At 40.6% G+C, this 231,238-nt stretch overlaps 3 protein-coding genes across 4 annotated transcripts; 1 reads left to right on the forward strand and 2 right to left on the reverse strand.

The window, feature by feature from the left end:
• Positions 1-8,763: 8,763 nt before the first annotated feature.
• Positions 8,764-113,875, forward strand: LOC136883132 (cytochrome P450 4C1-like). 2 transcript variants are annotated; one of them, XM_068229703.1, is made up of 2 exons: positions 8,764-9,874; positions 109,088-113,875. In XM_068229703.1, the coding sequence occupies exons 1-2, from the start codon at positions 8,765-8,767 to the stop codon at positions 109,535-109,537; spliced, it is 1,560 nt and encodes a 519-aa protein (XP_068085804.1). In that variant the 5' UTR covers position 8,764; the 3' UTR covers positions 109,538-113,875. The 2 variants fall into 2 exon arrangements, with proteins under 2 accessions (XP_068085804.1, XP_068085805.1); XM_068229704.1 differs by lacking the exon at positions 109,088-113,875 and adding an exon at positions 30,862-31,976.
• An 8,582-nt stretch (positions 113,876-122,457) lies between these two features.
• LOC136883207 (cytochrome P450 4V2) lies at positions 122,458-130,172 on the reverse strand. The gene is made up of 2 exons (XM_067155404.2): positions 129,085-130,172; positions 122,458-124,072 (listed from the first exon to the last, which is right to left on the reverse strand). Exons 1-2 carry the CDS (start codon positions 129,961-129,963, stop codon positions 123,665-123,667), a joined length of 1,287 nt encoding a protein of 428 aa, XP_067011505.2. The 5' UTR covers positions 129,964-130,172; the 3' UTR covers positions 122,458-123,664.
• Positions 130,173-196,722: 66,550 nt separating this feature from the next.
• Positions 196,723-221,323, reverse strand: LOC136883208 (cytochrome P450 4V2-like). The gene is made up of 2 exons (XM_067155405.2): positions 220,320-221,323; positions 196,723-197,585 (listed from the first exon to the last, which is right to left on the reverse strand). The coding sequence occupies exons 1-2, from the start codon at positions 221,196-221,198 to the stop codon at positions 197,178-197,180; spliced, it is 1,287 nt and encodes a 428-aa protein (XP_067011506.2). The 5' UTR covers positions 221,199-221,323; the 3' UTR covers positions 196,723-197,177.
• Positions 221,324-231,238: the final 9,915 nt, after the last annotated feature.

A 231,238-nucleotide genomic window follows, 5' to 3' on the forward strand; every position in this document is an offset into this window, starting at 1 on the left:
CAATAAGCATTCAATTACAAATTTCAGTATAATACCGTAGCGAAGCACGGGTATATTGCTAGTCAGGAAATATCTATATAAATAAAACTAGCAATATACCCGTGCTTCGCTACGGTATTATACTGAAATTTGTAATTGAATGCTTATTGTTGAATGCCGAAATTCGCGATCTGACTCGTTTTCTGCGAGAATCCACCAAAATTCGAGATCTGACTCGTTTTCTAATAGATTACGGCAAGTTTCCTCCCATTTTTCAATCTTTCTTTCCAGCAATCGGTTTCGTACTTCCCGGGCTAGGTCCAGATATTCTACCCGGTCAGTTGGGTCCCTAAATCTTTGCCATCTTTTCCTATAAGCATTTTAAATATGGATCAAATCCTTCAGGAGATCCGGCGTGGTGTCGTCTTGGATGCCTTGGCGGTACTGAACCCGCGGCTGGACTGCATTCTTAGTCATTAGCAGTCCAGGACCCGTTTCCAGCGCGGTCCGTACATTTGACGACGCTCCACAACATTAATATTATTATTATTATTATTATTATTATTATTATTATAGATGTTCTGGACCCCACAGCAAGATGCAAGACCGCTACTTGGCGGTAACTTACATCCGCTGCCATTGTCATTGTTGACAATGTGACCAGCACCATCGTCGCGCTTAGGCAAATGTGCGGGATTTCTGGCGATACGAATGACATACTTCCGTGCATTATTGACCTTATTATAGAGGTGAACGGACGGTCAATCTCTTTCCTATCGTTTATTTCAAATTAGTTTAAATTTTTATTTATATGCCAGCAGAATCTACTGTAATCTAAGAACGTTCTCCGAAGGAAAAGATGGTTCTTGAAAATGAACCCAGGAAAGGTTAGAAATGATCGGTTTATGATCAGAATAAGTACATCGAAAATCTACAGCCTGTTTCCAGTCATTCGACAGGGTCAGGAATGGAATGAATAAAGCACCCGTCTAGCGGCGACAATAGGAATTGTTCCGGCTGCCGAAGCCTGTCGCACTTCTCTGGGGCAATGATTAATAAATGACAAATGAAATGAACTGATATTGGACAGTGTTGCTGGAGTGAATGATGACATTGAAAACCGGAGTATCCGGAGAAAAATCTGTCCCGCCTCATTTTTGTCCAGCACGAATGTCACATGGAGTGACCGGGATTTAAACCACGGAACCCAGCTGTGAGAGGCCGGCGCGCTGCTGCCTGAGCAACGGAGGCTCCTTGTAAGTACATTGCGAACAGTAAAATCAATTGGTCTCCCCTCCTTTTACGCCCCACCGCCGTTAAGTTTATTTACCCCCCCCCCCCCCAAAAAAAAAGAATGAAAAGATGGCGTGCTTCTTTATGTTTAAAGGAGATTCCAAACACCAATGTGGTCACGTCTATTACGTTCAGTTTTGAGATATAAGTATACCCATAAAAATAATTAACTTTTTTCACTTCCTTTCAAACTCCTCCCCCTCCCTTCTACGTGAATTTTCCGGCAAAAAATACTTGTTTCTTTAATAGTAAAGGGTCTTCTAAATACCAAATATCACGACTCTAACTTCTTCAGTTTTAGATTTATGTGACCTCACGAAAGGAATTCAATTCCTTTTCACTCCCCCCCCCCCACACACACCCCAAGATGGTTTCCCCCCAAAAACGCGTTTTCCTTTGTTTTAAAAGGAGATCCAAATACCAATTTTCACGTCTGTAACAATTTTAGTTTTTATTAGCTTATGTATTCTCATACAAATAAGTCAATTAATTTTTCTATTCTTTAACCCCCCCCCCCTCATTGGATTTTCCGAGAATACGTGTTTCTTTACTTTTAAAGCAGATTCCAAATATCACATTTCACGTCTGTAACATCTCCATTTTTGAGATATCAGTAGCCTAATTAAAAGAAGTCAATACCATTTTCAGTCATTATTAACTACCCCCTCCACCCAAGTGGCATTTCCGAAAACAAAAAATACATGTTTCTTTATTTTTAAAGGAGATTCTAAGAACAAATTGTTACATCTATAAACTTTAGAAGTTTTGATATATAGATATACTCATTTTAAAAATTCACCCCCTTTTCACCCCCTATTAATTGGATATTCCAAAAACCAAAAAATACTTGTTTCTTTATTTTTAAAGGAGATCTCAAACGCCAATTTTCAGGTCTGTAATATCTTCATGTTCTGAAATATAAGTAGCCTCATTTAAGGCATTCAACCCCTTTTTCACCCTTTTCCACCTTTCCTATTGGGATTTTCCGAAAACAAAATAATACGTGTTTCCTTATTTTTAAAGGATATGCTAAAGACCAATTTTTACATCTGTAAACTTTCAAAGTTTTGAGATATAGATACACTAATTTTAAAATTCACCCCCCATTTCACCCTCCCATTAATTGGATTTTCCAAAAATAAAAAAATACGTGTTTCTTTATTTTTAAAAGAGATCAAAAGTACCAATTTTCAGGTCTGTAATATGTTCAGTTTCTGAGATATAAGTACCGGTATCCTCATTAAAGGCATTCAACCAATATTTCACCCTTTTTCACCCCTCCCATTGGCATTTTCTTAAAATAAAAAAATACGTGTTTCCTTATTTTTAAAGGAGATTCTAAATACCAATTTTTACATCTGTAAACCTTTAAAGAGTTGAGATATAGATACACTCATTTTAAAATTTCACCCCCTTTTTCACCCCCTTAGAGACGGAATATCCAAAAATCCTCTCTTAGCGAGCACCTACATCTTATTATGAATGTATCCTCAAAATTTCATTTCTTTATGTCAAGTAGTTTTGGCTCGGCGATGATGAATCAGTCAGTCAGTCAGGATTGTAGGGGGTCCGCTGTCTGTAATTTCTTTTGTTTTGCCAATTTTTCAGATATTTATCCGTTTTAGGTTAACTCAAGACCGAATCGGTGGTTTTTACTTTTCGTGTTTGTTTGTTTGTTTGTCTGTCTGTTTGTCTTTTTGTCTGTTCCACCATCACGTCGCAACGGCTGGATAGATCTCAACCAAACTTCATATTTAGAGTATACTCATCCCGGAGAAGGTTTCGATATGCATTTCATTTTAAAATCTTTGAACAGACGGGGGGTTTATAGGAAAACCAGAATTGTTTTTCCACCATCACGTGGACACGGCTGGGACTATTTTGGCGAAATTTTCGTACAGCTTTCCGTTTAAGGGGTAATAATGACCATCTCCATAATTTTTGGTTTAGTTTCCTGAAAGTCCTAATTTTTACCCGCCTCGCCCAAAATCCAGATTGCGGCATAATCTGCCAGAAGAAAAAGATAATTGAAATTTGACAAAATTATACGTTTTAGCCTGTAACGAACGGAAAACATCCAAGATCATTAAATTTTTCACTTTTTATCCCCGAAGAATATCGAAATATGCAGGCAATTTTAATGATGGTGCAGACCTTCGGAAATTCCTATCACATAACGGATTGCACAATCTCCGTTCAATTTGGAATGATCTACAACCTTGGTCTTATGACTTTTGCCGTATCTGTATCCCTTTTACGTTTGATTTTTCTCTATTAATCGATGTTAAGTCAATTTTTGAATTTTCACATGCATAATTCATACTTTCAATTACTTATATGAAATACAGAATCATCAAACTCTTCACGAAAATTGGCCCACCCAGTAGCCATATATGAGCCAAATGCTATGTTTGTAGCTGTCACATAATTATCCGAAAAGTAATGTAATGTGAGATAATCTTACAAAACCTTTACCCTGTTCCACGTTTCTAACTCAATCTGACCCAAGAATAGATGACATATCATAGGACCAGCCATTTAGGCCACTAAATCCGGCGTGTCTTATGGTATAATCCTTTGTCGATATGACGTACGTTTAGTAGCAGTTAATCTGTAAATGAAGGTCTTCAATATTGTAAACACGCATATACTTTCGTATGTCGGTCTATATATATTCACTGATGTCGATTTATAGCGATCGAGAAAGGGTGGCTCTGCTATTGTAATCAGTACTCCCCACACCGACTTTGACTGGCAGTAGGAAAGGGTTCCTTCTCCAACTCCTGTGTAACTGTCATTAGTACGGAAGGCCTACAATTGTAATGAATAGTTCACTTCTCGATTTGACTTGCAGAAGGCAAGTGAGCATGCAGTTTTGTTTAAAACTCCCCTACCCGATTGTGTTTGGCAGTAAGCAAGGGTGCCCGCCATTATAAAGAAATGTCCTCATCTAAAATGTGACTGGCATTAGGCATAGTGGCCTGCTATTTTGATGGAAACTCACCAACTGGCAGTAAGCTGGCTGGCAGTAGGAAAATGGACCTGGCATTATAATGATAACTGCACAACTCAATTTCGAGTGATAGTAGGGTAATTGCCTGCCATTATAATAGAAACTCCTCAACTATAATCTGTCTGGAAGTAGGAAAGGGAGCTGCCATTTTAACGAAAACTCCCCAAATCGATTCTGTCCGCGTAGTAGGCAATGGGGCCTGCAGTTATAATGTAAACTTCCCAACTCGATTGTGAATGGCAGTAGGCAAGTGAGCCTGCCGTTATATCACAAATCCGTAACAAACACTTTACATTGGAAACAACGTACGGGGACCTCCCCATGCTCTTTCTCGGATAACGCTAAGAGACATGCAATTTTAAAACAATCTTATTTACTGCATGTACAGTATTTACTTCGATATTCGAATACAATGTAGAATACCGTAGCGAAGCACGGGTACATTCGCTATATATAAATAAAGTTGTAGGGAGTCCGCTGTCTGTAATTTCGTTTGTCTTGCCAATTTTTCAGATATTTATCCGTTTTATGTCAACTCAAGACCGAATCGGTGGTTTTTATTTTTCGTGTCTGTTTGTTCCACCATCACGGCGAAAACGGCTGGATTGATCTCAACCAAACTTCATATTTAGATTATACTCATCCGGAGGAAGGTTTTGATATGCATATCATATTAAAATCTTTAAATAGACGAGGGGTTTATAGGAAAACCAGAACGGTTTTCCTCCATTTTCTCTTATACTATTGATTTTCTGTAAACTTCGTGGACCGTATGTGAAACGCATCTTCATTATAAACAACTTCCGTTATGTTCATAATTTACCTTACTCTTCATATGACAGAGAAATTTACTATTTTCTGCGGGTATCATGCTCTGCATTGAGTGACCGACAGACCGACAACGAACCTACAGGTTACCATGGCAACGTCTCTGACTGCATGCCAGCAGGGAAGTAACGTATTGCCATTTTCCTCATCATGCCTTTAAATTCGTGGTTGTTCCTTGGGTAGAAGGCAAGAGAGGCGTCAATCGGCCATTCTGCGGGATATTGGCGGAATATCGTTGGAGGTTATAACCGTCCTCGAATAGCTTAAGTAATAACACCATTAGTCATCTTCTTATCTGTTTACCTAAGAATCCCTGCGCCTAAATGTATCCTCTGTTACCGATTTCTTACATCCATAACTCACACCAGCATAATTTATTGAGGGGCCTTTGATTTTCCAACACAGTTACTTGGTATTTACACATTTGTCGTCATCCGGCTATCCTCAGTTATAATCCATTTTCTATTAATGTCAGCTTTGTTAGCTGCATTATTTTCTTCCTTAATTACTAAGTATGTATGCGAGTGCTAATCGCGAAAGCTGGACACTCTTTCCTTTTTAGGAAATATTCTAAGCTATGAAAATATATAACTTTTGGCCCCGGAAAATATCGAAATATGGATGCAATTTAAACGACGGTGCAGACCTTCCTGTCGGAATAATTGGTGGTTAAACCGCAAGTCGTACCAGAAAATGTCGCGTTTAATTTGGAGAGATCTACAACTTTGGGACTATGGCATTTTGTCGTACCTCTATCCTTTATTCCTTAAATAGTACTGCATTTCTTGAGTTCAAGTTAATGTTGTACTTTTTACACGTGTATGTTATTGTTTGGCACACTTATAGGAAAGATGATATCCTGACATTGGGCAGGCACAGTGACATGTCCAGTGGCCATACGTTCGCAAAATTTTATGATTCCCGGTTCACATGAGTATCAAAAAAATAAACTAGTGTGTGAAAACTGTACGAAATTTCCCCCCATCCAATGAATAACTGATTTTCTAACTCATAAATATATTACATACGGGGAAAATGTCATAGAACCAGCCATATAGAACACTGAACGGGTCGTCTAATGGTGAAGTCCATTTGTAGGTGAAATTTTATTTAGTCTTACTCACTGCATTTGCAGTAATTTACGGAGAAATCCGTATACAGTGTAGAATACCGTAGCGAAGCACGGGTACATTTGCTAGCATCACAATAAAAAAATGTGAGAGAAAATCTCATGTAGCGACCACTCGCGGGTTAACTTTACTTTATCATCACACTACTGTAAGTGACCATTGGCACTAGGATATTTCCCAATTGTGGTGTATTTGTTAATATTAGTCAATATTTTTTAAACACTGCATCCATATTCATTCAACAAGAGGTTAGTTGGTTGAGTTAGGGGAAATAGTCATTGCCGTGTCAACGTTTCGTTCTCACCTTAAACTTAGGTTGTTAATAACAGTTTCACTTTTGTATTGTGTGTAGGACACATCCCTCCATATAGGGTTGGCGTCAGGAAGGGCATCCGGCCTTAAAACAGGGCCAAATCCACATGTGCGACGCAGTTCGCACCCGCGACCCCACAGGTGTGGGAAAAGCGGTAGGAAAAGATTGTGCGTAGGACAGTGGATCTAGAAGTAAGAGAGAAATACTATCACAGCTTTAATGATGAGTGAAAAGGCTTATACGATAAGTTAGCAAGGAAATTTAAATTAGAAGGAGAATGTAATGCTTCCGTCAAGGCTTTTCAATTTGTCTATCGTATAGCTTTCAGTGTCGGGAGTGTCCAAGGACATGTTCAGCTCGCGTGGTGACATCCATAGGCGACCGCGCGTCCATACTGCTAATAATAAGAGTTGGTGTGTGACATTTCTTAGAGGGAGGTCCGTTTTCTGCCTGCCGAGGGGGGATAAAGAGAGTGGCTGTGTGGTTGCCATGGAAATGAGGGTGGGGCGACTGCGGTTGCCATGGAGATAAAACTTCAGGGCAGTTCGTCTTGCTGGGAGTTGCCAAACCTGTCACTGTCACTGATAAGAACCTGATTATTTGTATAAGAGTGATCACAAATGGGACGATACCGCCTGGCCAGATAGTCTACAACAGATCACAGCGGTCAGAATGAAGGAGGGAACAAGTGAGCCGGAAGCGAGGGGTAAGAGCATGTAGAAAGGAATGCTGGAATGTGGCAACAATGTGAAATGGCACGTGCAGTGCTCCTCCCTCCAACCTTACCTGTCAGACGCCAACTTTAGTTAAGTCTAGTATAGTTGTCGGTTGCTAATGAGGTAGGGATAGGGTGAAACCCAGTGCCGGCACATGGCCTACTCCTGTAGAATAGCACCAAGGGGTCTGCTCAAAGCTTTATGTCCCCATCCGACGGTTGAATCACCATCAGCAGCGTCATATGCCCTCACTCAAAATGAACCCTGCGGAGAGGTTCGCCTGCAATCTAGTGATTATAAATTGTATACCACCACGACCCCTATCCTGTCGTCCAACATTCTGATGGTGAAAATGTTTCGACCAACGGGACTCGAACCAGCTAACCATCGTGTCATACCATACAGACTTCAACGCCTTAACAATCATGGCCACCGGGCGGACTAAAATTTTTCAATTTGCATGTATAGGTCCCATAATTTCTCATGTGAGTTACTCTAATATTCAACTTCATTTAGTAATAAAAGAAACGAAGTCCTGCGATTGTTTTAAAAGACGAGCCTTAAATTATCTTGTGTAAGTCTCAAGGATTAGGACTGCAAATAAGAGTCAAACGCATGTCCTAAAGCAACCACGCTTTTGAAAAATGTGGTTCGCCTCTGTGGTGTAGCGGTTAGTGTGATTAGCTGCCACTCCACCGGAGCCCCGGGTTCGATTCCCGGCTCAACCACGAAATTTGAAAAGTGGTACGAGAGCTGGAACGGGATCCACTCAGCCTCGGGAGGTCGACTGAATAGAGGGGGTTCGATTCCCACCTCAGCCATCCTCAAGTGGTTTTCCGTGGTTTCCCACTTCTCCTCCAGGCAAATGTCGGGATGGTACCTAACCTTACGGCCACGACCACTTCCCTTCCTCTTTCTTACTATCCCTTAAAATCTTTCCATCCCCACCACAAGGACCCTGCTCACCATAAGAGGTTAGGCAGCCAGGGCGAGGTACTGGTCTTCCTTCCTATATGTATACCCGACCCAAATTCTGAAGCTCCAGGACACTGCCCTTGAGGCGGTAGAGGTGGGATCCCTCGCCGAGTCCGAGAGAAAAACCAACCTTGGAGGGTAAACGGATTAAGAAGGAAAGAATGAATGAAAGAAAGAAAGAAACAAAGAAAGAAAGAAGAAGAAAAATGAGACTGTTGAAGTTCAACGAAAATTCTTCAAGATCGGAAAAAGGCAAATATTTTTCACTTGCCACAATTTCTACAGATGTTGGAAACCAGAATAATTAGCTTCCACACATTTGAAAACTTCTTCAGACATACTGTATATTATCGCCTGCGCGACGTTAGCAATGTCTGCTGACCCTCACCTTAACTCAAGATAATCTTGCATCTCGAGCATAAGGGTAGGCCTAGAGCAAATTCCTTGACCTTCATCGTGGAACTGGCTTATATAAGAGAAGCAGTGAAGTCACTGCTGCAGTTAAGTGTACTCCAATATGGGAGACGTTTGGAAGGCAGGGTATAGCATTGCAATCTTTCTCCTCTCTTGTGTGTTCGTTTTTAAGTTTTGGTGGTCACGCCGTCGACTTCGTCAGCTGGGCAACAAGATCCCCGGACCTCCAACATTACCTCTTCTGGGAAATATAATTCAGTGTCTTGGAGGTCCTCGTCAGATGTTCGTTCTCTTTCACCAGCAGTGGAGTCAAAATGAGGGTCGTTGTTTCAAACTTTGGATTGGGCCATTATTATACGCAATTGTAACATCTCCTGAAGACGCAGAGCAGGTATTAGTGAAAACACGAGTGTTAAACAGAGATAGATATACGATGAAGGTACTCAGTAGATTTATTGGAAATGGTTTAGTTACGTGCACGTCTCAAACATGGAAGAAACAGAGAAGGGTTATTGCACCATCAATGCAGTACAAGATTCTGGATTCATATATACCAGTATTCAACAAGCAATCCCGAATTCTGGTCGATAAGTTAAAGAAATTTGCTGATGGAAACACGTTTAACCTAATGTCACCATTGGTAGCATTTACTGGTTATACAATATCCGAAACTGCAATAGGCGCTCCTATGAATACAGATTTTGAAGAAGATTCCATCGCAGACATTATCAGGCGAGCAATTCATATGATCTCCCAACGTGCATTGAAACCTTGGTTACTGGTTGACGCCTTCTACGATTTGACAGCTATGGGGAAGGAACAGAAAAAAGTGGAAGAAATTTTACACAAAGCAGGTAACAGTCTGTTAAGCAGCAAGCTGGAAGAATATCGGGAAATGAAGTCGTCTGGGAGTATAACCGATAAGTGGATGAAGAAAGCGGATTCTATTATAGATAATTTTCTCCGTAGTTCCGAAACTGAAGGTGCTGAATTAGATGAACAACTGTTAAAAGACGAGGTGTGCACCGCTTTGATCGCAGGGACGGACACAACTGCTACAACCTTGTGCTTCACTCTGCTGTTACTAGCGTTGCACCCAACAATACAAACTGCTGTCTTTGAAGAACTGAAAGAGGTCTTCGCTGACGACTGGGAGAGGGATGTGCGCTCCGAGGACGTTAAAGAGATGAAGTACCTGTCTCGCGTCATCAAGGTAAGTGTCGTTATTTGTGTCTTCAGACCATAGCATAGGTCACCCTATCTTCAACTAACCTCTTAATATCGACACAGTGTCAGCTCGTGAAGTTTGGTAATAGGTTTGATGTATGTTACATTTTAAAAATTGCAATATTATTACAAGTTCGCCTCTGTGGTGTAGTGATTAGTGTGATTAGCTGCCATCCCTGGAGGCTCGGGTTCGATTCCCGGCTCTGTCATGAAATTTGAAAAGTGGTACCAGGGCTGGAACGGTGTCCACTCAGCCTCGGGAGGTCAACTGTGTAGAGGAGAGACGGGGGTTCGATTCCCTCCTCAGCCATACTCGAAGTGGTTTTCCGTGGTTTCCCACTTCTCCTCCAGGCAAATGACGGGATGGTTCCTAACTTAAGGCCACGGCCGCTTCCTTCCCTCTTCCTTGTCTCTCCCTTTCGATCTTCCCATCCTCCTACAAGGCCCCGGTTCAGGATTGCAGGTGAGGCCGTCTGGGCGAGGTACTTGTCCTGCTTCCCAGTTACCGGAAGTCTCACGTTCCAGGACGCTGCCCTTGAGGCGGTAGAGGTGGAATCCCTCGCTAGGTCCTAGGGAAAAGCCAGCCCTGGAGGGTAAACGGATTAAGGTAGAAGAAATATTAATACAGCTTCTTTCGTATTGTATTTCCTCATTTCGGGATAACGTAAACATCAAATACGGCTATAAGGGTAAAATAAACATTCACCTAAGCAGCAAAATGTACAAGGGAATGGTATTTTTGCCTTTACTAAACCTTAATTTCATGTTTCCTTTCATGACTGGAGAACTTGAAGAATTGGCTTTGTGGACAACATTAACACATTTTCCCACCATAATAAAACGCACGCTTTAGGCTGGTACTAATGTAAACATGCAAGATTCATATTCCCAATAAGACTGATTTCCGTGGGTAAACAGAAATACAGTGGAACTCGATATCTCGAATCACCTCGGTAGCTAAATTTTATTTCGAGTTATCGAAATTTCGAGATATCGAGAATACCGTTTTTGAGCATGTATACCATAGTTGAATCATATGTATCTACGGGCTTATACTGAATACATCTATGCTAATATATGAAGAGGTAAAGTTTGTTTGTACGTAATGGCTAATCTCAGGAACAACTGGACCGATTCTAAAAATTCTTTCACTAATAGAAAGATATATTATCCGTGAGTGCTATAGGCTACATTTTATTTTCAAATAAATTCGAAGGGGGGAGGGGGTGCCGTGGGGAGGTATAAAAATACTAGGCTAATACAGGCGAAATATCGAATTTGTCGTACAAGGACGAGACAAAGCTCATTTTAAGCCCCTTGACGCAAAGAACAAGACACGGTAAGCCCTACTGGCCCGAAAACCACGTTTTTTGCCCTAAAACCAACCGTTATTGAGATATTGGCACCACACAACCCCTGCTCTATAGCTCATTCCACGTTAAGAAAACAGTATTGCTCTTATGGACCTACAAAGAGTGAACACACCCCCTCCGAGACACACATAATTCCTCGTGATTGAGAGATATTACACTGCACTTCGTAATGTATTAAGAAAGATAGATAAAAGGGATGAGGCATTTTTGCCCTCAAGTTATTAAAATAACTACATAACCTTTTCTTTTTCATAAATACATTTGTAGGGCGGACGCACAATGGCGGAAACAGCCATCGCTTTGTTGCCTTCCTTCCTTTTCCTTCTTCTGTGTTGTTCAGTTACAAGCCTCGTGTTTTCCCTGTCTGAACCGCCGGCAACTCACTTCTGCAATGAAGTCATCTACAGTATTTATTTGTTGCGTGTGTGTTTTTACGCTTTAAATCAGTGTGTAATTGTCTTGTGTTGAGTGAGAGTTATGCGATAAGCTTACGTGTGTGATTTCTTTCCTTAACATTAATGCTGTGAGCTTTTGTAGAGTCATCTACAGTATTTATTTGTTGTGTCTGTTTTCTAGCCTTTATTGCCTGGAGAAATTTATTAAATGCAATTAAATGCATCCCTTACCCCTCGAGCCCATAAAAATTGTTTGTCTATTTTCTCCCCCAATTGGCCTTACACTTCAATGCTGATGTTTTTTATGTGTCGTAGTTTACTTCAGATTCTGTACAAACCAAAAATAGCCCCTGTAAACCTCCTGTCCCCTTTAGTTCATAACATTAATTTGTAGCTTAGTTTCTTCCGCACCGGGCGAGTTGGCCGTGCGCGTAGAGGCGCGCGGCTGTGAGCTTGCATCCGGGAGATAGTAGGTTCGAATCCCACTATCGGCAGCCCTGAAGATGGTTTCCCGTGGTTTCCCATTTTCACACCAGGCAAATGCTGGGGCTGTACCTTAATTAAGGCCACGGCCGCTTCCTTCCAACTCCTAGGCCTTTCCTATCCCATCGTCGCCATAAGACCTATCTGTGTCGGTGCGACGTAAAGCCCCTAGCAAAAAAAAAAAGTTTCTTCCGCTTTTTTGTCTCGAACTTAAATACTGAATTTCACAAATTTATGTGCCGCCGTTTTCCCGTGATGGTGTTGAGCAGAGCCGTTCGATATTGCAACCCTGTTGATATAAGAGCAATACTGTTTTCTTAACATGGAATGAACTCTAAGAATCGGATAAAGAAATGAACTGCCGTAATCATGGCAACACCAACTCCAGTATGCTTACAGCAGCGAGATTATCTACAATATAACACAAAAACCTAACATGTTACAGACATAAAATTTGGTATTTGGAATCTCCTTTAAAATAAAAGAACACAAATGTTTGTTTTCAGAAAATCCACTTAAGGGGTGAGGGTTGAAAAGAAGTCAGAAAGGAGATGAATTCTTTATATTAGGATACATATATCTCAGAAACGGAAGATGTTAAAGACGTTAAAATTGGTAGGGCGTACTTGGAATCTCTTTTAAAAATAAATGAACGCACTTTTTCTGGAAAATCCACTTAAGGGGGTGAATTTATTTAAAAAGCGGGTGATATTTTAAAATGAGTATCTTCTTCTCTTCCACCGGTTTTCCCACATCTGTGGCGTTGCGGGTGCGAACTGTGTTGCACATGTGGATTTGACGCTGTTTTACGACTGGATGCTCTTCCTGACACCAACCCAATGTGTAAGGATGTAATTGCTATTGCGTATTCCTGTTGTGGTTGGTAATGTGGTGTGTTGAGTGAATATGAAGAGGAGAGTGTTGGGACAAACACTAACAACCTGTCCTCGAGCCAGAAGAATTAATCACACGCCATTAAAATATCCGACCCAGCCCGGAATCGAAACCGGAACTCTGTGAACCGAAGACCTCAACAATGAACTCTCAGCCATGGAGTAGGGTAGTCTTTAAAAGTAGTATATCTCATAAACTTAACATGTTACAGGCGTGAAAATCGGTATTTGTAATCTCCTTTAGAAATAAAGAAACCCCCTTTCTTTGACTGTTTCTCACAATATGAAGAGTTCCATGTTGCATGTTCCAGACTTAGTTCTGCCAGTAGCCCGGTCATCTTAGCCCCCAAAGGCAATGCCAAAAACATAGTTTACAAAGAGGTTCTGGGGGAAATGAAATGCAATTTTTCGGCGAGTTTTTCATACTTTAGGGATTTTCAGATATTGTCTTAGTGCAGTACCGAGGAACAATTTTTATCAACTTAGAAATCTACCGAGCTCGATAGCTGCAGTCGCTTAAGTGCGGCCAGTATCCAGTATTCGGGAGATAGTAGGTTCGAACCCCACTGTCGGCAGCCCTGAAAATGGTTTTCCGTGGTTTCCCATTTTTACACCAGGCAAATGCTGGGGCTGTACCTTAATTAAGGCCACGGCCGCTTCCTTCCCACTCCTAGCCCTTTCCTGTCCCATCGTCGCCGTAAGACCTATCTGTGTCGGTGCGACGTAAAACAACTAGCAAAAAAAAAAAGAAATCCTCGCGAGCGAAGCCATGTGTCACAGCTAGTTATTTATAAGAGTATTGAAATATTTACAAATAAACCTTATTTTACGGCATCACTTTAATTATAACCAGTAACTTTTTAGAAGACAGGATACAGTACATACAGAAGTGAAACAAGAAACATACCTCCATTAAGACCTTTGGAAAAAATCATTTAATCTCTTCTGTTTGTTACTGTTAACGTTTCCTCCCTTCACGTTGAAACTTCTCCCCAATACCGCGCAGCCGAGATTCTTTTTTTTTTTTTTTTTTTTTTTTTTGCTACTTGCTTTACGTCGCACCGACACAGATAGGTCTTACGGCGACGATGGGACAGGAAAGGGAAGCGGCCGTGGCCTTAATTAAGGTACAGCCCCAGTATTTGCCTGGTGTGAAAATGGGAAACCACGGAAAACCATTTTCAGGGCTGTCGACAGTGGGGTTCGAACCTACTATTTCCCGAATACTGGATACTGGCCGCCCTTAAGCGACTGCAGCTATCGAGCTCGGTCAGCCGAGATTCATAAATGGAGCTTGTCATCCGCGACTTCGGGGGTTGCTTTGGTATGTGACCGGTAATTAATTCACACCTGAGAAACATCAAGGTTTCGCCGATTTTCCGATTACTGGAAGTTATAGTTTTTTGGTTGCCGTCATATCACTGAACTGTTCCTCACAAACCAAAAAAAAAAAAAAGCCGTATTACACAGTTAATGTTACACAAAATTCGAGTTACAGGGTATTTTTGGCTTCAAGGTTGGAAATGTTTGCTTCGAAAAATCGAGAAATTCGCGTAATCGAATTTCGAGTGATAGAGAAATAAATACACGTGAAGAATAGGAATAGGTTCGAGATGTCCGCCTCTGTGGTGTAGTGGTTAGTGTGATTAGCTGCCACCCCTGGAGGCCCGGGTTCGATTCCCGGCTCTGCCACGAAATTTGAAAAGTGGTACGAGGGCTGGAACGGAGTTCACTCAGCCTTAGGAGGTCAACTGAGTAGAGGGGGTTTCGTTGCCTTCCTCAGCTATCCTCAAAATGGTTTTCCGTGGTTTCCCACTTCTCCAGGCAAATGCCGGGATGGTACCTAACTTAAGGCCACGGCCGCTTCCTTCCCTCTTCCTTGTCTATCCCTTCCGATCTTCCCATCCTCCTACAAGGCCTCTGTTCAGCATTGCATGTGCGGCCGCCTGGGCGAGGTACTGGTCCTGCTTCACAGTTCTCCCACTCCAGGACAAAGCCCTTCAGGCGGTAGAGGTGGAATCACTGGCTGAGTCCGAAGGAAAAACCGACCCTGGAGGGTAAACGGATAATAATAATAATAATAATAATAATAATAATAATAATAATAATAATAATAATAATTTCGTGTGGCTATTTCTAGCCGAGTGCAGCCCTCGTAAAGCAGACCCTCTGATGAAGGTGGGCGGCATCTGCCATGTAACTGCGTGTTAGCGTGGTGGAGGATAGTGTTATGTGTGGTGTGTGAGTGGCAGGCATGTTGGGGACAGTACAAACACCCAGCCCCCGGGCCACTGGAATTAACCAATGAAGGTTAAAATCCCCGACTCGGCCGGGAATCGAACCCGGGACCCTCTGAAGCGAAGGCCAGCACGCTGACCATTCAGCCAACGAGTAGGATTGGTAAACGGATAAAGAAGAAGAAGAAGAAGAAGAAGAAGAAGAAGAAGAAGAAGAAGTAGTAGTAGTAGAAGAAGAAGAAGAAGAAGAAGAAGGTTCGAGATATCGAGGTAGGTCCGTATGCACTACAGGAAAGCAACCTTATAACTGTTACCGGTAGTGAGAAGAATTCATCGGCCAGTTCTCCTCCAGCCTGTTTTAAACGTTAAAAAAGCAGAGACGAACTCTAATTTGTGCCGCTGTATCGAGGATGGACTGGAGAAAGAGGATAATTGATTGACAGGGAATGGTGGAGAAGTGACCAGAGGCGCCGGGTTTTGATAATTACAGTCCAAACGAGCAAGTAGCTGCGCGTTTTTGGGTTACGTAGCCATCAGCTTGCATTTGGGAGATAGTGGGTTCGAACCCCACTGTCGGCAGCTCTGAAGATGTTTTTCCATGTTCATACTATCCTTCACACCCCTAGCCCTTTCATAGCCCTATCTGCGTCCGTGTGACGTAAAGCAAATCATAAAATTTCACAGTCCAAAAGGGGGAGGGGGGGGGGAATTTAACCCTCATGAAAATGCAGATTTGGGTGTCTTTGAATCAGTAGTACTTGATTTAAAAACACACTATTGTTTTATTAGGCGCTACGTTCATTCAAACAAAATCCACATACAATCGATGTAAAGTGATCGTAAAAGGTAAATTTGTTTTAAACATCAAGAAGTAAGAGATTTTCATTCATTCATTCATTCATTCATTCATTCATTCATTCATTCTTTCTTTCTTTCTTTCTTTCTTTCTTTCTTTCTTTCTTTCTTTCTTTCTTAATCCGTTACCCTCCAGGGTTGGTTTTTCCCTCGGATCAGCGAGGGATCCCACCTCTACCGCCTGAAGTGCAGTGTCCTGGTTGCGCGAGACTTTGGGATCGGGGATACAACTGGGGAGTAGGACCATTACCTCGTCCAGGCGGCCTCACCTGCTATGCTGAATAAGGCAAACAAGATACTGCCTAAAAACAATATTTTTGCTACAATTCTAAACTGCAATTAAGTCTATCTTACAACAATTACGACAATGGAATTCTAGTAAGGTCTAAATGTCTAGAGAGATATTTCCCCTACTATACAAATATTTCGCTGTAATATACTACGCACGTTAAATCTATTAAATTAACTACACTACAATAATTCTAAAATGCGTTCAGACGTATCGAAATTACAATGACTTGTTACTACGCCCAAACAGAAATTAAAATTGTAGTTAAAAGTTGAATTTCGGAATAACTATATAAGGATTACACAACAAAGCTAAATACGTAGACAGATTATTAGAATTAGCTTTACAATGTTACCCCACTATGCTCTAATAGGAATGGAAACCGCCCTTTAGATAAATGCTGAAATATCGAAGGGGTTAACGTACATTAGGATAACAAAGTAATATAGCAAACAAGGTACTATGTAATAACATAACTAAACTACAATTCACACTGGAAGGAACGCAAGTAAGTGTCAACGTACGCCCTAAAGAAGGAATGCTTTGGAAAATGTGACTGTGTCGATGTTCAAGGAAAACTCATTCGAGACCTGAAAAAAAAGGAAATATTTTTCACTTGCCACTTAACTTATTCTTCTGACGATGGAAAGCAGAATAATTGACTTGCATAAGTTTGAAGGCATCTTCTGGTTTATGTTAACACCTGCGCCACAACACCAGTGCCTCCTGACTCTGGCCTTCACCCCAGGTATCTTTTATATTCGAAGGTTACAGATAGCCTGAGGGGGAATTCCGCGACCTTGTTGGTATTAGCTGGCTCATATAAGAGATGAAGTTCAGTGGCTGATGCAGTTTAGTTCACTCCAACATGGGAGACGTTTGGAAGGCAGGCTATGGCATCGCCATTTTAATACTATGCTGTGCGTTCGTCTTTAAGGTTTGGTGGTCACGACGTCGACTCCGTCAACTGGGCAACAAGATCCCCGGACCACCGACATTGCCCTTTCTGGGAAATATAATTCAGTGTCTTCGAAGTCCTCATCAGTTGTTCGCTATCCTTCACCAGCAGTGGAGTCAAAATGAGGGTCGTTGTTTCAAACTTTGGATTGGGCCATTATTATACGCAATTGTAACTTCTCCTGAAGACGCAGAGCAGGTATTAGTGAAAACACGAGTGTTAAACAGAGATAGATATACGATGAAGGTACTCAGTAGATTTATTGGAAATGGTTTAGTCACATGCACCTCTCAAACATGGAAGAAACAGAGAAGGATTATTGCTCCATCAATGCAGTACAAGGTTCTGGATACATATATACCAGTATTCAACAACAGATCCCGAATTTTGGTTGATGAGTTAAAGAAATTTGCTGATGGAAACACGTTTAATCTCATGCCACCATTGGTAGCATTTACTGGTTATACAATATCTGAAACTGCAATAGGCGCTTCTGTGAATACAGACCTTGAAAAATATACGCTGACAGACGATATCAGGCGAATAATTCATATGATCTCCCAACGTGTATTGAAACCTTGGTTAATGATTGACGCCTTCTACGATTTAACAGCATTGGGGAAGGAACAGAAAAAAGTGGAAGAAAATTTACACAAAAGAGGTAACAGTCTGTTAAGCAGCAAGCTGGAAGAATATCGGGAAATGAAATCGTCTGGAAATATAACCGATGAGTGGATGAAGAAAGGGGATTCTATTATAGATAATTTTCTCCGGAGTTCCGAAACTGAAGGTGCTGAATTAGATGAACAACTGTTAAAAGACGAGGTGTGCACCGCTTTGATCGCAGGGACGGACACAACTGCTACCACCTTGTGCTTCACTCTGCTGTTACTAGCGTTGCATCCAACAATACAAACTGCTGTCTTTGAAGAACTGAAGGAGGTCTTCGCTGACGACTGGGAGAGGGATGTGCGATCCGAGGACGTTAAACAGATGAAGTACCTGTCTCGAGTCATCAAGGTAAGTGATTGTCGTTATTTGTGTCTTCAGACCATAGCATAGTTTGGTGCTGCTTTTAATGTCATCCTATCTTCAACTAACATCTTAATATCTAAACAGTGGCAGCTTGTGAAGTTTGGTAATGGGATTGATGTAAGTTAATTAAAAAAACTGCAATATTAATACAAGTCCTCCTCTGTGGTGTAGTGGTTAGTGTGATTAGCTGCCATCCCTGGAGGCCCGGGTTCGATTTCCTTATCTGCCACGAAATTTCAAAAGTGGTACCAGGTCTGGAATTTTGTCCACTTAGCCTTGGGAGGTCAACTGAATAGAGGGGGGTTCGTTGCCTTCCTCAGCTATCCTCGAAATGGTTTTACGTGGTTTCCCACTTCTCCAGGCAAATGCCGGGATGGTACCTAACTTAAGGCCACGGCCGCTTCCTTCCATCTTCCTTGTCTATCCCTTCCGATCTTCCCATCCTCCTACAAGGCCCCTGTTCAGCATTGCATGTGCGGCCGCCTGGGCGAGGTACTGGTCCTGCTTCACAGTTCTCCCACTCCAGGACAAAGCCCTTCAGGCGGTAGAGGTGGAATCCCTGGCTGAGTCCGAGGGAAAAGCCAACCCTAGAGGGTAAACGGATTATGATAGAAAGAAGAAATAATAGTAATAATAATAATAATAATAATAATAATAATAATAATAATAATAATGCAAGTTGCTGTACGTCGCACCCACACAGATAGGTCTTACGGCGACGATGGTACAGGAGGGGCTAGGAACGGGAAGGAAGCGGCCGAGGCCTTAATTAAGGCACAGCCCCAGCATTTGCCTGGTGTGAAAATGGGAAACCACGGAAAACCATCTTCAGGGCTGCCGACAGTGGGGTTAGAACCCACTATCTCCCGAATACTGGATACTGGCCGCATTTAAGCGACTGCAGCTAAGGAGAAATATTAATACAGCTTCTTTCGTATTGTATTTACTTAATCCAGGATAATATAAACATCAAATACGTCTATAAGGGTAAAATAAACATTCAGCTAAGCCACAAACTGTACAAGAGAATGGTGTTTTTGCCTTTTGTAAGCCTTAATTTCATGTTTCCTTTCAGGACTGGAGGACTTGAAGAGTTGGCTTTGTGGAGAACATTAACATCCCACCATAATAAAACGCACGCTTTAGGCTGGTACTAATGTAAACATGCAAGATCCATATCACCAATAAGACTGATATTCATGGGTAAACAGAAATATGCACTACAGGTAAACGGCCTTGTAACTGTTACCGGCAGTGAGAAGAATTGATCGGGCAGTCCTCCACCAGTCTGTTTTAAACGTTAAAAAAGCAGAGACGAACCCTACATTTGTACCGCTGTATCGAGGTGGACTGGAGAAACAGGATAATTGATTGACAGGGAATGGTGGTGAAGTGACCAGAGGCGCCGGGTTTTGAAAATTAGTGGGGGTGGTCTAACTTAGAGTCCAACCGAGCGAGTAGCTGCGCGGTTTGGGTTACGTACCCATCAGCTTGCATTAGGGAGATAGTGGGTTCGAACCGCACTGTCGGCAACCCTGAACATGTTTATTCCATTTTCATACTACGCTAATGCTGGGGCTGTATCTTAAGTAGGGTCACGGTCGCTTCCCTCACACTCATTGCCCTTGCATATTCCTACCTGCGTCGGTGTGAAGTGAAGCAAATTGTAAAAATTGCCAGTCCAAAGTGAAGGGGGGGGGGGGGGATTTATCCCTCATGAAAATTAGGCGCTACGTTCATTAATAATGAGTACAAACAAACTCCACACACAATCGACGTTAAATCAACCTAAAAGGTAAATCTGTATTTTAAACATCAAGAAGTAAGAGATTTTCATTCATTCATTCATTCATTCATTCATTCATTCATTCATTCATTCATTCATTCTTTCTTAATCCGTTACCCTCCAGCGTTGGTTTTTCAGCGAGGGATCCTACCTCTGCCTGAAGTGCAGTGTCCTGGTTGCGCGAGACTTTGGGTCGAGGGGATACAACTGGGGAGGAGGTCCATTACCTCGTCCAGGCGGCCTCACCTGCTATGCTGAACAGGGGCCTTGTGGGGGAGTGGGAAGACTGGAAGGCATAGGCAAGGAAGAGGCCGTGGTCTTAAGTTAGGTACCATACCGGTGTGGAGAATTGGGAAACCGCGGAAAACCACATCCAGGGTGGCTGAGAGTGGGGAATCGAACCCCCCCCCCTACTCATTTAACCTCCGAGGGATAATTGGGCCCAGTTCCAGACCTCATACCACTTTTTAATTTCGTGGCAGAGCCGGGAATCGATCTCGGGCCTTCGGGGTTGGCAGCTAATCACCCTAACCACTACACCGCAGAGGCGGACAAGATTTTTACATTTTAAATATATGTAAATTAAAAGGACGGAAGCTAAAGAATACACATAGTTTCTCTACTATCTTAAGTTAAAGAAACGTAAGTTCAGTTTTCTTGTAGAATGACAAAACCGAGTTTAAAAACAAGCAAATTGTCTCAAATTCGGCATTTATTATTGAGAAATTAAAAGTCTAAGTCTTAAGTACAAATGTTTAAAATCTTTGCGGAATTTCTAATTCTCGCTCATAAAGAGAATTTTCCTACGAACAGTCGATCGTTCGATGAAACGGTTCGTCACAGTTTGGAGGCTACAGTTCACATGACTGCCAACTTATGTTTGCATTTGGTTATCGTTATCTGACGTTTTTGCTAATTTCAATATCCTAGTAAGTTCGTTCAATTTCTCCTTACTTCCACAACCATTTCTATTTCTATTTACTTTTAACTTGCACCTCCTTCTTAATCTCTTTATTTCTCTGTTATAATGCAGTGGGTCTTTACAATGTCTTTAAAAGAACGTATCCGTTTCCACATTCCGCAACAATTGGTTTAAACCCAACCCATGGGCTGTTTTCAATTTTGTTTACCATTTTCCACTGATCATACTTTTTTTTAAACCCATGCCCCTCTTTTCAGCCATATGGTATTGTCTAACTCTTCTTGCTATCACATTTACTTTTATGTATTACAATAACAGCTTCGTTACCACTTATACCATTCATCACTTCAGTTTTTCTATATAGCTCATCTGGTTTGATCAGCACAATGTCTGGTATTTTTACTCTCTAGTTGGTAACTTTACTTTCTAACGCAGTTGTCCTTCCCAGGTTAAATATTTACCTTTATGAATGTCAACTTTCTGTCATTCGCACTTCCTTACCAGTTAAATTGAGATCACACCAGAGACGTCACATTTAATTTATATTTTATCCCTTAATAGGTTAAACATGCTTTTAATTTATTCGGAGAAACTAAAACATTTGCTCACTCGTTTTCAGTGTCTTGAACAGTATGTTCTTGAAATACATTTTAAACAAAATCTTGAAAGCGGGAAGCTGTAAACTACACTCCCGAAAGTCCTTAAGGACCTCCCGCAGTCTGTGTGTCACGAGGACGGAGACAGTGTCCATTGACCTCCCGGAAACAAAACTCTTAATTTCATTCTCTGAGAACGTTTCGCTTGTCCAAGTGTGTGCTTTATGCTGAAAGTATCAGCTTCCAAGTCTTTTTTAATTAAACAGTGGTTACAGGAGTTTCCCCATTTCACATCAGACTGTAAATTTAATGTTTTGATCTCCGAAGAGGCCTGGTACAGGTCTGTCGAGTTGACACCACATAGGCGAGCTGCGCGTCTATGAGGATGGGGCCCTACCTAGGATGAATTCTAATGATGAAGACGGCACACAAGCACAGCCCCCGAGCCATGGGAATTAACCTATAAAGGTTAAAATTCCTGTCGCGGACGGGAATCGAACCCGGGACCCTCTGGAACGAAGACCAGCATGCTAACCATTTAACCATGGAGCCGGATGGATTGTAAATTACTATTCTGTGACGTTTGTAGCAGAGAAATGAAGGAAATACATTTTGTAATTCCCCTAAAGGGTTATTATCAATTTAGTAAATTAAAATTATATTTTAATTGACAAATGCTTATTAAGATACGTAAAATTGAAACCGACCGGGCAAGTTGGCCGTGCTGTTAGGAGCACGCAGCTGTGAGCTCGCATCTGGGAGATAAAGGGTTCGAACCCCACTGTCGGCAGCCCTGAAGATGGGTTTCCGTGGTTTCCCATTTTCACACCAGGTAAATGCCGGGGCTGTACCTTAATTAAGACCACGGCCGCTTCCTTCCCATTCCTAGGTCTTTCCTGTCCCATCGTCGCCATTAGACCTATCTGTGTCGGTGCGACGTAAAAAAAAAGCAACATTGAAACTGATAAAATATACGTTTAGAACGTATTTTTTCATCTTTGGCGGCCTATTGTAGGCACCTAAAATACTTTTTACCGCCTAAAAGTTCAAATTCTAATTATATGCTTAATACTGTTTGAGTAAGAAAGAAAGGACTCACCTAGCAAAAATCAGAATCATCCTGCTCTGCCTCATTTCCCTTGGTGGTGCTGCAGATCAATCAATCAATCAATCAATCAATCAATCAATCAATCAATCAATCAATCAATCAATCAATCAATCAATCAATCAATCAATCAATCAATCAATCAATCAATCAATCAATCAATCAATCAATGAATCAATCAATGAATCAATCAATCAATCAATCAATCAATCAATCAATCAATCAATCAATCAATCAATCAATCAATCAATCAATCAATCAATCAATCAATCAATCAATCAATCAATCAATCAATCGACCAATCAATCAATCAATCAATCAATCAATCAATCAATCAATCAATCAATCAATCAATCAATCAATCAATCAATCAATCAATCAATCAATCAATCAATCAATCAATCAATCATCTGTATTTAGGGCTGTCCGTTTCAATTATTTATCTAGCTGCTTCTATTTGGATAGCCGGTTCGATTCCCGTTGGTCGAAAACAGTCTTACCATCAGAATGCTGGCTGGCGGGATAGAAGACGTGGTGGTATACTACTTTTAATCACTAGATTGCGTGCCAAAAGCCTAGATTCAATTCCAAACCTCTCCGCATATGACGTTGTTGATGGTGATTCGTCCGTCCGATGGCGACGTCAAGTCTTAAGCAGACCCCTTGGTGCTATTCGAGAGGAGTAGGCTGCGTGCCGGCACCGGCTTTCATCCGCTTCCTTCCTACTTTCATATATCAAATAATTTATTTCATCTCATTATCTCCTCTGATGAGGCTGAAGTCCGGAAGGGCATCCGGTCATAAAAATTCGCTACGGAGATCCATCTCATAATCGACAACACGGAGAAACGGGACAAGGGTTAGGACATACATTATTATTATTACACCGCAATTGGGAAATATCACGGTGGCAATGAAAACTTACAATAATGTAATAAAAAAAAGCAAAGTCACCTCCGTACAGGCCATGAAGGCCCTTGGAGGAGTGGAAGGTAAAGGCTTCCACCATTGTTAACCTCGGCACGTGATGGGGTAGGGTGGTTAACTCTTCGCCCGACCGCCTTTGCCCCCAGGAATTAACCTGGTACTCATTTTTGGTGTAGGCTGAGTGAACCTCAGGGCCATATGCACCTCCGGAAGTGGAAATCTCGTTTCTTAAATTTTAATGTGATAATAAAGTAAAGTTAAAACATAATTACCAACAACAACAACAACAACTATAACAACAAGAGTACAACAAGCAATTCCATAGAAAGATAATAAGAGGTGTCGTCCCATTTGCGATCACTTTTATCAGTGAAATACAAACAGTCAGGTTGCTGCGAGGGAATTCTCTACTGAAGGACTGGTACAGGAACACATCCCTCAAGTAACTGGCGAAACTACAGACAGTATTAGGATTCTTACGAATCGTATGTTGAAACTCATTAAATTACTTATATTTACCATTTCAGACTGATGCGTTAATACCGAGACTGACAGAGAATAAACAGGACTCAAATGAACCTTTTATTTAGAGTTACTAGATCGTTGTGGGTGTAAATGCGGTTAAATCACTTTTAAGAAGTAGAACAAAAGATGGGCGTAATAAAACCGTTGAATTTTACACTTTCCAATTTCATAACAAAGGATTTTGCTGTAACACTTTGCTTCTTCGATAGTGCTACCCTTTTTGAAGCAATTGTTGCTTATCTCAAAACAGTTAACCTACACTTTCTTATACAATAGGGGACACTATTAAATTACTGCTTAAATAGTGCTCAAACTGTTCAAACATCATACTGACACGTTAAGTAAGCAGCTGCTCAAAATATTAGCCTACTTTCATCTATCTGTATGTATGTCTACCCCTTAGTCTCGTTTCTTAATACCGGGTCGGAATGAGATGAGATTAATTTATACAGGATGTTTCTACGGCCGGATGCCCTTCCTGGCACCAACCTCATTTGAGGAGTTAATGAAGAAGAAATGTGTTATGGTGAATGAAATTGGGTAAGGGGTGGGACTCAGCTCTGGAACTGCGCCGGCATTTGCTTGGAATTGAAAATATTAAACCACTATGAGAACAGCCGATGATGAGGTTCGAACCCACACGTTTCCGAATATAGAGCTTGGCTTCATGGCTGTAGCGCGTTAAAACGCGCGGCCACTCAGCCTACTTTCACATATATAAATAAAATGATAATTTTTGTCTGTACGCTCAGATGTACAAGATTCTAGAAATTAATGTCAAGAAAATATTTAAATTAAATTGAAGAAATGATAATTCTATAATGATAGAGCGAAAATATGAGATTGCATTCGGGAAATAGTGGGTTCGAATTCCATTTCCTATTTTCACAACAAGCAAAACAATGCTGGGGCTGTACCTTAATTAAGGCCATGGCCGCTTTCTTCGCACTCCTAGCCTTTTCCTATCCCATTGTCGCCACAAGACCTATCTGTGTCGGTGCGATGTAAAGACGGCGATGAAAAACCCATGTCACCAAACATCCCTAACCTTTCCGTAAGTTTCTGTAAGAGTATCCATTATATATGTACAAGGATTGCCTTTATTCGTCTGAATGTCCTGCATGTCTTAAGTAAGCACAGAAATAACAACATAACAACAAAAGCTACATCAACGATGGATGTCTACAGCTGGAATAATTACAGTATGTTATAAACTATAGAGTAATATGATCTCAAAAAACCTTCAAGAGAGAGGTTGTGTGGAGTACGCCCTAATTAGCAGTCCCCCTGCTGCATGGACGTTGGAAAACCCTGATAGGCTGCTGATAATTTTACAGTGGTCGCAGATGGGACACGAACTGGTCTTTCTTCACATTCTTGTTTTCCACAGTAATGGGAGTGATCGCAAATGGGACAACTTTTGCTGTGATCGCAAATGAGACACAACCTAATAGGATAGGGAGTCCAATACGCGGACTGCTCCTATTTCCGGACACTCGTAACGTTTATGTGGTTTACATTTGAAATAAGCGCCAGATATGTTTTCGAAACAGTTATCTAGATGGCAGCACCCACCTGCAGTAGAGTGAAACAGTACTGAATGGCAGGATTCGTGCTGTTCTTGCTCAAGACAATATCAAAAGAAACACGGTAAGACGCGCCTCATATACTTTTCCTTGACTGTATACTTACTCTGATCTTTTGTTTCACTTAACTTGAGAAAATGTACAACCTGATAATAAGAGAATCTGTAATATCGAAGATGAAAGATTTCACCAGGCAATGTGTGGGTGGTAAAGTACAGGTCAGGGTACGTGTGATCATAGCGCGAAATTTGAATGATGGACAGACTTGTTCCTTTTTCCGAACGCTCGATTGTTCACAATTCCAGTCACCAATATACACCAACGATATATTCAAAGCTGTTTAATTGTACACGTTTAAGAGACCACCGACATATATAAAGACATAATTACCCTTTTACGTTTCATTACTTTGGTTCTCAAGCTATCAATTCAACTTAAAGTGGTGCCCAAGATAAAGGGGTCTGACTTTGTCTTCACATATTAGTACAGTAGCGCTGTAGATACATTCGGAGATGATGACAGTAAACACAAGACACTAACGAGTAGCTTGTAGCACTGCCTTCCTGATGTACAGGCCGTACTGTGGCTCCGATGACGTCAGACAAAGAGGCGAACTGTTTCCTCCGTCCGACCCGCGCAATGCAAAGACTTGATAAGTCTGTAACTTGTAATTATGAAATATTCACAAATGTTGTATAAATATATATCGCGTGAGTTCACTAACAACTGTAATCGCATCGTAAATTCTTAAGTGAGGTCTATGTAATTATAGGAGAAGTAGGTTTCAAGTGCGATCTACGCAGTGAAAGCTCGAGTGTGTATATCGTCAATGTACCCAACAAATAATTATTATTAAGCATTAATACAAATATGGAGAGACACGTATAATAATAATAATAATAATAATAATAATAATAATAATAATAATAATAATAATAATAATAATAATAGGTTTTTACCTCCATAACTCTAAATGGCCATAAATGCAGTAGCTCTCTTTTTCTTCTTTTTGACACTTCCGGCACTATCCTTCGAAGACATTCTTGAGACACTTTTTTCCACACAAACATTTGTAATTATCATTTTTTTTTTGTTTGGGAATAGCCCGCGTTTTCCCAAATATTAATGCACTGACCAGCAAAATTTTGCTGAATGTACCTCCCTATATCCCTTCTAAGCAAAACGCACCACTGCGGTTCAGGTTAATGCCATCCAAACGCTGATCCCTATCTTCTACCCACCTATTTTGATGTACAGATTCCCACATGCCCACTCCATAGTTACATTTAAGTACCCAGTCAATATCTCTCCTACACAGTATCGTACTGATAACTCCCTTAAACCTGTCTCGTGCTGCGTTAACCAGACCCCACACATCCCCAACTATTTTGGTACGGTACCCGTAAGTGCTTGCCTAACATTTTTGGTACCAACGTGAAAAGCAAATTTCTTCTCCTTACCCTTACTTTTCTCAACATATGCCCTAACATAACTCCTGGTAACTCTCTATCCTGGTTTTCGTTTCTTCCACACACTTTCCCCACATGGCTAACAATGGAGTCTCTCACGACCAGAATCTCAACCCCAGGCACTACATTTGATACCCTGCTCTGCAAGTTACCCTTATCTTTCCTGACGGTTGCAGAACCTATTTCCACATCCCTTTTCTCCCTCCCATGATACTGTTCCACCACCTTTACCCTCTTCTCTACTCTGTATTTCTCACATTTCCTTTTCTCCTATTTTTCCCCTTCTCTGCAACAGTTCCCTTTTCCTCATGTTCCTGCTGCTGTTTACCTGCAGTGGTTCATAACGACATCTCAGCGATACCTGTTTTGCAATCTGTCCCTGAATAGCGTATTCTGTCCTCTGTTTCCTTCTCTTAAAAACATTAGTCCACCCGTATTATTCAACTTCCCCCGTACTTGCCTATCCGTCTTGTACACCTACCATATCCTGTACAATATATGGGTGAGACCTACCTTCATTCCTGACCTCCGCGAGAACCCTAATTATCTCCCTCAAACTCTCCAACTCTTCCCTCATACTCCTTAATACCCGTAAATATCCATAGTCCCTACACATGTATTCCTTAGCCATTCTTTACTCTTCTTAAAGGAAAAATAAATAAAATATGAAATAACGTATTCCATGCACTAAAAAAATCAAGGGAAATTCATACTGTCTAGACCAGGGCCTCTCAAACGCCCAAAATCTCACGCGTGCAAACTGAGGCGCAGAGCTCCTGTGCACAGTGCATCGGTCCCACTCTGCTCGGCTCGGACCAACGCTTCGTCTCTGGGCTACTCGGCCAAGCTCGGCTCAACTCGGCTCGGATTTGGAGCGCTACGGAGCAAGTGAAGAAGAGGGAGAGAGGCGTGGGGGAAAGAGACAGCGCTATTGCTCCAAATCGAGGAGTGGGGGCCTGCACTCTGGTGAACCAAGCGAAGTCGTCTTTTGCACCGTGCACAGTGCATGCATCAGGTGCATGCACCCTGAGAGGTCCTTGTCTAGACTATTGCACGAGGGTCACACGACAATAAAGTAAGCAATAAACTAATAACTACGCTACAATACTACGTAGGCGTATTATTATTATTATTATCCAACAACATGCTAACAGAAATGTAAACTGCCGTTCATTGGTGAATATCGAGAGGATTTAACAAGAATTGCACAATAGTAAAGTAAACAATTTTAAACTGCACCTAAGAATGTCCTAATTTCAAGAATTAACGCAAATAATGGAAAGGTATTAAAGCAAATATTCAGATTATTAAAGCTGATAGGCGATTATTATTATTTTTAACAAAAATTTAAAAGGCTATGAATCTTAAAGTGTTAGGTAATTTTTACAAAATACCGAGTCTAATACCAAGGCCTATATGCATATAAAAACTGTGGAGGATACTTAAAACAGGGGATATTATTTCCTATTTCCCCTAACCCAAAGTCGAAGCAAAGTAAAAACCTAACATACGTGACGTACAGTACGTAACCTACTAACACCAGTAGAACTACTCAGAATCACGCCATCTAAAGGTTTCCAGTACCTTCATGTCCGGCTCCATGGCTAAATGGTTAGTGCGTTGGCCTTGGTCACAGGGATCACGGGTTCGATTCCCAGCAGTGTCGGGAATTTTAACCATCATTGGTTAATTTCGCTGGCACGGGCGCTGGGTGTATTTGTCGTCTTCATAATTTCATCCTCATCACGACGCGCAGGTCGCATCAAATCAAAAGACCTGCACCTGGCGAGCAGAACATGTCCTCGGACACATCCCGGTACTAAAAGCCATACGCCATTTCATTTTCTTCATTAGGTCACTGCAGAGTATCGTCGGAGCTCAACGTACTATTCTAACATTATGTGGTTTTATATAGGGTTTTATGGGCTATGGCGCATATACTACGTATTTTGTAGTATGTGTAACTCGAAATTATCAAAACGCCGTTCAACATCCAATTGCGCTGATTACCGGACTGTGTCTCCCATCTGAACTACACTCTCCTGCCATCTCGGAGTGTACAGTGAACTACAGAGTCGCCAGCGGAATTATCGATCGAGTACGAGAATATTTTGATGTTGTCTTGGTAAGTGAGATTTGTAGAAGACTTGTGTACCTGGTCGCGGATTTTATTAAGAAGTCAATCAATAAGGAGAAAGGAGAGGCAAGATGTTGAACATTTTCGACCCCGGTTGAGTTTGTGGTCAACCAGCCACAAATTCTACTTGGATTGTGGTTTGCTTGTATTTTATTTTAACCTTAGAAAATTGTAAGTACAGTTCATGACCTCTGCATGACTGCCTTTTCCTACGGAGATATCTTCAGCATGCCAACAACACTTCAGTTTAACGTAATAATGTAAAATATTTGAATTGGGAAAATGTTTTAATTTACTGCAAAGAAGTGAAATTGTTTTGAGATCGCTCGGCAGCCGTGTTGTTTCATTTTTAACGGGACTCGTATTTCTTATGTACATTGTAAATTTTTAATTTCAAAGCCTTTCTTGTAACACCAAGTTAAGTGTAATTTTATGGATCACTGATGAAAATCGGTAAGTTAGAGTTGTTTCGACGATGACTATCTAATAAGAATTTGGAAGCCATCTTTTTTTATCGTGTCATGTGACCCGTTTCTATGGGTGACAGTCGTAAACAAATGTGTGTTCCTTGTTGTTGAAGGAAAACAGATGATTGCTGGTGATTGTATCATGTTGGTTCGGTATGACGAGACGTATTGTGCTCTGATTTAAGTTGATATCGACTGTATTCTAACTTCTAAATTGAAATACGTCCTCCCCTTTCTTATGATTTAATTTTATTGAGTTATTTTCTTCTAATTTCACCTAAAACGTGGTAACATTAATTGGCCGTTCGGTTATTTCACAGAATTCATACTAGAAATGTCGGAGAAACAAGTCTCAACTTACTGTTGGTTAATTCACTGCAACTCAACTTAAGTTAATGATTGATCATTTTCCTGTTTTCAAAGGTTGTGATCTAAAAGATTGTTTTCTATATTTTGTAAGGGTCGACCCAGCTTATATTATTTCCTTTTTAAAGTAATAATCATTTTCCTCTATTTGTTTAATCATCGTATAGTAAGTCCAAAATGTTATTATTGTTCACTTAATTGAAATCCTGATTCATTAAAATTATTTTAAATTTTAATCGATCTTTTCCTTTAAAGTCGGTACATTCCCTTGTTTTGATTCACATAGCCTCTATGTCCAGTTGCTGGTTTTTCACGCTTTTTCTTTTGACCTATAGGTAAGTAACCCCTCTCTGTTGTTGACTTAAATGGTCCAGAGTTGTCCAACTGCTATCGTTTGGGAAGGATCTGGAGACACCAAGGTAGAATTGGGCCTTATACTGTGGTGTTGTTACAGGGCTATGTGGTTTTATATGTTTGATATGGTACTTCAAAGTACTACCAGAATACAAATCGTTGAAACAGAGAAGAAATAATGGGAGTATTTATGTCTCTTCTTGTTTCTGTTTCAGGAAACTACACGTTTATTCCCTGTAATATCAATAATTCCTCGAGACATCGACGAGGAGATCGAACTCATGACCTGCACGCTCCCCGCAGGTTGTTCATGCCTGATAATGAGCTGCTTTGTCCACCGAGATCCTCGCTACTTTCCAGATCCTGAAAGATTTGACCCAGATCGGTTCCTCCCTGAACGATCGAATGATCGACATCCATGCAGCTACATACCGTTTGGAGCGGGACCTAGAATATGTGTTGGGTTAAAGTACGCCGAGATGGTCATGTCTGTTGTGTTGGCAACAGTGTTGAGGAAGTACCGGGTGCTACCTGTTGTCTCTTACGAAGATCTTCAGAAACTGGAGGTTGGAGTATTTTTGAGGCCAGAAACAGAGTTTCTGATTAAAATGTTGCCACGGGAACAGACTCAACTTCAAACAACTGACACAGCAGGACGAATGTAGCGTCTGTATTTTACTTTATCAAAACTGTAGTGGTTCCCGGATGTTTCACCCCATCCTTTCCAACGTAGGAATAATTTGAAAGAAGTCACATTTTCCCTGGAATCTTCTCCCCAGAATGTTCACCGTCAGTTACTTCAACTTTTAACCATCTTCATCCCTCCGACAGTTTGGAAGCATTTTGGATGCAAAACACAATGAGATATCAAGAGTGGTTTTAGTGCACACACAACCGTGCACGCATGCGCGCAGAGGGACACCTAAAGTTGCAGCAGAACTTTCCTACTGTCCTCATTTGTCCACCCTGCACAGCACGGTATACAGAGAAGATGCAACGTAACGGTGTGCTGGCATACCAGATCCCAGCGCAAAGTAAGCAAGAAACAGTACCATGTCGTTCGTGACATTGTCAGCAAGCGAGATGACATTAATGACAAGTTTGCTGAAACTGAGGCAGGGAAAGTCAAGGCAGGAAATACTTTAACGTAACAAAAAGGTTCAGTAGTTTCAAGGAGATAGGTCATCTCTAGGACTACCTAACAGTTTGCGGGTCTTTAATCAGATTCTAGACGGGATGTAACTAATTGTGTACAGCAAGAGCAATTTCAGAGGTGAAAGAATTAAGTGTACAAATAACTTGGTGTTAATAAATCAGTGTGTGAAACCCATATGGGACGCTTGCAAGAGAAGCGTTTTGGGTGAAATGTTTGTAAGTGAAACACAAATCTGCGAATGCATTAAGGGTGAAAATAAACGGGTGAAGCGTCTAATAACCGCGGTACAGTATTTTTATAATCTTATGCTATTTACATTAAAATCATCTGGATCTGTGAAGTAACTATCATTTACTATGAACTGACGTGACTCTGACTCTGTATCTCAACAAATTAAACTACCTTGCTGCAACAGCGGTGGTCTGCTTGAATTCTTTATTTCAATTTACGACCGACCGCTAAAGAGTCACTGAAATTTCATTCTTCTCCATCATTTATTGCCCTAAAGGGACCGATAAGGCACATAGGCGAAGATAAAATTTTATCACAGACGTTGGCCCGTCTTCTTCGCCCGTTCTCTTTCTAGTTAACGGCTCCGCGATTTGCAACATTGCCATTACACGATTCTTCCACCTCCTAGTTGGACGTCTTCTGGCGGTCGTTTTCATAAGGCTGAGAGTTGGGCACTCGGTTTGGAGGAGTTCCCTCAGCACATCGGGCATGCCATGACCATTGAAGACTTTCTTTCCTAACATCTTTCTAATATTCGGCCGCCCAAATACGTCGGTACGTTTCTTCTTTCTGTCTATCTTCCCATATTCCAGCCTCTGCGTTTTAATGTGGATCGTAGATTTTGCTCAGCACTTTCCTCCCAAATGCATACATTCTCCTTTCAAGAGTTTTAGGAGTTACCCATGTCACACACTTACATCGGTATTGGCCGGTCTATACTCATGTAAAGATGGATCTTTCTTCTCTGAGATACCAAAGCAACGAGAACAGGAGATTTAAGCTCAAACTCATAATGAGTAGCGTTTGTTACCCTGCACTTACCCCCCTTTTCACCTCACTACTGCTCAAATGTATGGAACTTGGATACTTGAAGATTTTTCTCTCTCAAAATTGTGTGTGTATATTTTAGCAGGGGAGATGTTCAGTGAAAATCCAAATTCTTTGAAATCACTTAAGAAAATTCTAGGTTAACAATTGACGGAGAAAATGGCACTTGCGCGATCGCCCTAAATGCTGATGTTTGGTAACTGATTGATTGATTGATTGATTGATTGATTGATTGATTGATTGAGGTGATATTGATAACATCCTGATTATTCCGTGGACGTGAGAAAGCCACGTACATTATCTTTTATTCGCTTTTATTTAATTTTCGAGGAACACAAATAGGTTCACTTTTGGAATGAGAGAAACGTCTTCCCTAACCTCGGACTTAATTCTCAAAATGATGTATGCACACTACCGTTTTCTCATTGACTTCAAAATAATCACGATGCATATCCTAATCTATTTCTCTCTTAGTGTTTTATTGCGTAGAAAACTTAAGAGTAGTTGTATGAGAGGCATTACCGCAGTTAGACTTAAACCTGGTTCACAACACGACCAAAACAAATACTTTCTCACATTACTGCGTATAATGACACATCCTAAGTGTCCACTGACTCATAAAATACACTCGCACACTTATATTCTACACCGACTACATACGATAACAACAAACCAAAACAAACCCACATTTCTCTCATGTCCGGCTACTCAATTCGCCATTTTTGTACGATCGAGAGTGACATTAAGGTCTGAGGATTGGAGTCGGTCTTGCCCTAAGATGTAATAGGGACGCCATTTTAGCCCCAAGCTAGGAACAACGAATGGCAGCAGTAAAGTATCACTTTCTGATAATACGTAGCCATGACTCACTGAGGTTGTAGCCTGTATCGCTGGTGAAATTATCTAGGTGTTTACGTATTTCAACCGCCTCCCCGATGACTCTGGGGCGATATTGTTTTATACGGGCAAGAACGTGACATCATGACCAGGTGATGAAGATGATGATCATCTTTCTCGAAGTCTGCCCAATATAAACCTTGCCACAAGTACAGGGAACTCTGTAGATACCTGGTTGTTGCAATTTAAGCAAACTGTCCTTAGCTGGTCGCAGAGTTGCCTAATCTTAAGTAAAGTTCCAAATACAGTTCGTATATTCAACCTACTTAAGATTTTAGTAATACGATTCGTTGTGTTACATATGTAAGGTAGGTAAGCAGTTCCTCTTACATCTTTTTTTTTCTCATCAGACGTCCGATTATATATCGGTTTCAGAATCATAGGGATCAAAGATTTGCTGTAACCATTGCTGTCAAAGGTGGTTCTCATGGTGTTAATTTCCTCTTGTAGTGCAGACATTTCACAAATTCTTCCTAACCCTGGTAGTTAGGGTTGTAAGGATGCGTTGATTCTGGGCAGGGTTATGGCCAGAATCTGCGTGGAGATATTGCTGTTCTCTGGACTGTCTTCGCGTATTTACTGCGTGCTCAGGTACCATCATTTGGAAAGATGCCCGTCTCCCTTCTTTTTGATAAGTTCCAAAAGCTTGAACTGTCATATCGGGATGGACAATGAGCAGGTCTTAATGCAACGAATATCCTTAACGATGACAATCACAGCTGGGTTTCATGTGAAAAGTCTTATAAATTAGTACGGATCTGAGGTAAGTACCTACGGCTGGCGGAGAAGCAATGGCATATTTATTGTTATTATTGCAATTTGCCTTACTCGTACCGACAGAGATAGATCTTATGACGACGATGAGATAGGGAATAGCTAGTAGGACGGAAGTGCCGTGACCTTGATTAAGGTACAGCTCCAGCATTTCCGATCCCAATGAAGGCCTAGGCATTCGTGGCCCTTGTCTTTCTTTGGCCGATACCTTCTAATTTTCCCCTCTGATTAATTTTAATAGAGGATGCTTGCCTAGTTATACTTGCTCTTAAAACTGTAATCACCACCACCACCCAGCATTTGACGGGTGTCGAAATTTTAAACCACGGAAAACCATCTTCAGGTTTGCCTACCGCGGGGTTTGAATCCGCTATAATCCGAACACAACCTGATAGCTACATGACCCAATGATATTTATTGTATCAAGCATTTTTTATAACTCCGAAAATATAAGAGATATCCGAACGAGCCACGTGCCATTCGAAATAGGAAGGTGAACGACAATTCTGGAACTGATGACGTAATCATACGAAAAAGTGTGGCTGCCAATTATAGGTATAAAATAATTTTTCACCTACCGTCTAAAGTTTGTCTAGCTCTACATATCATCAAATGATGGCTGTCCGCCGGTGAGTTCATTTTAAAAATTGATCGTTATAACGCATGAAATAACTAAACAAACTGAATTCATAAAAGTTAAAAATTTGAAATACAAATTTAACTTTTAAAATATTTAAATTATCTTGCCTTTCTGGGAATACTTCTAAATGTCTGCAATAAAAGACGTGTACACGAAGAGATTACAGAATGCAAAAGCGTATTCAATTCTGAATCGAAGGAGCCCGGAATATCATTCACGGAACGTTCCAGAAATTTTCGGGAAGGACAGAAACTGAAAGTGACAGGCGAGCCAGCGCCTAATAAAAGTATGTACAGACGTGCACATTAATGGTGTCCCGACATAAACAATCAACACTGCCCCACTCCAGTACTGAAAAGAAGGGGAGACAGTGAAGGGGTAGTGTTGAAGGCCAATCCAGTACACAACATGGGGGAAGGGAGTGAAGAGGTAGTGTCGAAGGCACAATGACTCACCTTTTCGCTTAATGCATTGCTGCATGGACTGCATGCAGACAGCCCGCTGCAAGACTTCGTTGTGATCGAATGGCGGATGTATTGAAGTATAGCATTAGGTTAGCTACTCGTCCGGCCCAGCGGTGTACGGGGCAACGCGTACGGCCACCCCGAGTTCGATTCCCGGCAGGGTCAGGGGGTTTTAATTGTAAATGATTATATCCCTGGGCTGGGGACTGCGTGTTTGTGTCGTCCTTAACGTTTCTCACACTCAACACTTCCGCAATTCCAATTACATGCAGGTTCATATATTGTGCAAGTAGGGACAAAATAACTCTATAGGTCGACGCCCCGAACAAATAACATTTTAACATAAAAAAATAAAAAGTAGCCTACTCTGATAATTACGGTATTAAGAGGTACAGGAGGTTTTTAACCGAAAATTATTTTATACTAGTTAGGAATATTTTGTAGCTGCGTTATATCGGGTCTACCAATCCTTCTTCACCTCGTTCTTGTCATATTTCTATCCATCTCCAAACTGTCCTACGACTGCATGGTATTGCTTGTGCTATTGCTTGGGGGACCATGTGAGCCTCCCACATGCCAATAATACGTCCTCGATTCACCTGTGATAGGATATGAGCCATCTTATTACAATGTTACAGTATAACGCCGTGTGTACTCAGCACTACCTGTTCACTCCCTTCCCCTCCTTTTCAGTACTGGAGTGGCCTTCAACACTATCCCTTTACTCTCTCCCCTCCTTTTCAGTACTGGAGCGGGGCAGTGTTGATTGTTTATGTCGGGACACCATTAATGTGCGTGCGTGTATACAGTGGAATTTGACAGCAGTCGTTTCTAACGCTGATGGCGATTTGAGTTCGGTGGAACCGGCGATATGGTACTGTAGCTCAAATGAACCAACATTTTGTAAATGATAAACAATAAAGGTATTAATTTGGTTTATTTGTTTTATTTCATCTTTTCCCTGCAATTCATGCACATTCTTGACTCACAAGACGTCGTTTCACACAAGAAACCATTGATGGTAGTGTCACCGGCACTAATATGACTCATAGTTCATGTTTAAAGGTACGTCGATTGTCCATTCAGATCTATTTCTCGACTGTCACCTTTCAAGTTTGTCACCTGTGTTTAATATTTGGGTGTATTGAGGTCCACGCTATGGCCACTGTCACCATCACCTGTGAATGGGTGAAACCAGGGGGGGTTTCTCCTCTGGTTCGGGGGAAGAAATGGCCTCCAAGTCAGATAGTTCTTCCCCTGCCAGTGTAGTGAATTGAGACTTTCCGACTCATTGGGTACTACTATTAAACAGATGAGTAAAAGGGCATAGTTTTTGCCCTGGCACTCTACACTATCGCCCCCCCCCCCCGCAAAATTAAAGAGCGTTCGCGGCTCACGGCTGTCTCCGGCCTGGTCGTTCCAGCTCTGGAAATTCGGACTGTTAGATCAGCACCATACTACTGTTCGTTAAAAGTGAGTAAATGTGTGGTTTTTCATTTGATAGAGTATTTCATATGATAACATTGCTTTTAATTGTGACATTCCTACTGGCGTCATTATAATGATCTGTGTTGATTTCAGTTGGGAAAACTACTAAGACAGTCTTTCTGAGGATGTAAAAAGGCAGATGGAGAGTGAGTGTCTGCCCTTATAATGAAAACTCCCCAACTTGATTGTGACTGATGGTAGGCAAGAGGGCCTACCATTACAATGAAAATTCCCCGTCACGTTTCTAGGATAACGTTAAGAGCTATGCAATTTAATACATTCTTACTCACAACGTGTACACTATCTAACATAGAATTCTGTATACAATGTAGAATTCAGTAGCGTAGCTACATCAGCTATTCTTCTATATAATTCTAATCCGAGAGAAAAATAGAAAGGATCCGACACATCGAAAATGAAGGTATCGGGCAAAGAAATACAAGGGCCACGAAGGACGTGAAAATGAAAGAGGTGGTGGTGGTGATTATTGTTTTAAGAGGAAGTAAAACTAGGCATCAATCCTCTATATAACAACACCCACGGTGTCTACTGCATGTCGTAAGAGGCGACTAAAAGAGGCTCAAGGGGCTCCGAGCTTTGGAGGGTGGTTTGGCAACCATGGCATGGCTTCCACTTACTTGTCCCAGGCTCTTCACTTTCATCTATCCTATCCGACCTCTCTGGCTCAACTCTTGTTTTGTTCTGACACCGACGGTATTACGTTTTCAAGGCCTAGTGACTCACTTTCACGCCATTCGTGGCCCTTGTCTTTCTTTGACCGATATCTTCATTTTTCGAATTGTCGGATCCCTTCCATTTTTTTTTTTTTTGTTACGGGATTTACGTCGCACCGACACAGATAGGTCTTATGGCGACGATGGGATAGGAAAGGCCTAGGAGTTGGAAGGAAGCGGCCGTGGCCTTAATTAAGGTACAGCCCCAGCATTTGCCTGGTGTGAAAATGGGAAACCACGGAAAACCATCTTCAGGGCTGCCGATAGTGGGATTCGAACCTACTATCTCCCGGATGCAAGCTCACAGCCGCGCGCCTCTACACGCACGGCCAACTCGCCCGGTCTTCCATTTTTTCTCTCTGATTAGTGTTGTATAGAGGATGGTTGCCTAGTTGTTCTGCTTCTTAAAACAATAATCACCACCACAATCATAATCTGTATAACGCAAAACAGAGAGAAAAAATGGAGGTTCCAACACTTCGAAAAATGAATGTTTCGGCCAAAGAAAGCGAGGGGCCACGAGGGCGTGAAAATGAAGAACTTCCTAGGCCTCGACACCTAATACAGTTGGGGTCGGAAAAGAACAAGAGTTGACCAAGGGAGGTCGGATAGGATAAATGAAAGTGAGGAGTCTGGCGCAAGTGAGTGGAAGGAATGAGAGGACTCAGCTAAGGGCTCCGAGGTTGCCAACCCACACTCCTTATTAGTAATAATAATAATAATAATAATAATAATAATAATAATAATAATAATAATAATGCAACAAGACTTAACGTGGTCCTTGATGGCCCCAGCGATTTATATATATATCATGGCGTATGGCTTCCGGAGAGGCCTAGTGCAAGTCTTTTTCTAGTAGACGGCCTATTAGGCGACCTGCATGTCTGTAAAGATGAGGGCCTTACCTAGGATGAATTCTAATGTTGAATACGCTACATACACCCAGCCCCCGAGCCATTGGAATTAACCAATTAAGGTTAAAATCCCCGACCCTGCCGGGAATCGAACCCGGGACCATCTGAACCGAAGGCCAGTACGCTGAACATTCAGCCAACGAGTCGGACACTCCTTAGTTAGCCCGTGTATATAAAGGAAAGGGTGATAGACATAAAGCTGAAAATTACAGGCCAGTGAGTTTGCCATGCGTCGCTTGTAAACTTTGGGAAAGTATTTTTTCTCATTATATTAGACATGTTTGCAAAATTAATAACTGGTTCGATAGGAGGCAGATCGAGTTTAGGAAAGGTTATTCCACTGAAGCTCAACTTGTAGAATTCCAGCAAGATATAGCAGATATCTTGGATTCAGGAGTTCAAATGGACTGTATCGCGATTGACCAGTCTAAAGCATTTGATAGGGTGGATCATGGGAGACTACTGGCAAAAATGAGTGCAATATTGGACTAGACAAAAGAGTGCCTGAATGGGTTGCTATATTTCTAGAAAATAGATCTGAGAGAATTAGAGTAGGCGAAGCATTCTGTGACCCTGTAATGATTACGGGGGGGAATTCCTTAAGGCAGTATTATTGGACCTTTATATTTTCATATATATAGAAATGATGTAAGTAAAGAAGTGGAATCAGAGATAAAGCATTTTGCAGATAATGTTATTCTGTATAGAGCAATAAATAAGTTACAAGATTGTGAGCAACTGCAACTTGACCTCGATAATGTTGTGAGATGGACAGTAGGCAATGGTATGATGAAAAACGGGATTAAAATTCAGGTTGTGAATTTCACAAACAGGAAAAGTCCTCTCAGTTTTAATTACTGCGTTGATGGGGTGAAAGTTCCTTTTGGGGATCATTGTAAGTATTGCCCCCATCATGCCGGGCTCAGCTCGCCGGAGAGCGAGGGTCTCAGAGGTGGACCGTTCGCTATCGGCTGTGCAGAAATTTTTAAAGGCAGGGATAGATGAAGGACTAGCGACAAATGAAAGAAGACTAAAATAGGTTTATACATTTATTAAAAAACTGACACTCCTTCAAGGAAAACAATTAAATTCACAAAATCTGGGTTTGATTCTTGGAAATATCTTCTCCTCGTGCTATCAGTTATGAGGGATCTTGATCAAATTAAAGTTCAACGACTGTTCGTGTCTGTAATAATAAATATAGGGATCATTAATTTACTGTAAAATGAATCGAAAATCAAAATAATATCTGATATCACTCTCCTATACTGGTAATCAAATTGTTTAAATTAAAATATTCCATCCGCATTTCGCCTTTATTTCATAAGAAAATGATCATTTTCTCTTCCTTATTTAAATTATTGAAAATTATTTAATTAAATAAATTATGGTTAATAAGTCTTCCTTAGACTTTTCCTTCAACAATTGCTTCATTTTTATAATTATTAATTGACTAAACTTCCTATAATAAATTTTTTTTACATGAACTCATATCAACCTAAATCTTACTCATTTTATGCAGAAAGTGACTGTACAATAATTAATAATTTAATCTCGTGACATCAGTCCACGGACGTTGCCTTCTCTTATTCACTTTAACTTAGTGAATTAGGCCCTAATCTATCTTAAATTATATTAAATCTTCTAAAGATTCATAATCCATCCAATCACGGACACGCAAAATAATAGAAATCGGTCAAAAATTTGACGCACACAGTGGAGAATATCATCACTAAATCATTCAGGAATATATTCATAAAACACAGAATATAATTAAATCACTCATCACACATTCACACATAGGTACACGACGATTTTATAATACTATTTATACGAACACTAACCCATTATTATGAAATTTATGATTTATTGCAAATTAAGGAAATCATTCTCTAGATGACAATATGACGTATATCCTAGGTATCGATTTAGAATGTGATAGAATTGAGGTTATCACTTGTGTGTAGAAATTGATTATACAACGATGTTCAAGGAATATTTTAAACAGAAATCATCCAAATTAAGTGAGTAGAATAACTACAACACCGGTCAAAATATTAGAATACGCGCTTACGGTACATGAGTTGCGGCATTTATTTTTATTCACCTATAATGTCGTGGCTCTCAACTAATCTGCACTGAAGCTCGAAGAAATCATGTCCAGTGACACATCTCTTCCAAAAATGACTCTAATGGATGCATAGATTATTACTCAAAATATAATGTCCATCTGCAAGTCATACTCAAATTAATAGCGCAGAAAATATACCTATAATTCGTCATTACTCCGTCCGGAGGATTGCCATGTCCCAGGCTTACTTGACATAAAGTGAGCACACGATAATTCTTTCCAAGAATAAATTAATGTTACACCCATGACCTTATTAAATAATTTTAGCCCGTAATTAGGTTTAATTATTTTTAATCGTCATTATTATTATATCTTGACCGAGCATAATCTCACTCACAAAGCTATTGTACGAAGTTATTCGGATGACACTAAATGAACTCAAACCCACAAACATGTCGTACAATCGTAGAATGAAATTTTACGCTTAGAAAAACACTAGAGCACTGTCCTAATTTATCTCAATTAATTTTCAAATTATTTCAAATCTTTCAAATTTACCGCGGGGTTCATTTATTTTCATCTCTCCTGTCTTCTAAATTTTTAGGACAGTTAAAGTCTCTCTCGATGACATACACTCATCTAACTAATAGAACAAATACACATTCATTCCAGAGCACAAACTACCTCCCACCAAAGAAAGAAGAATGAAAAGTCCAACTACTGCAAAACTAATAGAAATCTAAATGAATAAGGTAAGGCTACGTTTACAAATATTTTACAGAAATGAAAGAAATGAATTCTTAAAGAATACTCATGTGGCTGGTGTGAACTGGATTCTGGCTGATGACCTAGCACGTGGTCACATCACCTTCCATCGAACAAAGTCTTGCCCATGTCCGACGCCTTACATGCTTAGTGACTCATTGAGGAGCTGAAGGTGCACAGGGAACTGTAGTATTCTTCACCGAACTGGATAACCATCTTGAAGTGAGCTCGAACCAACGACCTTCCTTCTTCTGAGTTCTTGTAGAAAGCTGAAACTAACAAAAGTCTTAGCAATAGTCCAAGATACACACGCGATGTTTTATAATTTGGATGTGAACACTTATCTTTTGACAATCCTAAACAAAATATAGCTAATTTTTTTTCAAGTGTCTGAATTGCGGTTTATACAGTCCTCGATGCCTTCTCTAATGTAAAGTCTCCCAATGAAGCAACCGACGTCAGTCTCTTCCGTGGCTGCAATTAGAGTATCACGACGTCCAGTCTCTACCGTAGCTGCAATTAGAGTGAACCTCAAAATCCAGTGTTCAGAAGTAAGAACCCTCTATAAAATTTCCTCTGGAATTACCATTAATTCCCTGTCTTAAGACGTAGGTGTGCCTCTTAATTACATCTAATTGGTGGATCTGTTGCATTCCTGTGAAGGTTGACATTTTTATTGGCTGCTCCATTTTCACGTCACTTGACTTTCCATTTATTGATCGATTGAGATCACGCTGCTCGCCGGGTCACGTGGTACGCACACATGTGTTTGAAGGCCACATAACAGGAACTACACCCTGATTCCTCGTTCTCTAAGTAGGTCGGGAAAAACCGGTCTGCAAGTGGCTGGCTCGTTCTAGCACGGAAATACGAGATCTCACCCTCCTAGCGATTAAATAATGTTCCAACTCGCTGATGAAATAAATCATTCTCCTTTACAAAAATTATTACCACTTTTGAAGGGGACAGTATCTAGGTGTTAATATAAGGAAATATCTTCACTGGGGTAATCACATGAATAAATAAAGGGTACCTATCTCTGCACATGGTAATGAGGATGTTTAGGGGTTGTATTAAGGATGTAGAGGAGATGGCGTATAAGTCTATTTTAAGACCCCAACTAGAGTATGGTTCCAGTGTATGGGACCCTCACCAGGTTTATTTGATTCACGAACTGGATAAGATCCAAAGAAAAGCAGCTCGATTTGTTCTGGGTGATTTCCGACAAAGGAGTAGCGTTACAAAAATGTTGCAAAGTTTGGGCTGGGAAGAATTGGGAGAAAGGAGACGAGCTGCTCGACTAAGTGGTATGTTTCGAGCTGTCAACGGAGAAATGGCGTGGAATGATATTAGACGAATAAATTTGAGTGGTGTCTTTAAAAGTAGGAAAGATCACAATATGAAGATAATGTTGGAAGTCAAGAGGACAAATTGGGGCAAAAATTCATTTATACGCATAGGAAGGGGAGTTAGGGATTGGAATAACTTACCAAAGAGATGTTCAATAAATATCCAATTTCTTTGAAATCATTTAAGAGAAGGCTAGGAAAACAGCAGATTGGGAATCTGCCACCTGGACGACTGTCCTAAATGCAGATCAGCAGTGATTGATTGCAGTCAATCAAGTGAACGTATAAACGGTTTAGGTAGGTGATGTTATTTCACAATCTTTCGGGAACGGCAAATGACACGTCATTTCGGCCGGTTGTTACGTCATAATACAAGAGCTTGTATTCTCTTTCCGATGTCACAGGTTTTCACACCTTTCCATTTTGTCTGCTGCGTACAGGAAATGTTTACCCATCGTAGCTTGAGTGATTCGCCAACTCGCGCCTGCGTCCAGTCATTGTCTCTCTGGGTCAACTCTTGTTCTCTTCCAATCCCGTCGGTATTGGAGCATTCGAGGCCGATGGAGTCTTTCATTTCCACACCCTTCGTGAACCCTTGTCTTTCTTTGACCAATACCTTCAGTTTTCGAAATGTCCGATCCCTTCGCTATTTTCCTTCTGATTGGAGTCAATAGAGGATAGTTGCCTAGTTGTACTTTCTCTGAAAACCGTAATCATCATCACCACCTTCATCATTGTTCCATTGTTGATCGTCGTGAACTGGGTAAATTTACCTCACTTCTTTAACCTGCTCCAACCTTGGGCAGGTAGCCCTCGCACATGTATCACACCGATCAGGCGGCATCGGATTGCTGAAGGCTTTAAAAAAAAAATCCCTCGCCATCGTCATTCCATTTGGTACGATGTTTGCATGTTAAAGATCTCTGGTGGTACAATTTGAAGTCTACCCTTCAAGATTGTTTAAAAACTTGCGATCTGGAGGAGTAAAGCTGTACGTCAAAATTGACACGCTAGCTACCCACATGGTGTCACCTCAATATGCCGGCCTCTGGTGGCTGGGGTCTTTCACTTATTATTTTACTTGCAATTTGCCACTAACGCCACTACTTCTATTTGCAAATAAAGCCTACAGATTTACTAATTATGTGATTTACCTTCTGTAGTCTAGAAGCACTTTCAAACACATTCAAGCAGGGCTGAGTGGTTCCAACGGTTGAGGCGCTGACCTTCTGTACCCAACTTGGCAGGTTCGATCCTGGCTCAGTCCGGTGGTATTTGAAGGTGCTCAAATACGCCAGCCTCGTGCCGGTAGATTTAATGGCACGTAAAAGAACTCCCGCGGGACTAAATTCTGGCATCCCGGCGTGTTCGAAAAACCGTAAAAGTAGTTAGTGGGACGTAAAGCAAATAACATTATTATTATTATTATTATTATTATTATTATTATTATTATTATTATTATTATTATTATTATTATTATTATTAACCCGCGAGTGGTCGCAAGTGAGACTTTCTCTGACATTAAACTTAATTTAAAATTAATATACCTTCTATAATTTTGCGGGGCGTAAAAATGAAACGAATTGCGGAAATGAGATGTTAAGACTGCGTTATATAGTTTAGATAAACAGAATGATTATCCGTATATTACAGAAACAAATTACTCCTTGATGGAAATTAGCCATTAGCTCAGTCACACGTAAGTACTGTGATAGCACATATATCACACCCTCGCACTGTATGTAGAAGTGAGAGATATTTTCAGTATTCGATTTATTATTATTATTATTATTATTATTATTATTATTGTTATTATTATTGTTACCGTGTTTTAGCGGTAGTTATGCGTAAAAGAAGGTGCGGGTGTGAATGGGTTTCAAGCTACGAAATTATAGTGCATGTAAAATTAATTTAAAATTTAACAAGGTTATATTTTCTTTTCAAAAACAAAGCAATAACAGACATGGCAGGTACAATGTAGCAAAACAAGGGGAGTTACAATATTTACAGGTTTTGGGCTTCACGCCCTGACTTCCGCGATCAGCTCAGTTTTACCACAAACACAAGTTTTAACAGAGGGGCAGAAAACCCCATTCATCCCTAGGAGCCCCTGGCTCCGAATTACACAGAAAAGCCTCCACGAGGCATATGACACTCCATTTTCAAAAGAGCGATCCGCTCTCAAAATTTAAGCCTCTCAAAGGCCACACCAAACTCTACCTTCAAGCTGTCCTCTAAGGACGTATTCACAGGGGTAAAATACCCAACCTACTGAGGTCTATTACATGAAAAGAAGGTTGATTACATGACCTCTGAAATAACAATTTGAGAGGAGGCTAACCGCACTCCTGATACACTTTGTTTAAAACCTACTTGGCACTAGGCCGATAATACAAGGGCTAATCCCATACTACAGAGGTGACTTAAGAAAATAACAATTTACATTACATCACGGAAGAATTGGTTTGAGAAAATAAGTTCACCTCAAAACAATATGAGTGGGAACTCGAGAGGGTTAGCACTCTCTATCCCAATATGTAGTTTAGAAGATAGGATAGGTACCAGAAGTCTTTACATTTTAAAGGAAAGTTACATGGTGGAAGGCCTAGAACCCGCCCCGAAGGTTAAACTGCTGAGCAAGCAAAGAAAGAAGTTATTACTTGGCCATTACCTTGTTGTAGACGCCGCCGAAGAAAGAGGCGCTTCCCGCCTCCTGCTATGTACTTAATACACTGAAAGATGGAACAGAAGTGGCCCCGAGACCCTAAAATCAGCAGTTTATATCCTCTCGCGGAAGATTCTAGGCGTTAGGGGAAAGAAAACACCCTCCCACAAAATTTTTATTGGCTAGGGAAAAGAAACCCCTACATAGAGGAAAAAGAAACACATTATTGGTGGAAAATTAATTAAAGAAATTCGGGATTGGCTAGATCCAAACTAAGGGGAAAAGGAGGGGTATACAGCCAACTTAAACAATGACAGAAAGAAATTTAACAAAGAACAAACTCTTGAAATAAAAATTTCTCCAACAAAATAGTTCTTTGACTCCGCACTAGGTCGCACTATTGTTGATCTTCAGTAGTGTCCTCTAGAAGAGAAAGTTCACACTTCTTACTTCAAGCGAAACAAAAACGCCTCAAAAATGACACAGTTCACAAACTCAAAAATTTCCAGGTAGTGACATCTTCTGAGAAATTAGTAGATTCATAGTGTAGATAAAGTTCAGACTTCCTCCAGAAGAGGAGTTTCAACTGGCGCAACTTTTAAATAAACAGAGTAGAGGTGTACCGCCCGGTACAGACCTCCCCCCCCCAAAAGTTCCTCCAGGGGTGACACATGAAATCAGTTTGAAACAAGTTCCAAGTTATAAAGTGAATATGAAAATAGATTACAAGATTTTCAGAATGTTGTGTGATTCAGTTTCACAATTTGTTGTTGCAGGTGAAGTAAAGTCTTTCTGTTTGTAGAAGTTGAATTTCTGAAGATAAACGTTTAATACTTGAAAGTGATGAAAAATTTGGCAATGTCCACCAAATATTGTTGTTGAATTCCCAAGTGTAATCATTACTTATAGTAACTGTTCATGTAGTTGATGTTGATGAAGTGAGGTGGCCAGACCGGCCGTTGCAGCTGGCGTCCAAAGGAGGCCGCTCGGACCCCTCAAGTACCCTGAGATACCGCTCGCCCGCACTATGAGGGGAGCAGAGGTGTTGAAACACGCCGCGCCCGCGGTGAACATATACAGGCTGCGGGCCAGTAGCAGGTCGTGCGCCGCACATCCGCCTTGGCCGGGAGGAGAGCTCCGGCTCGCCGTGCACATGTCGGCCTCGCTGGAGAGGAGGGGGCCCATCCCCCTCCCCAGTTACTGCACGGCGCTGCGCGGCTGCGGGGGCACTGAAACATTAAGCTAGGCGGCAGAATTGTGTTGGACAATCATCTTCTTTGAGGGTACAGGCTTGTGGAGAGGTTGAGGGGCCAGCGGCGTGTAGATATCCATGGCATTTACTATTATGAAGCCACAGTGTAAGGTGGAGCAGGAGACGGGAGCGTGGTAATGGCCGTGGCAAGGACAGAATGGCAGTTTAACGGGTCGGGGCAGGTTTTACACAAGGCTTACATCTAAAACCAAAATATTACAGAAGGGGCAGAATGCCTTAAAAATGAAACTAAAAGAAAAATAACCTTCATATCCTTTCAAACTAATATGAAGCAAGTTAACACAGAAATTACACCGGTTTCACCTGGGACAGGTGAACTCTAAATATCCTCTCGGTGGCTGGATTACTTAGCAATAAGGTAACCGGCGTAAGAAAATCGAGAATGATACAAGGTCCATGAAATCTGGGGGCAAGCTTGCCCGCGGGAACAAAATTTTTGACCATAACCTGGTCACCTACCTTCAAAGTGGTGGGTCTCCGTCCACGATCATACCTTTCCCTAACCTTTTCATGAGATACTTTAAGATTAGCTTTAGCCTTCTTCCAAAGATCTTTAATGTTGTCCGGATCTATTGTCTCGGGCAGAATGTCATTCAGAGACCAGAGGTTAGAGAGCGGCGTGTTGGGAACGAACTTAAACATCAAAGAAGCTGGAGTAAATTTGTGTGATTCATGAACCGCCGAATTCAAAGCAAAAGCTAACCAATGCAGGGACGTGTCCCACCTAGAATGATCTTCATGATGATAGGCAATAAGTGCGGACCTGAGATTACGGTTAACCCGTTCAGCCAGAGATGGTTGAGGGTAATAAGCAGATGTAGTTACATGAGAGATGGACAAGTCAAAACAGAATTTACGAAACAGATTTGATGTAAAAGCTTTAGCATTATCAGATACAATGTATTGGCACGGACCAAAAGAAGCAAAAATAGAATTTAGGCAAGTAATGGTGGACTGAGCGGTAGCCAGCTTAGTCGGAAATAACCAAGAAAATCTAGTAAAGCCATCTACGCACACAAAGATGAACTTGTTAGCATTACCCTTTGACTGGGGGAAGGGTCCTACATAATCGATATACAGGCGTTCCATGGGGCGCGACGCTTGATGCGAAGACAAAAGGCCTACCTTGGTGGACATGGTGGGTTTACTAAGCAAACAAGATTTACAAGCTTTTACAAGTTCACGGATTTCACCGTCCATACCTTTCCAAATGAACATTTCACGAATTTTTTCACGGGTTTTAAAGATTCCAAGATGCCCACCTAATGGGGTCTCATGATAATACTTGAAGATCATAGGCACAAGAACAGCTGGGACGACAACCTTCATCATCTTGTCATGCCTCGAAGGGCAACATAAAACACCATTCCTCAGAACATAAGGGACGACATGTTCCCCAGAAGAAAGGGTTTCCATTATCGGAGCCAGCGTCGGATCTTCACGTTGGTATTTCTCGATATCCCTAAAGAGCATGGGAGCATCTGTTAGGATGGCATTAACCTCAGATAGTATGGACTCGGAAGGTGATGAACTGTCGACAGGTTCATGGGTCTCGACGTCGTTAGAAAACATACGGCTGAGTCCATCAGCAACAACATTTTCAGTACCTCTGATATGTCGTACATCGAATTGGAAGGCAGAAATACGGATGGCCCAACGGGCTATACGACCAGTACGACGCGGCCTACCTAAGACCCAGCTTAAGGCTTGATTATCTGTCTCCAGATCGAATTTGACGTGTTCCAGATAGAGACGGAACTTTTCTAAGGCGAATAAGACTGCCAAACCTTCAAGCTCATATATGGAGTACTTTGCTTCTTGAGCTGACAATGTCCTAGACGCATAGGCGATGGGTCGCCTCCCTCGTTCAGTCTCTTGAAGAAGGACTGCAGCTACCGCCGACGACGACGCGTCGGTTTGGACGATGAATTTCTTCGAGAAATCAGGCATAGCAAGTACAGGGGCATTACAGAGAGCTAATTTAAGGTCTTCAAAAGCGGCTTGTTGAGAAGGTCCCCACTCAAATTTGATGCCTTTCCTACGTAGAAGGTTTAAGGGCGCCGCTCTATTAGCAAAATTAGGAATGAACTTCCTGAAGAAATTCACCATACCGATGAACCTGGCGATACCTTTAATGTCCTTGGGAGGTTTAAAATCACGGATGGCCTGTGTTCTAGAATGATCGACTGCTACTCCATCGGGTGACACAATATGCCCTAGGAATGACATAGAGGGCTTAGCAAAGGCAACCTTGGACAACTTCACAGTTAACCCAGCCTTACGAAGGCGATTGAGAACTTCTCGCAGATGGTCTAGATGTTCTTCAAAGGTTTCGGAAAATACGACGACATCATCCAAGTAGTGATATAAGTACTCAAATTTGATGTCGGAAAAGACCCTATCTAGTAGCCTAGTGAGCACAGCTGCCCCCGTGGGGAGCCCGAAAGGCACGCGGTTGTATTCGTATAAATTCCAGTCCGTGGCAAACGCTGTAAGATGTTTAGACTCTTCGGCTAGAGGAATTTGGTTGTAGGCCTGATTCAAATCCAAGATCGTGAAGAACTTGGCATTACGAAACCATGAAAAACAAGAATGAAGGTCGGGAAGGGGCACAGATTGCAACACCACCTTCCGATTGAGAGCCCTGTAATCAATGACAGGCCTGAAGCCTCCTTGGGGTTTCGGGACTAGAAAAATAGGCGAAGAATACGCTGACTTAGAGGGCCTAATAATACCATCCTTCAACATCTGATCGATGATTTCTTTTAGAGCCTTCATTTTAGGTGGAGATAGCCTATAAGGTGGAAAACGGACAGGAATCGAATCCGTGACCTCAATTTTGTATTCAATAAGGTCAGTAACACCAAGAGTATCAGAGAACACCTCGGGAAACGACTGACACAATTTGCGAATACTATCAGCCTGCTCCTCAGGTAGATGTCTAAGGTCTAACAACATCTCATCCTGGGTAGGCGAAATAGATGAACATGATGCAGAATTACACTTTAATAGAGGGATTTTACAATTAGAGGCAAATTTGAATGTGCACGACTTACTCTGAAGATCGAGCACAAGACCCGTGTGAGACATGAAGTCCGCTCCCAGTATGATGGGGCAAGACAAATGCTTGGCCACAAACAATTTGATTTTCCATGTAAATTTAAAAACCCGAATTTTGACATGTAAGGAACCTAGAATTTCTAATGGAGATGAATTAGCCGAAACATATTTAACAGGAGATGAGTCATAGTCAGGGAGTTTACAAACAGCTTTCAATTTAGAATACCAATCAGCCGAAATAATGGAACAAACACTGCCTGAGTCTAAGAGAGCTGTTATAGGCTCGTTATTTAACTCAATCTTAAGAAAAGGAACAGGTGCGGGGGTATCCGCCGCAATCCTAAGACACTCTTTAGGGCATTCAAAAGATGAATTTGAAGGCTGGTCGTTCTCTGCATTTACAACCTGTTTACTAGGGGCTGAGTCTCGGGAAGATGGATTAGTCGGCTCAGCCGACGCCACTAGTCACTTTTTATTATTGGCATAGCTGAAATTTGCCCCAGAAGTTGAGCAGGAGGGGGTGCTATTTGAGTTTGGGCAATTCTTGGCGATATGTGAGAAGGCCCCACACTTAAAACAGCCTTGTGATGACCCTGCTCCATTCCTTGTCCCACTTGACTTGATCAGAGGACACTTATTCCGCAGATGGTCAGGCGACCCGCAAGCATAACATTTACGGGGATTGACTGGTCGGCGAGGTGGAGGCCGAGTGTTACTAAAGGAAGGCGGGGGTTCTTTCGCGACACGCAAAGAATCGGCGTATCTAACTCCTTCCGCTGAGACTGCCAATGCTTCAAGTTCCGAGAAAGTTTGCGGGCACGCCGCGAAACACAAATATGACCTATAGGATGGTGAAATACCTTCCACAATAGCTTGTACAATTTGATCCTCAGGGAAGTGAAGAGCAAACACCCTAGTATAAAACTTAATGTCCTGTATGAAATCAGCCAAGTTTTCATCCAAACGCTGTACACGATAATAGTACTTCTGAATAAGGGAGGACCTGGCCCTAGCCGGGATGAAGTTAGCTAGCAAATGGGCATGGAAATCCTCGATAGAAGATTGCTCGGCAATGGCTCTAACTATTTTGTCAGATAGAACACCAATAGCATAAGGATAGATAATTTGCAAAATTTGACATGGGGAAAGAGAAAACACAAGGGCATGATCCTGAAATTCCACTAGAAATCTTAAAAATGAAATTACGTCACTGGTGGTGTTGACGGAAAACTTAGAGATACCTCTAAGCAACATTGCCAATGGATGAGGCAAGCTGCTGAACCCAGGTGACATAGTCATTAAAGGTTTCAATGGCAAAGAAGTTAATTCAGAGCGGATGTTACTCAATGACGCACGGCGTTCAGATTCGTTGTTCGATGGGGCAGCGATAGTTTGAGCAGCAACGGTTATCCTATTGACTTCTCCCTGAGGAGGCTCTTCCTCGTTACCTACATTCACCGTGGCGGGTTGATCAGTTTTGGGAGGAACTTCGCCGGTTAGCAATTGAGTGACCTTATTAGACAATTCAGAAATAGTTTCAAGGAGCGTATTAGCGTCCTTCCTCTGAACGTCATTCACCTTTAGAGACAACAGATCATTAACTCTATTTGCAAAGTGATACAGCCTGCCTTGCACACGCTTAATTTGATTAGGAGACGGATCGTTTTCATCAAAAAAGCTGACTACAGATGCTAGCCCAGTAATATTCTCGACAATCGTGGAAAGAGAGTCATCAATTTCTTTCTCTCCCAAGTTGGGGATGGAAATGGGCAAATCAAGGGACTCTCTAAGCTTGTTGGTGTCGATTGCAACCGTGCCTCCAGATTGCACATTTCTGATAGTTAACTCGTATATCAACTCCTCTTTGCGCAAGTAGTTAAGGAGGAGAAAATCGCGAGGGCCGGGCATGATGACAGAACAATTTTGAAAAACTCAAAAAATTCCAGCAACTGAGAAAATTGTTAGAGTTCGAATCAAAGCAATGTTTAGCCGTCAAAAGGGGCTAAATTGAGACCCATTCAACCACGCTCTGCTACCACTTGTTACCGTGTTTTAGCGGTAGTTATGCGTAAAAGAAGGTGCGGGTGTGAATGGGTTTCAAGCTACGAAATTATAGTGCATGTAAAATTAATTTAAAATTTAACAAGGTTATATTTTCTTTTCAAAAACAAAGCAATAACAGACATGGCAGGTACAATGTAGCAAAACAAGGGGAGTTACAATATTTACAGGTTTTGGGCTTCACGCCCTGACTTCCGCGATCAGCTCAGTTTTACCACAAACACAAGTTTTAACAGAGGGGCAGAAAACCCCATTCATCCCTAGGAGCCCCTGGCTCCGAATTACACAGAAAAGCCTCCACGAGGCATATGACACTCCATTTTCAAAAGAGCGATCCGCTCTCAAAATTTAAGCCTCTCAAAGGCCACACCAAACTCTACCTTCAAGCTGTCCTCTAAGGACGTATTCACAGGGGTAAAATACCCAACCTACTGAGGTCTATTACATGAAAAGAAGGTTGATTACATGACCTCTGAAATAACAATTTGAGAGGAGGCTAACCGCACTCCTGATACACTTTGTTTAAAACCTACTTGGCACTAGGCCGATAATACAAGGGCTAATCCCATACTACAGAGGTGACTTAAGAAAATAACAATTTACATTACATCACGGAAGAATTGGTTTGAGAAAATAAGTTCACCTCAAAACAATATGAGTGGGAACTCGAGAGGGTTAGCACTCTCTATCCCAATATGTAGTTTAGAAGATAGGATAGGTACCAGAAGTCTTTACATTTTAAAGGAAAGTTACATGGTGGAAGGCCTAGAACCCGCCCCGAAGGTTAAACTGCTGAGCAAGCAAAGAAAGAAGTTATTACTTGGCCATTACCTTGTTGTAGACGCCGCCGAAGAAAGAGGCGCTTCCCGCCTCCTGCTATGTACTTAATACACTGAAAGATGGAACAGAAGTGGCCCCGAGACCCTAAAATCAGCAGTTTATATCCTCTCGCGGAAGATTCTAGGCGTTAGGGGAAAGAAAACACCCTCCCACAAAATTTTTATTGGCTAGGGAAAAGAAACCCCTACATAGAGGAAAAAGAAACACATTATTGGTGGAAAATTAATTAAAGAAATTCGGGATTGGCTAGATCCAAACTAAGGGGAAAAGGAGGGGTATACAGCCAACTTAAACAATGACAGAAAGAAATTTAACAAAGAACAAACTCTTGAAATAAAAATTTCTCCAACAAAATAGTTCTTTGACTCCGCACTAGATCGCACTATTGTTGATCTTCAGTAGTGTCCTCTAGAAGAGAAAGTTCACACTTCTTACTTCAAGCGAAACAAAAACGCCTCAAAAATGACACAGTTCACAAACTCAAAAATTTCCAGGTAGTGACATCTTCTGAGAAATTAGTAGATTCATAGTGTAGATAAAGTTCAGACTTCCTCCAGAAGAGGAGTTTCAACTGGCGCAACTTTTAAATAAACAGAGTAGAGGTGTACCGCCCGGTACAGACCTCCCCCCCCAAAAGTTCCTCCAGGGGTGACACATGAAATCAGTTTGAAACAAGTTCCAAGTTATAAAGTGAATATGAAAATAGATTACAAGATTTTCAGAATGTTGTGTGATTCAGTTTCACAATTTGTTGTTGCAGGTGAAGTAAAGTCTTTCTGTTTGTAGAAGTTGAATTTCTGAAGATAAACGTTTAATACTTGAAAGTGATGAAAAATTTGGCAATGTCCACCAAATATTGTTGTTGAATTCCCAAGTGTAATCATTACTTATAGTAACTGTTCATGTAGTTGATGTTGATGAAGTGAGGTGGCCAGACCGGCCGTTGCAGCTGGCGTCCAAAGGAGGCCGCTCGGACCCCTCAAGTACCCTGAGATACCGCTCGCCCGCACTATGAGGGGAGCAGAGGTGTTGAAACACGCCGCGCCCGCGGTGAACATATACAGGCTGCGGGCCAGTAGCAGGTCGTGCGCCGCACATCCGCCTTGGCCGGGAGGAGAGCTCCGGCTCGCCGTGCACATGTCGGCCTCGCTGGAGAGGAGGGGGCCCATCCCCCTCCCCAGTTACTGCACGGCGCTGCGCGGCTGCGGGGGCACTGAAACATTAAGCTAGGCGGCAGAATTGTGTTGGACAATCATCTTCTTTGAGGGTACAGGCTTGTGGAGAGGTTGAGGGGCCAGCGGCGTGTAGATATCCATGGCATTTACTATTATGAAGCCACAGTGTAAGGTGGAGCAGGAGACGGGAGCGTGGTAATGGCCGTGGCAAGGACAGAATGGCAGTTTAACGGGTCGGGGCAGGTTTTACACAAGGCTTACATCTAAAACCAAAATATTACAGAAGGGGCAGAATGCCTTAAAAATGAAACTAAAAAAAAAATAACCTTCATATCCTTTCAAACTAATATGAAGCAAGTTAACACAGAAATTACACCGGTTTCACCTGGGACAGGTGAACTCTAAATATCCTCTCGGTGGCTGGATTACTTAGCAATAAGGTAACCGGCGTAAGAAAATCGAGAATGATACAAGGTCCATGAAATCTGGGGGCAAGCTTGCCCGCGGGAACAAAATTTTTGACCATAACCTGGTCACCTACCTTCAAAGTGGTGGGTCTCCGTCCACGATCATACCTTTCCCTAACCTTTTCATGAGATACTTTAAGATTAGCTTTAGCCTTCTTCCAAAGATCTTTAATGTTGTCCGGATCTATTGTCTCGGGCAGAATGTCATTCAGAGACCAGAGGTTAGAGAGCGGCGTGTTGGGAACGAACTTAAACATCAAAGAAGCTGGAGTAAATTTGTGTGATTCATGAACCGCCGAATTCAAAGCAAAAGCTAACCAATGCAGGGACGTGTCCCACCTAGAATGATCTTCATGATGATAGGCAATAAGTGCGGACCTGAGATTACGGTTAACCCGTTCAGCCAGAGATGGTTGAGGGTAATAAGCAGATGTAGTTACATGAGAGATGGACAAGTCAAAACAGAATTTACGAAACAGATTTGATGTAAAAGCTTTAGCATTATCAGATACAATGTATTGGCACGGACCAAAAGAAGCAAAAATAGAATTTAGGCAAGTAATGGTGGACTGAGCGGTAGCCAGCTTAGTCGGAAATAACCAAGAAAATCTAGTAAAGCCATCTACGCACACAAAGATGAACTTGTTAGCATTACCCTTTGACTGGGGGAAGGGTCCTACATAATCGATATACAGGCGTTCCATGGGGCGCGACGCTTGATGCGAAGACAAAAGGCCTACCTTGGTGGACATGGTGGGTTTACTAAGCAAACAAGATTTACAAGCTTTTACAAGTTCACGGATTTCACCGTCCATACCTTTCCAAATGAACATTTCACGAATTTTTTCACGGGTTTTAAAGATTCCAAGATGCCCACCTAATGGGGTCTCATGATAATACTTGAAGATCATAGGCACAAGAACAGCTGGGACGACAACCTTCATCATCTTGTCATGCCTCGAAGGGCAACATAAAACACCATTCCTCAGAACATAAGGGACGACATGTTCCCCAGAAGAAAGGGTTTCCATTATCGGAGCCAGCGTCGGATCTTCACGTTGGTATTTCTCGATATCCCTAAAGAGCATGGGAGCATCTGTTAGGATGGCATTAACCTCAGATAGTATGGACTCGGAAGGTGATGAACTGTCGACAGGTTCATGGGTCTCGACGTCGTTAGAAAACATACGGCTGAGTCCATCAGCAACAACATTTTCAGTACCTCTGATATGTCGTACATCGAATTGGAAGGCAGAAATACGGATGGCCCAACGGGCTATACGACCAGTACGACGCGGCCTACCTAAGACCCAGCTTAAGGCTTGATTATCTGTCTCCAGATCGAATTTGACGTGTTCCAGATAGAGACGGAACTTTTCTAAGGCGAATAAGACTGCCAAACCTTCAAGCTCATATATGGAGTACTTTGCTTCTTGAGCTGACAATGTCCTAGACGCATAGGCGATGGGTCGCCTCCCTCGTTCAGTCTCTTGAAGAAGGACTGCAGCTACCGCCGACGACGACGCGTCGGTTTGGACGATGAATTTCTTCGAGAAATCAGGCATAGCAAGTACAGGGGCATTACAGAGAGCTAATTTAAGGTCTTCAAAAGCGGCTTGTTGAGAAGGTCCCCACTCAAATTTGATGCCTTTCCTACGTAGAAGGTTTAAGGGCGCCGCTCTATTAGCAAAATTAGGAATGAACTTCCTGAAGAAATTCACCATACCGATGAACCTGGCGATACCTTTAATGTCCTTGGGAGGTTTAAAATCACGGATGGCCTGTGTTCTAGAATGATCGACTGCTACTCCATCGGGTGACACAATATGCCCTAGGAATGACATAGAGGGCTTAGCAAAGGCAACCTTGGACAACTTCACAGTTAACCCAGCCTTACGAAGGCGATTGAGAACTTCTCGCAGATGGTCTAGATGTTCTTCAAAGGTTTCGGAAAATACGACGACATCATCCAAGTAGTGATATAAGTACTCAAATTTGATGTCGGAAAAGACCCTATCTAGTAGCCTAGTGAGCACAGCTGCCCCCGTGGGGAGCCCGAAAGGCACGCGGTTGTATTCGTATAAATTCCAGTCCGTGGCAAACGCTGTAAGATGTTTAGACTCTTCGGCTAGAGGAATTTGGTTGTAGGCCTGATTCAAATCCAAGATCGTGAAGAACTTGGCATTACGAAACCATGAAAAACAAGAATGAAGGTCGGGAAGGGGCACAGATTGCAACACCACCTTCCGATTGAGAGCCCTGTAATCAATGACAGGCCTGAAGCCTCCTTGGGGTTTCGGGACTAGAAAAATAGGCGAAGAATACGCTGACTTAGAGGGCCTAATAATACCATCCTTCAACATCTGATCGATGATTTCTTTTAGAGCCTTCATTTTAGGTGGAGATAGCCTATAAGGTGGAAAACGGACAGGAATCGAATCCGTGACCTCAATTTTGTATTCAATAAGGTCAGTAACACCAAGAGTATCAGAGAACACCTCGGGAAACGACTGACACAATTTGCGAATACTATCAGCCTGCTCCTCAGGTAGATGTCTAAGGTCTAACAACATCTCATCCTGGGTAGGCGAAATAGATGAACATGATGCAGAATTACACTTTAATAGAGGGATTTTACAATTAGAGGCAAATTTGAATGTGCACGACTTACTCTGAAGATCGAGCACAAGACCCGTGTGAGACATGAAGTCCGCTCCCAGTATGATGGGGCAAGACAAATGCTTGGCCACAAACAATTTGATTTTCCATGTAAATTTAAAAACCCGAATTTTGACATGTAAGGAACCTAGAATTTCTAATGGAGATGAATTAGCCGAAACATATTTAACAGGAGATGAGTCATAGTCAGGGAGTTTACAAACAGCTTTCAATTTAGAATACCAATCAGCCGAAATAATGGAACAAACACTGCCTGAGTCTAAGAGAGCTGTTATAGGCTCGTTATTTAACTCAATCTTAAGAAAAGGAACAGGTGCGGGGGTATCCGCCGCAATCCTAAGACACTCTTTAGGGCATTCAAAAGATGAATTTGAAGGCTGGTCGTTCTCTGCATTTACAACCTGTTTACTAGGGGCTGAGTCTCGGGAAGATGGATTAGTCGGCTCAGCCGACGCCACTAGTCACTTTTTATTATTGGCATAGCTGAAATTTGCCCCAGAAGTTGAGCAGGAGGGGGTGCTATTTGAGTTTGGGCAATTCTTGGCGATATGTGAGAAGGCCCCACACTTAAAACAGCCTTGTGATGACCCTGCTCCATTCCTTGTCCCACTTGACTTGATCAGAGGACACTTATTCCGCAGATGGTCAGGCGACCCGCAAGCATAACATTTACGGGGATTGACTGGTCGGCGAGGTGGAGGCCGAGTGTTACTAAAGGAAGGCGGGGGTTCTTTCGCGACACGCAAAGAATCGGCGTATCTAACTCCTTCCGCTGAGACTGCCAATGCTTCAAGTTCCGAGAAAGTTTGCGGGCACGCCGCGAAACACAAATATGACCTATAGGATGGTGAAATACCTTCCACAATAGCTTGTACAATTTGATCCTCAGGGAAGTGAAGAGCAAACACCCTAGTATAAAACTTAATGTCCTGTATGAAATCAGCCAAGTTTTCATCCAAACGCTGTACACGATAATAGTACTTCTGAATAAGGGAGGACCTGGCCCTAGCCGGGATGAAGTTAGCTAGCAAATGGGCATGGAAATCCTCGATAGAAGATTGCTCGGCAATGGCTCTAACTATTTTGTCAGATAGAACACCAATAGCATAAGGATAGATAATTTGCAAAATTTGACATGGGGAAAGAGAAAACACAAGGGCATGATCCTGAAATTCCACTAGAAATCTTAAAAATGAAATTACGTCACTGGTGGTGTTGACGGAAAACTTAGAGATACCTCTAAGCAACATTGCCAATGGATGAGGCAAGCTGCTGAACCCAGGTGACATAGTCATTAAAGGTTTCAATGGCAAAGAAGTTAATTCAGAGCGGATGTTACTCAATGACGCACGGCGTTCAGATTCGTTGTTCGATGGGGCAGCGATAGTTTGAGCAGCAACGGTTATCCTATTGACTTCTCCCTGAGGAGGCTCTTCCTCGTTACCTACATTCACCGTGGCGGGTTGATCAGTTTTGGGAGGAACTTCGCCGGTTAGCAATTGAGTGACCTTATTAGACAATTCAGAAATAGTTTCAAGGAGCGTATTAGCGTCCTTCCTCTGAACGTCATTCACCTTTAGAGACAACAGATCATTAACTCTATTTGCAAAGTGATACAGCCTGCCTTGCACACGCTTAATTTGATTAGGAGACGGATCGTTTTCATCAAAAAAGCTGACTACAGATGCTAGCCCAGTAATATTCTCGACAATCGTGGAAAGAGAGTCATCAATTTCTTTCTCTCCCAAGTTGGGGATGGAAATGGGCAAATCAAGGGACTCTCTAAGCTTGTTGGTGTCGATTGCAACCGTGCCTCCAGATTGCACATTTCTGATAGTTAACTCGTATATCAACTCCTCTTTGCGCAAGTAGTTAAGGAGGAGAACATCGCGAGGGCCGGGCATGATGACAGAACAATTTTGAAAAACTCAAAAAATTCCAGCAACTGAGAAAATTGTTAGAGTTCGAATCAAAGCAATGTTTAGCCGTCAAAAGGGGCTAAATTGAGACCCATTCAACCACGCTCTGCTACCACTTGTTACCGTGTTTTAGCGGTAGTTATGCGTAAAAGAAGGTGCGGGTGTGAATGGGTTTCAAGCTACGAAATTATAGTGCATGTAAAATTAATTTAAAATTTAACAAGGTTATATTTTCTTTTCAAAAACAAAGCAATAACAGACATGGCAGGTACAATGTAGCAAAACAAGGGGAGTTACAATATTTACAGGTTTTGGGCTTCACGCCCTGACTTCCGCGATCAGCTCAGTTTTACCACAAACACAAGTTTTAACAGAGGGGCAGAAAACCCCATTCATCCCTAGGAGCCCCTGGCTCCGAATTACACAGAAAAGCCTCCACGAGGCATATGACACTCCATTTTCAAAAGAGCGATCCGCTCTCAAAATTTAAGCCTCTCAAAGGCCACACCAAACTCTACCTTCAAGCTGTCCTCTAAGGACGTATTCACAGGGGTAAAATACCCAACCTACTGAGGTCTATTACATGAAAAGAAGGTTGATTACATGACCTCTGAAATAACAATTTGAGAGGAGGCTAACCGCACTCCTGATACACTTTGTTTAAAACCTACTTGGCACTAGGCCGATAATACAAGGGCTAATCCCATACTACAGAGGTGACTTAAGAAAATAACAATTTACATTACATCACGGAAGAATTGGTTTGAGAAAATAAGTTCACCTCAAAACAATATGAGTGGGAACTCGAGAGGGTTAGCACTCTCTATCCCAATATGTAGTTTAGAAGATAGGATAGGTACCAGAAGTCTTTACATTTTAAAGGAAAGTTACATGGTGGAAGGCCTAGAACCCGCCCCGAAGGTTAAACTGCTGAGCAAGCAAAGAAAGAAGTTATTACTTGGCCATTACCTTGTTGTAGACGCCGCCGAAGAAAGAGGCGCTTCCCGCCTCCTGCTATGTACTTAATACACTGAAAGATGGAACAGAAGTGGCCCCGAGACCCTAAAATCAGCAGTTTATATCCTCTCGCGGAAGATTCTAGGCGTTAGGGGAAAGAAAACACCCTCCCACAAAATTTTTATTGGCTAGGGAAAAGAAACCCCTACATAGAGGAAAAAGAAACACATTATTGGTGGAAAATTAATTAAAGAAATTCGGGATTGGCTAGATCCAAACTAAGGGGAAAAGGAGGGGTATACAGCCAACTTAAACAATGACAGAAAGAAATTTAACAAAGAACAAACTCTTGAAATAAAAATTTCTCCAACAAAATAGTTCTTTGACTCCGCACTAGGTCGCACTATTGTTGATCTTCAGTAGTGTCCTCTAGAAGAGAAAGTTCACACTTCTTACTTCAAGCGAAACAAAAACGCCTCAAAAATGACACAGTTCACAAACTCAAAAATTTCCAGGTAGTGACATCTTCTGAGAAATTAGTAGATTCATAGTGTAGATAAAGTTCAGACTTCCTCCAGAAGAGGAGTTTCAACTGGCGCAACTTTTAAATAAACAGAGTAGAGGTGTACCGCCCGGTACAATTATTATTATTATTATTATTATTATTATTATTTATGATTATCAGAATTTCATTTGTATATTTTGTTATTAATATTTGTAAGCTGGAAGGTAACCATATATGTGGTATGAGTAATTTGTTTTGCACGAGTGGGAAAACATTGCTATCTTGGACTCTGGTAATTCGGATGACTCATGCGGGCATCCCAGTGTTTGCTGAGATATACTTGTTGTCGGGAAGTTCTATGAGTCATTTATATATCCCAGTCTGATGAGATGAGCTTGTTGTGGTACTAGGAAAGTTTGATGACTCATGTAATATACCCCACAGTTTGTTATTGTCTTGGGAGCAAGAAGAAGTTCAGGGCATGGTCTTGACATAAGCATCACTCATGATTGGCTGGCAAGGACCAATCCAGACGTATTATCTGACAGGAAGGGGAATGCTGATGTCTATAAAGGTTGATCAAACGGCGGGAACCAGACAATCACTACGGAAGAGAACCACAAATGACACACTGTACGGGAAGGAAGTGGTGCTGATACACGGTACTGGAGTGACACGGCTGCAATGGACTGGACTTCAAACGTTCGTGGAGCGTAGTCTTGTTATGTTCGTGGAAAGTAGCTGATTGTGGAGTGCTTGCGCATTAAGTATTGTAGCACTTGTGGCGGCCTGGCATTATATGTTGGTGAACGCTATCTCAGACTTTCCATAATTTATGTTCAGGATCGATAAGCGTGTGTTACTTAAATGTATATATCTTTACAACAAGTGTTAAAGTCTGTGAACACAGTATTACGAGGTACAGTATCTGTGTGATGGTAGAAGTGCTGATTATGACAATTGGCAAGTAGTATTGATACAGAGACAGTGAAGGGTATTTATGTACATATATGTACATTGTTCATCGGACTATCTACAAATGGTAGCTTAATTCTCGCTTTCGTTTTCCCACTGTTTTCATTATTGTTGTTGTAAATATGGAGTCTTCCAGCAATCTTTTGTGTGTGTATTATATGTACATATAATTTTGTGTGTTGATGAAGTGGTCAAGCACGGATTTTGTTAAGAATATAGTTGGCTATTTTAGAATCAGTGGAGTTATTCATGAACCTAGGTGCAGTTCCTACCTATTTAATCGTTTTCAGAAGGTTAGGTAAGGCCTGCAGCAGATGTACCAATACGCAGCATTATGTACACGCCCTGGGATATAAAGTTTATCACGCTCTATCAAAATTCGAGGGATCCATTCTGGTGAACTCTGGCGCCCATACTACGGACATTTCGGTTCATTATGTTTATTAATTTTATTAAGTTTTTGAGTAATTTTATTTATATATACTTATTCATGATTTTATTTATCAGTATTCATCAAAATAGTTACAGTACGTAATATTCTCAAGAGTCACGGGCTGAATTGCTCAGACGCTTAAGGCGCTGGCTCTCTGAGCTCTAGATGGCAGGTTCGATCCTGGCTCAGTCCGGTGGTATTCGAAGGTGCTCAGATACGTCATCAGTAGCTTTACTGGCATGTTAAAGAACTCTTCTAGGACAAAATTTTGGTACCTCGGCGTCTACAAAAACCGTAAAAAGTAGTTATTTGGACGTATTAATATAGAACTTTCTGACAGTCGCAATACATAAGCAAGAATAAAGTACAATAGGTCTTCTCTCTAACATTTGCGTTAGCTGGTGTTTGGAACAGCGTTTATTTGCCACCATTCTTCCTCGACTCATAATTTTTGAAGACTCGTTTATCAGTAGGGCCTAATTGTAAATGGAGAACATTACGCGCATGACTTAAGTCAAATACTAACGCCTTCAACGGGAGAAAGTTTCCCTCTCGACTTAAACATAACACCAACGCCACTGGTCGCGCGATGAGGGAACCTCTCACACAGGACGCACGAACTCGTACGAATCTTTGCTCCGACTAGAGGAGGACATGCTTACCCTTCAAATGTGAATTGCCTTACTCACGACAGTTACAAACTCATCTAGAAGAGGGAACAATCACCTCCCTTACATCTCTGAGATGTAAACCCATAATACAAAATAATGTGAGTCCCATCGTCGCCATAAGACCCGTCTGTGTCGATGCGACGTAACCCCAAGCAAGCAAATAAATAAATAAATAAATAAATAAATAAATAAATAAATAAATAAATAAATAAATAAATAAATAAATAAATAAATAAATAAATAAATAAATAAATAAATAAATAAATAAATAAATAAATAAATAAATAAATAACGTGAGAGAAAATATCATATAGTGACCTCTCGCGGGTTAAACACCTTCAAAGTGTACGGTTAATTATATTTTTTGGATTACTACGAACCCCTCCTCCTGCCAAATATTTGTACCCACTGCGGCTTTTGATCGTCGAAGCCTCCCCCCCTCCCACTAAAATACTCGCTGGATTCGCCCCTGGTACAGATATGTACACGCTCTGCGAGAGAAGAGAAGTTCATGGTCTATCAAAGTAATTAAATTTGAAGGTTCCATTCTTAGTGAAGTATGGTGTTTTGGTTTTCATTATTTTGCCAGCTGTGAGATGCAAATAGTAATATGGTAACTGGGAGTCACGCGGCTCGGTTACATCTGGAATGAAGCCAGCAGGTCTGTTTTAAAGTCGCCTTGAGGGGTCGTTTACATTGGATGCATGCATGCGCGAGTAAACTGGTAGTGCGACCTTCGGCAAGTTTGCATCACATTAAACTAATCTGATCAGGACGTAAAGAAGTGGAATCTCGCTGGCGGTTTTTTTTTTACACTGTGCGCACGTGTGATGCGCGCGTGCCTGCTCGTGCTTGCACGGCTAACCCTTCCTTTCTTTCTTTCTTTCTTAATACTTTTATCCTCCAGGGTTGGTTTGTCCAACAGACTCAGCGAGGGATCCCACCTCTACCGCCTGAAGGACAGTGTCCTGGAGCGTGAGACTTTGGGTCGGGGGATACAACTGGGGAGGAGGACAGTACCTCGCCCAGGTGGCCTCACCTGCTATGCTGAACAGGGGCCTTGTGGGGGGATGGGAAGATCGGAAGGGATAGACTAAGAAGAAGGAAGGAAGTGGCCGTGGCCTTAAGTTAGGTACCATCCCGGCATTTGCCTGGAGGAGAAGCGGGAAACCACGGAAAACCACTTCGAGGATGGCTGAGGTGGGAATCAAACCCTCTCCAGTCACTTAACCTCCTGAGGCGGAGTGAACCCCGTTCCAGTTCTCGTACTACGTTACTACCAACTCAGTAAAACCAAACAATTTGTTTCTAGACGCAAGCGTGCTGCTTGTCGATTGAAGCTGCGAAGTGACTTTAACTTTCTAAAACGTTTGATAAAAACCCTTGAATATTTGGGTTTTTAAAAATTTTGTATAATATTTCTCAATTTGTGTAGTCATTCCCATATATAGATATAGATTTATATATATAATACTGCTTTCATATATGTACACTACAGTAGATATTTGAAAGTTAAATAAAATTCCTTCATATAACAATTTAAAAGGACAGCCTGCTTAAAGGTTGTATGTATTTTTTGTAAAACCTTATGCTTACGTCAATGTAACAACGAGCATTTCTTCAGGAGACACACAGTTCATAACATTTGATCTGATTGTCTGAAGATTAATGGAGTTATATTTTCCAGGATGTAATAAAATCTTTCGGAAATACCCAAATAACTTTTCCGATTATTTGAGTAGATCACTACAATATACGTTTGTATCTACATCTTCCTCTCTAGCAGTAAAATATTCAATCACCCATTCTTATTATAACTGAACCCATAGCTGAACACTTTAAAATACTATTTTCTGGTACAAAACTCTCTTCGTCCGATGAACCTTCTCGCGACAGTGTTGGATACGGTATAACCACTTCTATGAAAACCACTTGTGCATGCTCGCATCACAAGTTATTCGTGCAAGCGTGCATTCAATGTAAACGAACCCTAATACAGGACAAGATGTGAGAGACAAGGCCTCGCTAATATTTCGGGGATGGGGGAGGCGGGCCTCCTGGACGGTAGCGCCGTCTCTCAGGCCTGATGTGATTTGTGGAGAACGTGCCTTAGTGCAGTAGAATGGAAAACCAGGGAACAGCGGCTGGTGAGGACCAGTCCCATCGCCTCCCCAACGTAGAGCTCCAAAGCAAGCAAAGGGTACGTCAACGAATCGTATCTATGAAACTTCATTATAATTTTTGTCCTAAGCTAAATATAACAATAGCTTTTAAGCAAATTAAGATAAAAATTAGCGGTTAAATCAGGCCTTTCCAACTCGAGCACTTAGTGCTGGGGCGCACCAGAGCTGCACTCGGCAGCACCGTTCCCCTCCTTCCCCACCTGCCCCGCGCAGTAGTCGGTGCAGGCGTACGTAAGAGACAGTACATTCATTCTCATTCTCTCTCTCTCTCTCTCTCTCTGTGTGTGTGTGTGTGTGTGTGTGTCATTCTCAGTAGAATCTAGTCGATAGAACAAACAGTGGAGCAGTTGGTTTCACCTTCGTTAAAAATGTCGTTTAATCCTTCATATTTTGTTCTCAATACCGAAGGGAAACTCTGTGTTTAATTTGTCATGTTATTTAAAGCGCAAGGTCTTCAACCGTGCGACGACACTACCACAATAAACATGTTTCCACCTATGATGACATTGTTGGCGCAGCAAGAACCGAACAAATTGCTAAGTTAAAATCGGAATTGCTAAGTTCTTCAGAGATACGTAATAACTTACTCATTAGGAATTTATTGTTTTACATGCAATTTAGGAGATTTGTTTTTCGTATTTGGTTTTGTATTATTAAGAACTGTTTAGAATTAGACTTAGATGTGCTGCGAAGAAAACACACCGGGCGAGTTGGCGACGCGCTTAGGGGCGCTCAGCTGTGAGCTTGCATCTGGGAGATGGTGGGTTCGAACCCCCCTGTCGGCAGCGCTGAAGGTGGTTTTCCGTGGTTTCCCATTTTCAAACCAAGAAAATCCTGGGGCTGTTCCTAAATTAAGGCCACGGCCGCTTCCTTCCCATTCCTAGCCTTTTCCTATCCCATCATCGCCATAAGACCTATTGCAAAAAAGAACCCACAAAGAAAATTATTTTAATTATTTTATCTCCCTGTCCCACAGATACTTGAACCCAACACTTTAGAAGGCGCAGTTCGAGCACATTATCGGCTATTGTTGCTCTGAAAATTACAAAAAACAAATCAGATGTTTTCAATTCTGAATTTAAATAAATGGAGAACTAGGACTTCTCTGGCTGATGCGGACGTAGAGGCTGTACTTAGAATTTCTACTGCCAAATCGATTGTACCCATTAGGCCCTATTAGTAAATTAGTTGCCGCAAAACGATGTCAGCAATAGACTTAAACGCTAAATGTAGATTAAGGCAAGTGCAAAGTATGTACAGAATAAATCGTGTGTTTATGTGTTCACAGAACTGTCATAAATAATATTGTTTTCATAAGCTGCGCGCTGACTTGGCGACCTGTGGTTCTGCCTCTGCCACTTCCCCTCCTTCGCCCTCCACCTCAATGGTGCTATAGCACAGCACCGGGGCTGCTGCCGGGGCCGGCCGGGGCCGGCCGGGGCCGGCCGGGGCCGTGGAAGCACCTCAGTTGGAATCGCTTGGGTTAAATTAATAAATTAGATTATTATTAGAGAAACATATACATAGGTACATATTTTGCTACATTACGACTACGAATTCTACTACGTCACAGCGCTTCAGGATGCCTTTTGTTCATTTAACTCTTTTGTGCGTGAAGTCTTTGCTCTCTTAACTTCTTTGAACTTCTTTGCTTTAATTGATGTTACTAGGTGGGGTGAGTTATTGACTTGTGCTCATAAGTCATTATTTGATATAATTATTGGTCCAGGGATCATGCTATTTTTCTTTCAACAAAAATCATATTTGTGTTATTTACGATATTGTTTTCACCTCCATTTTCCCGTCTGAACTGCCCGCGCTAGTCATGGTGGACAAGGAAATAGTTGCCGTAGTTACGTATCTACATCTCTCTAGTAATAATGGTATTTATTAATTTACCGCTAATTAATATTGATTTGTATGAAAGCAATGATTATCCTCCATTTAGGACAAAAATTACAATGAAATTTCATGGATACGATTCCTTCACATAACCTTTCATTTCCCACCCTGAAGGAGTGGGGGTGGGTAACCTAGACGGTTCCGCCTTCTTTTTTTCTTTTTTTGAGAATTTGCTTTACATTTCACCGACACAGATAGGTCTTATGGCGACGATGGGAGAGGAAAGGACCAGGAATGGGAAAGAAGCAGCTGTGGCCTTAATTAAGGTACAGCCTTAGCATTTGCCTGGTGTGAAATGGGGAACCACGGAAAAACCATCTTGAGGGCTGCCAACAGTGGAGTTCGAACCCACTCTCTCCCGAACGCAAGCTCACAGCTTCGCGCCTCTAACCGCACAGCCAACTCGCTCGGTTTTGCGCCTTCTCTACGGTCACCAATAGAGGTCACACATAGTTGCGACTTTAAAGATAGAGGAGATTAACGTTCTATCAGTAGAGATTAAATAGAAATTTTCTGAGAGTAATAACAGACACGCTGTTAATAACCCCGGTAGTTCACTTAATAGTTGAATTGTCGGGCTGATGATATTCCAGGCTGGGTCATGGATTTTATTAGATACAAGGCTCCTTGGCAGTGTGATTAGCATACTGACCTTAGGTTTACAAGACCTTGGGTTCGATCCCCGGCGGGTCGGATTTTAACTGCGTATGATTAAGTTTTCTGGCTTGAGAACTAAGTGTTTTCGTCGTAATAAACTTCTATTCATCTACATAAACAAGGGCTTAGGTTCAATTTTCGGCTAGGTCATGAATTTAACTCTGCATAATTACGTTTTCTGGCTTGGGAACTAAGTGTTTTCGTCGTGTTCATCCAAATATATCGAGAAAAAGGTTAAGAAGGAAGAGAAGAAGGAGAAGAAGAAAAAGAAATAACATGTCCTGTATTTTACATTCTGTGTTTGAAACAATTGCGATGCCTTAGGTCATAAGTTACACGTTGTGAGCCCATGAGACAGCCCTCTAGTTAAGTCTAAAAGAATAAAGTATAGCAGCTATCTTGCATAGTAGCCCTTGTTTCGAATGTTAAGCTGATAAAATCTGATAGGTTATAAGCAGAGAGGAGAATTATAGGCACTAAAAACAGTTAAAATAGGCAGGCATATAGGCTCTTAAATTAGCCAAAATAGGCATTTAAATAGGCACTAACGTGTAAAATAGGCAACAAAATAGGCATGAAAAAATACTTATAATTTAATAACACACTCAATTACTACAAAAGAAAATTACAAGCAACGTTTCAATGTTTTCCGGTAACAATCTTGTTTTTCTGTCATGCATAATGTTTTTTTTTTTTTTTAACTGAGAGAAATATCTCTCAACATCACATGAAGTGACTGGACGAAACTTCAATGAGGTCTCTTCATCTGGTTTTATTTCGCTGACAGCGGCTGCCTTTCCAGAGGTTCGGTCAGAACTTTCCCTGACTTGTTCCACAATCCTAAATGACTCCACCAGGGGCATGCCACTCTTCTCCAACTTGGTAATTTATTGTTCCCGGCAGCCTGTTGAAATTTGAAGATGCTCCGGTTTATGCAGGGATATATTAGCTCCCAACATTACAGTGCATAGGTCTGAAGAAAATGTTTGTTGGTCGCTGGACTGGTAGAAAGCCTGCGGTGATACAGATTTCTGTACTCGTATCAGATGCATCGCAGTATTTCTAAGTTGATCTATGTGGTACTTTTCTCACATTTGATCTGAAAAGTAATAAAATTGACATAAATTGCATGGTCCCTGTATCTTAAATTTCTACAGTTGGGCAAATTATCAATAATGCTTAGTATATATCATGCATTTGTTTCATAAAGAAACTATTAGAGATGTTGTCTCTAGAAGTACAAACAAAACTTTAAAGTAGGAAAAAGGGAATTCGTAATTTACATGGAAATATGTCCTCAAGGATTTTCAGTTATAATTTGGCAGTATCATGTCGAATTAACAGGGTGAAAAATATAATTAAAAAAAGACGTGAAACGATACCGGAGTAGCGTAGAGGAGAGAACCGTCCTTCATGCTTGCCAAGGACCCACCAAGCTGCCCCAAGCAGTATTCTTACTTATGCAGAAGAATGAAAACGGAGGCACTATAAATCTCAGATTTGTGAACATTTTATTGGTTGCTATTCGCCGGCTTTGGTCAGCCAGGTCAGCTGCCATGAAGACTATTTTCTGTTGCCTGCAATAGATCCTGCATCATGTGTGCACACAAGGCCGCCACCCTCGTTGAAAATTAAATAAATAATGTTACTTTCTTTACGTCCCACTAACTACTTTTACGGTTTTCGGAGACGCCAAAGTGCCAGAATTTAGTCCCGCAGGAGGTTTTTACGTGCCAGTAAATATACCGACACGAGGCTGACGTATTTGAGCATCTTCAAATACCACCGGACTGAGCCAGGATCGAACCTGCCAAGTTGGGGTCAGAAGGCCAGTGCCTCAACCGTCTGAGCCACTCAGCCCGGCTGAAAATTAGAAACGGCGTAATTTGACATTGCAGTGACATGCGCCCATAACCTTATTTTTGTCACAATTTAGCAAGACTCAAGGGGAGGGGGGGATGCTAGAGGTTTGTTGGCGACATTGCGGCGCTAACCTGGGAGCTTACGCCCCTCAGACTCTCTTTGCTTCACCCCCCCCCCCCCCCCCCAAGCACAACGGTTACTAACCCGACTTCACCAATCCAGTCCAACGGTCTTTTCGCTGGCCTGGTCTTGTGAAGGTAATCTTGGCAACCTAGTAAAACACGCTTTGGCATCGTCCTAGCCGGGCTACATTCGATCTGCAACCTGTGTTTCGCGAAGGCTTAGCCTGTAGTAGAACTAACGATTTTTTAAAGGAAGTTTTAAAAATTGCATTTCAGACGCAAATCTCTACTTTCACAGGAAATGAATCACAGTTCAAAATACCGATTTCATTTTCATCCACTTTGTGACAAGAGACCACCGGCGTTCTAACTCCTCGTTCAGTAATTTAACGATTATTTACATTTTTGCAATATAAATTATTTAATGTTCCCAACTAACATTGTACAGCATTGCAACAAAATAACTTGCCACAATACATAAATTAATACGCCTATAAATGCTAGAATGAAATGCGATCGTAATTCTCATTCACAAAAAGGATAAACGGAACAAACCAACTTACCTCCTTACAGCAAGCTTGACAGACTGCCCTTCCATCCGTAGTGAAATTGGGATCCCCTCTGATCCACGGCTCCAGCCAGTAGGACTTCGACGATTTTTCTTTGGGTATTGCCGCAAGCACTCTTTTTCTTTTTCTTCACAATAAATCACAACACGTTGAGAACATCAAGCGTACGCGTACAACAGTTCGCATAGAAAGGGAGATACAGTGCATATGGGTTGTGTAACATACAGTAGTTCGACGTTGAGTGGTTCTCGCATATGTCTTAGGAGGTTAGAAGGGTTGAAGTTTTCGAAGTCAAATTGTTCCTTGTTTCTTCTGATGGAAATTTCCCTAGAACTGTTACTGGTGACTTCTGAGAATTCCCGTTTTTGTTCGTGGGGTAAAGAGGTATTGAGAAAAGAGAAGATAATTCTGTCGACCACACTAGCTATAATATAATGCACTGGAAGAAAATCGGATTTTTAAAATACACTCAATAGGCATCAACTAGGCAATTATACTACAAATAGGCACAAACCCCTGAAATAGGCATTTATAGGCACAATAAAACTAACGAAATATAGCTAAGAAGACCCTAAAACGGATTTAGGCCTATATATCAAAAGTCTACGTTTTTGAACACAGGAATAAAATAGGCAAATAGGCAAATTCTCGTATCTAGTTATAAGTTACAAGTTGTAAACCCCTGTAGTAGCTCTGCAGAGTTAGGTTTATGCCAGACTCAGCTATAGACCCCTTTTTGCCAACAGATGCAGAGTTGTGTTCAAAGTCTAAGAGTCGATGTCTGCTCGGGTCAGATATTTCATTCATGTCAATTGTAACGGCATGCATCCCTGCGACAGCTGTGTTGCTTACATAGCGTAACCGGATACACCGTCAGCAGATTCCTAAAGCCTCGTGGCTATGAGTAGAAGATTGTTATCAAGTCAGTAAACCCTAGATTCCCTATTCAAAGAAAGTTAAACAACTATAATTAATGCCAGACTCAGCTTGAGGTCCTCTAGCCGCTAATACCACGCTCGGAAGTTAAGAGCACCTAGCACCCCCTTTTTAGTCGTTTCTTACAATAGTATTTCATCACCCTCCTACCTATGTTACATCACTCCACCGAGTGTTGCAAGTTAGGAAGGGAATCCGGTTAGGAGGATAGAACCTCGAATTATAGTAATACGTAAAAAAAAAAAAAAAAAAAAAAAAAAGCTCTAGCACAGCCTCCGCCGAGTTAGTTCCATAAGAGCCCATGCATACGCATGCTTCCACTTACTTGTGTTAGGCCACTCACTTTTATCTATCCTATCCGACCTTCCTCGGTTAACTCTTGTCCTTTTCGGACCCTTACGCTATTAGGTTTACGAGAGCTAAGGAGTCTTTAATTTTCACGCCTTCCGTAGCCCTTGTCTTTCTTTGGCTGATACCTTTCGCGGTCGCTCAACTCCCCAAGACCTAAGGTTGCTTTTCAGCGTTACGTCTCAATGAATAAAGCATATGTATTAAGTCTTACACCATCTTCCTGGTACCATGTCAAGTCCTAGGAGGTTAACGCGTGGTCAACGCATCGTTAGGCCTGCATGGGCATCGAACGTAAAGTGTAGGTAACGATTTTATTCTGTATTCGGGAATTCTGATAATACGCGGAATCCTGCAAAGCTAAATTCCGGCACCACATTATTTTTACGTATTATATTGGGTATTCAGTATGAATATAGGTTAGGTCTTCCTCCGTCATTGTACCTAAGTTGTGAACTTGTAGAAAAAAATGAACTTTGTATTCCATGTGTCAGCAAATACATCCAAAGCTAGTCAATTTGTACGTGCAGTTATTTTTTGCTGATAAGTTCATGCTAGGCTCTCCGTTCTTAGAACTTCGAAGCTGCTTCCCAATATTACGCCGCCTCTGAATAAAGCATTTGTATTACACCTTACACCATATCCCCTAGTCCTATGTGTAGCCGTAAGCTTCCACCAATCTCAGCATCGAAGTCCCTGGATCATGTCTCATCTCGTCTAGTTAGGTTGAGCGTAGGATCGAATGTCCAACTTGAGACTGTACGCCCTTGTAAAGTTAAGCCCGGCGTCATATGCATAGGTTAACCTAGCACACTTGACCATAATTACGTCAGCAGTTAGGTCTTAAGAGGTTAACGCGTGGGCCAGGTGGGGCGAGGTACTGGTCATCCTCCACAGTTGTAACACCGACCCAGAGTCTATATCTCCAGGACACTGTCCTTGAGGCGGCAGAGGTAGTATCCCTTGCTGAGTCCGATGTAGAAAACCGACCCTGGATGGTAAACAGATAAAGAAGAAGAATAATAAGAGGAAATTAAAGAATGCCTCTATAAGGCTCTGTGTATGTCTATTTACCCCTGTGTCCTAGCACAACTCTCCCCTGAGTTAGCACTCCCTTTTAGTCACCCTTACGACTGGCTGTATACCATTGATGCAATTCTACCCCTCCGCCCCAGCTCATAAAAAGTGAGGATCTAAGTGGAATGACGTCATCATAGTAGCAAGAGTTGTAGTAACGTCACCGCGAACAAGCTTTGACCTGTAGCTGAAGACTCTGAGTTCTCTCAAGTTAGGTGTCTTGCGTCATAACACAATGTCGCACTCCTTTACAACACCAGATCGGAAAAATACAGCTTAGCTCCCAAAGTCATTTTTCTTTCTGCTGAGATGTGCATGTCTCTACATTTACTGTAGTCAGTACACCTTCATCGTGCACACATTTCAATCAGGGTGAGGATATTTGAATTGCACATAAGCTCTTTAGTTTTGAGTTTATGTCAACTCCACGTTCGAATCCTTAGGGGTGACATTTACTCTGCTCCCCCTAGGGCTGAAGTGTCCCCTACAAGAGATAGCCAAGGAGGTTAAATAGACGACAGCTTAGCTCACATGTCTAGACTCTACTAAAGACCCCTAGTTCACCATTTCAGACACTAGAACAGCACAGGTTGCTCGACTCCTACCTATGGCAAGGGTGCCTCCTGGAGGAGCTTTACTCCGCTAGAACCTCACCATATCAGAATAAAGTGTCCTACAAGAGTTAGCCAAGGAGGTTAAATAGACGACAGCTTAGCACACAACATGTCTAGACTCAACTAAAGACCCCTAGTTCACCATTTCAGACACTAGAACAGCACAGGTTGCTCGACTCCTACCTATGGCAAGGGTGCCTCCTGGAGGAGCTTTACTCTGCTCGACCCCCACCACCCCGAAATGAAGTGTCCTGCAAGAGTTGGCCAAAGGAAGTTAGATAGACAACAAATTAGCACACATCATGCCTAGACTCAGCTTAAGACCCCTAGTTCACTAACACATGCTCTCTCAAGTCAGGCGCCCCTTTTAGTAGCCTCTTTCAATAGTGTTCCATAAAATGACGACATCCTATTGTCTGAAGGTGTCAGAGGTCGTAACGCGTAGCTACATGTGGATTGCGCGTGGCGGCCATCTTGCGCAGTAGCCCCTGGCCCAAGTCTCAGGAGTTAGTCCCATAAGAGCCCGTGTATAGCCGCCATCTTGCGCATTAGCCCCTGTGCCAACTAAGTCTATTTTTTCCTACTATTTCATATTTAAAAAAGGAATAATTAATCATAACATACATAGGATTAGATCATAGCCAAGTTATTAGGTTAATTAAAACATTTAAGTGATACCTTAAGATATTACATTTTAGATAACTTATTTAGTGTATATTTAACTCTTCATGTAGGTGTATGTATGGTGGGACAGAATAGCAGGCTTCACAGCCTGAGTCCCGCCATATAAAACAAGACAATAAATAAATAAATAAATAAATAAATAAATAAATAAATAAATAAATAAATAAATAAATAAATAAATAAATAAATAAATAAATAAATAAATAAATAAATAATGACAAAAATGTCGAAGTTATTCCAAACGTTAGAACGTTCCCTAGTAACGTCACAGCCATCATATTTAGTCCAATGCCCTCATCTTTATCAGTAATCTCTCATAATAATAATAATGACGTGTGGTCTCCGGAGAGGCCTGGTGCAGCTCTTTTGATTTGACTCCTGCAGGCGAGCTGCTTGTCGTGATGAGGATGAAATCATGATGAAGACGACACATTCACCCAGTCCCCGTGCCAGGGGAATTAACCAATTGTGGTTAAACTTCCAGGGAATCGAATCCGGGAACCCTGTTATCAAAGGCCAGCACGCTAACCATTTAGCCATGGAGCCGGACAGTAATCTCCCATGATCTATCCTATCCATTTGATCCCCTGAATCTAGTGGCGGTGGTAAGGACCCCGCAGACCCCGCGGGGCGGGGGTGTCCCTGACTGTTTCTTAATTCAGTAGCTGAAGATTGATTTACATATTGATAAAGCTACAGCACACAGCAAAGTATTATTTGTATTGCAGAGGGTTATTCCAAACTTAAGCCTACGCTGTCGCAGTGCAGAGCTTCTTTCGTCAATAGGAGTACGGTAGTTATTTCTGAAAGAAGATGGGTTTCCCAACCTGTTCTAATAATAACCATCCCTTGCTGCCACTCACAACAATCAACAACTCTTTTGAAGTAATTAGCCAGTTCTGAGAACCCAGTAGTCAGCGAAGATGCGATAACAAAAACATCCTCCTTATCTAAACTCCAAATAGTGAAGTTTCGAGCCTGTTTATAACTCCTGCAGTGAGCGTAGCTAAGTAGGCCTACGATGGACGGCTAGTTGAAAATAGCAGTAAATTAGTTGGTCCTAGGAACAAGATTATTTCTTAATATTGTGGCGGTCAGCGTGTTTTGCTTACTATAATTGGAACATGCATTTTGTGTGTGTGGGTGTATTTATTCCTCAGATTTGAAAACGAAATTGTGTAACTTCGTCTTCTACTTCTGCTTCATATTATTCTTATTATTATCGTCGTTGCTGTTCATTGTAATAATATACAACCTTGTAGCTTCTACGAAACAAACTTGTAACTTTCCCTATCAGAAAGCGAAGGGCCCCATTTTCAATTATTGCGGGTATGTGTGGATGCCCGAGCTTCTTAGCGCCGCTACTGCCGGAATCTAAATTATCTTATATATCTTGCTGGAATCCTAAAAGCTGAGCTTCACTGGAAAAACCTTTCCTAAGTTCGAACTGCCTTCTATCAAACACGTTAGTAATTTCGCAAAACGTGTCTAATATACACTTAAGAAAATGGAAATTGCAACACCATGAAGGCATTGGTCGTTTGTGTTGATTTTCAAGATATGGAACGATCCTATGTAGGTATGTAAACGATCAAAGTTTCAGACCCATTGGATTGTTGCTACAGGTCTCCCCACGTGATTGGTCACGGAGGAATCAACTCCAGTATACGGACTCTGGTGTAGCGTAGTTGACTTGCAGTCTGTGCAGTTCCCCGTCAAACGTGCCTCGACGACAGAGAAGAGCACGCTATCAACTGTCGCCGTTTGAGAGGGCTCGGATAATTGGGCTGTGTGAGGCTCGATTATCGCTAAGGACTGTCGCTGCACGTGTTGGCCGACAGGCATCTACGGTACAACGTGTATGGCAGCAGTGGTCAAATGAAGGTACCCACACTCGTAGACCTGGCACAGGCCCAGCGCGACAGACAACTGTGAGAGAGGATCGCCGCATCATTCGGATGGCCCGGATGGAACCCCATGCAACAGCAGCGCAAATTCGAGCAGCTGTGGCATCCCACGTTACACAATAAACAGTTGGTAATCGCCTGCGTGCAGCTGGCTTACGAGCCCGTATCCTTCAGAAGTTGTTCCATTGACCCCACAACAGCGACGTGTAAGGCTGGCCTGGTGTCGAGAAAGATCGACGTGGGTTGACGAATGGCATAGGGTCGTCTTTAGTAATGAATCGCGCTTCTGTCTTGCCCGCAGTGATCCCTGGAATCGTGTGCGCCGACGTACCGGGGAGAGGGGCCGCCCAGATCTTATTATCGAGAGGCACACAGGGCAACACCAAGCATTATGGTCTGGGGAGCCATTGGCTTTAATGTGAAATCACAACTAGTGCTTGTTGAGGCACTATGACTGCTCGACAGTACGTTGATAGGGTACTCAATCCAGTGGTTGTGTGGGACATGATGGGTCAACAACTGGCCAACCGTCCTCAGCCACCCACAACTCTGGAAAACCTGACCTGTGCAGTGCAGCAAGCATGGGCCACAATTCCTCAGCAAGCGATCCAGGGCCTTACTGACTCCATGCCTCGACGAATTCATCAATGTATTGCAGCTCGTGGTGGGCACATACTGTATTGATTGTTGTCCAAACTTGCAGTCAGAGGGTCCTGAAAGTGCAATAATCGAATCACAACCGAACAGTCGTCCTGCATATTCAATTGCAGCAATATAGTATCACTCCTTCTGGGTGTTGCAATTTCCATTTTCTTCAGTGTAATCAGAAGGAATTCTTTCTTAGAGCTAATAGATAACACATGTCAAGCTGACTGGGCTGAATTATTTTGCTACATTCAGTTTTCCAGTAGGATCCTTATTTTTTAAAATTTGCTTTACGTCTCACCGACACTGATAGGTGTCATGGGTACGATGGGATAGGAAAGGTCCAGGAGTGGGAAAGAAGCGATCGTACCCTTAATTAAGGTACAGCTCCAGAATTTGCCTGGTGTGAAAATATAAAACCACGGAAAACCATCTACAGGGCTGCCGACAGTGGAGTTCGAACCCAGTATCTTCCGAATTCAAGCTGATAGCTCCATGACCCAAACCTCGCGGCTGAAAACTCCTTCAATCTCCGGTTACTCTTTATGTTTGTCACCGTTTCCTTTGTACTCTGAGGCTTGTATTGCAACTGTGTCCATTAATTTGGTATCGCTCGTTCAGATATGGCATTATATTCCAAACCCAGAGAGCATATCAATCCCAGCTGCTTTTCTAGCTTTCACATTATGTATCTTTTTGTAATTATCTTTATTATCATAGGTAAATATCAGTAATCTGCCAGTATTAATCGCCTCCCCTATGAGGATATATCCAACTACCTTTAATACTGCTGACTGAATACTTCTGCCTTCTGTAAATCCCCACATATATACTCCCCTTATCCGTTAATGATCCTTGGAATGTCCTTCCTGGAACCTGTTCCTGCCTTAAAGTGTCTCTAGTTCATCCTTCCACTGCTTCCTGTATGCCATATGACTGTCAATTATGTTTGTCCCCTTCATCATGTTATCCTTAGCTGTTTTTTTCACTAAATTCAATTTCCCATTACGCTTATTCAATCTCTCCTTACTCCCGCATACAAGCCTAACTATTTCTTTCTAATCTGCACCTCCTTAAAACTCTTTATTTCCCTGTTACAATATAATGGGTCCTTGCTATTCCTTACTACATTTAAAAGGTACTTATCTGTTTACACACACCGCAACAACTGATTTAAACCCATCCCATAGGCCGTTTACATTTTTATTTCCCATTTCCAATTAATCATAACTTCTTTTTTTAATTTCCCCGTACCTCTCTCACCAATAATATAATTCGTTTTCACTTCCCACTAAGTACTTTTACGGTTTTCCGAGCCTCTCTTATCAACCTCTTAGTCCTAATTTAACGACCTTTCTATCAATACGTCAGAAACATTTTCATAATCACTTATACCATCTGTCACTTCAGTTTCTCTATAGAGCTCTCTTGCATTTGTCAGCACTACGTCTAGTATACTTTTTCCTCTAGTTTATTCCATCAGTTTGACCCTGTTCTTCGCATACATTATTCACCATTTGTTGGTTATTCTTACTGTCGTTCGCATTCCCTTCCCAGTTTCCATTTGGTCAGTTCAGATCACGCGCTACAATAACGTTCCTTTCTGTGTCGTTCCCCACATAACCGATTATGTTATCAAATAATTCCGCAAGGGGCCTAATTGTCAGCGCCAGTCTTGCCAGGTCTGTTCACCCCAAAACATCAATATTAGGGAAAAAAAACCGGAGCTGGCCCAAAGGCTAATGCGCAAGATGGCGGCTATACACGGGCTCTAACGGGACCAACTCTGGGAGCTGGCACAGGGGCAAGTGGGCAAGATGGCCGCCACGCGCAATCCACCTCTAACCACGCACTACGACCTCTGACACCCTGAGACAATAGGACGTCGGCATCTTATGGAATACTGTTGAACAAGGCTACTAAAAGGGACACCTGACTTGAGAGAGCATTGGTTCGCGAACTCGGGGTGTTTAGCCGAACTGAGTCAGGATCAAACCTTTCAAGTTGGATCCGAAGGCCAGCGCATCAACCGTTTTACCCATTCAGCCCGGTGGTATTTGAAGGTGCTCAAATACGCCAGCCTCGTGTCAGTAGATTTACTGGCACGTTAAAGAACTCTGCTCACGTAGGTAAGGTATGTCATCACAATGACGTAGGTAAGGTATGGCGTCACATATATTTTCGTTGGAGAAGTTTTACTGTTGCAAGCGTCCTCATGCCTCTGTCCGTTGTAGACAGTGTTTGAAACGTTTGCACTGATGAAATTGTACGCACGACAGTTCATGACGTTTCCTGTGGTGTTCCCGGAGAAAGGTTTTTCCACACTTCTTGCATGCATACCTAATGATAGGCTGCTCCATGATATAATTTTTTCCACTTCTATTAACAGTTGCTTTCTATAGATTAAACCTGTGAAGGGGAGAGAGATGTATAGAAATAGGTAGATACTTTATTAAAAACTAGAAGTATTGTACATTTCCTATTCTAATATACTGTACTTTTAGCTTTCACCTGTAAAGAACGATGCTATCACGTCAACAGCGCACTGAGCATCCTACGCTAACGTTCCTACCAGAGGGTTATTTTAACTATTTCGAAGAATACCTACAGGAATGAAAACCTACAACCTGTTTTCCAGTCTTTGACCGGGTCAGGGATGTAATGAATGAATCATATTATATGGACTATTAGTACGATGGGTTCGCCACTCCCAAAGTGATTTATTAATGAGTGATAGATGCTATGAAATGAGAATAGAGAGTGTTGCTGGAATGAAAGATGACAGGGAAAACCGGAGTACCCCGAGAAAAACCTGTCCCGCCTCCGCTTTGTCCAGCACAAATCTCACATGGAGTGATCGCGATTTGAAGCACGGTGAGAGGCCGACGCGCTGCCGTCTGAGCCACGGAGGCGCCACCTACATGAATATTTTTACATAACATTCAATACTTAGCTATACCTCAAAAAAATTATTTCAGGTGTCGTATCAAATTGACAGCGCTCATGTAATATCGTATCACCTTAGAACAGTATCTGTATGACGTATTACATACACTTACAGTGACCTTCGCGTAACTACACGCGTACACACACGAGATCAATACACTATCGGCAGCCCTGAAAATGGTTTTCCGTGGTTTCCCATTTTCACACCAGGCAAATACTGGGGCTGTACCTTAATTAAGGCCACGGCCGCTTCCTTCCAACTCCTAGGCCTTTTCTATCCCATCGTCGCCATAAGACCTATCTGTGTCGGTGCGACGTAAAGCCCCTAGCAAAAAAACCGAGATCAATCGATCGATCAATCGATCAATCAATCAATCATTGATCTGTATTTAGGACTACCACCCAGGTGACATATCTCATATGAATTGTTTTTACCTAGTCTCTTCGTAAGTGATTTCAAAGAACACCGCGGTACATCCCCGTGATATGGCAATGATCGTGAACTTTCCAGTCTTCATCTGTGAATTTATTATAATACAGATAGCAATTAAACGCTAAGTAGTTAAGCCTATAGCCTTATTTAAACTGCATAAGCGTTCAGTTTCACTGGCTATAAATATCACGTATTTCATAAATTTCTCCGCCGCATCAGGTCCCCGATACAGAAAGGTTTTTTTTTATATTGGAAGATTTGACTCTAGATGGCGGCGGAGAAGTTTTCATTCCCCGCCCGAAGGGTTGGGGCGGGCTCCCTAGAGAGTTACGCTCTCTCTCGTGCCGGGAGAAGTGAAGAGAAATGTGTGGTGCGTTGAATGAAGAAGATGGGCAGAACGAAGTGACGAATTGAGTGAGGGGGAAGATGAGGCCTCTTGGCTACGATGATGGGAATGATATAGGATGTGCGCTAGGAGTGTAGTTTAGATAAAGGTACCAGGGTGGAGATTGAAGGTTAGGAGTTGCAGGGTCGTAGCGATATGGTAAAGGGAAGATGTTAGGAAACGGATGATTTCGAACGTCGGAGGTGGGTGTGGGAAGAAATTAGTTTGGGGAGGTGGTGGGCTGATAGGCTGACGAGGTTGAAAAGAAGTGACAGGCCGGGTGCGACGGTACGTATGGTTGGTAGGATGACGAACAGGTTGTGGCGGAAAGATGGAGGGCTCCACGTTATGGCGGTGGCGATAGATGTATACTCCGTTGTTGATAAGGTGCTGGACGTGTTCGGGGGTTGGGAGGTGGATGCGAACCATATACGTCGGGCCTGAGATGTTCCTGATGCGGAAGACGCGACGAACTGGAACGCCTTCAATCTGGAGTTGTTGGAGAACGGTGCGTTCTGATAGAGCAGGATCCACACCGCGGTTCACACAGCTGTGCATATTGTGGAGAGTTGGTGGTGGCTGCGTCGACAATGGTGTTGCGGCGGCTGCTGCTTCGTCGGCTGATGAGGATGACAAAGGTGGTGGCGCAGCTGTAGATTCGGATGTTTCGTCAGGCAGGTACTGGGGTTGAGGTTCTTCAGGAGAGGGGAGAAAGGGAGGGAAAAACTCATGAGTGGTGAAGGATGGCATGTTACTACAGTTGTGACCGGTACATGGGAAAAGAGAAGGGTGGATGTCGTGGTGGTCGTTGTAACGGTAGTGATGGTGGGGGTGGTGACGGGAATAGGGCGATGTCGGTTGTGGAGGTATCTGTTGTGGTGGTGCTGTCGCTGCGTCATCAAAATACGGAGAACTAGGTTCCACTCGGTGATGCTGGTGGTTGAGGTAGACTCCGTTGGTGACGATTTGCTGAAGGTCGCATGGCCTATGGAGTTGAAGAAGGACACGACGTGTAGGAATGCCGTCTTGCAGTATCTTGGAGACGCAGTCAGCGGAGATTGTGTGAGGATATCGTGGTCGGTGAGAGCTGGATCATCGTCGAAGATCATACAGCTAGACATATTGCTGGGGAGGCCGACTTCCAACTAGGTGTCTGGCCGATTTGCTTCGCGAGGTAGCAGAAGTCTAGATGAAGTGCCACCCTGCCGAGAAAAACTAAGAGGAGTTGTGCAGTGAGTTTATCAGTCCTGCTTGCTCTAGATTTTCAACATCGGAAGAAAGCTTAACATACGCCGCAAAGCTCATAGGAGTATGATACTGGTAAAGAAGAGTATGCCTCGTTTCAAGGGTAGGCACTCATCTTTGAAGTGGTAAAAGAATACTTTCAAAATCAACATATGATACGTAGGGTAATCTCAACATTCTCTCTATATTTTCAAATTTCAGAATACCCTTCTTTGTAGGAATTTGAATTGTAGCAATTTTATGTTGCTCTCAGAATATCCTGTGTTCTTTCAATTTATCCAGTCCGTTAACTCCCTGCTGATTATCAAAGTATAAAACACCGCTTACAGATATATATTTTATGCTCTAGCTTAGTCCATTGATATCCAATTAACTTTTGAATGTTGGTTGTGTAGACGTAATGATTACGGCCTGAGAGATCACTAAGCAGTAGTCGATCACAATGGTCTGTCAATTCTTTGTCCAAAACTTTCAAGGGAAAATTTATGTTATTTTCTTCCAATCCATACACATTCTCGGAGATGTTGTTGGCCTTTTCAAACTTCTCTATCTCAGATAGCTATGTTGGAACTGAGATGCCTGACAAATCATATTTATCTTCCAGCTCCTTATACTTATTTGCTAAAACAGCGTGCATAAAGCACTTATTACCCTTATAATTTAGAGGGTTGTTACAAGCTTTTCTTGCTGCTATAGGAGCCGGTAGGTGAATATATGTACTTCCATGTAAGGGTCTGTACTTATTTTATCCTCAGTCGAATGCCTTCACCAGCTAAGAGAGCTCAGTTACTGCCTTTTAATTTAGATTCCTCCATCTCTGTAACCATTTCTTTTTAAAGTAGAGTGTTAAGAAAATCACTCATATCAGCAGTTAAAAGTAGGGGTGTATATGGGTGTACATGCTCGATGTGTGATATCTCCTGCAGCATTGGTAAATCTACACTCAGACATAATATTCACTTCCAGTGATTTGTGTAAGGACAGCTCCTTCTTAATAATAAAATTAATCCTACATTTTGCTTCGTTCAAATAAGAACTTAGATCACCACATGTATCACACCGAAGAAAATAGGACTTTAAACGACCTTCGAAAGAGGTTTCGCGCTTAACTCTACCATTACAAAAACAGGTAACAAGTGTTCGCATAGAGAAAATTTGTTTTATGGCAGACAAATCGAGGTCCTATAACCGCTAATCTACTCTCAGAAGTTTAGAGCGTACTAGAACCCTTTTAGTGCTATTTGCAACTCTTGCCGCAGTTCCCAAAGTTAGATGGAACTCTGCAGAGTTAGGCTTATGCCAGACTAAGCTATAGACCCCTTTATGTCAACAGATTCTGTAGTATTACAAAGCAGAGTTGTGTTCCAAGTCGACGATTCGAAGCCTGTTCGGGTCGGATATTTCATTTATGTCAATTGTAGCCATAGTTTTCCCCCTCATCAGACTGTTATATTGGCAGGTGTGTTCAAGGGTGTTGCTTACATAGCATAATCGGTATACCGTCAACAGATTCCTGAAGCCTCGTGGCAGTCAGTATCACATATAGTAACGTTCTTAAAAAGCATTCAGATATCCTCTTCACATAAGCACATCTCCTAATTACACTCCAATAAAATTCAGGCGGGCTAGCAACCCCCCATCACCATACCACACAATACTTGAGTGAGAAACGCCTAATCCTCGAGTACGCTGTCTCTATGAGGGTGGACAGCAGCAACAGTGTATAAGAAACCGCTTGTTATTGTAGTAAAAGATTGTTCTCGAGCCAGAAGAGTTAAAATGTACCATCCAGTTGAACGATCGTTTCCCTATTCTGAGAAACTTAAACAACTATAATTAATGCCAGACTCAGGTCGAGGTCCTCTAACCGCTAAACCACGCCCGGAATTTAAGAACTCCTGGTACCCCTTTTAGTTGTTTCTCCCCCGAGTTAGCCCCATAAGAGGCTGTGTATGCCCATTTAGCCCTATGCCCTAGCACAGCTCTCCCCCGATTTAGCCCCGTAAGGGCCTGTATACCCATTTGTTGCTGTGCCCTAGCAGAGCTCTCCCCGAGTTAACCCGTCCCTTTTTAGTCGCCCTTACGACTAGCAATATACCGTTGGTTCAATTCTTCCCCTCCACCCTACCTCATGGAATGAGGATCTCAGTGGAGTGACGTCATCATAGTAGCGAGAACTGTAGTACCATCACTGCTAACCGGCTTTGACCTGTAGCTAAAGACCCAGAGTTCTCTCAAGTTAGGTGTCTTGCGTCATAACACATTGTCGGCATTCCTTTACTACACCAGATCGGAAAATACAGCTTAGCTCGCAAAGTAATTTTTTTCTGCTGAGATGTGCATGTCTCCACATTTACTGTAGTCAGTACACGTTCATCGTACACACACATTTCAATCAGGGTGAGGATATTTGAATTGCACTTAAGCTCTTTAGTTTTGAGTTTATGTCAGCTCCACGTTTGAATCCTTAGCAGTGGCATTACTCTGTTCAGCCACACCTCGGGCGGAAGTGCCCCTCAAGAGTTTACCAAGGAGGTTAGATACACGACAGCTTAGCACACATCATGCCTAGACTCAGCTAGACCACGAGTTCGCGAAACCAATGCTCTCTCAAGTCAGGTGTCCCTTATAGTAGCCTCTTTCGACAGTATTCCGTAAGACGACGATATCCTATTGTCTCAGGGTGTCAAAGGTCGTAGCGCGTGGCCAGAGGAGGTTGCGCGTGGCGGCCATCTTGCCCACTTGCCCCTGAGTCAGCTCTCCAGAGTTAGTCCCATAAGAGCCCTATATAGCCGCCATCTTGCGCATTAGCCCCTGGGCTAGCTCCGGTTATTTTTTCCTCCTATCAAGTTACCTATTATGTTTAAAGATAAGTCTTACACCTATAATTTCATGTTCTTCGTCTTTCATTTTTCGTAGCTTACAAATTCTTCTTTCACGAAAATGAATTCTTCCCCTCCTGTCCACACTAAGATATATCTGCGATAAACACTCCAGTTCTGTGAGAAAATTTCCGCATCCATAATAAATATTATCACTTCTCAGCCATGGTTTTATTCCTATTAAAATATCTGACAAATATATACGTATTTGTAAAATTACTGAATTCTGTTCATTTTTTTTACACTAGACACGTTTACAGTTCAACACTAACATGATGTCATCCCTACTTGACTTCATGCTTCCTACAGTATACTGACATTACCACTCCCTGGCCCACCCCGTTTCCCTGAATGTACTGTGCTTCCCTATAACTCTAATAATAATAATAATAATAATAATAATAATGGAAAATCAATCATCTTACACCAACAAGGCAAAAGAAGCAGAGACGGATGACTGATGAAATACTTGATCTAATGGAACGGAGAAGACAAGAAAAGGGCAGAGAAGACAGCTACCGACAGACACAGAGGGAGATTAAGAAGGAAATCAGATTAGCCAAGGAAAGATGGATGACAATGAACTGTGAAGAAATAGAAGAACTAAATAAAGACCATGATAGTTCCAAGTTATACAAGAAAGTAAAAGAGATAGCTGGGCTGTACAGAAAACAGACGCCAATGACTCTCTTTGATGACACCAGCAAACCCATCCTAGATGAACAAAAAGTCATACAGACCTGGACAGAATACATAAACGAATTGTTCAGTGATGACAGAGGTGAAAATGTGTACTTACACAATGCGAAAGGTCCAAAAATAACAAAAGCAGAAGTATTACATTCCCTCACAATATCACCTAATGGTAAAGCAGTAGGTCCAGACCAGATACCAGCCGAGGTTCTAAAACTAATAACTGAAGAGAATGTTGACCAAATTGGTAAACTTTTCAATACAATTTATGATACTGGAATAATCCCAGAGGACTGGTTGCAATCGACATTCATCGCAATACCTAAAAAGTCTCATCCAAAGAAATGCAGTGACTACCGTCTCATAAGTCTGATGAGTCATATGCTAAAAGCATTCTTACGTATAATACACACACGCATTAGAACGAAGTGCGAAATAGACTTGGATGATGTAGTGAGGGAGGACCTCAGCTATCATACTATAATATAGCGCTACCATAACAGTCGGGGTGGTAGCGTGTTTAGACAAAAGTACAAGTAACGATAAAAAATCAGAAGTACGCAGAGGAATATGCAAAGATATATAGCGATACAGTAGAGAGCTCAGCGTACTAGAATAATAATAATAATAAATGATGATGAGGAGTAGTATAAATCAAGGAAAATCGCGCAGTAAGGAAGAAGCTAGGCCAATAACAATGCGAAATAGAATATATATTTAACAACCATAATTTAACAACAAGATAAATAATTGCAAGTAGAAGAAAAATCCAAAAGGTGTGCCACATTTACAAATAATTATCCAATGGTACATAAAAGGAAAGCCTGTTGAACAAATAGAAAGTATAGGGAAGGTCAACATGAAATCGTCACCTGGGTGTGTCTGAAGGAGAAGAACAAGTCATGTCATCCTTTTGGTAACATACAATTCTGTAGATGATAAATAAATATATTCTATTTCATATCCGGCCTCTCTTGATCAACTCTTGTTCTCTTCCGACCCCCACGGTACGATGTTTGCCAAGCCCAGGGAGTCTTAAATTTTCACGTCCTTCGTGGCCTTTCCTTTCTTTTTTCCCTAAAAGGGAGTCGCACCTATTCGAATTTTTTCTGTTTATTTTTAAAGGAGGATGGTGGCACCGTTCTAATTTCTCACAAAAACAGTAATCACCACCATCACGAAAACGAAATCATCATTCAATCAATCAATCAATCAATCAATCAATCACTACTGATCTGCATTTAGGGCAGTCGCCCAGGTGGCAGATTCCCTATCTGTTGTTTTCCTATCGCCGGCGGTGTGAACGGTGTTGTACACATGTTGACTTGGCCCTGTTTTTTGTCCGGATACCCTTCCTAATTTCAACCCTGTGTGGAGGGATGCATTCACTATGGCGATTTTCTGCGGTATTTGTTAGTGTAGTGCGTTAACCAGATGCGATTAAAATCCCCGACCCGTCCTGGAATCGAACCCAGAACCTCTGATTCGAATACCTTGACGCCAATCATTTAGCTAATATAAAAACGAAATATGAGTCAAAAATTTGAAGTACACACAGAAAATAATAATTTTATTTGTAGGCCTAAAGATTTTGTTCCAAGGCTTTGTAATTTTTCACAAGCTTGTGTATTTGATATTTAAACTAATACTCCACAAAGTGAATTTTTATATACAAACATCAGAGGCTAATTCAAAAAATAAGTTTCCTATTTATTTATCGTGGAATAATTAAAGGTAGGCCAAGGTAAAAGAAACACTGTTTTAGTCCGCACCAGTCCTTCATTTTTAGAAAAACAAAAGTTAATTCATCGTTAATTAATTAAATTTTTTATTTATTTATTTATGTATTTATTTATTTATTTATTTACTGGCCTCCGTGGCTAGGTGGCAGCGCACCGGACTCTCACCGCTGGGTTCCGTGGTTCAAATCCCGGTCACTCCATGTGAGATTTGTGCTGGACGAAGTGGAGGCGGGACAGGTTTTTCTCCGGGCACTCCGGATTTCCCTGTCATGTTTCATTCCAGCAACACTCTCCAATATAATTTCATTTCATCTGTCAGTCATTAATCATTACCCCAGAGGAGTGCAACAGGCTTCGGCAGCCGACACAATTCCTATCCTCGCCGCTAGATGGGAGCTTCATTCATTCCATCCCTGACCCGGTCAAATGACTGGAATCAGGCTGTAGATTTTCATTTATTTATTTACTGATTTATGTATTTATTTATTTCTGGTAGTCTAACGTCACGCTAACATATTTTTCGGAGAAAATGCGATGGGAAAGAATTAGACTCAGTGACTCACACGGTTGAGGCGCTGGTCTTCTGGCCACAACTGGCAGGTTCGATCCTGCCATCCCACGCTCCCAAGTTGTGAGCGCCCTGGGCCCCATTTAGTCGCCTCTTACGATAGGCAGGGGATACCGTGGATGTATTCTTCGTCTGCATCCCAGACCCACAGGGGGGCACAACCTCCAAATTCGAGTACCGGTACATACAATAATTTGTTCGACAGTAAATTACATGTTTTAAAATTCTGATTCCCATCACACTTTATCCAGGCTTTAGATTGGCATAGTTGTTGTACTGAAATAATTTTGGCATGTTTAAAATCAGCTGAACTAAAGCTTCGTCAATTATTTTTGTCGCTTTTAGGTAAGCGTCGTTATAATTTAGTTCCTTTGTACAAGATAATCATACTTTAGTCGCTTTTCAAGCTTAATGAGAAATTTAGGAAATACACAAACACACTCTCACTCGCACTCAATTAAAAATGTTGATCTTCAAGGAGCAAGCAGTTGCTCAGGCAGGTTAGCGGGGATACCCCGAGATTAAGCTAATGAGAGCCATCCCCTGCGTCAGTGACCGCAAATGTCCTGTGACAACTGGGGAATTTCTGTGAGTGGGCACAAGTTTATCTCAGTGACCGCAAATGTCCGGCGACCGCAAATGTCCGTGACCGCAATTGTCCGGACCCCTTTTTAGTCGCTTCTTACGACAGCCAGGGGATACTGTGAATGTTTTTTTGCCACCCCAACCCACGGGAGAAAAATAAGGGTTAGTGAATGAAAGAGACCGAGGTGTATTATTATCATTATTTTAAAAATATTTTGCTGTTGTCTTAAAGTGAATATAATGCATTTCTTACCTTTCACATAAATTTATAATACTGACATGTGGCCTCCGGGGTGGTCTGGTGCAGGTCTTTAGAGTTGACGCCGTATAGGTGTCCTGCATGTCTGTGAGGATGAAGCCGTACTGAAGATGAAGTCTAATGCTGAAGAGGACACGAACACCCAGTCCCCGAGCCTTAGGAATTAACTAATGAAAGTTAAAATCTCCCACCCGACCGGAAACCAAACTCGGGACCCTCTGGACCCCCTGGACCCCTTGGACCAAAGGCCAGCATGCTAACCATTTATGCATGCAGCCGGACGACATAAAATTAAAGTAGGTAGGCTATATTGCCCGCTGCTACTTAAAAGAAACTGTCAGTTGGTAGTACTTGGGTTTAGTTCCATAATGCGGCCAGAAGGCGGCATTTACTTGAATAAGGAATTTTATTTAGAGATATTAAAGGTCAAACCAGTTAATTCACTCATTTAGTTTCAACATTTGGAGATTCATTTGGAATAAGGCGTATTTCTAATTTTCGTAAGCGTTCATTTACTCGCTTATTTCAATCGGTTATCTACCAGACACATTTAAACAGAAAAAATATCTGTGAAGCATCCTATTATTCCGCGCGGTATAACTGAATGATATTTGAAACTCATTCGATTATTTTATTTGATGATTCATTCGATTTTTTGCTTTACTTTGCACCGTCACAGATAGGTCTTATGGCGACGATGGGATATGAAAGGCCTAGGAATGGGAAGGAAGCGGCCGCGGCCTTACTTGAGGTACAGCCCCAGCATTTTCCTGGTGTGAAAATGGGAAGCTACGGAAAACCATCTTCAGGGCTGCCGACAGTGGGATTCGAACCCACTATCTCCCGGATGCAAGCTCATAGTTGCGCGCTCCTAACCACATGGCCAACTCGCCCGGTAATCGATTATTTAAATAATCGGATGGAAGTTATTTGATTATTAAACGTATTCGATCAACCCATCACTAATAGGGTGGACTTTTAACCATTCAAAGAAGAACTGGCTCTGCTCGTGAGTATTGAGACTGGCCCAGGTAGAGAAACTTGTTCTCACCAATCCTCTTCCTGGAATTCGTGAGTTCTGAGACTCGTGAGTTTTGAGACGTCACGCTTTCTTATCTGTTGCTTGAGTAAACATTTACGTAAGCCGGAAGTCCCCACGTCGATCCCTGTAGTTCTTAGGAATAAGGTGTCCCAGTTCTACATTGCTATAAATTGAACAAAACAAAACTTGTATCACACTTCTGTGACGCCGCGTTACTGAGATAGCAGCTTACAAACCTTGGTTTTGCACTGAACCCTCTTCCGTTGTTATCCTGGAATTTCCTACCCGGAACTCTCTCTCGTCACACTTTTGTTACGGCAGCTGGCAATAGCTACCAGTTATTGAGGGCATTCAAAAGTGTCTGCAATCATCGCTCGGAGAAGTAGCTGCGGCAGCTAGAGATAGGTCAAAAAAAGTGATCCATTCAAATCCTGACTTTGAACTCGTCAAGCTTAAGGCCCGCTCACATCTAGCGGAAGGGAGACGCGGAGAGAAGAAGTTCCGAGAAGAATTTCTCTCGTATGCACTCATACCTACCGGAAGCGCGCCTCGCCATTTGGATAGCTGTTATCATCATTCTGTCACAGCAGTGTGTATGAAACGTGACTCAGTCGATCGCAACTAATGGATCGCTTGTTGGCTCTTGCTCTGTTGGCTGAAGATGCTGAGAAGGAAGAACGAAGGCAAAATCGAAGATTTTGGGTTCACGACATAATTTTATCCAGGAATTTAAATGGTGATTTTTGTACATTGTTTCAATCGCTGTTGCGCGATGAAGAGAAATTCAAAGTGTATTTTCGAATGTGCATTGAGAAATTTCAACAGCTATTTCAGCTTGTTGAAGAACATTTAAATAAGCATTTTACGTGATTTCGTGAACCTATATCAGCGACCCTACGACAGGTTGTATGTTTAAGGTGAGTTAATTATGTTGCATATTTTAATAGTTCTTAATGTTCCATTTATTACAAAACTCTAGTGGCATACATATAATAAACACAACTAGAACTACATGATAATATATATTAAATATTAAAATCAGTGATGTACTAGTACTCAAGTGGTTCTGTTAATATATATAATATTGATAATTACGAAGACAACTGGTAGGAAGTGGTCGACAGAACGCAAGATGCAACACAGTGCATTCATGAAGAGATTTTGGGAGGATAAGAAGGCACAAACCATCAAACCAACTAACAAGTTCAAACGCGCTCTATGAATGGGCATAACGAAGGAAGAAGAAGAATTACGAATAACAATGTAATTTATTATTAAAAGTAGTAACTTAACAGTTTAAGCGTCTCTCGGGAATGTGAATATCCGTAGCGGAAGCAAGCACTGTGCTGTGTACCGCCAGTGTACCGCATGGACTCGACGAAAACATCCGACTACTTTACGAAAGTTACCGAAGTTATATTGCGGCGGGAGGAGCGGAAGAAATATTCTCGCCAAGCAACTACCTCGTCTTCGGCGCGGCGAGTTTCCCCTCCAGTCTGTGCAAGTGTGAGCCACTGCATCTAATACGCAGTGAAAGAATATTTTCCGCCTTCGCGTCGCGTCTCGCTTCCGCTAGGTGTGAGCGGGCCTTAAGACGTATTGTGGTGAAAATGCAAACGACGGGTGAAAATGCAAAATACGTACAATTTAACCTCACTTTGTCCCAAATGTCTTCATTTCAGCATGCACCTGTCGCTTCTTGTGCCATAGAAAGATCATTTTCCTGTGTTTAAGAATATGCTGACAGATAAACGAATGAGCTTAAATCAAGACAATTTGGAGAAAAACCGGTAGTTGTTGTACAATGTTCCAAAAGGTATTGATTTTGATAGTGTATATTTTCCAGTTTAGTGTGCATGGTTTGCCATAAGATAGAGCATGAATGCATGCAAATTTTGAGATTTGATAGTGCATGGAAATCCGGGCTCTAGTTATCACTTATCACTATCCCCGTCTAAAGTAGTTGATCCTCTAAAAAGACGCATGCAGTCCTCAGTGATCGTCAGCAAGTAATCCTCGGGGGAAATGCAAGTAGTTCTCTGGTTGAAAGCAAGGGATCCTCAGTAGATCTGGTAAGAAGTAAGTGATCTTTAGTAGATCTGGTAATCCACAGTGTGTTGTATGTTGGGTATTCAGTCCGAAGGCTGGTTTGATCCTCCACAGCGTCACTGAAGGGGCGTACTAGAGAAATGAGGAGTGAGGTAGTTTCCCGTTGTTTTCCTCACCAAGCCAGAAGTTGCTATTACATATCAGTCTGCCAAGCCCACGGAAATGAATGCACCAACCGACCCTATGAACGATATTTTCACACCATTCATAACAGGGACTGGCTGCATAAGGAATGGTAATACTAGTATCACTCATACCTCAGTCACTTTCACATTGTCAAAGCCAAGGCTGAGACTGAGACAGGTCAATGAAAGTAACAAATTTATTCTAGCCCGGACCAGAAGACACAGTGCACTGTAAACACTACATCTCGCCAGCAAAGGCATTAGTAGATCGAGTTAAAAGCAAGTAATCCTCAGTTGAGCAGGTAACCCACAGCCAAAAGCATGTAATCCTCCGGTCAGAAGCAAGCCATCTACAGGTCAAAAGCAAGTGATCCTTAGACATCTTGTTAGAAACAAGTAATCTTCAGTGCATCGTGTCAGAAGCATGTAATCCTCGAAACAAAAGCAGGTGATCGGGTCGTGCACCACCCGTTGAACGTGCCCCTCAACCGTCTGCAAGCAAAGTAAATTTAAGAGATGCTAGTCAATTAAGCCCAGCAGTTAGTCTCGTATATCAGGCCTCCCTAGGTTAAGCCTGACAGCCCTTTTAGGTACAACCTCGAGCGTGAGTTTAATCCTGCAGCATTTGCTAAAGTGTGATGCCCTGCCAAAGCGCAAGCCCCTGTAATCCTCGGGTTAAAAGCATTTACACCTCAGCAGATTGGGTAGGTGATCCTCAGAAAAGCAGGTGATCCTCACACGATACAGTAAAGAGCAGGTGATCTTCGGTGGATCTGGTAAAGAGCAGGTAATAATTAATAAACGTTAACGCTTATTATTATTATTATTATTATTATAATAATTATTATTATTATTATTATTATTATTATTATTGTCTGTATCGTATTAATTATTATTTATCAAGGAGTTGTTTTATCTATCTTCAATGCAATTCCATTAATAGTTTCCTTATGCACTATTCATTCTAGAAGCAAGTGATCCTTAGACGATACAGTCAGGGGCGAGTGGTCCACAGTAGATCGGGCCAGTAATCCTTAGTAGATCGGGTACATACTGCTGTTCTAGGCCACCATTACTATACAGCTAGTCCCTGCTATGAATAGTGTAAAACATGTTGCATAGCGAGTCTATTGCTGTGGGCTAGGCGTATATTCAATTTTTAAGTTAAGGATTGTTTCTTTTATTTTTTTGCAATTGGCTTTACGTCGCACCGACACAGACAGATCTCATGGCGACGATGGGATAGGAAACGCCTAGGAGTGAGAAGGAAGCGGCCGTGGCCTTAATTAATGTAGGCTACAGCCGCAGCATTTGCCTGGTGTGAAAATGGGAGGTAAGGTAAAGGTGTATTCTGCCCGAAGGCAGGTCCGAACCTCCGCAGAGGTGAGCCTGAGCCGGAGTTTACGTACGGTAGGGTGGCCAGTTCCTTTCCACTCCTCCATTCCCTTACCCCCCACCAACAGCACGTGGCAATCCATCTAAATCTTGGTAAAACTACGGAAAACCATCTTCAGGGTTGCCGACAGTGGGGGTTCGAACCCACTATCTCCCGGATGCAAGCTCACAGCTGCGCGGCCCTAATCTTCTTTTTCTTCTTCTTCTTCTTAATCTGCTTACCCTCCAGGGTTGGTTTTTTTTTCCTCGGACTCAGCGAGGGATCCCACCTCTATCGCCTCAAGGGCAGTGTTCTGGAGCGAGAGACATTGGGTTGGGGGATACAACAGGGGAGGATGACCAGTACCTCGTCCAGGCGGCCTCACCTGCTATGCTGAACACTGGTCTTGCAGGGGGATGGGAAGATTGGAAGGGATAGACAAGGAAGAGGGAAGGAAGCGGCCGTGGCCTTAAGTTAGGTACCATCCCGGCATTTGTCTGGAGGAGAAGTGGGAAACCACGGGAAACCACTTCCAGTATGGTTGAGGCCGGAGTCGAACCCACTTCTACTCAGTTGGCCACCCAAGGCTGAGTGCACCCCGTTCCAGCCCTCGTACCACTTTTCAAACTTCGTGGCGCCGGGAATCGAACTCGGGCCTCCGGGGGTGGCAGCTAATCACACTAACCACTACACCACAGAGGGGGGCGCGGCCCTAATCGCACGGCCAATTCGCCCGATGGGTATTGTTTTTACCTCCAGTAGTCTAAACGTCATTTAAATTATACTCCAACACGGGTTTTAAGACTAAACTTCAGTCGGGAGTAAGTTGATCTATATCACCGGTTCGAAGGCCCGGCTCCATGGTTAGCGTGTTGGCCATTGGTCACATGGGTTCCGGATTCGATTCCTGGCAGGGTCGGGCGTTTTAACCATAATTGGTTAATTCCGCTGGCACGGGGGTTGGATGTATGTGTCGTCTTCATCATCATTTTATCCTCATCACGACGAGCAGGTCGCCTACGAGAGTTTGTTCAAAAGACCTGCACCCGGCAATTCGAACTTTCCTCGGGCACACCCGGCACTAAAAGCCGAACGCTATTTAATTTCATTACCGTTTAGAGGATAAATTGCAATACATTTTAAGCTAAAAATCAATTTTCTAGGACCATCGATTTAGAAATGATTGACTTTTAAGTTCTCAGCCTCAGCCTTAGCTTCCTCCTTCTCAGCTTTGCAAGTTTAAACCTGTTTTCATGATCTCTGCCTCGCTAAGGTTTTGTGTGTCATCTCTACCTCTGGTGGATTTTCACAACAGTCACAAGCGATAGTCGCTCAAAAGCAAGTGATCCTCGGATAAGGTGATCCTCAAGTTAGAAGCAGTAAATTAAGTTGTCCACCACCTGACTAAGATTGAACCTAGAAGGCCAGCACCTCAACTGTCTGCAAGCAAAGTAGATACCACTAAGAGCTGCTAGTAAATTGAGCCCATACACATTAGCAGTTAGTCTCATATGCCGAACTTATTACTTATTAGTTGCTATATGTAAGTAATCCACAGTAGATCAGGTGAGGTGCAAGTGATACTTGACGCTTGTTATTGCGTATTAATGTCTGTATCGTATAATTTTTGAACTTACACTCTTAGCTAGCGTTAAGACGTTAGGACCTCGCTCTTAGCCAGAGTGTGAGGTTAAGCTCCCAAACTTAGCCAAGGTGTAAGGTTAAGCACCGCTAATGTGTGAGGTTAAGCTCCCAAACTTAGCCAAGGTGTAAGGTTAAGCACCGCTAATGTGTGAGGTTAAGCTCCCAAACTTAGCCAAGGTGTAAGGTTAAGCACCGCTAATGTGTGAGGTTAAGCTCCCAAACTTAGCCAAGGTGTAAGGTTAAGCACCGCTAATGCGTGAGGTCAAGCCATTACCTAGCGTAAGGTGAGGTGAAGTGTGAGGTTAGGCCCTAGTGTGGGGTTAGCTTTTGGCTTAGCTTGACTTAGCCGAGCGATCCACATTGTGGATGCCGCCGGAGCCCCTATAAGTAACTACTACCTTCAACCACCACCGGACTAAGCCAGGATCGAACCTGCAACGTTGGGGTAAAAAGGATAGAGACTCAACCGTCTGAGCCCCTCAGCCCAGCAAATAAACATTGACCTAAACTACAAAATGTGCAAGAGAATGATTCTTTCGCCTTCCTTAAGCCTTAGTTACAAGTTTCATTTTAGGAATGGAAGACTTGAAGAGCTGGTTTTCTGGAGAACGTTAATAATTTTTCCCACCATAATAAACCGCACGCTTCAGGCTTTTAATGATTTAAACATACAAGAATCATATTCCCAGTACGACTGATTCTTTTGTGAGTAAACAGAAATCTCCACTTCAGGAAAGCAACGTTTTGCTTATTACCTGTTGTGAGAACAATTCATTGGCCTGTCCTCCTCCAGCCTGTTTTAAACGTTACTAAAACAGAGACGAACCTTACTTTTGTGGCGCTGTATCGAGGATGGAATTAAGGAAGAATAGTTATTAACTGACAGAGAAGGGTAGTTTAGTGACGGAGATAGGAATTATATGAGCCACAATTTTCTGCGGCGACTCCTGAACTTTTAAAACACGTTTTACGTGTACCTGTTATCGCTAGTACTTCACCTAGGATCGATTTGCAAACTTTTGCTGGATCACTTAGCGGAATGAACCCCCATATACAAGTATTCCTCCTGGCTAGGATAGTTGTATCTCCGTTATGGCCTAGGCCAAGGAATCAATCAATCAATCAATCAATCAATCAATCAATCAATCAATCAATCAATCAATCAATCAATCAATCAATCAATCGCCAGTGATCTGTAGTTAGGGCATTCGCCCAGGTGGCAGATACCCTGTCAGTTATTTTCCTAGCCTTTTGTTAAAGAATTTCAAATAATTTGGAATGTCTCCCTTCGTAAATTTGTTCAAACCCTGACTCCTTTTCCTATTAACGAATAGGGCTATTTTCCTCAATTTGTCCTCTTGAATTCCAACTTTATCTTCATATTCTGATCTTTCCTACTTTCGATAACACCACTTAAGCTTACTAGTTTGCCACCTCTCCACTAACAGCTCGGAACATACCGCTTAGTCAAGCAGCTCTTCTCCTCAGAGCTGTCTTCCCAGCCCCAACTTTACAACTTTTTCATAACACTACTCTTTTGTTGGAAATCATGCAGAACAAATCGAGCTGCTTTCCTTTGGATTTGTTCCAGTTCTCGAATCAAGTAATCCTGGTGAGGGTCGATACACCGGACTCATATTCTAATTATGGTCTTTCCAGTCAATTATATGCCCTCTCTTTTACATCACTACTACAAATCCTGAACACCCTCATAACCAGATGAAGAGGTCTGGAAACTTTATTTATAATTTCGTTAATGTAATTAACCCAATGGAGTTTTTTTAAAATATTAACACTCATATATTTACACTAATCCCCACCGGGCGATTTGGCCGCGCGGTTAGGAGCGCGCGACTATGGGCTTGCATCCGGGAGATAGTGGGTTCTAATCCCACCGTCGGCAGCCCTAAAGATGGTTTTCCGTTGTTTCCCATTTTGACACCAGGAAAATGCTGGGGCTGTACCTTATTTGAGGCCACGTCCGCTTCCTTCCAACTCATAGGCCTTTCCTATCCCATCGTCGCCATAAGACCTATCTGTGTCGGTGCGACGTAAAGCCACTAGAAATAAAAAGAACACTAATCCCCGTGATGTACCTTCACGCCATCAAAACAGTAATTAAAACACTGACTTCTCGTCCCGGTTACCATCATATCAATGACGGCTGCCCCAGTAAGGTCTAAATTATAATTATACCACGGTGTTTTGGGGAAAGAACCTATTTTGTTCATGAACAGAAAACTTGAAATGAAGTTGTATTTGCAAGTTTAATGTATTTATAAAGTTAAAAACGAGGTGCTGTCTGGTCGAGGTGATAAAGGCGTGCTCGGTTCGCCCGGAAGGACGTGGGTTCGGTTCCCTGTCAGGAGGTCGTAAAATGTAAGAAATGAGATTTCCACTTCCGGAGGTGCATATGGCCCTGAGGTTCACTCAGCCTACACCAACAGTGAGTACCAGGTTGATTCCTGGGGGCAAAGGCAGCCGGGCGTATAGCTAACCTCTCTATCCTATCACGTGCCGAGATTATGAATAGTGGAAGCCTTTACCTTCATAACCGAGGTATGAGCGGTGCTAGTAATACCATTCCTTATGCAGCCAGTCCCTGTTATGAATGGTGTGAAAATATTGTTCATAGGGTCGGTTGGTGCATGCATTTCAGTGGGTTTGGCAGATTGATATGTAATAGCAACGTCTGGCTCGGTGAGGAAAGCAACGGGAAACTACCTCACTCCTCATTTCCCTAGTATGCCTCTTCAGTGACACCTAGGCTATCTATGACTGCTGTTGGTGGAGCTGTGGAGGATCAAACTAGCCTTCGGGCTGAATACCCAACACATTACCTTCATAGGGCCTACATAGAGCGATGGTCCTACAGTGCCTAAACATGCCTAAATTAACGTTAGGACCTATGTTTGTCTATAATCTTATAGTCCCTATATTTTGTCCCTTGATCGAAAAAAAAATGTTTAAAATTTATTCCGAGAAACTAAAATATATACCAACTCATTTTCAGTATATTCTTGAAATACTTTCCAAACAATACCCTAAACGCGAGAGGCTGTAAACCACACTCCCCGAGAGTCCTTAAGAACCTCCCACAGTCTGTGTGTCACGAGGTGGGAGACAGTGTCTGTTGACCTGCTGGAAACAAAACTCATCCTTTCATTCTCTGAGAAAGTTTCGCTTGTCCATATGTTCAGTGTGTGCATTGTGCTGAAAGTTTCAGCTTCCAGGTCGTCTTATTAAACAGTGGTTACAGGAGGTTCCCCATATCACATCGGATTTTAAATTAATATTCTGTGACGTTAATTGCAAAGAGATGATTGAAATTCGACTTATATTTCCTCTAAAGTGTTATTATCATTTTAGCGAAATTATAATTGTATTTTATTGACAAATTCTTATTAAAATACGTAAAATTAAATTTGCTTAAAATATAATTTTAGAGGCTTTTTAGTTCTGTTTTGAGAGTCTATTGTTTTCATCTAAATTCCCTTTTAGCGCCTAAAAATCCCAGTTCTAGGCCTAGTAATAAATATCAAGTACAACAGCAAAAATTAATTTCAAAATTAGTATTGTAGGTTTTCAACTTCCCTAAAATGTGTCTTATTTAATGTATCATCCGAGAGTTCAAACGACACAAATCGTAACATTTTGTTTATGTGATTTCGGGATATAATAATAATCTCCCATCATCCTGATATTTTAATATATATATTTTTTTGATCATACAGGCGTAATGTGTGCCTGTTCCAAACACTGTACATGTTACTAACAATATTTGGCGCAAGTTGGCAAATGGCCATGACTAATACGATCAGTCTGAGCTAGAAAGAACATCATCTCATTCTATCAAATCACACTCTAAATATTTAGAAATATATAAACATTGAAATCTCTCTATTAAATATAAATATAAATAATAATGACCAATGGAATTTGGGAGCCATAAATATACAAATAAATAATTCTTAAACTTTGCCGGCTGTTGAAACTCATCTTCAGGGTCGTTGCCTTGTGACAAGGAGATCTGAATCACTTGATACCTAAAAAATTAATATTGGAAAAGGAGTCCATCTGGTAATTTCCCCCACCCATAGAAATTAAACAGAATATATATATTAATCTCATACAATATACTTAGTCAATTAAACCTGTATTTACCTAGAAATCCGAGCAGAGCTCGTCGTGATACACCCTTGAACATATATAACAAAATAAAGAGAATATTGATATAAATAATAAATGTCTTAATTTATGAAATAACTCGCTCTCAATAACTGGTACTCAGTTTATTCCGCAACGCAAAATATTCACACGCAGTCATGACTCATTTTTCAAGAATGGACTCCACTTTGCTGATGGCGTTGGTATAGTTTGAAAAGGCCCAACACGTTACCTTACGTAGACTCTCCGTAGAATTATATATGGCTAACATTCATAACCATAGAATGTTGTTACACTCCAGCATCTTTCTCCCTGGTTCCTTCAACAGCAGATCTCGAACTCCCCACATGGCATGGGACATCTTCCCACAACTCGTACAAAACACCTCTCCGATTACCACCAGTATCACCTCTGCACACTGCAAGCTGCAACTTCCAACTCTCGACGCGTGCTTGCACCACACTAGCCCAAGCCAACACAACAGCATCTTAAAATAGCCCAGTTCCTGGAATTTTCCACCTCAGCTCCGTCAACACGTAAACCCCCGCTCGGAGACTCGTCACGTACACAACCGGGAGATAAACTGAGTGATCGAAACACACTAGTCCCAAATAAAATATAGAGAGTATCCATAATAACGAGAGTTCCAAAAAGAGTTACTAAGCCGCGACGGCTAAATACACACATAAATGAAATATACACATGAATAAATAATAATAATAATAATAATAATAATAATAATAATAATAATAATAATGACAATAATAATAATATCTGACCGGGGTTTGTCAGGTTACAACATTTCTGTTTAAATCCTCAAAAAATTGAAATTTGTAACGTATGTTAATATTGTTCTTCCTTCTGTCCACTCCGGCGTAAATTCATTTTATGATGTTCTTTCAAGAATGAAATAATGTAATTCTATTTTAATTAAATTGTTTCTTTTTCAGTTATAATTCTGTTACCATATGTTTTCTTTTTCACGTAGTTTATAAATTTATTTGTTCAAAATTGGTTTCGGCCACTGTAGAACCCAACATTTATATAATTAACTGAGTGGAAACTGACCAGAAATGTCTTCAGATTTAAAAAAAAAGTGATCTAAATTTCAGCTTCTTAGTATGATATCTGGAGGATTTCCAAATTTCACATGGGCCTTGGCTTAACAGGTAAATTACATTTCTCATTGCATCGCTGACAGGGTATATCAGAAATATTTAAGCCAGAATTCCACCTACCGAGTACCGGGCCGAGACAGTGCATTCGGCCTCGTGATCGCCAAATGTGATAAGTACATTAAGTACTCGGCCTAGTAGCGAGTGAGTGATTAGGGCAGGGCCTCTCAAATGCCCAAAATCTCACGCGTGCAAACCGAAGCGCAGAGGGTCTGCTCACCGTGCATCGGTTCGACTCGGCTCGGGTCCGACCAGCGTTTTGTCTCAGGGCGACTCGGCCACGGCCGATTGATGCGTCGCTCTAGCTAGCTCCTTACCGGCCTTGACAATCGGGTCATCGCACTGTAATCGGAGTAGTTACACAGCTCGACACGTGGTGCTGGCGACCTTCCTATTTGCGGTAGAAATACATACTTCTTTATGGAAAAGATACTGACTTTGGTTGCCGATTTATCGTAATTTAGAGTTATGGAGAATGTTACATAGGTTAATACTGTTAAAATGATTAATCCTAAAGGTTACTTTCGTTGATATTTGCCAAAGTGATGTCGTGAAATGAAACTGCGGTGAGAAGGAGTAGTCCAGCTGACGTTCTGATATTGACTCTGATTGCCGATGTATCTTAATTTAGGGAATAAAGGAGTATGTTACATTGACTAGTATTGATAAAATGATTAATCCTAAAGGCTACTTTCATTGATATGTGCCAAAATAACGTCGTGAAATGAAACTGCAGAGAGATGGAGTAGTCCAACTGACGTTCCTTGACTGTGAGGAATAATAGTAATCGTTTTTATTATCATGGCATTTAGATACATAGCAGAACTTACCACAATACTTTTGTCTTCTGATGTTGATCTTGAGATTAAGAGTCATTGTTCAATTAGAGTTATAAAATTCTTCAAGCGCTGCTCTCAGGAAGGGGGCTGGACAAAACATAAAAGTCTTACTTTTTTTCCATATTCGTTGTGTGCATAACATAAATATTTTGACTCAAACATGTTTAAGTTTTAATTTCATTATAATTATATAGTTCCAGATTACATTTCATTCCTACCTTTCACTAGAATATTAAATAGGCCTACCGGGCAAGTTGGCCATGCTAAATTCTGACAATAAATTTTACTTGAAATGCAGTAGGACGGAATAAGTTGGCCGCGCGGCTAGAGGCGTGCAGTGTGAGCTTGCATCCTTGAGATAGTGGGCTCGAACCCCACTGTCGGCAGCCCTGAAGATGGTTTTCCGTGGTTTCCCATTTTCACATCAGGCTGTACCTTAATTAAGGCCACGGCCGGTCCCTTCCCACTCCCAGCCCCTTCCTATTCCACCGACGTCATAAGACCTGTTTGTGTCGGTGCGACGTAAAACAAATAGCGAAAAAAGAAGAAGACAAATTTTAAATAAAAATTCAGTGAAAGAAAAGTATTTTGAGTAAATACATTGTAAAGTGTTCATTGCTCAGGTAACAACACTTCAAGCGTTAGCCTTACCGTCATAACAGTAGTGGTTCTTACTTGTCAGTGTTTAAATGTTAAAGTTCAGATTATCTTGGTTAAAGTCCGACTCGTTGGCTGAATGGTCAGCGTACTGGCCTTCGGTTCAGAGGGTCCCGGGTTCGATTCCCGGCCGGGTCTGGGATTTTAACCTTCATTGGTTAATTCCAGTGGCCCGGGGACTGGGTGGTTGTGCTGTTCCCAACATCCCTGCAACTCACACACCACACATAACACTATCATCCACCACAATAACACGCAGTTACCTACACATGGCAGATGCCGCCCGCCCTCATCGGAGGGTCTGCCTTACAAGGGTTGCACTCGGCTGGAAATAGCCACACGAAATTAAAATCTTGGATAAAAATGTGTTGTGTTACTATCATATGGCAAATACGACATCACCTAAAGGATTATTCTATGAAAGAAAATTCATGGGTAAAAATACCCGATTAGCATGATTAGCTGCCACTACCGCAGGCCCGGGTTCGATTCCTGACCTTGCCACGACATTTCAAAGTGGTACGAGGGCTGGAACGGGGTTCACCCAACCTTAGAAGGCACCACTGCCATATGTTGTACCCTCTGTCTGGATGTTCTTGGATTGTTCTTCCAGTCTGAGCCTTCGCCTAGACCTTCTAGCCTCCAAAGTTGAGTTTTTTTACTTTTTTCAGCTACACGTACCTTGTCAAACTTGCTCAAAGCTTGCACAGTATTCTTCCCAACTTTGATTCCCAATGCCTTCAGTACTTGTAGACTACTGCTAGCTCCATCTTTAAAACTGGCCACTGCACTGTAGATTGCTATTTGAACAATTTTATTACAATTGCATGATGTTTTGGGACAAATGGACCTAACTTTACAGTTGAATGACTCATTTGCATTTTGGTTTCTCCCTTTTAGTCATCTTCTCAGTAACTCTGTTTTGCCAACCCACGAGTTTCTTCCTGCTCACTCTGCCACTGTAGCCTTCTCTTCTGATAATAATTCTCCGCGCAGTTTCAGGGTTAACTTCTTTCCCATATTCCTGCAGCACTGCGGCAGAAATTATCGCTGTCGGTAACTTTGGATTTTTCTTAATTTTTCTTATTAATCCAGATTCCTCTTTTCTACTCAGCTTCCTTGGTCTTTCCGTCTTGTAACGTTCCCTTTTTTAGGCATTATGATCACAATTCACAACACAATGTAATAGAAGCACGTGGAAAGTTTACCGCCAAGGAGTACACAACAGAAACCTTGGAAACAGAAGTTCAAAGCTCTCCACTCTCAAAGACAACTCACTAAACCAAGGATACAGGCATAGCCTACATGTATACTAACCATGCAGCCAGTATATAAGAAATTAACGAAAAGAGAAACCACACAACCGTCTGGCGCTGTACATTATTGCATCCATTGCTACGTAGCCACGCCCATCACAATGTGCAAGCTGTCTCTAAATGTAAATGTCTCTAAAACTATGAGGAATTTTTACATAAAATTTCGTATCTGTGTTTAGAAAGTCTCAACCTTTCGTATGAGATTTATTTTTAAAAATGACATTTTTTAGTACAATCGACTGTATGACACCCCCCCCTAAAAAGAATTTGGAACTGAAGATCTCAAAGAATAAAGACCTTCCTGGATGATTCCTTATTATTCGTTCTTATTATTGTGTTATTTATTTTCTCTTGTGTTGTTTGCATCGAGAGTATTGATCTTGTGGTGTCAATCAAGACCAACTACAATATCTCAGACCTTAACCGACCTATCGAAACTGTCCATAATGGCGGCAGCTGGAGTGCTAGCATGCGGTTGTTTTGATTTGTGTAAGCCGTGTTGTTACCAAATATTTACGGAAATTTGAATATTATTAATCGTACATTATATTTATTTATGGTGTTAAGAAGATTATAGATCCTCTTTCAGTGCCGTAAGAAGCTGTTTGTTCTCAAAGAGCTTATTTATTCCAACAATGTCGGTGGTGATTAGGTTAATTTTGATTCTCGTGTCCTTCTCCGAATGTTTTAATTACCTATGCAATATGTTTATAGTTCAATGTGCTGTGTGCCTGATGTAAGTAAGAGCTCCCGTTTCCAAAAGACCTAGTACCGGTATTAAGGCAAAATTGGGTTAAGAGCATTCGTAAGAAAATCTTCGAACCGAATCATAGGACTAATAATGTTGTGTGCATTAATGATTTTATCATTTTTGAAATCAAATGTATTCTGAGGGAAGACATATACCTATAGAAGGTGGTGATCTAATTCCAGCGCCGCGCAAACTTCCGAAGTTAAAACTAATGTTGCCTATCCTAGCATTTACCCTATCAGCCGACGTAACTTACTACAAAGAAAATTAAATCAGTCCCAGAAAGATCCGGAAAATCATGACCAAGATTTATGATTTAGAGACTAAATTAATCTTAAACGGTGGTGCAAGAATGATGTATATTATTTTTCAACGTTTTACAATGAACATGCGTAAACTAAAGCTAACCCCATTTCCCGTGAGTTAACGTGAGGATTATGTTCTTTTTTTATATAAAATACAATTATGCCATCAATTCTGATGAGTTTTAAGGTGACGAGTGCTTTAGACGGTCAAGTTTATCATACAAATATCGCTTGAACCTACTCAACAATCCAGGTGGATTTTGGAGGGTTGAAATTTTTGGGGGAAAATTTGTTTGCGTGTTTTACATAATGGGCTGTGGTTAATGGTGGTGTTACATGTAAGGTTAATAATGTACTTTGTTGACATCTATATATCGTATTTGCTGACCGTATATTCATATGTGAAATATTTTTATACTCTGTGTTGTTTCAACCTGACGTTGATACAATAATTCTCACTTCGTTATTTTCCTCTCTGAAATTTCATTTAGACTTACAGTACGCGATAACGCTACTTATGGAATTTAATCATTCATATTTTGAGTTAGTGAGTTGCATTTCATGAGGTTCGACTTGTGATATTTTCTTTAGGTGACTCGGAATAAACATGCATAACCTTTCCCTCAACCTCTCATATCGCACGCCGATGTCCGCCATGTTTTTTCTGCATTAGGGTCTGATGTAATTGTAGTTGGTCTTGTGTCAATCGTAGTCGCGTTGAAGCAACACCTCCTAGATATATATAATTTTAATTTAATTTCGCACAATGTGCATAATTAGAGGACGTACTCTTAAGCATTTTCACAGAATTTTGTCAGAGATATTTCTCTGAGCTTACATGTCATTACGTGATATCTGTCGCATGGGTTATCACAAAGTTTGCACATGCATAGTTCATCCGGTTGGTGGTAGATGTCTCTCGTGCAGATACCGTGGTGAAAACCATGAACGGTAAAACGCGTCATGAAGTGTCTCGATGCGTAATTGGGTTTTATCCATTCTCTGTTGACCATAGCATCTGTAGCGTAAAATTCAGGAAATATTTCTTCTCTTTTTCCTTGCAGTTCACGGAGTAGACTCTGGTATGCTTCTGTTGATGGCAGGCATAGGTCGTTATACGCGCACTTTTTCTTGAGCCCGATTTTTACGGGGTGAGGAGCAAGGAGGGAGTGCTGCCAGTTCCGGTTATACTGCCAACTGGATGGAAATGAAATCTGAATTGAATCGATAATATGATCGATCGATATGAATTTTCTAAACATTTATTATCTTACGTCAACAATTGTGTCACACATACATTATTTAACATTATATAACATTTCTCAATGCGAATCTTGTTACTAGCATGAATTATATAGTTTGGCTTTGCTGTGTAAACAACAACAGTACTAGTTTGCAAAGTGTACGCCAGATGTCGCACAGCGATGAATAAGCGATTCATAGTTTGTGTTTCAAAGGTTGCCGATATGGAGGTCGAAGATAACCGATTCAGCACTACGGAGCTCCGGGCTCAAGAAAAAGTGCGCGTATAAATCCTCAATGTACTGGACGATAACACATGAGTCCAACCACACCTTTCAAGAAGAAGAAGATTCCTCAATGTAGAAGGATTCTCTGGCGAGAACATATGCCAGACGTGAGGGTGTATACTTTGAAATACACAAGGCCTTCTACAGGAATCTTGCTTTTAATTTTTCGATTTCCTTCAGATTCTTCTTTCTTAATTGGTCCCAAATTAAAGTCAAACCATATGTCACTAAATGAAAATAAAACTGTGTCAATGACTTTCAGGAAAGGAGGCAAACCGGCAACTAGCGATGTTATAATTTATAAAAGAGACGCACTATCGATCGTAACACATTACAAATATTTGGGAATCACATTACAGACTCACGGAAATGTATACAGTATCCATGTTCGGGAGAGAGTTATCGCCGCTTTATCAACTATGAACAGTATACCTCCTAGATATATAAGGCCTCATAACTGTTATGGGAATATACTGTGACGTCAGCACCGGGAGAAAAGCTTGAACCTTTTCGGTAATAACACAGCAATGAGTTTGACCATGTAACGCTGAAATTAGAATAGTTTTAATTCGTTTAATGTTGCCAATTGCTAATACCGTTGTACGTAATGGTACTGATGTGTTGGGTACTCAACTGTAAGGAGAATTCCGACAGTGATAACGAAGTGCATGCATTAAGTTTACGAAAGACGAGGTTATGCGGCAGATATGTTTACGTGCAATTCCAAGACAGGACTACAGATTTACCAATAACTCAATGGTGAGTAACTATTATAATTACATTCTCACACAATCATAATCAGTATAGGCCTATGACTTATCTAACTACACGCAACAGCTGGTGATATGTAGGCATATTTACTCTTCAATGATATAAGGTACCGAGCTCGATAGCTGCAGTCGCTTACGTGCGGCCAGTATCCAGTATTCGGGAGATAGTGGGTTCGAACCCCACTGTCGGCAGCCCTGAAGATGGTTTTCCGTGGTTTCCCATTTTCACACCAGGCAAATGCTGGGGTTGTACCTTAACTAAGGCCACGGACGCCTCCTTCCCATTCCTAGGCCTTTCCTGTCCCATCGTCGCCATAAGACCTGTCTGTGTCGGTGCGACGTAAAACAAACAGCAAAAAAAAAAAAAAAAAATTGATATAAGGTTATGTTAGCTCACAATCATGGGATACATTATTTCAACGGTATTATTATTATACGCATTAAAACATACCACCTACAAGAGCTGCTGGTGTAGGCCGAATCACTCTGTAAATGCACGAATTTCGCTCATTATTACGGTACATTATTTTATAGGTATGCCACAGACATTTCAAAGTCAGTGATATTTTATGGGAAGTATCTGGTACTGATCCTCAGGAAAAACTTTTAACTACTCCTCTTCCAAGACCATGACTGTCAGAGACTGCAGTGGCTTATATCTTTCCCAACTGCCCATCATATTTATAGTCACATTCTGGCAGGTGAGGAGAAGGACCAGGCAAAAACGTAGAATATAAAGAGGAGCAATAAACAGAGCCACTGAAAATAGTACATATCTCATACCGTACACAGAATTTCAATCCACAATCTTACACAGCTGAAAAGTACAATAAACATGTTGTTACCTGATGGTTGTTGTACTGTGATGAAGGGAACGTAAGTCATTTTTCTGTACGTCGATACATCAAGGCAACCATACTGCATAGCATATGTAATCATCTTATAGGACATGGACTTTATTCTAAACGGGCTTTATTAAAGTATTAAATATTTATAATGTATATGTGGACAAAATTACTAATACAAATGCGGTATATTCTTTAGTTACAAAACATCATAGCTGCATCACAAGGAATGAGTGTAACAATGTGTAGAAAGATTCAAGAAATAGGTTAATTTTTGTCCTGGTTGTTGAACTGAACACCGAGGATGATGTCCCCACAGTTAATTTAATAGTCATAGTTAAAACATTTCTTAGTTCATAAAGGAGTATGTGTATGATTTTCTTGTTATTTGTTCAACCTTCTGCCTGATATCTCCTCATGTTTACAAATTTATGGCCGACCCCGTGGTGAAGGTATTTATAATGCCTGCCTCTTACCCGAAGGACCCGGAATCGATTCCCGGCCAAGTCAGGGATTTTTACCTAGATCTGAGGACTGGTTCGAGGTCCCTCAGCCTGCGTGATTACATTTGCGAGCTATCTGACGGTGAGATAGCGGCCCAGGTCTAAAACGCCAAGAATAACGGCTGAGAGGATTCGTCCTGCCGAACACAAGACACCTCGTAATCTGCAGTCCTTCGGGCTGAGCAGGGCCAAGGCCAAGCCCTTCAGGGCTGTTGCGCCGTGCGATTTTAACAAATCTATGAGACATAGTAGCAATTTAATTTTGCCACATGTCAATACTTTTAAAAGAGTAGGCTCCGGTCTGAATGGTAGTCCAATATTAGGACAGAAACTTACATACTTTCTGGAATACATGAAACATAAAGTTCAAGTTTTGAACAGAATGACAAATTGGTAACATCGATGGTAGGTGAAATTCTCATTAAACCATACGTGAACTTCAAGGGAGGAAAAACTGCAAACACTGCCAGTGATGCTATTTTTTTGCTATTTGCGTTACGTCGCACCGACACACATATGGTTTATGGCGATGGTGGGATGGGAAAGGCCTAGGAATGGGAAGGAAGCGGGCGTGGCCTTAATTAAGGTACAGCCCCAGCATTTGCATGGTGTGAAAATGGGAAACCACGGAAAACCATCTTCAGGGCTGCCGACAGTAAGGTTTGAACCCACTATCTCCCGATTACTGGATATTGGCCGCACTTAAGCGACTGCAGCTATCGAGCTCGGTGCCAGTGATGCTACATCAGCTTAGATGTTAGGCCTATGCTAATATTATACGTGCTAGTTTTCTTTTAAGATCATGTAATGCCTATTTAAAGTGAAATTTATGTTTGTAACATTCTGTTGTGCTGTTAGCAATTCGGCCTAAGTTAACATTGCAAAATGCTGTCATGTTTTACAACTGTTTGCTTTTTTTTTCTTTTTCACTAAAATACGGTAATAACGACAGTATAATTCAATATCCTTTAAATTTGAAACGCTATTTGTTAGTAAATAAATATTCCATTGGCAAAAAATATTAAAATCATGTCTGTGTTTAACCATGTTCCGCGTTTCTCTGCATTACCATCGCCTCCTTAGCGTGACATCACCACGCTGTTGTTAGGCCTTATTATATAGGAGGTGTTGGTTGAAGGAGTAGATCGATTATTTTCTTCGTTTAACAAAATGCTGAAGTGTTCCTTCCATCTTTTAATCAGAATTTCCGTTGCATTTTGCGTTTTCTTTCTCCATAGCGCTTTGAAGATGTTCATTTTTGAATATCTTAATTTTTGTACTACTAGTTCCATGTTGGCTCGATGTTAGCCTCTGGTTGTATCCCTTTTATGTTGTGCGTAGGTCGGTAGTGCCCGTTGAGTTTCTGTTTCCCTCGCTTTTTGTAATGGTAGGGGTGTTTCCTTTCCTTCAATTTATCATTTAATGTCGAACCTGCTTTGGGCTTTTCATTTTCCTGGTTCGGAAGGCGTCCTGTTGAAAGATATTTGTTATGGTAACAATCGTTTCGTTTATGAGGCCCCCCCACCTATCAGTCACTATGCTTCGATGATCTCTGCGGTTCCTTTACTTTTTCTATGTCGATTTACCTCAATTTTATTTTAATATCGTTGGTTCTCGGTGTTGGTTTTGGCCTCCTAATTTCACTGTGATTTGGCTCATTATATGTTCATAACCCAGCGACTATAACATTTCTTTCGTCTGATGAATGTTGAAAAGCAGTTGAAAGTTTTCTATAATATCTTCTAGGGAGGTTGTGGGCTACATGTGTAAGCGTATTAGTGTGATTTCTAAAATTTTGGACGAAACGAACTAAACCTTATATGCCTGGCAAGCAGATGCATGTTTGGGTCGCACATGAGATGTCAGGAGTGTCATACACTTGAATCACGCCAGCTAAAGTTTTCCAATGTCTTCATTAGGTTACTGCAAAGTACCGTCAGAATTCAACGTACTGTTCTAAGAGACGGTACTTCAAAGTCCCACCAAAAAACAAATCGTTAAAACACAGAAGAAATAATGGGAGTATTTATGTCTCTTCTTGTTACTGTTTCAGGAAACCATGCGTTTATTCCCCGTAGTGGAGATAATTCCTCGGGACGTCGACGAGGACATCGAACTCAAGACCTGCACGCTCCCAGCAGGTAGTTCATGCATGATAATTAACTACTTCGTCCACCGAGATCCTCGCTACTTTCCAGATCCTGAACGATTTGACCCAGATCGGTTCCTGCCTGAACGATCGATTGATCGACATCCATACAGCTACATACCGTTTGGAGCGGGACCTAGAATATGTGTTGGTTTCAAGTACGCCGAGATGGTGATGCCTATTGTGTTAGCAACAGTGTTGAGGAAGTACCGGGTGCTGCCTGTTGTCCCTTACGAAGATCTTCAGAAACTAGAGGTTGGAGTATTTCTGAGGCCAGAAACAGAATTTCTGATTAAAATGTTGCCACGGAAAGGGACACAATTTCAAACAACTGACACAGCAGGGCGAAAGTAATGTCTTTAATTTTATATTAATATAAACTGTAATGGTTCTGGGATGTTTCGTCCCATCCTTTTCAACCTAGGAATAATTGTAAAAAAGCACCTTCACACTGGAATCATCACCCCGGAATTTTCACCCTCATTTATTTCAGTCTTTCACCATCTTCATCCCTCCGAAAGATTAGAGGCATTTTGGACGCAAAATGAGATACCAGATGGTGTGAACGGCTTTGCAGACTACTTTGAGTGCACATACAACCGTGCACTAACTTGGCACGCATGCGCGCAGAGGGGACACGTAAACTTGCTGAAGAACTTCCCTACTGTTCTCATTTGTCTACCCTACACAGCACGGTATACAGAGAAAGTACAACGTAACGGAGAGCTGACATACCAGATCCCAGTGCGAAGTAAGCGAGAACATTCCACATTCTACCATGCCATATCAAGCAAGATGACATTGATGACACGTCTGATTAAGCTGTGGCAGGGAAAGTCAAAGAGGAACAACGCAGGAAATAATTTAACGTTACTAATATGTTCAGTATTTTCAAGGTGATAGGTCATGTCTTGGACTACCTAAACTTTTCAAGGTCTTTAATCACATTCTCGACAGGATGCAACTAATTATGGACAGCAAGAGCAATTTCAAATGTCAAAGAATTAAATGTACAAATAACTTCGTGTAAGTAAATCAGTGGATGAAGCACATATGTGACGTTTGCAGGGAGAAACGTTTGGGGTGAGATGTCTATAAAAGAAACAAAAATGTGCCAATGCATTAAAGGGTGAAAAGAACTGGCTGAGACGTCTTAGGAACCATGGTAGAATAGGTTTTGATCTTATGGTATTTACATTAAAAATCACCTGGATCTATAAAGTAACTATAATTTACTATGTACTGACGTGAGTATGACCCTGTACCTCAACAAATAAAACTAGGTACCTTGCTGCGACAATAGTGGCCTGTTCGAATACTTTCAATTAATTTATGACCAGCCGCTAAATATTAACATCAAAGTTCATTCATCATTATCATTTATTATCCTAAACAGAACGACAAGGTACATAAGAGAAGAAATATTTTTCAGGCATTGACAGTCACAATCGCAAGAACTGATCACAGATGTTGGCCATCTTCATCGACCTTTCGCTTTGGCAACATCGCCATTACGCGATTCTTCCGCGTCGTATCAGGACGTCCTCTTGGTTTTTTTCCAGACACATGTGCTCTTAGTCGGTGTTAGATTCTTGTAGAAGTTATGATACACTGAAAGAATGAACTGTAGCAAGGAATAATAAAGTCATCAACTTTTGCAATTTCCTTAACTGAGGTACTCTTGTTATACTGAGAGCTCATGTATCTTTTTTCCAGAAGAAGCACTCGGTTTGGGAGGGTTCCCTCTGCTCTTCGGACATGCCATGACCACTGAAGACTTTCTCTCCTATCATCTTTCTGATATTCGGCCGCCAAAACACGTCGATTTTTTTTTTCTGTTTTCCTTCCAGTCTTCCAGCCCCTGCGTTTAATGTTGGATCGTAGATATTCCTCAGCACTTTCCTCCCAAATGTATAAATTCTCCCTACAAGAGTACTGGAAGTTGACCATGTCACACCCATACATCAATACTAGACTCATGTACAGATGTATCTTGCTTCTTAGATACCAAGGCCAACGAGAATATATTTGAAGGGTACAAGGAAAAGACCAGGTAATATTTTTTCATGAAACCTAGAAAACAAATTTGTAATTGCAAAACGTAATACTGTCATTGCTTCTCGTACAAAATAATTGTTTGAAACAAAGTGAGATATTGAAGTTTCAGGTGTAGCGAACAAAGTACAAGTGTGCTTAATGCTCAGAATGCCAATGATATCAAACAAATCCAAAAATTTCGCTCATACACAAATTTCTTCAGGAAAAAGAAACGAGGTAAGTCACCTGAAACAGAAAGAAAACGGGGCATGCCAGCCCCTGAGATTTTGTCTGTGTGATTGTAAGACGATAACATGTGTTCCGTACAAACATCGGGGATTATTTCTTGGATAACAAGAGCACCTCAGTTATGGTAATTGCAAACATTGATGAACTGATGTCTCGGCTTCAGTTCATTCTTTCAGTATATCAGGACTTCTACAAGTATCTAACACCGATGGATAACACATGCGTCTTGCGGTCGCCCTCGAGGTGGAGGTCATCAAAATGGGTCATCCTAGCAGCAGAATGTTGGAGATTTAGTAATAAAATCATCAACCTGGTCGGGAATCGAACCTGCGGCCTTCTGAATGGAAAGCCACTACGCTGATCATTTATCCAAGCATGTGGATATTCTGACCGCTCATAAACAGCCACATTAAGAGCTGTAAACAAGCAATTGTTCAATTATATTATAAAATATTTTCGGGTCTGTTTGTGAAACCCTAAGCGTACCAGCCTTATATGTATTGTTTTCAAAAGTCAGACTTCTGAAATACGTAAATGCACACACGTTTCAAAACTAATTATAGTTAATAATCCTCCATGATTTGTAAAAGAATGTTATTGGTACTATTAATGATAAAATAGATATCCTTAACTTCACTGAAACTGCATAAAGGGAGATGTTGTCCTGTGCAGAATCTATGTATATATAATCCCTATTCTTTCTGTCATTCACAGTGATAATGAGAAAACGAAAATGTTTCATAATATGAAATTGGTTATTGCCTCTTGTATACGACAAAAATACAATGAACCTCTCATGACCACGACATTTGTACTTTTTTTAAAGAGAAATATGTTTCTTTTGGCTATATGATTGTCTCATATTCGCCATGATGACGTACACACCTTTCGGAATGAGTTCGAACCAAGCTGTGCAGTAGTGTGTGACTGGGGAGCAGATGTTCATGGCCGTACCACCATGTTGTGGGCGCTCGTGAGCTGGCGGAGGAGATCCTAGTATGGACTTTGCACATTAACTTACATTTCGCAGGCATGGAAACACATTTCGATACATTTAAGAGGAAGTACTTACATTACATTCTACACCTTACAATGACCAAGTGAATTATAGTGTGGCTTATAGCCTCTAATCAGGAATGCTCTCACTCTTACCTTAGTAGCACAGCTCGCTCCTTTCCCCCAAGTTTGCCCTGCCCAAAATTTGCAACATTTTCGTAACGCTACTTCTTTGTCGGAAATCACCCAGAACAAATAGAGCTGTTTTTCTTTGGATTTTTTCCTGTTCTCGAATCAAGTAATCCTGGTGCGGGTGCCGTACACTGGAACCATACCCTAGTTGGGGTCTTACCAGAGACTTTCCATAAGAAATTATTTTCGACAAAACAAACATGGAGTGTACGCGCATTCCTTTTCAATACGATCTCAGTGTGATCCGCCTTTACATGGAACACAATTCAAACCGAGTACGATACAATCCCAGATTTTACCGTATCGACCTTAAGACTCATTCCGGGGTGAGTTCCAGTTTACGTCACCTTTTTAGTGCGGAAAGTGTACTTAAATCGATTTGAATTCTTCATGTAAATGCACTACATATATTAACAAACTTTAAGTGCCAAACCTGCAGGCGAAAAGGCAACTTCATGCCCTGTGTCAAACACACAACATTCTAAGCAGAGTTGGGAAGTAACTGAATAAAAGTAAAAATTACTTGTAACGACTGCATTCTTAGTAATTTTTACTTGTAATCGTTATGATTTTAACAAAAAGTATTTTTACATGTAGAATTTAATTGTTGAAATAAAACTGTGATCGTTACATTCTAGTAATTGAAGAACATCGCACGGAAGTAGAAATGTGAAAAAAGAAATGTTGGTGAAGATAACTATTTTAGTTCTGCTGCAGCAGAACCAGTAGCTTTACCAGTTCTAGATGACATACTATCCTACCTCCCCAGTATTTCCAAAGACATTCTAAAGATGTTCCTGAAATTAAACAGAGGTAATCCTTCAAGTGAGGCGTCCATTTCCAAAGGGTTCCTTGTCCAAGAAATGAAATTGTTGGGAAAACGCGAAAAATGTTTTTCAGACATACTGGTTATTGTATGCTCATAATATTTTGCACACCTTTTACTCTTGATCATGGAAGCCTTTTGGAGGGATCACAGCTTATAGAACCCAACGATTCTTCGTAAAATAAAAAATATAACTTGGACAAGGTGCCATTTGGAACTGCAAGAAGGACAAGGGCCATATTGGAACAGTATGAAGTGGACAAGGGAGACTTTGTTTTTGTATGAATTAAAATTACTGTTTTAACGATAAGAATAACAATTATTCTTGGTGTAATATTAGGTAATTTATTCATAAAACTTGAAAATAGATTATATTGCTGTTTAGAAACCAACATATCCACAATTATTCAGCTGAATCAGCAACATCCTTCATCAGTCCTGGAGTGGAGTGGATATCCTTGCAGTCCTTGTGTTGGCAATCTGGAATTTTCGGGAGGCACTTTGAGGAGTAAAGAGTTCTTTTTTGCACATTCTTCTTCCATAACATTGTATTTCGATCTTTTTTTTCTGGCCTTTCCTTTAGGACACGGTGTCACTGTTCCTTCTCGCCTAACCTCATTTTCACTGCGTGTTGATTCTTGCATCATGTCTGCAATTAATATTGACTTACATTGTAAAACCAGAATTCTCGTTATGAACCCAATAAAGTACACTAAATAATGAATGAAGTATAAAACGCATAAGCACATTGCAATTACTCACCTAATTCGAACCAATAATTCACATAGACATTACAGGCTTCCTGTTCGTTGAATATAGAATGCTTTGATTTTATTTATCTACGAAAGCAATGCTGCCAACTGGAAAACACGTATTATTCATAGAAATAAAGCAAATAGTTAATAATTCCATTTATAATAAAGTATGGTAATAGGATATCAAACACATGGACAAGGGTCACTTTGGAACTCAGTAGTGCAGCTTGCTTACCCTCGCAACGGGACAAGCAACCGTTTGTTACTGTATATTATTATGTCTGCCATATTGGATTTCTGTCATAGGACAAGGGTCACCTTGGAACTGCATAGGATATTCAAATGCAATTTTCGATGATTTTGGGCCGCTTTGGTCCTGTAAGACAAGTATCAATCAGTAGATGATGCATAGACGCAGCCATTGATTCAATAAAATGCATTTTTCATATAGGTGGGCAAGGAACCCTTTGGAAATGGATATCTCAAGTGCCCATTTACGGCGTCTTTTCAGTAAATGTCAAGATGTACTTTCCACCTTAAGACGTCGAAGATTGGCGATAGGAATTTTAAGGGAAGGTGGATGACATTACAGGGAAAAGTGACATAAAAATAGGTAAGATTTGAACTAGAGTATCTTACTTCATTTTTGCAATAGAAATTAAAAACTGTCAGAACAGGTAAATTTGTACTTTTTATTAACCGTTAGCATTTTAAAAATCCTTAATATTACTAGAAAACAGAATTACTCTACATTTTTTAAATACAGTACAATTTAACGCTTAATATTCATTCCAAATTTCAGGTACACTTTACTAAGGAACTATTAAATATTCAGAGCTGAATTTAAAATTTTTATTTATGTGTACTGTTATTTGTAAGTTAGACTTAAAAAATAACAAATTTATTCCTTAGTGACAGATAAGGCTTAATTTTTGAAAAAAATGTCATTTTCATGATCAGAAATTTAAACTATCTGAAAATAAAAAGTGAGAATAATTTTTGTTCTAACTGGAGTCTATTATCACACCCCGAGCCTATTAGGTATGATTCGTAAATTTTACTTCCTGAAGTACAGTTATTACCTAGAAAAGTGTACCTGAAATTTGGGCTGCACACTAAAAAATATTTTAAAAAATATAGAATAACACTATTTCTAGTAACATTTCAAACTTTTAAGATGCTGAAAGTTAAGAAGAAGTAAAAGTTTACCTTTTCTGAGAGTTTTGAAGTTATATTTCAAAAATGGAGTAAGATATTCTAATTCAAATCTTATCTATTTTTATATAATTTTCCCCATGATATCGTCCTCCTCCCCTTAAGAACCAAGAAATTTATTTGCAAAGTAAATGTAAAATCATATCAAACGCAAAAATTCATTAACTAAAATAAGGTAATGTGATAAAAGTTGTTTCGAAAATACCGAGGTATTATGTTCATTCTCACGTAGTGATGATAGCCACTTAATGCATCCATGCTAAACAAACACACAAAATGAAGTAATATATTCCTTTTCCTTGCAAACTTTTGTATTGTTCCAGCCCCAAGCTAAATAAAGAAGTGATATTGTAGACTAGCATTCTGTACAGTAATTTTACTGACTACTTTTTTCTTGTACTCTTCCCATCACTGATTCTAAAGAGTACGTCTGCCTGGCAGCCATCATTACCAAGCTCTCAGAGACTCATCAACTCAACATCCGTTCCCTTCACAGAAACACCTTCACCACCCCCACTCCCACTCTTTCACAGTAGGTGCTGTGTGGTTCTGGAACTCCAGACCAGACGAGTAATATACAGAGCCGGACATCGGACTCGTCATACACAAATCAGTGTAAGAAATTCTCACCTAAAAATATAATTTAATTGTGACTATTATTGCTCTTAAAATTATGAGTACGATTGTTATAATTTTTGTCATTACTGTTATTAATTTCGAAGTTTCTGGGTTAGTTCCGAAAATCATTTCCTACTTACTTTAATTGTATCATTTTCATACAGATGTTGACCTTGATTTAAAGTAACAGAAGGCTTTTTATCCTCTACACCAAGCATTAGAAACCAAATAAATAAAAAATAAGTAGATAACATCTATATATATCTATCTATATATTTAAAGCAGAATGTCTGTCCGTCTGCCTGTTCCTTATACAAATCCATACCGTTCCACAAATCTGAACCAAATTTTGTATACTTACCTTTCAGGACCAGGGGATGCCTGGCCGAGGCGGTAAAGGCGTGCTCGGTTCGCCCGAAAGGACGGGGGTTTGAATCCCCGCCAGTAAGTCGTAACATTTAAGAAGCGTGATTTCCATTTCCGGAGGTGCATATGGCCCTGAGGTTCACTCTGCCTACAGCAGAAATGAGTACGAGGTTAATTCCTGGGGGCTAAGGCGGCCGGGCGTGGAGTTAACCACTCTACCCCATCAAGTGCCGAGGTTAAGGATTGTGGAAGCCTTTACCTTCCACCCCTCCAAAGGCCTTCATGGTCTGTACGGAGATGACTTCGATTTTTCTTTTTTTTTACTTTTCAGGACCCTGCGGTTAACCCCATCTACAAGAAATGTTAACAGCTCTCTCCATTTCCTAGATTTAGGCCTTTTGGCACATTAACATATGCCATTATAGGCGAAATATCGAATTTGTCACACCAGGACGAGGCAAAACTCATTTTAAGCCTCACGACGCGAAGAAAAACTGGGTAAGGATCTACGTGCCCCAAACACCATGTTTTAATTGCCGAATACGAACCGTTATGGAGATATTCCCATCACACTACACCGCTCTAGGAATCGGATCAAGAAAAGACCAGCCTTAACGATGGCAACGTCAGCTCAAGGGTTCTACAGTAGAATACAGGCCTGCGGTTCGAAGTAGGCATGGGCGTAAATGTAGGCTAGACCAAGGAGAGATTCTGCTACACATATGACTGTCTGGAAAAAAGCACTGTGGGGGTAAACCACCCCTATGTGTGGAGGTGGGGAGGGTGTGGCATAAAACATAATCGCAAATATTGTCGAATCTCTAAGTTTCGCGGTCGCTGAGATAAACAGTGACACCCCACATGTCGTTGAAGTCCATGTTAAGCCCCATCGGCATGCCGGGTGAGAAGTGGTGAAAAAAGTCCAAAATGGCCCAGATTACTGATTTATGTGAGTGCACCTCTCTGGAAGAGGGTGGAAAAATCTTGAAGTATCAGCCAACGTCACAATAACGAAATTCTACAAAAATTCGCTTCACACATAATTAACACGTAATAACACACCCAAAAGTAAACAATCAATAAAGTGCCCGGGTAGCGCCGGGTAATATAGCTATTATTATTATTATTATTATTATTATTATTATTATTATTATTATTATTATTGTTGTTGTTGTTGTTGTTACGGGGATACTCGTGGAGCACAAAGAGGTTAAAGTAGGTGCCGGGGTGAATGGATCTATCTACAATATGAAATTTAATTTAAAACTTGAACTGAAGGTTATATTTCTTATAGAACTTCAAACTTAACAATTTTTCATAACAATGAAACATCAGGTACAATGACAATCTTGAAACAAGACGAGGAAAATCCAAGATTAGTGATTTTTACAAATTCTGGGCTTCAAGCCCCTAGTTTTACAATTCCAGAGATACCGGATCCAGTTTACCAAAACTTTAATTCAAGCTAAGGAATCATTTATTCAAGGACAGAAATCCCAAAATTCAAGAGCACTTGCTCCCTAAATACAATATCAAGCCTCCCAGAGGCACTCTTTACTATTCCAAAAACCTTGAAAAGAGCTAACAGGCTCTCAGTTTCTTACAACCCGCTCAAGGCAACATTACATGAAAATCTGACAATCTCTGACCTCTCAAGGCAGTATTTACACATTGAAATATTATTACACAGAGGTATTTCGTATCCAACCTACAGGGCCTTTGCGAAAAAAGAACAGGATTAATAAACGGCCCGAACACAAACTGAATGGAGGCGAACACTGTGCTCCAGATAATGAAATATTAAAACCTATAGGGCTCTCAGCCGATGAAACAGGGGCTATTCCCAAACTACTGAGGTGGCTCGCATGGAAATTACTTTAACACATTACAGGAGAACACAGTTACGAAAACCTAGTCACCTCAAACAAAGAGGAAGGGGAGTTCGAGAGGGTAACTCACTCTCTATCCCCAATTAACAGTTAAAGACTTAATGAAGTTTTTACATTAGCCAAAAGAAAAGTTACATTTTAGAAAAGCACTGTTACATAATTAAAGATCCGGACCTTCCCCTCGAATAAAGCCGCGGAGGTAGCAAGAAAGATAAAGTTTACGTGGCCATTACCTCCTGCCTTAACACATACACACTTATCAAGACGGTGATCAACTGACCAGGAAACGTGAAAAGCCGCAGTTTATAAACCCTCAGGGAAGGTTCGAGAGCATTCAAGACTAAAAAAATTCGTGATTGGCTAGATTCAAAATTGACGGAACGAAAAGGAAGTATTGCCAACCCAAAAATAAATCAACATAGGTCAGTTATGGAAAACCTAGGAATATGAAACTTCTTTAAGTTATAAGTTCTTTCTCCTTGCACCAGAGTGCATGATCATAGTTTTTTGGTAGTGTAATCTGTGGAAAAATGTCCAAACTTCTCGATGTATAGCAAAACAAAACAAGGAGAAATTCAGTCAGTTTAGGAAACTTTACAACAAAACAATTACTTAATATTTCAGTGGTGACATCTTCTGATTAAAGTTCCAAGTTCGTGTAGTTTCAGTTTCACCTTTTCACCGATAGAGTAGTTCATTAAGGCGCTTATTTTAAATGAGTGGAGTTGAGGTGTACCTCCCGGTACAATTATTATTATTATTCATGTCAGAAGCACTTACAATGATTGAAGTTAATTTGTAATAATAATGCCTAATATGTACCTGATACAATATAACATTGAATTGACAGTTCGTTTACACTTTTGCCGCCCAGAATTTAGCAACATCGATTGCATTTGGTGTAGCACTAATCAGGTCCTTCAGAGTACACGATGCCAGGACACCGACTACACTGGAGCAGGTGGGAGGATGTCTGCGCCTCGCCACACACACATAGCGTCGACTCACCCCACTTCACCAAGTCATTCCTGCATTTAGTAACACTTATTGAGCGATCTCCATGTGGTCCATTTCTCTGTGTATCCAGCGGAAAGGTTTTCACAGGGTGTGAGCCATCCCCCAGGGCTGTTAAACCTTGCACGCCAGAGATCAGCTCGGGAATGCTGTGGTGTCCCGATAAGAGCCTCTGTGTGGTTCTGAGGAAGATGTTCCTTGATTTTAGTCGTGGGGTTTCTGGTTGACATCCATGTAAAGGATGTGCTTGAGAAGTTTGGACCTTGCACATCTCACGTTTTGCCGCTGCCTCTCTACGGATGTCAGGAGATGCAATGCCAGCAAGGCAATAAAGCTTGTCAACAGGAGTGGGCTTTAAGCACCCGGTGATGATCTGACAAGTATCGTTAAGAGCAACATCTACTAATTTGGCATGACTAGATAGAGACCAAACTGGTTTTGCATGTTCCTCGGCAGAGTAACCGAGTGCAAGGGAAAATGTTCTTACAGTGGTAAGGTTAGCTCCCCATTTGCTTATAATGTTGTTTCTGGCTGCCACTCTTTGTTTGGTATTCAGCCAATGCCTCCTGTAAGTTAGAGCATGATCGAGGGTGATTCCTAGATATTTTGGAGATGTGCAGTCTTCTAGTGTAATTCCTTCCCAGGCAATATTAAGAGTTCTTGCTTTTAAGGTGGAAAGTGCAAGTCTGAGTTTTAAAGGATTTGGTCTCAGATGGTTCTCCCTATAATAGTCAGACAATTCTGTAAATGCCTTAGTAAGTGTCTGTTCAACATTTCAAAATAATGAGCTTGGGCAATTACAGCACAATCATCTGCATAGATGAAACTTTGCGTTCCCTCAAGTAATGGTTGATCGTTGATATAAACGTTGAACAGCGCTGGAGCACGAACGCTACCCTGGGGCAATCCGGCCCTCCAGAAGCATTTGTGAGCTCAATATATAGCTAGTTATTATTAAGTATATAAAGCAGAATGTCAGTTTGTCCGTTCGTCTGTCTGTTCCTTATACAAATCTCTACTGTTCCACCAATCTGAACCAAATTTTGTATACTTACCTTTTAGAACACTTCGGATAACCCAGTCTATATAAGAAATTTTAACAGCCCTCGCTATTCCCTAAATTTAGGCCATTTGGTACATTAAGATAAGTTCATATAGGCGGAATATCGGATTTGTCGTACAAGGACGCTAAAAAGCTCATTTTAAGCCTCATGACGTGAAAAACAAATCTCGGTAAGGATTTCTGGTGTTCTTTAAAAGTAAGTGTTTATTGTAATCTTGTTCATGTTCCTTCCCTTGTTCAATCTAGCTGATACTCCCGCCAAACCTACAACCATGGGGATAACGTAGCCCTCGTATAGGTGACACTGTATCGTGTACGTGGTAGTACGTGTCCCTAATATATTGGTAGCGGAGCGTGGTTTCGAGCCACGGACCTCTGAGTTATGGGCCCTGACGTTCCCTAAAACCATGCGTTAAGACCATAAATCCAATCGTTATGGAAATATTGTACCACATTGTACCTCCTCTAGGAATCGGATGGAGAAACGACCGGCCGTAACCATGGCAACGTCAGCTCAAGGATTCTACAGTAACGAGATTATGAATGTATGTTCCAGCATAGCTGTCAACCGTAATTGGTACACATATGACATACTATCTGGAAAGAGATTGCTATAGGGGTAAAACTCACCATACCACACCCCTTTGGGGCGGGGAGGGAGAGGGATGAAGTATAAAAATAGCAGAAAACGTCAAATATTAATCTAGAATCCATAATTTTTGGGGTCGCTGAGTTAGTGACAACTCCAGATGTCGCTAAGATAAAGTTAAGTTCCATAGGCAAGGGAGTGAGAAAAAGAAAATGTCCAAAATGACCCAGATTACGGATGAATGAGTGTATGTTCCAGCATAACGTAGCTCTCAACCAAACTTGGTACACATATGACTTACTATTGGAAATACGACTGTGGGGGCAAGACACCCGTAGGGGAGTTTTGAACTGTAAAAAAATAACTGAATACGACCGATATTAGTATCGAATCCAGTGTTCGGTGTCTCCGAGAGGACTGTTACATTGTGGATGCTGTTTAAGTCGTATTTCAGCGCCAGTCGGAATGGAAGCTGAGAATGAGCGAAAAAGAATGTCCAAAACGGCCGAGTTTATGTACAGGTCTAAATACAAATCTGTGTGTGAGTGTACGCGCTTCGTGACAACAGTTAAATAAAATTGAATGAAAATTAGCCTAGTGGCTTAGGTGGTGGCTTTCCGCCCGGACAACTGAGGTTCCAATCCGGCTCGATTTCGAGTTGGAATATTCAATTGAAAAATCAGATGGCATTAGGAAGGGCATCCGGCCATAAACCCCAGCAAAAACTATAGTTACCGAACGAGTTGGCTGTGCGGTTAGGGTCTAACGGCTGTGAGCTTGCATTGGAGGGGCCGTTGGTTCGAACCCCACTGTCGGCAGCCATGAAGATGGTTTTCCGTGGTTTCCGATTTTCACACCAGGCTATGGGCGGTTCCTTCCCACTCCTAACCTATTCCTATCCATCGTCTCCATAAAACCTACATGTGTCGGTGAGACGTAAAGCCAATAAAAAGTAACTAAAAAAAGCTTCCTTCCAAATCCTAGCACTTTATCATCCTTGCTTCTCCGGAACCGTTCGATAAACCACTAGCAAATGCGGAACCCCCGTTTTTGCTGTGCTGCAATCAAGCGGAGAAACAGTTTAACATGGTTAAGTTAGGTGTTCTCTTATTCATAATCTCTCTGACTATCCATTTTTACATTGCTGTGAAGCGGAGTTCAACCAGAGACGAGACCATTTCTAATGCTCTTTTGAGTACGGAAAAAAGCCAATTGCGTCACAGTACGAAATGAATGAATTTGCTCAACGGAAAGCAAGGAAATATACGATGATTAGCTATACAAATTTGTAAATGAAGACTGTAATGTATTTCGTTGTTATTACGTAATATATAGTACTAGTACTATGAATTTTGTAATGTGATAAAAGTAATTGTTCCTCCTTACTACACTAAGACATTCTCTGAAAAACCTGAAAGTGTAAAAACTCACCGAAAAAGTGAGTTTCTTTCACCCCAGAACCTCTTTGCAAACCACGTTTGTGGCATTGTCTTTTGGGGCTAAGATGACCAGGCTACTGGCAGAGCTATCTCTGCAACAAACATACGACATGGGACTGTACATGTGAGGAACAGTCTTCTCACAAGTTGAAAACAAAAGATTGCGCATTTCTTCATTTTTAAAGGAGATTCCAAATACCAATTTTCACGGCTTTTAACTGTTAAGTTTTTGAGATAGAAATACACACATTTAAAAAAATTCATCCCCCTTTTCACCCCCTTAGCGACCATGTATCCAAAAATCCTTCCTTAGTGAGCATCTGCACTGTAATATAAATGTCTCCCCAAAATTCATTTTCTTTATGTCCAGTAGTTTTGGCTCAGCGATGATGAGTCAGTCAGTCAGTCAGTCAGTCAGTCAGTCAGTCAGTGAGTCAGTGAGTCAGTGAGTCAGTCAGTCAGTCAGTCAGTCAGTCAGTCAGTCAGTCAGTCAGTCAGTCAGTCAGTCAGTCAGTCAGTCAGTCAGTCAGTCAGTCAGTCAGTCAGTCAGTCAAGACATGTCATGTTATTTTATTAATATAGATAATCAATTTAAACAAATGTTGTTTTTTTATTAAAAGTACCATCCCTTACATACACATTTAGTAAAATTGTGCCAAGGGTCCCTATATAATTTTAGTTCCAGGGGCCCTGTGTTTGCTAAAGCAGGCCCTGTTTAAAACATTTAAAAGTTTGTAAGCATCAACCTTTCACCTTGTCAGTGCAAGAGTACGATATTAGCAGAAATCCTGTTATTGAGAAGTAGGGGTTGGAAGTTTACTAAGGATTCTAAGCAATTCCCGTGCAAACCGGCGACAGTTGCTTATATCGTGCTCTTTCACTGAATATGTATGAATTTTCCTTCATCTTCCAGTGTAAAATCCGATGCATCTGGAGATCACGCTGTTTTGCACTGAAAATCTTAAAAAAAGAAACCACTCAAATCTAAAACCCAATTATTCCACTTCAGGACCTAATGATATAAATTTAGCAATTTTTGCACTTCCTCATTTAAGATCATATTAAATATATCAATTCGTGTAAAAAAAAAGCAAAAAATAGAAAAATTTGCACATAGCATGGTTTTGCACTAGCACGGCGCTTTCTGCAGCATCCCTTCCTCCTTCACCTCACTCCGTGTTAATAGCGGTCCCTTTCAATCATCAGTTAAAAGGCATGAACGATGACGATTCATCAACGTGGAAGCATTTTTATTTTAAATCCAGAGACTGGTCTGGCGACTATTCCTATCTCCAGCTGCAGAAGAGCCTCCTGCGTCATAGCAGGTAACACTCGGTAACTCTTCAAAACTGTGGCCAACACAACAGCCATGGCAATCTCAGCGTACTTGAAGCCAACACACATCCTTGGTCCTACTCCAAATGGAATGTAACTGTAGGGATGTCGCTCTCTACATCTCTCAGGTAAGAAGCGGTCTGGATCAAACCGCTCTGGATCTGGGAAATATTTAGGGTCTCGATGATTGAAATAACTGAATATCACTGCACTGCAACCAGCCGGAAGAGTACAGGTGTGCAGTTTCACCTCCTCGGATATTTCTCGAGTATATGCCACCACCGGTGGTACCATTCGCAGCGTCTCCTGGAAACAAAAAGTAATGTTTCATCTCTATGTTAAATTTTACTTAACAAGTGGTAACTAATAATTATAATTAATTTACACTTTTACGGATACATTTCCAACATTTTACGAAACAATTATTAAAGACAAATTAACACGATTCCGTGAGATTTCTGAACGCGTTTGGTAGGGAGTATTTTTTGTTTCTTTTACATAAGGCGCTCCTAGTGGTACGTTCGAAAAGTACTTTGTGACACATATTTGACATTATAATAGGTTATGGTTAGAAGAGGCCGCTAAGACATAAACATGTCAAGTAAGACTCAGCAATACCGTTGTTATGATGAATGTGAGACAAATGTTGTTACCGGTATAAATTTATTTTGAAAGAATGCGAGTGTGCTTGAAATGTGAAAGAAAGGACTGTTATATCACAGCATTCAATATATACTTATATGAATGCAATCTAAGGCCCGGTTTCTTCAACTCTGTGTGAAATTTTACTTATCACTTGCTAACTAACAATTGTTATTAATTTAATACTTCGGTTAAAAGAGCCCTGTTTCACTAACACATTTCCACCATTTGTTATGAAACAATTGTTAAAGACAACTAAGACATTTCCGTGAGATTTCTGAAAGCATTTGTCAGTGAGCGTCTTTTGTTTCTCCTTGTAGTGTGTTGACATAGTGTTTTATCACATATAGTTGACTTGATTATAGGTTACGGTGACCACTTGAGTGTCCCCCAAGAGGTACCTACATTAAGCTCGTTGAAATCGATTGGATGCAGTGTCTGACCTCTCCTGGTAAAAACGATAAGCAACTGCTGCACTGGATATACTGTTCACGTTTCAATCTGTTGGAAACTCTAACCTATTTTCAATTTTTTCTAGTACCGTACCTTGTTCAATATGGCTTTGGTAATTAAATATCTTTCTTCGGACAACTCTAAAAAGGCGTTCTTCTTAGTATGGGTCGTCCCTTGCATTCTTCAGTTTATAAATTTTCTTCATGCGGCAGTAAAGGTTCAAACTTACGTCTTCTACATGCCTCCATTATAAAATATTAGCAACTGTTAAGAGGTTTAACACAGGGCTGCTGCCATGTTGATTTAACACAAGTATTAACAATTTGTTAGACTTAAAAATTCTTGATGAGACGTCCATTTTGTTAAATTATGTGTTAAGTCTCCTAACAGCAATGTTAACACTTAACATTCGTTGAAGAAACCGGGCCTAAGGCCCCTACATCACCGGGAACTGTGATAATTGATATGTCTTGAAAGATTTTCGGGCGTTCTTTTATTGCGGGAAAAGTAATGTAATGCCTTGTTAATGCTGCAACGGCAGCAGGAATTCTTTGCAGAATTCTGCGCACTCTTGCCTTGTACTCCTGAACGTAAGTCGCCCACGATTACAAGGAAATATTCTAAAGCGTAATATCTAAGAAGTATAAACAATTGCTGCACTGGAGACATTGATAAGTTTCAATCTGTGGGAAACTCTAATCGATTTTCAATTTCTTCGAAGTACCTTATTCATTATAGCTTTTGTAATTAGGTTTCTTTTAGAAAACTTTCTTCTGACAACTCCAAAAAGCCTTTTTTTTGTAGTATGGGTTGTCCTTTGCCCTTTTCAGTTTAAAAATAGTCTTCAAACAGGAGTAAAGCTTCAAACTTACGTCTTAAACTTGCTACCATTCTGAAATTTTAACAGCTGCTAAGAGGTTTAACACAGGGCTGCTGCCATGTTAATTTAAGGCAAGTATTAACATTTTGTTAAATTAAGTATTAAGTCTCCTTAACAGCAGTAATAACACTTAACATTGGTTTAAGAAATTGGACCTAAGTACAGTACACTATTTTGTCACATACAAAGGCATCCATCACACTCTTGTCTGTTCTATCAGGTCACTACCGTCGAACTGGCTCACATCAGGCGACCTGGTGGATTGTCAGATCATTCTGAGTTTAATGAACCCGCTACGCAGAGTGCTGATCACTGAGGTGTTATAGTGTGTGCTGACTTTGACTAGCCTGATTGTTTTATGCTGTGGAGGAGTAAATAGAATCTCAGGGTGAAAACTGTGCCCTGTTACTCGTCTTTTTCGGAGAACGACGGATGAGTCGGAAAATTTCTATTTTACTACACTGACGAGGGAGAAAGCAATTTGATTCGAAGAAAATATGGTTCTTCAAGCAAGAGAAGAAAGCCCTTCATCGCTAGTAATTTTGAAATGTTTGAATGTTCTTTCTTTCTTTCTTTCTTTCTTTCTTTCTTTCTTTCTTTCTTTCTTAATCCGTTTACCCTCCAGGGTTGGTTCTTCTCGGACTCAGCTAGGGATCCTACCTCTACCACCCTAAGAGCAGTGTCCTGGAGCGTGAGACTCTTGGTGGTGGTGGTGGTGGGGATACAACTAGGGAGGAAGACCTGTGCCCCGCCCAGATGGCCTCGCCTGCTATGCTGAACAGGTGCCTTGTGGGGAGATGAGAAGATCGGAAGGGATAGACAGGAGAGAGGGAATGAACCGGCCGTGGCCTTAAGTTAGGTACCATCCCAGCATTTGCCTGGAGGAGAAGTAGGAAACCACGGAAAACCCCCCTGTGGGCGGGGGCTGTAGAATAACACCCACGGTTTCCCCTGCCTGTCGTAAGAGGCGACTAAAAGGGGCCTCAGGGGCTCTGAACTTTGGAGCGTGGGTTGGCAACCACGGGGCCCTTAGCAGAGTCCTGGCATTGCTTCCACTTACTTGTGCCAGGCTCCTCACTTTCATCTATCCTATCCGACCTCTCTTGGTCAACTCTTGTTCTCTTCCTTTTTCCGACACCTTCATTTTTCGTATTTTCCCTCTGATTAGTGTTATATAGAGGATGGTTGCCTAGTTGTACTTCCTCTTAAAATAATAATCACCACCAACACCACCACCACGGAAAACCACTGTGAGGATTGCTGCGATGGGAATTGAACCTAACTCTACTCAGTTGATCTCCCGAGGTTGAGTGGACCCCGTTCTAGCCCTTGTACCACATTTCTAATTTCGTGCCAGAGTCGGGAATCGAACCGGGGCATCCGTAGGTGTCAGCTAATCACGCTAACCACTACATTTCAGAGGTAGACCAACGTTTGAATTATTATTATTATTATTATTATTATTATTATTATTATTATTATTATTATTAATGTGGTAGGTCGGGAGCGTCTTGCTTCTTAAACAACTCCTCTTTACAGAGCTAATTTAAAGTTATTCAGTGTATGATGTTATTAATTTGGAAAAGCCCGAAAAAGAGAGACTTAAGCCTGGTCATAAGTGAGCCATGGGCCTCGATATTTTAAATTATGTGTTTGGTTTCTTGGGCCTTACGACCTGTTTAAGAATAGGGATGCCTGGGTCGTTAGTATGGGAATCGTCTTCTCAGTTCTGCTATGCACTGCAAGTCTTTCCACTCTGGCCGAGTGCGCGAACATTGAACTAGTGTACAATATCTCCAGTAGCGACGCTAAGAAGTACCCCCCCCCCCTCCCCTCCCACTGTAATAGTTGAAAATGGGCCTCCGTTTCCTGATAAGAAAAGTTACAAATTTATTTCGTAGCAGAAGGTTGCATATTATTACAATGGACAACAACGAAACGGCGATTTTAAGGCACCAATTCTGTTATTCGTAATTTTTAAAGCTCAGATTTTATAAGAATTCGGAAAGAAAACGTCTGCGGCTCTCGTAAGTGTATCGTTCCCGGTTCAAGTACTTGTGTGGTAATGAACATGAGAAAGGCAGACAATGTGGTATTTGAACCCGCTGTTTCCCGAGTGCATTGATAGTCCCGGTAAAATGAAGCAAAGAACGATTTGGAAAGTGTATTGCAGCCCAAGGAAAGGAAATCGAAATTCCGCGATTTGCCGATGATATTATTTTATCTGAGTGTGCGGAAGGTCCTTTAGAAATTGCTGAATGGTATGGACAGAGTCCTGGAGGAGTATAAGATGAAAATTAAAAATTCCAAAACAAAAGTAATGGAGTGCAGTCAAATGAAGTCAGGTGATGCATGAAATATTAGATTAGGAAATGAAGTTTTAAGGGAAGTAGATGAATATTGTTACTTGGGTAGAAGAATAACTAATGATGGAAAAAGTAAGGAGGACACAAGATGCAGGCCAGCTCAAGCAAGGAAGGCCTTTCTTAAGAAAAGAAATTTGCTAACTTCGAACATTAATATAAGAATTAGAAGAATATTTTGAAAATATTTGTGTGCAGTTTGGCAATGGAAGTGAATCATAGACGAAAACTAGTGCATAAAGAGAATAGAAGCTGATGAAATGTGGTGTTACAAAAGAATACTGAACATGAGTTGCATGAAGCAAAGAAGAAAATTCATCTCTGTACAGGTCATGAAGGCCCTTGGAGGGGTGGAAAATAAAAGCTTCCACTATCCGTAACCTCGGCACTTGATGGGGTAGAGTGGTTAGCTCTACTCCGGGCCATCTTTGCCCCCAGGAATTAAGCCGGTACTCATTTTTGGTGTAGGCTGATTGAACCTCAGGGTCATTTACACCTCCGGAAGTAGAAATCACGTTTCTTAAATTTTAGGATTTCCTGACGGGGATTCGACCAAACGTCCTTACCGGCTCGGTCAGGCAGCCCCTTGAATATGAGATGAATGAAGAGGCACTGAATCGAATTGGTAAGAGGAGATTGGTTTGGATAAATTTGACGAGAAGGAGAGATAGCATGATAGGACACAACTTAGGACACCCAGGACTTGTTCGGCCAGTTTTCGAGGGATGTGTAGGAGGCAAGAACAGTAGGGGAAGCCCAAAGTATGAATATGACAAGCATATTAGAGCAGACGTAGGATATAGCAGTTACGTAGAAATAAAAAGTTTAGCACAGCATGAAAACCTTGCATCAAACTAGTCTATGGACTGATGACCCAAACAACATAGTGTTAAGAGGGGATGGTTGCCTAGTTGTACTTTCTGTCAAAACAATAATCAACACCAGTCTCACTAGCATACAAGATTTATATTTGGACTTACCTTTATAACTCTATCCAAATATTCCATTCGTTTCACGTCCTCTGGTTCCACCGGCCGCTTCCAGTCGTCAGCGAACACATCCTTCAGCTCCTGGTAGACCTCTTCTTGGATCTGAGGGTGGAGGGCTAAGAACATTAAGGTGAAGCTCATGGTACTTGACGTAGTTTCTTGTCCTCCGAACATGATGTTGTTCACAGCGTCACATAACTCCTTCTCGGAAAAGGAAAATCCTTCTTCTTTTTTTGAGCTCATGTAATGCACTGGAAATGATTTCTTCTTCCCCTCTTCGGAACCAGAAGTTGACTCACTCCCAAGAAATTCCTTCATTTTATTTGATATCACCATTTGGCCAATGTTATTTAACATCTTCGTGTTCCTTTTCTCTTCCTTGCCCATTGCTGTCCAATAGTAGATACTGTCCAAAGACAGCCATGGTCTCAGACTACGTTTGGCAGTCATTCGTATCAGCTTGTTTATAGTTCTACCCAATTTTGAGCTGTCATCCTTCTGAACATCCATATTAATGCCCATGCTACTTTCACAGACCATATCGAGAGCACATAAAGACAGTAGTTCATAAACATCAAATGTTCGTCCATCAGCTAGTTGTTTCAATTTCGTGATCAAGATATTAGCTTGTTTGTTAAATACCTCAGTGTACGACTCCACAACCTTGATGTGTAATGTTGGTGCAATGATCCTGCGTTGCTTCTTCCATTCTTCTCCTCTAGACATTATTAATCCATTTCCTAAGATTGGGGCGTACACCTTCATGAGGTAATGATCACGATTAATTATTCTGTGTTTGATCATAAGGCATTCAATATCTTCAGCATTTAGAAGACCCACAAACAATAATGGACCCAACCAGGCTCTCATGGCCTGACCATGATACTTGAGTGCACTGTGACGTATTTTTGAAAAAATTATGTCTGGTTTTCCTGTGAATAGCTGTATGTTACCAAGAAGTGGTATTGTTGGTGGACCAGGTATCTCACTAGCCAGTTGTCGGAGTCGTCTTCGGGACCACCATATCTTGAAGAACACCGCGCAAGCGATCAGAAATAGTACAACACCTCCGATCTGCATGTCTACTCCCACTGGACTGAGCTTTTCGCCTGCAAGTGCATAAAATGAATGCTGATCAATCTAATCATGCTTCAACGTCCTTGACATTTATTATCTCTTGCACTGCACCGGGGTTGGAACACTTGCACGGAGTGACACTTGCACGGAGTGACATTTGCACGGAGCCTTTCACTCTACTTGATGAGTCAGAAGTAGGATGGTGACACTTGCACGGAGCTTTCACTATACCTGATGATTCAGAAGTAGAATGGTCATACTAACATAAATTTTGGATACCTAATGTAATTTGATAGGTAGGCCTACTTTGACGAAAATGCACATAAATACTGGCCTCTCCTGGAAATCCAATACCACACGCGTAAATGCTTCAACATGTAAGAAAATGACTCAAAAAGTATAAAATAGTCTTCGGCTGGCCAGGTGCAGGTCTTTTTGATTTGACCCTCGTAGGCGACCTGCGGGTCGTACACCCAGTCCCCGTGCCCATTATGGTTAAACTTCCCGACACTGCCGGGAATCGAACCCGGGACCCCTGTGACCAGATGCCAGTACGCTAACCATTTAGCCATGGAGCCGGACAATAAATTCCATAAAATGACCGCATAATGACTTACAACTTTATAAAATGACATAATACAAAATGGCACAAAATGACAAAAATGACCTAATAAATTAGCATTTTTTGCTATTTGTTTAAGGTCGCACTAAGACATCGAAGGTTTTCGGCGACGGAAGGGTGGGAGATTGGGAAGGTAGCCGCCGTAGCCTTCATTAAGGTACAGCCCCAGCATTTGCCTAGTGTGAAAATGGGAAACAACGGAAACCATCTTCAGGGCTGCCGACAGTGGGGTTCGAACCCACTATCTCGCGAATGCAAGCTCACAGCTGTGCGACTCTAACCGCACGGCCACTTTCTCGGTAATTAGTATTTCTAAAATGTGGGAACTATGATAAGGATTTCTATACAAGTTAGTAATGTCTATTTAGAACCAATTAAAAATGACATGTCACCAAAACTCCTAGCTCTGGTAATCACGGTAGTGAATTTAGATGCAATTTATAAGTAACCGTTAATTTTATAAGTGCCGGGCCCATGGTGTAGGAGTGGCGTGCCAGCCTCTTACCCGGAAGCCCCGGATTCGATTCCCGGCCAGGTCAGGGCTGGTTCGAGGTGATTAGATTAGAATTGAGGAGCTGTCGGATGGCGAGATAGTGGCGCTGGTGTAGATAGCCAAGAATGACTACCGTGAGGATTCGTCGTGCTGACCACACCTCACCTCGTAATCTGCAGGCCTTCGCGCTGAGCATCGGTCACTTGGTAGACCAAGGCCCTTCAAGGGCTGTCGCACCATGGGGTTTGTTTTTCTGGTTAATTTTATACATTCTAAGAGACATTTAGCTGACTTAACGCCGTTTCCAGGGAACATCACGGGGGGGGGGGGGGGGGTAGTCTCTTTGCGTTCCTCATACATATATTTTTTTCACTTTATGCAAGTTCGTCAAGTTTTTTATTTTTTAAGTGCTGATTCAAGATATTTGCATGGTTATGCAGTGATATTTCATTGTCACGTTTTCTTTTTATTAATTGTGATTCAGAATATTTCTATATTTACAATATTTGCATGATTTACAAATCCTGTAATATTCCAGGGTAGTTTCACTGCAGTTTCTGAGCGAAAGCAACACAAACTAGGAATGATCTTAGTTTGCCAACAACTTCAAGTCTTTTTAAGGCCTTTGAAATCCTCTCATCGACCTTCACTGCTGATTTCTTCCTTCTCTTCCCATCGATATTCAAAACTATCCTGACAAATTGGTGACCGTGGTACTCTGCGTCATCTCGAAGAGTCTTGATCAGCTAATATACATTCGGGTGCGCTCTCGAAATTAAACTGTTTATTCTTTGGTTCCAGCCTTCAGAAACGTTATTGGTCCGATGCCGCCTTCCACAACAGTTCCACATATTCCTTGGCATGTGCTCGTTATCCAGCCATTGACCAACGACATAGTCGTAAAACACCTGTAGATTCTGATTTTCAGGCGAGCTCTCCTGAATACATAGCCAACCATTATCAATCATTTCTAGGGAAATGAGCGCTAGTGCTGAACACATTCGAATATGAAGTCTAATTCCTTCATTTTCCCTGTACGCAGTAACAAGGCCACAATCTTGTACTTTCCTCCATATACATTGATTAAAATGATAGTTGCAACCAAGAATCTCAGCTTGAGGAAACAGCGTTTTAGCTGATTGGACGATGGCGATTTCGAAGTCCATAATACGTGTCACAGGGTTCCATCCTAGTACGTTGTTTTTAACAGCTTCGAAGAAACGAGCATAAGGTTTCCCGTTTCTTGTTTGGTAACAGCACGTAGACAGCTGGTATCGTGTTGGCTTCTTCCCAAGAACTTCCAAGATCGGCGTAGATGTTAAGTAACTGCCCAAACTGCTTGCTTGAACTTTTGAAGGTCCCGTCGACAAAGAAGGAAGGGCAACTTGATAAAGCAGATTTTCCTTTCGCGCTGGCAAAAACTAATATCCTGACTTTAAGCCCCCTGTTGTCGTCTTCAAGTAGGAATTTTCCACCGCCGTTCATTGCTATGTGTCTTTCCTGTATTATTACACCTCCAGAATCGATCGGGTCTTTTGTAGGTCCCATTCTTTTCCGTCGGATACGATGTAATGATTGTTTGGCACTTCTGTGTGATGGCAGCGATGTCACAAGGTCATAGCCTCTATTGAAGAGCTGGCCTATTCTCTGGTGTAAACTGTTGAAATCATACTGTCTGTTTCCCTTGCACTTTTTTTTTTTTTTTTTTTTTTTTTTTTTTTTGCATTTACTACACTTTTTTTCTCTTCATTCGCCGCGTCGTCCGGAATGCAAACATGACTTGTCTCGCCTAAAACTGTATTATCTTTCGTTGTTATTCTTCCTTTACATTTACTTTTCTTGAAATATACACACCGCCAATAAGTCATTTCATTTTTATTGGTATAGTCCACAATATACTGATGTCCGTTGTAAATCAACAAAGGCGGTCTCAGTGAACTCCATAGCTGCAGAGCAATTATCACCAGTTCAACACGGTACACTAGTTGTCACACAGGTATCAACTGTAGCAATGAATTCCACTTACCAGGTGGGCCTTCTCCTCCCCTGTTTCTGGTTTTCCAACCCTCCTTGGGCCTCCGTGCAAGTGTCACTGTTTGAAATAGCCATGATTAGTAATTTCCGGGAATTTTTGGCTTTCCGTGCAAGTGTCAACACATTCCATCTCCGTGCAAGTGTCACTCCGTGCAAGTGTCACAACTTCCACTGCACCAGACCATTTCTCTTCTTGGCAACGACTCTGTTAACAACAGAACCGGTCTTCTGTGTGTTATATAACTAGCAATGCTGGCTCATGTCTCATTCAAGTTATTAAAAAAATCGCGACGTCCGCCTTTGTGGTGTAGTGGTTAGTGTGAATATCTGTCAGCCCTGGAGGCCCGGGTTCGATTCCCGGTTCTTTTCTTCTTGCTAGTGGCTTTACGTCGCACCGACACAGATTGGTTTTATGGCGACGATTTATTTATTAGCCGAGGCACCTGAGTTATAGCTCACTGTGGTGCGGTACATTCTAATATTATCATGGCTACAGAGTATTTATAAAGTTAATTAATACACTTCGGTAATATAAGTTTGTTACATCAAATTAGTTAATAACAATTTTGGTTTAAAGATAAAATTTCATTTTTCCGTATTGAAAAGTATCACAGTTAAATTGAAATAATAAATATGGTAATTCAACCTATTCAATACAAGTAAATAAGAGATATAGAGATTACATTCTTATTTAATTAAAAGTGGAAATGGTACCGGTTTCGACCCCAGTCTGGGTCATCATCAGCCGATTATAACTCGAAAAACAATGCATAAGTAAGAAAGAAGTTAACGGTCAAGTCCACACAATATTAGTTGAAGAGGCGATATAAAGATGACGGGGGTAGGCACTGTAAAATTATGATACTATCGTAACTTATGTGTGATATGTACTACTTAGATCTATTCATGTAATCCAAATATAATTTTATAAATTTTACAGTGCCTACCCCCGTCATTTTTATATCGCCTCTTCAACTGATATTGTGTGGACTTGATCGTTAACTTCTTTCTTACTTATGTAAAGTTTTTCGAGTTATAATCGGCTGATGATGACCCAGACTGGGGTCGAAACCGGTACCATTTCCACTTTTAATTAAATAAGAATGTAATCTCTACATCTCTTATTTACTTGTATTGAATAGGTTGAACTACCATATTTATTATTTCAATTTAACTGCAACAATTTTGGTTACATGAATAGATCTAAGTAGTATATATCACACATAAGTTACGATAGTATCATAAAATATTAAAAATTTTATAGTCTAAATATAATCATATTTATATGTTTTATTTTATATAATGGAATTGTTTCATAATGATACACAGTAAGAGTAAACAAGCAGATACACAAACTACAAAATGTACAAGAAGGAAAATGTAACAGTCAGTTTGACATTTTATTAAATCTTTAATATATTTTTTGAACATTTTTATTGAAGAGGCGTTGTTTATATCTTCCGGCAGTTTATTGTAGAGACTAACAGATTAATGCCATATGAAATTACTTCCATATTTATTTGAATGGGTAACAGTGCAGTGGATATTATTAGAATTTCTTGTCGTAACTGTGAATTACTGATTTGTTTTACATGATGCATTTGAGTGTGTCAAATTACGAGTGATTTTATATATCATAACCAATGAAGGTTTCTGTCGTAGGCTATCAAGTGAGAGAACGTTACATAATCTGTACAATTGTTCAGTAGGAGTTAACAGAGGCAATTAAAAAAAGTATTTTCAATGCTCTTTTATGCAATATGACAACTCTAGTGAATAATTCTTTAGTACAACATGTCCATGTATGGATCATGTAAGTAATATGGCTCTCAGTTAACGCTTGGAAAACAATTTTCGATAAATCATGAGAAACTTTGTATTTCAGTCTATTTAGAATGCCAATAGCTGGGATCAGTTTGTCACAGATAGATTCAACATGATTCTTCCACGTTAGGGATTGGTCAATAATTAATCCAAGACATTTATCAGCCTTTTTTTTTTTTTTTTTTTTTTTTTGCTAGGGGCTTTACGTCGCACCGACACAGATAGGTCTTATGGCGACGATGGGATAGGAAAGGCCTAGGAGTTGGAAGGAAGCGGCCGTGGCCTTAATTAAGGTACAGCCCCAGCATTTGCCTGGTGTGAAAATGGGAAACCACGGGAAACCATTTTCAGGGCTGCCGATAGTGGGATTCGAACCTACTATCTCCCGGATGCAAGCTCACAGCCGCACGCCTCTACGCGCACGGCCAACTCGCCCGGTATCAGCCTTTAGTCTAGGTACTGATTGCCCAAAAACGTCAAATGTTAATCTAAAAAATAATTATTTTTAGGTTTATGAAATAAAATATAATTGGATTTTGTCAGACTGATTGTAAATCGATGTTTACAGTACCCTATTTCAATTGAATTTGCATCATGCTGTATATTTCGTTCAAGTTCTTGAATGTTATCACGGGTATAGAATATATTGGTGTCATCTGCAAAAAGTGATAATCTACCTCTGAGATGTAAGTTACCAATATCGTTAATAAAAATAAGAAAAGTGACAGTCCTAACACCGAGCCCTGTGGGACTCCGACTGAGATAGTTTGGTAATTACTGTTGGTATTCATACAATTCACAAATCGTTCCCTATCTGTAAGATAGTCTTTAAGCCAGTCTAGCGCATCGCCCCTTACGCCAGCAGCTTCCAGTTTATTGATTAAAATACACAATCAATTGTATCTAAAACTTTTTTGATATCTATAAATATGCCCGATACTAATTGATTTAAATCTAAAGCTTCTTATAATTTAATGACAATATCTTCAACAGCATTGTAAGTGCTTGAATTTTGTAAAAATCCGCATTGATATTTATAGAATAAATTATTATTATCTAGAAATTTCAATAATCTATCTTTAATTATATGTTCCAAAATTTTTAGCCGAATAGGAACGATAGAGATAGGCCTATAATTACTATATTCAGTTTTGTACCCTCCTTTACAGATAGGGATAGGAAAGGCCTAGGAGTTGGAAGGAAGTGGCCGTGGCCTTAATTGATTCCCGGTTCTACAACGAAATTTGAAAAGTGGTACGAGGGCTGGAACGTGGCGCACTCAGCCTCCGGAGGTCACGTGAGTAGAGGGGTGTCGATTCCCACCTCAGCCATCCTCGAAGTTCTTTTTTTGTGATTTCCCACTTCTCCTCCAGGTAAATGCCGGGATGGTACCTAACTTCATGCCACAGCCGGTTCCTTTCCTCTTCGTTGTCTCTCCCTTCCGATCTTCCCATCCCCCCACAAGGCCCCTGTTCAGCATAACAGGTGAGGCCGCCTGGGCGCGGCGCTTGTCTTTCACACCAGTTTCATCCCCAGACCCAAAGTCTCACGCTACGGGACACTACCCTTTAGGCAGTAGAGGTGGGATCCCTAGATGAGTCCGAGGGAGAAACCAACCCTGGAGAGTAAGCAGATTAGGAAAGAAAGAAAGAAAGAAAGAAAGAAAGAAAGAAAGAAAGAAAGAAAGAAAGAAAGAAAGAAAGGAAAACACGACATACAGTAAAACCTATCCTCAGTGGGAACCCAAGGGATCGGATTTTTTCCGCTCTATACAAGATTCCGATTCATACAGGTGGTTAAAGAAAACAATCATAAGAGTATACCTCCGTTAGATATTCAGCAGTATATGCATATCATTTTTGTGGTAGTAGACACAATAAGGACACTAATCACACACTCATATATACTAATTCATCAGCACTAATACGAATATGTTATCTCTTGTGTACCAGTATAGTCCAATCAGGCAATTCATCCATTCTTTCATCTATACAGTCATTCAGTTAATTCATATTTATCTTTATCAATTGTAAGCTATGGATAACATTTTTCAAACTATAGCTCATTCCACGTTAAGAAAACAGTATTACTCTTATGGACCTACAAGGAGAGAACACACCCCCTCTGAGACAACCATAATTCCTCATCATTAATGGATATTATACTGTACTTTGTAATGTATTATGAAAGATAGATAAAAGGGATGAGGCATTTATGCCCGTGAGTTATTAAAATAACTACATAACTGTTGTAAACAAGGTTGGGTTTACAAAAACACAACTTCTTTATTTACTTCACATGTAAAATTACAATATTTACACTAACAAAACTGAAAGTTATCTCGAAGCAAATTGAACTATGAATTTGGAGAAAGAGTCTGTCTTTGTACACTATATACACGTTGGAGTATTCACGTTCACTACTATTTCGGAAAGATAGTCCTTGTGACATGAAAAGTTCTTGATAGTCGAAAACTATCAGAAGCACTGACGTAAATATCTCAGAGAGTCCTTCCTTGTTGAAGTGTCTGAGTTCATTAACGTAAGTTCAATGACTGAAGAGTTCCTACTTAGCAAAACTAAGTTGATAATGGGAGCTCGCATTAGCTAGGGAATGATAGTGGCATATAATGGTAAGACTGGGCATGGACAGCGGAACAGGCAAGAGGAGCGGTGACCCGAGGTGAGACCTCTTACTGCCAGAAATTCAGTCCACCTGGCCGAAGCACATTTTCAAGAGGAGTAGCCTCCGTGCTCGACGTAGGGTGTATTCTGGAGCTGGACACCGGGGTCAGTGGGCGTCTGGACAGGCTAGGAGCTCCTTTTTATAGCACACACGACGTTCCAGGCACGCGCACTGAGGGCTGCGCGTCGAGGCTCGAACAATAACACACTGGCACGCGTGTAGCTGGCTGGCGGATCGAGAAGGGAGCGACGGACATACAACAATAACATTTTCTTTTCCATAAATATTTGTGTAGGGAAGAAGCGCAATGGCTGGAACAGCCATCGCTTCGTTGCCTTCCTTCATTTTCCTTCTTCTGTGTTGCTCTGGTACAAGCACCGTGTAGTCCCTCACTCTATGTACCGCCGGCAGCTCACTTCTGTAGTGAAGTCATCTGCAGCATTTATTTGTTGCGTGTGTGTTTTTAGGCTTCAAATCAGTGCGTGATTGTCTTTGTGTAGGATGAGAGTTATGCAATAAGCCTACGAGTGTGATTTCTTTCGTTAACAGTAATACTGTCATATTTTGTACAGTTATGTACAGTATTTATTTGTTGCGTCGGTTTTCTAGCCTTTATTGCCTGGAGAAGTGTATTAAATCCACCCCTCACCCCTCGAGTCCATAAAGATTATTTCTCTATTTTCTCCCCAATTTGCCTTACACTTCAATGCTGTTTCTTTTTGTATGTGCCGTGGTTGACCTCTGATTCTGTACAAACCAAACATAGCCCCTGTAAATTCTCCGCCCCCTTTAGTTCATAAAAATGACTTGTAGCTTAGTTTCTTCCGCTTTTTGTCTTGAACTTAAATACTGAATTTTACAAATTTATATTCCGCCATCTTCCCGTGATGGTGTTTAGTACAGTCCTTCGATGTGGCAACCCTGTTGCCATAAGAGCAATACTGTTTTTTTTAAACATGGAATGTACCATAGTAACCAAATAAATACTTGCACTAGCGGGAATTAATACGGGTAAGATACATATTGTCCTAGACTACAAAAGAATATTAATGTCTAGGACAAAAATAAACATCTTAGACTGCAATTTATTGTAATTAGTGAGTAGGTGTAATTGTAGTATTTAAGTTTGTAATAGATAAATTAAATGTAACAGAATTATGCATGTATCAAAATAAATTGATTTGCAATAAATTATTACTCTTTCCCCACTTCCTGGCGATGCGGAACTAGGCGATGGGTTTATTCTATTCTATTCTCGCTTAGAAGAGTAGTGCACAATAGTGCAATAGGTACATACACTTATTTAATACACATTTCATGTTTTATAGAAATAACACCAGTAGTAATACTGTACAGTACTGTCATTAACTTCTTCCAGTAATCCAGAATTCTACGCTGGACACAACTATGCCTGGTAGCACGGTTCTCACGGGCACGGCAAACAATGTCGAACAATTCCGCGACATTTTTCGTTAGCGAAATAACCTGAGTGTTCTTTATGGCTTAAAGGACATGGCGGTTGGACTTTAAGTTGCATAAACCATCGTCTTCATCACCATCAATTTCTGTTCCTTTTCTTGGAAGTGATGAGTGACGAACTCTTTGATGTTTTCTAATCTTAATCATTGGCCATATAATCTTCTGCACTGACATTACCATAATTACACTGATCGAGAGTTTGTTGTAGCGATCAGTATCTCGGTCATCTTAGATCCATTTGGAATATTCGTATACACAGGGTGAAGCGTAATTCGTGCACTCGGGCGTCGCAGCGCGACTCCTTACATTCCAGCAATAAAAAAATGTCTCATACAAAATTTCATCTTGCGAGTATAACCGGCAGAAAAACGACGTTGAAAAGTAGCAATCTGGCAACACTGTAACCACATGTAGGATAACTACCTCTGTCAGGAGTAGTTAGTCGTAGTGTACAGTTGGTGCAAGGGATAAAGTTTTGGGTTAGCATGCAGGAGGTCGAGTGGTCGATCCTGCGTTGAGGCGTATGTTTTTTATTTCGTAAATGTAGTCCAGGTGGTATGGTATCTGGCATCTTAATTGTCAACAACGATTGCAGTGGGTCCTCTAGAAACCATTTGCACTTACATACTAGGATCCTAGAAATGGACGAACAATCGTTTTCATTGGTCAGCTTTGAAAGACGCCCTTTCCACGTCGTGGGCGTGAATTTATTCGCACCACTTCATCTACTAGATGTGAAACCTGTTTTCTTTGTACCCTCCTCCAATGGTCCTATAGATTAGTACCAACTATTATTCTTGCCTCGTTCAGGTCCATTACATTTCGTTAGGGCCTTACGTTACCGTAGACCTAGCAACGTGCTCTCCGAATAATGTCCAAACTCGGTTACAATTTGTATGTGTTATCATCATGGTCCCAATAATTCTGCCTTTCAACATTGCGTCTGGTAACCGCATGCTCTTTAGTACGTATCTCTTCTTCTTCTTCTTCTTCTTAATAATCTGTTTATTGTCCAGGGTTGGCTTTTCCCTCGGACGTAGCGAGGGATCCCACCTCTACCGCCTCAAGGGCAGTGTCCTGGAGCTTCAGACATCGGATCGGGGGATACAACTGGGGAGAATGATCAGTACCTCGCCCAGGCGGCCTCACCTGCTGTACTGAACAGGGGCCTTGGTGGGGGATGGGAGGATTGGAAGGGATAGACAAGGAAGAGGAAAGGAAGCGGCCGTGGCCTTAAGTTAGGTACCATCCCGGCATTTGCCTGGAGGAGAAGTGGGAAACCACGGAAAACCACTTCCAGGATGGCTGAGGTGGGAATCGAACCCACCTCTACTTAGTTGACCTCCCGAGGCTGAGTGGACCCCGTTCCAGCCCTCGTACCACTTTTCAAATTTTCGTGGCAGAGCCGGGAATCGAACCCGGACCTCCGGGGGTGGCAGCTAATCACGCTAACCACTACACCACAGAGGCGGACCAGTACGTATCTCAATGCATTATTATTATTATTATTATTATTATTATTATTATTATTATTATTATGTTGTAAATGTAGGATACATGTGAGCTCAGAAACGGTGTCTTACTGTATTACAGTAGGTAATGTCAGATGGAAATTAGCAAATAAAAAATGCACCCCAACCCAGGATCGAACCATCGACCTCCTGCGTGCCAACCAAAAGCTCTACCCATTGCACCACCTGCACAGCACGACGTGGATGTGCTGAGAGCGGTTCTTACCCTACATATGGTTACAGTGTTGCCAGATTGCTACTCTTTAACGTCCGTTTTCTGCCGGATATACTCGCAAGACGAAATTTTGTAAGAGACATTTTTTTATTGCTGGCATGTGAGGAGTCGCGCTGCGACTCCCGAGTGCGCGAATTACGCTTCACTCTGTATGTAGGCCTACTGAAGAGGGTTAGGAAGGAAATTTACAGCTTTTCCGTTATAGTCGCAAAAATTCCTTTCGTTTCCGCGTCAGAGAGGTTCCTTTAAATACAGGTAACCTTACATGAATATCTGTCTATCTTATATCATTTGAACGTGTAACACAACAACCGCAAGAAAAGAAGATTATTTCTAGAAAGCATAATTTATTAGCATGTGCCCGCGGCTTCGCCCGCGTTTATTAATTCAGCCGTGTTAGATGCTAGTAAACCGCAATAATTACACGAAACAGGTCGCTATGAACTAAATAATACTGTTATGATGTTATGTACCAATAACTACTTTTAAAGTTTCCGGAGACGCTGAGGTGGCTTAATTTTGTCCCGCGCAGCTGTTTTATGTGATAGTAAATCTACCGCCTTGAGGTTTCGTGCACGACCACATGAAATATCGCTTCTTCTGTCTGAGGTAATCAGCTTGATACAGCTGTAGGTCGTTAAGTTGGTTTCTCAGTCATCAAGTGCCCATCACTACGGTATTATTGAATTTTATATTTATTATTATTATTTGCACCGTTCATGTCTTGCTCTTTCTCTTCTATTGTTATCCCCTAACACGTCATTTTAAATGATATGCTTTACGAATCACATTATTTATTTACCGTTATTTTTGCGTCTTTCTCACCTTCTCAACGACCATGTTCCAGTTCATATGAACTTCTCCAGATCCTGTCTACGGCAGATTCACAGAAAATAAGCGTTTGATTTGCCCTCAGATATCCTATATTTGTCATGTTGTAAAAACAGATCTTTACCTGCATAAAAATTCATCTAAGAATACGCCCATATTAAAAATTTTAGTGACCAGTCGAATTGGCCACGCGGTTAGGGGCGCGCAGCTGTGAGCTTGCATCCGGGAGATAGTGGGTTCGAACCCCACTGTCGGCAGCTCTAAAGATGGTTTTCCGCGATTTCCCATTTTCACACCTTAATGTAGGCTATTGCCGCTTTCTTTTCATTTCAAAGCCTTTCCTATCCTATCGTTCGCCATAAGACCTACCTGTGTCAGTGCGACGTAACGGAAAAAAAATATCCGTGTGCTGTAGATTAGGATGGACGTCATACACATACACACAGACAAACACTTCCGGCTATTACGGATTAAATGTGGCTTCTTGTGTCGGGGACCAAAAATGGCTTCCTACACCGTGGACTTAAAATGGCTCCTTGGCGTGTTCTGTAAATATCTTACGTACAAAGAAATGATTACTCATCAGCTACACCAAGCCACGCTAAACTACGAGTGCGATGTAAACCTAACTGAAAAAAAAAAGAAGAAAGAAACTACGAGTAACAAGACAGCACGCGATCAGTCAACGCGTAAAATGAGCCTACCACTACCTCTCCACTCAAGACCTCCTTCCCACTTCAACGCCAGTACCGCCTCCTCCCCACAACCAATAACCGAATTCAGCCGAACCGCGCCCCTCCGCTCAAGAGCGTGAAGCCGACCAAGTGCAGCGCTGGAGTCATTCAATCGTACTCAGCCCGGCCTCGATTGCTGCTAAGATACAAATCATAGACAATGGGAGACCCACTCCCATATATAAGCTATGGTAACAGAAATGATAGGCGAAGTGCTTCGTTTTAATTATTCCTGGTACACAAATGATCGTCGGATTTTTCAGAGTTGCACACTGGAATGGGTAGATAAGTTGTAGCCAAATACTGTACATTGGTTGAGTACATTTAGATTCTGATCCGGAATGGGAACGGGTGAACTAACCTACTGGTTCAAATTTCTTGTGAGCTGATTGATTTCTGCAGAAGGATTAAATTAAATTTCGTCTTGATATGTTACCCCGAGGTACCGGAGTTAAGTTTTGTAGCTCAACAATATTTATATTTTTCTTGGTACTGAGCTATCAGGTTCCGATAGTTCAATATCGCGCTGAGCGTTATCTAATTCAGTCGAAATGAGAAGACACTTGGTGTTAATTCTGTTTATTAATATAGCTGGCTATTCCTATGTACAAGAATTAAGTTTGAGTTAAATTACATCTCTACTATATTCAGAGATTGAACTCCTGATCTGAGACGTGCGAAGCCTGAGAACCAAACCACTCGGTAGTTGGCTGTTGAACGAATGAGAGCGGGCCTTCTTGGTCAGCTAGTTTTATACCATAGGTTATCAGGTTAGAGTCACGTGTCAGTCCAGTGAGAGCGATCTTACATGTTTGCTAAAGTGGGGTGACGTGGGTGGTCACACCTAAGAAGTAATGTTTTCCTCCCTTGTGTTTTGGCAGGTGACATTGCAACACTCGTAAAGTAAGCCAGGAATTTCATACCACACACAGTGTATCAAAAGAGGGAGTGGGTTTGTTTGTCGAGAAACTCATGTTTCTCGGAGAGTGCAACCCTTGTTCTTTGACAGGTGATCTTTAAGTGCAACATGGTTTATTTCATGTTTCTTGAGAGTGAAACCCGTGTTCTTGGGGAAGTGCATTCCCTTGTGAGATGACCAAGTGGGTTTAAAATATTGGCTTTTAAACTAACTTACAATATACTCTTAAAACCCCAAGTCCTGGACTGTGGGGACCATGGGCTTGGCTTCCGGCTTCGGGATACATAACTCCTCCACCGTCAGTTGTCCCTTACCGTCCTCGGTAAGATATTTGTTACATTTTACAATTTTACAATGCGTACTTAATTGACACAATTTTTTTCTAAAGATTAATAAAATTATACAAAGTATGATTATGGTAAAAATTACATTCATATATACAAAATGCCTTGAAACAGTGTTACCTTTTGGGACAGGTGTTAGGTCTAATTTTAATTTCTTTACGTCAAGGTGGGAGTAATGGAATTTTATTTCATTCTTTACATAGGGTTCATTTTGGATTGATATGAGAGGGAATGAGTATACATAATTTGTGGGATGTTGTTGTAGAGTTATACCCATGCTGGAGATAGGGCAGGATTCATTGGTGTATATAATATTAGGTCCGGAGAGCTTGACAGTTCGTTGAAAGTCTGGGCATGTTTGCAAGATAACCTGAGGGGTTTTGCTGAAAAGGAGAATATGTTCCCTATTTAAGGGTTGGAATAATTCCACATCATTGTTTATAAAGGCAAATTCACATCCTGAAGTGTCCGTTAGATTACAATTAGTAGTTCTAACATTATAATATATACATACATAAGATTGAGTATTCTTAATACAAGGTACATTTGACCATTTCAAGGTGGAGCCTTGTAAATAGTATCTTTCCGAAGGGATTAACACTAGATTATTGATACTAGGCACAGGCGAAATTGAATACATTTGATACTGATTTCCATCCGTAATTGGTATGGCAAGAATCACGATCATTTCTTTGTCCATTATGAGAACTTGCGTTTTTGATGATTTAAGATTTTCAATTTGATGGAATTGATCAGTATGAATCAAAGTTTTAGTAGGATAAATTGATTGTAAATGGTTTACTATATTTGACAGATCTTGTTGTGAAAAGATCTTTATATTGGTCATTTCATTAAATGATAAGTTAATGGTTTCCTGTAGCACTCGCACAATTTTGTTAAATTTGTTCGCGCACAGTAACACATATTGTAGATGTTCCAGTACATTTATCTTGAAGTCTTCTTCCTGTAAGATACCTTGGATTACCTTCATATTTTCATTGACATGGTTCATTTCGTTGTAGAATTTTTGGGTAATTGAATTAGCAAATGATACAAGTTTGTTTATGTGTTTAATTTCGTTATTATTACTTTGCTTTAGTGAGTCTATTTGAATTTGCAGATTTTCTAAGTCATTCTGGTCTAAATTTCCAGAGATGAATTTGATTACGGTACCTAGGCCGTTTATTAAACCTCTTTTAGTTTTAGGTGTAGTAGGTAGTATCTTATTCAATTCTTTCTTTGCTTCCTTAATGGCTTCTTGTAATTCAGACATTAAATAAGGGAAGGTGTTATTACTTCGTGATACCAGGCTTGAAACAGTGTTGCGAATGTTATTGTAAGATTCTTTTAAGCTGGTGAGATCGAAATGAAACATGAACTTGTGGTAGTCGTTAATTATTATGGCAGGTCCCATTGAGTCAGCATAAAATCCTTGGGTTTTTATAGGCTGGGTGAGGATGGAACCATATCCGAGGAGGAACCTGGAAGTTTAGAAACACTTCTTTTAGGTTTTACGTCTCGGAAATTTCTTACATGTATCTTACCATTTTTCATTTTACAGTGTACTCTGTTTCCTTCAACTTTGATTATTACACCTTCATTGTACAAGTTTTTGGATTTCTTGTTCCTGGTTAGTGGATTTAATATGTACACAGTATCATTAATTTGGTATGTATGATCAAAAGTAGTGGTGTCGGCTTTAGTGTAACTATCCTTTAGAATTTTCAGCTGATTACCCTGTCTTTCAATGTATTCGTTGATTTTAGGAGAGGGAGAGAAGGTGTGGTCTAGTACTTGGTAGTATAGACCGTAAAGAACATTGAACGGAGGTTGTTTAGTTGTGGAGTGGATTGACGAATTGTAATTCGTGATTATTGTAGTTACGAGTTCCGAGAGTGGAGTGAATTTATCAGAGTCTCTTGAAATACGTAACTTCTCAAGCAGGGTTGAATTTAATCTTTCCACTGGTGAGTTAGATGAGGAATTCAAGGGAGTGGTGGCGTGATACTCTATGTTCGTGGCCTTGCAGTATTCCTTAATGACGTTGTTCTCGAATTCTCCTCCTTGGTCATGGGTTATTTTCTTTGGAAACCCATGGTGTGAGAAGTATACTTGTAATTGACTTAACACGGCCAAGGCTGTGCCATTTGGCAATACATATGCTTGTCCGTATTTTGAAAATACATCTATCAGAGTTAAGATGCGATTCTGTTCAAAATGAAACGTATCAATGTGTACTTGTGAAAATGGGTGATCCGCGGTTATGGGACCTTGGTTCTTTACTTCGTTAGGGTGTCTCTCGTATTTGTTTCTTTGACATAGGTTACATTGGTTTATTAGTGTTCTGATTTGCTCACGTAGATGTGGCCAGTAGTACTTAGTTCGGAGGTGTTCATAGGTCTCTATGATACCATTATGGTTTTCAGAATGGTAGTGCAAGATTATTTGCCTCTGAGTTTCTGGACATTCGATGTCTTCCAAGAACTTGGATGCTCTAATAATAATCAGTTCAGAGGTAAATAATTTCTGACATGCTCTAATGAAGGGAATCTCTAGAGTTATGTCACTGAAATAAGTAGCGTACTTATTGGATGTGACGATTATTTTGAGTAACTGATCACTCAAATCTTTCTGAAGGTTAGATCTTGTGACAATCATAATGTGTCGTGTGTATTTCTTGAATAATCTCTGTTCAAGAATTTTAGGAGAATTACCATATTTGACTATGATCTGATTACGATTCTGGTTCAGATTTCGTTCAGACAGTTTCAACGTAAATATGGGGTCTTCTTGATTGGAGTGTACAGTTTCGTTGTCCAATTCACTTTGATATGCATCATCTCCGGGGATAGCTGTATTGGAAAAGTGTTTCGTCATTTGCATTTATCTCTACTCTAGAGAGTGCGTCTGCTACATAGTTAGTTTTTCCTTTGACGTACTTGATGTCAAAGTCAAACTCTCCGAGTTTTATCTTCCATCGATAAAGTCTCGAGCTTGGGTCTTTCAGGGTGAAGAGCCATTGTAGCGGGCGGTGGTCACATTCCACTTGGAAGTGCCGTCCCCATAGATAGGGCTTAAAATGTTTGCTACTATCTACGATAGCGAGTAACTCTCTCTCTATTGTTGAGTATTTCCGTTCTGCGGGATTTAGAGTTCTGGAGTAGTATGCTATAGGGTGTCCTTTCTGTGACAAGACGCTTCCCAAAGCAAAATCTGAACTGTCCGTAGTTAACGTGAATGCCTCCTCGAAGTCTGGGTAGGCTAACACAGGAGCATTTATCAACAGGGTTTTTAGAGTTTTAAAAGCGGACTTGTATTCAGTATTTTCTGCGTCAACTTTTGTTCCTTTCTTTAGGTAGCGAACCATAGGTTGTGCCACTTTCGCGAAATCTTTTATGAATTTTCTATAAAATCCAGCAAGGCCAAGAAATTGTTTAATTTCCTTGGGAGATTTCGGAATAGGATAGTCTTTAACTACTCTAATTTTTTCAGGGTTTGGTTTTACTCCTTCTCGTGATACAACGTGCCCAAGGAAGGCGACTTTCTTGTGGAGGAACTCCGTTTTGTCTAGTTGTACCTTGAGATTTACTTCTCTCAGTTTCTGCAGCACTAGTGTTAAGTGTTGCATGTGTTCTTCTAGAGATTTGCTGTAAAGAATGATGTCGTCCATGTACACGAAGCAAAATTTGTACAGAAAGGGGCGCAAGACATTGTCCATTACACGCTGAAAAGTGGCTGGAGCATTTTTGAGCTCGAACGCCATTCTTTTGAACATTAGATGCCTATTGTCAATAGTGAAAGCGGTCTTTTCTATAGACCTGGCATCCATTTCTATCTGGTGAAATCCCTGGGCCAAATCTAAAGTACTGAAGTATTGGCAATGACCAAGATTGTCTAAGATTTCGGTTATTCTAGGGAGGGGATATTTATCCTCTATCGTCTTCTTATTTAATTGCCTGAAATCTATAACCAGCCTCCATTTCTTTTCCCCTGAAGCGTCTAACTTCTTGGGTACGATCCAGACAGGATTGCAATAGGGAGATTCACTATCCGTGATTATTCCTTGGTCGAGTAGCTTCTGTACTTCGTCATTTAGTAGTTTCTTTAATGTGGGTGGATACCTATAGTTCCTTTGATGTACCGGATCTTCGTCTGTAGTGCGGATAAAATGTTTTACTGCACTAGTGAAAGTTAGGTCACATCCTGGGTAGTAGAAAACATCCGAGAATTCGGAGCATATGCTTCGAATTGTACTGTTCTCTAAGTCATTCATGTGTTGTGTACGAAGATATTCGTTAATGTCTCTTTCTGAAATTGAATTTATTTCTATTGGTTGAATGATAATATTATCTAAAGGTTCAACTAAAACAGGTTCAGTGAATTCTTGTTTCAACTGTGTGTTTGTTGGATATAGAACTTGGTAGTCTTTTGCGCATAAAATTGCGTCGGAAAAATACTTTCCATCGTATTCGAACCCTGGAACGTATACGTCTCCTTGTTGAATATTGACCGGAATAGCGGTAGTGTGTGCGTTTACTGCTGGTTGAAAGCTTTTCTGCTTATTGGTGGAGTGAAAGTGAAAAGGTATGTCCTTATTGGCTAAAACAACGAGATTCGATGCATAGTCAATCTTCGCTTTTAGACGGGCAAAATCAGCAGTACCTATTAATGCGTCAAAGTAATTATGCCATTGCATAACTCTAAAATTTACAGGGGTGTCAATATCGTATTCGGAAAAAATAGGAAATTGGACATGATCTTCTCCTATTGTTTCAGAGTGAACTGATTGTATGCAAAATGGTTCCTTGAATATGAAATCTGAAAATAGCGAATGTGCTATTGACGGATTCATGATTGAATTGCAAGCACCACTGTCAATCAAAATTTTCAATCCGAATAGGCTTACGAATGGTAATTTGGGAGTATTACAGATATTGTTTAAGTCTTCGACTTGGATGACTGGGCTATACGAAAATCCTGATATTGTTCCTCATTTTCGTACTCATTTGAACGGCAGGGAGTGTTAACCTCGATGTCGTATTCATTCGAAAGTTGGAGTGAGTCTGACTGAGGGTCGAACTCATCTTCTTGTGGGAATATCCCTGCTAAGGGATATAATTCTTCTGGTTGTGTGTTTTCGAGTGGTTCTATGTGAGAATTTACATTTCCTCTTACGGTTGAAACACCGGACATAGGTTGCGGGAAACTTTGGTTTGAACGGTTAGCAGGAGTGAAGCGTCTGCCTATGTTATTCGGAGTGGGATAAGGACGATTCATTGGAGCTGTGGATTTAAAAGGTTGTGGCTTCGTAGGCTGGAAAGGTTTAAAGTTAGATTGGTTTGGGTTAGGATTCCAGAATGGTCGGTTAGGTTGGTTCTGAGGTACGAATTGATTAGTTGGTCTCTCTTGTGTGGTAATATTTTGACTCGTGAATGGGTTGTGTCTTGTGTAGTTTAGCGGTTGAGTGGCTTGAAATCTGTTAGGAGGTAACTTTGTTGTTCCTCTCAACTGATCCATGTAACTCTCGTGTGCCCTGTCATTGTCGTAAGATCGACAGAGTCTGAGCGCTTGATTTAAGTCTGTAATCTGTGCGTATCTTAAGAAAGAACGGTAAAGCTCTAGGATACCGGCTTTGAATGTGTTCAAACTCAAATCTTCTAGTTCCCTAAGTTTCAATTCTAAAATCTGATCACGATAGTTTATCTTACACAAACTTTTGCATTGAAGAGTCAATGTGTCCAGTTTGTCATGATATTCCGTATAGGACTCGTTTCTTTTCTGGTAACAGTTTGAAATCTCTTGAATCAAGAGTCTTTCATCTTTGACATTACCGTATTTTCTTATCAGTTTCTCTTTAAATTTTTCGTAGTTGCTGTTAGCGTCTAAATCCAAGATACTACATGCTTCACCTTTTAGTTTAGATTTTACTACGTTGAAGAGAAAATCATTAATTATGGCTGCATTAGGAGCCGTAGGAGCTCTCTTGTGTGTGTTTAGGAATGATTCACATCTTGCTATAAAATAGTCTAGACTGCAAGATGAACTACCGCTGAATTCAGGTAGTAATTGAATCTGCGCGTATTCAAATTTTGACAATAGCTCTGTTTCTGACATGTTGAGTTTATTAGTTATTATATTTAAATGATTATTAGTTCAAATAACAGTGAAAAGTGAAAGGTCTTTTGATTCTACACTATACTCACGTTAATTTGAAAAGCAAGAAATTATTATTAGTTTTGTTATTTAGTGCTCATTCGCTGGCTTCGTTTCTTACATATGAAATGAACCAAGCTAATTAATATTCAGGCTCACAAATAAGGTATTTGTAGTAGACTTACAGGCATGAAAAGATGATCAGCGTTGACTGCATCCTGCATGAGCTGTGGAAGTCGGGTGTCTTCTCTGGTCGTCGTGATGGTCCGAAAGGCGCCTGGTCAGCGTTGTCGGTTCCAGCAGGTCGACTGGCGTTGTCAGTAGGCGGATGTGTTGAAAGGCCCCTTCTTTGAGGAGTTGTCGCTCGCCTCCGACAGTCTGCGATGATGAAGTAGTTGAAAGGCCCCTGGCGGAGTTGTCGTTCTACTTCCTTCAGAGCAGCTTGGCTTTCGATGAATAGATTTCTCAGTGTTGCGAATGGCTAACTTTGTGTCGCTAACAAAGTTACGAAAGGCCTCCTTGCGAGGTTGTCAGTAAACTTTACCACCTTACTCGTAGATTATTGTGAATAATCATTAGCCATCACGGACAGGCCCCCAGTTAAGTTTTGTAGCTCAACAATATTTATATTTTTCTTGGTACTGAGCTATCAGGTTCCGATAGTTCAATATCGCGCTGAGCGTTATCTAATTCAGTCGAAATGAGAAGACACTTGGTGTTAATTCTGTTTATTAATATAGCTGGCTATTCCTATGTACAAGAATTAAGTTTGAGTTAAATTACATCTCTACTATATTCAGAGATTGAACTCCTGATCTGAGACGTGCGAAGCCTGAGAACCAAACCACTCGGTAGTTGGCTGTTGAACGAATGAGAGCGGGCCTTCTTGGTCAGCTAGTTTTATACCATAGGTTATCAGGTTAGAGTCACGTGTCAGTCCAGTGAGAGCGATCTTACATGTTTGCTAAAGTGGGGTGACGTGGGTGGTCACACCTAAGAAGTAATGTTTTCCTCCCTTGTGTTTTGGCAGGTGACATTGCAACACTCGTAAAGTAAGCCAGGAATTTCATACCACACACAGTGTATCAAAAGAGGGAGTGGGTTTGTTTGTCGAGAAACTCATGTTTCTCGGAGAGTGCAACCCTTGTTCTTTGACAGGTGATCTTTAAGTGCAGCATGGTTTATTTCATGTTTCTTGAGAGTGAAACCCGTGTTCTTGGGGAAGTGCATTCCCTTGTGAGATGACCAAGTGGGTTTAAAATATTGGCTTTTAAACTAACTTACAATATACTCTTAAAACCCCAAGTCCTGGACTGTGGGGACCATGGGCTTGGCTTCCGGCTTCGGGATACATAACTCCGGTACCGCATTGTTTCATCCGGTGAAATGCACTCAATTGTATTCCCATCCAAGGTTGTGAGAGCAGAGGTGATCAGGTAATCTTTACGCATCGATATGGCCTTGCTTTTCGTAGTATTTATTTGGAGTATCTTGGCTAAAGAAGTTGTTACTAGATCTGTAAGATGTTCAGCTGCTGTTTTGTTCCTACTCAGTAGTGCCAAATCATCGGCAAAAGCAAGCGCCGTCAGATGTTCCATACCCGGTATTAAGTTCTATCCACATTCCTTGGCTATTTCTCTTTCACTTAGTTCTCTCATAACATGATCGACTGCTACGCTTTTATTGATAGAGATTTGACTTGTTCTAGTTGTTCCGTTCATTATTATTCTGGTTGAATTTTCCTTAAGGAGATTAATAATTAGCGTTCTAAGTTTTGGTGAAACGAGAATGGTGCTTAGAGTTCGTTCTATATGCTCATGGGATACATTATCAAACGCTTTAGAGACGTCTAGGGATACAATACAGCAAGCCTTCTTTTTAGGTTTTGAGTCTTGCATGTATCCATCTACAATAGATGCATTAATAAAAGTTCCCGGGCAAGATACAAAACCATTCTGAGTAGGACTGAGTACGACATTTTCCTGAGCATTTTATCTATTACTCTTTTAACAATTCTCCGTAATATGGAGTATATTGTTATAGGTCGCCAGTTATGGACATTGTCTGGATCTCCACCTTTATAAATTAACTACGAGTAAAACTCACGCAATACAACGTGACTGCGTTTGAAACATTAAATAATTGATTTTTTTGATGAATGATTGTATAAAAATAAATGTTTGCATTTAATTAAATCAATAAAAGTTAGTAAGCACATATTTGCTCCTCATTTCAAGTAGTTAGGCTCTCTTCTGAACCCCATCGTTTGGTCAGGATCGTGACCGAAATATTCCCGCTACGACCCCAAGATTTAAGAGTTCGATATTGCTCTACTGCAGCAGCTGTGGCCGACCAACGATGGAATGGTAAGTTTAAGGGTTCAGTAAGAATGGCGCGATTCAACGTGGGGCTTTGATGTCACGATAACGATGAGGAGCTCGATGTCACGATAACGATGATAATTTATACACGCCATGACTTCAATATGAAGTGCCGGATCAAACGTGAGGTTTTAAGTCACATTAACAATGAGCTGCCACGATAACAATTAGAGAATTATACCTTGAGAAAATGTTTACGATAGTATGAAATAATGTTGAGGCCTAAGCCACATTATAAATAATACAAGCGGATGAGGACTATCGCTGAGCCACAGTGAAACGAATTATGCCCAATGAGACTGCTAGATATTGTCACGTTCAACGAGGAGCATAACTACTTGATGGATATTAATAATGAAATCAGTCACAATGCAGTTTAAGGAAGCCGATACCTAAGGTTTTATTGAAACTTAACTCATGTTATGGTAATCCATTTTGGAAGCGGTGAAGCTGAATTACATTCAGAATTTATGCGTTAGCATGTTCATTAACTAATTAATTTATGGAAGCGAAACGATTTAGGATATTTATCCAGATATTGCTCTCTCACCTTTGAATACAAACGCATAAATTCGGTGGTTGTTATCGAAATGCCTAATCAGTTTATAGGTAAAAAATAGGGATTATTTCCCTTCGTAAATCGCACTTACCCAACAAAGTTTTCGTGAAGTCACCGGGTTGAAAATAATGGGAACACAATTTAATATTTTCGGTCAGATTCTCCTCACCGAAAGTTTTCTTTCTAATAGCATGTAACCATTTCTTACTCATTTCTTTATTTTGTGGAAACTGATGAAACAAAAATGGGCTTCCCTGATTTTTGCAAAGAGGAACACTGCAATAACTCGGCATAGCCACGAAAATAACAATTTAAACAACTTAAATTCGTGGATATTTAGCGGCATGAGTACACAAGAGACAAATGAAGAGCGCATTGCGCTTACCCAGTACAACAGCAGTGCGCTCTGTCGGTGCTAGTTCTATACATCCCTGTTAAGGACCTATGGCCTAGATGTTAAACCCCCCTTTAAACAACAAGCTTCATCATCAAACTACAAAATAACCAAGCGGATAGAAACCAACTTGGACGGAATAAGATGTAACATTATGAAAGAAAAATGATAATAGCGTGCATCAAAAGGCTTCTATAATTTGTACAGCAATAGCACGCCAAAATATATCATGAAAACCATTAATAAACTGGAAACATATCACGCATTTAATGTGAATCTTATACCAAGTTACGGCTTTAATTCACTGACAAGAGTCCATAATCCTGTCATCTACCAGTAAGACTACAAACCTAAAGTGTACCGCTATTTTGGCGGAAAATCGCCCGTTCTTCTACGCCTTGTATATTACGTAGGCAATGACCTAAATCAATACTTGATTACTCATGGTCAGTACACATTACACACAGATGTACAGAAATGCGATCGAGTTCGAAGGTTGGTGCGGCTGTAATAATTAAGAGGGGATTCCTCAAGGCAGTATTAATGGACCTTTATGTTTTCTTATATATATCAATGATATGTGTAAAGAAGTGGAATCAGAGATAGCCTTTTTTCAGATGATGTTATTCTGTACAGAGTAATAAATAATTTACAAGATTGTGAGCAACTGCAAAATGACCTCGATAATGTTGTGAGATGGACAGCAGGCAATGGTATGTTGATAAATGGCGTTCAAAGTCAGGTTGTGAGTTTCACAAATAGGGAACGTCCTCTCAGTTTTAATTACTGCGTTGATGGGGTGAAAGTTCCTTTTGGGGAGAGGACATATAAGTCTCTGGTAAGACCCCAACTAGAGTATGGTTCCAGTGTATGGGAACTTCACCAGGATTACCTGACTCAAGAACTGGAAAAAATCCAAAGAAAAGCAGATCGATTTGTTCAGGGTGATTTCCGACAAAAGAGTAGCGTTTTGTTTTTTGTTTTTTTTGCAAAGTTTGGGCTGGGAGGACTTGGGAGAAAGGAGACGAGCTGCTCGACTAAGTGGTATGTTCCGAGCTGTCAGTGGAGAGATGGCGTCGATTGACATCAGTAGACGAATAAGTCTGAGTGGTGTCCTTAAAAGTAGGAAAGATCACAATATGAAGATAAAGTTGAAATTCAAGAGGACAAATTGGGGCAAATATTCGTTTCTAGGAAGGGGAGTTAGTGATTGGAATAACTTACCAATAAATGCCCAATTTCTTTGCAATCATTTAAGAAAAGGCTAGGAAAACAACAGATAGGGAATCTGCCACCTGGGCGACTGCCCTAAATGCAGATCAGTAGTGATTGATTGTTTGATTGATTGATTGATTGATAAATTAAAATACGTATCGTGTAGTGTATCTCTTTAGAAATCTTGAATATGTTCAATCAATGCTAAACAATAAAAATGAACAGTTAAGGATCCAAAGTCACCCAAGTATTATGGGAAGAAATACCGGAAATAAAATAGAGATTTGTAGATATCACTATGAGATGTGCAAAACACATCAGTGCATCACAACGACAACCAGCGATCACACACAGAACCACAGCACTGTAGAACACAGTGGGTATATTCTCCAGTGAAACCAAAGGAAAATCAAATTCACAGCCTTCTTTAAAAAAATAGTCCTTTCTTTTAAAATACTTTTACAGTTCAACATTAATATATTTATATCACCCCTACTTGACTTCATGCTTCATATACTGTCTTCACAGTACCCTGACGCCCCCCTTTTCCCGAATGTACTATGCTTCCCGATAACACTTCTAAACAAACCCCCTAACTTTTATGAACCATTCTATTCAAGTGAAGATCATCTGAGCGAAGATTTCTATCTCCTACTCACCAATTAGAATCTACAAATTTGACACCAAGTTTTCCACATACCCATTCTATAGTCTCACATAAACCCCAATTACCCTCCAGTCAGTATCCCTCCTACATCGCATCCCACTGATAACAATCTCTGCTTCCTTAACTTCTTCTGTGCTGCTGTAATCAGATCTCACACATCCCCAACTATGTTAGTACTTATTCCTGTTTGCCTTTCCTGGAAAACTACCACCTTATCCTCTCCCTCCTCTTCTATTTTCCTAAACTTCTGCCTTAACCTAATTCCTGGGTAACACTACCCTGGTTCCCTTTCCTCCACACACTCTCCCCACGTAACTGACAACTGAGTCACCCATGACCAGAGCCTCAACCCCACACTACTCATTCGATCACCTCCTCTCGTAGCCTCCCTAACTTCCCTGACGCCTGTACAACCTACTTCCCCCTCCATTTTATCCCTTTCACTACCTTATTCCACCACCCTCGTCCTATCGTCTACTCTATATTTCCCTTTCCTCTTGCCCCCTACCCACCTCTGTAGCTCTTCCACGATCTCCATCTTCCCTCTACGGATCTACATACAGATTCCTCACCGATACCTTTCTTGGGCCCACCGTCAGAGGAAAACTCTTAGCACTCGTTTTCCTTGACCTTAAATGATTAGCCCACCTGTCTTACAAAGCTGCTCCCCTTCCTTACCCAGCCCTTTGTCTGTCTACAGTACCCTGTACATTGATTGAGGGATAGCTATCTTCATTCCTCTCTTCCGTTACCAGTCTAATTATCTCCCTCAAACTCGATTTCACTTCCCTCATCTTCCTTAGTTCCAAATCACATCCACAGTCCTTACACTTGTCTCTCTCAGCAATTCTTTCATCTCTTCAAACTGAAAAAAAAGAAGCTTATTTTATGATTAGAAGTACGTTCACCGTATATATGTCAGTGGGAGGAAATAGTGTATACTAAACTGGGATTTCACGACTGTAGTACAATCAGGAAACAAACTGGTACAATAACTACTCTCCAATAATTCTAGTTAAACGTATCCTCATTATAAAATACAAACAATAAAAGGCTAACTATAGAAATATATAGCTACACAAATATGTACAGTTATAGAGATTACTATTATTATTATTATTATTATTATTATTATTATTATTATTGTTATTACCAGCAAACAGAAAAGCAAGCAAGATACTATCTAATAAGAATATTTATGCTACCTGCAATTAAGCCTATCGTAATTACAACAGTAGAATTCTAGTAAAAGCTAAATGTCGAGAGCGATAGCTCCCCTACTGTACAAATATTTCTCTGTAATAAATTTACGCACGCTAATTTCTAATAAAATAACTACACTACAATAATCCTAAACTGCGTTCAGACGTATCGAAATTAGAAGGGGTTATTACTACCCACAAACAGAAATGAAAATTGTCATTAAATGTTCAATTTCGGAATAACTATATAAGGATTACACAACAAAGCTAAATATGTAGACGGATTATTATAATAATCATTCATTACAACTTTACCCTTGTATACTCTAATAGAAATGAAAACTGGGGTTTAGTTCTTTCTTCCTCTCTTAATCCGTTTCCCCTCCAGGGTTGGTTTTTCCCTCGGACTCAGGGAGGGATCCTACCTCTACCATCTCAATGGCAGTGTCCTGGAGCGCGAGACTTTGGGTCGGGCTTGCCCAGGCGGCCTCACTTGCTATGCTGAACAGGGGCCTTGTGCGGGGAAGGGATAGACAAGGAAGAGGGAAGGAAGCGGCCGTAGCCGTAAGTACCACCCCAGCATTTGTGTGGCGGGAAAGTGGGAAACCATGGAAAACCACTTCGAGGACGGCTGAGGAGGGAATCGAACCCCCTATGCTCAGTTGACCTACTGAGGCTGAGTGGACGTCGTTCCATGACTCGTAACACTTTTCAAATTTCGTGACAAAGCAGCGAATCGAACACGGGCTCCTGGGGTGGCAGCTAATCACACTAACCACTACACCACAGAGGCGGACTGCGGTGTAGTTAAATGCTGAAATATCGAAAGGGTAACCATATACAATGATAACACGGATATAGCAGGCAGGATGCTATGTAATACAATAACTACACCACAGTTCACAACTGGAAGGAAAGCAAGTAAGTGTGAGACGCACGCCCTAAAGGAACGATGCTTTGGAAAACATGACTGTGTCATTTCATGGAGAACTCATTCAAGAACTAAAAAACGTAATTATTTGTCACTTGCCAATTATTCTTCTCATGCTGGAAAGCAGAATAATTGGCTTGCATATTCTTGAAACGATCTTCAGGTTTATGCTATCACGTGCGCCACGACACCAGTGTCTCGTGACTCTGACCTTCACACTAGGTGTCCATAGCCAAAGGATAAGTTCCATGACCTTTCTGGTAGAACTGACTCATACAAGAGATGCAGTGCAGTGGATGCTGGAGCTCATTGCACTGCATCATGGGAGACGTTTGGAAGGCAGGGTATGGCATTGCAATCTTTCTACTCTCTTGTGTGCTCGTCTTTAAGGTTTGGTGGTCACGACGTCGACTCTGTCAACTGGGCAACAAGATCCCCGGACCTCCAACATTACCTCTACCTCCCACAAACTACTTTACTACTTTCGGAGGAAATTTAGTACCGCAGTACTTCCTTTAAGTACTATTAAATCTACCGACACGAGGCTGACGTATTTGAGCACCTTTAACCCATTCCAGTCTGGGTCTTAATATCCCTAACAAACGTTCTGGACTGGACATTTTTAAGGATCTTTAAAACATTATATCTCTGTACCTGTAGTAGATATTGGCATGATTCTTTTTTCTTTGTGCTTGTTTGAGAATCTAATTTTCAAAAGCGCTCTTTGTATCCTGAGATTTTAAAATTGTTTATATATTGATGAACCCGAGTGACTTAGGCCCATAGTCAGTCATGATTTGATTGATAAAATAATATATGGTACATTTATTGAAATACAGAAGTGTAGTTGAAAACATTTCATATATGTAATGTCGAAATAATGAGCGAAGGAAGGACGGCAGACTGGAGCCTGACGGATTAGCTCGACACAACAAAATCTAGCTACTTCACAGCAGGGGATCTCATTAGTTGGCGAACAAGGAAATACAGAGTCCACAAATAAGTCTTGGTCAGAAAGAGAAAGGAGATAGGTGATACAAAGGAAACTCGCTACGTGAGTAATGCACTGGGATATTTTTGGCAGGACGGAAATTCCGTGCCGTCATGGAAAACTACAGCGGCTGCAGTACATTCGCTAGCCTAGGTTCGGGCAGGTGGAGATTTAAATCACGTGACCGCTTGCCGGCCAATCGTAAAAATTTGATGTAAGACTCAGGGATACCATCTTAAGGAATGATGGATGAGATATTCTCGTAACTTCAGAATTAATCAGTAATAAATTATTATGAGTACACGGATCGATGTAATGAATTTATTAGATGTCACGCATGGAAAAATAATCAATAATTATTGGCAAATTAAATAAATTGAAGGCTGGATTTCTTGGAAACCAGACAGCTTGAATCTCATTGGCTGGACAAAGACCACGTTGTAAGGGACGCTTCCGAAGGCGCGAAATGTGAGGAGCTAAATCCACCCGTATCTCCTAAATCTGTGATCACCAGGAGTTCATATTTAATCCAGCAGATATGCTAGCGGAGTGGATTAATTTGATGTAAATTTTAACGTCCAATTCGGAGTGCAAGTACCGATATTAAAACTCCACCCCCTCCATCAGGGGTATGACGTCAATGAATCCGCGGGAGAAAGCTTCATCCATATATACGGGACAAGGGATCCTCGCCGACACACTTGAACTGAATCTCTGGAGCTGAACTGTCGGTCGCAGCTAACTTAGAATTTTACGGGCAGACAGTAACTCAACATTTAATGGCGTGAGCATCCGCCAGTGTTTGTAAAATGTGATCGCGCTCAAGCAACATGAACTGGAAATAGTTAACGTAGGACAGTGTTTGTCAGTTATAAATATCAGTGAAGTAAATTAATTGCACTGTAAGAGAGTAAAATAAATTGTACCACAATAAGTACGTGAATAACCTACTGTGTGACGAACAGTACTTTAAGGGAATAGTAGCCTGTACTTTGCAATATCGAACCGCTATCATGAACACTTCAAGAGTGCCGTATGAAACGGGCGTATCGCGTCGGACGACATAAATCGCGACGGGCGTAAAAGTTGACACCTCGTCGTACGTGTCCAGGTCCATTGTGCGGTAATTGGACGAAGATTAAAATAGTGTAAATATTAAATTTTTGGGTCTAGGAGATTAATTTGTTGTATAAAAGTTAAAGTATTCAGTGTTAACGTTGTCAATGGTGAAAGTTTTGTGATAATTAAGGTATTAGTGTAAACTGGTAATGTGCCAGGAAATCTTTTGTGGAACTACGCCATCAAGAATGGAGGAGTAAAATGCAGAGAGGGGCCGAAAGGAGCCTCTCATCTGCAAAGCTGTAATGGAATACCGATAACTAAGATGAGTACTAAACTGTAAATAATATTTGGGAAATGTTATCGTGATGGGAAAAATGGGAATTATTTGATTAGACTTGGTTACCTTCTGTAACAAGATGAGTCGCTTAACGACCCCATCCTAAATTTGTAGCACGGACAGTAGTAAATATAACAATGTAAATAATCGGGTCTTTTATGTATTCGGTTTGTTGTAGATGTAAATTTGTATATATAGGGTAGTACGTTAAGTCATGCATGCATTCATATTTCTTTGTAGAATAATTTTCTTTCATTTGATTTTGGTTATGATAGTTAAAATAGACCCGATAGGTGTTTTTCTGTTTTGTCATTTTAACGAGCTATGTAATGACACTGGAGGAAAATCCAGCTTCGCCATACCAGTTGTGTTTTGTTGTGATTAGTATGTTCATATTTTCAAAGTGAAGTTGTTCAAATTTGTGAGAAGCGATAATAATAATAATATTCCAAGTAAATCATATCTGGAGTTGGTTAGTGCCAGAATAAATCGGATTTGTAAAAGGGGTTATGCGTTAACCATATTAAGAGTGGACTACCGTGTAACAGGCGAAATTAATTTTTTTTAATTAATAATAATAATAAATAAAAATAAAACTACTTTTTTTAGAAGAAATTTTTTAAAAATATAATTTGGAAATAATATTAATTCATGATATTGGAAATTTTTAGTGATCAATGCGTAATAATAAATTTAAGTGATCAGGTGTTGTGTTTGTCGGGAATCATTTAATGACGGGATGTCGTTTTTAATTCGGAATTAAAGTGTGTGGTAATTTAACTTGATAAATTAATAATATTGAAATGTAGATTGGTGCTAATAATCCGTACATGTTAATGAACGTGTGGTTTAAATTACGGTCCAATATATTTTTACGTATAAATGTCGTGTCTTAAATTTGCAATTCATTAGCCGGAACACGTAGGACTAATATTACGAAACCATGATTGTCAAATTTTGGTAAAATATAATTTCAAGATGTTACGATTATTTGTGGAGAATGAACTAAGGCGTAGATCAAAATGAGATAGAAAATGTTAAAGAATCTGCAGTCAGATAATAAAAGGTCGTACGATGTCAGAAGTGAATAAATAAGTCAGTTGATAATTCTGTGAGAAATAAATGAATCAAGGAATATTGAGATAGAAAGGAAAATAAATTCCGTACGAGAGACACTTAGGATATTGAAATGAGTGTAAAATGTACGGGCAGTGTCACAGAGAAATACTGAGTTACGTAGCGGGTAGAATTCGAACCCGTGACAGCATGTACGAAATAAATAGACTGCACAGCTATTCGTCGAGATACTACGGATTTAAGGATAATGAGAGTTCAGATTCCACATAAATGATCGGATATTGTAATCATTGTAATGACGAGCGATGACAATCATGATGTCGTGATAATAATAATAATAAATATTGCAGATAAAGGATTGGACCGCCTTAATTAAATGAGCGTTGATAAAGATGTTAAACGGGAATCTAAATGATAATATGCAACCGATAATAATAATAACCTCTTGAGTGACGTGAATAATAATAATAATATAATCTGGAGTCACCTATTTAATAATAATAATAACCACAAGAGGGATATAATAATAATAACATTAATAACCATTTGTGTTTGCATCCCGCATAATAATGACGATATTAATCAATCGTGACAGTGCCAGGAACCGTTGAATAATAATAATAATAATAATAATAATAATAATAATAATAATAATAATAATAATAATAATAATAATAATAATGATGATAATAATAATAATAATAATAATAATAATAATAATTTCGAGGATGATAATTTCATGGATAAATGAATATTTCTGACGATAGTTAATTAGTTAATTGGTGACAACATCCCTCGATTCTTATGTTTAAATAATAAGAATGATAAATATTAATCATTTTGTTGCCTCGTTATCGTACGGTTTCGGTACGGGACGATGTTACAGTAATACTTGGTGTGTTTGTTTACTTCGCCCGCGATGCGAGGGGGGTCATTGCCACGGTATTTCCAACCGCTTCTCGTTATCTCATCTGTGGCAGTAGCCTACTGAGGCTACTTTGTAACATTTCAAATCATGTGTAAATAAAATGTAAATGCTAATTCATTGGTATGGCATCAGCTGGACATCGTAAGATAGGAACTGTCCGTGTAATCCATTTTTCGTAATTCACGAGAAACATTACCCAGTCCGAGTACCGGTCTCGGAAAAATGTATATAGCCGGGGTACATCATCTTAGTTAAATCGAGAAGCCGACCGTAACATGGGTTATGCTCGGGCTCCCGATAGAAGGAAGCTATATCCTTGAACAACGGTTCGATTCAAATGGAATCGATCCGTAAATTATACCTCAAAATGTCATTTTATTTCAGAAGCAACCCAGCACGATATTGATACCACTTGCGGTATAGCAAGTGATTTTATTTATGTAACATGTGTGGGAATTTAAATATCGATGCCAAATGTATCAAAGTTTCGTACGTCGGATGGCGTAATAAACTGCTCTTTCTGGCAATTATTTCAAAGGAAACCATTCTCATAATCTTTTTATTGTAGTTAGATGATGCCCTTCCTAGTCCTATCATGAAGTCCTTAAATTCAAGTTTACAATCGAGCTTTCCCCATTTTAATTTTAAATTGCTCCGTTCATTCCCGTGTTCTATTATGCCGATTATATTTATATTTGATGACTTAAATAATGAACCGACACCCCTGAGATAAATGCTAGTCTGGGACTCGGGAGGTGGACGGGTGCATTATACCATGTTTTGCGAATGGAAGAAATGTCTGACGGATAACTAAGCAAGTACAGTTTTCTGAAATACAGTAATATTTACCCTATTTCGCTAATATAAAATGTATTTTGCAATTACAAAACAACAACAATAATGAGTAGGATATAAAAACAATAATTTTTCAACAATAATAATAATAGTAATAATTACAATAACGAAAATGGGAGCACTTACGAAATTTTATTTTAATTGATAAATTTTGTTAAAACTTACTCAAATGTAAAATTATTGTTCCATTTACCACAAAATACTTCTGAGAAGGAGAAAATAAGTCTTCTAAACGGACAACTTTACGAATATGTAGACAATCTTACGTATTCACGCAAATATGAAATACGCAGCAACATGAGCTAGGCCGTAAAACGAACTCCAATCATAATGAAATGCAAGAAGTTGTTTCGAATTCATATATCAATAATATGTTCATTTGCGCATAAACTTATAATATATCATAAAATATCGAAAATATCACTTTCGTCAAGCACATGTTCGCCGCGAGAAACCATGTCTTAGAGCTCACTGAGTGACAACATCTAGTGATGAATGCAGTTCAAAAATATCGTAAATTCTCTGACTTTGACATATAATACTGCCATCTGCTTAAATACTCTCGTAACTAATACATGAAGAAACACGATGTAACCACCAGAATGCGTGCATAGCTCGTTCTCGATTTTTAGCGAATTGTCAAACCTTACTACGGGCTATGCCCGCAGCGCGTCCTGAACGTAATTTCGGCCGCTGCGAGCATAGTTAGACCGGAAAGAGTTAAATACCACCAGACTGAGCCAGGATCAAACCTGCCAAGTTGGGGTCAGAAGGCCAGCGCCTCAACTGTCTGAACCACTCATCCCGGCAACAAACATTCACCTAAAGCACGAAATGTGCAAGTGAATGGTGTTTTTGTTTTCCTTAAGCCTTAGTTTCAAGTTTTCTTTTAGGTATGGAAAATTTGAAGAGTTGGCTTTGTGGAATACATTATATCACTTTTTCCCACCATAATAAATCGCACGCTTTTGTCTGTTACTGGTGTAAGCCTTTTTAAACGCTATCAAACCATGGACGAACCTTACTTCTGTGCCGTTGTATCGAGGATGGAATTAAGAAAGCATCATAATTGACTGACAGGGGAGGGTACTGTAGTGACGGAAGTGGGAATTACATAAACCACAACTTTCTGCGGCGACTCCCGTACTTTTAAAACGCAGTTTACGAATACCTCTTGTCACTTGTACCTCACCTAGGGTTGATTTGTGAACTTGTGCTGGATCACCTGGCAGAATGAACCCACAGATACAAGTATTTATACTGGCTTAGATAGCTGCATTTCCCTTACGCCCTAGGCCAAGAAATCAATCAATCAATCAATCAATCAATCAATCAATCAATCAATCAATCAATCAATCAATCAATCTGCAGTTAGGGCAGCCGCCCAGGTGGCAGATTCCCTATCAGTTGTTTTCCTAGTCTTTTATTAATGAACTTGCAAGATACCCGTGCTTCGCTACGGTTTTAAAATGAAAGTAATTATTCAATTTTTTACATTTTGGAGAGTCCTCTATCGGCTGAGCCTGTAAAATAGGCCCTCAGTTCGTACTGTTTGATGTACAATGTTTTAATTTTACGAGAAGGGTCTTTTTTTTTTTGCAAGTTGCTTTACGTCGTACCGTCACAGATAGGTCTTATGGCGACGATGGAACAGGAAAGGGCTAGGAGTGGGAATGAAGCGGCCGTGGCCTTAATTAAGGTACAGCCCCAGAATTTGCCTGGTGTGAAAATGGGAAACCACGGAAAACCATCTTCAGGGCTGCCGACAGTGGGGTTCGAACCCACTATCTCCCGAATACTGGATACTAACCGCACTTAAGCGACTGCAGCTATCGAGCTCGGTAGGGTCTTCTTTAATGTCCTAGGTGTACTGTAATACACCGTATACTTCAAAACATATCTCCCCTGAGATGTATAGATGGTAGTTGACCCTCTAAAACAAAACACTCATTTGAATCCACCACGGAAGAATTTGAATTTTTTAAACCCTATCTTATTCAACATCTAGGATGTAAAGGCGACCTATCCGTGACATTTTGATTTTGTACGTTGAACAGTAACGGAGGAATGAATACCTTTATAAGGGGTGAATGTTTGAAATATTTATTAACATCTAGGATATAGAAAATCACCCTCCATAAAAAAAATTGAAGAATGGATATTTTGTCTATACATCTCAGGGGAGATATGTTTTGAAGTATACGGTGTATTACAGTACACCTAGGACATAAAAGAAGACCATTCTGGTAAAATTACAACATTGTACGTCAAACAGTTTCGGAGGGATGAATAATTTAACCTCATTTGACACTTTAGTGGTTGAACGTTTAAAACTATTTCCTATTTCACACATAGGATTTCAAATATATACCGCTATTTGGAATCTTGTCCTCGTGCGTTAAACCATTCGGAGAAAGGAATTACTATATTTTTTTTCGGATCTTAACTCCCATTTAAGGGGGAATCGGAAACCAAAAAAATTTTTAAAAAATGACTTTTTACTAATGTTGCCTCATTCAATTATTTGGACTCTGCTGATTAAAATGGTGTATAATTTATTTTAGTACGACACATGGAAGCATTGAAAAGAAATATTTTAAAATATCAATGCATAAGTGTCAAATAGGGCAACTTAAACATGATTCGTTTTGAAAATATAAATATCTGGAACCCTTTAATCTAGAAGGCTGTGGTTTTCACTGTTCTTTCCCTGAATGTTATGCGCAGAGATTTCCGCACTGCCATAAGAAACATTTCAATAGTTTCTATTAAACAGAGTTGCATTTTAGGCACTGGTTTGAGTAAATGTGTGAGTGAACGTTCTGTTTACTTTGAAATCATATTCTGAAAAATGACTTTTTTCCCCCACATGTTTGACCCATTATCTCAGAAACTACACTAGATAGGCAGTTCATTGTTTGTAGAGAGTCACCTTGTGCTATGATACAGCTACTGAACCAGATAAAAGCACTTCACATGTATACTTTCTGATTTACATATATTTTAAATGACATTTTTTGTAAAAATTTGGAACTTAATAAACAAATTCATAACTTTACAATCGCTTGCTCCAACCATTCCATCCTGGTTCAGTACTTATGGAAAGGGTGTAAATATAAGTAGTAAAAATATCAAAGCTCTAAACTTAATACTTCCTGAGATAACGGGGCATCTTTTCTGTCAAATTAACATTATCAAGATATGACTTTCCGACTCCCCTTTTAACTCTCTGAGGTGTTAAATTTGCTTCAAACCTTCTGTTATTTAACACCTAGGATATCATTTGACATTTTAACCTCGTAATTCAAACAGTTTTATATAAATGTATATTTTCGTCATCATCCACCAGTCAAAACCCCTTAGCGGTGTATAGTTTTTGGTCCACTACTTATTTGTATCCTCATAAAAAAATTCAACTACTTTTACACACTAAATTGATTCCCTGCCCCCCGCCCCCCCCCAAAAACTGCATATTTCTTTATTCTTAAAGGAGATTACAAATACCAATTTTCATGTTCGTAACATACTTCGTTTTTGTGATATAAATATCCTCATACAAAGAATTAAACTATTTTTTCAATTCATTTACCCATCCTTAATTGGATTTTCCGAAAACGAAAGAATTCGTGTTTCTATATTTTAAATGAGATTCCAAATACAACTTTTCATGTCTGTAACATTTTCAGTTTTGAGATATAAGTATCCTCATAAAAATAATTCAACCCCTTTTCAGTCCTTTTTACACCCCCTTTAAGTGGATTTTACGAATACTAAAAATACGTATTTCTTTATTTTTAAAGGAGATTCCAAATACCAATTTTCATTACTGTAACAAGTTTTGAGATATAAGCATCTATATAAAAGGTATTCAACTCCGTTTTCACCTTTTTCATCCCCTTAACGGTATTTACCAGAAACAAAGTATACACGATTCTTTATTTTTATAGCAGATTCCAAATACCAATTTTCATGTCTTTAAAACTGTTCAATTATCGAGATACAGATGCACTCATTTTAAAATTTCATCCCCTTTTCAACCCCTTAGAGATGGAATATACGAAAATCCTCCCTTGGTGAGCACCTACGTTGTAATATGAATGTATGCCCAAAATTTTATTTCTTTATATCCAGTAGTTTTGTCTCGGCGATGATGAATCAGTCAGTCAGTCAGTCAGTCAGTCAGTCAGTCAGTCAGTCAGTCAGTCAGTCAGTCAGTCAGTCAGTCAGTCAGTCAGTCAGTCAGTCAGTCAGTCAGTCAGTCAGTCAGTCAGTCAGTCAGTCAGGACAAGTTATTATATACATAGATTTCAAATCATGTGGAAAGTTCTTCCTTCGTAAATAATTACAAGTCCTGACTCCTTTTCCTATAAACGAATAGAGCTATTTTCCTCAATTTCTCCCCTGAATTGCAACTTTATCTTCATACTGTGATCTTTCCTACTTTCGAAAACACCACTCAAAATTATTAGTCTGCTGATGTAATTCCACGCCATCTCTCCACTAATAGTTCGGAACAACCCGCTTAGTCGATCAGCTCTTCTCCTCACTGCTGTCTTCTCAGCCCAAACATGCAATATTTTCGTAACACTACTCTTTTGTTGGAAATCATGCTGCAGAAAAAATCTAGCTGCTTTCCTTTCCTTCCTTTGGATTTGTTCCGGTTCTCGAATCAAGTAACCCTGGTGAGGGTCGATAAACCGGAATCATATTCTAATTGTGGTCTTACCAGCTAAACACACTCATAATCAGATAAAGAGATCTGGAACCTTCCTTTACAACCTCGTTAATGTGATTAACTTATACTAACACTTATATTTTTACACTGATTCCTTGAGGTTCCTTCACCCCAACAACACAGTAATTAAAACTGCGGGGACTTTTCCCCTTGGAGAAATTGAGAACTTGCCTTTTCGTCACGGTTACCATCATATCACTGATGGCTGTCAAAGTAAAGTGTAAATTATAATTAGACCACGGGTTTTGGACAAAAAGCTATTTTGTTAATAAAGAGACTAGCAGTTGCCCGCGGCTTCGCTCGCGTGGATTTAATAATTTGATAAAAGTAATCGTTCCTCGTCACAGTACTAGGACATTATCGATAACGTATAAAAACTCACCGAAAAATTTAGTTTCATTTACCCTAGAAACTCTTTGTAAACCACGTTTGTGGTATTGCCTTTTGGGGCTAAAATGATCATGCGACATAGAACCGTACATGTGAGAAAGTCTTCTCTCAAGTCGGAAAGAAAAAAAAAAAAATAAAGGAGATTCCACATACCCATTTCCACGTCTGTAAAATTTTCAGGTTTTGAGATATAAGTAACCCAAAAAAAAAAAAAAAATTCAACCCTTCCCTCTTCCCCCACCCAACCTAAATGGATATTCCAAAAACAATAAAATACATGTTTATTTTTAAAGGAGATTCCAAATACCAATTTTGGACATCTCTAACATTATACGTTTTTTCTTGGTATAAGTATCCTCATACAAAAAGCCAACTATTTCTCAATATTTTTCACACCCCTTAAGTAGACTTTACGAAGACAAAAATGACCTATTCCTTTATTTTTAAAGGAGGTTCCAAATACCAATTTTCATGTCTGCAACATCTTTAGTTTTTCAGATATAAGTATCTTCATACAAATAATTCAACTAGTTTTTCAATTCAGTCAACCCCTCTTAAGTGGATTTTCCGAAAACAAAAGAATACATGTTTCTCTACTGTGAAAGAAGATTCCAAATTGAAATTTTCCTGTTTGTAACATCTTCAGGTTTTGAGATATGAGTGCCGTCATAAAAATAATTCTACTTTTTTTTCACCTCCGGCCCCCGTTAAGTTGATTTCCTCACCCCCCCCCCCCAAATCGTGTTTCTTTACTTTTAAAAGAGGTACCAAATACTAATTTACTTCTGTAACCTTCAGTTTATGAGATATAAGTATCAGTAGTTACTTTTGGAGTGTTCGGCGGCACCCGGAAACCGCTGGCCCCTGGACGAGGCCTCATCCGGTGAGTGACGTCACAACGCGATGCGGGCTGCTAGCTAAGAGCACGCTCTTAACCGCACATGACATTAAGCTGGCTACTTATATAGGCTTAACCTATCAGACCCCGGGTTCGACCCCAGGCTTAAGGGCGTTAACCGTAGAGACCCTAGTATGAAGCCTAATAGTCTCAAAGTTCAACGCACGGGCTAACCGAATAAAAGTGGAAGCTTAACCTAACTATACTTTATTATTCCGTCCCATACTATGTGAACAGATCTTCAAAATATACAGCTTTTTATTATTAAGGAGATTACACACAGAAACAAAACACACTAGCTCCTCGCAAAGAGGTCCAAGAAGTACAATTAAAGTTCTGTGATTCACGCTGGTGCTGCCACATCCTCCCACCTAATTTTCTGAAATGAAAATTACTAAACATAGTGACAAGGTAACTTCCTTTTCTGCATGTCTAAACGATGCGGCGCTTTCACCAGTCTTCCAGATCGAGTAACTTGAGGGTCAATACTAAGACCTGGTGGTATCTAAACGACACTGGTGACTCAGTATGATCACAAGAATCTGAACTAGAAGCCGCAACAGGATCCAACACCTCTTCACTATCCTTGTTAGACTGGCCTTCTTCCTCAACGCATGTACAAGATGACAGAGGCCAAGAATCGTGATGTTATCTCAACCATGGGGGCCAATCCCTCCAATGTGAAGCGACGAGATGCTCAATTGTACATCCTCTAGAAGGGAGGTCAGCGGGATTCAAAGGTCCAGGAATATGCTTCCACTCAACCTCCTGAGTTAATTTTCGTATCTCCTTAACACGATTCCTGACAAAGACTGGCCACTCTTCTTCTCTTCGGATCCAGGCAAGCACCGTGCTCGAATCACTCCATGCATGAATGGGTTCGGTGGTCCAACCAATGGCATCTCGAACAGAATTCAGCAATCTCGCCCCGATGGTAGGTACCATCAACTCTAATCGTTACATCGTAAGTTTCAAGGATGGCGCAACCCTAGACTTAGGCAGCGCCATATTGACCTTTACATCTCCCCTTTCAGCTTCACTGCGCAAAAATACGCACGCAGCATACGCCTTGTAACTTGTCTCAACGGAAATGTGCAGTGAACGATTGTGAGAAGTCCCAATATTTCGAGGGATGTTTATTTCTTTGACTAGAGGAACTCGTTGAAGCCAAGCTTTAAAAATATTTTCGTTTTCATCATCTATAGGGTCATCCCTGTCCAATTTCTTCTCCCATAGGTTCTGTAACATCAGCTTCAAACTCAAAGTTGCAGGTCCACTAAAGCCAATTGGGTCGAATATTCTCTGTGTCGTGGAGATAACGTTCTTCTTTGTAAGACAGCCCATCTGAGTAGCTTTCTCCCACCAACTGATGTTTAGACTGAGCTTGTCACTCTTACGATCCCATTTCAGCCCTAGCATAGGAGCCGACTCTTCATAAGAGTCACCTAAGAGCTCCCACCCTCTGAGATTAAATCCTGCTTTAGCCATAACACATGTAGCAAGAGTCGGCAGATATTCAGCCTCTGAAGGACTGTCTATACTCATAGCTAAGTTATCGACATAGAATCTGGTCTTCAGCTTGTTCAAAACTGCACCATCTTCTACAGGATAACTCTCAACACATTTACTGAGATGGTGATCGAGAACTGCGGCTAAGATGAAAGGGCTACAGGTCACCCCGAAAACCACGCGGGAGTGTCTCAATGTCATTAACCTGCTGGCATTGTCCCACCACAGGAACTTGAGGTAGTCTCTATCATCAGAATGAATTGCAATCTCTAGAAAGTCTTTCTCTAGGTCCGCTGAGACACCCACGGTTTTCTTTCGAAATCTCATCAAAATGTCGGGCAATAGTTCAGTGAGATTCGGTCCTTGTTCCAAGTATTCATTAAGAGAAGAAAACCAGCAATTTTTGCAGAGGCGTCAAAGACGGGGCGCACCTTTTTGGTATTGCTAGTCTCTTTTATCACTGGACAATGGGGCAAGTAGTGTCCCTTACCATTCTCCTTCGCCTTTTCAAAGTTGTTAAGCTTCAACCTTTCACGAAATAATGAATCTTCAAATAAATTGCTGGAACGGCGCATCTTTCTTGTTGTTCTCACCAGCCGACCCTCTGCCACTTCAAGATTAGAGGGCAATTCTGAAACAAGGGACCACGGAAGTCGAACCTGATATCGACCGTCCACATATTCAACAGTACTCTTAAAATGTTCCAAAACAGTTAATCGCTTAGCTTTTCGATCTTGCTTCTCAGCTGGGTCACAGATACCAATGGCCTCAAGTTTCCACGGATCAGCAATGTCCCCATCAACTACAGTTGTCATAGTGTAGGTTGTGGCAAGATTGGTACAGCAGCTGGCAATGGGTGTCTTCTTCTCACTGCCCATTAGAGTCCAGCCAAATAAAGTTTCAACAGCCACAACACCAGAAGAAAGAATTACTCTGTTGCCAGACCAGATCTTGCCCGCTATATCAGCTCCTATCAGTACATCTATGGGCCCAGGCATGTCTTCAATGAGCTTGAAACCAAATTGTTGAAGCTCTTCTTTCATTTCCGTACTGGGACTGGCCAACGGGATAAACGAAGCGATGCTGGCTTGGTCCAGTACTGAAAACCTACAGGCGAAGTCTCTATCTAACCCTCGTAGATGAGCTTTATAACAGCGGTGCCTCACCAATCCGAGGTTACAGCCTCCAAACAGAGAATGAATCAGACGTTCTTCACCAATAGCATTATACTTCATTTCTCTCGCCAAGCTACTTATGATATAGGAGCGTTGTGATCCACTGTCTATTAAAACACGAACCCTTCGCTGCTTATCACCATTGTACAGAATAGCAGCGAAGGACTGCAAGAACACTTCATTTGAGACACCAAACATCAAGTTATGATTAGTAGCAAGGAGATCTAATTCCGAAGAAGGACGTGCCACAACGTTTCCCTTTTCTACCTCTGAACTGGCCGTGACTTTGCTACACATCACCAGAATGTGTCGGCCTCTACAAGAACTATACCTCGCCCGACATCGATTTGCAAGATGGCCCTTCTTGGCGCAGGCGAAACAACAACCAGCCTGAGCTAGAAGCTTCCTTTTCTCATCAATAGACATGGTCACGGCCTTCTGACAGTCAGTGGTACTGTGTTTGCCTTCACAAAATAGGCACTGATTCGTAAGACTGAGATTGGCTAAGTCAGCTGCGGTAGCACATAGCTGAGTCTCACAAGAAGAAGAATTTCCTCTATCCATCGGTTGCGAATTAGAAGTACCGAAACGAGTATTAGCAAGGGCCATACGCTCTTCCGCCTGTACTTCTCTTTTGACAAAAGTAATTAAATTATCCATCTGTTGCTCTAAGGTCCTATCACAATCTCCATTGGTACGCTCCCACTGCTTCAACGTTTCTAGTGGCAAACATGACTCGACTAACGGGAAGAGAATGGCAGCGTAATTATCGGATTTTATCTGCAACGATTCTAATGCACGTAATTGTGTTTCTAATCTGTCATAAAGTACTGACAGTTTCATGTTCCTATGATCAGTAACTAGTTTTAACAATTCCCTAATGTAATGTTGTACCAAGATATCCTTAAGACCGAACCTCTCCTTCAGTGATTGAATCGCTTTCTCATAATTCTCGCCTGAAGGCGGAAAACTTTCAACAATGGACCTGGCCCTAGATTTAGGTACTGTAGCCTGCAACAGGTATTGGAATTTTTCCTCGTTACTAAGTTCCGGGTCGCTATCAATATGGGAAAACTGTGCCCAGAATCCAATCCACAGGGAGATCTCGCCACCGTATCTAGCCAATTCCAACTTCGGTAACCTAAGCCGATTTCTTCCCGAATCACATGACTCGGAAAGAGATCGTGCCACATTTACTTGGGACTTCTTCAGTTCATCAACCTTGCCTTTCAGTGTACAATATTTCTCTTTGTACTCATCAACTGTCTCAAACTCTTGTAAGATTTCCTCGTCGGTACACTCACTTAAATAAAGTAAATCCTGTATATCATTATCGAGAGCCACAATATCGTCATACCTGATCTCAAGTACAGAAAACTTAGAGACAACTTCGTCTACAGCGACTTTCTTACTAAACATTTCTATGACGGCGTTATAGTGCTTCGTGAATACTGACCTTAAAATTCTACGCTTCTTCAAGGCCGATTTCCAAATGTCTTCTTTTTCCACAGTCGTCATCGCGATGGTCGCAAAATAAAATAAAAACTACTCCGGAAGAATAGACGATATTCAGTAACAACCGAACCTGATAGCACAAACAAGGTTCAGTGAAAACATCAACTCCAATGCAACAGACAGGTCCTGTCACGGTCGCCAAATGTCATATATCCTACGATTAAGCAGTTATCAGATATCCCCTTTATCCTTTTTCTATAAACTATACTTTATTATTCCGTCCCATACTATGTGAACAGATCTTCAAAATATACAGCTTTTTATTATTAAGGAGATTACACACAGAAACAAAACACACTAGCTCCTCCCAAAGAGGTCCAAGAAGTACAATTAAAGTTCTGTGATTCACGCTGGTGCTGCCACAGTTACGGTGACCACGCGTTAATCTGACTTAACCTCCCAGGACTTGGAGCTGAACTTCGAACAAGATGGAAGCTATAAGGCTTAATACGTATCCTTTATTCATAGGGGCGAAACATTGGAAAGCGACTTAAGGTAGCTTGGAGCTGAACTGTCTTCAAATTTCCCCTCGCTCACAGGATTCCCCTTGTCAAGTGGATGTGAAGACATTAAACACATGACTAACTTTCCACTGTTATGTAATCATATATTCTTTCTTTCACAGAAGATTGTCACCGTAGAGGATGTCACACACTCTAAATAAATTCACAAATCACGAACAGCTCTTTTGAATCGTCGTACAGTGCAGTATTATTAAAATCGTTAACTCCTTTATTATAGAACACGAAGTTGGTCATGCTGTTTTAAAGATGGTTCTCAGATTACCATGCTAAAAAGTGTACTTCTCCCACTCGCCAACAACATGTGGTGGGGATGACTTCCCCTTTATTTTCAGCCGAAGATTCCCTAGCTCTGCCACACCCGCAGCGTTCCAAGCTTCGAGTTCCCGCGAGGTCATTACCAGTCAAAGAAATGCTCGTCCACTTGACCACATGTTCTCGGTTCATGTCACTGTCGGGTACAGTATAGCGGCCATCTTGCGCATTAGCCCCTGCGCCAGCCTAGATTCGAGCCCCAAAGGTGCTTCTCAAATGTTACGCCCCCTTATGAATAAAGTACATGTATTAAGCCTTACACTATCTCCCTACCCCCATGTGCAGCCACCACCTCGTTCCTAGTTCAGCTCTAAGCCCCGAAGTCACCTTCAGACCTTACGCCTCTGTGAATACAACATACGTATTAAACCTTATAGCCGCCATCTTGTTCTAAGTTCAGCTCCAAGCTCCCTTAAGTCGCTTTCCAATGTTACGCCCCTATGAATAAAGCATACGTATTAAGCCTCATAGACGCCATTTTATTCCATGTTCAGCTCCAAGCTCCCTTAAATCGCTTTACAATGATACACCCCTATGAATAAAGCATACTTATTAAGCCCTCTAGCCGCCGTCTTGTTCTAAGTTCAGCTCCAAGCTACGTTAAGTCGCCCTCCAATATTACTTCCCTATGGATAAAGCATTCGTATTAAGCCTTATAGCCGCCATCTTTTTCCAAGTTAAGCTCCAAGTCCTACGAGGTTAAGTTAGGTTAACGCGTGGTCAGCGTAACGTTAGGCCTGCTGCTTTGTGCAGTTAGCGCGGGTAACGAACAAGTTGAGGTCTGTCAGGTTAAGCTTCCACTCTTCTGCGGTTGGCCCGTGTGTTAAAGTTTGAGGCTCTTAGGATTCGAAATAAGGTCCCTACGGTTAACGCCCTTAAGCTTGGTTTCGAACCCGGGGTCTGTGACATTAATCCTGGACACGTAGACAGCGTATGGTCATGTGAAGTTAAGAGCATGTTCTTAGCTAGCAGCCCGCATCACGGTGTGACGTCACTCACCGGGTCGGGTCTCGTCCAGGGGCCAGCGGTTACCGGGTGCCGCCGAACTGTCAAAAAAGTAACTATTAGTATCCCACCGCCAAAGAAAAATAACAATTGTTTAAAGGAATTGTTCCTCACTTCCTTTCACACTTCCCCTTAAAAAAGTAAGCGTTTCGTTATTTATAATGGATCTTTCAAATACCAATTAGCACGTCTGTAATATCTTCAGGTTTTGAGATATATGTATCTTCTTAAAAAGAATTCAACTCCTTTTGTCCCCCTCCCACAAGTTGATTTTCCCCAAAAAATTCGCGTTTCTGTATTTTTTTAAAGGAGGTTCCAAATATCGATTTTTTACGTCTGTAATATCTTATTTTTCTTAGAAATAAGTATCCTCATTCAAATAATTCTCAATTTCATATTCTGAAACTTGAGATTGATAGACTAAAGTTAGATGTAGTTGGTGTAAGTGAAGTACGTTGGCAGGAAGAGCAGGATTTTTGTCAGGCGACTGCAGAATTATCAACACAAAATCTAACAGAGAAAATGCAGGGAAAACGAGTAAGGAAATAAGGCAGCGAGTGAGCTACGACGACCAGTATAGTGAAAGGATTATTGTCGTCAAGATACACACCTAAACAATACCCTCCACCACAGTGCAGGTCTCCATGCCTACTAGTTCAGCGGATAACGAAATCGAAAGAATATATGAAGAGAGAGAATATTAAATACATTGTGTAAAAGGTGACGGATATCTAATTGTTATAGAAAACTGGAATGCAGTGGTAGGCCATGGAAGAGAAGGTAGTGCAGTAGGAGAATTCGGACTGGGACAAAGGAATGAAAGAAGAAGTCGTTAGTTGAATTCTGCACCGATCATAATTTAGTCCTTGCCAATACTTTGTTAAAACACCGCCAACGACGGCTGTATACGTAGAAGAGACCTGGATACACTGGAAGATATCGAAAAGACTTCATAATGATTAGGCAGAGATTCAGTAACCAGGTGTTGGATTGCAAGACTTTCGCAGGAGCAGACGTGGTCTCTGTCTACAACTTGTTGGTCATGCCATCTGAAGTTGAAATTATTTAAGAAAGGAAGGAATGAAAGGAGATGGGATCTGGACAAGTTGAAAGAAAACAGTGTAAGGGATTGTTTCAAGGGACATGTTGCACAAGGGATAAATTTAATAGAGAAAGAATGGACAGTCGTGAAGAATGATGTCAGTAGAGCTGCTGAAGAAATATTAAGAAGGAAAGAATGTTAATGGATTACTCAAGAGACACCAGACCTGATTGACGAACGACGAAAGCAGAAGAATGCAAAACATTAGGAGGGTAGAAAAGAATGCAGGCGATTAAAGAACGAACGAAGTGGATAAAGAGTGCGGAAAAGTTAGGAAAGAATGTTTGAGAAAGAAGTGCAAGGATGTTGAAGGTTGTATGGTCTTAGGAACGATGCTGCATACAGGAAAATCAAGGAAACCTAGGGAGAAATGCAAACTAGGTGTGTGAATATTAAGACCTTAGATGAAAAACCACTTCTGGGGAAAGAAGACAGGGCAGAAAGATGGCAGGAACATATCGAACATTTGAATCAAGGTAAAGACGTAGATAATATGGTTCTGGAACAAGAAGAGGCTGTTGATGTTGATGAAATGGGAGACCCAATTTCGAGGATAGAATTCGACAGAACCTTGAGAGATCTGAAGAGGAACAAGGCACTTGGAACTGATGACATTTCATCAGAAATACTGACTGCCTTGGAAGAAACCAGCGTGGCCTGATTATTCCATTTAGTGCGTCAGATGTATGATACAGGAGAAGTGCTGTCAGGTTGACGCCAGAATGTTTTTATACCTATTCCTGAAAAAGCCGGTGCTGGCAAGTGTAGAAACTACTGCACCATTAGTTTAGAATCTGACGTCTGCAAAATGTTAACACTTTACCTCTGATGTTAGAAGACCGAATTAAGAAGGACAAGCCCACGTACATGGTGTTCGATAATGTTGATCGGACCAAGCTACACGAGAATCTACAATTGAAAGGGATCAGATAACGAGAACCAAGAATTATCTACAACCTGTAAAAAAAAAAAAAACAGTCTGCAGTGATAAGCATCGACGACTTCGGGAAAGAAACAGCCATCGAGAAATGACTACATATGGAACAGGCGGTAAAGAAATTCAGAAAGGAATTTGGAAAGGGAATCACATTGCAAGGAGAGGAAATCAACATGCTCAGATTTGCCGATGATATTAGTATTTCACCTGAGACTGTAGAAGACCTTAAGAAATGTCTGAATAGTGCGGCAGAGTCTTTGAGAAGGAGTACAAGTCCAAAGTAAATGGAGTGAATCGAATGAAATGAGGTGATGCAGGAAATGTTAGATTAAGAAATTGAGTCTTACAGGAAGTAGATTAATATTGTTATTCGGGTACGATAGCAGAAGTAAATAGGACATAAAATGCAGATTAGCACGAGTCTGGAAGCTCTTTCTTAAGAAAAAATGTGCTCTTTTCGAACATGGATATAGGAATTAGAAAGATGTTAATAAAGACGTTAGTATGGAGCGTGGCGTTGTATTGAAGTGAGACATGGACGATAACTAGCTCTGAAAGGAAGAGAATAAAGCTTTTGAAATATCACGTTACAGAGGAATGCTGAAGGTGAGGTGGGTATATCGAATCACGAATGAACAGAAACTGAATCGAATTGGTGAGAGGAGATCGATTTGACTAAATTTGACGAGAAGAAGAGATAGAACGATAGACAACCAAGGCTTCTTTAGTTGTTGTTTGAGGGGAGTTGAGGTGGTGAAAAAACGGTAGGGGCAGATAAAAGTTATATGAAAAGCAGAATAGAACAGATGTAGCAAGTAGTAGTTAAGTAGAAATGAAAGGATTAGAGCAGGATAGGGTGGCATGGAGAGCTACATCAAACCAGTCTATGGACTCATGACTCAACAAATGTATTTGGCGTGGTCCGGATTCTTTCTTATTCTTCGCTTTTCTTATTGTGATATTTATTTTCTCCTGTGTTGTTTGCATCGAGGATGTTGATCTCTTGGTGTCAATCGCGGTCGCGGTGCAGGCGTAGGTTGATTATTTCCTTCGTTTAATAAAATTCTGAAGTGTGCCTCCCATTTTAATAGGAATTCCCGTTGCCTTTCATGTTTCCTTTATCCTTAGTGCTTTGAAGAGGTTCCTGACAGTTTCTTCTTTTAATTGTTATACTCCTATGTTGGCACCATATTAGCCACTGGTTTTATCCCTTCTGTGATGTGCGTAATTTTGTAGTGCCGATTGTGTTTCTGTTTCCCTCGCCTTCTGTAGTGGTAGGAGCGTTTCCTTTCTCTTAATTTATCATTTAATGTTGAAGCTGCTTTGGGCTTTTATTTTATTTTCTTGGTCCGGAGGGCGTTCTCTTAAAAGGGATTTCTTATGGTAACAATCGATTCATTTGGGAGCCCCTCATCTATCAGTCTGTATGTTTTTAAGATCTCTGCAGTTCCTTTACATTTTTCTATGTCAATTTCCCCCAATTGTCTTTTAGTGTCATTGCTTCTCGGAGTCTATTTTGGCATCTTAATTTCATTGCGATTTAACCCGTTATCTGTTGATAACGCTGCGACTATAACTTCTCTTCGTCTGATGAAAGTTGAAGAGCCGTTGAAAGTTTTCTATGATATATTCTAGCTAGGTTGTGGTCTACATGTGAAAACAAGTTAATGTGATTTCTGCAGTTTTGGACGAAATGACATAAAACTTGTAAGCGTGGGAAGCGGATGCAGGCTTGGGACGCACATGAAAAGGCAGGAGTGACATATACACGAATCACTCCAGCTAACGTTTTCCAGTGTCTTCATGAGTTTACTGCACAGTAACCTGAGAACTCAACGTACTGTTCTAACATTATGTGGCTTTATATAGGGCTGTATTTGAGACGGTACTTCAAAGTACCATCAGAATACAAATCGCAAAACACGGAAGAAATAATGGGAGTATTTATGCCTCTTCTTATTACTGTTTCAGGAAACCATGCGTTTATTCCCTGTAGTGGCGATAATTGCTCGATCCATCGACGAGGAGATCGAACTCAAGACCTGCACGCTCCCCGCAGGTTGTACATGCATGACAATGAGCTGCTTCGTCCACCGAGACCCTCGCTACTTTCCAGACCCTGAACGATTTGACCCAGATCGGTTCCTGCCTGAACGATCGATTGATCGACATCCATACAGCTACATACCGTTTGGAGCCGGACCTAGAATGTGTGTTGGTTTCAAGTACGCTGAGATGGTGATGCCTATTGTGTTGGCAACAGTGTTGAGGAAGTACCGGGTGCTGCCTGTTGTCCCTTACGAAGATCTTCAGAAACTAGAGTTTGGAGTATTTCTGAGGCCAGAAACAGAATTTCTGATTAAAATCTTGCCACGGGAACAGACACAGCTTCAAACAACTGACACAGCAGGACGATTACAGTGCCTGTAATTTTTATAATTTTACTTTGCATAAACTGTAGTGGTTCCTGGACGTTTCATCCATTACTTTCCAACCTAAGAATAGTTTGAAAGAAATCATATTCTCCCTGGAATTTTCACCCCGGACTTTACACCCTCATTTATTTCAACCCTTCAATATCTTCATCGCTCCAAAAGATTGGAGGTGTTTTGGACGCTAAACACGAAAAGATACCAGATTATGTCAATAGCTTTGCAGAGTACTTTGCGTGCACATACAGCCGTGCACTAACTCGGCACGCATGCGCGTAGAGAGGACACGTAATCTTGCAACATAATTTCGCTATCGTACTCATGTTTCCACCCTGCACAGCACGGTACACAGAGATAGTTCAAGGTAACGGGGGGCTGGTATACGAGATCCCAGTTCAAAGTTAGGAAGAAACATTCCACATTTTTCCAATGGCATTGATGACACATTTGCTGAAGCTGAGGCAGGCAATGTCAAAGGGGAACACCGCACGAAATACTCGTACTTTATCGTAATAAAAAGGTTCAGTAGTTTCAAGGAGACGGGTCTACTTAACAGTTTGCGGGTCTTTAATCACATTCTGGACGGGATACAACTAATTGTGGACAACAGTGGCAATTTCAAAAGCCAAAGAATTAAATATACAAATAACTCTGTATTAATATATCAGTGGGTGAAACCCGTATGGGATGTTTGCAGAGAAGAACGATTTGGTTGAAACCTATACGTTATAAACTGATTAAGGGGAAAAGTACGTCAGCGTGAAAAATGTGGGGTGAAATATCTCCAAAGTGAAACAAAAATATTTCAATTTAGTACAGGGTGAAAAGAATTGGGTGAATCGTTTAAGAACCACATTAGAGTAGTTGTTTGATCTTATGGTATTTACATTAAAAATCATCTCGATGTATGAGGTAACTATCATATACTATGAACTGACGTGAGTATGACCATATCTCAACAACATTCTGAGCAAACCTGGGAAGTAATTGAGTTAAAGGATTTGAATTACTTGTAACGATTACATTCTAAGTAATTTTGACTTGTAATCGTTACTTGCTTGCTTGCTTGCTTGCTTGCTTGCTTGCTTGCTTGCTTGCTTACGGGATACAACAATTTATTTCAAGGTTACAAAGTAAGCATGGAATAATGTCACACAACATACTGCGATTCACAGATGCTCGAGGCGGTTTAGTCTTTACTATAGTCAACTATGCTCTTTTCGCTTTTAGTACATAATATTATGTGGTATTTGTCGTATGGCTTCTCACACAGAGAACATATACATTCTTTGTTCGGTTCATGATATTTCATGTTTTTGCAAATTTTGTGATAAAAGCCGTGTACGGCGAGTCTTGTGACTACGTTCCTTAGTTCCTGATTTTCCTGTGTCCACCGTCTATCGGTCATTGTTTCCGTTGCGTAAAAGTCCAGTGGTATGTTCTGTTGCTTCAGATGCTTCTGCTCAAGTAACTTCTCCATTTGCAGGGTAGATGGCAGGTGTAGTTTGAATCGGAGGTCTTCTATATAGAAAGGTTCCCTTGCTAATTCATAGATTAATCTGTACGGTGACGATCTTGCCACGTACAGGGCTCTATTAAGGAATCGTGCTTTCACTTTTTCTATCGTGGTGAGGTCTGTTGTGGTTAGCCTTTCCCATATTATCTCTAGGCCGTATGAGATAGTGGGAGTTATTTTGGCGTGGAAGAGTGTCACTGCTGTTCGTAGTGAAAGTTTGGTTATATTCTTCAGATCGTATATTCCTCTGATGGCAGCTGTTGCTCGTTCCTTTCTGTGGTGTCTGAAAGAGTGGCACGTTGTTTGCAGGGTGACGCCGAGGTATGTGTAGGTATTGACCGACGTGAGTTCTTCTTCGCCGAGAGTCATTTTGTTTTCCGCTACTAGTTTTCCACCTTTCCGGAAAGCCATGTACACTGTCTTTCTCTGGTTTATGCTGAGATCGTTATCAACTGCCCAATTGTGAAGGTGGTTTATGACTTTCTGTAGCTCTTGCCGGTTTGGGGAACCTAGGACCATGTCGTCTGCGTAAACATAGAGTTTCCTCTAGAATCATTGTGATGTCTTCTGTCGCGACGTTAAACAGGGTGGGACTCAGCGGGTCCCCTTGCAGAACTCCATTTGTCAGGATTATTTCTTTTGAGGTCGATATTCCGTCATATACTTCCGCTTTGTTGTAGGCCAACGTGTTCCTTATTACCCGCATGAATCCGTGGTCCTCCGTTAACATATGTTCTAGTTTCTGAACAAGCTTTGATCTGATCAATAATTCGAAAGCTTTTGTGAAGTCTACGAATACTGTGTGAAATATTGGGATGTCTAAGAGCTTCCTCTATGTCGTTTAATAGATTGCTTATGGCATGCAAGGTGGACCTTCCTTTCCTGAACCCGAATTGCGTTCAGGGCTCATTGGATCTAGTGCCGGAGTGAGCCTCTTCTGGATTGGGTCTGTAAAGACTTCGAAAATGGTATTCTCCAGGGCAATACCACGGTATGAATTTGGATCGTTGTTTTCGCCTTTACTTTAATAGATGACTTTTATCGTGGATTCCCTCCATTCGTCTAGTATTTCCCCTGATGATAGGCATCTATTAAACAGGTCTGTTCATAGCTCACTTAGTGTTCTGCTGAGTCTTTTAGCATCTCGTTGTAGATCCTATTTGGGCCGGTCGCCTTCCTGTCTTTTGTCTCCTTTATTGCTGCTCTCACTTCCTCTGCTGTGAATTGTGAGACTGGGCTAGTTCCTGTGTGGTGGGTAGTGTTGTATGCAGTTAAGGATTGTGCTAGGTTCAGAATCTGTGAGAAATGCTTTTCCCATACTCCCATTTGGATTTCCGCTTGTTTTCTATTGGAATTTCTCCTGGTGGCTACAAAAGGTTCTTTAAGTGCTTTTTCTGCCTTCCTAAGGGGTTTATTTTCTATATATAGGGCTTTTTTCCCTTTCAGCATGGCTTTGTACTCTTTACGTTTGACTGCGTATGTTTCCAGAACGTCCTTTCTTTATGTAGTTTGGCCTCATGTAGGGCTTGCAGAACTTCGTTTCGCAGCAGGTAGCATTCTGTATCGAACAATGGTTTTGCTGTCCTTTGTATGACCGAGATGGTTGCAATTTTTAGGACTTCTTGTATCGTTACCAACACACGGTTTATGTTGTTGGCTTTTAGACTCCGATTAGTTTCATATATTGCTCTAGTGTTGTTGTTTAAGGAATTGACGTCTATCTTTCTGGAAGTTCTTTTGGTTATTTTGTTCGGCGCATTTTCTTTGGGTTCTTTGAGTGCGATGGTCGTCCTGATGGGTATATGTTTGATAAGTGGTGTAGAGAAGGCCGTCCAGAGACCACTTTGATTCCTTATGGAGATGTTCCCTCTGTAAAAAACTAGATCGATCACACTTGTGCCGTTATGAGCGACGTAGGTTATTTCGTCTGGTTTGTTGATCAGGGCGTATCCTTCTTCATATAGCGTATTCAGCATGGCCCTCGTTTTATTGCTGGGCTTGTCGATTCTACAATTGAAATCTCCCACTAGGATGATGTTCTTGTTTGACTTTGTTCGGGCAATAGACTCAGCTATTATAGTTGGGTTGCCAAATCACTATCTTCAGTCTTGACTCTTTCTTCATGCCGAGTGCAGTGCAGTGGCCTAGTGAGCATTATTAATAGTAAGACATGAAGTAACTGATATTTGTGCCGGCCCCGTGGTGTAGGGGTAGCGTGATTGCCTCTTACCCGGACGCCCCGGGTTCGATTCCCGGCCAGGTCAGGGATTTTACCTGGACCTGAGGGCTGGTTCGAGGTCCACTCAGCCTACGTGATTAGAAATGAGGAGCTATCTGACGGTGAGATAGCGACCCCGGTCTATAAAGCCAAGAATAACAGCCGCGAGGACTCGTCGTGCTGACCACACGACACCTCGTAATCTGCAATCCTTCGCGCTTAGCAGCGGTCGCTTGGTAGGCCAAGGCCCTTGAAAGGCTGTAGTGCCATGGGTTCGGTTTTAACGGATATTTGTAATATTTATAACTTATCAGTTTAGCGCAAGAGCAGTAATATGTCGGTATTCTTCCGGCCGTGGGTAAATCAAGAATCACAGTGTAACGAAGCGGAATTAAATCGGCTGCCTAGACCTTCTTCTTCTTCTCCTCCTCCTTCCTCACCAAGAACTCCAACTAAAAGTGACGGAAATGTGTTTGGCAGAGGTGTTAAATTACGAAAACAAACCCTGATTTGGTGAGGAACATTAAAAATTTCTTGCGAGGTGTTTTAGGAAATGACGATGCCATAACCGGTAAAAATTTAATTAATTTAGCATCGGAAGTGACAGGAATCTGTGTTACTACGGTGAAAAAAATAGTTAAAATCCGTGATGTCAATAGCTATGTAACCCCCACTAAAAAGAAAGTTCGGAAGCAGAAATTTAAATTTGATAAAATAGACGATTTCACTCGGGACCTGCTTCGTCGAACAGTTTTTCAGTATTTTTGAGTATTACTTTATTATCACACTAATGTAAGTGACCATTGACACCTGTTCCCAATTGTGATGTATTTGTTAATAATAATAATAATAATAATAATAATAATAATAATAATAATAACAATAATAACTACTTTTTCTGGGGACCCACACGTCAAAGTAAATGCATTTTTTCCCTTTATGGAAAATAAAGTAGAATAAAGTAAATAAACAACAATAATCCAACCTATTTTAAACTTTTTATGGTTTGTAAAACACCCAAAAGTGGGAGTTAACGCCTTAAAGTGGGTTGATTTCCCTTAACTGTCAGAGGCTACCGTCTGGGCCACGGAGGAGCCAATAATTATACTAATTATGAATAGTTAATAATAATTCAGTTGTCCCTTTTTTCAATATGAATAGCCTACATTATTATTTTCACTTTTCAAAATGGTTTACATTAAAGACTGTGCAGCCTATTGGTGGGATACAATACATTCATTCTGTAATCAATGATATGATAATAGCAACAACAAGAGCAGGAAATTATATTATTATTATTATTATTATTATTATTCATGTATCTATTTCAGCCTTATGATGTTCCGGCATTTACGTGAAATGGAAAACTACAGAAATAATTTCAAGAACAGCCAGTGGGATTTGAACCCACGGCACCTCCCGACTTCGGGTTAGTAGCCCGTCGCACTATCACTGAGCTATTCCAGTTTTATGGGTCGTTTAAGTTTGCGTTTTAGTATTCAGGGTCTCTCTTCGTTACCTCATATGCTACTTTAGATCGCCATAATACAATATTAACATTATTTTTTCACGTCTAAATTCCCGAGCTATAATAATAATAATAATAATAATAATAATAATAATAATAATAATAATAATAATAATAATAATAATAATTCAGTTTACATCGAAATGACAAATAGATTCCATAAAAGACGTTTTATTCCTGCTTTGGCTCGTTTGGTGCTAATTTGGTAACTCTGACTACGGCCGACGTAATAAGTCCTATTAGCCCCTAATAGACAACGGGCTGGGGCTGCCGCTGAAGGGTAGTGGTGTGAGGCGAGATCGTCATGTTTTGTCCCCAACTATATCTCTATTGTGTCTTCTAAGGATGAGCCGTACGTTATATATAATCCTATTATCGTTAATTTTGAAGTTTTCATTATTACCGAGTTGTCTTTCTTAAATATTTTATTGATTGATCCAACTGAAGCTTTGTAGAATATGGAGACCCCTCCCTCTGGTCTGCCTTTTAGCTTTGGTTTTGCACGTGAGTGGACTGGGTAGTGGTTCGCAAGACTGAGTGGTTCTGTCAAGAAAGTTTCAGTAGTTACTATGATGTCACTCTCTGACCAGATGTCGTCAGGTGCTTTGTTGAAAGTGCTTTTTAGGCCTTTTACGTTCCACAGTAGGATGTTTAGAGTTTTATCAGACTTACCCTCTTGGGTAGATTTCTCTATGTGGTTATTGCCTTCGAAATCGAATGTTACGGTAGATTACTCTGTCTGGCCAGAGATCAGCATGCATAATTAAATTTCCTTCTTCCATCGATATACAAATTTTAAAGGCCTTGCTTGTGCCGCGTGAGGGTAGTTGTTCACATCCGATAATCTTGGGGATTCCGTTTGATGTTAGGTGTTCTTTTATGTCCTCTTAGATTATGTCAGAGTCTAGTCTCCCAAAAAATATCCAAGCGGTCTGTGGTGGTGCTGCTCTCAGCTTTCCTATCTCGGGGCCTCCGGTGCCATGCTGCAGGGGTCTATTCGGCACCTCGTCATATTTACTCGATTCTGCACGTGTTGGGATATCATGGTTGATCCCCTTTACGGGTAGGCTGGGCCAGCCTTTGTTTGATTATCTCCATGTTGCGTCCATTAGTTGGTCGCCACTGTATCCTTTGAATGTTTCAGTGGAGTTGATTGGTGGTCTGCTCGGTTTAGCTGTTTTTGACGTTCTACATTGCCTTGCGGTTTGGTGTTTTTCTGAGTTTGCCTTTCTTATATTAGATTTGCCTGGTGTAGTTGTGTCTCCAGATTAAGAGTAATTTTTTTCATTAGGGTATTCGAAACTTCTTCGAGTTTCTTAATTTTTTTTTTGTTGTTGTTTTCGCAGGATTGTTTGTTTTCCATGGCCAGATCTTTGACTTGTTGGCCTTAGTTTGTTATCGCCGTAGGGGTAAGACCATTCGTTTGCTGATGTATTTTGCAGGTATCACACATCCACAGAAGCGAACTCTTTTTTGAGTGCAGGGCGTTAAACTCTGTTGTTGTCATTGGGGAACACTCTTTGTGAAACCAGCTGTTACATCTTCCGTCGCAGCTTACTGCGATTTCTTCTTTTGCGATGTCCTTGGCACATTTTGTGCACATGATGATTTTGTTTTTCTTGTGCTCCATTATGGGTTTCTTAATGTGATCCGAGTGTATCGTCTGCTGTATGACGTTCTGTAGTAGAACCTTCGTGCTAGATTTTCCCCTACTGGTGTATTTCGTATCGCAAGACGTTTGCTGGTTGGAGAAAGATCTATCGAGGTTGTAGCGAGCCTGCGGTTTCTGTCCTATATGAATCCTATCTCTCAGGAATCTGGGCCCAAAATGGCGCTCACTACCCGAATAAAAGCTCGTTGACCGCTATTCCTTGGTGCCAACAGATCGATGTACTCTTGGAAAGTGAATTAATAACAAATATGGCTGACCTCACCGAATCAATTCAAGCAGTAGATTTAAGCCAGTATTTACTTTTAGTTATACTTATAGCCTGTATTGGGTAACACTCCCACTGAGGAGATTTGTTGCGCCAATCAACGTAAGTAGTAACTTTATGCTCACTTTACTTTTAAACTTTCGTTACTAACTTTTCGCTTTACTCGCTATATTCACGCTTCTAACTATGTTAACAATCTTCTTCACATCTCCTCACTCCAAATGCTCTCAAGTCCGCCTCCATCTCATCCAGCCATCTCACACGCGGTCGACCTCCATTCTTCTACCACCAGGATGTCCTGTTAGAGCCTCTTTGGGTGTCTGTCTTCTTCCATCCGATGTTCGTACCCTAACCACTTTATTGTTCCCATTTTGACTTAGGCTATCATCTCTATATATTTCTTCGTTTTTTCTAATCCTCCATACCTCTTCATCTTTCACATGGCCAAATAAAGTGTGTCCCACTCCCAGCGGGGCCGGAAGACGACATGCGTGTTCATAGTGGTATGTTCATAACCTCCCGCGTATTGTGTTACTGATATTACTACATTTGTTGCTTATTTATGCACGCAATAGCCTTTATCATGGGTACTAAACTTTTTTACAGGCGGTGTTGAAAGTAGTGTTCTTCAGCATTCAAACATTCCTGGCGTCTTCTTATGAAATTACTATTCACATGCACAAGTCCCTGTTGCATAATTTCCTTAATTACTGTTGTTTTAATTTCAATATTTTAGTAGCCGTACGTACTGAGGAATTTGAGATACCAACTTATTGTGCAACACGTCATATAGATTTAGTGGGTGATCGTACGAATGATGTGTTACGTCGTCGATTTTGTCTTTCGATAGAACCCTTCGTTTCGGTTTACGAATTACAGCATTAAGTGATCCCGTTGTGTTTAATTTATTCACGAGACATCTGTTTCTCTACTAGGAACTGGAACCCCTGGAAATCTCTCCTGAAATCGCCTACACTCTTCTTTACATGACTCGTTTGTTACATGTGTCATACATAAAAACGGTGGAATAATGTAATTAATCTAATTAATTCTATTGTAATACAGCTGCACCTGCTCTTACAACAAACGTATCGATTCACGGCTTCCCGCGACACGCAAATTCGAGTAACTGACCGCCTCGTGGCTATGCTGTATGTCAGCATGAGGTTATGAATAAACCGCATGTCGACTGCCGGCCCCGGTGTGAGTGGGACACACTATCAACACTTTCCTTTCTCCTCCAGAGCCTCAGTCAGTATCCATGCCTCACTTTGTTTTCTGATGTTACAACCGACACAAGATATATGAAGCTGTCTACTGCTTTAAAGGTGTACCGTCCAACATGGAGACTCTCTCTCTGTTTCTCCTTCTCCTTTTAGTTATCATCGTTACTTTCAACAAAAAGTAATTTTTACTTGTAGAAATGACTCCTTGAAATAAAATTGTGATCATTACATTCTAATACATGTTAAACATCGCACGGGAGCAAGGAAGTGAGAAAATAAATCATGATGATAACATTTTCAGTTCTACTACAGCTGAACCAGTAGCTTCACCAGTTCTGGATGACCTCTCCAGTACTTCCAAAGGCATTCCAAATATGTTCTTAAAAATAAACACAGGTAATCCTTCAAGTGCCCCTGTACAGAGCATTTTCAGTAAATGCCAAGATGTACTCTCCATTCTAAGACTTCGAAAATAAGGGATGGGAATTTTAAGAGGAGGTTGACGTCATTACAGGGAAAAGTGACAAAACATAGCTAAGATTTGAACTGGAATAACTTACTCCATTTTCCAATATAAATTAAAAACTCTCAGAACTGGTAAATTTGTAAAATTAATTAACTGTTAGCATCTTAAAAATTCTTAATATTACTAGGAAACAGAGTTATTCTATATTTTTTAAATAAAGCAATATAATTTTTAATATTCATCCCAAATTTCAGGTTCACTTTACTAAGGAACTATTAAATATACAGAGCTGAAATTAAAAATTCTATTTATGTGTACTGTCATCTGTATGATAGACTTAAGAAACAACAAATTTATTCCTTAGTGACCGACAGGGCTTAATTTTGGATAAACATATTTTGTCATTTTCATTATCAGAAACTTAAAGTGTATGAAAATAAAAATTAAGTATAATTTTGGTTCTAACCGAAGTCTATTACCACACACCGAGCCTAATAGTTATGATTCTGAAATTTTACTTCCTGAAGTACAGCCACTACCTAGAAAAGTGAACCTGAATTTTGAGATGCATACTAAAAATTAAATTGAACTATACTTACAAAATATAGAAGAACGCTATTTCTGGTAAGAATGAAAACTTTAAGGATGTAAACAGTTAAGAAGAAGTACAAGTTTACCTTTTCTGAGAGTTTTGAAGTTATATTGCAAAAATGGAGTAAGATATTCTAGTTCAAGTCTTATCTATTTTTTATGATTTTCCCCCATGATGTCTTCTACCTCCAATTAAGAACCAAGATATTTATTTGCAAAGTAAATGTCATATCATATCAAACGCTAAAACTCATTAACTAAAATAAAAGTGATGGGAAAATGTAATTTCAAAAATACCAAGGTATCATGTTCTTTCTCACGTAGTGATGATGCATCCATGCTAAACAAACACACAAAATGAAGTAATATGTTCCTTTTCCTTTCAAACTTTTGTATTATTCCAGCCACAAGCAAAACAAAGAAGTGATATCATAGACTAGCATTCTGTACAGTACGTACTTGTAGTTTTACTGATTACTGTTTTCTTGTACTCTTCCCATCACTGATTCTAAAGAGTACGTCTGCGTCTCATCCATGACTACCAAGCTCTTAGATAGTCTTCAACTCAACGTCCGTTTCCTTCACCGAAATATCTTCACCATCCCCACTCCCACTCCTTCACAGTAGGTGCTGTGTGGGTCTAGAACTCCAGACCAGACGAATAATATACGGAGCCCCACATCGGGCTCGTCATACACAAATCAGTGTAAGAAATACGCACTTATCATTTAATTGTGACTATTATTGCTGTTGAAATTATGATTTCGATTGTTATTATTGTTGTCATTACTATTATTGTTATTATTAATTTCGAAGGTTATGGGTTAGTTCCGAAAATCATTTCCTACTTATTTTAACTGTATCATTTTCATACAGATGTTGACCTTGATTTAGAGTAAAAGAAGGCTTTGTATCCTCTACACCAAGCGTTAGAAAGAAAATAAATAAAAAATAAGTACATAGAATCTATTTATATCTCTCTATATATTTAAAGCAGAATGTATATCCGTCTGCATGTTCCTTACGGTATACAAATCCATACCGTTCCACCAATCTGAACCAAATTTTGTATACTTACCTTTCAGGGTCCTGGGGTTAACCCCATCTACAAGAAATGTTAACACCCTCTCAGTTTTCTAGAGTTAGGCCCTTTGGCACATTAACATATGCCAATATGGGCGAAATATCGAAATTGTCACACAAGTTCATTTTAAGCCTCACGATGCGAAGAAATCTGGGTAAGGATTTACGGGCCCCGAACACCGTGTTTTAAGGGTCTAATACGGACCGTTATGGAGATATTCCCATCACACTAGACCGCTCTAGGTATCGCATCAAGAAAATCCAGCTGTAACGATGGCAACGTCAGCTCAAGGGTTCTACAGTACAATGCAGGTCTGCGGTTCGAAGTAGGCACGTGTATAAATGTAGGCTGGACCAAGGAGAGAATCTGCTACACATATGACTGTCTGGAAAAAGCACTGTGGGGGTAAGCCACCTCTATGGGTGGAGATGGTGTGGGGGTGCATAAAACATAATCGTAAATATTATCGAATGTATAAGTTTCGGGGTCGCTGAGATGAACAGTGATAATCCACATGTCGTTTAAGTCCACGTTCAGCCCCATCGGCACGGGGGGGTCAGAAGGGGTGAAAAAGTCCAAAATGACCCAGATTACTGATTTATGTGAGTGGAAAAGTTTTGAAGTATCAGTCAACGTCACAATAAGGAAATCTACAAAAATTCGCTTCACACTAAATTAACAGGTAATAAAATACCTAAAAGTAAGCAATCAATAAAGTGCCCGGGCAGCGCCGGGTAGTATAGCTAGTCATTATTATGTATGTAAAGCAGAATGTCTATTTGTCTATCCGTCCGTCTGTTCCTTATACAAATCTCTACTGTTTCACCAAACTGAACCAAATTTTGCATACCTTCCTTTTAGAACCCTTCGGGTAACCCTGTCTATATAAGAAATTTTAACAGCCCTTGCCGTTCCCTAAATTTAGGTCGTTTGGCACATTAAGATAAGTTAATATAGGCGGAATATCGGATTTGTCGTACAAGGACGCGACAAAGCTCATTTTAAGCCTCATGACGCGAAGAACAAATCTCAGTAAGGTTTTCTGGCGTTCTTTAGAGGTCAGTGTTTATCGTGATCTTGTTCATGTTGGCCGGTTGCCTGACGAAACATCACTGTAATGTTTGTCACAAATGGAAGATAGGAATTGATTTTACTCAAATAAATTCTCAAATCGGATATTGATTAAGAAATACCGTCGTTACTAGCGAGAAATATGTACTATGTGCGCACTTTTTAGCGATAGACTTGTGTACGGGTTTGAGGAGTAAGAAGGGAACGCTTCCGGTTCCGCAAGTACTGCCATCTGAATGAGATGAAATCTGGTATGAATCGATAATATGATCGATCGATATGCATTTTCTAAATCTTTGTAATTTTAAGCCAATAACTGTGTCACACACACATTATATAACATTTCTCGATGCGAATCTTATTCCTAGAGTGAATTCTATAGTTTGGCTTTGCTGTGTAAATAACAACAGTACTAGTACGTAAAGTGTACGCCAGACGTCGCACAGCGATGCATAAGCGATTCATAGTTTGTGTTTCAAAGATTGCCAGTACGAAACTCGAAGATCCCCGAGGTCGACCGCTTCAGCTCTAGGGCGTAAATCTATCGCTAAAAAAGTGCGCAGATAGTATACGTACTTACGGGCAGTAAAAGGGACTCCATTATGTTGCATTCCGCTGCTCGCACCGTTTTTTGTTTCTTTCTTGAGGTCCAGGGCTGGCACCCATGATAGGAGTGCTATGTCTGTGAATTCTCATTTTTCTTTCCATATGTGCAGAGTGGGTATTTTGTTGAAAGATAAATAGCATGATCGCCGGACCAATATATATATTTAAAAGGAAAGTAGCATGATCCTTGGACCAATAAATCGATTAATGAATCAGTTAGGGCACATGAAATGACAGCCCTTCAAATTACATCGAATGAGAAAAATCGGTGGGTGATGATAAACGGGGTTAAAAGTCAGGTCGTGAGTTTCACAGATAGGAAAAGTCCTCTCAGTTTTAATTACTGTGTTGATGGGGTGAAAGTTCCTTTTGGGGATCATTGTAAGTACCTAGATGTTAATATAAGAAAAGACCTTCATTGGGGTAATCACATATATATGATTGCTAATATTGATATTGATATTGATTGAGAGACATGGTTATGAGGGTATTTAGGGGTTGTAGTAAGGATGTAAAGGAGATGGCATATAAGTCTCCGGTAAGACCCCAACTAGAGTATGGTTCCAGTGTATGGGACCTTCACCAGGATTACTTGATTCAAGAACTGGAAAAAAAATCCAAAGAAAAGCAGCTCGATTTCTTCTGGGTGATTTCCGACAAAAGAGTAGCGTTACAAAAATGTTGCAAAGTTTGGGCTGGGAAGACTTGGGAGAAAGGAAATGAGCTGCTCGAAAAAGTGGTATGTTCCGAGCTGTCAGTGGAGAGATGGCGTGGGAGGACATCAGTAGACGGATAAATTCGAGTGGTGTCTTTAAAATTAGGAAAGATCACAATATGAAGATAAAGTTGGAATTCAAGAGGACAAATTGGGGCAAATATTCGTTTATAGGAAGGGGAGTTAGGGATTGGGATAACTTACCAAGGGAAATGTTCAATAATTTTCCAATTTCTTTGCGATCATTTAAGAAAAAGTTAGGAAAACAACAGATAGGGAATCTGCCACCTGGGCGACTGCCCTAAATGCAGATCAGTAGTGACTGATTGATCAATAAAACGACACCAAAGAACTGCAGTGAGCAAACACGACAGTGTTAGACAAACAAAACACTTACGGAAGCGCTGCGACGTAGCAGAAATAGTAGTTGCAAGGCAGTAAAGTACAGTATGTATTCTCTAAAAGAAAACATTTCGGATAATTTATTAATCAACCTCCGTTTTGAGACTTTATTTGAGTAAAAGCAATTATTATCTTCCATTTGTGACAAATATTACAGTGATATTTCATGGATCAACATCATTCACATTTCTCTTGTTCAATCTTGCTGATACTGCTGCCGAACCAACAACCATGTGGATAACGTAGCCCTCTTTTGGTGGCACTGTATCGTGTACGTGGTAGTACGTGTCACTAATCTATTGGTAGCGGAGCGTGGTTTCGAACCACGGACCTCTGAGTTATAGGCCCTGACGTTCCTTAAACCCATGCGTTAAGGCCATAAATCCTACCGTTATGGAGATATTGGCACCACATTGCCCCTCCTCTGGGAATCGGATGAAGAAACGACCGGCCGTAACCATGGCATCGTCAGCTCAAGGATTCTACAGTAACGAGATTATGAATGTATGTTCCAGCATAGCTGTCAATCGTAATTGGTACACATATGACATACTATCTGGAAAGAGAATGCTGTGGGGGTAAAACTCACATAGCGCACCATTTTGGGGCGGGGAGGGAGAGGGATGAAGTATAAAAATAGCAGAAAACGACAAATATTAGTCTAGAATCCATAATTTTTAGGGTTGCTGAGCGTGACAACTCCAGATTTCACTATGACAAAGTTCAGGCCCATAGGCAAGGGAGTGAGATAAAGAAAATGTCCAAAATGACCCAGATTACGGATGAATGAGTGTATGTTCCAGCATAACTTAGCTCTCAACCAAACTTGGTACACATATGACTTACTATTGGAAATACGACTGTGGGGGCAAGACACCCGTAGGGGAGTTTTGAACTGTAAAAAAATAACTGAATACGACCGATATTAGTATCGCATCCAGTGTTCGGTGTCTCCGAGAGGACTGTTACACTGTGGATGCGGTTTAAGTCGTATTTCAGCGCCAGTCGGAATGGAAGGTGAGAATGAGCGAAAAAGAATGTCCAAAACGGCCGAGTTTATGTACAGGTCTAAATACAAATCTGTGTGTGAGTGTACGCGCTTCGTGACAACAGTTAAATAAAATTGAATGAAAATTAGCCTAGTGGCTTAGGTGGTGGCTTTCCGCCCGGACGGCTGAGGTTCCAATCCTGGTCGATCTCGAGTTGGAATTTTCAATTGAAAAATCAGATGGCATTAGGAAGGGCATCCGGCCATAAACCCCAGCAAAAACTATAATTACCGAAAGAGTTGGCTGTGCGGTTAGGGTCTCGCGGTTGTGAACGTGCATTGGAGGGGCCGTTGGTTCGAACCCCACTGTCGGCAGCCCTGAAGATGGTTTTCCGTGGTTTCCCACTTTCATACCAGGCAAATGTTGATGTATCTTAATTAAGGCCACGAACGCTTCCTTCCCAACCGAGTGAGTTGGCCGTACGGTTAGTGTCACGTAGCTATCAGCTTGCACTTGGGAGATAGTGGGTTCGAACCTAATTGTAGGCATCCCTGAATATGGTTTCCGTGGTTTACCAATTTCACACCAGACAAATGCTGGGGCTGTACGTTAAGTAAAGTTCCCTCCCATTCCTAGCCCTTTCCTATCCATCATTCCCATAATATCTACATGTGTCGTTGCGACGTAAAGCCAATAAAAATTACTAAAAAAAGCTTCTTTCCAAATCCTAGCACTTTCCAATCCTTGCTTCGCCAGAACCGTTTGATGTTTAGTGCGAAGTGAAAGCACTAGCACATGCAGCACCGCTATTTTGCTGTAGATCAGGTGCAATCAGGTTTAGAAACAGTTCAACAAGGTTAGGTTAAGTGTTCTCTGATTCATAATTTCTCTGACTATCCGTGTTTACATTGCTGTTAAGCGGAGTTCAACTGGTCAGAGACGAGGCCATTTCTAATAAAACAATAGACTACTTACAATACGGTGAAGTCTAATTTTCCGTGCCCTTTGTGTACGGAAAAGAGTCAATTGCTCCGTACTACGAAATGAATGATTTTGCTTTTTTTTTTTTTTTTTTTTTTTGCTAGTTACTTTACGTCGCACCGACACAGATAGGTCTTATGGCGACGATGGGACAGGAAAGGGCTAGGAGTGGGAAGGAAGCGGCTGTGGCCTTAATTAAGGTACAGACCCAGCATTTGCCTGTTGTGAAAATGGAAAACCACGGAAACCCATTTTCAGGGCTGCCGACAGTGGGGTTCGAACCCACTATCTCCCGAATACTGGATACTGGCCGCTCTTAAGCGACTGCAGCTATCGAGCTCGGTAATGAATTTGCTTAACTGAAAGCAAGGAAAAATACGATGATTAGCTCTACAATTTTTTGCATGAAGACTGTAATGTATTTCGTTGTTATTACGTAATATATAGTACTAGCTGTTACCCGAAGCTTCCCTCGCGTGAATTTCGTAATTTGTTAAAAGTAATCGTTCCTCCATTCTGCACTAAGACATTCTCCAAAACTCCCTAAAGTATAAAAACTCACCGAAAAAGTGAGTTTCTTTTACCCCAGAACCTCTTTCTAAACCAAGTTTGCGGTATTGTCTTTTGGGGCTAAGATGTCCAAGCTACTGACAGAGCTAACTCTGGAACAAACATACGACATGGAACTGTACATGTGACAAACAGTCCTCTCACACGTTGAAAACAAAATAATACGCATTTCTTTATTTTTAAAGGAGATTCCAAATACCTATTTCCACGTCTGTATCATCTTCAGTTTTCGAGATACATTTTAATTTGTTTATAAATCAGATTCCAGATACCAATTTTCACATGTGTAACAAGTTAAGCTTTTGAGATATACTGTAGATACACTCATTTTAAAAAAATTCACCCGCTTTATCAATTCTTTTCACCCCTTAAATGGATTTTTCGAAAAAAATGAAAGTGTTTCTTTCTTTTTAAAGGAGATTCTAAACACCGATTTTCTCGTCTGTAACATCTTCATAGTTTGAGATTTATGTGTCCTCGTAAACAATTTAACTCCTCCTTCACATATTTTCACCTACCTCATTAAGTGGATTTTCCCCCAAAAATGCGTGTTTCTGATTTTTTAAAGGAGATTCCAAATACCCATTTTTACGACTGCACTGTGTTAAGTTACGAGATAGATATCCCCATTTTAAAAATTCAACCGCCTTTTCAATTATTTTCACCCCTGAAGTAGATTTTTCGAAGACAAGAAATAGATGTTTCTTTATTTTCAGAAGAGATTCCAAGTACCGATTTAACGTCTGTACATCTTCAATTTCTGAGGTATATGTATCCTAAAAAAAATCAACTCCTTCAATAAATTTCACCCCCTCAACCATTAGGTGGACCTTCCGGAAACAAACGTGTTTATTTATTTTTAAAGGCGATTCCAAATACCACTTTTCAAGTCTGTAACATCTTCACTTTATAAGATATAACTATCCTCATGGAAATAATTCCACGCGTCCTTTCACTTCCCCTTTAAGTGGATTTTCCGAATCAAAAAAATGCATGCATCTTTATTTTTAAAGGAGATTCCAAATACCAATTTTTACGTCTGTAACACGTTAAGTTTTTGAGATAAATACATTTTAAAAATTCACACGATTTCTTACTTCTTTCAAACCCCGCCTCTAAGTGGATCTTCCGAAAACAAAGAAAAAGATTTGTTTCTTTATTTTTAAAGCAAATTCCATGTACTAATTTTTACTTCTCAAACATCTACAGTGTATGAGACATAAGTATACTCATAAAAAGGATTCAACTCCATTTTCACTTAGTTTTACCCCCTTACGTGGATTTACCGAAAACGACGAAACTCGTGTTTCTTTATTTTTAAAGGAGATTCCAAATACCAATTTTCGCTGCTCTGAACTGATATTTTTTTTGAGATATAAAAATACTCATTTTAAAAATTCATCCCCCTTTTCACCCCCTTAGCGACGATATATACAAAAATTCTTCCTTAGTGAGCATCTACACTATAATATAAATGTCTCCCCAAAATTTCTTTTCTTTATGTCCAGTAGTACTGGCTCGGCGATGGCCAGTCAGTCAGTCAGTCAGTCAGTCAGTCAGTCAGTCAGTCAGTCAGTCAGTCAGTCAGTCAGTCAGTCAGTCAGTCAGTCAGTCAGTCAGTCAGAACAAGTTATTTTATTAATATAGATAATCAATTTAAACACATGTTGTTTTTTATTAAAAGTACCAACCCTTACACACACACATTTAGTGAAACTATGCCAAAGGCCCCTATATAATTTTAGTTCCAGGGGCCCTGATTTTGCTAAAGCAGGCCCTGTTTAAAAGGACGCTGTGAAATTAAATATAAAAGTTTGTAAGCATCAACCATTCGTCGTGTCAGTGCAAGACTATGATATTTGCAGAAATCATATTATTGAGAAGTAGGGGATTTAAGTTTACTAAAGATTCTAAACAATCCCCGCATAACCCGGCGACAATTGCATATATCGTGGTCTTTCACGGAATACGTATGAATTCTACTTCAATTTCCAGTGTAATCCGATGCATTTGGAGGTCGCGCTGTTTTGCACTGAAAATCTTCAAATAAAAAATACTCCAAAGTACTCCTTACAAACATCACTTAAAAGACATGAAAGATGACGATTCATCAACGTGGAAGCATTTTTATTTTAAATCCAGAGACTGGTCTGGCGACTATTCCTATCTCCAGCTGCAGAAGAGCCTCCTGCGTCATAACTGGTAACACTCGGTAACTCTTCAAAACTGTGGCCAACACAACAGCCATGGCAATCTCAGCGTACTTGATGCCAACACACATCCTTGGTCCTACTCCAAATGGAATGTAACTGTAGGGATGTCGCTCTCTACATCTCTCAGGTAAGAAGCGGTCTGGATCAAAACGTTCTGGATCTGGGAAATATTTAGGATTTCGATGATTGACATAACTAAATATCACTGCACTGCAACCAGCCGGAAGAGTACAGGTGTGCAGTTTCACCTCCTCGGATATTTCTCGAGTATATACCACCACCGGTGGTACCATTCGCAGCGTCTCCTGGAAACAAAAATTTATCATTTCAACTATATGTTAACTTTTACTTAACAAGTGTTAACTAATAATTATAATTAATTTAACACTTCAGTTAAAAATATCCTGTTTTATGGACACATTTCCAACATTTATTACGAAGCAATTGTTAAAGACAAATTAACACGTTTCCGTGAGATTTCTGAACGCGTTTGGCAGTGAGCATCTTTTGTTTCTTTACACAAAACGCTCCTAGCGGTACGTTGGAATAGTATTTTAACACACATGGTTGACATTATAATAGGTTGTGTTTAGAATAGACCGCTACGACATAGAAATGTCAAGCAAGAGGCAAAAATAGCGTTATTATGATGAATGTGGGACAATGTGGGATGCTGGATGCGCTAGCGAATTATTGGGTGTTCCAAGAGCTCTGTGTTATCTCAGTGATAAATTAGTTAATCATCATCATCATCTGTTTACCCTCCAGGTTCGGCTTTTCCCTCGGACCCGGCGAGGGATCCCACCTCTACCGCCTCAAGGGCAGTGTCCTGGAGCTTCAGACTCTTGGTCGGGGGATACAACTGGGGGAGTATGACCAGTACCTCGCCCAGGCGGCCTCACCTGCTATGCTGAACAGGGGCCTTGTGGGGGATGGGAAGATTGGAAGGGATAGGCAAGGAAGAGGGAAGGAAGCGGCCGTGGCCTTAAGTTAGGTACCATCCCGGCATTCGCCTGGAGGAGAAGTGGGAAACCACGGAAAACCACTTCGAGGATGGCTGAGGTGGGAATCGAACCCACCTCTACTCAGTTGACCTCCCGAGGCTGAGTGGACCCCGTTCCAGCCCTCATACCACTTTTCAAATTTCGTGGCAGAGCCGGGAATCGAACCCGGGCCTCCGGGGGTGGCAGCTAATCACACTAACCACTACACCACAGAGGCGGACAAAATAAGTTAATAATTGTAGAAATTTACCACATTTTGTGTGTGTGTGTGTGTGTGTGTGTGTGTGTGATACAAATAATTGTGTTTAGTTTTTGTTTGTAGTAATCTGCGATTAGTGGTATTTATTTACAGTTTTCACACTGAGTAGTTCCGTAGGAGTTCGCTGGATTACAACCTGTAATTTAGGACTGCGTGAAAGAAGAAATATCTCTTTCTTTTTAATAGTATTATTAAAATATCAATAGGTTTGTTGATAAAATACTTACAAAGACGGGATATTAAAGAGAATCGTAACTTCGGCGGCGGTTCTGGTCTATTATGGCAGGAATTTGACAGGGTATTTCAAATAGCAGTTCAACGGTCCCACCTATCACGAAGGTAATAACTTCTTTAAATAACGCGATACTGTTGTAAATTTTGTTTTGTTTAAAGAAAGGATTTCAACAGGATAGACAGTATTTCACTGGCGAAATAGTTAACAGTCGTAATTGTTATTGACTATTGTCGCTCTTCGTATTCAAATATTGGCATTGTTGGCTACAATCGTGAACGAATGGTGTAGTGCAGCTCTGTCCAATGCGGCGCCCGAGGTGCCCTTTTATGGCGCCCTTCCCAATTAATTTCCAAATTAAATTTTACATAATATTTGAAAACAATACCTTTGCATTTCAATAAATATTCTTTTTCTCTTAAAAATACCGTCCTCAAAGTTAGGAAATTTGTTATATCCGTTCCTCCAAATACATAAAGAGCTTTGAGTAAGCCATAAATGTGATCTAGGCCTAACTGACTCGGGTACGCAATTAGTGAAGAGATAGAAGAAAGGTTCAGAAAGAGAGCTATTCGACATGTAAGTAGTTGCGACAAAGGGAAATCCTCCACAAACCTCTCACTGTGGGAGGGCTAGCGCCAGGTTTAAGGCCAACTCTACTCACGGAGCCAAATATAGCCGCATATTTATTCTGCCAAACAGAACCGCTTCATTATGATTCACTTGATTGCAATGCCATAAACTACTTACCATGACAGAGTTTCACCAGGACGACAATGGGACACCCAATTTGCCCACAAAGTAACTTTAATCCCAACAAAGCTGTGCCGTAAACAATGAACAAACGATTTATGAAAGTCTTGCAATTGGAATGTTACCACTTCCTAGCTTTCAGGCGAACATTCAGTATTACTTGTGAGCTTATGCAGGACTTTTAGAAATACGTTTTGAGTGCCTTGTGTTGTGATAAATTGTACATTGAACATGTTTCGTGTGCTTTATTTCATTACTATTTAAACTTCAAATTATTCAGTTTATAATCAGTTTCTTCTTAACATGGCTAAGAGGCAAAGACATTGTAACTTTAGCAGTGAATGGGAGGACCAGTATTGCTTTATTGAAAACAAAGGAAAGTCTGTGTGTTTATTGTGTAATGCTAGCGTGTCTGTTCCTAAAAGAAGTAATGTACAGCGACATTCATTTACTAATCACAATGACAGTGAATTTCCTGTTAATTCTGAACTAAGAAAACACAAAGTGAAAGACCTAAAATCTTAATTGGCATTGCAACAATGTGCGTTTAAGAGACCAGTTCAGCAAACGTGTAACGTGACAATAGCTTCTTAGAAAATTTGTTACGTCCTAGCTAAAAGGAAACAAAAAAAGCTTTCAGTGATGGGGGAAGTAGTGAAAGAAGCTATGCTAAATGCCTCTGAATCTCTGTTCGAATCTCACAAAGATAAATCTGAACTGATATCTTCAATCAAATGTCTTCAGTTGTCTCACCAAACTGTTGCTAGGCGGGTTGAACAGATTTCTAATAATATGGAATCTCAATTACATCAGGATTTGAAATCCTGTGAACATTTTTCACTCCAGTTTGATGAAAGTGCTGATATGTCTGACACTTCTGAGTTGTGTGTATTTGCTAGAAAGGTTTTTAATTATTGTACAGTAAAGGAAGAATTTGTCAAGCTATTGCCACTTCATGGACGTACTAGGGGGGAAACATATTTAATACTTTCGTTAAATTCACCAAAGTGAGTAACTTACGACTGTCAAAGCTTGTCGCTATAACAACAGATGGGGCACCGTCTATGACTGGTAGAAATAATGGATTTCTTTCTCTTTGCGCTAAGGATGAATCATTTCCAAAATTTCTTTCTTATCATTGTATTATTCATCAAGAAGCTTTATGCGCAAAGGCTTTAAAGTTCGATCATGTCATGAAAATTGTAACTCATGTCCTGAATTATATAAGATCGTTATCTACTCGTCATCGATTGTTCAGAAATATTTTAAGTATGTCAGATTCGGAGTATGGTGACGTCATCCTTCATGCAGACGTAAGGTGGCTTAGTAGGGGGAAAACACTCGAACGGTTTTGCTGCCTGTTGGATGAAATACGAGAGTTTATGAAATCATCCCCTGGGAAGTATTATCACGAACTTGATGATATATCTTGGCTAATCGAATTAGCATTCTTGACAGACATCACCTCAAAATTAAACGAGTTAAATCTCGAATTGCAAGGAAAAGATCATAATATTTCAGGTATGATAAGTATTGTCAATGCATTTGAAAAGAAACTTAAGGTATGGATTGTCCATTTAAATAGAAATTCCCTTTCACATTTTCCAAATTTGAAATCTATGGCAGATACAGTAAATGGCGGCAAGCGTGATTTTTCATCTCTTGCTAAACATCTTGAAACTCTTGGGTCCGAATTTGGTAGCAGATTTAGCCAGTTTTCAAAGCTTGAACCAGTGATCATGTTTGTCAATAATCCCTTCGCTTCTGTTGACGTTTGTCAGCTTGGAGGGAGGGTGTGTGAAATATTCGAAAATTATAATCCTGAAGAATTAGAAATGGAAATTTTAAGCCTTCAGTCAGACCTTTCTTTGAAATCCTCCTACGCAACAAGTGGCAATTTCTGGACTCTGGTGGACGGTAAAAAATATCCTATTACCCGCAGTGTTGCTCTGAAGATTCAATCTTGTTTTGGTTCAACCTATCTTTGTGAGGTCGCCTTTTCGACTATGAACATAATAAAAAAACAAATACCGATCCTGCCTGACAGACTCACACCTGGATGACGCGTTAAGAGCAGCCTGTTCCAGTTACACACCAGACTTTCCTCAACTTACAGCGAGCATGCATTGCCAGATTTCACATTAATTATGTGAGTAAATATATTTTCATATAATTTTTAATTCTAGATTTGGACAGCCCTGGTGTAGTGTATCAAGAAGATATAAATAAAAATCAGCTGATTCTTGTATTTCGATCATTTGTAGTTCTGAGAAGGCAGTTAAAGTATCCGTAATTTATATTTCACACCCTTGATATTTCAGTATTTATGAGCGGTTAGCTAATAATCAAGTTCCTACATTACAATAATTTCAATTCAAGTCCCTGGCGTAGTTTAGACAGTAATACTTTTGAGAAATTATTGTAAACAACCTCATATTTTTCAGCATTTAAGGATACTTTTATTCTCCGTCCCGCGGAGTAGGGAAAATAATAGTAATCCACCTTCTGTAATAATCACATAACCAGATTTCAGTTGAGAATTGTAGTGTATATACGGTATATTAGATGGTATCTTGCCCGTTATATTCATGCGTATTTTTTGTGCAAACGGTAGGTTTAATTTCTATTACAGCATAGTAGGATGAAGTAGTACTAATATTGATCTGTCTACTTGTTTAAATTTGTTGGTAATCTTTGAGTACCTATCGGTGGTTCTTGCGAATATCTAATTTAGGCCTAATTGGAATTTCCATTTCTATTTGTGCTTAGTAATAACCTAGGATACATCTGAACGTAGTTATAGCATTATTGTAGTGTAGTATTGTAACTTATTAGAAATTAGAGTGCCTATAATTTTGAGTAGTTTTGCGAATTTCAAACTTTAATGGCAATTATCTTTTCTGTTTGTGCTTGGCCATAACCTGTTGTAATTAGAATACGTCTGAACGTAGTTCAAAATTATTGTAGTGTATTGTAGTATCTGTACTTAGTCTGAACATAGTTTAAAATTATTGCAGTGTATTATAGTATATTATTAGAAAATAATGTGTTTATTCTATTACTGTGAAATATTTGTGTAGTATAGTACCGTTTCTGTGGTATCTGTAGTAACTCACTTACTAGAATTCTGTTATTGTAATTAGGGTAGACCTAACTGGAGTTAAGAATTGTGTAATTCTTGTGTATTATTCTCTGTTTCCAGTAATTAACAGCAATTTTCATCCTGTTAGCGTGTTGTAGGAATAAAAAATCGTACAATTAAATAGTATTGTAGTGTAACCTATATTAATTAACTTATTGTCGTCTGATCTTTGTGAACTAACGTAGACAATAATTATTTCCTTTCATTTTTATTTTGCACAGAATAAGTTATCTTATTTTTCCTTTTCTTTTCATTATTTAGTAAAGAATGGCTAAGGAGTGCGAGTGTAGTAACTGTGGGTGTGGCCAGGCATTAAGGAGTATGAGGGAGGAGTTAGAGAGCTTGAGGGAGATAATTAGGATTCTCTCAGAGGACAGGAAGGAAAGTAGGCCTCCCTCAAACAATGTACAGGATACAGTAGGTGTAAAAGAGGGATGGGAAGGAGAGGGGGAATTGTAGAAGACAGATGGTCTAATTTTTTAAGGGAAGGAGATTGCAGGCTAAGGGATCCATTCAGGATCAGAATTCAGGACAGGTGTCGGTGAGAAATCGATGCGAGTCACTGCAGATGGAACAATCGAGGGAAGATGAGGAACGGGGAACTGTTGCCGAGAAGTGTGGAAGTAGGAGAAAGGGAAGAGGTAGGGAAGGGAAATGTGGAGTAGTGGATGGGAAAAGACAGGTGGAACAGGGTCATGGAATGGAGAAAAGGGAGGAGGAAGTAGCTTCTGCAGCTGTCAGGAAAGATAGGACTGACCAGGAGGGGAGGGGATCAAATGAGGTGGGTAGGGCTGAGGCTCTGGTCATGGGGGATTCCATCGTTAGACATGTCGGGAAAGTGTGTTGAGGAAAGGGTACCAGGGTAGAGTGTTATCCAGGAATTAGGTTGAGACAGATGTTGAGAAAAGTAGAAAAGAAGGAGAGAAAGGAGAAGGTGGTAGTGCTTCACGTTGGTACTAACAACGTAAGACAACCAGGTATAAGTACCAACATACAGTAGTTGGGGATGTGTGGAACCCGGTAAATGCAGCAGGGGTGAATTTTAAGGAAGCGGAGATTGTTATCAGTGGAATACTGTGTAGGAGGGATACTGACTGGAAGGTGATTGGGGATTTAAATGAGACTATGGAGTGGGTTTGTGGGAACTGGGAGTGAGATTTCTACATCTTAATGGGTGGGTAGGGGATAGTGATCTGCGCTCGGATGGCCTTGACTTAAACCGCAGTGGTACATATAAGTTCGGAAATTTGTTAGAAGGGTTATATAGAGATACATTCAGGGGAACAGGCTGGCCTAGGGAGCGGTGTTAAGGGAACAGGGAACTGGAAATCAAGTAGGGATGACATATACATGTTAGTGCTCAACTGTACAAGTATTGTAAAGAAAGGAATATAATTAAGTAACTTAATAGATATATACTTACCAGATATTGTAATAGGAGTTGAATCATGGCTGGGAAATGATATAATGGATACAGATTTTTTTTTACGGAACTGGAGGGTGTATCGTAGAGATTGGATAGGAATGGTAGGAAGGGGAGTAATCATTCTGGTGAAAGAAGAATTTGTAAGCTACGAAAAAGTTAAAGATGACAGACACGAGATTCTAGGGGTGAGGCTCATCTCTGATGTCTTTGGGGGTGTACAGACCAGGAAAGGGTAGCGCAGTTACTGATTCAGAATCATTTGATAAGATAATCAGCTATGTGGGAAACGATAAGGAAAGGAACGTGATTGTAGCGGGTGATCTCAATTTACCAAACGTCAATTGTGAAGGAAATGCGAACGACAGGAAGCATGATCAACAAATGACAAATAAGTTAATATGGGAAGAGCACCTGATTCAGAAAGTGATGGAACCAACTAGAGGGAAGAATATTCTGGATGTGGTGCTGGCAAAACCAGATGATCTTTATAGAGAAATCGAAGTAATAGATGGCCTTAGCGATCGTGAAGCTGCTTTTGTGGTAATTAAAAATAAATGTGAAAGAATGGAAAATATTAAAATTAGGACTATTAGGCAGTACCATATGGCTGATAAAACAGGCATGAGGGAGGTTTTAATAAATATGATCGGTGGAAAACGGTAAATAAAAATGTAAACAGGCTCTGGGATGGGTTTAAAGCAATTGTTGAGGAATGTGAAAATAGGTTTGTACCTCTAAAGGTGGTAAGGAATGGTAAAGATCCACAATATTATAACAGGGAAGTGAAGAGGCTAAGAAGGAGATGCAGGTTGGAAAGAAATAGAGTTAGAAATGGCTGTGGAATTAAGGAGAAATTGAACGAACTTACTAGGAAATTAAATCTAGCAAAGAAGTCAGCTAAGGATAACATGATGACAAGCATAACTGGCGGCCATACAAATGTTAATGAACAGTGGAAGAGTATGTATAGGTACTTTAAGGCAGAAACAAGTTCCAAGAAGGACATTCCAGGAATCGTTAATGAACAAAGGGAGTGTGTATGCGAGGATCTTCAAAAGGCAGAAGTATTCAGTCAGCAGTATGTAAAGATTGTTGGTTACAGCGATAATGTCCAGATAGAGGGGGTGACTAATACTAAAAAAGTATTAAAATTTACCTACGACAGCAATGATATTTTCAGTAAGATACAAAAGTTGAAAACTAGAAAAGCAGCTGGAATTGATAAGGTTTCGGGGGATATACTAAAGACAATGGGTTGGGATATAGTACCATATCTGAAGTACTTATTTGATTATTGTTTGCATGAAAGAACTTTACCAAATGAATGGAGAGTTGCTATAGTAGCCCCTGTATATAAAGGAAAGGGTGATACACATAAAGCTGAAAATTACAGGCCAGTCAGTTTGACATGCAATGCATGTAAACTTTGGGAAAGCATTCTTTCTGATTATATAAGACATGTTTGCGAAATTAATAACTGGCTTGATAGAAGGCAGTTTGGGTTTAGGAAAGGTTATCCCACTGAAGCCCAACTTGTAGGATTCCAGCAAGATATAGCAGATATCCTGGATTCAGGAGGTCAATTGGACTGTATCGCGATTAACCTGTCTAAGGCATTTGATAGGGTAGATCATGGGAGACTACCGTACTGGCCAAAATGAGTGCAATTGGACTTGACAAAAGAGTGACTGAACGGGTGGCTCTGTTTCTAGAAAATAGAATTCAGAGAATTAGAGTATGTGAAGCTTTATCTAAGATGTAACATTATTAAAGTTGTAATTAATTAAGGAAAAACGATAACAGCATGCATCAATAAGGCTTCTATAATTTGTACAGCTATAGCACGCCAAAATATACCATGAAAACCATTTAATGCGAATCTTATACCAAGTTACGGCTCTAAATTCACTGACAACAGCCCATAATCCTGACATCCACCAGTAAGACTACAAACCTAAAGTGTCCCGCTATTCTGGCGGAAAAATTTCCCGCTCTTCCAGGCCTTGTATATTACGTAGGCAACCACCTAATTCAATGTTTGATTACTCATGGTCAGTAGACATGACACACAGATGTATAGAAATGCGATCGAGTTCGAAGGTTGGTGCGGCTGTAATAATTAAGAGGGGATTCCTCAAGGCAGTATTATTGGACCTTGATGTTTTCTTACATATATCAATGATATGTGTAAAGAAGTGGAATCAGAGATAGCCTTTTTTCAGATGATGTTTTTCTGTACAGAGTAATACATAATTTACAAGTTTGTGAGCAACTGAAAAATGACCTCGATAATATTGTGAGATGGACAGTAGGCAATGGTATGATGAAAAACGGGGTTAAAAATCAGGTTGTGAGTTTCACAAATAGCAAACGTCCTCTCAGTTTTAATTACTGCGTTGATGGCATGAAAGTTCCCTTCGGGGATCATTGTAAATACCTAGGGATTAATATAAGGAAAGATCTTCAAAGGGGGTATTCACATAAATATGATTGTAAGTAAACGGTACAGAGCTCTGCACATGGTTATGAGGGTATTTAGGGGTTGTAGTGAGGATGTAAAGGAGAGAGCGTATTTATCTCTGCTGAAACACCAACTAGAGTATGGTTCCAGTGTATGGGACCCTCACCAGGGTTACTTGATTCAGGAACAGGGAAAAATCCAAAGAAAAACAGCTCGATTTGTTCTGAGCGATTTCCGACAAAAGAGTATCGTTACAAAAGTGTTGCAAAGTTTGGGCTGCGAAGACTTCGGAGAAAGGAGACGAGCTGCTCGACTAAGTGGTATGTTCCGAGCTGTCAGCGGAGAGATGGCGTGGGAGGGCATCAGTATACGAATAAGTTTGAGTGGTGTCTTTAAAAGTAGGAAAGATCACAATCTATGTATATAAAATAAGAGTTTTGTCTGTACATTGTTCAGAATTTGAAAAGAATGGTGTTTCTGTATCGGTCATGTCCATAGCAACAACGAAATGCACTTTTTTTACTTTTTCGTAGTTTCTGTCTGTCTGTGTATGTACACGCATCACGAGAAAACGGCTGAAGAGAATTTAATGAAAATCGGTATGTGAAGTCGGGCGATGAGCCTCTACAATCTAGGCTGTAAATCATTTTAATCACGCTGAGTGAAACGGTAGTTTAGGGGAAGGCCTAACATTTAATTCTCAAATATTTATATTATTAGTGGTTCTATCGATAAATACTACATAACTAAAGTTAGATAGAATTAAATTTCCGATCATTTATATCATACATTGTTACCGTACCGGCTTTGATAACACAGATATTCATGAATTTGTATTTTTGTTGCCAAGTCCATATCAACGCCAAGCCACGATAAAATGGGCAAACAGAATTTAATGAAAGTCAGTATATAGAGTCGGGAAATAAGAAACTACAGTCTAAGGTATAAACAATTTCATTCGCCCTGTATGAAATTGTAGTTTAGTGGAAGGCGCCTAAAATTTAATTTTTAAATACCTATATTATTGGTCCTATCGAAAAGTACTACATAACAAATGTTATAGAGAATGCAATTTCCGATCATTTTGTTTTATTCAGTTTTAACGTACCGACTATGATAAGAGTGGTACTTAAGAGACGGAAGAAAACGAAATGTGAAGGCCTACAATATCGAAAGCGCATAACATTGATCAACAATAACTTTATATTGACCATTGTTTGTGGTGATGTTCTTTGTCTCTTATGCTGCCGCTCAACTCCGATAGATGGGATTACTGCTGCGTACCGAGTATAACAGCCTGACTGAATATTGGCGGGAAATAGTTGGGGAGTTAGAAAACATTCTTCTTTTTAGCATGTCATTCCTCTGGTTCATACATATTCTGATACCGTACTGCACGCACGTAACTCACTGGTTCATCATAGTATTCCAGTTATTCGATCCCTACGCTGACGTGCTGTTTTGAATGAGCAGTGTGCACTCTTAAGGCAGAGGCTCACTTAGTGGTAGTACTGATCAATCAATACTGATCTGCATTTAGGGCAGTCGCCCAGGTGGCAGATTCCCTATCTGTTGCTTTCCTAGCCCTTTCCGAAATGATTTCAAAGAAATTGGAAATTTATTGAACATCTCCCTTGGTAAGTTATTCCAATCCCTAACTTCCCTTCCTATAAATGAATATTTGCCCCAGTTTGTCCTCTTGAATTCCAACTTTATCTTCATATTGTGATCTTTCCTACTTTTATAAACGCCATTCAAACCTATTCGTCTACTAATGTCATTCCACGCCATCTCTCCGCTGACAGCTCGGAACATACCACTTAGTCGAGCAGCTCTTCTTCTTTCTCTCAATTCTTCCCAACCCAAACATTGCAACATTTTTGTAACGCTACTCTTTTGTCGGAAATCACCCAGAACAAATCGAGCTGCTTTTCTTTGGATTTTTTCCAGTTCTTGAATCAGGTAATCCTGGTGAGGGTCCCATACATTGGAACCATACTCTAGTTGGGGTCTTACCAGAGACTTATATGCACTCTCCTTTACATCCTTACTACAACCCCTGAACACCCTCATAACCATGTGCAGAGATCGGTACCCTTTATTTACAATCCCATTTATGTGATTACCCCAGTGAAGATCTTTCCTTATATTAACACCTAGATACTTACAATGATCCCCAAAAGGAACTTTCACCCCATCAATGCAGTAATTAAAACTGAGAGGACTTTTCCTATTTGTGAAACTCACAACCTGACTTTTAGCCCCGTTTATCAACATACCATTGTCTGCTGTCCATCTCACAACATTTTCGAGGTCACGTTGCAGTTGCTCACAATCTTGTAACTTATTTATCACTCTATAGTAGTAGTAATAGTAATATGACCTGGTCTAGAATTACAATGTAGTGCGCGAACATTGAACTAGTGTACAATATCTCCAGTAGCGACGCTAAGAAGATTCCCCCCACCCCCACCCGCAATAATTGAAAATGGGCCCCGCGTTTCCTTATAAGGAAAGTTACAAGTTTATTTTGTAGTACAAGGTTGTATATTATTACAATGGACAACAACGAAACGAATATTAATAATAATAATAATAATTGTACCGGGTGGTACACCTCCACGCCGCTAATTCAAATACTGCGCCAGTTGAAACTTCTCTACAGGAGAAAGCCTGAACTTTAACAAACTGTATTAACTCAACTGTTTCTCGGAAGATGTCACTACTGTAAATTTGGTAATTTTGAAGTGTTCTGAACTGTGTCTATTTTGATTTGTGTTTGTTTGCTCCGTATCAAGAAGTTTGAACATTCTCTAACAGATGTCGCTACCCAAAATTATGGTAACACACTCTGGTGCAATGGAATGCACTTTCTTGAAGAAATATTGTATTCCTAAGTTTTATTTTTACTAAATTTTGTTCTGTGGTTTGTGGGTTGGCAATATAAATCCTTTCTTTCTGCCCGTTTGAATGTAACCAACGTAATTAATTCTCCACCAATAAGATGTTTCTTCCTCGTCTTGTGTATTAGTTTTTGCTGTTGGCCAATAAAAGTTTGTAGGCGGGTTGTTATCATTCATGAAAGGTCTCGAATATTCCACGAGGGTATATAAACTGCTGATTTTCTTGTCTCGGTGCCACTTCAGTAACATCTTTCTTAGTGTGTGAATATGTAGCAGGGGGCGGGAAGCGCCTCCTTCTTCAAGCAGCAGTTCATCTACAAGGTAATGGCCTGTTAACATCTTCATTTCTTGCTAGCTCAGCAGTTTAACTCTCGGGGAGGGTGTCGAAACCTTTAGTATGTAACCTACCTTTTTAAAATGTAAATTCTTTTATGTCTATGTAAAATCTATAAATTACTGTAAAGCGGGGATAGAGAGTGCTTCACCCTCTCGAACTCCCCTTCATTTTTGAAAAGGAGGTGACTACGTTTTCATAACCGTTCTTCTCTTCTTTAATATAGTAAAGTTTTCTCATACGTGTCACCTCCCTAGCTTGGGATTAGCCCCTGTATGATCGGCCTAGCGCCACATAGGTTTTAGACAAAACTTGGTGTAGGAGTGCAAGTTATCGCCTCCATTCAATTTTGTATTTTGGGCCATTTACTTAACCCGTTTTGTTTTCCTTCCTGCGAAGGCCCAGTAGATTGGGTACGATATACCCCTGTTTCTTTATTATACCTTGATGGCAGGTTGTGTAAGAGTCCGTTATTGCCTTTATAGGCTTGAAAGGTCGAGAGCGGGACAGCTCTTTATGGTGTTGTGGTAAAAGTGCCTTAGAGAGGCTTGAGATGTAAAGTTGGGAGCTAATGCTCCATGTAATTAAGGGTGTTCTGCCCTTTGGTATCTTGTTATTGTGAGCTGAGAACTCAAGAAATTATATTTGGGGCTCGAAGCCCAGATCTTGTAATAACCCCCTAAATCTTGTGATTTCTTGGTACCTGATTTTGGCTTGTTGTTGACTTGTTAAGTTTACAAATTCTATGTCATCATTGTTAAGTTTTGAAAATATAACCTTTGTTAAAGTTTTAAATTAACTTTAATTTTGTAGTTGAGACCTATTCCCGCCCGCACCTTCTTTCACCTCTAACTACCACGGATATCTCCGTAATAATAATAATAATAATAATAATAATAATAATAATAATAATAATAATAATAATAATATTTTATGACGCTATTTTAGGCACCGATTCTCTTATTCGTATTTTTTAAAGCTCAGATTTTGTTAAGAATTCGGAAAGAAAACGTCTGCGGCTCTCGTAAGTGTACCGTTCCCGGTTCTAATACTTCCCTGGTAATAAGAATGAGAAAGGCATTCGCATGACAGCCGACGTGGGATTTGAACCCGATGTCCCCCGAGTGCATTGATAGATCGACCTAGACAACAAACGAACGCTCTGACACTTTGTCCGGTTTTGGATATGAACTCGGGAGTTGAGTGTTGAGATGAGCTTAACATAATAGGCTACAAGTTTTAGGTCAGTGTGCCTTCCCTTAGAGAGCACTGGGGGGAAGGGGTGAGGGGTGAGGGGGCGCAGCTGTGAGGTCGCATGCGGGTGATAGTGTGTTCGAACCCAACTGTCGGCAGCCCTGAAGATGGTGGTTGCCCATTTTCACAACAGGCAAATGCTGGGACTCTACCTTAATTAAGGCCAAGGCCGCATCCTTCCCCTTCCTGGGCCTTTTCCTGTCCCATCGTCGACGCCATAAGACCTATTTGTGTCGGTGCGACGTGAAGCCACTAGTAAAAAAGACAAAACGAAAACAAAAGAGAGCACTGGTGAACTGGGTGAAACTAGCCAGTGGTGGATTGTATGGGCAGAATGAAACCGGGAAAGATGCATCGCCTACGCTTTGAAAAAAACATACAGCACCGGTGCTTTTAAACTCATTGTGCTATCATATTATGTATTCACTATTGTGTGTATCTGTGATGTTGTTATGTATGCAGATGAAGAGGATGAAGTATGTCAGATTGAACCCTTGAACTTACCGTTCCATCGTCAGTCGTCTGGCTCGGCTACTTCGTTCTTGCAGTCACTTCATTGACCAATCGGTAGGGTTCAGAGGAGGGTATAATTACTTCAAGTGAGGAGCAAAAATGTGCTTAATAAAATTTCTTCAATGAAATCACGATCATTATATTTACTAAATATGCAAGAAAAAGTCAGGTAAATTTGTTACAACATGTTTTAACGCAGTTACAAAGCATAGCGTGGGTGGTAAAAGTATCTTGGAATTGTTTATATTATTGGCTTCCAAAGAATGAAAACGCAATGTAAGATTTGTGGACAGCAAAACCAGAAAAAGAATAGAAAACCTGAAAATCGGGCAACATTGACTCAAACGATAACTGAGAGTTAATCCACACGATCCATGGAAAATCCGACCTTCAACAAGTAGAATTCCAGATTTACATTTAATTAAGGTTATCCACCAGTCGAGTATCCTCTCGGACATTGGAACATCCCCCGAATGGATGCTTAATCGAACCAAACTAACTATCAGTTGCTTTGGATAGGTTGCGAAATATTACTTGGTGTTCACTACAAGTTAACAGCAATGATCACAGTTAAAATTAAAATTCCACCGTGTATTGTCACCTCGTGACACCCGTAAGTTAGAATATAGATGAATCCCGATGCTGAAACATGCATCAGCCCAAACAATTTTTCAGAATTAATCAACAACACTTGATCCGAGGAGGTCTTACGTTACATCATTCTGAAGGAAGAAAACTGCGAAACGCAGGGAACCAAAAATTCATTATGCGTTTGCAGAAACGCCAACCACAGAAATTAAATGAAAGTGATAAATCAGTCGAGACGTTTTGTTACTAAACCTACTTTCGGGTTATGAAACAGTTACGTCCTTAAATTAATTATAATACAAGTCCATAATATAAAACACACAACATGAAATCTTTCCAATTCTACGTAACTACAAATACAATTACAAATCTGTCTACCCACACTTGTCCCCTTAAACTAAGCTACAAGGTAATGAGTAGATCTTTTTTTTTTTTTTTGCTAGGGGCTTTACGTCGCACCGACACAGATAGGTCTTATGGCGACGATGGGATAGGAAAGGCCTAGGAGTTGGAAGGGAGCGGCCGTGGCCTTAATTGAGGTACAGCCCCAGCATTTGCCTGGTGTGAAAATGGGAAACCACGGAAAAACATTTTCAGGGCTGCCGATAGTGGGATTCGAACCTACTATCTCCCGGATGCAAGCGCACAGCCGCGAGCCTCTACGCGCACGGCCAACTCGCCCGGTAATCGGTAGATCAACGTCTCACCTGTAATGTGAATAACGTAAAATGAAATTAAAATATAATAAGGGCTGACGAATCGAAACAGCATTCGTAGTGTAAATCCTACAAAAATTAACTAAGTGGTTTTTTCTTTACAATTTGTTTTACGTCACACCGACACAGATAGGTCTTATGGCGACGATGGGATAGCAAAGGCCTAGGAGTAGGAAGGAAGCGACCGTGGTCTTAATTAAAGCACAGCCTCAGCATTTTCTTGGTGTGAGAATGGGAAACTACGGAAAACCATCTTCTGGGCTGCCGACAGTAGGCTTCGAACCCACTGTCTCCCGGATGCAAGCTAACAGCTGCGTGTCTCTAACCGCACGGCCAACTCCCCCGGTTAGCTTAGTGTCAACACACTGCACTATTCTAACATACTATACACCAGAACAATAAATCTTGAAGTACCGGTAAAGAAACAGAAATAAACAACAACGAAAATTCATCGAACGTGAACGCACGCGGTTAAGTAGGAGGGATCACTCTCTATTAACCAGGTTTTCACGTGGGACAACCCTTACATTTATGCCGCTACTGAGGCCAGAGAAAGGCGTTACCTCTTAGGTGGCCCGCTCCTCCCCTTCGGGGAGGGGAATGAAAACTTCCCCTAGGTCCTAGGTCCGCTTCTGATGCACGCTATTATGGGAGCACCTTCCATCTAGTAAAGATTATGCCGAAACATTGCCTAAATAGTGTCTGCTAATATCTTCTGTATCTGTACCCACTACTGCAGACACTAACAGCGTTCAAGTAGTTTCACAAAACTGCCTGACCCATAACTTGGCAATGTACAGACGACTTCCTTATCCTGTCGTTGAGTCAACGCTACAGTGTCTATCCACCTCTAACGATGATTATAATGTACGCGGCATCCTAAATCTATCGTAGAGCCAATGCTATCGTATCTACACATCACTCATACTGCCGGATGAAATCGAGACTTTAAGACAATGCCCAGATATTGAAGTCTGATCCTCGTTGAAATTCTAACACATGAAGTAAAATTCGCTACATAAATGGACTCGAATCTGAAAATATTAACTGTGTCTAGATGCTACGATAAAGCGTGAAATCGAAATTAAATAACAGGTTCGAACAGTTTAACTTCTTCTTCTTCTTCTTCTTCTTCTTCTTCTTCTTCTTCTTCTTCTTCTTCTTCTTCTTCTTCTTCTTCTTCTTCTTCTTAATATGTTTACCATCCAGGGTTGGTTTTTCACTCGGACTCAGCGAGGGATCCCACCTCTACCGCCCCAAGGGCAGTGTCCTAGAGCGTGAGATAGTGGGACGAGGGATACAACTGGGGAGAATGAACAGTACATCGCCCTGGCAGCCTCACCTGCTACATTGAACAGGGGCCTTGTGGGGGGGGGGGATGGAATGATTGGAGGGGTTAGACAAGGAAGAGGGAAGGAAGCGGCCGTGGCCTTAAGTTAGGTAGCATCCCGGCATTTACCTGAAGGAGAAGTGGGAAACCACGGAAAACCACTTCCAGGATAGCTGAGGTGGGAATCGAATCCACCTCTAGTCATTTGACCTCCCGACGCTGAGTGGACTCCGTTCCAGCCCTCGTACCACTTTTAAAATTTCGTGGCAGAGCCGGGAATCGAACCTGGGTCTCCGGGCGTGGCAGCTAATCACATTAACAACTACACCACAGAGGTGGACAGTTAAATCTATTACTCATTATAATTTAAACACATGCGGTGAAGTTCGCTAAATAAAAGTAAACTCAAATCTCACTTGATATCACCTACTACTGTATCACTGAAAGCAATAATCACAACCATCACGATATTCGCGACATAACTCGAGTGTGAAGCTCCAAATGACCTGCAATGTCAACACTCCAAACATGTACCATTGCAAACCGTCCAGTGAAGTAAGATCTCATCAACATACGCAGGTTAAACTGTCAATCTAATAAAATTCATTTTCTCACCCTAATGTTTCCAATTCGCGATGCTTTCGTCTCATAAAGATACAGAATAAGATACAGTTTACAATTTACAAGTGTTATCTAGACCGTGTGTAAGAATTTATTTTGTTCGTGAGGTCGGCTAACACAAAATGCACTTCGCTGATTTCAAATAAAATCGTCACTTTGACTTGACTGACGTTACTTACGGTCTTACATAAAATAATAATCAATGGAAAACATCAACTTGTACTTAAAATAGGCGTTACAATGCACTCACTTGGATTAACAACCCTTACATTTTTTAGTCGTTCTGGATTGCTAAAGGACATCGCTCCTCTAACTTTACATTTGATCTAATGAAGAAGGACAAGCCGATGTACGTGGCGTTTGTACTGTAGATCTAGAAAAGGCATTCGATAATGTTGATCGGACCAAGCTCTTTGAGATTATGAACGCTATTGGGATCAGATACCGAAAAAGAAGAATTATCTACAATCTGAACAAATATCAGTGTGCTGTGATAAGAATCGATGACTTTGAAAAAGAAGCAGCAATCCAGAAAGGAGTGAGGCAAGTTTGCAGTTTTCTCCTCTCCTTTTCAATATTTGCATGTATAGAACAGGCGGTAAAATAAATCAAAGAACGTTTTTGAAAGGGTATTGCAGCCCAAGGAGAGGAAATAATAACTCTGAGATTTGCCGATGATATTATTTTATCTGAGTGTGTGGAAGGTCTTAGAATTTGCTGAATGGTGTGGACAGAGTCCTGGAGAAGAAGTACAAGATGAGAATTAGTAATTACAAAACAAAGGTAATAGAGTGTAGCTGAACGAAGTCAGGTGATGGATGAAATATTAGATTAGGAAGTGAAGTATTAAGGGAAGTAGATGAATATTGTTACTTGGGTAGAAGAATAACTAATGATGGAAAAAGTAAGGAGGACACAAGATGCAGGCAGCTCAAGCAAGGAAGGCCTTTCTTAAGGAAAGAAATTTGCTCACTTCGAACATTAATATAAGAATTAGAAGAATATTTTGAAAATATTCGTGTGCAGTTTGGCAATGGAAGTGAATCATAGACGAAAACTAGTGCATAAAGAGAATAGAAGTTTCTGAAATGTGGTGTTACAAAAGAATGCTGAATATGAGATGCATAAAACAAAGAAGCAAATTCATCTCCGTAGAGGCCATGAAGGCCCTTGGAGGGGTGGAAAGTAAAGGCTTCCACTATCCGTAACCTCGGCACTTGATGGGGTAGAGTGGCTAACTCTATGCCCTGCCCCCTTTGCCCTCAGGAATTAAGCCGGTACTCATTTTTGGTGTAGGCTGGTTGAATCTCAGGGTCATGTATACCTCCGGAAGTGGAAATCCCGTTTCTTAAATTTTGAGACTTCCTGACGGGGATTCGACCCTACGTCCTTACCGCCTCTCCAGGCAGCCTCTTGAATATGAGCTGGGTAGATCGAATCATCAGTGAAGAGTTACTGAATCGAACTGGTAAGAGGAGATCGGTTTGGATAAATTTGACTAGAAGAAGAGATAGAATGATAGGACACATCTTAGGACACCCAGGACTTGTTCGGCCAGTTTTCGAGGGATGTGTAAGAGGTAAGAACAGTAGGGGTGGACCAAGGTATGAATATAACAAGCATATTAGAGCAGATGTAGGATATAGTAGTTACGCATGAACACAGTAGCTAAAGAGAGACGGTAGATGTCACGCGCAGCCGGCCAGGAGCGTGTGACGTCAGAGGACCGTGGACCGCCTGCCAGGCGCTGTAACTTACTACAAATCAGTGTGCGGAGCGCCCCGCTTATCTTCCTTATCACAAATACGTTTTCGTTGTAATATGATCTTTTCACACAAAAACCACTAAGATATTGCCTAAAACTATAATTTTTATTATTTTGTTTGTGTGCTTTCGTAAATATTGCAGACCTACTTTAAAACCCACAATAGTTTAAAAATCATTTTTAAATGCATCAATACACCGGAAATGTTAGTATTTACAGTCCCAATTACTTGAAAGAATTTAACGTAAGTACCCTATACAAGTACAGATTAAATAAACCAAAGCTTAACAATCAAGAAATGATATTAACCGAAAAAGTCTAAATGAAATACACAAAATTAAATACTGCATGTTGTTACTTTTCCTGAAAATATTAAGTACCGTTACTGTACTAACATTATTGCTTTTTTATTACTAACAAAAATTATTATTATTATTATTATTATTATTATTATTATTATTATTATTATTATTATTATTGAATATCCAGTACAATATGGAGCCCTATTTCACAAAAGTATATTAAGGCTGTAGTTTATAATCACAAAATACTTCAAAACAAAATATTAAGAGTTCAATTTCTTAAAGATAATAATAATAATAATAATAATAATAATAATAATAATAATAATAATAATAATAATAATAATAATAATAATAATAATAATAATAATAATAATAAAAATAAATAACAAAAATAACATTACTACTAATTTGGGCCTACCTTTCAAGACTTAATTTTGTTCATTTTCTTCGATTTTTTCCGTGCAACGTCAGCATGCGCATCCGTAGTCCAGCTTTCATTCACCGACCTCTTGAGTGCTCTCTTTTTTTTTTTTTAGTTCTTTCATTCTAATAAAGGAACGAGTTCTCACAAAACACGTAACAGCGAAGTCGTCGACTTCACTCTACTTAGGTCTGATGATATTTATCAGTTCCTTCATCACTCTTGGGCACTTTCTTAGACCATTTCCGTGGAACCTTTGGAAATCTTTTTTCTAGTTCGCAAACAGTGTTGAACCAGTGGGGAGATGGTTTCATTAGGTCTCCTCTAGACAAAGCCGAGATCCAGTTGGAGTTCCTAATATCAATGCATTACCCAGTTTTTCCTCCGTAGATGAAGCTAGTGGTGATTCCTTTTTTCGTAACTTGATATGCAATAAACCCCGCCAACATTTTCAATAAGTCCTTATTTTCATTATGTAAGCAATTTTCGAGATTGTGCTGGTCAGTAAACTGATCTATTAATGAGTCAACTATACAGTTAAAGTCTTCATACTCTGAATCATAAATTTCCAAAGTTAGTTTCGACTGATTCTAAGGTGTCATTAGTAACAGCACAGTCTACTCGGTCGAGGACATCTACAATTAATGTTTCACACTCTTCCCTGTTGCATTTTGCAGTTTTAATTATGTCATATGCACTTTTGCTCAGTAATAGGGACTTTATTCTCTGGGTAACTGTTGTGGGCAGGGGGTGGTCATAAAACCGACCTACGCCTATGATCATAGAAAAATATGACTCTAATACATCTCGATTACATTTCGATGCTAGTGGATATTGATAGGTTTCGAAATAATCCCTGCAAACTACGGATGGAAACCATACAGCCTATTTGAAAAGGTAGTAAGTCAGTCTTTTCAGTAATTCTTGCTGATGAAAACAGGTCGAACGTTTTATTCAGGATAACATCCTGTTCCTCTAAACTTGTTCCGTAAGCACTTTTGAACTTGTTTGTTGGTTGATGAGGGATTCTGTTAGTAAAAACATCAAATCCATCATTAACAGTTTCGACAAATTGTACTACATGTTCATTCTCAGGAAAAAATATACGATATAGCCTTAGCCACAGTGTCAGAGAGATGTTAAGCAGCTTTTCTTACGTTTTGTCGTTCACTACCAGTTACTAGTAAATGTTGTTCGGTTATTTTATGAGTGCATTTTAAGTCCCTAATTTTCTGGTAATGTACTAAGTCTACAAAGATGTATTTTGTAAAAGTTTTTCCAAAGGCAAGCGTGTATCATTGGTCTAACAGATGGTTTCTTATTAACTTACGGATGTGAGGAACGTCACAAAACGCCCAAATCACACGTTCATCAGTACATGTTTTTTTTTATGGAAGACTTCTCTGGACTTATTTTCAGGTCGATGTTTAGCTTTCGGTTGGAACCACCCGTATCACTCACAAAAGCCCTTAGGCGAAATCCCGTTTCCTCAACAAGTTTTACCGTTTCATAAAATAAATCGGTAATGACGGTCTGGTCGAACTGATAGTAAACAGGCTGTTTCCATTTACCAATTATACTTCTTATTATAATAACCTGCACATTTACACGAGGCCCCGTAAATACATCTTCGACACTATCGTAGCATATATAATATTTAACTTTCATCTCGTCAAAGCTCATCACTACATCTCTTTTAAAGTTATCATTCATAATATTTGCTTGACCCTTTAATAGGTTAAAACTAATATACAAAAACCCACGTGGAGTTGAAAATTGTGACAACAGTCGTGTTATTGTTGTTTCACTAGGAAGGGGATATTTCAGTGTTTCCCTAACATATGACAAATCTTTTTTGGAGATACACCGAATTGTAACTGCTTTGGCTACATCTTCGGGTGACCAGTTTGTGCACTTCCCCTTTATTAAATACTGCTTTTAACATTTAGAAAAAATGTCCTCATATATCTTTAAAATTGCCTCCAATTTCGCTATTTTTGGTTTGGGCTCGTTTTAGATCTTCAGTGAGTTATTTTATTCTTTCTTTTAATTCTCCACTTTCGACCGTCACACCAACTAGTTCACACTTGAAGGGCAAGTTGTCTTTCTTTTGGCCCAACTGCTCGTTAATTTGTCCTTCCTGAGAAAGGTCACTTAATTTCCCTACAGATTTGCTTATTAGCGATTCTAGAATTTTTTTACAATCCCGCCTTTCGGCGCGTGTAATTCTCTCTGAATTGTCTATTGATGCAGAAAACGTGGGGATGTTTTGGGAAGGAACTGTTCCTTATTTTAACAAGCGCTTAGGGAGAAGGCCTAACAGTTCATATTGTAAATCTCTCTCAAAATCAGAGGACAGAAAATGTTCAGAGCATATACGTGCGATTTTAGAGTTAAAAGCATCTTTTCTTTTACAAAATTGTATCCATTATTTGTGTAGAGTTGGGTCTTTTGGGAATATGTAAAAGGAAAACTTACGATTCGTTTCGTTGTTGGGATGGTTTGTACAGCCTGCAACTGCACAGCCCGGAATTTTTACAGCACAAACACGACATATACACTGCAATTCACTTCACTCTCGAACGATAAGCACAAGTTCACGACTTTCAAAACATTCGCAAGCTTCGAAAGTAATTGGATAATAATAATTAAAGAAACTATATCCAGACCGCAGACGAACAACAATGCTTTACTGCAACTTTACTGCTTGAGTGAAATCACCGACACCAAAGATATTATAGACTAATATTAGCGCGCCAAGCAATACGTAGTAGAATGGGAGGGACGGACCAGTGACGTCACGACCACGGCAGTCCACTGCGCATCTGTCTCGTGACAACTACCGTCTCTCTTCTAGCTACCGTGCGCATGAAGACCTGCATCAAACTAGTCTATAGACTGTTGGCCCAAACAACGTAGTGTTAAGAGGGGATGGTTGCCCAGTTGTACTTTCTGTCAAAACAATAATCAATACCACTCTCACTGGCATGCAAGATTTATATTTGGACTTACCTTTATAACTCTATCCAAATATTCCATTCGTTTCACGTCCTCTGGTTCCACCGGCCGCTTCCAGTCGTCAGCGAACACATCCCTCAGCTCCTGGTAGACCTCTTCTTGGATCTGAGGGTGGAGGGCTAAGAACATTAAGGTGAAGCTCATGGTACTTGACGTAGTTTCTTGTCCTCCGAACATGATGTTGTTCACAGCGTCACGTAACTCCTTCTCGGAAAAGGAAGATCCTTCTTCTTTTTTTGAGCTCATGTAATGCACTAGAAATGATTTCTTCTTCCCCTCTTCGGAACCAGAAGTTGACTCACTCCCAAGAAATTCCTTCATTTTATTTGATATCACCATTTGACCAATGTTATTTAACATCTTCGTGTTCCTTTTCTCTTCCTTGCCCATTGCTGTCCAATAGTAGATACTGTCCAAAGACAGCCATGGTCTCAGACTACGTTTGGTACTTATTCGTATCAGGTTGTTTATAGTTCTACCCAAATTTGAGCTCTCATCCTTCTGAACATCCATATTAATGCCCATGCTACTTTCACAGACCATATCGAGAGCACATAAAGACAGTAGTTCATAAACATCAAATGTTCGTCCATCAGCTAGTTGTTTCAATTTCGTGATCAAGATATTAGCTTGTTTGTTAAATACCTCAGTGTACGTCTCCACAACCTTGATGTGTAATGTTGGTGCAATGATCCTGCGTTGCTTCTTCCATTCTTCTCCTCTAGACATTATTAATCCATTTCCTAAGATTGGGGCGTACACCTTCATGAGGTAATGATCATGATTAATTATTCTATGTTTGATCATAAGGCATTCAATATCTTCAGCATTTAGAAGACTCACAAACAATAATGGGCCCAACCAGACTCTCATGGCCTGTCCATGATACTTGACTGCACTGTGACGTATTTTTGAAAAAATTATGTCTGGTTTTCCTGTGAATAGCTGTATGTTACCAAGAAGTGGTATTGTTGGTGGACCAGGTATCTTACTAGCCAGTTGTCGAAGTCGTCTTCGGGACCACCAGACCTTGAAGAACACCGCGCAAGCGATCAAAAATAGTACAACACCTCCGATCTGCATCTTTATTGTTACTAGACTGAGCGTTTTGCCTGCAGGTGGATAAGTAAATGCTGCACTTTAATCATAAATTAACCTCCTTGAAATTGTGCAAGCGTATTATGTCTCGTACTGGACCAGACATAAACCAGTTCCTTACTTGGCAACGACTCTGTTAACAACAGAACCGGTCTTCTGTGTGTTATATAAGTAGCAATGTTGGCCCATGTCTCATTCAACTTCTTTCACAAAAATAAAAAAAACCAAAGAAACGATTAGCTGCCATGCCTGGAGGCCCGGGTTAGATTCCCGGTTCTTTTTTTGCTAGTGGCTTTGTGTCGCGCCGACACGGATAGGTCTTATGGCGACGATGGGTAGGAGGCCTAGGAGTTGGAAGGAAGTGGCCGTGTCCTTAATTGATTCCCGTTTCTACTACGGAATTTGGAAAGTGGTACGAGGTCTGGAACGTGGCCTACTCAGCCTCCGGAGGTCACGTGAGTAGAGGGGGGTCGATTCCCACCTCAGCCATCCTCGAAAAGTTTTTTCTGTGGTTTCCCACTTCTCCTCCAAGTAAATGCCGGGATGATACCTAACTTCATGCCACGGCCGCTTCCTTTCCTCTTCCTTGTCTCTCCCTTCCGATCTTCCCATTCCCCCAAAAGGCCCCTGTTCAGCATAGCAGGTGAGGCAGCCTGGGCGAGGTACTTGTCTTCCACACCAGTTGCATCCCCAGACCCAAAGTCTCAACGCTCCAGGACACTAGCCTTTAGGCAGTAGAAGTGGGATCACTCGCTGAGTCCGAGGGCGAAACCAATCCTGGAAGATAAACGGATTAGCAAAGAAAGAAAGAAAGAAAGAAAGAAAGAAAGGGAAACATGACATACAGTAAAACCTGTCCTCAGCAGGAACCCAAGGGATCGGATTTTTTGCGCTGTATGCAAGATTCCGATTCATACAGGCAGTTAAAGAACATAACAATCGTAAGAGCATACCTCCGTTAGATAATCCAGCTGTATATGTATATGATTTTTGCGGTAGTAGATACAATAAGGACACTAATCACACACTCATATACACTAGTTCATCAGCACTAACACGAATATGTTCTTTCTTGTGTACCAGTATAATCCAATCAGGGAATTCATCCATTCATTCATCTATACAGTCATTCAGTTAATTCATATTTATGTATTGTAAGCTAAGGATAACATTGTTCAGACTAGTGACACAAATAAATACTTGCACTAGCGTGAATTAATACGGGTAAGATACATATTGTCCTAGACTACAAAAGAATTTAATGTCTAGGACAAAAATAAACATCTTAGTTAGTGCAGTTTTGAGACCGGGTGTAATTAGTGATTAGGCGTAATTGTAGTATTTAAGGTAGTAATAGAGAAATTAATTGTATCAGAATTATGCGCGTATCAAAATAAATTGATTTGCAATATTCTTTCCTCAGTTCATGGCGATGCGGATCTAGGCGATGGGTCTATTCTATTCTATTCTATTCTATTTTATTCTATTCTTGCTTAGAACTTCCTCACAGTGCACAGTAATGCAGTAGGTACATACACATATTTAATACAGATTGAATATTTTATAGAAATAACACAAGTAGTAATAGTAACATCTTTATTACCCCACCATAGTTACAAACCATCGGTATAAGGGAATAAAGGAAATATTACATGGCTAGACTAACTGCTTAACTACAACTAAATCTATAACTAATTTAATCAAAATCTTCTATGCCTAAATTACACACTATTAATCTACTCTGTAGCATCCCACACATGCGCGGATCCCCAGCACCACATGTAAGACGCTACCTTCACTACAACTTACTTGGTGGTGCCCCGCACGGGCGGGATACCAGACACCATGTACAGAACCATCCCTAACTAAACCTACTGAGCTGCCTCCAACATGGGCGGAGGGCACCCCTTGCATCTACTCTAACGTCCTAACTAGTTATTCTACTGCCTACACCTAATTTAAAAGAAATGGCTGGTCGTGGTATCCTTTTGGTAAGGAAAACTGCCCGTCCAGTCCGTGATACCACTCCCAGCCACGCCTCGAAGGTCATATGTCTGCACCCACCGACACCTAGTTGGCAATGTGTTTTCCTCCCATTCTTTGCGTGGCGGATCAAATGAGGCGGAAGCCAGTTCATCATGTGACCCGTCAGGTTCTTATCTACTGTCCAGCCTGATGTATGCGAGTCGCCTTTCTTACACATTGCCAGTACCCATCCTTGCTTCTCCTGTTTCACCACGTGCGGACATGCTTATTTTTTTCACCTTAGGGTGGGTCAGTCCCACTCCACCCTTTCACCTGATCATTGGATGTATCATTTTAATAACATATTATTTTCAGGCCAACGGCCATAGTCGTGTTGAAACACCGGATCCCGTGAGATCTCCGAAGTTAAGCAACATTGGGCGTGGTCGGGAGTTGGATGGGTTGCCACGCGCTGTTCGTGGGGGTAAGGGAATGGAGGAGCGGAAAGGGACTGGCCACCCTACCTCACGTAAACTTCGGCTCAGGAGCACTTCTGCGGAGGTTCGGACCTGCCTTCGGGCAGAATAACCCTTACCTACCTATTATTTTCAGATTTATTATAGTGCTATGATACTATTTATCTTACACGAAGAAGTGTTCATATACAATAAACCACTGGTATGACGGGACCTTCGATATTTAATTTATACCCATTCAATTTATAATTATTTTGCTGCCGTACATGCTAATTAGGAAAAGGGACATGAGGGAGAATAATAATTGTACCGGGCGGTACACTTCCACGCCGCTAATTCAAATATTGCGCCAGTTGAAACTCCTCTACAGGAGAAAGCCTTAACTTTAACAAACTGAATTAACTCAACGGTTTCTCGGAAAATGTCACCCCTGTAAATTTTGTAATTTTGAAGTGTTCTGAACTGTGTCTATTTCGAATTGTGTTTGTTTTGCCCTGTATCAAGAAGTGTGGACATTCTCTTCTAGATGTCTCTACAGAAAAAAGACTACGATTGTGCATTCTGGTGCGAAGTGATGGAACTGTTTTTGAAGAAACCTTGTATCCATAAGTTTGTTCTTTGTTAAATTTCTTTCTTTCAGTTTTTTGGGTTGGCAATATTGATCTCTGTTTCCGCCAGTTTTGAATTCAGCCAATCCCGAATTTTCTAAATTAATTTTCCTCCAATCCTAGGTTTCTTGTTCATGTTGTGTGTAACTTTTGATGTTAGCCAATAAAGGGAAGGGGTGTGGCGCTTTTATTTCATGAAAGGTCTCGAAGCTTCCTTGTGGGTATAAAACTGCTGAGGTTCATGAATCGTCGCCACTCCATCGACATCTTACTTAGTGTGTGAATATGTAGCAGGGGGCGGGAAGCGCCTCTTTCTTCGGGCAGCAGTTCATCAACAAGGTAATGGCCGTTTATTAACTTTATTTCTTGCTAGCTCAGCAGTTTAACCCACGGGCCAGGTTCGAAACTTTTCTCATATAACCTACCTTTAAAATGTAAAAGACATTTGGTAAAAATTCCGTCTCTTTAACTACAAATTGGGATAGAGAGTGCCTAACCCTCTCGAGCTCCCACTCATATTGTTTTGAGGTGACTACGTTTTCATAACCGATTTTCTTCTTTTCTGAATGTAATAAAGTTTTCTTATACGAGTCATCTCCTTAGTATGGGATTAGCCCTTGTGTAAACGGCCTAGTGCCAAGTAGGTTTTAAAAGTGTAGTAGGAGTGCAAGCTACGCCTCCAGTCAATTTGGTATTTTGGGCCATGTAATTAACCTGTTCCTTTTCTGAGTAGGCCCAGTAGGCTGGGTACATGATACCCCTGTGTAAATTTGTAAGTTGTGCCTGCAGGCAAGTGATTGTAAAAGTCGAGGATGCCTTAAATAGGCGTGAGTAACTGAGAGCCGGTTCGCTCGTTTCGAATTAGGTTTTGAGTGCCTCTAGAAGGCCGGAATGTGTTAGGTGGGAGCAAGGGCTCTTTGATTTCAGGGGAATTCTGTCCCAGGTAGTCTGGTTGCATATTGGTAAAGTGGAGCTTGGAGCTCATTAATTATTCACCCGGGGCTTGAAACCCAGCAAATGTAATTTATTAACTTGTTTTCCTGCTACTTGGTACCTGTTACTCTGTTGTTGTTATTTGTTGATTTTGGAAAGAAAATATAACCTTTGTTAAAGTTTTAAATTAACTTTAATTTTGTAGTTGAGACCTATTCCAGCCCGCACCTTCTTTCACCTCTGCTGTTCCACAGATTTCTCGGAACAATAATAATAATAATAATAATAATAATAATAATAATAATAATAATAATAATAATAATAATAATAATAATAAGACGAAGAAGAAGAAGAAGAAGTAGAAGAAGAAGGAGAATAAGAAGAAGAAAATCTGAACAGAACTGAAGTCCTGAGTTCGATAGGATATAACTGAACTTTCAGGATTTTTAAAATTACATCTCACAATCCATAGATATTGCATGTTGCGAAAATGCATCACCCTCACATAGGGCTGGTATTATGTTTTTGTAATTCTAGTGGATTAGTCATTAATAATTCAATATATTTCGATATAAACTTATTTTATTACCTCGAATTTGCGGTATTTGAGAAAAAGCATAAAAGATTGCCACGCAACTTATTTAGTGCAAGGGTATCACTCATAGGTGGCAGGCCATACTCCTGCTCGAGTACTGCTCGACCTGCATCAAGCTATGACGTCATCAGCTCGAGCTGCACGAGCTACGCTCAAGCCCATCCCTAGTTACAAGGTTATTCGGAAGGGGATGTATCTCCGCTTGCGTTGTGATAACATGAACTTCGTTGTTTATAACCCGGGCTGGTCTGTTCTTGTTGTGACTCAAGACCGATAACCGGTTGTGATTCCAGCTTCTCGCTCCTGCCTGTGTTTACAACTGTGTCGCTCGCGAGAGTTTCCTGCAACTACTTGACTCAAGTCATAAGTCATAAGCCTATGCTGCTAATAATAAGAGTTGGTGTGTGACATTTCTTAGAGGGAGGTCCGTTTACTGCCTGCCGAGGCGGGATAAAGGGAGTGGCTGTGTGGTTGCCATGGAAACGACGGTGGGGCGACTGCGGTTACCATGGAGAAAAAAACGTCAGGGCAGCTCGTCTTGCTGGGAGTTGCCAAACCTCTCACTTCACTTGTGAGCTAGATCTTGTCGCAAGCAGTTCAGTGTGAGTGGCCATTAGTAATTTTCTAATTGTATTTTAAATACTGTTTACGTACGTACGCACGTGAAATCATTGTATTTTAATTCATATTTCGAGTACGATGAATGCCGGTACAGTTCCTATCATAGGCACCCCTTACCCAGTTTCATTCACCATAACACATTTTGTCTTCATTAGCTCCTCAACTGAGGTTGGTGTTTGGAAGGGCATCCGGCCGTAGAAACATGCTCATCTCACCCTGACCCGGTATCAATAAACGAGACTGAGAGGTAGACATACATACAGACAGAGGAAAGTAGGCTGATTATATTTTGAGCAGCTGCTTACATAATGTCATAGTATGGATAATTGAACAGTTTGAGCATTATGTAAGCATTCATTTAATATTAATATTGTCCCCTATTGTACAGGAAAGTGTAAGTTAACTGTTAAGTATGAGATGAGCTACAATTGCTTTAAAAAGGGTCCGGGTTTATTTAGTTTATCAGGAACTGCAGATTGTACTGTATTTTTTTTATAATATTAAAGCTTGCCATTTTCTTTCACTTTGTACTAATACCACTCGAAACACTGTACCCCACAGCACACAACAGAACAGCGCGTTCGATGTTTATGCTTGCACGTCTCACAGCGAACTCAAACTACCGTCTCAAGGAGAGTGTCCTGGAGCACAAGACTTTGGGTCGGGTTTGCCCAGGTGGCAATTGTACTGTATTTTTTTATAATATTAAAGCTTGCCATTTTCTTTCACTTTGTACTAATACCACTCGAAACACTGTACCCCACAGCCGTAGCCTTAAGTTAGGCACCATCGCAGCATTTTCTTGGAGGAAAAGTGGGAAACCACGGAAAACCACTTCGAGGACGGCTGAGGAGGGAATTAAACCCTCCTCTACTCAGATGACCTCCTGAGGCTGAGTGAACGCTGTTCCAGGACTCGTAATACTTTTCAAATTTCGTGACAAGGCCGCGGACTGCGGTTTAGATAAATGCTGAAATTTCGAAAGGGTTACCGTACACAATGATAACTTACGAACACAGCAGGCAGGATACTATGTAATAACATAACTACACCACAATTCACATATGGAAGGAATGCAAGTAAGTGTCACACGAACGCCCTAAAGGAACAATGCTTTGGAAAATATGACTGTGTCAGTTCATAGAAAACTAATTCAAGATCTAAAAAAGTAATTATTTGTCACTTGCCACTTATTCTTCTGATGTTGGAAAGCAGAATAAGTGGCCTACATTAGCTTGAAGGCAATCAGGTTTATGTTATCACGTGCGCCAATACACCAGTGTCTCGTGACTGACTTTCACGCTAGCCTAAGGATACGTTCCATGACCTTGCTGGTAGAACTGACTCATATAAGAGATGCAGTGCAGTGGCTGCTGCAGCTCAGTGCACTGCATCATGGGAGACGTTTGGAAGGCAGAGTATGGCATCGCTATCTTTCTACTCTCTTGTGTGCTCGTCTTTAAGGTTTGGTGGTCACGACGTCGACTCTGTCGACTGGGCAACAAGATCCCCGGACCTCCAACATTACCTCTTTTGGGAAATGCAATTCAGTGTAGTGGTACTCCTCGTCAGCTTTTTGCTCTCCTTCACCAGCAGTGGAGTCAAAATGAGGGACATTGTTTCAAACTTTGGGTTGGGCCATTATTATACGTATTCGTAACCTCACCTGAAGACGCAGAGCAGGTATTAGTGAAAACACGAGTGTTAAACAGGGACAGATATGCGATGAGGCCACTCAGTCGATTTGTTGGAAATGGTTTAGTCACATGTACCTCTCAAACATGGAAGAAGCAGAGAAGGATTATTGCTCCATCAATGCAGTACAAGATTCTGGATACATATATACCAGTATTCAACAACAGATCCCGAATTTTGGTCGATGACTTAAAGAAATTTTCTGATGGAAACAAGTTTAACCTCATGCCCCCACTGATGACATTTACTGGTTATACAATAAGCGAAACTGCAATAGGCGCTCCTCTGAATACGGATCTTGAATTAGAAAATGTCACAGACATAATGAGACGGGCAATTCGTATGGTCACCGTACGTGTAATGAAACCTTGGTTAATGTATGACGCCATCTACTATTTAACAGCTTTGGGGAAGGAACAGAGGAAAGTGGAAGAAATGTTACACAAACCAGGTAACAGACTGTTAAGCAGCAAGCTGGAAGAATATCGGGAAATGAAGTCGTCTGGGAGCATAACCGATGAGTGGATGAACAAAGGGGATTCTATTATAGATAATTTTCTCCGTAGTTCCGAAACTGAAGGTGCTGAATTAGATGAACAACTGTTAAGAGACGAGGTACACACTGCTTTCCTCGCAGGAATGGACACAACAGCAACCACCATGTGCTTCACTCTGCTGTTACTAGCGTTGCATCCAACAATACAAACTGCTGTCTTTGAAGAACTGAAGGAGGTCTTCGCTGACGACTGGGAGAGGGATGTGCGCTCCGAGGACGTGAAACAGATGAAATACATGTCTCGAGTCATCAAGGTAAGTGATTTTCGTTATTTGTGTCTTCAGACCATAGAATAATTTTGTACTGCTTTTAATGTAACCCTGTCTTATCTAACATCTTACTATCTACACAGTGGCAGATCGTAAAATTCGGTAATGCGTTTTTTATAAGCAAGTTTTTAAAAATTGCAATAACAATGTACCTTCTTTCGCATGGTATAAGTTACCTACTAATACGCCAATAAGGCTAAAACAAACTTTCTGTAATATTAATGTTATTGGTTTACGTCCCAGTAACTACTTTTACGACTTTCTGAGGCAGCGAGGTGCGAAATTTAGTACGCAGGAGTTCCTTTAAGTACTATTAAATCTACCGACACGAGGCTGACGTATTTGAGCACCTTTAAATACCAGCAGACTGAGCCAGGATCAAACCTGCCAAGTTGGGGTCAGAAGGCCAGCGCCTCAACTGTCTGAACCACTCATCCCGGCATAAAACATTCACCTAAAGCACGAAATGTGCAAGAAAATGGTGTTTTTGCCTTCCTTAAGTCTTAGTTTCAAGTTTTCTTCTAGGTATGGAAAACTTAAAGAGTGTGCTTTGTGGAATATATTATCACTTTTTCCTACCATAATAAACCGCACGCTTTTGTCTGTTACTGGTGTAAGCCTTTTTAAACGCTATCAAAACATGGACGAACCTTACTTCTGTGCCGTTGTATCGAGGATGGAATTAAGAAAGCATCATAATTGACTGACAGGGGAGGGTACTGTAGTGACGGAAGTGGGAATTACATAAACCACAACTTTCTGCGGCGACTCCCGTACTTTTAAAACACAGTTTACGAATACCTCTTGTCACTTGTACCTCACCTAGGGTTGATTTGTGAACTTGTGCTGGATAACCAACCAACCAACCAACCAACCAACCAACCAACCAACCAACCAACCAACCAACCAACCAACCAACCAACCAACCAACCAACCAACCAACCAACCAACCAACCAACCAACCAACCAACCAACCAACCAACCAACCAACCAACCAACCAACCAACCAACCAACCAACCAACCAACCAACCAACCAACCAACCAACCAACCAACCAACCAACCAACCAACCAACCAACCAACCAACCAACCAACCAACCAACCAACCAACCAACCAACCAACCAACCAACCAACCAACCAACCAACCAACCAACCAACCAACCAACCAACCAACCAACCAACCAACCAACCAACCAACCAACCAACCAACCAACCAACCAACCAACCAACCAACCAACCAACCAACCAACCAACCAACCAACCAACCAACCAACCAACCAACCAACCAACCAACCAACCAACCAACCAACCAACCAACCAACCAACCAACCAACCAACCAACCAACCAACCAACCAACCAACCAACCAACCAACCAACCAACCAACCAACCAACCAACCAACCAACCAACCAACCAACCAACCAACCAACCAACCAACCAACCAACCAACCAACCAACCAACCAACCAACCAACCAACCAACCAACCAACCAACCAACCAACCAACCAACCAACCAACCAACCAACCAACCAACCAACCAACCAACCAACCAACCAACCAACCAACCAACCAACCAACCAACCAACCAACCAACCAACCAACCAACCAACCAACCAACCAACCAACCAACCAACCAACCAACCAACCAACCAACCAACCAACCAACCAACCAACCAACCAACCAACCAACCAACCAACCAACCAACCAACCAACCAACCAACCAACCAACCAACCAACCAACCAACCAACCAACCAACCAACCAACCAACCAACCAACCAACCAACCAACCAACCAACCAACCAACCAACCAACCAACCAACCAACCAACCAACCAACCAACCAACCAACCAACCAACCAACCAACCAACCAACCAACCAACCAACCAACCAACCAACCAACCAACCAACCAACCAACCAACCAACCAACCAACCAACCAACCAACCAACCAACCAACCAACCAACCAACCAACCAACCAACCAACCAACCAACCAACCAACCAACCAACCAACCAACCAACCAACCAACCAACCAACCAACCAACCAACCAACCAACCAACCAACCAACCAACCAACCAACCAACCAACCAACCA

Source organism: Anabrus simplex, chromosome 11 (assembly GCF_040414725.1).
Source record: "Anabrus simplex isolate iqAnaSimp1 chromosome 11, ASM4041472v1, whole genome shotgun sequence".
In the NCBI taxonomy this organism is placed as follows: Eukaryota; Metazoa; Arthropoda; class Insecta; order Orthoptera; family Tettigoniidae; genus Anabrus; species Anabrus simplex.

What these genes read in the sequence shown, in the direction of transcription:
- LOC136883132 (XM_068229703.1), top strand. Translation starts at nt 8,765, where the DNA reads ATGGGAGACGTTTGGAAGGCAGGGTATAGCATTGCAATCTTTCTCCTC. An exon ending in ACCTGTCTCGCGTCATCAAG is followed by an intron (nt 9,875 to 109,087) that starts GTAAGTGTCGTT and finishes TTACTGTTTCAG; the next exon opens with GAAACCATGCGTTTATTCCC.
- LOC136883208 (XM_067155405.2), bottom strand. Translation starts at nt 221,198, where the DNA reads ATGAGAGTCTGGTTGGGCCCATTATTGTTTGTGAGTCTTCTAAATGCT. An exon ending in ATTTGGATAGAGTTATAAAG is followed by an intron (nt 197,586 to 220,319) that starts GTAAGTCCAAAT and finishes TTTTGTTTCCAG; the next exon opens with GAGACGCTGCGAATGGTACC.
- LOC136883207 (XM_067155404.2), bottom strand. Translation starts at nt 129,963, where the DNA reads ATGAGAGCCTGGTTGGGTCCATTATTGTTTGTGGGTCTTCTAAATGCT. An exon ending in ATTTGGATAGAGTTATAAAG is followed by an intron (nt 124,073 to 129,084) that starts GTAAGTCCAAAT and finishes TTTTGTTTCCAG; the next exon opens with GAGACGCTGCGAATGGTACC.